The sequence below is a fragment of the Eptesicus fuscus genome, chromosome 4 (genome assembly GCF_027574615.1).
Source record: "Eptesicus fuscus isolate TK198812 chromosome 4, DD_ASM_mEF_20220401, whole genome shotgun sequence".
Classification (NCBI taxonomy): domain Eukaryota; kingdom Metazoa; phylum Chordata; class Mammalia; order Chiroptera; family Vespertilionidae; genus Eptesicus; species Eptesicus fuscus.
The window spans coordinates 75,446,438-75,734,795 of record NC_072476.1 but is presented as its reverse complement, the minus strand read 5'-3'; the positions used below and the strand labels follow the sequence as shown (position 1 = coordinate 75,734,795).

The 288,358-nt window shown below is 42.6% G+C and overlaps 3 protein-coding genes, 1 long non-coding RNA gene, 1 other non-coding gene and 1 pseudogene across 9 annotated transcripts; 5 read left to right on the top strand and 1 right to left on the bottom strand.

Moving 5' to 3' along the window:
* The first annotated feature begins 47,215 nt into the window (after positions 1–47,215).
* On the top strand, positions 47,216–138,921 carry MAP1B (microtubule associated protein 1B). The gene is made up of 7 exons (XM_008161911.3): positions 47,216–47,520; positions 56,316–56,417; positions 113,869–113,951; positions 116,592–116,732; positions 124,123–130,633; positions 133,018–133,256; positions 134,482–138,921. The coding sequence occupies exons 1-7, from the start codon at positions 47,337–47,339 to the stop codon at positions 134,635–134,637; spliced, it is 7,416 nt and encodes a 2,471-aa protein (XP_008160133.2). The 5' UTR covers positions 47,216–47,336; the 3' UTR covers positions 134,638–138,921.
* Positions 138,922–142,405: 3,484 nt separating this feature from the next.
* On the bottom strand, positions 142,406–220,835 carry MRPS27 (mitochondrial ribosomal protein S27). The gene is made up of 11 exons (XM_008161912.3): positions 220,763–220,835; positions 216,670–216,747; positions 203,530–203,600; positions 201,400–201,458; positions 164,037–164,151; positions 158,834–158,912; positions 155,555–155,670; positions 151,523–151,625; positions 149,304–149,446; positions 147,252–147,422; positions 142,406–143,542 (listed from the first exon to the last, which is right to left on the bottom strand). The coding sequence occupies exons 1-11, from the start codon at positions 220,833–220,835 to the stop codon at positions 143,303–143,305; spliced, it is 1,248 nt and encodes a 415-aa protein (XP_008160134.1). The 3' UTR covers positions 142,406–143,302.
* A 119-nt stretch (positions 220,836–220,954) lies between these two features.
* On the top strand, positions 220,955–250,059 carry PTCD2 (pentatricopeptide repeat domain 2). 4 transcript variants are annotated; one of them, XM_054714302.1, is made up of 10 exons: positions 220,955–221,072; positions 222,373–222,465; positions 226,689–226,818; positions 231,559–231,676; positions 233,955–234,033; positions 234,446–234,537; positions 236,690–236,803; positions 238,152–238,226; positions 244,575–244,688; positions 249,230–250,059. In XM_054714302.1, the coding sequence occupies exons 1-10, from the start codon at positions 220,961–220,963 to the stop codon at positions 249,452–249,454; spliced, it is 1,152 nt and encodes a 383-aa protein (XP_054570277.1). In that variant the 5' UTR covers positions 220,955–220,960; the 3' UTR covers positions 249,455–250,059. The 4 variants fall into 4 exon arrangements, with proteins under 4 accessions (XP_054570277.1, XP_027995423.2, XP_027995424.2 ...); XM_028139622.2 differs by lacking the exons at positions 220,955–221,072; positions 222,373–222,465; positions 231,559–231,676 and having other exon boundaries at positions 226,751–226,818; XM_028139623.2 differs by lacking the exons at positions 220,955–221,072; positions 222,373–222,465; positions 231,559–231,676 and having other exon boundaries at positions 226,751–226,818; positions 234,350–234,537.
* A 5,374-nt stretch (positions 250,060–255,433) lies between these two features.
* LOC129148909 (U6 spliceosomal RNA) lies at positions 255,434–255,540 on the top strand. Its single transcript, XR_008555936.1, has one exon. It is a non-coding gene; the product is annotated as a U6 spliceosomal RNA (small nuclear RNA).
* Positions 255,541–260,069: 4,529 nt separating this feature from the next.
* Positions 260,070–271,846, top strand: LOC129148726 (uncharacterized). 2 transcript variants are annotated; one of them, XR_008555691.1, is made up of 3 exons: positions 260,070–260,102; positions 261,361–261,495; positions 271,692–271,846. It is a non-coding gene; the product is annotated as an uncharacterized LOC129148726 (long non-coding RNA). The 2 variants fall into 2 exon arrangements; XR_008555690.1 differs by lacking the exon at positions 271,692–271,846 and adding an exon at positions 264,525–264,571.
* Positions 271,847–280,495: 8,649 nt separating this feature from the next.
* Positions 280,496–280,999, top strand: LOC103305182 (ubiquitin-conjugating enzyme E2 L3-like; annotated as a pseudogene).
* The last annotated feature ends 7,359 nt before the right edge of the window (positions 281,000–288,358 follow it).

Below are 288,358 nucleotides of genomic sequence, written 5' to 3'. Positions count from 1 at the left end.
CTGCACCAGAGCTGGGGCAGAGGCTTCCTGAAGCTTGTGTCTCCCAGTCTTGGGGGTACATTCCGGGGCTCCTCCCCAGGTCACCTCCCCAAAGCATTTATCAGATGGCTTTGTCATCTTTCAAGGGGTCCTCCTTGGAATCACGGTGGACGTCCAGTTTTCCTGGATGGGGTCACTGGTTTCCAGAGACTCTGGCACCAACGTTCTGGGGCCAAGTCAGGCACACAGCTCAGAGTCGGCCAGTGTGCTTCATAAGCCACACAGGAAGTGAGGCTGTTCAGACGAGTGTGCAGACAAAACAGCTGCTCAGTGGATCTTGTTGGAACACAGATACTGATTCAGGAGGTCTGGGTGGGGACTCCAGATTCTTCATTTCTAATAAGTTCTGGGGGATGCTGACATCTGTGGGTGCATGGTCTATACTGGGAAGGGCAGGGGCGTAGATGATGCTAACGCTGGCCAAAGGCCATTGTAGACAATAGATTGGGGGCTTAGAGCTAAGGAATCAGCATGTCCTCCCGGGAGCTGCATAGGTAAAAAGGTCATCTATTCTGGCCTGATTGGATGGTTAGTCGTCACAGGCTGCCAGAGATGTATAATCCCTGAGCTCCTCAGAGTGCTGAGAGGAGGTGGGAGCGGCGGGACCATAGATTTCCTCTCAATGTGAAGGCTAACTCTAGAGCTTCTGAGGCCTGGGCATGGCCAAGCAGGGCAGGGAGGCGGCTTGCTGCGGGTGAAGGGCGGGTGAAGATGGGCAGAGAGAAGGCACTGGGAGTTCTTCAGCTTCCCCTTCAGCCCTGAGATTCTATAAATCACAATTCAGGACCGAAAGCGGTGATGAGTCACAGGTTTCTTGCCTTCTCGCTGACCTCCCATTCAGCTAGATTTCTCACAGTGATGTGATGTGTGTGAGACCCAGCCTGTCATTCTAGCCTGTGTTTTGCATCTGTATTACTCTCCCCAAATAAAGCTTTGCCTCCTCCTCTCAAGGGTCGCATGGGTTAATGTCATCCATATAGTCTTAGAGGAGAGAGTAGGCAAATATTGACAGGTTTGTATAAGAGCCATAATTCATTCCATGCTCTGGTGATCTGCCAACACATCTTTCTCTCCTTCCAACCTTCTACCTCTTAAAGTCTTAAAACCCTGCTTTAGCCTTTAAAGGCAGAAGATGGTTTGGCTCTAAAGAATATTCTAATCTTATGCAATTTAAATTTGGTATCGTCTTGAAAAGATAACCCAATACAGATGCTGTGGGTGAGCAAGCACTCTGCTGCTGCCAGCCCCATGCCATCGGTCCTCGCCTCTGACAGTCCAGATCTCCCCAGTGCTTTCTGCCTCCGCAAAGGTCAGCTGTGCCAGGCAGGGAGCTCAACATACACATACACACCACGGAAGCTGCAGCAGCAGAGGCAGGGAGGGCACCCTGCAGGAAAAGCAACCCGAACGCCACACGGTGCAAGGAAAAGCGTGAGAGAAACGGCACGGTTTGTGGTCAGGAGCAAGCTCTGAGGTCTGTCTGTGCCGTCTGGATGCTCCGCAGTATTTATAATCCACCAGTGACAGGAGAGCGTGGTGAGGAGGGACATCTTTCCTCTCTGATCCTCTCCCTGACAACGAAAATAGGGTGAGCACATTTGCATAACAGAAGAAAGGGACAGATTGCCACTCCAGAAGGACCCACAGGACACCTGTCAGAAATATTAAAGAGCAAGGTAATCTCATAAAATGTGAAATGTTTCCCCGTACTGGTCTTGAGAGAGTGGATAGGAAGGCTATAATGGAGATAAATAAATAACAGGTGAGCCATGTCTCATCTACAAACCCTCACCTGCCAATGACTTCAGGATCTCGGAAAAGTCCCTTCCTGCCACCTCCTGTCCTGTGTCCCCATTGAGACTACCTCCAGGCAGGGAGCCCCTCTCATGCAGGACAGAGGATTATGGAGCTGCTGGGGCTCAGGAACAGTTTTCTTGGCTCCTCCCATCAGAGCCGGAGCGCCCCCACACCCCTTTCCCACCCACTCCTGACCCTCACTGACCCGCCCACCCCCACCACGTGGGCCATCACTCAGATCATGTGAAACCATCTGCATGTTCAGTAAAGAGAACCGGACCCGTGCAGTTAGGACAGAACTGCAATTCGGGCCTCCTGGGAGTTAAAAAGACTTTGACGGCTGCCTGCTCATTACATTATTTGTTGAAAAATGCGATTCAGGTAAACAAACCTACTTGGGGAACGAGGCTCCAGGGGTCCCTTTCACCACAGAAAGGTGAGGTCGCGTCTATGGCCTGGAGGAGACGGAGCAGGGAGGCGTTGGGCCACAGGGAGCTGCTTGGACGCGGCCCAGGGAACATGCGCCACAGGCTGTGTGTGTTGTACTGGCCGTGGCCCATGGCCCTGGCTGCTGAGCAGCACAATGGGTTCAGGATTACATTTCCTGTGCCCACACTCAGAGAGGGCACAGTTTGCTATCCCCCAAAGATGTTTTCGGCTACAGAGACAAAGAACTGGAAAGAAATTGGCAGAACTCGGGGAGGATCGGAGTGTAGAAGGCGACAAGGGCTTTAAAAGGGAGACTTGAAGTGAGGGCCGGTCAGACCCTCCCCCTGCTCCCTGGGGTAGCTCTAGGTGGGCAGCCAGGAGGAGGAGAAGCCTGGGGAGCCCGGCTTGCCAGCTGGGAGCCGCCTGGCACTGCCTGCCTATGACTCAGGGTGGAATTTTCCTCCCAGGCAATAGATATAGGTTGAGGTTTTTATTGTTATGGTCACTAATATCGATCTTCTATTGATGCTCTCTCTCTCTCTCTCTCTCTCAATACACACACACACACACACACACACACACACACACACACTCATTCATTTAAGGCATGTTAGACTAAGCCTAAAAGAAATAAAGCTGCCAAGCACAGACTAGACTCTTGATTGGAAGAAGGGAATTGCTAACCACAACCCTGGTCCCGTATCTCGGGCCATTCTCTCACTTTAGGGAGCATAAAAATCACCTGTGAAGCTTGATAAAAATGTGGAACCCCCAGGCCCCCTCTTCGGAGATTCTCACTCGATGGATCTAAAACCTTTTTACTAATCACAATTTTCAGCCATGGTATTCAGCATTTTTTCTCTCTCAAAAATAGAAAAGAGCCCTAGCTGATTTGGCTCAGTGGATAGAACGTCAGCCTGTGGACTAAAGGGTCCTGGGTTCGGTTCTGGTCAAGGGCACATGCCCGGGTTGTGGGCTTGATCCCCAGCAGGGGGGGCGTGCAGTAGGCAGCCAGTCAATGATTCTCTCTCATCATTGATGTTTCTCTCTCTCTCTCCCTCTCTGAAATCAATAAAATATATTTTTAAAAATAAATAGAAATAAAGTATTCCCAGATATGCTAGCAAAGTGCTAGTTTGTTAAAAATAAATAAATAAAGAAAGAAGAGTAAATGCAAGGTCTCTTTAAAGAATAAGACCAGTGGGAAAAAGAACTCAGAAATGCACAGCTCCAGCGTGCACCCGTGTTCAACAAGATGCTGGGGTGCCATCCAGCCACCTGGGGATTGGACAGTTGCACTGAGTCATTAAGTCAATGTGAAGTGATATTTCAAGTTGGAGGTCACGGTGTTGGACCTGAGGCATCCCCACTGCCGGCCTCCCTGGTGATTGCTGCAGGTGACGGAGGGGATCTGTCTCTGGCTGGCTGGCCCCTCAGCCCTCCATCAGTGAAGGGCTCTGTCCCACCCTCCCAACCCATGGTCCTCATCTACCGTCTACAGTGCAAAGGCTCTTGAAGGAACAGCCATGACCAGCGTTAAAGATCCTTCCTCACTGAGCAAATGCTTCTTTTGGAGCAACTATTATTTACTGCTTTTCCTTTTGTTTTTGAATCCTGCACTCTCTTGTGAAGTTGATAGGGACTATGAATGTTCTCTCAACCCCCCCTCCCCCGCAAATTCACAGACACACAATTTCACATATTGACAATTTCAGGAAGTTCATAGGCTTCTGGTGCCCATCCGTTAAGAGACCAGAGACCTCGCTTTAAGAATTCTGGCCCCAGATGCTCACCCACACCCCGTTTTCCTACCTGTATTTGAAATAAAATATTTCTGCTGCTCTCAAAACAGAAATGATACCCAGAAAGAAATTATAGAGCTCTACAGCCAGAAGCAAATTTGCACGTTGATATAGTTCATCTTCCCACCTCCAGACAACACTGAACTGCCTGTTCTCCTAGGAAATCACTTCACGGGGGAGGCAGTGCAATACCTTGCATCTGAACGTTCTTCCTAACACTTCATCTATCAGTAAATCACTCCTGTTTGAAGATTAACCTGCCCTCTCTCCTGGAAAAACAAGAACACAAATGCTTTAGGGTGCCCCTGTTCGCTCCTCCATCCCATCATGCAAAATAAATAGACTTTTGGCCTATTATCTAAACCAACATTCACTGAAAATGCCCGGCCAGGGATTCAGCAGGAAAAAGGGAGGCCCATAGGGGAGAAGGTCACATTTTCCAGGCACCTCTTCTCCTTCGCCTAAAAAGTGACACATGAGGACTGAGAAATACACAAAGCAGGGCTTCTTCGCACTCTTCCCAGGAGCTGCAGACCCATCCACAATGCCCTCCCAATCTCAGTTTGGGGACCATTAGTGTGTTTTTATCTGTCAATCAACGGTAATCTTCAAAAAGGCCTTTGGTCAGTGGAATGAGATAAAAGTTAAGCCTGCATTATTTTGAATTTCAGCTAGTCATTGATTATAACCTGAAAGCTTTAAAAATTTGTTACAGAATGAATCCTCAGAGCTCCTTTCTGAAGCATGATTAAGTCAGAGAACAGTAAAACTCCCTGGGCCAGAACGGAAACTGCCCCAGAATTCTTGAAGTCAAACCAAAGCATGACAGTCTGTTTCTTCCCAAAGCAAACTCTATTCATTGGGCAATAAAAAGCAGGCTCGAATACAACATGGAGTTTCTCTCAGAGCCTGGTCAGAGGGTTTAGACAGAAATTGTTCCATCAATAGCAATAGTTGCAATTGCAGTGTATTTATAAGAAATTGCCAACAAGATTTGAGAAGTTGTGAGACTTTCTAAAGGAACCAGAATTGCACAATCAATGAAACTGCAGAAAAAGACAATAAATTCCCAAAGAACTCAGCGAGTGAATGGAAAGTGGAATCAACATATTGATTGTACATATCTGTCTTCTTTTGGCCACTTGAGACTAACTAGACTCTAGTTACTAGAGGTTATGGACCTTACTGAGCCCCACAATTCCCAGTACAGTGCCCATGGAGTCTGCTTGAGGTTCATTCATTCCCTCCATTCACAAAACACTGATGGGAAATTCACCAGCTCCCAAAGACCCAATTTCACTTACAGGGCACCGCTGATTGGTTTACGATTAGACTTTGTTCCCTCCCTTGGCAGTACTCACAAAAATGTCTACTCCCAGGAATGTTGGAAAGGAGAAACGAACTGTTAAGAACCAACCTCATTGCCTGGCCCGTGTGTCTCAGTGGTTGATCGCTGACCCATGAACCAGGAGGTCACGGTTCGATTCCCAGTCAGGGCATATGCCAGGTTGCAGGCTTGATTCCCAGTAGGGGGCATGCAGGAGGCAGCTGATGATGATTCTCTCTCATTATTGATGCTTCTCTCTCATTATTTGTGTTTCTATCTCTCCCTCTCCCTTCCTCTCTCTGAAATCAATAAAAACATATTTTTAAAAAATAAAAAGAACCAACCTGATCTCTTGAATGAGCTAATTAAAGAAATAAGGGCTGTGGGGACACCACACCTTTTTCATGGGAGGGACTGGGCCCTGGAGAGTTGCTGGAAAGCTCACCTTCTGAAACATACCCACTGACTCCTGGAAACGGAAATCCGAAGTGGACAAATATGACCTGAGGGGAAACGTCCTGGCTTGGGGCCTACGCATGGGCTTTTCCTCAGCATCTGAAGCTATGTCTATAAATGTGTCCACCCCCTTCCTTTCACAGCCAGAGTTGTGCTCAGTTACTGCTCACGGGAGTGAACAAATGGCCACCTGGTTATCTCAAGACAACCGAGATCAGGAAGAGAGGCCACCTCCCCATCACCATAAGCGTGTTTCCTCTTCCTCTCTCATTGCGAGCCCATTACCATTTCTCTAAGTCCAGAGGGGCATTGGTGGCATGATGGATGTTGGGGATTTTGGGGTTTCAAGGATGAACACCTAGCAGAGATGCAGCAGAAAGACTGCCTTCTCCTAGGAGAGAAAATAGGCAGGAGTGTTGGAAAATAGCATCAATAATCACGCAGGCCTGGTATTAACGACAAGGAGGGATAATAACTCAGCTGGAGGAAGACTTTCATATCCCCTCTACTGTCATTATTCCATCAAGGCGGTTGGGTTTGAATTGCTACGAACAACCTCATTTTTACATAATGGCTTGCCTAGTTTGCTTTTCTATTATTCCCAACAAATTGCTTTAGAAGAACATTATTATTTCCAGCAGACCCCTACCCCTAGGAACCGATCAAGCATATGTGCTAATAATATTTGGGGTTTTGCTTCTTTAAAGTATAACACTGAGCTGTGTGCTAGTGTTACAAATCTTTCGCTGTCAAGGGCTGAGACAGGGTCCCAGATGAGCTATAGTTAGAGACATCTCCTGTCTCTTCTATTACAGGTCATGGTGAGGAAGGGGGCTACATTGTGAACAGGGCTCAATTTTGTAGCTTATAAGATCTCCGTGAAATTTTCATGGTCTGATTTGGGCTAGAACAAGAGTATGCATGGTCTCCTGAATTTTCAAACCAACAGCGTCAGTATTGTCTCAAGTTAGCCCAGGATTCCTGAGAACCACCCTACTAAAGCAGGTAGACATAAAAAATAATTGCTGCCATGTTTTGCCTCATTCATCCTATGTCAGTCCTCTGGGGCCTGGACAGAATCAAAACCCTCTTTAACACGACAGCCCATCATACAGCTGAAGACATCTCTCAAACATCTATCAAACGTTTCTTCTAAAACTTCTTTAGTCCGGGCCAAGCATGTCAAACTCTCGGCCCACAGTCTGCAGGCCTTGTTTATTTGGCCCATGTTAGCCTTTGAGTTTGACATGCTTGGTCCAGGCTAAACATCCCCAATACATCAGGTATTCCTCATGAAACAGGAATTTTGGGGGGTGAAAAAGACAGGTTTTAGGCTCTACAGCAGCGGTTCTCAACCTGTGGGTCGCGACCCCAGGTTGAGAACCGCTGGCAGGGTCGCCTAAGACCATCGGAAAATACAGATATTTACATTATGATTCATAACACTAGCAAAATTACAGTTATGAAGTAGCAACGAAAATAATTTTATGGTTGGGGGTCACCACAACATGAGGAACTGTATTAAAGGGTCATGGCATTAGAAAGGCTGAGAACCACTGCCATAGGGAAAAGGAACTCTGTGGGACCCTTTCTCCCTCCCTACGTGGGAGTTCATCCTGTGGGACTCTTCCCCTCTCCCTACGTGGGAGTCTGTACTTGTTGTTCAATAAATCTCCATCTTTGCTATACTACCCTCTGTCCGTGGATTCATTCTTCTACTCCGGCGGACAAAGAATCCGGGTTCCAGTCCAGGGGAACACCGCATGTTCCAGTCCAAAAATTCCTTTTCACTCAGAAGACCTGACTTGTCATCTTGGCTGGGAGAATTTTGTTAGTGTCTCTCTTTAAGGTATGATCTGACTGGAGATGAACGTGGTGTGACTACCACCCTCCTCGTTAATAACAGTGATTGTTATTCGTGGGAAATATAAGCAGTGCTGAGAAAGAAGTCTGTCTGGGCAAAGAGAGAGCCATTATCTGTGGTGTTTGCCATGAGCTGGTGCTGCGAGGTGCTTTATAGACATGAGCCTATGAAACAGGATGGGGGTGGGGTGGGGGGGGGGGGAGAAGGGTCTGCTTCTGCTCACTATTAGGGCTCAGTCTAGGAACAAAAATTTTGACCAAAATCACCATTTGGGCCTACCCGTCTCTATAGCTTGAAAGCTAACAAAACCTAAATGATGATTAATTGAAAACTACAACCCTCATACCATGGAAAAGGAAGTGAATGTAGTTTTGCTCAAAAGTTGACTAAGCATAATTAAGTCTAATAGCAAATAAGTCATTCAGCTCAGAGGTTAACTTCCAATCCTTCTTCACTGGGGAATCCCTGCACGCCCTCCCCAGGGTGAGCAGGAAGCAGCCTGTGCCGGGCTTTCATCATCCTCGTCTGCACCACCCACCCTGTGGGCCAGGCAGTGCCAGGTCTGTAGCATCCGTCTGAGCCTTCACCGCGGCTTTAATTAAACAAGTGCTAGGCACTCGCAAGCATCACGTCTGTGATTGCTTCACGTTTCGTCCTTAAGTACAACCTTCAGGAATTGTGCTTCTGAACATGTTTGGGTTGTGCTAATGAGCACTCCAGCACAGCGGCCGCCTCGGTGACAGGCAGGCCCGCCCAGCCCCGCGCTGTAGCCATGGGGACGGCTTCAAGCGGGGAGAGTGGAGGAACTCGCTGGGTCAGCCTTCCCCACTCAGGAGCCTTCGGATGCCCACAGGGGGAAGAAATCAAAGCCCACAACAGGTTTTCTTCTAAAACGTATTTCATACTGAATTCATATGAAAACTATCAACTGTATTTATATAGTTGCTCTTAGGACAATGTGAAAACCAGCCTTTTGGAAGTGGTTTTTCATAGCCAAGAACGTGAAGAACTCGCCAATGCAAGAGCATGTGATGTTTCATCTCAACAGCACTGAGCAAGTAAACATTGCTCTGAGGTGTGTCACTGCGGCACCTTGTCTTATAAATTTCACATACATTTGTAATGTGTAATAGTTAGGAAGACGTTTAATACCAAGAAGTACAAAACTTGGCTACCAGTGGCTCTGGAGCCAGGCACACCTGGATTCCTATTCTGACGTAGCCCTCGCTAGCCTTGGTCAACACACAGTGTCTTCCTGGCAAAATGCCGACGATAGCACTGGCCTTGTAGACTGCTATGCGTCTTAAAGGAGCTTGTGCTTATTAAACAAAAGGTACATAATAAGCCCTCAATATTACCCAGCTCAATATTTTTCTTGTTTTTTGTTCTGAATAAAATAAAGGCATTTGGACTTAATGGTTAATTATATCAAATAATTTATTTGTGAGATTTTGATTGCTGTTGTTTACATGATATTGTGTGCTCTCTCCCTTTTAGTATTTTGCCAAGAAAGTACGATTTTAAAAATATTCAGTACTGTGTTTTGATAACAACCCTCCTATTAGACTGTGACTTAAAATGTCTATGGTAGTGGATCAGACCACACCTAGTGGAGTTGCTGGTATTTCCTAGGTGGCAGGAGGATCCCCTGCACCACGGTGTCCTAGGCTGCAGCAAATTGGTTTTGCTATTAACCCTTCATGTCCTGTACTGTAGGCTCTGGATGCAGCAGCTTTGGGCCGTTCCAGGGAAGTGCTGAGTTATGCTGGCTTTTCTTTCCCAGACCTTCCAAGTTTCTTCCAGTAAATCTTATCTTGGCCCACATATCCTCACCTCTGTTCTTGAACAATTCATTTTTTGGACCCAAGTATAAAATAAGACTATCCTATGATCTGGCCCACCTTATGCCACTTTGACCTCAAGAACATCGTAAGATACTGTGCGTAGCATATCTACCTAAACTAGAGGTCTGGAAAAGGCACTGCGGTCAGCTCCTAATGCTTGTTAGTGCGATTGTCTCTCTCCCCTGTTAGACAGGAAGAGCCAATGTGATAGAAACCATGTCTGTTTAGATCACCATACTAGAGACAAAATAAATAATTTTTAGTAACTTGCAGACTGATAAACTGAACCCATCTGACTCCGAGTGATGACTAATTGTTTTTTCTATGTGTTCCCATGCTTGTCCCTCAAGAATTATTTTCTAGAAAAATGTCCATGATCAATGTGAAAGTCACCACCATCTGTGGAGCCCATCTCTGACTTCCGGAACCTGACTCCTCCCTGCTAATGTCGCACTTGGAGGAGATCCAGACATTTGTAGCATCTCTGACCACAACCGGGGCTAATGCGGGACAGCATTCTTTCTGTAAGGCAATCTAAGCAAAGCTAAAACCAGATACAAATAAAGTTACCTTGGAACTAAGAGGCTGAGCAACCCATTCATATAAGGTCTTCTAAAAACAATGCACTGTTCCAGCTTTTTAAATTCCAGGCTCCAGCAGCTCTGATACGGTTGAGGTGGGATCAAATAAACACTGTATTTGTTTCTGGGGAGAGTGTTATTTTTTAAAAAACTTCTTTACCAAACATGAGGCAAGGAGAGGGGAGGGCAGATTCTGGGAACCAATGCCACTTGACTAAATGTTGTTCTTTGGTTTATGAGATCAGTCAGATATCCTCCTCACTCAGAGGTCTTTGTCACAGCATTGACTTTCTTTTACTTTATTTTTTATTTTCTAAATATATTTTTATTGTTGATATTATATTACAGATATCTCCCATTCCCCCCTCTTTTTCCCCTTTCTCCCAGTCCCTACCCCCCATCCCCAGCACTGACTTTAAATTAGTGATTGGAAAATACAAGGGTAGCCATTCATTGCAGAATATCAGAAAGTGTGGTTAGAAACAAAGAATGAAAATGTTCTGGCTGGCTAAACTTAGTATATAGAAGAGAGGGGAATTTGTGCTTCTTCTGAGAAGCATCAGATGTGACCCAGGGCTGCTGCTGAAATGTGCAGTAGAGACCTCTTCCCAGAAACAGCAGCTAGCCCAGGACAGAGCTTGCAGCAATGGAAGTGGAAGCTTGGAGCAGGCAAGAGACTTCCTCAGGGTCAACAGAGTGACATATTTTGGTGGCCATGAAAATGCAACACTCAAATCTCCTGCTATGGGAGATTGCCATCTCCAGCTGCTGCCCCTCTGGACCCAGCACCACACTCATGCCAAGGCCATGCTTACCCCAGCTATTCCAAGTGTGCTGAGGCGGGCTCATCCTGTGAGATGCAGGACTCCTCCAAGGATAACTTTGTCTCAAGGACTCCCCATAGGCTTGAATCTTTCTTGAAACTTTACTGTAGTCTGAGACTCTTCTTACCCTCTGTCTTCCACAGGTGATACCACTATTGCGGTCTAAAAGCTCTCCTTGCCTTTCCTGCTCTATCCTCCAAGAAATATCTTGCCCATCTAACCCTATTTTGGTGTCTGTTCCTAGGTAAGGAACATACATAAGAATGGATTGTCTTGATCAGGCTGAGAAGAAAGACCAAATATATTTCTAATTCCCTAGAAAAGCCCGGAGAGCTTCTCTTTTTTTCCTTCTCATCGGACAGTCATAAAATACTTGTGTCTTTTATAACTTTTTTGAAAGGTAAGTCCATGGATGACATGGACTCGGTGGTTCCCAGAGCCCTCAAAGGCAGCAGTAAGGAATGTAGGCAAACCAGAGAAAGGAGCAATGGGCAGTTCCTGATAAACTCCACTCTCTGTGAGGATTCCCATGTCCTCACGGGCTATGGAGGTAAATGATCCCAGGACATGATGGTCCTGTCATCCTGGAGGTCAGCACTACTGGAGTACAGGTATAAGGCAAAGAGAAGAAGAGGTCAATGATGAGGAGAATTGTGGTCCCCTGGACAAAAGCAGAAAAATCAGCAAATACTGGTTTGGGAGGGTAGTCAAGGGTTTGACTTTTAACATATGGCATTCAAGGAGTGATGTGGGTGTAGGTGTTCCAAAAGCATCTGGGAAGAGAGATGCAAAGCTGAATGTTACAATAACAAAATTCCCTCCCCATAAGTTTTTCCTTCCTCTGGAGTTTTCCTGAATCAACACCATGGCCACCACTGCACTAAGCCCCAGGAGAATGCTTCGTCCTCCTCCCCTCCTTAACCTGTAGTAGTGTGCTGAGCTGGCATGTACCAGGTGACGAGAGCTGACTGTTAGCCTTTCCCAAATTTGCCTTCAGTGACGTCACATTGCTAGCTTGAAGTTGGCCATAGTGGGAGTATTTATATCATAGAAATCAGCAAGTGCTACAAATCAGGACCCTGCCCCTAAATGGGTTGTTAAATATTTACTAGCACTTACCAATCACTAAGTAAGAGTGCAATAATAGGGTATGGGTGGGGCCTTAAGTAGGATAGTTCGGGAAGACTTTGATATTAAGGTGACATTTGGGCAAAGACTAGAAAGAGATGAGAAAATGAGCTATGCAGGTATCTGAGGGAAGAACATTCTTGTTGCAGGAAACAGCAAATGCAAAACACCTGATGCAGGACTGTGCTTGGTGTTCAAGAGACAGCAAAAAAGACCAGTGTGGCTGGAGCAGAGTGAGTGCAGGACAGAGTGGTAAGGGATGAAGTCAGAGATGGATGATGGGGGGTGGGGGGCAGGGGGGAGGCAAATCATGAAATAGCTTTTAGGTGATAATAAGGAATTTGACTTTTACTTTGAGAAAAATGGTAAGCCATTGGAGGGTATAAAACAGTAAAGTGACATGAGTAGAACTTAGATTTTTAAAGGATTACTTCTGTTAAAAGGGATCCTTTGTGCAAGGGGCCAAGGCAGCTGCAGAAAAACCAATTAAGAGGCTATTGTAACAATCAAGGGGGAACAGGATGGTGACTAGGACCAGAGGGCTAGTGGTGGAGGGGTCAGAAGTGGTCATATTCTGGATATAAATGAAGTAGGATTGTTATTAGCAAGCAACTTTCAGCTCAATAGCAGAAAGACCTTTTTAATAGAGTATGTATAATCCCCAATAAAGAATCAAGCTTTCTGTGCCTGAAAATAATCAGGAAGAAGCCTGGTAGGCATCCATCAGAGATACTATAGAAAAGTTTCCTATGTTTGTTATGTGATAACTGAGTTAAGGCTAAAGAGAACAAGTAGAATTGGATATAGTTATCAAAATGGCTTAATTTCTGTTCTTTGTTTTTCTTGGATATATAACATAATGTAATATAACATATTTCCAAGGAAAATTATCAATTACTAGAGGCCCGATGCACGAAATTTGCTCTTTATTATATAGGATATAATACTTAAAATTAGACATAAAATATATAATAATCAGTATTATATATAACATATAATTACATCTAACAAAGTATATAATATATTAATACATGAGGGGGCCTAATATAATTGTGTATATATAACATATGAATGTGATTTTTGACATAGACATATCTCCTCAAAGGGTTTGATAGTGAAGTGGGGTGGGGGTAGTTTAGCATTATGTCGCTCTCCATGGTGCTGAAATGCCGGTAGTGAAGGGGAATAATGTTCTCTCAACTGGATGACTGACTCATGGAGGTGAGGCTAATGGGCTTGTGAAAGCACACGAGGTAGAGATGAGGCGGTTTGTGGAGGCTAGAGAAAAAAATAAAGACAGGATGTCTTAGAATTCAGGATATTAGAGCTGAAAAGGATTTCAGGGAGTATCTAGTCCAACCTCTTAATTTTGCAACCGAGGAAACGGAAATAGGAAGCAAACCCATTTGTCCTAAGTAGCAAACATCCAGGACACCCTGTAATCTGAGGTGGAATAACATGAGAGAGGGGTAGTAATGTGGGATTGTTTTTAACATTTTGGACAAAGCTTTCCACCAGTTGCATTCTATCTCATCATGTGACCCCATTTGCCATCCCAGTGAAAAAGCTTCCTGAGAAGTATGCTTGGGTTTCTGCATGAATTTTCCTGTGCAATGAGTTTACAGCTGGTACCTCCCAATCTGGGCTTTATATGTGTCATGGAGCTCTTGGTGTTACCCCAACTTCCCAGATCTCTGCAAATGATCACTACCTTTCATTAATTTTGCCAAGCTTCTCATTGGTCTGTCATAACTTCTGAAAAATTAGGACTTGAAAGAACTTGGTATGCATTTACATGTATTTTTGTCCATGTGTGGCTGCAGATCTGCCATTTGGTAGAAAATAATAATGCGACTGCAGGATAGGGAAAGGAACACAGGGATAAAACACCCAGTGATCAGTTGCTGTAGATGGTCAGTGAAGTAAGAGATTGTGCTATCATCTGGTTAATTTTTACGAAAGAAAAGAAAGAACAAGTGCTGAGACAGATAATCACACTGATTAAGCTAGTGGGTGTTTTCCTTGTCTGGATTATCCAAGTAAATACAGACGTGCCTAAGAGATAAGAATTATATATGTGAGAAAGCTACATTAAATATTCATTTTAAAACTCTGTTAAATTCTAATTAAGTGTGTGTTTTTTAACTGGGCTGACAGACATTAGTAACTACTGAACTAGTGAATTGCAAAATGCCACTGACTCCTGATCTGTAAATAGAACAAAGCCATCTGTGCGGTGGAGAGCATGGAAGTTCCTGCCTGGCCCTCCCAGAGGCTCATTGTAACCTTGGGTCTCAGATGGAGGCGGCTCAGCTGCCCTGAGCACCAACTTCATCTGGCCTCCAGGCCCCAGAGCCAAGAGCAGGTGTGGGCCACATGCGTAGTCTCCCCGGGGCAAGGGGTGGGGGTGGGGTGGCTAGGAAGAACAGCCTTGAGGCCCAGGCAGCAAAGGAAAGCAGGGAAAGAGGACATTCCTAACTGTTTCTGCCTGAGGCAGAGGCAGAGCTCTAAGGGGAGGGGAAAACTGGCTTCCTTTCTCCAAGCACCTGCTACCTGCCTGTGTCTGAGAGCACTTCAGATCCAGAAGGTGCTTTTACCAAAGTCTGTCTCCAAGCCTGAGTCTTGGGGTTCTCATCAATATGCGATCTAAGGTCTGAACAGGTGAGACCAGGATGTGTCTGGAGAACTGCCTGGATGACTCACCTCCCCCTCCAGTCCCCACCCCCAAAGCTTCCTCACTCAGCATGTATGGTGAGGGTCTTTCTCTAAAGAAATACACTTGCCATTATTGCTACTCTGCCTTTCTCTCATACGAGATCTCTAATTTTTCTTTTCCCAATTTTCTTTTCCACTTCAGTGAATGTATTAGTTCGTTCCCTATTGTAAGAAAATTCCCTCTTACAAACGTATTTTAGCAAATGAAGAAAATGTACTGGGAAAAGACAGGGGCCTCCATCTTTCATTGTGCAATCCAAAGAGAATCTTGAGAGCTGTGGTTTGCCCTTGAGAACTGCTGTCTGGATGCGGAGGTTTAGAATGCAGCTAAGGGAGGATCCCTGTCCAGACTTTCAGATTTCCCTGGCTCAGGGTGTTTCGGATGGCAGGGAGGTTTGGGTGGGGGAGGGGGAAATGCAGGGGCTAAATAAATGGTTGGGGTGGAGGAGGCTCCAGAAGGGCTGTGCCTTGTTCCTGTAAGGGCCTCAGGAGGCCACCGTTAGGGACCTGATCCTGTATTGCAGGCTGAAGCCAGCTTAATTGCTGGTAATTAAGGCAGGATCTATAGTTTCTGGGCATGCCTGGTGGGGGAGGGGCTGGGTTTCTAGCCTTGAATGAGCTGCAGGAAAGCCAGTGGCTGCTCCTCTGAGCTTGCAGCTTTCACCACTCCCAGCAGGGCCTGTTGCTGGGCAGTTTTCAGCAGTAGGAGTCTTTGCAAACCTGCTCTTCAAGGATGGAGAATTGTCTTTTCAAAGGAAATCAAGGTAGAATAGAAAATAGTCTTTGTTGAGAGTTTACTATAGGGTAGGCATTGTGCTAAGCACATTTAATTTCTCAAAACATCTCAATGAGTGAATTTTTAATTGATGATGGTGATAAAAGATGAGATAATTAGTCAAGGTCTCCTGTTAGTTCACAATGCAAATTTAGCTCATTGGATCCCGAGTGCGTGCTTTCAAGGCTCATGCTCTCTGCAGAGGTTGCAAGCAGGTAGCCTATGAGGCTGGATCTACCCTTCAATGTGCCTGGTCCCCACACTGCTTTACAATACAGAAATGTCCAGTAAGACTCAGGATTTCTGATTATCCTGAAAAAAAAAAAAAAAAAAAAGGTCAGATCTGCCAGCACTGGCCCAAATTTTGCATGGCAACAATGAACTGGGGCTGAGGAGCTGCTGCCCCTTCTAGAGAGGGAATTGCTAGTTTCTCTGGAGGGTTTTTGTTGTTGTTGTGTTGTTTCCTTTTATTTTCTTTTCAGTTTATACTGCTCCCTCTTGCCTAACTCCTAGCCCATTTCGGTCACTTCTGGGACTTGCCTGGCCCTTGTTGATGTTTTGAGATCATGACACTGCCCCTGGTAATGCAAGATGGAATAAAGCATAAAATAAGAATAAGAACTGGAATAAAGGAATGAAGTAGTGAGGGCCAGTTACAGGAGCAGCAAGTGTCCTTGCACTCAGCCACACACTCAAAGAGCGAACGCTCATTGCTTCGCCAGTTTATCCCTAGTCTCATTTCCAAGCTCACAGATAAGCAGCGGAAAGCTGGGAGAGGTGCACAGAAACCTCAAGGAGCATTGTAGTCTGAGACAAGCAACCTTCCTGTCTGCTTTTAGCAGATTGCTTTACATAAAGCTTTGCTGCAGCTCTGCTTTATCATCTCTGCCTGAGCTTCCAGCTGGACAGAATCCGAAAGCTAAAAGCCTGCAACTTGCAGAGAAGGCTGGTACTTGGCTGCCCTAACGGCTGGCTGTACAGCTGCGCCAGCCTGCTTGCTTCTGGGTAATCAGGTGGGAAATTTCATCTGAGTCTAGAGTTTCCTGCTGTATCTGTCTTCTCCAGGCTCCTCCGGAGTTCAGACTCATTGTATCCACATGGGCAATCCTGCCCTTTAACAATTTATTGTGTTGGTGTTTTTTTTTTTTTAACTAGAAGAATCAGTGTTGCAGGTCAGATTTTTAATTCCTTGGAGGAACAGAGAATGATCTCACATCATCACCTCCAGAGAAGCACTGTGACCACCAAGCTGAGGCCCTGGGACTCCGAGGGCTTTGTCTTAGAATACTTCTATGCATAAGTGTGACAAATAAGTTTGTGTTACTGACAATGAGGGAGAGGCTTTTCCCTAACGACCTGTAGGGCAGCTGTCACGTTCGCACTTCATGGCCAAGAGACTCTGGCTCTATTTGTTTGCACTCTAGTCTCTTTCTCCCAGACTAGTTCTTCAGGATTCTTTACTAAAATATCTCAATGAAGGTTGCTCTTCCTAAATCTAAACCTCAGAGGTTCCGTACCCAGTTCTGAGCAGAGGCAATGTAGCAGACCCATAAGAGCAGGGCGTAGACTTACATTGCCCTGGGTTTGTGTCCCAACTCTGCCACTTGCTAGCTGGACAGGCCTAATCCTATCTAATAAAAGAGCAATATGCAAATTAACCATCACTCTGCCATACCCGCCAGCCATGCCCACCAGCCAATCAGAGTAAGTATGCAAATTAACTCCAACCAAGATGGCTGCAGCCACAGAGAGCAAGAGGGAGGCTTAGCAATGGAGAAAGCCAAGCTTTCCGCACACCCTGGAAGGCCGAGGCCTCCACTCAAGGGTACAAAGTTTCAATTATAGAAGGTAAATAAATTCCAACAGAAATGGCGGCAGCCACTGAGCTGGAAGAGCAGGAGGCTAGGGTTTCCCCGGGTGATGGAGGAAGCCAAGCTTCTGCAGCCCTGGTCGGCTCAGGCCTTCACTCCAGGCTACAAAGTTTCAATTGTAGAAGATACATCAATCCCAAGAGAAATGGCGGCAGCCACTGAGCAAGGAGGAGGCTTGGCTCTGCTCCAGGCTACAAAGTTTCAATTGTAGAAGATAAATAAATTCCAGATACCAGGGCCTCCGCTTGGGTCGCCGGGTGGCGTGGCTGGCCTGCAAACCACCACAGGCCCCTTGCCCAGGCCACCCCATGCCCCAAGGGAACCCCCACCCTGATCTGGGACACCCTTCAGAGCAAACCAGCTGGCCCCCACCTGTGCACCAGGCCTCTATGCTATCTAATAAAAGAGTTATATGCAGATTGACCATCACTCCAACACACAAGATGGCTGCCCCCATGTGGTCAAAGATCCTGCTCCCATGTGGACACAAGATGGCCACCACAAGATGGCCAGCAGGGGAGGGCAGCTGGGAGGCACCAGGCCTGCAAGGGATGGCAGTTGGGGGCGATCAACCCTACAGGGGAGGGTTAGGGGTGACCAGGCCGGCAGAGGAGGGAAGTTGGGGGCAAACAGGCTGGCAGAGGAGCAGTTAGACATCAATCAGGCTGGCATGAGAGTGGTTAGGGGGTGATCAGGCTGGCAGGCAGAAGCGGTTAGGGGCAATCATGAAGGCAGGCAGGTAAGCAGTTGGGAGCCAGCAGTCCTGGATTGTGAGAGGGATGTCCAACTGCCCGTTTAGGCCCGATCCCAATGGGCAGTCGGACATCCTTCGAGGAGTCCCAGATTGGAGAGGGTGCAGGCTGGGCTGAGGGACACCCCCCCCCTACCCCCGTGCACAAATTTCGTGCACCGGGCCTCTAGTAGTTACATAACTTCTCTGAACTATTGTTTCCTCATTCAAGAAATGCATAATGACCTTATCTCTCATGGTTGAAATGAAAACTTCTTGAAAAAATGCAGCATATAAAAGAGTTTACAACACTTGGCCGATAGGCAGTGTTTAATAAATAATCTTGCTTATTCTGTCCCTTGCCTACATCTCTAATTTTGTCTCTTCCCATCCCCCTCTCTCACTCTCAGTGCTGTTTCTTTTGATGAGAACATTCTTTCCAACCTTCACCCTACACTTGCCTATCTCCCTTTTGTTCTGCCTCAGATCACTGTCTTCCCTCACTTCCAGACTGTATCGGATCCACAGGCTGAAACCTTTTAAAACTACCTTGTACTTTCTCGTTGTAACATTTACTGCTGCTTGTGAGATAATGCTGCTGTCGGTTTCTCCCACTACATTTAGAGTAGAGTAAGAGCAAGGTTCAACCATTTTGCCCACTCTTGTGTCTCAACTACCTAGCGCATAGTAGGCCTTTAATGAATACTTGTTGAATAATTAATAGATGACAAAATTCATCTTGAATTTTCTTTTGATTTCATAATAAATGGGCAGTTAACAGTCATGTGTTAAGAGATCATTATGACCATATACAAAGATGAACTCAAAATGGATCAAAGATCTAAATGTAAGAGCTAAAACTATAAAACTCTTAGGAGAAAACATAAAGGTAAATTTTATGACCTTGAATTTGGCAGTGGAGTTTTACAATATGACATCAAAAGCACATACAACAAAAAGAAAAAATAGACAAATTGAATGTCAGCAAAATTAAAAACTTCTGTGCTTCAAAGGATACTATTAAGAAAGTAAAAAAGACAACTCAGAATAGGAGAAAATATTTGCAAGTCATATATCTGATAAGGAACTCATAAAAAATATAAAAAACTCTTACAACTCAGTAATAAAAATATAAATAGAGCAAAGGATTTGAACAGACATTTCTCCAAGGAAGATATACAAATGACCATTAAACACATGAAAAGATGCCAACGTCATTAGCCATCAGGGAACTGTGAATCAAAACCACCATGGTTTCACAACTAGCAAGTTCATACTCACTAGAGTGGCCAGAATAAAAAAGTCAGATAATAACAACTGTGGCAAGGAGGTGGAGAAATCAGAACTCTCCTACACAGCTGATGGGAGCACAAAATGGTGCAGCCACTTTGAAAAACAGGCTGACAGTTCCTCAAAAAGTTAAACAGAGAGCTACCATTTGACCAGCAATTCCACTCCTAGCTATGTTAGTTAGGGCCAAGGTCTCAAGGTCAGGCCATTCCTACTAAATGCTATTCTTGCTAAAAGTTAAAATGTTGCACAGTATTTTGCAGACCAGCAGTAAACAGGATATTTTGACAGGAACTCAACCCAATAAGTGTATCCAACTGAAATCAACATGTGATTGACCAAATAGTAAATATGAGCAATGGCTAAGCCTCCCTTTGGGGAAACAGAGCTTTGGATATGGATCCTGTATCCTTTAGTTTCTGCAGGTAAATAAAACTACCTTGTGACAACCATGTCTCTTTTTTTGGATAGAGCACCCCAAGTGGTCAATCCCTTGAGTTGGGTAACAGCTATATACCCAAGAGAAATGAAAATATGTATCTACACAAAGACTTGAATGCAAATGTTCATAGCAGCATTATCCATAATAGCGAAGAAGTAAAACCAATGCAAATGCCCATTACCTGATGAATGAATAAATAATATGTTGCATATCCATGCAATGAAATAGTATTCAGCCATGAAAAGGAATGAAGGTTGATACATGCCAAAACATGAATGAACCTTGATAACGTTATGCTACACAAAAGAAGCCAGACACAAAGAACTACAAATTGTGTAGTTCCATTTATATGAAATGTCCAGAATAGGCAAATCCATAGAGACAGAACGCAGATTAGTGGTTGCCTGTGGCTGGAAGGATTGGAGGTTAAAATCTAAAGGGTACAGCCCTAGCTGGTTTGGCTCAGTGGCTAGAGCATCGGCCTGCAGACTGAAGGGTCCCGGCTTCGATTCTGGTCAAGGGCACATGCCTGGGGTTTGGGCTCGATCTCCAGTAGGGGCCGTGCAGGAGGTAGCCGATCAATGATTCTCTCTCATCAGTGATGTTTCTCTCTCTCTCTCCCTTCCTCTCTGAAATCAATAAAAAATATATCTAAAAAAAAATCTAAAGGGTACAGTGTTTCTTCTGGGAGTGATGAAAATGTTCTAAAATTGGTTGTGGTAATGGTTTCACAACTCTGTGAATACACTAAAAACCATTGAATTGTTTACTTTAAGAGGGTGAATTGAGAGAGAATGAGAGAGAGATGAATGCCTATGAATTGTTAGATATTAGCATACATGTGACTCTCTCTCACAGGTGGGATGACAAGCACATATGAGACAATAGCAGTACAAGTGGACTGGAATAAAATGCTACCTATGTACAAGCATGGCAGTCCTGAGAAGGCACAGGGCCTGGGGAGGTGGGACAGAGGAGATTTTTAAAAAATATATTTTATTGATTTTTTACAGACAGGAAGGGAGAAGGATAGAGAGTTAGAAACGTCGATGAGAGAGAAACATCAATCAGCTGCCTCCTGCACACCTCCTACTGGGGATGTGCCCGCAACCAAGGTACATGCTCTTGACTGGAATCGAACCTGGGACCTTTCAGTCTGCAGGCCAATGCTCTATCCACTGAACCAAACTGGTTAGGGCCAGAGGAGATATTTTAAACTCCAAGTACAGAAATTACATCCTGTGACACTTGGTGGTGACACTAGTTATTCCCTAGTTCTGTTGTCTGGTTTTTCACGTGGTTTAGTCATGTCTGCCCAGCTAGATGGACTGTTTCAGCTTCTTTCTTCCCCCCCCCCGCCCCCACCCCCCAACTGCAAGCACAGAGGTGATTGGGTTCTGAGACTGGGGATGGAGCCAGAGTCAGGATTTAGAGCTTCCTGTCTGAGCTGACTTGTCTCTTTCAATCATGCCTGCATCACCAAGGACTTCCTTTTTGCAAACAGCTTTCCCATGTTTTCATTTGTTAGTCTACCCGGTGGCAGCAGGGAGGACAGAAGAGCATGCTAATGTTACCGTCTCAAAGTAACCAAAGAAGAGCAGGGAGACTGGTCTTACTGGAAGGTCACCCAGGGGGCAAGCACCTGGCTGATCAGGGATTAGCATAGATGTTACTGTCTTGCTAAGTCCACAGAGCCAGGTTGTTTATATCTGAGATAGGTATAGCCATTTAAGGAAACAACAACAACATCTGTCTGAACCAATCTTTATTTTAGGACTGAAATAAGTGTGTGTTGGGGGAAAGGGGCAGATCATGTCCTTAGGAGGAAAAACAAAACTATGCAAATAATAAAGTTACCTAAAAGTGTTCACGATCCCCAATACCTCTGAGCCCCTTTAACATCTACATCCTGAGAGGCGGAAGATTACTTAAGCCAGCCTCAATGTTCCTTTGGCGAGTTTGTTCTATTTAATATATTGTTTAATGTATTTGTTCATTTAGGCCATGACTCATTGCTTCTCTGAGTTCTATTTTTAGCTGTTGCTCTCAGTTGGATTTTTCCACATATCAGATGTTCAACTATGTATCTAAGGGGACAATGTCTGCCTTGGGGATGAAAAACTGACCATATAGTTTTAGGATTTGTAAATTGTAAAAGGTTGTGGTAAAAATGTATTTCATCTCCCCTGAAACTTGTTAAGATTGCGGCACCACGCTACAGAGAGTATATGACGAAATGCAAATTGTTTTAAGTATTTCATAAGATATAATTCTGAGACACCCAGAGGAAGATGGGGGCTAACTACCTATATGTTTCTGTCTAATACTAGAACATCTGACTCCTGGCCCCCTCCTTAGAAAGGACTCTGGTAGTGACACGAGCAGGGAAAGATCAATCAAACGTGCTAGCACACAGAGATGCAGTGGCTAGGATGGAGGGTGGCCAGGAGGACAGATGCAGAATAGGACAATCAGGCCCTAAGAAGACAGAGTAGGAACTTGAGCTGAGAGAGAAAGAACCTCAGGATAGATAGTTGATCATGGAGGCTAACCAAGATAGTGAGCCACACAATTATCAAGAAATAACCATTTGTTAACCTTCATTCCCTCCCCGCAACCCCAATGTTGTAATTGACATATGCATATATTTATAGGTAAATACATAGAAAATTTATGGAATGATATGCACCACTTGATAAATTCTGGAGAGGATACATTGAATGGGGGTTGGGGAAATGTGGGGTGATTGTCTTTTACTCTAAATACCTCTGTGTTGTTTTTTTTAAATAACAAAAATGTATTCATATATACCTTACGCAATTAAAAAAATAAAGACAAAGGGGAGAAAGTACAAGACTATGTGTGCCCATTGTTAAAAAAATAAAATTAGAATTCTAAATAAAATTAGAATCATTTTGTAACGAGGAGAAAACAAAAACCATCGGTAACTCTTCCACTCAGAGATAACCAGGGCAGCATTTCTCACCCAAACTCAGAATGGTGAACTTGGCGTCTAGGCAGAGAAAGTGTCCACTGGTAGAGAAGGGTGCCACACCAGTAGGACTGGGGACAAGAGGCCAGAAGTGAGAGTCATGCTAAGGTCTGAGCGGATGTCACCATCAGCTATGTCAGAAATAAGCGAGCAGCTGGTCAGGCAGTGGGTTGAGGTCAGAGATTAGGGGTTAGAGGGGACAGCACCAGCTAGAGAGGCTTAGGGACTCAGAGACTAGAGTCAGATGTCCATCCTCAGGGGTGTTTTCATCCTGTGCCCATAAACGATAACGTCTTCAGCAAGAGGTCCAGAGTTACAGTTGGATCTTGCCCACACTGGACGCTGAAATTACAGAGTTAACACTGCCACACCAGGAGCTCACCTTAGGCCTCTGTGGAGCTGGGAGGAGCTTCTAAAGCGAGGGGTCAGTAGCCTCACTTAGAGGTCAGTCTTAGATAAAGGAAGAGAGGCCTATGACTGAAAGAAGAGTGACAGGAAAAGTCTACAAGCGTCTAGAAGCAATGGGATGCTATTGGCATTGGCAGCCCTTCACGGTGTGACTGTCCATGCGTTGCAGGAGGTTGGCCACCCGTGGCCTCTTTCACGAAAGGTGCCCTAGTCAGAAAATGACCCAGAACACCACCACACACCCACACACGCTGTGGCCGCAGTGCACATCCCCGGCTGGAAAGCACTGGATCCTGTGCCCAAGTAAAGGCACATCAGGAGCCTGTAACGCCGCCCCTCCCCGTCCCAGTTCTCCTCCGCTGCAGGGAAGCTGAACCGTGGCTTCCAGAGGATGTCTGCGTTGCGGAGATGGGGTAGACTGGAGGGGTTCTAAGTGGGAGGAGAAGTAGGAAAAGGCATGAAACCAAGAAGCACAGTTGGTGGGAGAAACAGCCCCCACTCTAACCTCTGAGGGAGAGAGCGAACAGTTCCTGTCCCCCAAAGCAGAGGCAGGAACCACCAGATATGAAACAAGGCATCCATGTCAGTCCTTTGGACTTTAGCTTTGGATTTCACACGTTTCTTAAAGGAGGATGAAGACAGCCGGTTGTTGGATCTGCTGTGAACACTTAAAGAAAGGTGCTCTTGATCTGTCACAGCAGTAAACACCTCTTGAGATAGAGCCTGTCGCATCAATAAGACGTGAGACTCCTCAGGCTCAGCATCTCTCCAGATCCAACCACTTGGAGGGAAAGAAAAGGTTCGTATTTACAAAGGCTGCGGATAGTAATCATTCAATAAACCATGGCTCTAGTTTTAGATGTACATCTCTAGGCTTCCCAATAACAGGACAATAATGCAGTGTTTGCCCCGTTAAATCAATAAGCAGTCATATTTTAAGCGTAAAATGCATTACCTTTCTGGTTTTGTTCATATCCATTTTCACAAGCCAGTTAATTGCTTGGGAATATGTATGTATTCATTTCCCCCTTAATGCTGTCCTATACAAAACAAAGAACAAACACTCAGCTCAAAACATTAAAAAAATTTTTTTGAGGAACGAAACAGTAAAGCCTAACATAGTAGATTGCAAGTGCTGGCCTTGGATAAAAAAGCGCAATAGATACTTCAGCCCTTGGAGGCTTCCAGTCAAATTGGAAAGGAGTCCCCCCATCCTCCCACCCCTTTATAGAGAAACTGAGGCAAATCAGCAAGGGTGTCTGAGAAGCTCCTATTTCTTCCATTCCTTGGGGTCCCATTGGCTCTGGATGTAGCCCTGCATCATCTGCTCAGAGACCAAGGATCAAAGCCCAAAGGCGCTAATTCATTTAATCATCACAACAACTCTGTGAGCTGAGTACTGTCCATGCACAGATGGGGACACTGAGACGCCAGTGTGGTAGAACAGCAGCACATGGAGGTCTCCAGAATGCCCACCTTCCAAAAATTTCTGACTGAAATGACAAAGGCAAAAAACTTCCCCTGGAAAGTTCTTCAGTAAGAGAGACCAGAGGTAAATGCAGGCCTGGGTCAGGTGCTGATACTGTGGCCTCGGTGTGATCCCCACAGTGCTATCCAGCATTCATTCTTTTTTTTTAGTCAGCATTCATTCTTCCACTGCTCTCCACAGGCAGGTTGGCTGTTGTTGAGGGTCACCTAAGCCATCCTGAGTGAACAGGAAAAGACCGGTCCCCTTCGCCTGTTCCTTCTTTGCTTAATCAGCATCTTCTCCAGGATGCTGGGAGCAGCTGGGGTTACTGAGCTGGAACCCAAGCAGATCAATGCCGTGTGCTCTTGAGGACATTGTTAGCAGAGTACTAATGCTTATCTCGGATCCATCCGGTATGTCAATCGTGGTGTAGAGGTTAAGTAGACTTTGTCTAATGTGGGGAGATTCATCTTACTAGAACATGGGACATTTTTCTGCATTGCTCAGGCAGTATAGCCTTATAGATGGTAAATTATGTTATTTAAAATTTGGAATAATGCTTTGTATGCAGTATTTGCATAAATAATAAAAATGTCACCTATCAATATGTATATAAAACATATAAGTAGCATATATGTTTATATATATGCTACTTATATGTTTTAAATATATATATATATATATATAAAACTTTAGACAATATGTCCTCCAATCACATTGTGTGTGAAACATTTTATAAGAATTGAATACAGTGCCAAGCTGGTGTGGCTCAGTGGTTGAGCATTGATTCTCAGTCAGGGCATATGGCTGGGTTTCGGGCTCTATCCCCAGAAGGGGGCATGCAGAAGGCAGCCAATTGATGTTTCTTGCTCATCAATGTTTCTATCTCTCTCTCCCTCTCCCTTCCTCTCTCTCACTAAAATCAATAAAAGCATATTTTTTTTTAAAAAAGAATTGAATGCAGTTTTCATTGTGCTAGGAAAACATACTATAAGATACCCAGATGCCAAATTCTTTTGCAAAACGAAAAATACAGTGGTGACGTAATGTGCACTTATATGTTTTGCAACATCAGTTTTTGTGATTAGGTTTCTTATTTTTTGTTATCTTTTTCTTAAATGAAGGCACAGCACTATTGCAATTAATAATAACTTTGGCAAACTTGAATTCCTTTTCCTGATGTTGCTGCCAGCTCCCCATGCAGCAGGGCCCGACAGTGAGCAGAGGTGGAGGTCTATGCCACGTATGCCATCTTCCCTCTAGATAGTGCCTCCTTTGTCTAAATTGTGTTGGGAGGCATGTTTTTTTGCTTGAGGTTAAAAAGTTTTTGTGGCCCTTTAAGAGCCATGAATAAAACAGGGACACATGCTCACTAAAAATGGAAAACTAATACATTTTTTTCCTGCTAGAATATTTTCCAGGAATACCTCTCCTCAAAACTAGAGATATTTCACCAGATTTTGCTTGCTGAGGTCACTTATGCAAAAATAATAGCTATATTAAACGCCTTGGATTCTGCCCCCCCCCCCTTAAGGATATTACATTTTTAAGAAAACTGCTGCATGAATGCAAAGGCACACAGAGAGACATTTTGTCAGATGTCTAGTCACACAGATAAAACTGTCCTCCTAGTCATTTTTCTCACCTACATTCCTGATAGGAAAAGAGGAACCTTAAGTTCCTGTTGCCAAAGGCACCCTATTTCTTGGAGCACAAGGCCACAAAGAAACGAAAATCCTTTCAAAGCCAACAAATAAAGATGAATCCTAACTATTTGAAAAGATAACCCTATCTGGCTACCCCAGGACTAGAGGCCTTATCCAAAGTCCCCCATTAGCCAGAGGCTGCAATCAGGGGATTACAGAAGATACTGGCCCTTAAAAGGAGCCCACCAGCCGAACTCCTTGCTGAGCTATTCAACAGAAAGTGCTGTGGAAAGCCAAAACCCGAAGCCGCCCTGAGCAGTGCCGGAAGAAGCGGGTACAACTAACGCTAGTGTGAAATATTTATTTATGTAACTGTTATCTTTCTGGGGCATGGCTGATCAGAGGTGGACTACAGTATGTTTATCTTGTTACGTGGGCCTTCTGCTGCGTTAATTTAAAACAGCTTTTCAAACAAACTACAAGACCCCTGAGACACCCTTAAATTGTGGCTATGCACATAAATATTTAGGGGCAATAACACAGATAATGCTATGCTTCTAAAGTCTTTCACAAATACATGTGAAAGTGCTTAGTTTACAATAGAAGTCTAATAAGATATAAGATATAATATAATTATATAATGTTATATAATATATATATATAATAGATTTAAATATCTCTATAAATATATAATGCATATTATATCTTACTAGTAGCCCATTGCATGATATTGCCCGCAGTAGGCTGCCCGCCGCTTCTGTAGGAGCCAGTAGGGACCCGTGCAGATTCCATGGGAGGCGGGAGGGAGCCCCGTTGCTTCTGCGGGAGGTGGGCCCGCCGTCTCCTCTCCGGGCCTGTGCTTGGCGGTGGAGGCTGCCGGCTGGCCCCCCAGTCCCTGTCTGTGTCCACTCCGGCTCCGGGGCGACAGCCGGAGCCGGGGAGCGGTGGCTCGCCTGCCCCCCTGTCTCTGTCTCTGTCTCCGCTCCGGGCCTCACCTGCGCGCACAACTTACTCCTGTCCGGTCATGACCCGTTACAGCGTCCTGGCCTAATTTGCATATTTTCTCTTTCTCTCTCTCTCTCTCTCTCTATCTATATCTATATCTATACATATTATTATCTACATCTATCTATATCTGTATCTATATCTATACATATTATTATCTACATCTATCTATATCTGTATCTATATCTATACATAGATATAGATATAGATATAGATATAGATATAGATATAGATATAGATAGATGTAGATAATAAGATATAGGATATAATAAGAAAGAATAGTAAGATATTATTCTCTATATTGCTGCTATTTACAAATGAAAGGGACTGTTACATACAGGAGATCATTAGGCTCAACCTTGTTAGAGAGATTGGGGTTGAAAGGAATTCTGGAACAGGTAGACTTTGCCTAGGCGACAGAAGGGCAAAGCGAGATTAGCTGGATGATACCTAATTTGGATTGTTCTAGGTAATTCTGACAATCTAGGTATCTCACAAGCCAGTTAACCCTATTGCCTATCTTCACAGCCCAGAGGGGCCAGAACTCTGCAACATTTGCCTGTGCACTATGTTTCCGGGCCTGTGCACCTGGGCTTGGTGTTGTCTGCAGGATATCAATCCCATCAGCTCAAAGTACACAGTAGCTGTGGAAGAGCTGGTGATCTTAACATTACTGCCAGTTGTCTTAGAGGGCCTTTAAAAGGTCCAAACAGCCTGGCTGGTGTGGCTCAGCAACCCAGGAACCAAGGACCCAAGAAGTTGCTGGTTCAGTTCCTGGTCAAGGCACATGCCCAGGTTGCTTGCAGGCTTGATCCCCAGTGGGAGGCTGTGCAGGAGGCAGCCAACCGATGACTTCCTCTCTCATCGATGTTTCTATCTCGCTATCCCTCTGCCTTCCCCTCTCTCTAAAAAATCAATAAAAATATATTTAAAAAATAAAAAATTTAAAAAAGTCCAAACAGAACCCTTTCCTGTTCTGATAAGTGCCTGTTAGCACATGAGCAAGGACAAGAGTCCCATCCTCTACCACATCACTGTGCTCAGCCTTCCATTTTCTCAGGGGAAAGAAACTTGTGGCCCATGAACCTAATAGCAGCAGCCTCCTGCCTTGAGGTGCCTTTTAAGAAATGATTGGATTGTAATCCATCCTGTTCTCATTATACGTGTGATACGGGTCCCTAAATATTTTCTAGGTAGAGAAAGAGGTCCCTAAATATTTTCATGGGAGACAAAAGAGGATTCCTGCTTCAGGCAAGGGAAGGCCAGTGTGCCTCAAGGAAGGCAAGCAAGTCACCAAAATCACATGAAAGGACTGAGGCGTGACTTGAGTTTATGTGTTTTCCTGTAACTGTTTTTTTTTTTTATCAAGATGATTTATTCATATTATTTTCATTGAATGGAATAGATTCTTTAGCTCATCTTCACCTTCACGTGACCCTGGGTTTTATGGTGTGATAACGGTGTCGATTACAGTTGTGTTGGATACAAATCAACTCTGGAATAACCTAGATGACAGCCTGTCAGGGAGCTGCGGATAAACAAGGCAGGCTCGGTTATTAAATGGGGAGGAGGGGCTCGCTCAGGAGTTATGGCTGCAGGTGGGGGCCACTTTCCCGAGAACATCAGAGCAGCACAATCACCCTCTTGCCGGCTTTTCCATGTGGTTTTCAGGTGAGCCCTGGGATAAATAAAATGTGATCTCATCCCTGATCTACTTGGCTTCTCCCAAGGCAAAGGCTACTAGGAACTTTACACTTTGTTTCACCTTCAATTTCTCCATATTAATCGTAGCTCCCAAGTTTTGAGCATTTTCTCTGTGTCATAAATGACTATGCATTTTATAGGCATTGATTATCCCATTTAATGCTCACAACTGCCCTGCAAAGAGGATTATTTTTACCTCCTTTTACCAGTGAGGACTCTGAAGTGTGAAAATGGAACGATTGGCTCAAGAAGTGCCTGGGATACAAATAGAAGCGTGTTGCTCATGTTATGCAGAATATTGGAGCTTTTTAAAAGATTCTTTCTTCTTCAACTTTTGTATTTTCCCCGCAAGGCCTTGCCTTGATCTGCAGCCCTCTCAGCTTCAACTTTGTAGGAATGGTGCTTACATTCTCACTGAAAGAAATGACAAGCAATGAATCGCCACGAATATCAGTTTCTGCGTTCATATCAACATCTGGTGATCAGATGTCTTACTCAGCAGCTGATACTGGGGTGTTGGGAAGAGAGAGCAGGGATTTTCTTTCCTTTTTTTTTTTTTTTTTTTTTTTTTTTTTGGTACATTGCCTAACAAAGGCATCATGTTAGCCTCCTGAGCAATCCCGAGAAGCAATGAAATAAGGGGACATTTAGAAGAGCCTCAGGCCTGAGGGGGCTCTCGAGAAAACCAGTGCCTCTGAGTTTTCAGCTATCAGCCACAGCATCCATTTCCTCCCATAAGCACAGGCGTTTGAGCGCACATTTTAGCTGTGGCTTCTAAGTGCCTATTTTTACCACGGTCCAGTTATTAATGAACTGAAGCGTCTTTTATTTTCCATTGACACTGTCATCTTCTGCTATTTATTTTAGGTAGTTAGGATGTCACGGGAACAGGACTTCACCACCACTTCCACGAAACAGAATGGGAGCAATTACAAAGCTCTTCGATTTATCCTCAAAGAGACCCTCCCCTTAACTAATGAAGATGTTTGCAGTCCTGGCTTCATATTTTTGATGGGACTTTTCAATATCGAAGGTCAGATTTAAAAAAAAAAAAAAAAGAGTTTGTTGTTTGCATCTGCTGTGTGGAGATTCATGTTCGAAACCATTTCGCTCAGCATCAGGGCTAGGTGAGCTGCTGCAACTAAGTGTCCCCCGGCCCTGTGTCCTCCAGAGGACAGTGATATCTGCCCAGAAGGGCTGAGCAGCCACCTTCACAGGTTCAGACCCCACTACTCCTCACCGCTGCTGAGCCACACCGGCCAGGGCCAGGGCTAACATTTGCTTTCAAAGCGCTATAGTTCATGTATAAAAACAGAAAACACATCTGACATCTGCTCTGTTTGCCACTGCACTCGACTGGGATAATGCTCCTTTTGCCTCGTTGTGGGCATTTCAAATGCAGTAGGAAAGGATTCATTGCCTTCTAAAGATTCAAACTGAAGCTCTAGTGAATCATTTTAAACAATATTTCAACTGTAATTATAGTCTTCAAATCTGTTTGCCCCCTTTTTGGAGCAACACTATTTATGTCATGGACATGACAACATCTGTTTTTGAGAGACCTCAGGGCCCTGCTCCATCAGCCGAATTGTGACTGCTGGAACCTGTGCGACAGGGGAAAACGTCAGTGCGACTGTGGGAAGTGGCAGCAGGTGGACAGCGTGAAACGCCGTGTGGAGTTTCACTTGACATACACGACCAGGACGAGCTGTTAGGTTGGGTTCTAAGTGAGAACATGCTGTGTGGTGCTCCTCACACGACTCACTTTTAGGAGTTTGTGAAGAAACTGGATTGTGCACAGGCCATTGGGAGACACCAGCCAAGAGGCCGCGTTGCCTGTCTTATTCATTTATGAATAAGAGCTGAGGGCCAGGCACCCAGCTCCCCTGTGGGGTGGTCCCAGTGCCAGGCACACCTGGGGTGTTCAATGTGTGATCACTGAATGGAGCTATGTTCGGTGCCTCATGTGGACATGAGAAAGTAATTAGGGATGTTTACCATGTTTTGTCAAGTGTGTATGTGGGTTTGTGTGTGTGTGTGTGGTGGTGGTGGTGGTGGGGAAACCAGGGTGTAGAGAGGGACATTTACTGCGATGATAATGAAGCTTAAACTTTGGGACGGCCCCTTCCAAGGTCCTGTACATACGTTTATATTCATAATTGTGAAACATTTTATTAAAGAAGACCCCCAAATTTTATCAGCTTCACATCCACAGAATCTATATCTACTATGGCATAAAAGAGCATATACACATGATTCTATTTTCACAATGGAAAATCTATCCAAAAATAGAATAACAAATATATATGCAACACACTCTAACACACACTCAAGTTAGGGAGAATATATATCAAGAATATTGAAACTGGTTTTCTCTGAAAGTGACTATTTACTATTTTCTATTTTATTAAAGTGAACAAGTGAATTAGTGCCATGTTAAACCTGACGTTTTCCCATGTAAGAATATACCTCTGAATTCACTAACCTTTTCCAAACTTCTACCTCTAATCAATCACTGCTACATTTCTCCCTATCCAGCACTGGAAAGAAAATTGTCTTTTCAGTTTCATTGTAATCGTAACTCTAACTTGGGTAAGTAAAATAAAAATATATGAGCGACGCTGGCTCCTTCTGAGTTAAAATTTTCAAATTCACGGAAGGATGCATGCCTGCTGTTTGGTGGGTTTTTGCAGGAAGTTGATAACGGAGTTGAGAACTTCTCTTTCTCACATGCTTTGGCCCCATCTCTAAGCCCCTGGTCCCCTCACCTACCCGGGCATGCTCTGTCTTCAACTTCAAGTGTCTGTAGCCATGGTGACTCACAACCCTCACCATCACCTGGTAAAACATTTGAAATCTGAAACTCTGGGCTCATAAAGTGAACAGTTGGCCTATAGGGCTCTGTCCAAAAAACTCAGGATCGCAGAGGCTGTGTCCTCTAAGTTCAAATCTCCATTAGAGTGTCTGAGAATTAGAATCTGAGAACTACCTTCACCAGCCAAAGCTGGCCACAAGTCATGTGAAGCACTGCTCTTCCTTGCGCTCAGAGCCCATTCTGCAGAGCATTTCACCCGTCCCCCCACATCCTGGGCAAGGGAGGACCAGGCACGGGGAGGAGGCAGGGACATTGGTATTGTCCTGAGGCCATTACTCTTGTCCATATTCTCTGTGACCCTCAAAGAAGACCACAGGAGGAAAGACTGCATTCTGAGTGGGCAGCTGTAGTCTTGATGGGTTTGACTCGGGAAGAAAAAGAGGCAGAATTAAGGGTTAGGAGCTGACTTCCATATCTCTATGGAAATGTCATTAATTTATCAACTCACTCATTCAGCTTTTCAAGCATTCAACAGATATATCAGGCCCTTAGTATATGCCAGAAACTGTTTTATATGCTGTGGATACAGACAAAGGTGAACAAAACAGATGACAACATGGCATTTAGGTACCACAATGTGGTGAAATCATTTCCTGGTCGTTTTTAGTATTGTTGTAATTTTTCTAAAAATAGGCAGACACGGAAACATACACCCAAAAACACAGACTAGCAGTCTTTTAACTTTCTAATAAAATTCAATTATGATTAGGTGTTCACCTCAAAAATATTAGCATGACTGGAAACCCCATGCTTGCAATCTCAATTTTGGCACCAGCCCCCAATGGAAGGTAAGGGGAAAAATATCACCATCCAAAACATGAGGGTTTCTCTGGAAAAGAAACCACTTAGAACAGTGACAGAGCTTAGTAAGCACTATATAATTGCCTGCTTTCATTATCATCGTCATCTTCATCATTATTTTAGGGAAAGGGGACAGGAAATGCAAAAGTTTGGAGGTGAGAGAGAGCATAACACGTTCAAGGGTTTAAAGAAACTTCTGAGAGGCACAAGGATGGTGAGATATTGGGCTGAAGAGATTGGTAGCAGACAACCCATGGTGAGCCTGGGCCCTAAGGAGCCACTGATGGGTTATTAATGCCCTCTGCATAAGGTCTCATTACCATTCCTCTTGACTTCTTTTCAAATAGAATATTACTTAGCAACCTTTCTTCCCCTCTATCTCTTCTGACATATCCTCATCATAGCTCTCTTAGCTTCCCACCATTCCTACAGCAGGCCTCCCATTAAGTCACTCTCCTACTCAAAAACCTTCAATGGCTGCTCATTATCCACAGAATTCAACCAACTGCCTCAATCTGGCATGTAAGCATCGCTGTGTTAGGGCTGCCACTTACCTGTACGTGGTCCTCTTTCACTGTCCCCTGCATGACTTCTACATCTATCCACATGTGCCTACTTGCTTCCTAATGTCCCTGTGCCTTCAACACCCTCCCTAAAGGCCTATCTCAGGCTTTTGAAGATGTGCACCTTTCAAAGCTCTTCTCAACATTGCCTCATCTGTGGAGCCTTTTCTGAACTGTCCATAGTTTGGGCCTTCTCCCATTTCTGAACCCCCACTTTGCATTTCCTCCAAGGTTCTTTTATAACCCTGTGCACTTGTCTGATTCTAAGCACAGGATCACAAGCTCTCTGAAGTCCTCCTTTCACGGAAAACCTTTTGGGATGAGTGTTCTGTAGAACATACTTTATGAAATGCAAGAGGAAGGAATGGAACCAGACTCCAGGGTTGGTTCTCCCGTATCCCCACCACTGTCTGTTTTGTTTTCTGGTGGAGGGAGCCTGGGGTCCTCTATGGAGAGTGAAACAGAAGATGAATGGCTAGAGCAAGCAGGTGGCCATAGCCACACTCCAGTTCATCCAATCTATCACCGCCCAAGGAAATGGCCTTCCAGGATGTCTTTCCATGTAATTAAAACTAAGCCAGTCATTAAGGTTGTGGGTTGGAGACAAGATGGGGTGAAAAGAGATAACTCCATGGCCGGAAGCAAATCAAATTATTCCCCTTCCTCCCATTCCTTCCTCCCTCCCTCCCTTTCCCTTCCTTCCTTTCCTTCCTTCCTTCCTTCCTTCCTTCCTTCCTTCCTTCCTTCCTTCCTTCCTTCTTTCCACTGAAAAATATCTCTGCCGGGTGGTTAAAATCACTTAGCCCAATGCCTCCCAGCTTACCTAGACACTCTGATTTGTCACATTTCCCTGCTTAATTACTGTTATAAGCTTCCTAGATTTTTGTAAACTTAACATACTGAATAATGAGGTTAATAAAACTGGTGAACTCCTTTGCCATGTACACAGACTATTTCTATAAAAATGTCAAACATATTATTAGCTCAGATTTAATCATCTTTTCTTGTATCTTATAAATTTTTCCTAATCAACCCATTGACTTTCCAGTGGGGGCTTTACTGACTCAGTGTTAGATTTTTAATTCCTCTGGACTTGATTAGACTCTGTATATTTATAGCTTCTAACATTTCTGCACTGAATAATTTCTCCAGTGAATATGCATCTGGAATTTAACAAATCGGACAAGCACGAAGCTGCCGGCAGAAGTATTAACTATCTCTGGACACTCGTGGGTCCTAGGACAGCCCACTTCATCTAAAAAAGCTTTCTGTTTACTCTTAGTTCACAAGGTTTTCAGAGGACTAAGTAATGCAAAATATTCAAGTATAAGATTTTTTAAAAAATAGAAGGATCAGTCTTTAACCTTGTACATATCCATTCAACAAGCACGTATGGAGAGCCTCCTCTGAGGCAGACTGGACATAGTACAATGGATATGCACTGAATTAGCCAGACATGGCTCTCAGACCCTCCCCTCCGTCTGCCCCAGCCTCTTGAAGCGTTTACACTAACAAGGGCAGACAGGCTTTTAAATAGCTTTTTATATTGTTTTCAGGAGCCTATAAAAATCAGCAATAGTAAGGTTATTTTAGACAGAATACGTAGGTTCAATAAGAAGCATTTCCTAAAAATGGAGTTCTATTTAGAGTATAAATAAACCCTAAAGGCAAAAGATACTTTCTGCTTTTCTTTGAGATGAAAACTGTTCCTGAAAAATAGCAAGTCCTTTGGGCCGAATTCCTGTACTATTTAACAACATGGCAAGAAAGTAAAAACAAACAACACTGAAGGTCAAAAACAGGGATGTAGAAAAATGGAACACAGATAAGTCACGGTTATTTCAGGAAGAAAATCAGTGATGAGCACAGTGTGCTGAATTTAATGAAAGATCCAAATACAGAACCCATAAGAAATCTAAGGTGGCTTGAAATTTATCAAATAGGTCAGGCTCTACTGAACCGTGATCAACACAGAAGCTTGGAAAGTGTCCTTTGCTCACTCTTTCTGTGGCTGGGTGGACTATGAAATCTAGAAATAGCTTCCAAGTATGGGCTGAGTGACAGGGAAACTCTAAAGCTACACTCACACTTCCATGATGACCCCATCATCAAGGCATAGTGGGGACTTAGTCACATCAGGGGACTGGATCCAGTCCAGTGCAAGATGAGTTTAAGAGAATTCAGCCCTCCTGCCCAAGGCTTGCCAGAAGGTGCTGCGTTAAGAGAAGAGATGCTCTCAGGATCCCCTCTAACTATAGTTGATGTCTATAGAGTGCCTACTATGTGCTTGGCACTGTGCTAAGCACTTTAGTTACTTTTCAATGTCATTCAATGCACATTTGAAATAAGTACTATTATCACCCCACTTTAGAGATAAGAAAAATAAGGCACAGAGAGGTTTAGCAACTTGCCCATGGCCATTTCAGCTGTTGAATCCAAGAACCAGAATGGACTCAGAGCCCCTGTTTGTAACCAGTCAGCTGCAGGGGTTGGTTACTCCCTTCCAAAGACTACATTTTCCATCTTGGGATGAGAGGGACACTTCTTGCAACATTTACTTTGCTGTTCACTCTACTAATGTGAACTTTTCTGTGATTAGATTGTAAGTGTATTTGAAAGACATTGTGAAATAAAATTAATCAATTCTCCTTCCCAAAGTGGAGGGAGAGCTGGTTAAGGGCAGGGTCAAGGAAAGTTTTATCAGAAGCCAAATAAAATAAGGATAAAAACATGGACAGAGGCAAAAGCCCTCAGAAAGGGGGTGATCAGGAACCAGCAGTGTAGTCTGAGCACCAGAATGGCCAGTTGGCTTAACTCCCAGTGCACTAGGGCCAAAGGGAAATTCGGAGGGGAGGGGACACAGGCCAACTTCAGAACCACAGGGGAATGTTGAGAAAAGAACTCATGTCGGAAAATGTGGTAGGGGTCAAGGTTGGGAAGAAAGTGATTCAAAAGGACATCAGGGACTGCCCCTGGCCACAGAGGCCACAGAAGGGGAAAGGATGGGGCATGACCAGTGCCCAGGAGAAACGCATCAACCGGGACTCAGACAGCCTCCGGATGGAATGGGCACCTCTGCCGATTCCACCCCAATTCAGGGAGAGTGGGGCTATGAGTAGCGTCCCTGGGAAGAGCGGGGATTTAGGTAAAAGGGCAGAAAATTCTGACTGCAGGAGCCAAATCTCTTCTGAAGCACGTGCTCAGCAGTTGCCAAGTGTCTCACAGTGAGGATAGAGGGAAAAGAGCAAGAAACAGGAAACTGAAATTCGATTTTGAGAAAACTTTTATTTATTTGTTTACTCAGTCTCCATAAAAAGCCATTTTTTTTGGGGGGGGGGGAAGCTCTGAGAGTACACGGAGTGGCACAGAGGAAGGTAGGGATACAAGATTAACAACCCAAAGTTAGTTCCTCTTCCTGTCCTTGAGCTCATTCTCCTATCTGCTATATTTTGGTAGGGTGGCATTTTTTTTTCCTATCAAATGTGTTGACTGAATATTTAATAGTTATTATTTAGGATGAGAAGTCAGATACACAAATATCGGTCCATCTTCCTCACTGTCAATCATCACTTCCTGGGAGCATCTCCCTGGTGGCAGTGAGGGTGGCGGTGGATGTCGGTCTCAGCTCAGAGACTGTTCAGTGGCCTTCATATTAGCATGACCTGGGTGGCATCCTCTCCCCCATTTCCACACTGTGTGCCCCTACTTCACGCTGCCGTTGTGATTGAAGTCAGTCGCCTTTCCAGATCCGTTCCGAACCTTCTTGTACAATTTCCCCCTTGCTTTGCTTTGGTTTGTTTGTAATCCTGATGGTGAGTGTATTTTGAAGTTTCAAATGTGTACAGGGCAGTTGATTTTTACATTTATCCCAGGAGAGCATATGGTTTAGAAGGTGGAGAAACGGCCATCTAGGCATGTTTCCTCGAGGTTGTAATAATACCTGTCAGGGAGGGCGGTAATAATCGTCCCCTGCTGGGTTTGTATTCTGGGAGATGGAAGCATGAGAATTCAGATGCAATGTCCCTGAAGCCTGCTACACACTGTGAGGATGGCACCCCTACCCGGAGACACGGGGACTGTTCTGGTCACCACCCCACGCTCCTTTAGTTCTGACAGGTGCTGCCCACGCTTTATTGCCAGTTCAATCGTTCCTATGTCATGTCCACCAGTGGCCGGCTTCCCACTCCCTGGTGTGGATGGAGGAACGGTGGTTCAAGGGCATTCAGGATGCCGCCTCATCCCACTTCACAACCCTATCGGCTGCATGTTGTCCTGTGAACCTTCCTTTATTCTCCTCTAAAGAGTGTTTTCAAATGCCATTCTCCATTTTCCTTGGTTTTGCATACCTGCACTTCTCCCCCCTGGAAAGTATGCTTGGTAAGGGTAGGGACCAAGACTGCTTTTCTCATCATTGTCGCACCTTTGTAGGAACTACTACAGCATCTGGTACATGGTAGGTGCTTGTCAGGACGCACGGACTGAATGAATGTATGAGTGACCAAATACATGATTATCTCTTTGTGTGCTGATACCAACTTGGAAACCTTTCTTTTCATCTGGCCATCTGCACATGATTTCCCTTTTCCCTATTACTTTTTTTTTTTTAAGGTGCTCATGTGTACACACAAAAAGAATCCATCTCTGAAGTAACTAACCCATAAGCGACTATAGAATTCTAAAGAGAACCAAGTGCCTTTCAGAAATGTCAAAACTTGAAATACCATCTAATGAGAAATCAGATACTTACTGGCCATGGGATTCAAGAGAAATTGCCCACAGTTTTCTAAAAGGCAACTTTAATGGTCTAGGTACTTTAAATCCCAGGGGTTTTGGGATGTTCTTGCCCAGCCCCGACCTATTACAGGGTGAATACCGTGTGCCCTGACTGTGCTCCCTGAGAGGCACAAAGATGAGAAGTGTAGAGTCAGGCAGCTCCACAGGCACTCCCAATCCTTCGTCTGTTTCTGCCCATGACCCAGCCCAGGATGTGGGGTGGGATTGGGCACAGCCATCCAGAATGCCAGGCTACATGGCAACTTCCCAGAAAGAATTACCCAAGGAATTATTCTTCCAAAGTGTCGTACCCACCTGTGTTAATAAAGTACCACAAATTTAGTGGCTGAAAACAACATAAAGTTATTATTTTACAGCTCTAGTGGTCAGAAGTCCTAAAATCAAGGTGTTGGCAGAGTTTCCTTCCTTGCCTTTACCAGCTTCTAGGGGCGCCCACATTCCTTGGCTGATGGCCTCTCCCACCATCTTCAGAGCCAGCAGTGAACCTTCACATTTCAATATCTCCCTGTCTCTCTTCTTCTCGCCTCATCACATCTCTCTTGCATCATCACATCTCCCCTAACATTCCTATCTCCCTCTTATAAGGACCCTATGATGATACTGTGCCTACCCAGATAATCTCCCCATCTCAAAATCTGTGACTTCATCACATCTGCAAAGCTGCCTTTGCCAGGAAAAGCAGTGTACGCACAGATTCCAGGGAGTGGGGCATGGCTGCTTTCGGGGGCCGTTGTTGTGTCTACCACACCACTCCACCCTCTTTCTTCCTATTAGCCCCATGAAGCAGCCTTCAGGTCCTCCCCTCCCCCAAAGCTGAGCACTCTCAAGGCTGCTGGAGGCTTCCTTGTCACCTCCTCCTTCCGAGTGTTCCTGGTCCCCCAGGCTGGGTGCACCTGCTTCTCTCTCCACACTCCTTTGAGCAGCACGGACCCTCTGGGGCTTTCCTTTCTGCTGTCTTACACCATGTTTGTATGTGCGCATGTTACTCTCCTGACTAACCTGAGCCAGGAGCCAACTCTCCGTGCCCTCCTGGGGCCTAGAACTGTGTGGCAGATTGCCAGGGCTCAGCTGGTGCTGCTACTGCTCAACGGAGGCCCCGTGAGCCCCTTCTCCCAGGCCTGGTGCCCTCCAGATGCTTTCTCCCGAGTCCTGGGACAGGACCCCCTGCCTCCAACCCAGAGCACCTCCACTATGGAGCAATGGCTTCCCTTCCTGCGAGCTGGCTGGACTCCACAATGGCTTCCTGTTTAGAAAATGTTGTCTCTGGGGGCTGTTGGTGGCCCGGGAAAGCAGCCTGCACTCGCGCCTGCAGCTTCCCACCTTGCACAAGCCGGGCTTGTTATTGCTTTGCTGTGCGCTGGGGCAGTGGCTGCTTGACTGCAGGGCCAGCTGAGAAGCTCCGTCTCCAGCGGCTTGGCCATTTCCACTATAATCCTCTCCCCCTCAGGAGGCCATCCTCTGCATGTGTGGGTATGACTCACTTGGCATTTGTACTTGGTAAGAGCCTGAGCTTAATAAAAAGGCACGGGCTGAAAACCTCCCAGGGTCATTTTCAGCCACTCCCTAGGTAGGCCTCACCTCAACGCAGGCAGAAAGAATCCGACCGGCCCGGCTGTCAGGAAGTGCAGAAGTAGGAACTGTTTCATTGCCGGACACTAGATGAAGCTTGGGGCTGACGCTGAGGTGGATTTAAGGGCAGAGTGGGTGAGGAGATGAAAACATGAAATCAAAGTTTCTGCTCTGACACATTTCAAAATCTACTGGGTAGAAAGATAAGTTAGCAAGTCGTTAAAAAATTCTGCAAAATCTTCTAGCAGCAAAGTGCTGTGGAACCGGAAAAACAGTAAGTGGATTCATATCTCACAGACTTCATTGGGATAAATCCGAAATATTAAACATGAAGTCTTAAAAGTACTAGATAAACTCTGGGAGAATTTTTCTTACATAACCTCAGAATGACAAAGATCTTTCTAAATATAACACAGAATCCATAAACCACAAATGAAACAATAGCTAAAATTAACTACATAAAAAATATCTCCCACAGCAAAATCTACAATTTATAAAGTGAAAAAACAAATGCCAAACTGAGAGAAAAAATATTTGTAAGTGATATTAAAGAAGAAGGCTAAGTTCCCTAATGTATAAAGAATACATTCAAATCAATGAAAGAAAAATACTAGCCGTCCAATGGGAAAACGGGCAAAAAATATAAAAAGTTCACCGAAAAGAAAATACAGATAGAGTTGGACAGCCTCACTTATAATAAGAGAAATGCAACTAAAATTAAATTTGCAAAAATAAAAAAGTTTGAAAATATTTATTTTGTAAGGAATCAGAAGCCTAATCATATATTAATGGTCAAAGTCCCTACTGGTACAATACCTACAGGGGGTAAATTTTCAACCTCTACCAAAATTACAAACATGCACATCCTTTGACTCAGTAATTTTGCAAGGAATTTGTCCTATGGTTAGTTTCTAACCTACAGGAAATGACATATATAGAATCTTATTTACCATACATTGTTTATATTATCAAAAGATTGGAAGAAATCACCAATAGAGTGATAAAAATAGAAGACTGACAAATTATTATATTTGCATACAATGGGATTTGATGCATAGGTCAAAAGGAATGGGAATGCTCTTTATGACAGTTATGGAAATATTTCAAAGATATCTTTTTTTTGTTTTGTTTTGTTAATCCTCACCTGAGGACATTTTCCCATTGATCTTTTAGAAAGAATGGAAGAGAGAGGGAAAGACAGAAACATTGATGTGAGAGAAACACATTGATTGATTGCCTCTTATACACGCCCTGACCAGGGCCTGGGCCGGGGAGGAGCCTGCAACCAAGGTACATGCCCTTGACCAGAAGGCCAATGCTCTATCCACTGCAGGCCAATGCTCTATCCACTGAGCCAAAGCAGTTAGGGCTCAGAGATATCTTAAGTGACAAAAGCAGGGCACAGCGTGTTCGGTGAGCTGCATTTGTGCATCAAAGAAGGGAGGAGTAAGCTGTTTTCAAGAACTCAGTATAGTTCTTCTGGTTTTTTTGATTATGCCATTTTCTTATAGATTGCTCTTTCTCTATTTCCTGCTTATTGATAAATTCTTCCAGGAAAATTTCAAATATTTATTTCTCTATGAATGAACCTTTACTGATCGTCTGAATTAAGTACTCTCTCAGTTGAACAAAACTGTAAAATTATTAGAATAGTTTTAAGGTTTTGGGTGAGAGATCATTCCTAAGTAGGACAACCTCCAATCCTATATAATAAAAGGCTAATATTCAAATCAACCGAACAGCGGAATGACTGGTTGCTATGATGCGTACTGACACCAGGGGGCAGACACTCAATGCAGGAGCTGCCCCCTGGTGGTCAGTGTGCTCCCACAGGGGGAGCACTGCTCAGCCAGAAGCTGGACTCACGGCTGGCGTATGCAGCAGTGGTGGCGGGAGCCTCTCCTGCCTCTGTGGCAGTGCTAAGGATGTCCAACTGCCTAAGCCATCAGTCGGACATCCCCCAAGGGCTCCTGGACTGCGAGAGGGCACATGCCGGGCTGAGGGATCCCCCTGGGTGCACGAATTTCGTGCATCGGGCCTCTAGTAATTTATAAATGAAGAATATTGGTTTAACCTTATAATATACTTATTTAATATTTTATATGGTCAAAGACATCATAAATGGATACAAACTTAACTGACAGAGCACCATATACTGGTAACAAAGGCTATATAAATAGATTCTACAGCAGTTTCTCAGAAAAGTTAAACATAGAGTTATTATATGATCCATCAATTCCACTCCTGGGAATATAACCAAAAGAGATGGAAACATATGTTCACCATAAACTTGTACATAGAGTTTCTAAAAAGAGAGAGAGAGACAGAGAAGCTCCTACAAATCAACAAACATAAAACCAACAGCCCAATAAAAAAAGGGCATAGTTTAAGGAAAAAATGCAGTTAGTTAAAAAATAAATAAAAGCAAATAAAAATGCTTGCCCTGGCCAGTATGGTTAAGTGGTTAGGGCGTTGGTCCAAGCACTAAAGGATCTGGGGTTTGATACCCAAGTCAAGAGTATGTACCTGGGTTGCAGGTTTGATCCCTGCCCCGTAGGGGCGAGTGTGGGAGGCAACCAATCAATGTGTATTCTGGGCACTGGGAACCCTCAGATGAGCTGGTGGGTATATATGAGTGTGGATAGATAGACATGGTTCTGGTCTTCTAGAGCAGAGTGTCCAGCAGTGAAGATAGACAAATTTTAATCTATATATATAAAAGTCTAAGCAACTGGCCAACCTGCTGGTAGCTATGACACACATTGACCACCAGTGGGCAGACGCTAATGCAAGAGCTGCCGAGTTGAGGTGACTTGGCAGCTGCGGTTCTCAGGTGATGTACCCAGAACCAGAGAGGAGGGAGCCTGATTCCAGGGTGCGTCGCCCGAGAACTGCCCGCCTGCAATCCAGTACCCCTCGGGGGATGTTGGAGAGCTGGTTTCGGCCCGACCCCTGCAGGCCAGGCCGAGGAACGCCCCCCCCCCCCGTGCATAAATCTGTGCACCGGGCCTCTAGTAATCTACACTAATAAAAGAGAAACATGCAAATTGACCATACATCCGCTACACCCACCAGCCACACCCACCAGCCAATCAGGAGCGAGTATGCAAATTAACCCAACTAAGATGGCTGTGGCCACAGAGCGAGCAGGAGGCTTGGTTTCCCCGGCAATGGAGGAAGCCAAGCTTCCCACCCGCTCTGGCCGGCCCTGGCCTCTGCTCAAGGCTACAAAGTTTCAATTATAAAAGATAAATAAATCCCAACAAAAATGGCAGCAGCCATGGAGCTGGAGAGAGCAGGAGGCTTGAGTTTTCCCCGGCGATGGAGGAAGCCAAGCTTCCTGCAGCCCTGGCCTGCCCTGGCCTCCACTCAAGGCTACAAAGTTTCAATTATAGAAGATAAATAAATCCCAGATACCAGGGCCTCCGCTTGGGTCGCCGGGGGGCATGGCCAGCCTGCAAACCACCACAGGCCCCTCGCCCAGGCTACCCCATGCCCCAAGGGAACCCCCATCCTGATCCAGGACACCCTTCAGGGCATACCAGCCCGCCCCCACCTATGCATCAGGCCTCTATCCTATCTAATAAAAGAGTAATATGCAAATCGACTGTCACTCCAACACACAGATAGCACCTCAGCCATCCTTCCCTGGGTAAGCCTTCTCTGTCCTTCCTCACCAGATCAGTTAACCTTTTTATATGCACTTTTAGCCCCATGCTCCACTTCTTATTTGTAGCACTTAACATCATTGCAATTTTATATTTTTATATGTAACTAGAGGCCCGGTGCATGAAATTCGTGCACGGGGGTGTGTGTGTCTCTCAGCCTAGCCTGCACCCTCTCCAATCTGGGACCCCTCGAGGGATGTCCGACTGCCCATTTAAGCCAGGCCTAATATGGCTGCCCCCATGTGGTCAAAGATGGCTACCCTCATGTGGATACAAGATGGCTGCCACAAGATGGCCAGCAGGGGAGTGCAGTTGGGAGGGACCAGGCCTGCAAGGGAGGGCAGTTGGGGGAGATCAGGCCAGCAGGGGAGGGCAATTGGGAGGAACCAGGCCGGCAGAGGAGGGAAGTTGGGGGCGACTGGGCCTGCAGGGAAGGGCAGTTGGGGGGGGGGGGACCCAGGCCTGCAGGGGAGAGAAGTTGGGGGGGACCAGGCTGCAGTGGAGGGCAGTTAGGGGCAATCAGGCTGGCTGGAGAGCAGTTAGGCATCAATCAGGCTGGCAGGGGAGTGGTTAGGGGGTGATTAGGCTGGCAGGCAGAAGTGGTTAGGGGCAATCAGGAAGGCAGGCAGGTGAGCAGTTGGGAGCCAGCAGTCCTGGATTGTAAGAGGGATGTCCGACTGCCCGTTTAGGCCTGGCCTAAATGGGCAGTCGGACATCCCTCGAGGGGTCCCAGATTGGAGAGGGTGCAGGCTAGGCTGAGGGACACACACCCCCGTGCACGAATTTCATGCACCGGGCCTCTAGTTACATATAAAAATATAAAATTGCAATGATGTTAAGTGCTACAAATAAGAAGTGGAGCATGGGGCTAAAAGTGCATATAAAAAGGTTAACTGATCTGGTGAGGAAGGACAGAGAAGGCTTACCCAGGGAAGGATGGCTGAGGTGCTATCTGCAGGACAAGTAGACATTAACAGGTGAAGTTAACTAGTCAGTGCTCTTGGTGGCGGGGGTTGGGGGTGGAAGAGTATGGGAAAAGGTCTTGCATTGGAAGGATGCATAGCTTGATATAAGTTCAGTGCGGCTGAAGCTGAAAAGTAAAAATGAATGGAGTGCTAGATAAAGTTGAGGAGATAAACAGAGGCCAGAGTTTGTGGGACTCGCAGGTTACACTCAGAGTTTAATTTTTACTGGGGTGAAGTGACATAACCAGGTCAGAAAAGATCACCCTCCATGTGGTGTGAAGCATGGATGGAATGTGGATATGCTGATTCCAGTCAGGTGACTATTGCTGCTGCACAGGAACAAAAGAATAGTTATAACTACTTCTAGTTTATAATAGATATTGAACTGGATATAACTCAATAATGCCAATCAATAATAGACCGATTAAGTAAATTATAGTAAATAAAGACAATGGGTTAATATGCAGCTATAAAAAGGAATGGGAAATATTAATATTAACTTCATGTAATTAAGAAGTTATTTCCAGGATATTTGTTAAATCAAAAAAGCAAAGTGGAAACATTGTGTATATGTGCTGCTGTTTACCTAAAAAATAAACATTTTAAAAATGGAAGGCTAAGTAAGCCAAGGAAAAAGAGTTATTTATAGGAACAGTCAGGGAGCAGGGTGGAAGAGAAAGGGATAGAGACTGAAGTTCTTTGAATACAATTGTTTTGTAGATTTGACCTTGAAAACACATATTTTACATAGTGTACTTAAGCAAAATTAAGTACAAAAAAATCAATTCATAAAAACTGAAAGTGAAACAAAACAAATAAACCTAATTATTTATTAAATTAGTGGCATAATCAGATAAAAATAATTAATTCAAGTGACTTTAAAACTGCATTCCCCTGCCGGGCAGGTATAGCTCAGTGGTTGAGCTTCAACCTATGAACCAGAAGGTCATGGTTCGATTCCCAGTCAGGGCATATGCCCAGGTTTCAGGCTCGATCCCCAGTGGGGGGTGTGCAGCAGGCAGCCGATCAATGATTCTCTCTCATCATTGATGTTTCTATCTCTCTTTCCCTCTCCCTTCCTCTCTGAAATCAATAAAAACATATTAAAAACAATAAAAATAAGTAAAAGAAATAGAGCTAAAGAAAACCATTACATAAATAAAAGTGATAGTAGCTTAGAGAAATGGAACATAATCACTGGATGACATTGACCTCCAATGGCTGACTTGGAAAACAGTGTTCCTCACCATAACTCCTCCCCATTATGGTCTCTGGTGCCGGCTTCACTTCTCTAACAGCCTTCCCTTGACCAAGACAGAATCTGTTACCATTTACCTTGGAAACTCTTTGTCACTGTTCACTGGTGAATGCACCTCACCAGCAAGCCTGTCACAGGTCCAAGTGCGGTGGGCCAGACAGTTACCTTTATTCCCCACTGACAGGCTGGCCTGTATGCAGGATGGGGCCATAGCCTTTGGCTGTCCACATGTCTCCTATGCCAGGGTTTCAGCAAAGAGCTCAGAGCAAAAAGTTTATCACCAGTAAGTCATGGTTGCTAATACCTAAGGAAAACAAACTATTTTGGAAATCTTAGCATAGCCAGTTGATTTTTTTTTTTAAACTAACATGCATTCTAGTATTAAATCTGTTTTGACTGCTCTAATTTCCACCCACTCCTCTTTCTTAAGCCTCTAATCCCTCAGCCTTTTATGATGGTACCATGCTTGACATTTTGTTCCTTCCTTACTATCACCACCCCTTTCCTGGGACAGAGGCTATATTCAATATGTTTGTGAGAAATGGCTGTAGATGAGCTGCCTTTGAAAAACATTTTTTATAAAAAAAACCAAACATTTTTATGAGTTCTTCTAAACATAGACGAAGGCAATCAAAATTCCCAATGCTTCATATATTTTAAAAGACACAATTGTCACAGGAAATAATGTTGCTTGTGTGTTCCCCAAGGAACTGAAAAGTACATTATAGTTACTGTAATCCTGCTGGATAGAGACAGTATCTTCTCTTTATTCTTTGTTATGCCTGATACTATCTGTTCAGCACATTTTTAAGAAAAGAAATCTGTATGTAGGCTAATGCATCTGTATGCCTCTCATTTCCTACGAATACCACAAAGCCAGGATATTTTCATCACTGGGCCTTGCAGAGTAAGGTCCAAACCCTGAACAATAGGTTTATTTTTGCTTTTTATTTTATTTATTTTTGATGCCTTCTTTAATACTGGCAAGTACTGTATGTCCTCCTAATTCCACCAGGCCAAAGAAAAGATAGGTTCTGTCTTGCTGGGCGGGGTACCCTGAACACCGTGCCCGCTAGGGTATCACAGCTCCTGAGAACCTGGCTTCATCACAGGACACAAGGCAGAGGCCTCACTTGTGCAGCTTGGACAAGATAAATATCCCCCTTCTGCCTATGGAAAACCATCCCGTTCTCCAGCACGAACGGGGTGGGGTCGGGGGCAGTTTGGGGGAATGTAGGTTGGAGCGTTTTCACAACTGCAACCAGGGCCCTTAGGTTTCCCCCAACCCTTTGACTGTCAGGCCCGGCCCTGACCATTGTCCGCACACCTCGTCCCTCCAGCTTCCGGGCCGCGAGTGAGATGATTTGCTGCAGATGACATCAGCCCCGGGGCCAACGGCTGCTGGAGAGGAGGCAGCCACCGCTCGAGGATGTGCCGGGTGGTCCTTTCCTCCTCCTCTTCCTCCTCCGCTCCGAGCCTCGTCTCCATATAAAAGCGGCGCCGCCCCTCCCGCTCTCACTCCCTACTCCTCTCCGCCTCCCGCTCCAGGAGAGGGCGGAGGGGGAGGCGGTGCACAGCGCCAGGAGGAGGGAGGACGCAGGGGGCGGAGCGGCGACAGCACCTTCCGAGATAATCCTTTCTCCTGCGGCAGAGGAGAGGAGCAGCCGGAGCGGGGCACCTCGCCGAGGCTTAGCGGGGCCGGCAGGATGGCGACCGTGGTGGTGGAAGCCGCGGAGCCTGAGCTGTCCGGCAGCATCGCCAACCCGGCGGCGTCCACCTCGCCCAGCCTGTCGCATCGCTTCCTCGACAGCAAGTTCTACCTGCTGGTGGTTGTCGGCGAGATAGTGACCGAGGAACACCTGCGACGCGCCATAGGCAACATTGAGCTCGGTAAGAGGCCCCGCGCCCCCGCGGGATGAGCTCGGGGAGACGCACAAGCGCGACCCCACCCAGGGGCGCAGCGGCCACCCTCTCCTTCAGGCGCGCCCCGCACCCACCTATCCCCGCCACTTCCCGCACACGGCCCCGGACTGTTTTGTGAGCTCATTTCGGAGAATAATGCGAATTGGATTTGAGACCCGGCGGGAGTCTCCTAACCTTGAGGGGTCCGTCACCAGGCTGGGTCTGCAGATCCGAGCTAGCCACCGCCTCTCCCGCTAAATGAAATGCAGGTGTCAGAGGAGCAGAGGCCACAATCCTGCCGCTGTCGCAGGAAGCAAGGGCTGGGTGGGCGGGGGCGGGGGGGGGGGTTATGCAGCCACTCTTTTCAACCCCTCTCTCACCCCACAAAATGATGGACACCCCCATCCCCGCCAGACCCGAGGTGGAAGCACCATGTGCCAGGGCCCCGGGTGGGAATCATCCTCAGCACAGCTACCTCCGACCCCTGAGAAACGCCTTTTTCTGGCTTACAACCTTCCGATCTTTTCTTTCCTTGGAATGACTAGGCTAGTCCTATAGCCACGCCCGTACCCCCCCCCCCCGCCCCCGCCTCCCCCGGGACGCAGATGGAGAGCCGCTTGCACTTCATTCCCTGACGGCGCCCGCCTAGTTACCGCCCCTGGGACCCTGGTTACAGCTTTGAGAAAGGACAATGGGACCCCAAGTTGTGGGGTGGGGCTTCTTATTTTAAAAGTCTCAACCTCCAGAGTGATGGCTTGGGGGGGGGGGGAGGGGGGGGGGTTGGCGGGCAGGGCCAGCGCCTCTCCCGGTGCGCGCACTGGGAGCGCGCCCTGCAGAGACCGAATAGCGGTTCGCCAGGGCCCCCAGGCGGGGCCGGGAGGGTCCCACGGGCGTAGCCTCGGGCACGCGGACCGATCCACCCCTCAGCCCCACCAGGGCTGCCGCAGTGCTTCCACCTGCCTCCGCACTGCGGCGCCCCCTTCGGGCTCAGCCCGCCTGGGCCTCGGGCTCGGGGGTGCTGCGTGCCCCCACCTCTCCCCGAGCCCAGCTTTGTTGTGCTCCAAGTCCCCGGTTGGCAGCCCTGGTCTCTGCCTTTCCCTGCATCCCCGGCGTCCCACACTTCCCCTCGCCCCTGACTGAGGTCGCCGGGTCCCCCCCGCAGCCCCAGCCCCAGCCCCAGCCCGCGCTCTTTTCTCTTGGGGTTCTGCTGGAGCTTTTCTGCCAGGAGACACCGGCGGGTGGGCGTGGTGCAGTCCGCAGTGCGGTCTCTACGGCAGCCCGAGGCGGACAAAGGGCGTTCTCGCAGCCCCAGTTCCCCGCCAGCCCCCCTTCCCAAAAGCCGAAAGAAAAACCTTATTTTAGATGAGAAAATAAACGTTTGTCAGTCATTTGCCTCTGCATTTGGCTGTCCCCAGAACAAAAGGCTGCAGGGTGGGGACTGGAGTTGTAGACCTGGTTCTTTTGTTTAACTTTAAGGCACAGATTTTCCCTTTCAGCTAAAAATGAAAAAAGGAAAAAAAAAAAAAAAGAAAGAAAGAAAGAAAGAAAAAAAGAAAAATAAAAGTGAGCAGAATTAAGACTATTTTATTCGGGGGAAAAATCAGGAATAAAAGATTTCAATAGTGATATGCCTTATTAGAACATCTCAATAACCCTTATTTTCAAACTATAAGCTTTTAATTTGATCTGTTCTAATTTAGTGTATTTGCACATTATCTCCTTAGAAAATTTCACAGGTACTGACTTTGGGTGTGGCTCTTTATGAATCAATGACTTTGGCTTTAAAAAAAATGTTTTGTTTTGTGCGTGTATGTGTCAGCACCATTGCCAGGGGATAATAATACATTAAGAGGTGCTTTTCTGTCTATAAAATTTTCATAACCATCCGATGTGGTGCCAGGAGAGAGGTCATCAGCCCCATTTTAGAGATGAGGGCCCAGAAAGGCAGGAAGGATGAGGGGACCGGCTCAAGGTCACACCACTGGTGACAGAAGTGCTACCCCTGCAGCAGCACTGGTTTTCTGGCCTTGTCATTGTGTTAGTGCAGGGCAGGCTAATCTCAGAGGGAGATCAAACAGCAGTTTTCAGAGCTTGCCTTTGTATAGCCGTCCACTTGTGGGCTGCGCCCATGCAGGGAGGTGGTTCAGAAATCATCTTCCCACCATAATTATCTCCCTGCTTTGTTACTCCGCTGATCATCCTTTCAGTATCTCATTCCTCTGCGGGTTCATTCAAGCTGCTTCCGTTTGAGGATAAAATAGACACATTTAAGGACACATGTCCTCTGTTTTACACTACTAGCACTCAGTGATAAAGTTCAGATTTGTCTTCCTGACATTTTCTTTTGATTTTTAAACATTTTTAATGAAGTGGTATTTAGAGAGGAAAAGGCAAGTATCATAGATGAGGAACTCGGTGAATTTTCACAAAAATTTCACAGGAAACACCTGTGTTTCCCAGATCAAGAACCTGACATTACTGGAATCCCAGAAGACCCCTCATGTTCCCTTTCCAATCACCATGCCTTCCTGAGTTCTCATTCCCTAATTTGGTCAGGCTTTGCATGGAACTCCGAAATGGCTGTATTGATCCCATTAAGAATCAACCAAGTGAGGAGCAGAGCCATTTCCTTACACACAGGAGCAGATGCTGCTTTCCTCTGGAGATTGCTCTCCTGAGCCCCGGGGTCTCGGATGCAGCTCAAGCTTCAGGGCCTTCCAGTGCTAAGTGGTCCCGTAGCTTTCCAGGCCGCGTGAGATGACTTAGCAACAGGGCAGGCCAGCTCTGTTTCCCCGGGCCTGACACGCTGCTGCCTCGGCCTTCGGGTCCCAGCTGGGCCTCCTCCAGAGGTCACTCTGATACCACTGCTGTGGCTGCTGGTGCCTGTGGGCCACGCCGCGTGAAGCAAGATGGAGATGCTCCAGGGGCTGCCGCTCTGATTGTGTGCTGCAGGCCGGGAAAGCAGCTCGCTCTGATTGTGTGCTGCAGGCCGGGAAAGCAGCTCAGCATCTGTCACTCTTGCTTCCTGTTTGCCCTCCCACCTGAACTGGTGCGCTGTGGGTTTGGAGACCCTGGTGACTTGGATTTTTGCCATCCGATTATTTATTTTAATTAATTAATTAATTAAGTTTTTCTTTTTGGCCATTCGATTATTGAGGAAGCCTAGGAAATCAATCTGTAGGGAGATGGTGCTAATGCAGTAAATCAACAGGCCTGAAACATCCCAGTGTGGATGCTTAGTAAATGATTTTTGAAACCAAGGAAGAGAGATGATCACTCAACTGTATTCCAGAAGGAAAATGTAAGGTTTGGTCATTTCTTCTCAAGTTTGAAACAATAGTCTTTCCTGAGACTGGTCTAGATTTATTTCATTTGCCATGCGGGACTTTATCCCCAACCATTGTCATTACTACCACCTACAGCTTCTTGGATCCTTTTTTGCCCCCTCTCTAATTGGTCCCCAACATGAACCTAACAGCCATCCATTTTTAGCAGGGCCCCCCTCCTCCCGTTTATTTTAGGACATGGCCTACCTGCATCCATGCCTTGCAAACGGAAGCCTTGTGAGAGGAGTTGCCACTGCTTCATTTTTATTGTTTCGAAGGAATACTGTCAGTTTAATGCTTTCAATTACTATTAAAGAGGGTAACCTTCCTCTGGGTAGCATTGGGAATCAGCAAGATTTGTTCATAAAAAGATACATCTACTGTGTAACATCTACTGCCCTGGATTTTTATCGATTAATTTTTTAAATTTTTCTTTTGTTAATCCTCACCACAGGATATTTTTCCATTGGTTTTTGTAGAGAGAGTGGAAGGGAGGGCGAGAGACAGAGAGAGAGAGAGAAAACATCCATGTGAGAGAGACACATAAATCGGTTGCCTCCCATCTGGGCCCGACCAGGGCCAGGGATCAAGCCTACAACCAAGGTACATGCCCTCGACCGGAATCGAACCCAGGACTCTTCAGTCCGTGGGCCAACACTCTATCCACTGAGCCAAACCGGCAAGGACAGCCCTGAATTTTTAGATGTAACTTTAGCTGAATCCATTGGAACTTTCTGATGTTACCTTATTGAATATTTTCAGTCTAAGATGGCTAATAGAATTAAGAACCCAGGAAAATTTGGGTTTGGTTTTCATTTTATTTCAACAGGAAAAAAAGTCAACACATCGTGGGAATTAAAAGAAATGTTAGAGAGTGTTAAATTTATTATATTCGTCTTTATACTTTTCAAAGTCAAAAGGCAGATGGATTTCTGCTTGCACTGCTTAGTTGGTATTATCTAAGGGTTCTATGATCCATGCTGAAATGTAAGCCATTTCCCAAATTTAAGGTCATTAAATTGATGATTCATTGTTAATCTTCTCCGAAAGCTTACTTTTTAAAATAAGTTACAACTTTCAGGCCAATAAAATAAATTATTATGAATCACTTCTTTTGTTTGTGATATTTACTAATACCATTTATCATCAATATTTTGAAATGATGAGCTCTGTATGTAAGATATTGTTAGCATAGTACATAAAATATATATTATGAACGTCACGTTGTTGGCTTAAAAAAAAGGAAGAAAGTAAATCAAAGGTTAGGTCAAGGAAAAAAATAGGACAACTTTTCTCTGAGAAATAAAACCTTGAGTTTAGCATTTCCTTTGTTTTAATTTTGTTTCTTTAGTTTATGATACCAACATGACTTGATCACTTTTTAGCAGAGTTTTACAAACAGAATCTTCGGGGTATAGGTTACTCACTTAGATACTTGTAGAAAATATTGAAAAGCCAGTTTCTCAGAGGAAGTAACTAAAGCTCATGGAGGAAAATCAACTTGTCAAAGGCCCAAATAACTGTCAGATAGAACGCACGGGCCATTTCAACATGGAATGCATGGTCATGAGCTTCTGCTTTCTTCAGTCTACTGCCTCTTTTAGGAATACAGCGTTTAGCCTTTAAACGGAAGGCGTTTTTTAAAAATTGTTGGTTTCATGAAAGAATCCTGCAGAATGCTTGCATGACTGATAAACTTGGCCAGATTTAACCAGTATAAAGTTAGGGAACCTGGCTCCTCATTGTTCACTTTGACTTCTCTGATGACAGTGACCCCTCCTCCCCCCACCACCCGTACACACACATACATACACATACATACAGCCTTTTCTTCTTTTTCCACCTAAAACTTCACGTGCACTCTCGCCTGCCCTTTGTGCACTACTACCATGTGAGGTCGAAGAGGTGAGAAGGAAAGATCCTTTGTTACCCCCTGATCTCTGTGGCTGGAGAACTGGTGACAGCGTGATGGCACTCCTTCCAGGTTAGGTGGGAGAGTTCTCAGGATGCCTGGCCATAGTTTAAAAAGTGGAGGTTTGTCTCCTCCAAGGGGTGGGATTGTTGTTTTGCCCCCACCTGGGTAAGCCAGTAAGGAGCAGTCTCCATGGAGGGTTGAGAAGCAAAGCCTCAGGGAAGAGCTTGACCTGTTGTTTACTTGGGGGGCGGGGAGGAGGGGAATCATCAGAAAAGGGCCAGGAATTTATACTGGCTTCTCTACAACCCATCAGAGACCAGGATGACCTGCTTTTGATAGCCAGCACTCTACTATTCCCTCTGAATTCAGGGGAGAATGTGGGAAGGGCCAAAGAAGATACATATATTTTTTTTGTCCTATAAGCTTTAGAGGGCCCACTAGTGGCTTCCTCTTAGACAAAGGGGAGATATATAATCTACTAAATGCAGCATGAACCTTCGTTGAGAAATACGATTTCTCTTTACTGACATCATCCATTAAAAGGTACAAAACAATTACAAAGTATTTTATTTCTAAAATTGGTATAGAAAGTGGTATAACTCCAAAAATTTCCTAACTAAAATAACCAATAAATCCATTATAACATTTATTTTATAAGTGGTAGTAGTGATTATGCATTGCTAAGAAATAATCTGGCTAGAAATTGCTCCCTTCAAAAGAGAACCTTAATTTTTTTAGTTTCATTTGGTGCACTAAAGTGGGAAATATTTTTTAGCCGCTGTTTACTAGTGTAATTTAAAAATTGTTAAATGGTGTTTCTATTATTTCATACTTTTTCCATTGCTAAATTATAGACCATATTACCAGGAACTTTATGAAATATAACACAAAGATTTCATTGTGTGTGTCATGACAAGTTAATTGAGGCCAACGGAAAAATGGCAAACAACAATGTAAGAGCAAGTCTACCTCTAACCCTAGATGAAGTCATTCAAATGGTGTAGCACTTTGGACATTACTCAGAACAAAGGCAGAAAAATTGTATGAATTTAATTTCATTACATATGCCTCATTATTAACTTATTGACCCAACTTGACAAGCCAGAAGACAAAGTAGCGCTCCGACCCGAGCACAGAGGATCCAATCAACAATTACTAATTAAGCAGCTCAGACAGGACTCCTCAATTTTTCACACTAGATGAGTAAATAGTGTATGTTTAGATTGAAGTAAAATATTCTAATGAATTCAGACCCCTCAACCTGTCAAGCTTTCTGTGAAACAAAAAGAACCCATTTATCATTTCTGCACTAAAAAGATCCACGATATCTCAACATGCTTTTCTTGTTAAAATTTAAATACTCCATTAGCACAAATGCAAACTGAGACTGATAATGTTTCCAGGGAGACTCATAAAATTCTCCCTTACAACTTAGCCTCTCTTTACGAATGTTAACTCTTTCACACCTGAATTATTCCCAAGGATTACTGTGGAGAAATATCTATCTCCTTATAGTGGACATACATCTATTGGAAAATATTCTTCATAGTTGAAAAAGTGTTTGGTGTATAATCTGAATACATATACATATTATTTTGGGCGCCCTTGACTGGGAATCGAACCCAAGACCCTTTGGTGTGCAGGCCGATGTTCTAACCACTTAGCAACACTGGCTAGGGCTTAAGATATATATATATCTGTGTATATATATATATATATATATATATAGATATATAGATATATATACATATATATATTTAATATATTTTATTGATTTTTTACAGAGAGAGGGATAGAGAGTTAGAAACATCGATCAGCTGCCTCTTACACACCCCCTACTGGGGATGTGCCCGCAACCAAGGTACATGCCCTTGACCGGAACCGAACCTGGGACCCTTGAGTCCGAAGGCCAACGCTCCATCCACTGAGCCAAACCAGTCAGGGCAGGGCTGAAGATATTTTTGATGTATAGTCAACTGAGTTTCCAGAATATTTTGTAATGTGTGTGTATTCTTTCTTATATTTTTATATTTCCCCAAATAACTAGATGGCTCATGGTAGAGCCAGTATATAGTATCCATAATTGTATCTTTTGCCCGGGTCTCCTTTTTTCCTTTCTTTCTTCCTTTCTTCCTTCCTGCCTTCCCACCTATCTAATCTAATCTAATCTAATCTAATCTACCTTGATTCTTTGCAAGATAGGAAGAATGAACAAGAGATAAATGGGAATAAATGCAGATATGCATTTAGGATTTAGAGGTGTATTTAAATAACACACTCCTCTATGTACTTCCAAGTCTGGGCACCTGACTAATGACCAGCAAAAATGATAATTCACTAGCTGTGTTATACCTACTTTCAAGCCCCGCCCTTAGTAGGTATGTAGTAAATGATTGTTGTTCCAGAGATTTGTTCCTGGCAGTGAAGTATGCCCGTGCAAAGGTACAATTATGGACACTATATACTGGCTCTACTGTGAGCCATCTAGTTATCTGGGGAAATATAAGAATATATAAAACACGTACCCACCCCAGAGTTTTGTGGTTCCTCAGTTGCCCCTGGATTGCTCCTCAGATTTCCCTTCTCTGATGTCCTCTGAGCTCCTCTCTGCATCTCCGTTGGGAGGGCAGGAGAGAGGAGGGCAGAGGGGCAGGAAGGAGGAGACTAGGGAGGGAGGGCAACAGCAGTCCTTGCCCGGGTGTCCTCTCTCCCCAGCTTCCAGCCTAGTGAATGGAAGCCTGAACTTCTGTGGGAATAGACAGTGCATGGCCCCCAACTCCGCAGAAAGTTTATGAAATATAAAAAGTGGCCACATTTCTTTGCCTCTGGATAAGAAAATGCAGCACAACTAACAATTGTGAATGAAAGAGCTGCTTGCCAAGCTGATCAGGTAAAGTAAATGCCTGGGAGGACAGACAGGCCAAGCCTTGAAGATTGAGATCTAGCCTTTTTACCCAAGATCACACACACTTTGGATTGATATCCAGGGGTTAACAAACTAAGGTCAAAAGTGGGATGGATAAAGAAAAGAAACTGTACATGCACACAACATGCATAGGCACACTGCCGGAACATTTAAAAAGCAAAGGCCTGGACTCGAATGCCAGCCCCTCTGCTGCTGGCTTTCCCACCCTCATCCTACATTTTCTTGCCACTTACAAGTAGACCATGGGGAAGCCAGATTGTCTGGTGGCCTCTTAATTGCTTCAGAACTCACCAACTTTCTGTCCTTTCTATTCCCTCGCTGGAGGAAAGCCTGTCATTTTCCTAATAACTGTTTTCTTTTACTCTTGCAGAAAAGCTGCATTTACGCTTTATGAGGGACAGAAGTTCAGTCCACATTGCTAGTTAGTCCTCCCTTGCGGCCTGGCGGAGAGACCTCCCCGGCCCTCCCATCTTGTGGGCATCCCATCACCAAGCTCTGCAGAAAAGGAGTTTCCACATCCTCCCTGAAAGCCTGAGACTTGTCACAGTGATGCTCTCCTCACCATTCTGAAATGACTGACTGGAAGTCTGTCAACTGTCTTCCTTTTCCTCCTTAGGAATCCGATCATGGGACACAAACCTGATTGAATGCAACTTAGACCAGGAACTGAAACTTTTTGTATCTCGACACTCTGCAAGATTCTCTCCTGAGGTCCCAGGTGAGACTTGGGTGTACTATTAGTCAACTTAGAATTTGAAAGGATGGGGAAATAGGCCATTGACTGGAAAACTCCGCCTGGGTTATCAAAAAAAAGACTTTCTCTTATTGCTGAAGGATTCTTTGTATTCGTTATTATCTACTAGAGGCCTGGTGCATGAATTCGTGCACAAGTGGGGTCCGGTTAGCCCACCCCGATGAGGGCCCATTGGGCTGGGCCAGTGGGGGGGGAGGGGCCATGGGCAGTTGGCTGGCTGGCCCTGCCCCTGATTGGGGTGTTGGGGGCTGATTGGGGGTAGGGCCAGCTGGGGTAAGGGGCCGCGGGTGGTTGGCAGCCGGTCCCACTCCCAATCGGGGTGTTGGGGGCCGATCGGGGCCCAGATCAGGATGGTTGGCTGCCTCAGTGCACGTCATAGCCACCGGTTGTTCTGGTTGTTCCGATGTTCCAGTCACTGGGCTTTTATATATATAGATTAGGTTAGTCAGAAGCCATATTTTAAGAAAGCCAACTTAAGTTGTCACTGTGTGGGTTATATATTTTGTGTGTTATTAGAGGTTTTTAAAGTTCTGGGGTATTTTATTGTTATTATTATTTTTTGCTATCTCACTGTACTCTGACTTTAAATGTTACTCAAATGAAGCTATGAATATAAACTAGATGCCTCCAGAATCTCACAACTTGACACCCTCCCAAGAAAAAGGAAACATCTGCATTTCAAAATAAAATATACATCATAATTTCATCCTTGCAATATCATACACTTTTCTTAATAGGGGTAAAAGAGTCTGAGGTTGCAATTGCTGTTAAAATAGCCTTTCTTTCAGAGATGAAAAAGAATACTACAGGAAATTAAAGGTAAGGACACAAAAATTTGTCATATGTGAAAATGCTCCCAATAACCAGTCACTGAAAAGGGACCAGGACTGAGGCAGGTCTGCCCTGGCAACAGTCTGGAATGTGTGGGTTCTTGACTTCATGCAGGAAATATTTCACGATACTAGTCCAGTGATTTTGAGGTATGTTTATTAAAGCTGGGGACAGTGAAACAAAGGACAGGCTTAAGATAGAAGGGGCAAGATCATAGCAACAGGAGTGAGCCTAGGCGGAGCTGCATTGGTCCTTTAGAAAGAGGCAGCAGTGAGTCAGCTGGGCGGTGTGGACTCAGGAAACAAGTTATAGAGGCAAAAGGAGGGCCCTTGCAGACAGGTTCCGGGGGTTGCTCAGGATGAGCTGCCGCTGCCTGCTGCTCCCCTGGTTGTAAGTATCCTGGGGACTTGTAGAGCTTAGAAATAAAGCAAAGATACACACCTGAGGAGAGAAGCGGGGGAAGGCAGGTGCATGCCCAAGGGAGAGGCACACACTGGGTCCTTTGCCTTAAGGGTTTTTATCTGTTTTCTAAAGATGGGAATTTTAGGGGAGGATCTCAATAGAATATTCGTCAGCTTTCCAGGTGTGTCCTTTGATATGTCGATGCATCAAAATAAGCATATAGAGGGACCAGGGTCATTCTCTGGTCAGTTTCACCTTCAAAGAATGTCACTGGAAAGGGACTGGGACTGAGGCCATTCTCTCCCAGCTTGGTCTCTAACGTGTAAATTATTTGATCCTAAGTGTCCTTGGTTAGAAAAGATGAGATCTTGGGATTTATTAGCTCGCTGTAAATTGCTCAGCCATCTGTTTAGCTGTCTGTCTCAGTTTCCTCATGCCACTTGCCAAAGGATTTTCCTAGCTTCTTACTCTCTTGCCTCACTCTGACCTCTAGGCCTGAGAATGTAGTTAGACTCACTCATCTTATCTTCCTCTTGAGAACAGTGACCGATATTTCTCTCAGTTGGTTACATTTGGGATTATGAGCAGAATTGCTGGCCCATAAAGACTCCAAACCTGGGATGTTTTTCTCAAAGCTCTGCCACTGATCATTCATAGGTACTATATTACATTTTATTTCTGAATATCACTTAAATTTTATGTAAAATAGAGTAGAGCATACTTTTTCCTGTCTACATGATTTTGTTGTATGCTTGCTAATTTTATTGGCATTGATACAAGATCAGGAATGGGTTCAGCCTCTTTTTGACTGACCACATCATGTTCAATTGGCCTTATCCATACTGAGATTTGAAACCACTTACAGAATGTCAGTGCCTTAATGAATCACATTTGACTGCAGCAGTATACCCATAAGACAGACTCAGTTCTTCTCTTTGAGTTTGATATTAGAATAAAATCCTATATATTCTAGTTAGCAAATGAATTGTGAACCTCAAACATGGACTCAAGTAAATGTGCTAATAAAAACATAGCAAGAATTGGCTCATTAAAAGTTAAATCTGCTGCAAAGCCACGTGCAAAATCAGCTCTTTGTATTGAGAAAAGAGAGAATGATCCTGGAATTATCTGATGGCACATGATTTGCTGAAGTAAAGGTACAGTATGTGTTTCTCTCATTGTTACTGTGTTGTATTTTTGTGACTTGCACATCTCCATAAATGTTAAAATCATCTCACAAAAAGGAAAATAAGGGAAGTACCCTTTTCCAATAAGTATGTTTCAATATGTAAATTCAAGCTTTTATCCTTTCTCTGTAGATTGTTCTGGCTTTCTTACTATCACTGTTTGTAAGACTACTTCTTTTGTTTTGTTTGGGAGAGGGGGTATAAACAAAGCCTGTGATTCCCATTGTGTTCATTCATACTTGGGTTGACTTTATAGAATGACAGCTGTGTATTGCAAAATGCAAGGCTGCAAGAATTGCTAAAGAATTAACTGTTTTTGGCCCAAAGACCTAGCATTACTCTAGTGGACTAGGAAGGTCATGTCTCCCCCAAACCACCACTTTAGCCTAATGTACCATTCTCTCTCCTTTTCCTGTCACCTACAGTAAGGGCTGGTTACCTAGCTAGTTGTATTGGTGCTGTGCTAGGTGCTGTGTCTAGAGATGGCTTATAAAAGACTGGTGATTGCCTCAAATGCACCTAACAGCTCATGTAGGAAAATTAATTTTAATATTATTTTTTCCATGATTGTGTCTTCTGCCTATTAAAATAATTAACACTTTTTGAGAATCCAAAACCTCACAAGCAACATAGCATAATGTACTAGTTTTTTAATGTGGTTTTGAGGTTCATTTTGCCTATTTCTTCAGGATTGCAGGTCTTACTCAAGACCACCCTGAAAGGTTTAGTCATCTTGAATAAATATCCTTGAAGCAGGAACCTGGACTATGATGCTTTCTCTGCATAAGTGGCGGTCGTATAGTATGAATGGTGAGGTTGTAGGTACCCCTCCCCCTGTTCTCCAAGATGTGAGACCTGGGATCTGACCAGCTCTGGCATACTTTGATTCTTGGGATGGTCAGTCATCGAAGGCCATCTTACTTTCCAAAACCTGTTGCAACATTGCCTTCCCTAAAAATCCTTCAATAAACATCTGCTGTGTGCCCAAAGTACATCAGGGCAAAGCAGGTCTCTGCTGAGTTGCCCCGACGTAAAACCATTCCAGGCCACATCTAAGCTGGGCTCAAGCAAGACCAGTCATTGTGAGAGGAAACGGTTAGGCCCTCCTTCACCAACACTCCTCAGGCTTCCACTCCAGTGAGTGTTGAACACTTGAATCTTTTCAAAACAGAGCGACAGTCTTACATTTGCTTATATTTAGGAATTCAAATACTGTCCTAAAAGTTTTATTTACGTATGTAGCATGTTTTTTGTACCTTAATTATGTTGGATGAAAATCATTTTTATAAGTCTTACCACAAGAGTAGAGCTAGTTACCATGCTTCATTCTCCATTCCTATTTGATTCTTTCCCTAATTTAACTTTTATTGTCATCTCCATATAACAATAGAGTAGGATGTCTCCTAGGGATTATAAGAAGTGCTCCATAATTATTGGTGTTAGACAAACATTTCAAAACAACAAACAAACACAAACCATTCCCAGGACAAGGGATACCAGAAGGAAAATTAATTTTAATATTCTTTTTTCCATCACTGTGTCTTCTGCCTACTAAAATAATTAAAAATTTTTGAGAATCCAAATCTTCACCAGCAACATAGCATAATGATTAAGAGTGCAGATTCTGGATCCTAGCTCTGACAATTATTTGCTATAGGATCTCAGACAAGTCGCTTAATCGTTTTATGCCTCAGCTTATAGTACCTCAGAATTTTCATGAGGATCAAATGAATTTATGCATGTAAAGATCTTGAAACAATGCTTGTCACATAGTAAAACAATAAATGTGAGCTAGTGTTAAAATTGTCTCCCTTATTGAATATCTATTTGACTTATATATTTGGTGATTATTATTATCTATGGGAAATACTGGATTTAGATATTGGCTAACTTGCTTTTTGTAATGATATTAAAGCTTGTATTAAAGATGTTTCTCAGAGAAACAATTAACCTTCAGCGTGATCAGAAGGAACATCGCTGCTGATTATGTGTAGGGGGCAGCAACATTCCATGACTGAGTTTAGGAAGGTCCTTTGGATGTGAGAGCAAAAAGGAGGCATAATGCTAAGGTGCTGGCATAGCACACCATAGGGCAGGGTCAAATACCATTTCAAAATGGTCCTGTTGGTGCCCACCGGAGGATGCTGATGTGGGTGAGGGTGCTAGTCTGTTTTCTCAGTGTGGTAATCTATGCATGCGTAGGGGAGGAAAATATGTTCATCTACCTTCATAGGTTCTGTTAGCTGGTCTGTTAGCTAAATTGACATAAGACAGATTAACAGGAGAAAAACAAATTTAACCTCACAAAGTCCCAAGGAAGGGCAAGTTGGGCAGATGAGGGTTTTATGCTCCCCCCACCCCCGGCCCCCCTGAACTAAGTAATGCAATAAAGGCCTGGGGCTTCAAAGAGGAGGAGGGTAATTTATAGGACAATAAGAGCAGATGTTTGGTGATTAGATGTTTGCCCTGCCATACAGGTAGGTCATTCAAGTAAATGTTATCTTTGTTAATAGCTCTTTCTATGAGCCAGACCCCCTAATTAAATTCTCCTTAGGCAGTTCAGGGAAAAGTAAAAGTTTTTCTTGAATCCGTGGGATCTTGCCTTCTGCTCAAGAAAATCCAACGTGCCAAAGTAGCATATTTGGGGGTCACACACTCTGTTCCCTTGCAACTTCTTCCACTCCATTCTACCACACGATTCTTTCTTCTGTTCTCTCCAGTCAGCAAGTGACTGTAAACTTGGCCAGTTTCAGGAAACCAACATTTCTGGCGGTTTATTTTCTTAGGCAACTGGATAAATAGTAAGACCTTGGCATGTTTACATTTTGTCACTGGTTTTATAACTCCGAGATCCCGTTCACACAAACCTTCCTACAATGTGATTGATTTTGTAATGTGAACATGGGTGGTTCTGTTTAAGAACCCAGGCCTTTTCAAAGATAAACACGCCACAGCTGAGCACGGTCAGATTTGTGCTGAGTGACTGCTAAAGCTATCTGGCCTGGAGATTGGTTTCTGATGGAGAATTCAAATCAAGACCCTTGAATTTAAGTCATGCGAATCCTCTACTCCCTTTGACATTAATGAGGCAAGGTTTTATACTATTTGCCAGTAGAATGATAAGGAAATGCTAAAACGCCTGTAGCAAAGATCTAAGACTATTTTCAGTCTCCTTTCTCTGTCTAGACTTGTATGTTTACTCTGTCTTGTACAGAATTATAGCCTAATAGTATGTGCCTAGAATGCATTAGCTGCTCTACGACAGGGAGTAATGAATGTGTTTTCAGCCCGGGTCCCATCCTTGAACAATAAAGCACACAAATGCATGTTCAGTTGCATCCAAGAGGCTGACTTAACCCTCAAGGAGCCTGCGATTTCAGAGGGAACTTGATCCTCATGTTTTCTCTCAGGTGCACACACACAGGTATAGGCACCGGCCCACACGCCAGCACCGCTCAGCTCACTGTTTCTCATTGCTTCGTCATCTAAGGTTATGGAAGGAATCCCAGTATTAGAAGAAAACGACAAATAGAGAGCGTTATCTGTGTTGAAGTAACCAGATCTCTGTTTAGCATCCATTGAGGTCAATGCCGCCCGCCTGGGAAGGAGACTCCCATTTTAATGCAAATCATTCGCCTTTCTTCCACTTGCCCTCTGCCCTCAGCCTCCCCAGCCTGTGGGTTGCAGTTGGTGGAGTAATCAGCAGCCGCTCCTGCCCCAGTGCTCCCATTCATTCATCAGTCTAATGCCTGGTCGCCCCCAACTGAATTCCTTTGAAAGGATGAAAGGGCCAAACTTTCCAAAGAGAAGAGCGAGAATTTACAGTGTGTGCTACACAAGGCATAATTCCTGTGAGTTTTGCACAACTTTGAAACGTGGGGATTCTTTATATACAGAGATCCTCACACACTGATATATTTTTTTCTGATGCAGGTTTGGACAACAAAAAAGAATAACATGGTGTTTCATCGCCACTCAGGTGCCTTCATTCCTTGGGGTTTTTGATGGCTTATTCAGACCACCCTAGAAATACCTACTCATTTCACTTTTTTTTTGGAGTAAAAAGGATGTTTTACCCTACCGAGTGTAATGGCTCTCAAGCTGTTCCTAATGGGCACTGTGGAGCCACTCAACATAGACACGCATAGGCAGGAAGGTGGCAGAAAATTGGCTGCCTGGGCCCAGTAACCATTTGGGGGGGATGTCAGTAATTTGCCATTAAATCCAACTAAGTGCATTACAGAACAGCTTCTAACACTGCCAACCCAGGGCGGCTTTTGTCTTCATTGCAGAATCCAAAGAGAGCCCATGGTTTTTGCTAGTACAGGGTTGTTGTTTTTTTTGTTTGTTGTGTGTGTGTGTGTGTGTGTGTGTGTGTGTGTGTGTGTGTGTTTTATAGTACTCAACTAGAGGCCCAGCGCACGATTAAATCGTGCGGGTAGGGTCCCTAGGCCTAGCCTCCTGCGGTCAGGGCCATCTTCTGCCTGTTCGCCAGTCTCCAGGCCCAACGCTGCCTCTGCCGCTGCTGAGCTGTCAGGCTGTTGGGATCACCAGCTCATCCCCAGCCGCTGCTGCTGCTGCTGCTGGGGCTTGAGGCGCTGACAGAGGCTGCAGGGCGCACCTGCGACCTACCTGCCCCGGCATGAGCGGCCCTAAGCGGGCAGTGCGTACCATCAGCGGCCAGCCCGGCGCACGCGCTTGGAGGTGAAGTTGCTGGCGCCCGCTTTCCCGCAGGCCTGAGCCCCCGAGCAGCCGGGGATGAGCTGGTGATCCCAATGGCCTGACAGCCAGCCCAGTTCTCCCGCCACACACCCCGATTCCCCCGTTCACCATCGCTGATCCATCGGAGCCTGTGGGCCGGGGAGAGGGACCAAAAGGTCAGCAGTTCAGCCCGCTCGCCAGTGGCCAGTCCCGCCCCGCCCCCGCTCACAGGCGACCGGTCATTTGGTCGTTCTGGTCGTTAGGGACACTGGCTTTATATATATATATATATATATATATATATATATATATATATATATATATATATATATATATATATCGGCAAACCACTTAGCAAGTACAGTCCCTTTACTCTTTACTGTCCAATTTTGCATGTTTCTCTCTGGGGCAGTTTGTTCAGCATTTATGAAGGCATGCTAGAAATAATGGTGGAAGAGGGATTAAGCGTAAACTAACATTTCCTTTTTAAAATGTCAAGTACTATTTTTGAGTGCTTATTAATAAGCAAGTAATTGTAAAGGGATAGATTAAAGAATAAGGTGTCCCACTGTTTATAATTCAGTTGGAAAATTTTCATTCACAGCTTTAGAAAACACTGAGTGTTTTCTTTTTAATTTACAAACTGGTGTGTGTGTGTGTGTGTGTGTGTGTGTGTGTGAGAAAGAGAGGAGAGAAGAAAGAGATTTAGATTTTCTCAAATTCCTAAAGAAAAGGATGAGTGAGAATAGAAATCATAACAAGCATTGCAGTTTGATTGTTCAACCACAGATTTAGTGGTAGTGACAAAGGTTACCCAGGTACCAGCACCCCCACCCTCAGCCGCAACCCAGGACTAATTAAATGCTACCCAGGCAACCATCAAGTTTCCCCAAACATCATACTCCAGGGCTTCTGCCTTTGTTTTCTTTGTTGTGACCTTAGGGTAATTTCTATTGCTGGGAAGTCAGATTTCTTTGGTCATAGAAAAACGTGAGAAAGAAAGCAGTGCCCCTGGGGAAGTACACTTAAAAATGGCCACAGGGACTGGAGAAGCGAGCATAAACACAAGACAAAAATAATGCTATTTTAATAAACTATTCCAACTTCTGTTAAAGAGTTGCTATTACTCAGAACTGATGAGATAATTGATTACAGAAAACGCAACAAGAGAGTCTACACATGATTTAAAAACAAAGTTATCTAATTAAAAATGAACAAAAAAGACCTAGGGAAGGCAGTGCTTTATTGGTTATGACCCCTGACTGCAGTTGTATCACCCCTCATTTTAGAGACTCAAACTGAGTTTGCCTCTAAAAAGTGCCTTGTGGGTTTAACTGTCTGAGGGGTTAAGATAAAAATGAACATTCCGAGTGTTGTAGTGTACCCCCATCTTACAAAGGACGCCTCAAGAAGTCGAATTATGGAGTCATTTATTAAAAGCCGGCGGCATACGAGGGAGCAAAAGTGCTCCAGACCTCACAGCCCCGAACAGCTTGCCACATCTGGCTTATATTGGCAGAATATCACAAAGGTATCGATTACATCTTTGGGTCTGGAATGAGGAACCTGTTTCGTGAGCAAGTTAGTTATCTAAAGTATCTATGAATCACTGAATCAACAGAAACATATTATCTGGGACCACCGGGGCAATTTAGAATAATTGTGCTGTCCAGATTCTGGGACCACTGAGTCAACCGGATAGCATTATCTGTAGCTACTGAGGCAGTTTAGGGTCTGTTCTGATTCCGGGACCAATGAGTCAACCGAAACTCAGTTATCTGTAGCTACTGAGACAATTTAGGATAATTGTGCTGTTCTGATTCCCAGAAGAATGTGCTTCAGTAAACTCAGTTATCTGTAGCTACTGAGACAATTTAGGATAATTGTGCTGTTCTGATTCCCAGAAGAATGTGCTTCAGTAACCAGTGAGATCACAATCAATGGGATATTCAAACCATCATCAATGGAGTATTGGGATAGCATACATAAGTTCAGAAAATCAAAATAACTTTCTATTGTTTTATCAAACAAATAAGTACAGAACCCAAACAGTGGTTTCTACTACCATACTTCACGAGGACTGCCTTGGTATAGAAAGTCCTCTAAACCTGCACTTTGCCAGCCCTTTCTTAATCAAACAGGTTTCTCTGGAGGCTGTGTGTAAAGGAGCCCCAGGTGAGCATTTTGGACCAAGTTCACAGATTTCCTTGTTTGCATCACACAGGAATCGTCTGGGGAAGGAACAGCTGGTGCCCTGAGGGAACACACACATCCCTAGTGCATCTGCCCCAAGGACACCGCTCCATATACAGGTTGCTTTTGTGTTCCTGAAATGTCCGTCAATGGAAATGTCACATTTGGGCAAGTTCACTTGATAGCACAAAGACTAAAGATGGAATGAATTCTGCAACCCATGGCAGCACTCCTGGTGCGCACGGAGCTCCTGAGGCATTTTGAGTAGCTGTTCTCTGCCTTCTGAATTGTCACCTAGAGGTTTTGATGTTTGTGAAAGACCTGCAAAACAGAAAGAGAGAGAGAGAGAGAGAGAGCGAGAGTGAGAGAGAGAGAGAGAGAGAGAGAGAGAGAGAGAGAGAGAGAGGAGGAAGAGGAAGAGGAGGAGGAGAAAGATAAAAGGAAGGCATACCTTATCTTCTAATTCATTTGGTAGGAGATAATCTTTTCACAGCATGTGGTATATCTTTTTAGAAGGTGCCCTATTATCAGCCCCAATCTGCCATTAAATATTGATGTAGTAGTTCCTGTAGCAAGACACAGGTCTAGTTCCTAGCTCGGCAGGCCATTAGATGTCTAAGTAGTCCTGGCCTGAGAGTTGTTTACAACTGAGCATGGAAATAAGAGCTAACAAAACAAGTTAGTGTACTGATATAATATGTGTCAAATGAGAATTTTGTAGGAGGAGACTGCTGTAAATTCTGTTTGCTCGGGCTATTTTAAAAATGCGCATACATAAAAATAGTCACTAGAATCATATATTATCGACACAGATTAAGCACTGGATTCTCTTCGTGACCAAGGAATCTTGGATCCAAACAGAATTAATGATTTCGTGGTTTGGAACTACATTTTGTGTTAAGCGCTTTAATTTAATTATGAAGAAACTGACTTGCTATTTTAAGGATTCATGCTCTCTGAAAGCATGTGAGAACAAAACTGCTGAAATGAATGCATAGGCTTGATTTCAAGATCGTCTTCATCTCTGAGTGCTGGAACATTGTCCATTGGCAGACTCGGAAGACACGTGGGAGAGATTGTGAAAGTGAAAGGTTTTGTGGAAATAAGTCTGAAGTGATTGTTGCACTGCCCTGAGGCTAGTAGCATGGACACGTTGGAGAGCTCTGATTCAGCGGTTCCTGTAGCTTGGGAAGCAGGGAGGGCACTTGCGTTGTGAGCTGCTTCCCAGGCCCCGCCCCTCTCCAGAGTCCTGGAGGCCTGTCTACTGCAACAGCTCGGGGCCCACCGGAGACTTGTTGCCCAGGCAGCCCCCCTGAAAAGTTGCTATGAGGCCTTTTCTCTTCTGCAAAATAAAGGACTTAGACGAGATCAGGGTACCTGAAACTTTGTTCTGCTAGCCATTAGTTCAATAAAACATAAATAGGTAGGCAGTGGGTAAGACTTCCATTGTGAAATAAGTCTGGAACTGCCCATACTAGGCCTTATTCTTTGAGGAGTCATAAAGTAGGTAACTGTATGTAAATACACTTGTTTAATTTTATATAACCATACCTTTTCTTAACCTATTTGAGTTAAGAAAAGTCACCTTCCACCGCCACTTTCTTTAGAACACAGGCTGGACTAAGTGATCTCTGAGTCTCTTCCAGTTTATATAGGATGGGGCAAAAGTAGGTTTACAGTTGTCTGTATGGAAAATAATACAATAATTAATAACACAAGAATAAACTGTCTTGCATACTGCCAACTGTAAACTTACTTTTGCCTCACTGTGTGTTCTATGAGCCCATGAATTTTTACTAAATTGCCTCATCACTGACGTAAGAAGGGGACTTGTCCTATTCTCTGTTTAGCTTGAAGTGGGTTTTCAACTAGGTTTTCCAGTACAAATGAGAGAATTTAGTTTAGAAAATCTGCCTGTTCCATCTGAGAGGGTTATACACTTTGGGGGAACGTGCACAGCTGTATGACCCTCCGTCTGATGTCCTGGTTTGGGAGTTCTTGGTCCTTAGCCTTTCCTTCTGTCTTTACCTTGCAGACAAACCAAACCAGACAAAACGTACCGGTGTTTGTACAATGCCAAACACCCACATGGAAAGTATTTCAAAAGTCAAATTCATGAGTGTTTTATCTACCTGATGCCAAACAGGAAATAGCTGCATTTTCCCCATTATAATTAGAAGTTCCACATGGACGTTTGGTGCTGCATGGAGCCTCACATTAGCTACTTTAGAAAGAGGCTGAAAGTGAAATTTCATGGGTTCTGGGGATCATCTACGGCTGACTATGTTACAAGTGCCAGGTACAGCATTTGTACGGCTCATTGAGAATGGCCTACATTTTAATAAGCATGATCAGCTGTGCATATCTTGTCATGTGAACACTCAATTACTACAATGTAGTTTAACAAGTGAGAACAGGCATATCTGAATGCCCTTGGGGAGCAATGCTCACGTCACATTATTATTGACAGTGTACAACTTGCACTGATTATCTGGAAGGAAAAGTGATTTTTATGATAATACATCATATGATTGTTGGGATCTAATACCTTTAAGGTAACAATTTCAATTTTTCCTATCCCCAGTTTGATCATATTCGCAAAAAAAATGTTTAATTCACTCACTAAAACATATATGTAACATTATTTTTACAGCAAACTTAACAGTTTTCTAAAAACCGAAATGAAATAATCTATGTACAATAGCATTAATGTTAGTATCTCTATGGATGAGAAATACGGTGGTCTTGTTAATCAGATAGGGAGTTGCCAATAATTTCCTTGTGGCATTATTATTTTTTTGAAGTTTTAGAATTTGGTGATATAGTCCTTTCTTTTATACGAACACCTTGATTTATCTAGAATTGACTTAGAATTGCTAAACCAAATTTACACGTTAGCCCATGTTATATTTAAACTATTGATAGAACACATGCACTTAGAAATCTGTTATTCCTTCCTTCTCCCAAATAGAGTGATATTTTCAAAGGGAGCTTTTACAATAGAGGTATTGCACTCCTTGGGCAAATATTAGCATTTTATTGAAGCACAGGCCAAGACAGATGCACTCACACAAGAGAACACTTTACCATCTACTTGAACCCAGACTCAGAATGATCTAACTTAGTTTTCCCTGGCTGATTGAGGAGGAGCGCCCCCTGTGTCTCAGGTCCTCTTTATGAAGGCCAGTGGTAACGAGACTGGATTGGCAGTTTGTTCAGCATTTATGAAGGGTCGCCTAAGACCATGGGAAAACACAGATTTTTTACATGACGATTCATAACAGTAGCAAAATGACAGTTATGAAGTAGCAGCGAAAATAATTTTACGGTTGGGGGTCACCACAACATGAGGAACTGTATTAAAGGGTCGCGGCATTTAGAAAGGTTGAGAACCACTGATCTAATGATATCGGTGTCTTCTTTTTAAAGAAGTATTATATGATGTATTAGTTATACATATTATAATACGTCTTATTTTTGTTTTATACATAGAACAGAGACTATTTGGAATCTTTGGAGTAACATTTCAGCATATAAATATAAATTAAATAATTTGACAAATTGACTCACTCCAGGCTTGTCCAGAAATACGATTCCTTCATCAGATAGAAATTTCTGTTGCTGGAATCCTTTAGCCAGCAAATGGATTTTCTGTGCGTGGTAGACAGACTCATCAAAAATATTAAACTAGTTGGTCACCCCTTTCACCCCCCCAAAAAGTTCCAACTTACATCTTAAAAAGAAGGAAAAGAAAAAAACAACCAACCAAATAAAAACCTACTTCAAATGAAAAAAAAAAAAAAAAAATGAAGACCAAAGGAAGAGCTTGAATCATAGGGTTCGATTTTTTAAATTTTCAGGATTCTAACTTTTCAGAAATGGCTTTTTTCCAATTGCAACTGCATGATAAGAGCAAAATAATGCAATTATCTATTAACCATAGAACTAAGGAGGTCTTAGGCTAATGTCCCTTGGGAAAGAGTCTTAGAACAGCGCCTGGCACGTAGTACTAGTACACGTATGACAATGAATGATGAGGTGTTACAGGTTTGAGAAAGTATTATTAGGTTTAAAAATAATATGCATAAGAAATCTGAAAATTTGCAGTGGTTGTATTTCAAACCATTTTTTAAATTACAAATTTCCTTTAAACTTTGAGGTGTGGCAAAATGTTTCTTTACAAACTACCAATCACTTTCAGAGACTTGGCAACCTAGAGGTTCTGGGGAAGAGCCAGTGTGTTGAGAAGCAGTGTCCAGAACCCTTGGAGGGTGAGGTTGGGATGGAAAATCTGTGCTCTAATCCCGCTTCTACTGCTAAGTAGATTTGTGCTATTGTGGACAAATTACTTACCATTTATGAACTTCAGTTTTATTATCCCTACGGTTCCTTTTGTCTTTAATATTCTGTGATACAATATCAACACATAGTGAAAAAGAGTCATTTTAGTATTTAAAAAAATGGTTTTTATGCAAAGTCGATAAGCATCGCTAATGTGCAAAGCCAAGATGTGGTATCTGTATGAAGATTTTTGGAATTCATAGGCTAAAATTACTTGCTTGGCTGAACAATGAATTAAAACACGTACACTCAATCTATTCATTAAACAAATGTGTATTGCTTGTCTTAGGGGATCTGGTACTGTGTCAAATACTGAGGTTAACAATAATGAGTAAAATCAATAATCTACAGTCCCTACATGGTCTCCCATGGAGCGCTCAGTCAAGGTAAGGGGGCAGACATTAATTAGAATGTCATACAAATATGTTTCACAATCTGTGCTAAGTGCCAGGAAAGCGAATATGGAGCTAAATAAGGATATAAAACAGGAAACTGACCTAGTAAGGGGAAAAATGAGAGAACCGTAGAGCTCAGATTTGTGACAAACACTTACTACTTGATTTTTAAGACATTGGACACTGTATGTTTTCCTTTTAATGCAATAGTAGCAATTTTGCTTAGTTTCATAGGTTCTAGAGTATACAGATATTTCTTGAATTTCACAGGGATCAATGTGGGGTTATAGTAGCACATTTCTTAGGAAATAGGAACAATGAAACAGACATGGTTTCAAAACATTTCTATGGAGATATCATCATTCTTATAAGGATTCCACTCCTTTGCTCTCAGTTAAGAATGAATATAAAAGGGAACTATCTGAATTTTCATTGGCCTCTTAAAGGCATAGGATTAATTATAAATTTGCTGGTCTACAAAAATCCCAGGGATAGAGGAGTGAAGCAACCGAAGTTTCTGGATCAGAATTCAAGGTTTGTGCTGTAACCTAACTGGTTCCTGATTCCCTCTGGAACATATCCTATGTACATGGTGCTTAGAGATTCAGTTTCTACTTCCAGCATCTTCCTTGGGTCTGCTTCACAGATAGTCATCTGGTGATCGTTAAGGCTCTGGTAGGCCAGTCATCTCTTACTGATGCTGTCTTTTTTTCAAGACAATTTAAAAGCAGCTTTCTTGCATCACATCTCTGATCACTTGTCATTTGTCAATTACCTCCTGGTTTAAATGTCCACTCCCCCCTCTTCCATGGCATTGATACCTCTTGCCCCGACTTGGTGATGTATCTAAAAATCTCAACTTTTGCATAGAAAAATACTTTATTTTTGGAGGATGTGACTGAAGCAGATACTGTATTGTATTATTTGAAATCTGTGCTTTTTACTGGAAAAACTAAAACCTGGATTCACTATTAATCTAACACAGGACTGACTTTCTTGTTCAATTTAGGATTTTATGTGAAGATGTTAAAAATTTAGTTTCATGTAGATGATCTTTCTCAGTCACTTGCTCACTCCCAAATCTTGGCTACTTTCCTCTTATCTGAAATTAAAATATGTTGTAAAGAAATGTGGAGATTTAAATATTTCTCATTATCCCCCCCCCCCCCCCCCCCCCAATTCTCTGAACCATTTCAGTCTGCACACCTTGATCGTTTTTCAGGTAGCAAAGTTCTTTTCCATTTATATCCTTTTCATTGTTTCTGTTCCTGTGGTTCTGATTTCAGTCTTAAAAATATGATTAACCAAAGAACTTATATGCATACCTTCACTGCCCATGGACACGGACAATAGGGTGGTGAAGGCCTGGGGTGGGGTGGGGACTGGGTAGGGGCGGGCATTGGGGGATAAGAAGGGAGACATCTGTAATACTTTCAACAATAAAGAAAAAAAAAGTATAAATCTTATACTCAAACTCGTTTTCATGCTCATCCTCTGTCTCATCATTTTCCCTTTGATTTTCCCCCATCTCTGGGGGAGCGCCTCACATCTGGCCTGTATGTCACGGTCAGTGTTCTGCAGTGTGGGTTCTGCTCTTTACTGCCTCGGGTGCAGATTTAAATACTGCTGTTGCACTTGGTCTTTCCTGCAACTTATTTTTTAATTTTTATTGCATTTATTGGGGTGACCTTGATTAATAAAATTATATAGGTTTCAGGTGTACAATTCTCTAATACATCATCTGTATATTGTATTGTGTGCTCACCACCCCAAGTTGAGTCTCTTTCCGGCACCATTTATCCTCCCTTTACCCTCTTTTACCTCCCCCCCCCCCACCCCTTCCCCTCTGGTGATCACAAGGCTGTTGTCTGTGTCCATGAGTTTTTTGGCCACTCTAGCTCTCCCTCTGCCGAACTCCTCTACCCTCCACTTTTTAGCATATGACCATCTCTTTACTCTAAGTCACCATAGTCAGTTTTTCTGGTTTTGTGTATTTTTATGAATACTTCAGAAATTCATAAATTTAGTTAAGAATATATTAGGTTATTCTGTTCTGCTACCATATTTAACCCACCAGCCTTCCTAATTCCAACTCAAAGTAATAATGAAATGTCATCTTTGTGAAAATCTGTGATCATCACGGAGTGTAGTGCCATTTTGGCATTGTGGATACACTTCAAAACGTCTTTAAGAGAGAATCACACATGTCATTTGAGTAACACAAATTCTCCCATAAACTTGATTGGTTCCATGGTAAATAGCATACCATTCTTATTGTAAACGTCAGATAGTTTGTACTATAAACCAATAGTTTCCTTTACCAAATATGTTATCTTTTTGAAAAAAGATTTTTAAGTAAAAGTGCTTTTTAAAAAAAATAAAAAGATCTTTGTTAATGATTAATGCTCTTAACCTCCTGTTCAAGGAAATGAATAAGAAACATTAGCCAAGCAGGAAAAGCTGATTCATCTTGTAATCTTCAAATGACCTGCAACAGTTGCTACTCTATAAAATCTGCGGTATTATTCAGCCCTAATTTGTTCAGATTCATGGTTTATAGCATTATCGAGTTTTTTTGTACTTGAAGTTCCCTAGAGCCAAATATTTCCATTTATCTCATCAGGACTTTACAAATTTCAAAAGTTTACATAAATGCCTCTCTTCTTTAGGTTATTGTAGATACTCCCATCCCCCACCTTCTAGCTTCTGCTAAAGGAAGTGCCACGTTCATTCTTATTGCCACCCGATGAAAACCTTATGAATTACAGCTTTCTTTTCAAACCTTTAGTTTCTGCATGTTTGTGAGTGAGAGTTTTCTGTGTGCACATGTCTTTTGTGACACTACTTGATTGAATAAGAAAATGCAATTTTATTTAAATGGTCACTTGGGGATATAAAGTTTGCATCAGAAAATCAAACCTGAGTTCATGGCTAAGGTAGTGCTTTGATTTCTGCGTCTTTTAGGGTTGTCACAGCAAGACTCCACCACCGCTTTGGTGGGTCCGATTGTATTCCCAGGGAAGGCCCATTGGGAAGCGCTGGCCTGCACCTCACAGCCACCTCCCTTACCCTGCATATTAAGCCTGTAATTACAGTGGATGTTACATTTGTCCCCAGCTTCTGTGGAATGATGTCATTGCATGTCAAGTAGGGGATTAGCATGAAGAGAGAAATCCTATTGACATTTTTATTTTCATTAGGAAGAATTTGCTTTTTGCTTCATTTTGTTAGCAGGAACTGTTGTCTTCATAGGAGAAATTTTAAAAAAGAAAAGAAAAAAAGGAAAACTTGAGAAGGTAGAAGCAGGCATGTGCTGGCTGTGTGAATGGACATGTGCTCTGTAGTGCCACTCTATCAATTAGTGAAAGAGTCTGGGACACAAAGCATGCCTGGGAAATCTGCTCCCTTTCTTACAAAAGCAGAATATCGTTCTTCTCAAAGCCCACCGTGCCGGGCCCTGCTGCAGAAAATGTCTCTGAGAAAGGAAAGCAAAGACTGTGGCCACTGCAGGCGGCCGGTCCCATCAGCCTCTGAAACCTTTCCCTTTTTCATGATGGCATTGACAGAGTATGTCTTACAGTCTCTTTCCTTGCCTCTCAGGGGAAAGCTCTTTGTTCCCTTCTCACATAAAAAATAATAATAATAACAGCAGTAATACATCAGGGGCGGCCTCAGAGCTAAGTCCATGGAAGAACATGATTTTTATCAATATGTCCAACTCCTCCAATAAAAATAAATATAGGGAGAGTATCTTGATCAGACTTGGGGAAAAGGAGTCCTGTCCTCCTTTGGAGCAATATACCAGCCTCGGAAAAGCTGGGTTTAAATAGCAGCTCCAACTTTTAGTTAGCTCTGTGAGCTCAGTTTGAATTGCTCTGAGCCTCAGTTTGTTCATCTGTACAGTGGAGTTAAAGCAATAGGGACCACATCCCATAGGGTTGTGCCTGGTACCTATTGGTTGTTGTTCATATCCAAAAACACTAGCAGAAAACAGGCTAGTGTTCTGAGGTGACCTTATTATTACTCCAGCGAGGAAAGGGGGCGACCTCTTCTCTTTCCTTTTTCTCTCCCATTTCTGTCATTGTCTTGCAGACACAGATAAGGGAAGCTGCTCTTTCGGCCTAGATTCCCTCCCTGGGGAGTGGACCTAGCAGCTACAAGATGGAGGGTCCCTGGGTTCGAAGGGCTCTGGAATTTCAGTCTTCTATAATTTTGCCAGAGCATTGGACGAATTTTTTTAAAAGTCGCCCCAGATTTTCCCTGGGAGATTTTCAAACCCTTCTAATGTTTCTCAGTTCTCTATATTTGGACACCAAGCTTTTCTTAGCACCCAGTTTCTTTGGAACAGAGTTATCCTCTGAAGAAGGACGAATCCAAACCGTTATCAGGTCCTCTTGCCGGGTGATCATTTTCCATCCAGGTTGCCCTGGAGCCTTCCCATTTCATCTTCGTTTTGCCTTGAAAGGTAGCTAGTGAGTTATTTCTCTTTCCTCGCCTGAATTTTCAGGTCCAAGTACCTAGCTGATTGTTGCTTATTAGAATGATACTTAGAAGTAAGATACTGAATCACACTTGGTATTGAGGAATATATAGCACATCTAAATTTGACCAAAAGTCTTCAGTTGCAATTCTTGAAGGTCAGTGTGTTCCATTGCCTGGTTGGAAGGAGACCTGGGTGTGCTGAGCTCTGTGTGCATGTTCTAGAAAGGACTCGGCCATCTGAACCACCTGTCCTTCAAGTGGAATGGGGTAGGGGGGGTTGGGGGGCGGGGTGGGGGGTGTGGGGGCGGGTGGTGGGGTGGGGGAGGGAGGCACTAACTTGCGCTGAGCACCTACCTGCTGTGTAAAGTGCCAGGTACTGCACTAGGCGTGCCTGTGCAAACGTGCTCTCTGAGCTTTCCAAGTTCTCTCCTGACTATGAATCATTGCCATTGTTCCACACCCATCTCCAGCACTTCTCGGTTTATCTGAATTACAGGACAGGTTTCCTACAAGTTACCTGAATGTGAATGCGATTCATAGGAAACACATTACCAATAGGAAATCGCAGTTGCTTTTGGAGCTGAAATTGCTGTCTTTGGTTGGCCAGATGCTCTTTTCCCAGGCGGCTGATGGGGCAGTTGGGTCATGGTCCCAGTGGCTCAATTGTATTCTCTCCAAGCTCTCAGCTTGGTACTACAATCCAAGGCTTGTCCTCATCTGTGGGTTTGTTTCTCTGGGATCATTTAATATCTGTTCTCCACCAACCCCCTCCAAGACCTCATGGACAAGATGGTAGGAAAAGGGAGACGTTCTCATTTGCATTCACTGGGGGACATACTTGTTTTACTTCTACCCCCTTTTAGATCCTTTCTCAAATCAGATCTGGCCTCATCTTTTGTTTTCTCAACTTGATTGTTGGCCAACCCCTTTCTTCCCCTGCAGTTAGAGAATTTGTTGTATGTTTTTTTTGTACTCTCCCCTGATTGTAAACTACAAACTTAAAAAATTTTTGCCTACTGGGTCCAAGTCAGTCTTCAAGGAAAATCTTGTCCAGAGGTTAAGAGGAGTGAACAATATGTGAATCTTCTTTTTGGGGGCTAGGACAATATAAACATTTATTTTATTAAAAATGTGTGAGGTCAGTTTTGAGTGTTTTGTATTTGGCCACTACAAGCTATAGAGAGATTCCGATTTCTGCATCTTCTCCACCCAGTGGACACCGTGTCTATGGCACATACATCAGCATGGCTATTGGTGTGATTGACATTTTTGTTTACATCAGAACTCTCAAGAGCGGTGTAATAATTCACAGTACCATAAGTCAGTTCAGTTCATTCATTAGGATAGCTTTTTACAAAGCAGCTATTCCATTTATCTTCCTGGGGATGTCGGACCAATCAGTGATAGATGCTGTAGCTCGGCTGTTGACCTCCATGAATATGAGTGAAATCAATGACCTATTGGCCCTGTCGCTATACCTAGTTGATCATCTTGACAGCCTGCTTGTGTAGAACCTTTGAGTGGATTGTATTTCCTGGATCAGTTTACCAGGGGCATACAGGCAACAAACGTGTTCCACAACTGCCGCTTTATGTAAGCCACACATTAAGCCACATTTTCCAGCTGAATTATGAACACTTTCTGGTCTATAACTGGCAGCAGCTTTCTTTAATTTACCTGGCCTGTGTGGATTTTAAACGATCTACAATTTAGTGCATATTAGTGTGTAGGAGAAACTCTGGTTTGAAGATGTCTCTTTCTAAAAAAAAAAAAAAAAAAAAAAAAAAAAAAAAAAAGCCTGTTGTAAAAGTAAATTCATCTGATTGTTAAGTTTGGGTTTTCAATTCTTATGATTCTTTATAACAAGGTACACATACCTGTGTACAAAATTGGCACCAGAAATGGCTTTGAGATTCAGAACTAAACTTTGCTTTATCTTAATAATGTCTAATATTAGTCAAAGATTTTTTTGTCCATTTAAGTAAAGATATTTAAATGAGAACAAAATTCTTAGTCATAGGATCCATGTGTATGAAATAATCATAAATAACTCCAATCAATCATTCTTCTTTATTTCCAAACCCTTCATTAAATCATCATGGAAAAAGTACTAACTTTGCATCCTATCTTGGAAATATGAAGACTTTACCATCTATTTTGTTTTGTTTTATTTTACCAGCAGGTGGCATGAATTATTGCTATGCTGGTGACAATGTAAAAACCAATGCATCTTGTCACTTTGCTATGTTATATAATTAAAAGCGATCCCCAAAGTATTTGCCCAGTCAAAAGTTTAATATCCTTATTATATAAAGAAGTCTTACAAATAAATAAGTAAACCTTAACATTTCAGTAGAGAATTGGGTATACTAGTAGATGTGAACATTCCGTTTACACATACATACAGAGATACATAGTCACACACACACACACACACACACACACACACACACACACACACAGCTGAGGCAGGAAGCAGGTCAGGGAGAGAGTGAGAGATTAAAAAATGGTCAACAGCCCAGCCTGGCCAGTGTGTCTCAGTGGTTGAACATACCCTGGTTTCGGGCTAGATCCCCAGTAGGGAGGGTGCATGAGGCAGCCAATCAATGATTCTCTCTTATCATTGATGTTTCTATCTCTCTGTCCCTCTCCCGTCCACTCTGAAATCAATAAAAATATTTTTTAAGGCCAATAAACTAAAGCATATAAAAATGTTTAATCTATCATTTATGAAATGTAAATGAACACAACAAGATACAAGTTTTTACATATAAATAAGGCTTTAAAAATGATACTACTCATCATTGGTAGAGGACAAGATAGGCATTCTGCTATTTGGATAAAAACAACCTTTCTAGAATGGAATTTTTCAATGTATATCAAGAATCTTAATAATGTTTACACACTTTGACCCAGTAATTACCTACTGGGAATTTATTCTATGGAAATAAGCAGAAATATGCACAAACAACTATGTAGAAATATGCTTACTGCTACATTATTTATATGTGTGAAAATAGTAAAAACAAAGTTCTCAAAAATAGTGAATAGTGTAATAAATAATGATTTATCAATAGGATGTAATATTTGACCCACATTATAAAGCACATACTTAAAATTTTTTACTGATGTGTAATGTTCAGTGAAAAGGGCAGGGTATATGAAAGTATTTTTTCAGTTTGATCACAATTTTGTACCAAAATATTTTTTATGTATTAATAGACAAAATACACCCACATTTTAATCTGAGTTATTGCTAAGTAATAAGTCAACAGCTATTTTAATTTTCTTTCTAATTTTTTTTTTTTACATTTTATACAGTGAACCCACATTTTTTTACAGTCAGATAAAAAAGTATGAGCGTTTTCAAAATGGTAAGCCTAGCATCGGAGACATGAATCACTATTGCTTTTGTATTTCTCATGGAAATGAGTTCAAAAGTAAGTTATATGTCTGGGGAAAATAGAGCTCACTTGAGTCAGAGGTTGAAAAGCTCTCATAAATACTAACCTCAGAAACCTCAAACTAGTATGTAGTAGAATAATGACATGGCATGAAAAGCCACAGATGTCAGTTCGAGTTAAGGAGGTTCGAGGAGACACATAACACAGCCAATGGAGATGAAAATTCGGTAATCTCTTATCTCCAGCTCTGGGAACCGCTAGGGTCAGTCTGTGCCTCCATGTTCAATGTGTATCCAAGTGCATGGCACGGGAGCTGGCCTTAGAGGCCTGGTTGTCATTCCGGCCACTCTGCTAATACATTTTGTCCTTAACCTTGGGCAAGTCACCGAACTTCCTGAAGCGTGAGTTTCTTCCCGTGCTGGATGTTTGTTCTTTCGTGCAGCCTGACATTCGGGTACAGTCTCAAGCCCCGCAAAGTGAGGGGTATCCAGCTAATGCTGAGGCAGAATGGAGGCTCCTGGGTCACACCCTCGGATCTGATGCATCCGATGTCATCCTGGTCCTGTCACTTTTTGAGTAATAAATTACCATGGCCTAAGAAAGGCAGTTTAATTCTCTTGGAGATCACAAATTGAAGGCAGAGATATGCCATGGAATAGGAACAAAGCTGGTGTATACTTTAACAATGTATATTTTTTTCCTACATAAAAATTCAAGTTCGTAATTATCAAGTTAATTTTCCCTCTGTCAGCGGTTGAGACGTTAAGGGGCACTGATACATAAGAAGCACCCAGTTCAGAGGATTTTATTGTTTAACCTCCGAGCTAACTTTTATTCCGAGGTGCACTGTATAGGAATGTTTTATAAACTTACCTTAACCGCAGTATAAAAAATAGATGGTGACCCATGCATACAAATAAAATTGAGACAAAGATTTCACAGAACAGTACCTGTCCTTACTGTCTGCAGTGTGTTATGACATTTCCTCTTCAATGTCATTCTATTCGATTAAAACAATACTGGTTGTGACTCACTGATTTGATTTCATGCCACACTAAAGTACAGCACACCTCATTTTGACGAACACTGGTATAGAGTTTTTGAAGAGGTAACCAGAATGAAGAGAAAAATCATCAAATATCCGTGAGATCTGTTAAATATCACTGACAAATTTCTTTACAGAGAAAGAGGAAAGAAAAATAGATCCTTTCTATATTAAGGTCCTTGTGACCGGAGCAAATACACAAATAAATAGGAAGAGAGCATGTTAAAGAGAAGACTTCCATATCTCCAATAATTTCCAAGTGAGAAGAACGCATCTGAAAAGAGGTGAAATTGTGCTTATGAGAGCAATCACGTGACACTGCGCAGATGAATGAAATTGCCATCCACGTTAGAGAACCTGGAAATTGAAGGGCCCAGACCTAAGTGGGCCTGGGTTTGGTTCTCGTGTCCATCTTGTTCTTTCCCTTTTTGTCTCAGTCCCAATCTATGTATGGGTCCTTGTGATTGAAAGGGTGACCGAACAATAAAACAGCTCTGGGCAGCAGCTCTAGGCAGCAGCCGTGGGGGTGGGGACAGTGCGCTGTCCGATTCCCGCCCGCCTTCTGGGCCACTCCATACTGGAGATGCCCGCAGTCTCATGATTAAGCAAGACTGGTGCTTCTTCTGGTGTCTGTCTGTGTCTTCTGGAGCATCACCCGGGCCAGGGGAGGTTGTAGCACCCTGCCCCCCCCAGGGCTTCATTCCCACCATGTGCCTCCCACACTTCTTGCAAACTCGCTCTTCTGCTTCCTGCTTCTTTCCTTGTTTCTTCTCACCTTTCCCTCTCTCTGCCTTTGATCTGCCCGTGGTGCTGGTGACCATGACGTGCCTCAGAGCAGGACCCGCAGGGCTGAACACTTGTCACCCAGTGCTCCAGGATTTAAGTGCTTGGAGGTCCTTGAACAGGACTCGGTAGCCACAAGCCTTTAATTTCTAAAACAGGTTTTTGATGCCCTGTGATGCCCAGTTAAATATAGATGAAAAAGGTCTGAATACAGAGCCTTTGTGCAGGCATTTTATCTGCAGACCAGTCCTGCCTTTGGGTTGAATGGTTCTCTTGAAATCATTAACCCCTGGAGCAGGGACCAGCAGCCAGAGTGACCCACTCAGGGCCAGCCTGGGCTTGGAAAGGTTAGGCCCTGCTGTGTGTGAGCTGTCCCCGCACTGCATGACTCAGAAAGCTTGGAAGTGCCCTAGAATGATTTTCTCCATCGAGTCCAAGAAACAAGGGGTGGAATCAGCCTGTCTGGAGACTCCTTATATGGAAAGGTTCTGAGGCTCTATTTTATGTTTGGTTTGTAAGAGGATTATGGTTTAAAAAAAGAGAGAAAGAAAGAAAAGCCTAAGGCAATCATATCACGTTACTAAGAAGCTTGGTTAAAAAAGAAAAAGAAAATACCCCTTCCAGTCGTTTCCATCTTCATTCTGGGTTACCTTGGGGGTGACAGCGGATCCATCCCTTCTGGCTGACTCCCCCCCCCCCCCCCCCCCCCTGCGTCTTGAATGCCTCAGAGGAGGAAGCCCTCTGTGATGAGACACTGTCTGCCTGTGTCTGCAAATGGGTAGTTTTTATTACTTCTGGAACACAGCCCCCGGCCCTAAATCCTAAAACGCTGACAGTGCAAAAGCAAAGGGGAGCTTTGGAGCCCACCAGCGACAGTTGGCTTACCCTCTCCGCTGGGCTCTGTGACCAGAAGAGTGAGTGACAGCAGTGGGGGCTGGCTTAGGGGCGGGGCCACCTTCCCTAGGCCCACGTGTGATCCCCCGACCCCATCCCTCCCACCTCCTAGGTGGGCAGCGGGAGGGGCAAATTGGACCTCTTAAAGCCAAGGTGAAGGGCAGTGATTTAAGTGCCTCTTAAATCAGGGCTGGGATGGGGGGTGAGAGGGGGTGGGCGCTGCTGACGGTGCAGATGGGGTTGTGAAGGGAAGGTCTGCCCACCTGTGGGTGGGACCTGCCTTTCCGCAGCCGCTTCCTTTCGTGAGGCAGGGAGGAGGGGTTTAACCTGAAACCTATTGGCCAGGCTGGGGGCCGGGAAGCTGCCTGGGCCTTTTCTAAACGGGGATATTGGAGCCAATTGAGAAATAACCACATGGAAACGGGTATAATATCGAACCTTAAAGGGAGCATTCTAAAAGTAATAACATACAGTGCACCTCTCATTTTCAAAGATGATTTGAGAAGACTTAGAGCTTTTTAAGCTAAAGAGGCTTGAAATAAAGAAAAAGATTTCTCAGGGGGAAAAGCAGTGCTCCCCAAGTGGAACAAGAGAAATTTCCCAGCGTAAGTTCCAATGAAAAAAACAAAACAAAAAACAAACAAACCAAACCCCAGTAAACGGATTTCAGCACATGGTGTTCAGGCAGAGAACCAAACACTAAATTAGAGTTGTTAGGGGCCATTTTTACATGGGCTATAGCCTATATTTATACATTTTTAACTTACGATTTTTGTTTTCTCTTTCTTACTTAATAGATGGGTGGGGGTATGGAGTGAGGCCTAGAGTTTTTAAGTGACTTGAAGACATGATATAATATTTCGAAGCCCAACTCCACAGCTCATCCTTTAGGAATGAGATGTTCTGGTCCTTGTGTTAATCCATAGGGAAAAGTTGTACTGCTCTGGTGTCCGTGTGGTGGAGTTCTAGAGGATTCTTCTGTTCTTCAGGTGTATGTGGGGGTGTATGTGCAGCTGCTATAGAGAGAAATACTAAGTGTAGAAAAATCTTGACACAAACCAGAGATTAGCTGTGTCGTTTGACCAGGACTCCCAAAACATAAAATGTAAAATATTAGATCTGAGAATTTAGTAACAATACAATACACGGCCATGTTGAGATGCTAAATATAAAAGGGAATGTTTAGTGCAAACTAAAGAGCAAACAAATACATTTCCTTTTTAGGGCTGTGGGGTGAGGCTGTGCATTGAGGCCTTGTTTGGACACCCAAACCAAGTCCAGTTTGGCTCAGTGGTTAGAGCGTCGGCCTGCAGACTGAGAGATCCCGGGTTCGATTCCGGTCAAGGGCATGTACCTTGCTTGCGGGCATATCCCCAGTAGGAGGTGTGCAGGAGGCAGCTGGTCGATGTTTCTCTCTATCCCTCTCCCTTCCTCTCTGTAAAAAGTCAATAAAATATATTTAAAAAAATAAAAACCAATGCAAAGAGACCATTAGAAACATCCACAGTTGGATTATGTTATTATGCCTTTAGTGTCCTATTGGTCCCAGGTATGGTGTTTTAGTTCATATGACTTTTAGAAAACATGTCCGTTTGGTTTCCTCTCTTGGTACAGTGCTGTAGGATGTTTCTTTCTAAATTACTTTCAATTGTCTAAATACACTTTCATACTAGTTTCCTAGAGTTGCTGCTGGAGCGAAAAGAATTGCAAACCGGGTGGCTTCTAACAACAGAAACGATTCTTTCACACTTCTGGAAGCCAGAAGTCTGAAATCAATATGTCCGTAGGCTGATTGCTTCTAGAGGCTCTGAGGAGGGATCTGGTCCATGCTTCTCTCCCTGTTCTCCTGGTGTTGCTGGCACTCCTTGGCATTCCTTGGCTGGTAGACTCCAGTATCTGGTTTATCGTGGTTTATCACTCCAAAATCTGCCTCCGTCGTCACATGGTCTGCTCTCCCTGTCTCTGTTTTCTGTTCTTATAAGGACACCAGTCTTTGGAGTAGGGCCCACTCTCATTTGATATGACTTCATTGTAACTATGTCTGCAAAGACCCTATTTCCAAATAAGGTCACATTCTGAGGTTCTGTGCAGACATGAACTTGAGGGGAGCACTGTTCAAACCCCTTCTATTTTGTTCTTTTGAATTTGTAATAGATTCAAAACTGCAGCTAAGCCTATTAGACCTGCTGTCTATAGGAGAAAAGAGAGATCCTGTGTCATAAACTTGGAGGGATCTTCCTGAAATACAGTCCTAAAGCATTTGATTTAGTGGTATCTATTTTGGGGCCTTCTCCCCTCACCCCCCTCCTTTTTTTTTTTTTTTTTACTGGATTCTGGGCTGAATGTCTTAGTTGAGACTGCTGGATAAAGAACTTCTGAATACATGATGTGTTATGCTTGGATCTTTCAGACAGTGCTTTTTTGGATGCTAGAGGAAAAAATGAGCCAAGTAATGTTTCTGAGCCATCGCCTAGGCCATGACTAGAAATGTGTGAGAAGAGGCTGTGTGGGAGAGGCCCTAGAATACATTCCTTCTTACAGCTGGGACACAAACCCCTCTTTTCTGCTAGCCATCTGAGCTGCTGGAGACTGTGGCCACTTGTGCGTGACTTGAGAGGCCGGTCCATCCCTGCCTATCTCTCATCTGCCTGTGAATTACTTTCTGTGTCGGTGCAGATCACGTTTGTTACAGCTGTGGGGGGCACTGCGTAGGACAAATTCCCTTCTCAGCGCAGTTTATTAATATTTTTTTGAGAACTACCTTTGTGCAGATTTACCCACTGGACTGTTGAAGGCAGAGGGCAAGGCCACAAAAGAAAATGATTGGAAACCCCAGTTGCAAATGTTCACCAACACAGTATGAAATTAAAGCAACATCCTCCTGGGAATGTGAGATCTCTTGCATCAACCTTTTTATTTCTCTGCGCAAGGAAATACTAAACCTCAGAGGAACACAAAGAAAGAGAATGATATTGAACATGATTTTAGTTTTTGGCAGCAGCTCACGTACTTGAAAAAAAAAAATCCTATTTCCATTGTTGCACACCTGTCATTACTGTGAATGAGTGCTTTTTGTCTCCTGATGGATGGTTGGTCTTAACTGCTTGCTGCTTTTCATTAGCAGAGTGAAACGGGGTGCTTTGTCATTCTGACGGAATATAGTGCACAAATCAGTGTAATTATCCAGTGTTTGTATAATCAGCAAGATTTTGAAGCGGAATGTTGCACAACTCAGAAGTGGCCTAATTTCACCTGACAGTATTCCATTCGGACTTCAAGCATCTCCTCCAAGAGGCAGAGAGTGTTGGTGGGTTTCCTTGAGGCATAAGGCAATGCCGGTGGGAGATTGAGTTGTTCTAAATCACTCGCTAATTATGATGCTGCCCGGTGGAGTACTTAGAAGGTCTTGTTCTAGATGGCAGATATATTCATCCCTCTTGTTTTAGAAATGTCATTTATTTATTATGCATGAAGCATGATTCTACATTGTTCCACATGGATCCGGTAATGAACCAGCCAAATCCATTAAATTCCATTCAGCAGTAAAGTCAGACCCAGAAATGTGGGCAATTTGCCAGGAATCCCGAGAAAGGTTAAGCTGGATAAAGACGTAGGTGAAATCAGGGACTCGCTGGGAAAAGCTACATAAACGACATGGACACTCTTCTTTTTGAAGGAGACAGTCTCTCTTACAAGAAAGGAGCTTGTTCCATTGAGCTGTTTCAGAAACCCTTGCATTACCAGTTGCAAAGAGGAAGGTTGGATTTTGCATTAACTCATTTAAATCAATTTATTTCAGCTCAGCATGACACCAGAGCCAAAAATCTGAACAGTGCCCCAGGGCTGAATCTCACTGTCACCCCGCTCATCTAATTTGGACTCGATTGCTTTTTTCATTAAATTGAAAAATAATTTCAGGCAGGCCACCTTTCTAGGGATTTCTGTGATGAATCATATTCTAGGGAAGAATCCTTGCTTTTCTTAGGCACAACTGGTGACTTTGAGTCTGGGTTTGTTCCCCTTTCCTTCATGAAGCCTGCCTGCCTTGATCTGCATTCTTTTTTAAAAATATATTTTATTGACTTTTTACAGAGAGGAAGGGAGAGGGATAGAGAGTTAGAAACATCGATGAGAGAGAAACATCGATCAGCTGCATCCTACACACTCCCCACTGGGGATGTGCCTGCAACCAAGGTACATGCCCTTGACCAGAATCGAACCTGGGACCCTTGAGTCCGCAGGCCGACGCTCTATCCACTGAGCCAAACCAGTTAGGGCTTGATCTGCATTCTTAATGAGAGCGAACAACAATAATAATAGCTAATACTTGCTGAACGTTCACCGTGTGCCAGGCACTGTTCTAAGGACTTTACTAATTCAATCCTCACAGCCTCCCAAGATGGAGGTACAGTTATCATCACCATTTAACCATGAGGAAACTGGGGCCCAGAGAGGTTAAGTAGCCTGCCTTAAGTCACACAGCCAGTGAGTGGTGGAGGTTGGGCTCAGACACTAGCAGTCAGGCTCCAGAGCCCACTCCTCAATTCTGAAGACCCTCGATTACCAGTGGAAAGCATTCTTTAGTTAAAGAGCACCTGTGTCCCCGGACAGAGCTTCTGAGGACCTTGTAGGTCTGGGGCGGAGGGACCCCAAGCACAGGAACTACAAGCTTTTCACGTGCAGCATCGGCTCCTTTCTTGGGCACCTAAACCTTTTTTTGAAAGCAGAGCCTAATTGGACATGGGATGTGCTAAAGGAGACTCTCTTACACAGCTGTTGGAAGAGTATATTTTATTTAAAAAAGGAGCAAAGTAGAGCATAGAGAATATAATTACTATATTATGTATGGTGCCAGGTGGGTACTGGATATATCAGAGGAACACTTTGTAAAGTAAATAATTGTCAAACAACTATGTTGTACACCTGAAACTAATACAAAACGGTATAACGTAAATGATAAAAAAATAAAAACAAACAAAAAAATGTCTTTAACAATAGAAAAAGAGTAAACCTGAAATCCACACTGATTGCACCTTTCCCAAGAAAGCTGTAGCCGAAAGGCATGTCCTTGTCATGGGGCCAACATCTTGAAGACAACCTGTGCCCCGTCACTTGCTCTTAGCTCTTTAGGTTCCAAGGAATCGGAGTTACTGGAAGAATTCTTTTTAGTGATCAAAAAGGAAAAGGTGGGAGATGTCTGAGAGGCAAAGGCAGGCCACTGACATAGCTGCTCAGTCCTCAGAAGCCCAGGGGGAAGCCCACAAAGGACACTGGCTGGGGATTAATAGGCTAGTATTCCCGTGTCCTCCCCAGGACTGCCCATCCCCTCCTCCCACTGCGGACGGGAGATTAGTGGTGTGGTGCAGATGGCCAGCTGGGAGGGGAGGGCTCGGGAGAGGTTTCAAGGGAGAAAATTGGTGACTATGCGATGGACTGGGGTTGGTGGCTGTTGCCTGGGAAACCCTGCCGACTACAGAGTGAACCAGAGGAGGATCCAGTTTGCTGTCTTCGCTGCAAGTTTATAGACTGAAAACAAAGCCATCTTACCGGACCCAAATGAAAAGTTAACGTGAGAATTAAAAGGAGTCTATGCAAAGCAGATGTCAGGACAGTGGTTTCAAAACTTGTCTTGGCTACGGAGGAGGGAAAAATCACCCAAGTTAGGGAAATGGAAAGTTTCCTTAAATATAAGAACAGTTGGTTATAAAGATGTTACCCAGTTTTTAGCAAATGATCCATGTTAATTATGAATAAATTTTATGGTAGTCATGAGGGGTATGAAGATTTTTAAAATACAAATTATTTCATAAAACACTTCTCTGACAATGCCGCTATGGAACCAAAGAACACATCCTGCTTAGTTAAGCCATTTCTGAATTTTCTATTTCATCCTGAGGCTGCACGGGGCTCCTTAAAGTCCTCTCTCCTTCCTGTCCCCTGGGGATTCAGAGGGCGCCCCAAACCCTCCACACACAGAGACCAGTGGAGACCTGCAGAAGAAGAGCATGCAAAGGGAGGCCTTTGCTAGCACCTTCTTGAAAAGACAGGAACCAGCCACCTATCCTCAATGTCACCCTGATCGTTTCTGCTCTTTCTGGACTTCAGAAAGCTACACGGTCAAGAAGCAGTAAATGACCCCTGAGGTCTTAAGCATCACTCTTCCTTCAAACTAGCTCGGAAGAAGTGTCCTGTTTCTCACCAAATGGGTTCTCCCCTACTGGAAAAGTGTACTACTAACGCATGTTGCCCTATAGGAGAGGTGCTAAGTAAAATCTAATTCCCTTATTTCAAAATCTGATGAACACTACACGGGACAAGAAGTGTTGGTGGTGTGTTGCCCTTGTTGAAGATGGTTAGCTTGTTAGTAAGACTATGGTCCAGCCTCCTCCTCTCAGGACTGGAGATCCTGATTTTCCCAACAGATGGTTGAAAGTCTCCCAGGGCACCCTCTGGACAGAGTCTGTTTGCTCAGTGGGGGTGCTCTGTCCTCTCCAGGTACTCCTCTGTACTTTTATTCAGATCCATGGAGATGAGAGGGTTGGGACTGAAAATGGGATGGGGGTGGGGCAGGAGGCCAAGCAAAAGAAAAGTCTTCTCTCTCTCTCTCTCTCTTTAATTGGGTGATATTGGTTAAATAAGATGATATAGATTTCAAGTGTAGATTTCTATAATACATGATCTGTTTTATAGTTCTAGATACACCCAATAGCCAGAAGGGATGAAATAAGGAAAATGAAATTCAAATAAGAATTTAAATTTACTAGTATTCTAAAAAGCTGTTTTTTTCTGTGTATGTTTGTCGTCCCTTCTCCTCCCCCCCCCCCGAATATTATAGCCACTTGAGTGCACCATGGGGAGGAAAATCTTAGCAGAATTAAGTTTATTTTTGGATTTGGTTATGTGTGTATGTGTGTGTGTGTGTGTGTGTGTGTGTGTGTGTGTGTGTGTATCTGAGTAAGTACATCATGTAGGATCCCATCTTCCTGAATAGAGAAGCTAGGCCTAAGCCATTCCTGCATCTTTTACATCCTAGGTTTTCACTCAGTCTTAATATTGGGCTGATATTTATTCCCACTTAGTTTTTACAAAAATGAATATGTTGACTTAGTGTGCAGCACAAGCAGGCTGGCTCGTTAAAACAATACCATAGTTTTCTAGGTTTTGGTTTCCGCTATATTTATTTTATTGTGCACCAGTGATGTCCAACTGGTGTACCTCAGGAATTTTTAAAACATGCAATACCTGACTATTTAGTTGTGGGCACTGACCTCTTTTCCCTTAGATTGTCAAATACAAAAATGACAACAGCCAACGTGACAATAGCTGTCCTGTGTGAATTAATCAAAATTATACCTATTTTTTTTTGTCAGATTGGCAAAAAATAATATATTTTTTTGATGTGCTGCAGAATTTTAGTAATTAGTTTATGATGTGTGCCATGAGATGAAAAGGGTTGAAATTGCTGTTAAAAACTAATTACTGAGATAGAATCCATTTAAGATTTTATTCCCATATTACCCAGGGCACTTAATTTGCATTCTCTTCTCTTTTGGTCTAATGTTTCCTTTGGTGGTGACTGGCATTTTATTCTAAACATCACTAACTGGCCACAAACCAAAATGGACCCAAACATTCTGGAACAACCTCCTCTGCCTGATTTACCAGTGAGGAGGACCTTAACGCCAGAGAGACCTGGGTACAGGCCTGACTTTGTCCCCTTAACCATCTTGTAGCATTAACCGAACATCCGCGACCTTGTTGCATCCTCATGTCAGTGGTTGGTGTCTGGCTGGGTGAACTGCAGAGCTGGTGCACCGTGGACTCAGGGGCAGTCATTAAACCGTGTGTTGGCAAAGTTTTGGGTTAACGTGGGGAAGTCATTTATGATAAAACATTAAGTGAAGAAAGCAGGACCACTAACTTGTGTTTCCAATCTGCCCTCAACTATGTGAAAAATGTACGTGTGGGAATGAAAGGAAAGATGAATAATAATGATTGTTTTTGGGGGAAGGTGATTATAGATGAATGCTAGCTGCTGCTTCATTGGTGTCATCCAAACGGCCTACCGTAGGCATGCATTTAATCTCATCACTTGTTAGAAGTTGAGAAGAACTGTCTTTGTGAGACTGACATGAGTGTGGTCTTGCTGCTCATGTGGGTGGGCTCCCAAAGCTGCAGCATGTGGCTGGCCCAAACCCAGGGTCCCTTGTTTTTCAGGTAGGAAAAACCATTCTGTCAAGATTGAGTTGCTTTTTTAATCACTTTGACGTTTCTTTTTCTTCCATTTTTTTTAAAATATATTTTTTATTGATTTTTTAAGTATATATATTTTTTACTGATTTCAGAGAGGAAGGGAGAGGGAGATGGAAACATCAATGATGAGAGAGAATCATTGATAGGCTGCCTCCTGCTCGTGGCATGTGCCCTTGACTGGAATCGAACCCGGGACCCTTCAGTCCACAGGCTGACACTCTATCCACTAAGCCATACCAGCTAGGGCTCTTCCATTTTTGTATTAAGGTATTATATGTGTACATATCTTACCATTGCCCCCCCACCCACTCCCATATATGCCCTCATCCCCCAGAGTTTTGCGTCCATTGGTTATGCTTATATGCATGCATACAAGTCCTTCGGTTGATCTCTTATCTCCCCACCTTTCCCTAACCTTCCTGCTGTAATTTGACAGGCTGTTTGATGCTTTACTGCCTCTGTATCTATCTTTTTGTTCAACAGTTTATAATGTTCTTTATTATCCATAAATGAGTGAGATCATGTGGTATTTTTCTTTCATTGACTGGCTTATTTCACGCAGCATAATGTTCTCCAATTCCATCCAGGTTGCTGCAAATGGTAAGAATTCCTTCTTTCTTATGGCAGCATAGTATTCCATTGTGTAGATGTACCATAGTTCTCTGATCCAGTCATCTGCTGATGGGCACCTAGGCTGTTTCCAGATCTTAGCTATTGTAAATTGTGCTGCTATGAACCTAGGGGTGCAAAAAAAGAAATGTAGACTTACAGAAAAAATTTAGATTCCTATGGTATCTTTTATGACATTATAAATCAAGCAGGTGTTTGTTTTTTTTTTTTAAATAGCTTTTGTTGAAAAATATCATTTTGAGTGAGAACACTCTACAGCTAGGCTTTTGAAAGCAGTGTGGCTGCAGTGTGGACCCTGGGCCGCCGGCCGGCCTTGCTGTAGGAGGAGGTAGCCACGTGGTCCCACCCGAGGAACCACAAGGAAACCAAGGACGTCTGAAGTCTGAGAAGAAAGCTGTCCAGGGTCCCAAGAGTCAGTGTAAGAAAACAAAATTTAGTCAGGAAATTGTTCTCTGGCTAGGTCTGGCGTCTGGCTTTATGAATTCTGACCAGACGATAGACAAGTATTGCTGAAGTACTTTGTATTGGCCTCAGATACATATTTGCTGAGTCTTTTTGCACAGATTTGCCTTTCTTTTCTTCCCATGCACACATATGAGGCCACATGTTAGCTTTGCTCTGTTACACAGCAACAGGCTGGCTTCTCACCGTGGCCTAGTTCTCACACCAGGGAGCCGGGAAGGGGTGTGGATGTGCCAAACCCGCTTCATCTGCCCAGCTGGAAACTATTTCTCAGACTTGCGGGATCACATTTGACTTGACAAGAATCACTCCCTGAAGTTCAGTCATGTGAAGGTCTTTTAATTGGCTCAAATATGGAAATATTTGTTAGAAGCAATAGTATTTTGCCATTTCCGTGGGTACCAATCTTCCATTATAGTCTTACTCAAAAGTAAAGTGAAGACAAGCAGAATTGAGGCCTAGAGTCAGTGTGGTGGTAATTTGTAACGACAGGTTGGAATTGGATCCTGGCGGGACCACACACAATGGGGTGTGTGTGGCTTTGGGTGGTGGTGGGGCGGGGGCAGATAAATAAGATAGGCACTTAGGAATACAAACCCATGAAGATGTCAGAATCAATCTACTTTCCCCTTTTTATTCTCTGGGTTCCCTTCTGCTGGCCATCAAACCAGGAGAGAGACGGGTCCCTGTCCCTTTGTTTAGACACCTCAGGTCAGCATTGCTCAGCGATGGGACTCATAGCATGCTTCACTGAATCCCTCCCTAAACCTTGTGCTATTGCACTTTAAAAAAAACCCTCTTTTCTTTAGTTTGACAAGATGATCTTCAAAACACAATTCTGACCAAAATTTGTAGGTTGGAACTATAGTTAGGAAGCAGTTCTTGATTACAATGCCATGCAGTCTCTCCTGTATTGAACAGCAGCAAAACAAAACAGTGTACTGGTGTGGAATTATTATTACTTTTATTGTTTTGCTTTTGCTTCCATTGGGGGATTTATTTCCTTTATTACTTGCCTCCTATTCCTCGCTCGTGCTTGTGTGTGTCTCAGTGGATGTGACACTGTCAGGTTCTCCAGGAATCGCGTGGACATGAGACGTTCTCAGGAGCAGAGGGGACAGGATTTAGGACAAGGGATCTGGATGGCCCCCCGGGGGCCCATGTTTTGCCACACAGACTTAGTGACTTTCCTCCACGTGCATGTTAGGCTGACGAATTTTTGGACCAATTGAATGTTTCTGGTCCCATTCCAGTTTGCTGTTCACAACTTGATCTATTTGTAAACAGACACAGAGGTAGTGTCTGTACAGCATGAAGGGAGGTTTGACAACTTGTAGCTAACTTGGCCAATACAGATGGCCAGGGGCCGGCGAGAGTCCGGGGGAAACGTTGGAGCAGTGAGGCTTATCCATTCAGCTGTGCCCAGCATCCTGCCCAGCTGAGCTCATGAACTTTGCCAACCAGGGTTTTCCTGAATAAATAAACACCCTACCAGATGGAGAGGTGCTTATAGAACGAGACTTCCAGGCCTTGCAAATGTACCATTCTGTGTGACCAGACTTGGGGAATTGGAAGCTGCTTAGATCCACTGGTGGTCCTGCGGGTTCCGGTAGGTATTGAGCTTTCTCACTCCTTCCCCTTGGCGTATTCCTCCTCCCACTGTGAACAGGTACCCTAACCCTTCCTGTCAATCTCTGCCCATCTTGAGAGTGGCTTCTAAATTGGGAGTCTTTTATCTGGGCAATTTTGCCCTGACAAATCCAGCTGCACTGCAAATTTTTCAATGCTATCAAGGTGCTCCAAAGCCTATATTATTCTAAACTTCGGGTTGGTTAACGGATGAGGTATTTTTCTAAAGAGAGTAGAAATGTAAGGCTGGACATTCTGTTGAATTAGAAGTGAATCCATGTCCTTACACACTGTGTCCCTTCACTGTCTTAGCATTTGATTATATATTAGCATATATTATTTTCTAAATATTTTATATACAAAAATCTGTCCTCACTGACTAGAATGTTAAACTGCTCGAGAGTGGTAATCCCATGTTATGTACAGTAAAGAGCCAATTTATGAAAAAGGCTTAAATTGCCTCCCCATCTATGCCCACTTTACAGACGAGGAGACTGAGACCCAGGGAGAGCTTGTGAGTCAGAGCTGAGAAGTCGTGTGTATCATGGACCAGACCTGCAGCCTTCCCAGCTCCTAACCACTTACAGGGTTACTTGAATAGAGCAATGCATTGTCAGCTCCCGACATCCAACCTGATGGCCGGGGGCCCAGTGACCAATGCTTAGTGAGTGCTTAGTAAATGTGTGTTAAACAGATGTATGAGTGAATCACTGACTTTAATGGTAACCATATGCAAATCAGTACTTAAAAAAACATATCTGTCATGACTTAATTTTCCTACCCAAAGATGTTATTTTTCACTCTGCATTTTATATTTATAAAAATACTGAGACAATCAGCTGAGAGGCCCTGTATATATATAAAGTATCATCAGTGGTATAACTGAGTTGCTTTTCTGTGGTACTGTGGGTTCATCAAGGGCCTTTTTATCCAATTTATTATTTGGTCCATTCCTTTTATTAACTTATTTGAAATGCAAATGCAGAAATGCAAATAGCAGCAAAACAGGTCAGCAGCTGCAACTGTGGGTCGCAGACAGTGGGAGCCAAGGGACAAGATGGAGATGGGATTCCTGGGGACAGACAGCTTTGGGTCTCCCACGTGCCCCCTAGGGACTGACTAGGGAAGACATCATTGATTACAGGGAAGAAGAGAGGATCTGGGGGCAGCAGAGCCTAAAGGGAATTATTTATCTTGGTCCCTGAAAGTGGAAAAAATGACTAGACAGCCCATACCTGCCTGATAAAATTCATGGCCATCCCCTAATGGACTGTTGCTGGAGAAGCAAAATCCCAACCTTCCAGTAATTGCTTCTGGACTATGGGAAGTGACAGTGGCAAAGGAAATAATATATGCAAAGCATTTTCAACAATGTCTTGTACATGGAAGGCAGTTACTAAGTGCTAGCTAGTGGTATTCTTTTCCCTCTGATTTCTATTATAATATAGATGTGTTAGTAAGGGATAGTGGGAAATTCTAAACTGATGCAAAACTAAATGAACCTTAAATGTCTTAATGTCACACAACTATTTAGATAACAAAAGCATTTGGAAAGAAGAAAGATTTCTTTTTTTAGAAAATGTGACCAAATGCCCTTACATACATCAGCAATGGAGACACCAGGGAAATGCCATGTGGCTGAATGGAGGAAGTTATCAATGGTGTGTTAGTTATGTGATTTTGGGACGACTAATTTGGAGAGGATCACCAGTGTGTTGATTGGTAAAGCAATGACAACTTAGAATTTTGGCGATTTCCTAATGAGATCCAAAACTGGTGCACATAGAAATGAAAAAGGAAGAGAACAGGTACGATTGAGGTAGGACAAAGCACCTGTGCTGGTTTTGCTCTGGAACTCTCATAGCCGCGCAGTTTGCTGATGGGTGGGGACATTGAACGGAGACAATAAGACATCTTCAAGAGGAGGAGAGGGATTTGGTAAGGGAGGTTTTATATAAGTGTCTATACTTTGATTTTGAAAGCGTTCATTTATGCAGGAAGTTTGGGATTTGGGCACTATATTCAGTTTAATTATTATCACAATTAAAGCTATACCCATTTATTGAGCACCCGCATGCCAGGCCCTTTATGAACCAGATCTCATTTAATCTTCACTTCAGCCCTACAAGGTGTGGGTCCTGTCTGACCCATTTACTGATGAGGAACCTGAGGATCAGAGAAATTAAATAATCTGCCTAAGGTCATAACTGGCAATTTGCAGGGTCAGGATTTGAACTCAGGTCTGTCTGTCTCCATAGCTTCCTTCACTGCCTCTAGGAGAGAAGGGGCCTTATGCAATTAAGACAGGAAAAAATGTATTCAGCATCTGGAAGCTCCTGAAAAGGCAGATAGGCTATGTTAACACAATAAAGAGTATTACTAAGTGCTCACTTCCTAAGGGCTGGCAAGTGATTAACAATAGGCCATCTCCTATATATGACATTATTTGTTTAAGTTGACATATTGTATTATATTGTTGATAAACAGCAATATACCAGTGATTTAGCTTATGGCCTGGAGGAAGAAGTGCCTCCCAGACTCTTAATGTTTATTAAAGTTTGACATTGATGGATCTAGTCGTTGAATGATAGAGATAAAGAAAGGGACATTAGTGAAGCTTCAGTAGAGATTTCAGGGGCCCTGCAGTTTCAGACCAAATTCATAAACAGTTTTCCACAAACAGTGTGAGATCCAGGCCTTACTTGTGGTTGTTTAAACTTGAGAAGTGGGGCACATGCAGACTTTTCACCTGGTAGAGGATGGGGCGCCATCAGGATTATACCCAAATTGCTCCTTCTCTATTGCCTTGTGTTTCTGTGCTGTCTTCTAGAGTCAACATGGGATGACTGTTGTAGATTTGGTGGAGAAGGGCAAACATGAGGTTTTGAACTGAGCAAGGGAAGGTTTTATCCATTCATTTATCTTCTTTGTATTTCCATTCTCATTTTGAGCTATAAATGGGACTTTGGAAGCAGGAGGGAAGAAGATGTTATTGTGGATTAGGGTCAGGGGAAAAGGGGGTGGTCAGTTGTGTATTCAGAAGTAACACCCCCCCCCCCCCCCGACAAAAACTTCCTGCAGCCACTTCTCAGCTATTTTTAAAAAGACTCTGAAAAGAACATAACATCTTTAATCAAGAGCAATAGTATTAGTCGTTTACTACGTTATACTTTTCTTGGAGCCTGTATTTATTTTGGTAGGCTGGAAATAGCTGAAGTTATTTTAGCAACCATGACTATTGTCTAGGAATTGAGTGTAGGCTGGGAATAGCCTGGCTGATTACACTGTTTAGAAATAATCTCTCCCCCCTCCCCTCCCCCTTTTTTGCAATCTCTTCATGGAAGAGAGTTCATAAATGTTCCTGTGGCTGATTGTTTCATGGTGCCTTCTTTTATATCAACTCAGCAGCCTCACAATGCAACCATTTTATTCTAGACTGTACTCTTTTAAGTCTGTTGTGAAGTGAACAGGGCTAGTTCTATTCCTGAGACAAGTCTATAGGCAACCTCAAGGCTCTTAAGAAATCTCAGAATTCTCAGAAAGTGGAAAATTGGCAAACAGGAGGACTTCCACCCTGTCCACCTCAGGGGCCAGAATCCTCTGGTGACTTGCTAGAGGTTGTTGTAGAATCTTTGTCTCTGGAGATCTTCAAGGGCAAGCTAGACTGACCACAGAATTAAGTAAGTGTTCATGGGTCCTGGGCCTTGAAGTGGTACCTGGATGGACGAGTGAGTCTAGCCTTAGGCCCAGAGAGGGTTGGGGATTTTATAGGCCAGAGAGACTGCGGAGCACATACCTGGGTGTCTTCACTCCAGAGCACACCATTTACATCCCGTGGATAGTGAATGGTGCTCCTGGGCCTTGGAGAGAACATATTGCTTCTCCCTCAGATGTTGGTATCTCCACCTTCAAGAATTTCAGTCTGGGTCTGAGGACAGAGAAGAGCCTCGCCCTGACCTGGCCAGGGTGTTTGACCTGGTGGTACCAAGGGGGCTGAGGAGAGAAGATGAGCTTCAATGTCAGGTGCACCTGGTTTGAATCCCAGCTTTGTCACTCACCAGCCATGGCTTTGGACCAATCACTTAATTTCTGTATCCCTAGTTTCTCCATGTAGTTGTGAACATACAATGAAGTTGGCCATAGAGCTCTTGTTGAGGATTAGATTTAATGTAATCGACAAAATACACAGAGCGAACAGTCAGTAAATGGTGGCTGTGTGGTTCCTGCTAGCACTAGTATTGGTGTTACAGTGAAGGGACGAATGAACTAAAAATGCTTCTCTCTCTGAGACTCTTCTCAACTGATAGGGCCTCTTGCTGCCACAGCCAGGAGTCTGGCAGATGGACAGGGTAAGTTGCAGTTAGTGAAGAGGAATGGTGATGTTCCTGGCATCCTCTGACCTTCTTTTCTACCCGTAGTGATTTCTGCAGTCAGTTCCCATGTAGGCTTTGCTGATGGTGTGATGAAAAATATAGGTGTTGGAAAAACCAGAACTGACAACTAGGTCAGAGGCCTTGTGATGAATTAGTACTAACTTACCATCACCAGGAGTGAAAGGGCCTTCGAGTCTGGGACAGCGCTGTAGGCAGCATCACGCCATACGATGTGCCAAGGCATTGGACTGATTCTGTGGAACTTAATACCTAACATTCTGTGATCAAGGATACGGTGTGTCTCTTGACAAAACTAATATGATTGACACAATGAGTGTCTGAACTAGGGAGAAAGGGAAGAACCATAAGTAAAGGCAGTAGTATTTTTTCCCCTATGAAGTCATTGTCAACGTGACAATTTAAAGATCTTTTCATGTCCTCTGAGATCTTTTTGTGGTGTCTAACTTGGAAAATCTTTGATGGGAGGCCATGACATGATGGGCAGGGCATCTTCTACCCTCCCCTCCTCCCCGCCCCCTTCGTCCCCCCCCCCCCCCCCCGCCCCAACATCCCCCATCTCTTATTTCTTGAGGAGAGATGAAAATAAAATGGTGCTAAACAAAAGGAAAATGTCATTAAAAATAGAAAGTTAACAACACAAAACAAAAAAACAAAAGGCAAAAGCTCTCTGACTTCCTGAAGTTACATGCATTATATTGTGGCCATGCTTCTGAACTATTTCAAAAGAAATATAAGGCTGTTCACATCATTCTTGTTTCCTTCCTTAGATTCTATCACCTCAGCAGAGCCCACAGGCTTTGCTATTTACATGTATTGTGAGGGCACCAACACAGTAGGGACTTAGGAAATATTAAATCATGGTCATTAAAAAACACTTCCCTCTGCACTTGGAGACCTTTTGTGAATGCACAAGGGTGGAAAATTAGCTGCAGCACAGTGAGTGTTGCTCGGGGTGATTATGCTGCCGGGGTGAAGGCTTCCAGTGCAATGTATGAGGATTTTCATTAAATCCATCCTTCAGAGTTTGCCACGAGGAGTCCATGCAAAGGCAAAACCTAGGAGAGCTGAAAGAGAGGCAACTTCCCAGACATTCTGTGTTAGATTAGAATTCCCTGCTTCTAATCCTTTTTTAAAAGAAGGGAGAATGTGTGACCATCTCTATGCCAACAGTTTTAGCCTAAGTGGATGATATTCCAGATTTCTGGCATCACTGACCCAAAAAGGTAAGGTAAGAATTAAATTACACTACTTCTCTGGTAGCCCATCTTTGGCTTCTAATAAGGAATCTAAGAAATATCTAGATGAAGAATCAAAGACACCTTTTATGTCACTTGAGATGATATCACTTCATGGGTGAAGGCAGCTGGGTCATGGAGCTGTAAGGTCACAAGGGCCTCTAGGAGCCACCTCGGAATCTGCAGTCCTTTGGGGAGGAAAAGGCTTGTGTCTGGCTAGCCACGCCTTATTCCTGCTTCTGCCATTATCTTGCCGTGTGACTTAGTCAAGTCACTTAGCCTTTCTTTTCCTATTTCCTAATTTGTGAACGTCCCTTATGATGATCTCACATTTCAAATCCTAGAGATCACTATGTTGATATATGGGTGAGAGGAGTCTTGTCGGAGGAGTTGCTTATTGCAATGTCAAATGTAGTTTATAAATCACTGAAATTTAGGTTTGAAAGGGTCGCTAGAACAGAGGTTCCCAAATCTGCCTGGTGATCAGAATTGTCACTGGAGATTTTAAATCACAGACTTCAACTCTGGCTCTAGACATTCAGATTCAGTAGGTCCAGGTTGGGTTTGGCCATGTACACTGAGTGGCCAGATTATTCTGATCTCTGAACGCATAATAATCTGGCCACTCGGTATATATTTATTTTAGAGGCCTGGTGCATGAATTCGTGCATGGGTGGGGTCCGGCCAGCCTGGCCAGGAGGAGGGGACATGGGCGGTTGGCCGGCCTGCCTGCTGGTCGAACTCCTGGTTGAGGGACAATTTGCATATTAGCCTTTTATTATATAGGATATACACTGCGTTCAGAGATCATAATAATCTGGCCACTCAGTGTATAGTTTTAACAAATACCCAGTGCTTTTGATGCTCAGCCAGAACCAGAAACCACCATTCTAGAACTGCTGACAGGTGCCACCAGCTCCTGGTTTCATGTCCACCTCCACAGCGGGGGGCCTCACTACCTCATGAGGTAACCAACCCTGTGCAGCAGTCTTTGGAAATGTGCCTTGGCTCTAAAGTGCCTTAAATTATCGGTTGATTGTATTTAAAACCCATGTTTTTAAGTAAAATACAGTCATTTATTTAATGACTAGATTGAATCAGGTGCCTATTTTTATGAATAGGTAGAATCATAGCTTGTGTGGGATACATTTATGCTGCTATTTTAAAATATCTGACGTTAACTTTTAACCTAAATCAGTTCCTATTCCTGTCTGCCGCATTTGCAAACCCTCCTTTCAACCATTCTGCATCCATTATTCAATCAATATGACTGTGCGCTTCTCAAAACCTGGAACTACAATTTCAACTAGGGAGACTTTGCCAGCCATCTCCACTACTGATGAATAATAAATAAATGCCAAACATCCATATGTAAGGAAGCAACAGCTTCCCTCCTGAAACCTGATTTCTGACATCAGAGGCCTCCGTGCTGGCCACGTGCAGCAGCTCAGTGTGGTGTTTGCGACTGCAGCAGTGAGTGCCAGCTGCTCTGGGCACAGGGCATTCTGGGAAAACTCCCCAGAGGTGATGTGTCGCACCAAGACCTGAAGTATCAATAGGAAGCAGCCAAGTAAATAAATGGGGACAGGTGTTCTAGGCAGAGGGAACAGCATATGCACAGACCCAGAAAGACTGTGTGGATAGACTGAAACATCTTGGCTATGGTTTGGCTAATGTGGGGAACAGTGCGTAATTTATGAGCTATGTCCCAGCCCTTTAAGGCTCGGAGAGTTTTCCTAACACCTTCTTCCAGAGTAATAGCTTCTGTGGCTTCTATAGAGCCTCCTTACCAGGAGCACCACCGCTTCATGATCCACATGCGAGTCCCGGGAGATGAGGGCAGCATCCACCCCTCTCCAGTGCCTGGGAGGAGACAATCGGCCATGGGGATCGCGGTGCAGAGCATGCCAGGGTCTTGTTATATGGAGGGCACCTGGGGGTAAGCATGCATGCAGTTTTGGTCCAAAGAGCATTCAGTGCGGTCTGGTTCTCTCTCTCCCGCTGGACGGAGGCCCAGCGGTTACAGAGCGGCGTTCGCTCCCTAGAAATTGCTTCCGAGCACCCAGAGGTGCCTCCCCCGTTGTCCCTGCGGCTCTGCGGGGACTGCCTTCCGCTCCTCCACTGTCTGCGGTCAGCAAGACCTTGTGATCACCTGAGGCCAAGCGAATCCTCCCGGGAAAAGTCCAATAGTGACAGCACTTGTCTTTTACGGCTGTCCTCTGATAATGTGTAAGGGAAATGCGAGCCCCGGGCAGCAGTAGCTGGCTGGGTTCCAGGGCCAAAACTGAATTAAAAACTCATTAAATACTTCGAGCCAGTCAAGCTGGCAGGGGCTGGGAAAGCAGAAGCAGAGGAAGGGAAGGGGCGGCATCGCTAGTTGGCAATTGAAGTCTGTGAGCAGGACGAGGCCGGCCAGGAAACCAGACAAAACGGGGCCGACTTGCCTGTCACAAAGACTTGTTTGCGAGTACACTGGTTTGGTGCAGCTACGTAATGTATGCTAATTGCTATATTTCCTTTTTTTTTTCTTCCAACGGGAAATGCTCGATTGTAAAGCTCTGAAACCAAAGAGGCCATGCAGAAATGCCAAAATGTAGACATTACAAAAAAGAAAAAAGAAAGAAAAAAGGAGGAGGAACAAAGGGAAACACAGGACCTGAATTTACATAATGGCTTAGCACTCTGCTAACCCAGCACCTCTCTTCCACGCGGGCCCATGGGAAAGAAGTGAGCAGAGGCTGTGGTCTCCTGTGATCCAGCGTCTGTCCCATACATAGTCTGAAAGTGATTGGTTGGATTTTTTTTAAACTAGAAGCAAAATTTCACCTCTGGAAAGAATAAAAAGTTAGCAAACGAAATCCCAGGATAATTACTAGAACTTCCAGTAAATATTAATAAGAAAGTGTGAGCTGGTTTTTTCTCTACTTTTCTGGACAAGACACCATAAGACTCAGACGCAGCCCTGGCCAGGGGGCTCAGTTGGTTGGAGAATCATCCCATGCGGGTTCGATTCCTGGTCACTGCACATATCTAGGTTGCCGGTTCAATCCCCAGTCAGGGCGCATACTGGAGGCAACCGATCTCTCTCTCTCTCTCTCTCTCTCTATCTCTCTCTCTCAACATATCCTTGGGTGAAAAAAAAAAAAAAAGACTCAGATGCAAACTGAGGAGGGCACAGAATTGGCTCCACTTAACATAATCATCCATTAGTAGGAAAGACTCACTCAGAATGTTTTTCTACCTGTCAAATCATATAACTCTAGTGTTCCTTTTGCTACCCTTGCACAACTGTTATTCTTTAAATCAAATAAAAACAGACTAACATATTAAAATAATGGTTTTTCTAATAAAGCTTATCTAAGTGCACATTTTATATTGAAAAAAAATGGGCCAGGGGAGAGAAATATATTTTCAATTTTGACATCAAAATCCCAAGGGTGGAAGTATTGCTAAGTGGACTTCTTATCTTTACCTTGATAACCCTTAATTTTGTTATAATTAAAAAAAGATGTAATTTATTCTTGAAAGCAATTTTATAGACATGAAAAGTTTAGGAAATTTCATAATGGATTTGATTGGATCTGATAGGAAGGCAATGCAGATATTTTCCAGAACAATAGAAAAAAACACATTAAAGCATTAGCTTATATCATTTAAGAATTGTGAGGGGGGAAAAAGGACATAAATTTAAGCTTCAAACCTGATCCAGAATTTGGGGGTCCTTTTGTCCTTGAAGGGCTGGCAATCGGGAACAAGGTTAGATTCTTCTCTTGTTGGACCACTGGACCTCAGATGCCAGGTCAAACATTGCTCACCTCTCTTTGACTCCCATCCCTGTCCAACTTTTGCTGTTTCTCCGATACCCTGAGCCAACCAGGGCTCAGGACAACTTCACTCTTGCCTCTCCAACCTTTAATTTTGAATCCATGCATTTTCCTGATATCTGAGTTTAAAGGGAATTGGGACTGCCCTCTACAGCCTTAGTGTGCTGCCTCCCCTTTCTAGCTTCTCCAGTGACAGCCTCTATCTACTCCAAAATAAATGGGAACGCATTCAGTGTTGCTTTCTGGAGCAGAATCAAATGTTCTTTCTTTCAGTCATACTCCAGAACTTCATCGGTGGAACCTGATTTAGTCCATTCTCCAGAGCCACCTTCCTTACCTGTCAGCATTTTTACTAGGACAAAACACATTATTTTATTTGTGAGAGAGCAAAGAATAAAGCATCGTAAGAACTTCGCTTAACATACGTATGGATAATTGCATGTATCCCAAGTGTCTAAATACATAAAGAATAACCAATAGAGAATAATGCACGAGAAGAATGTAGAACATGGTATTATGCATGCTGATTTTCTTATGAGAATCTATTCTCATGGAAATGAAAATCTGCAGATATTTGCAAGAGCAGATTTTCCCGGAATTTCTAGTTAGAGCCTTCCTCTCTAAACTCATTCTAAATCGAAAGTTCAATCTTTCTCAGATGAAGATAGAGGAGGGCAGAATTTACTTGCCTGCTTGCCTGAATCACTTCTGCATCATAGGTTTTGGACCTTTGTTCTCAGGAGAGTTACATCTGATGGTTCAGAACACATCTCTCAATGTCTTGAAAATGCCCCTTAGTCAGAGTTGATTGAATCTGTCAGAAACATATCTCTGCTTGTTAAGTAAACATTAGCTAATTATGTGGCTCTGTACTTATCCCTTGTTTCCTACATCAAATTTTCCTAACTCTGCAGATGTAGTCATTCACCCACAGGCTCCCGGAAAAGATCAAGTATCGTACGGGGATGTGCTGTGGCACGCCATTGATGGTGACCTTGTGAAGACCTTGTAGTTGAATATAAAATCAAAGTGAAACCTTCCTAATAAATGCCCTGTTTTAATTCTTTGAGGAATCATAAGAGGGGCCAAATGACCAGAGGCAGAATTAAATGTACTTGTGGGGAAAAAAACACAAACAGAAACAATTCCTAACACTTTTGGACCTTTTTTTTTTTTTTGTCCTAATCACATAAAAAGAGCTAAACAGTGTTTTCTTTTACTTATGTATGACACAGGCATATATTTTTTCAGATCCTGAAAGTAGATTCCTGATTTACTCACTTCTATAAGCTGAATTTCAGTCTACTTAAATCCCACTTAGAAACTGAATGGGTGTTGGGGTGTAGCTATGGGATGTCCATATTTTCGTTTGTCCTATTTCGCAAAACCATCAACACCTGCAAGCCTGTAGGTGGAAGGCTGTAAGTGGAACTTCTCTCTGGGTCAACAGACAATACACACAACTGAGAGCAAAGAACAGGGACATAACGAGGAGCCGGGCCTGGGCCCGCATGTGGGTTGATTGGCCCTGTAGCACTAGCGGAGGGAGCCCCAGGTCCGTGAGGACTGCGTGTACTTTCTGGGCAGCCCAAGCAGCCAGCCGTGACCGGACAACACGGGCACAGTGAGGAAAGTGGAAATATGCACGTGCTCATTTCATCAGCATGTGCGAATGAGCCATCTCCCCCTCCCCCTGCGGAATGAGGTAGTAAATAAACAAACAAACTAAAATGAAAAAAATCACAGCTCCTTTGGGCTGGGCTAAGGCTTTATGCCAAATACTTTAAAGATAATGACCAGACTTACTCATAGCGGCCGCAACACAGGACCCCAGTATCCTTCCGCCCTCCCATTACTTGGTACAGATGGCGGCGGTGAGGCTCCACTTCAGCTAAGACCAGACCTCAGGTCCCTTGAGCCTCCTCCTCCCGGGGCAGGATCTCGACCCTAGGAAGTCCCTTCCTGGCAGCTCACCCAGCTGGTGGCGATGCCCTAGCCTGGCGCGGCCACTGTTGGGTTGCATTGCCCCCTCGGGACTTTACTGGGGAAAAACCAACTCATGACATTTTTTCTCTGGCCAAGGGCTAAGGGCTTCCAAGGGCTGGTAATTATTAGACATTAGGTATGATATTTGTTATGTCAGCTGTTTGTATTTTTCTTTTCCTGTTTCCTTTTCAATAGCCAGTACCCAAGGGATTAACTTGACTTTTGTTTTAAAGGCAGCTGGCTTTGAGGGTGAGTAGTGTGATGATTTGGTTCTGAACATTAACAGACAAGAAAGAAAGGTCAACCGTTTGTCTGGATTTGATCAATGGCTGGAGTTCGATGGCAAATTAAATGTCAGATAAAGCTGTCAAATAATTAGGGAATCGATACTTACCGGGAAAAGTTGTTTGAGCCCTTAATGACCACATTGTTCCCAAGGGAAATAATTCTAGCTGTATGTTCGGACACTAGGATAGCATCACATAAAAACAACGTGAGGATGATTTTAAATAAGGTGACTTACTATGTTGTTATCGATCAGTAGCGTATGCATCATCTACCCTGTCTGGCTTCTCAAAGAAGGCACCAGAACCATCGATATCACCGAGAGATTGCAGACATGCAGCCTCAGGCCCCACCCCAGCCTCCTGAATCAGACAGACCTTCTGAGGGTGACCATTCCTTTATCCGCACTTTCAGTGAGCAACTCAGGTGATTGTGGGGCATATTATGTTCTTTTACTTTATTTATTGGGTGACATTGGTCATATATTATGTTCTGAGAACTGCCAGCCTACACTCATTTTCTTCCACCAGGCAGATGTCTCCCAGACAGGAAATAAAGCCAGGCCCACAGGCTAAGCACTGTATCAGAGCAGTAGACATGTAGGTCAAAGTGAGTATGTTTTGAGTTGAACTTGAAAAGCAGATAAGAGTTATTATTGGATTAGATAATGTCTTTGGCATATTCTGCCTCCACTCTCCTGTATGCGGAGGTGGGTTAAGTTTGCAAATCAGGACAGGACTGAGGTTCTAGGTCACCTGGGGCTGCGGGTGAAGGTGAGCAAAGAAGGCGTGGCACCATTTTTTTTCTCATGCTTTTCTCCATCACCTTCATGGGCTTTTCCCTGCTTTTGCCCATCTTTTATTTATTTTTTTAATGTTTTTAGTTGATTTTTACAGAGAGAGGAAGGGAGAAGGAGAGTGAGAAACATTGGTGTGAGAGTGAAACATCGATTGGCTGCTTCCTGTATGCCCCCTACTGGGGATCGAGCCCAAAACCCAGGCATGTGCCATGAGCTGACCAGGAATTGAATCAGAGACCTTTCGGGGCACAGAACAATGCCCAACCAACTGAGCCACACACTGGCCAGGGCTGCCCATCCTTTACATAATGGTGTTTCCCAAGACTGTTCTCAGGAAAAGGCTCTTTCTGTGTTCTCCTAGACCTAGAGTATCACTGAAAAGACGCTGATGCCTCCCAGAGCTGTGCCTCTGGCCCAACCTCCTGCCCAGCAGCGGACCCACACTTCTGCCTGCCTACTGGGCAGAGCCACCTGAATCTTCCACAGGGACCTCAAACTCAACGTGCCCCAAACCAAACTCATTCTCATCTGTCCACCATCCTCCCTTTTAAAATGGCGTATTAACTAAGAGCCTGGGCTCTGGGCACTGACCACCTGGGTTTCCATCCTAGCTTCACTATGTACTTTCTTGGGCAGTTGCCTAACTGCCTTATGCCTCATTTTCCTCACCTGTAGGATGGGACTGGTGCTCTCCTTATGGGCTTAATATGCAAATTAAATGCGATAACCGCACATCAAGAACATAGGCCAGGGCCTGACCCAGGGCAGGTATTCAATATATTTTAGCCATTTTTATTATTCACTAGAGGCCCAATGCATGAAGATTCATGCAAGAATGGGCCTTCCTTTCCCTGGCTGCCAGCACCGCCTTCGCTCAGGCTGGAGCCGCCTTTTCGCTTTCCCACACTGCCCAGAGGCCTGGAGCGGCCGGGGGCGGTGCGGAACACATTCAACGATACAAGTGTCCCGCCCCGCCCCCAGCCACTCGGCACCTGCATATGCAAATTAACCCGCCATCTTTGTTGGATTAATTTGCATACTTACTCCTGATTGGCTGGTGGGCATCACAAAGGTATGGTCAATTTGCATCTTACTCTTTTATTAGTGTAGATTCCTTTATCAAATATTGACTGAGCGCTCACTGTGTATCAAACACTACTTCTGACTTGCATTTCCCAAATTAGACACTGTCAAAACTCTTAGGTCTCCCCATTAAACTATCTTTTCCCCAAGATAGGGAGAGCATCCCATTCATGTTTTAATCTCCAATACTGGTTTATGAAGGTAGCACTAATTTGCCTGAAGTCAACTCCAGGAAACTGTGGCCTTTGTAAATAATTCACATCATCTTAACAAACAGAAATACAGCATCACTTAGAAAGGCAGGAGAAGACCAGTGAGATTAAAACATTCTCTGAAACTTCTTTTTTCCACTCTCTTCCACGCTAACCCTTGTAGGCCTGAGTTCTCATTCTTCTGCCTTGAGGACTTTAAAAGGGGGGTGGGGGGGGGGTGCGGGGAGAACATAGGAGAATAAATTAGGCAGGAGAAAAACCCTGAAGAGAGGATTTAGAAAGAGGGTGCGATGAGAACCCTGTGGAAAGAATCAGACCTATTGTCACCTGGCATCACACCCCCCACAAGTTCTCCTGGGGTGAGCAGTTGGACCAGGAGGGGATGTGAAGTGCAAAACGAGCCTCCATGTGCCACCAGGAGCAAGGCTGCCCTGCCTGTCACGTGAAGGCTCGGTTTGTCTCTGCCTGTAGTGAACACGTTCAGGACAAGGAGAGAACCTTGGAAGTCTGGGGTATTTAGTTGTTTGCTTTTCTGGGCATCTACAAGACAGAGGAATATAAATCAGAAGATGGCAGAGAAACCACGGGAAGGATGGGTGGAAGGACTAGCAGACACGTGAAAAATCTAACCAATGACAACAAAAAGAAAAACTAGTTAACTCCAGGAAATATAGAGAAAAATAGGGGTAGGTGCAAATTCCATAGCAACTAAATTCTCTGTAACAAAAAGACATCTAAGATTAAAAAAAAAAAAAAAGAAAAAAGTCTAATTCCCAAGCAATGATCAACTTATCACAGTAAAAAAGTTTTTTTTGTTGCTTTTTTTATTTATTTATTTATTTATTATTATTATTTTTACAAAGTCTCCTGATCTTGTTATAATGGAATTCCAGTTCTTATTCTCTTGAAAAAACAAGCACTGAACATTTGGAGAGCTACGTGACACGCAGGGACATACATCAGAGATGAAACAAATGCAGAAACAACAAAATTTATTTCCAACAGAAAAGAAACGCCATTTCCAGGAATCTCAGGGGGAAAGTGGGAGAGAACTGGGCTCTGATTGTTCAGCCGAAACAAAGAGAGAACTGGCCTCAGGGTGCGTGTGGGAGGCCAGCGTGCCCTTGAGTGGGCCGCGATTCCGCAGCGTTGGCTGACCAGTGGCTGACCCGGCTGCATGTTTACCTCTTACAAAGGGGAATCTTGGCCTCACACCTTGAAAACCCTTGTTTTAATCAGGAAAAGATGGAGAAAAGAATAGTGTCTTAGCCTTGGTCATGCCTGGCCACGTTCCGCTCTCTCAGCCTGTGAGGCCTTGAGCAAGTCACTAGAACTTTGGTTCGTGAAGAGGGGATGATAATACTTGTCCCCACCACTTCACAGGAATGTGAGGAGGTTTACATGAGGTGCCATCCAAGGATAAAATGCTCTCTATACGGGAAAGGGTTTCCTGCTGTCTTCTTAACAATGGGCTCCCTGGTGTTCAGAGAATGAGGAGCCCTTACTAAACACCGCCATGCATTCACCTGGCTCCTAGCTATAATTTTGATCCAGGTAGGATAGTAAGGCACATGGAAGGTGCTCCAACGTGTGTGTGACCTGAAAACCAGCATGTTTCTGTGGTCTTTCTACCCATGTCCCCTGCTGCCTCTGGGACAGCTTAGGAAGGACCCTTTTCCCAGCCTCAGGCTTAGAGCTGCAAGAACAGACAGATGTGACAGGAAACAAGTTGACGTTGATGTGTGGGGGTGTAGGGGCGTGGGAAATCAAACTCCCTCCAGCCAGGAGTTTTACCTCCCTGGTGGGGGGATCTGTACAGTCTCGGGTAACAGCTGACTTTCGTGTTCTCTGCCGCCACCTGGTCTTTGGGGACCTGTGTAACCAGGAGATACCAAGTCTCCCAGCACCGGTGTTTTCTCGGAGACGCCAGGGGCTAAGTTGTCTAGTCCTGCCTCGTGGTCATTCCTCCCCCAGGTCTGGAGTGATTTCTTGTGCCAGGGAACACGGGGAGGCTTCTGTGAGGCCAGGCTCCTCAGCCCTCCACCTGGTCCCTCCTCTGAGCCCTCACCCTGGGCACCTGGGAAAGACCTGCTGATTGTGGTCTCCCAAAGCCATGCTCACGCCCCTCCCCGCCGCCCCCACCCCCGTCGGTCTCTCTCTGTTTTTCTTGCTTAGAAATGATGAGGTGGGATAGAAGGAGGCAGGGAGACCATGCAGGTTCTGGGGAACAGGCCTTGGTGCTGTTTGCGAGGCTTCCTGACTTGCTCCTGTCCTCCGGGAGCCTGGGAGACCTCGTCCTGAGGCGGGGGCTGGGCCAGGGCCTGCTCTGGGCCTGGCCTTGGTTGTGAGGGATGGAGAGGGCATCTGTGAGGGCTCCTGAAGGAGAGAGCTTCACTACGAAACTGCTGATGCGGGTGACTCTCCCCCCACACCAGCACCCTTTCTCTTCATACTTGCCCCACCTCTTAGCACACTTGCTTGACATTATTATGTGGATTCCTGCGGAAAGGAGGCCTGGTGTTATTACAAACAAGAGACTGTTATGAAAAGCTGCTGGGAGAGTTGCTAGTAATTAATGTTTAGTTCCAGCACTGAGGACTTGTCATTTCTTGCTTTCACCCATTTATCTGAATTTTAGCTTGGGGAGTGTTTATTGCATGTGGGATTGGAGGTGAGATGTTTCCTCTTTGCACATCCACTTTGGTGAAGAGGCAGAGTTGAAGAACTCTCACTGCTCTCATTTTCCCTCCCTCCTTCCCTCCCTCCCTCCCTCCCTCCCTCCCTACCTCTCTCCCTCTCTCTCTCTCCTTCCCTCCCTCCCAATGACGACAGACTTTAATGTCAGCGCATTTTGTGCTTCTGACCTTTTCTTGGTCTACCAACTTTTAGCTAAATAATCCTAGTCCTTCATTACCCCACACATTTCCCTTTCTAACTCTACAAACTTCTTTAACCCGAAGATTTCTGCTTCTTTACACTGGAAGCTTTTCTAATGCTGAGTCACAATGTCAGATGCCTTTTCCAAAAAGAATCCACTCTGGTTCCACCTGGGCAAGGGCGGTGGGTGAGGATGGGGCAGCGGCGGGAGCTGGCGGAGTCGGGGGCAGAGATAAGTGGGCCTGAGGGCCCTTCTGCTGGAGGCCCAGCCACGACTCAGTTCTGGTCACCTCCATCCACATGAGTGACTCGGGATCCCCCTCGTCTTCTCCCTTCCATCCTGAACACCTATCAAAGGCTTTCTTTTTTCTTAAATTCCTATTTCCGGATTATGTTGCAATATATTCATTTTGCAGGCAAAGGGAGTTATAGAAATAAACTTCTGGGAATAGAAATTAAATATTTACCCTTAAGACATGCAGAGTTATCGTTCACTTGAAGACAGTTTAAAAGGCTTTATTTAGCATTACTAGCTATTATTTTCGTCAAGGGCTTTCCCCCTTTCTCAGCGCAGCTGCAGCGCTTGGCCCAGCATGCTCTCCGTTGGGCCAGGCTGTTTCATTCAGCAGCTGCCTAACTGGGCTGACAGTTTTGGGTGTTGCTGTGGCCCCCGACAGAGATGTTACAGCCTCTTCAGTCACTGCGTTCTGGGCTGATGGGTGTGGGGGAGAAGGGTCAGCTGTGTAAGAGAGAAGGTGCCAAGTTTACGGAGGTTTGGTTATGGCTGTGCCTCAGGACTGGGTGACTTTGAATCCAGCCGTGGTCAGTATCTTCATAAACCAGGAGGGAGGGAGCGGGAGAGAGGGAGACTAGATTAAATGCATATTAAACTCTGAAGAGACCCCATAAGCATCCTAAAAATTATATACCTAGAAAATAACATTCCGTTTTAAGAGATTTCAGAGTCACCTGAATATAGTAAAACATAAACCACTAGAACAGCCCAACCTTAAAAGACAGATTCAATGTTCAGAAAGGAAAAAAGTCCCAGCAATAACTGAAAAATACAGGCTTATGGAGTTTCAAGCATGGCCTTTTCCAGTATATCGACAAAAGTCTCATTGTCTCCAAGGACCCTGCTGTCTCAGGGGTCCCCGACCATCCTCTGTTGTTTCTAAGGTGGAGCAGACCCATTTTTCTGTGTCACATAACAATCTCCCCATCCCCCCTGGGATGGAGCCTTCACAATTACACGGCGTTTGTGGGGGCCCTCAAAGCCTGTCTTATCAAAGCAATGACGACAGGCATTCCATCTCAAACCCCTGCTTGTGCCTCCCTCAGACCAGTGCTGAGGGGAGTTACCTATTCATCGGGCTGCCTAGTGGTTCCCCCGTGAGCTGTTTCTGTAGCATGCAATCTATAATGGTAATGGTGGAGAGAGCGATCTATAATGGTAATGGTGGAGAGAGCGATCTATAATGGTAATGGTGGAGAGAGCGATCTATAATGGTAATGGTGGAGGGAGCCGCTGCAACCGGCTTGTCTTTCTTTCCTGGGAACTTATTCTTTGAAGCAATTGAATGAGACCTTTTCAGGCGGGGGTGGCAGGCGGCCTCTCTTCAGAATGCCTGGCCCGCTTCCCAGTGTGAAACATTCCCCAAATATGCAACTTTGTAAGCGTCCAGGCAGCCAGAGCTCAGAGCAGCCTGCTGCCAGAGGAGCTGGCATCCCATGGGGACGCGGGGATGGGGGCACAGCGCCCCGGCCCCTCCGGCAGGCCCTGGGCTTGCCGGATGCCAGGAAGGCCCGGCCCCTGGTTACGTCGTTGGGAGAAGAATCTGGCCAACAGTCGGGCTGTGACAAGAGCTTGAAGCTTGTCTCTCTCTCTCTCTCTAAATCCCCTCCTTCATTCAAATTCAATCCTATAAAAAGGCTTTTGTTGAAGGAGCAGCCATGGTATTTTGGTGCGCGTCTGTGTCAGTGTTTCCAAAGATGGACAGAAAGAGCATCCTCCGTTGAAATCCTGCGCAAACAGGTCTGAAAATTGACTTGGAAGGAGTAGAGGTCACAGCCACTGTCACATGGCATTTGTTTTGTTTGGAAGTGATGAAGCCACAGAGGGAAGGAACTTCGTGTGGATGGTAAGAAGTCCCCTGCCAGGGAGTGTCCGAGGAAGGGCATGCCGGGTGGGCCGAGGCTCGGGCAGGCTGGGTTGTTGCTTAGATGTGCATCTGGAAGGATGCTGTTAGCAGTTGGGGCAGCGTGGAGATCACTTAGGAAAGAAGGGGGCTCTGATTCCTTTACCATCTCGGGGAAGGAGCCACGTCTGCGTTTGTGGGTTCTTACAGCATCCTACAGCAATGGCTACAGTCACACTGTGGCATTATGCTGTCTGAAAACAGGTCCAAAGTTTGATTAAGGAAACGACCTTTCATTTCTTCTGGGCTTTAAGCTTTTGCTTAATTTTGTCTCAACTTAGTGCCTTTGAAGCCCCTGAAGTCTTTGTTTCACGGAGGCCACGGATGGAAGGACTTAGAAAGGAGACCGTTTGCTGTGTTTCGCTGGTTGTCATTTTATCATTTGCTTATTCGATTGGATATTCTTTTGCGTGAGCTTTAAATGCATATGGTTGTCAAAAGCAAAAGCAACCAAGCCAAAAAGCGACGTCCAGCAAATTATAGACTCTGGCATTCCTAAATGAACGTTCTTGCCTATATCTGAGTTGAATTATTTTTCTTGAGGCTCAGTCCTTCGCCTGCTCAAATTGTGTGACATTGTTCTGTTTTGGGGTTTCTGTATTTTCAGGCATTGGGAGTAAAGGATCACACACCTTCTCTTAAATTTACCCTCTTTTATGTGGGTGTCCTGCCACCTTTTTTTATTTATTTTTATTACTTTTGCTAATATTCTTCTCCTGATGCTTCTTGCTTCTTTAAGCACATTTCTGATTTTATTCCTCTGGATTTTCCCTAGCTCTTCCTTGGCATTTAATGCCTGTGCCTTGTTCGGGTCCTGGCTCCGACCACTTACTAGTTGTGTGACTTTGGGCTAGTTAATTGTCTTCTGTAGACTTCATTGTCCTTATAGTAAAAGGGGACATGGCACCTCGATTCTTGAGCTCTTCTGGGGATTAAGTGAGTTGGTACATGTGCAGTGCTTAGAACAGTGCCTGACATCATTAATGTTTAGTTTGGGCTTCTTCCATGTCTGCTGTGGGGTCTACTGGGAAATGTTACAGTTAGGAAAGAGAAGACAATGGAAGGAACAGGCTTGATGATGCGGTGGTGGTATTTCATCATGCCGCTGTTTCCATAGTAGTGCTAGTCCCTGATGAGATGGAGGGGAAAAGCCCTGACTAAGCTGTGTATCCTGGTCTGCTTCTTTTCCTGTAACCTCTTTATTAAGATTCGCATGCCATACAACTCACCCATTTAAAGTGTACTATTTAATAGGTCTTGGCATTATTACATTATTAATTTTTTAAGTTCTGGTAAAATATACAGAAAACATAAAGTTTGTCATTTTAATCATCTTTAAATGTACAATTTAGTGGCATTAATTACATTCACAATGTTGTGTAACCATCACCTCTATTTCCAAAATTTTTTCATCACCTCAAACAGAAACTCTGTACTCATTAGGCAGTAACTCCCCAGTCCCTCTCTCCCAGCCTCTGATAACTTCTAATTTGCTCTCTGACTCTATGAATTTAGACATTACATATAAATGACATTATACAGTATTTGTCCCTCAGTGTCTGGCTTCATTTGGCATAGTATTTTAAGGGTTCATCCTTGTTGTTTGTATCAGAACTTCATTCCTTTTCGTGGCTGAGTAATATTCCTTTGGTTGGGTATACCATATGTTGTTTCAACCATGGATGGACATTTGGTTGTCTCCGCCTTTTGGCTATTGTGAATAATGCCGCCATGAACATTGGCACACAAGTAGTATCTGTTCAAACCCCCACTTTTAATTCACCTAGGAGTGGAATACCTGGGTCATATAGTAGTTCTAATTTTAGCTTTTTGAAGAAACACCAATAATTTTCCTGGAAAACAGTTGCTTTTTGGTCATTCTCTCTTCTTGTATATCTCTCCTTTGGTATCTCTCTCCCTGAGATTCTATTCCATTCCCTCCCATTTATCCAAGTTTCGTTGTACTTCAGTCCGCACACATGTTCTTGTCTCCCCTCCCAACCGTGTGTCTCCCTCTCACGTGTCTTTCTTTGTCCCTCATCGATTGGCAGAGCATATATCACCCACTCTGGCCACACGTCGCCTGATCACTTTCATCTCATTGTCCAAGGAGGGGGAGCCTTTGTAGGTCATCCATAGGCCTCAGTCCACTTCGGCTGGTTTTAGCCACAGGACACCCTAAAACCTCTAAGGTGTGGGAAGTCAGGGGTGTGGAGCCACAAACACTGCAGAATTCCAGCCCCCCTTCAACAGGCTTCTTCCTTCCCACAGCACCTTGCTGTGTTGTTCCCTGTCCAGCAGGAGGGTTGTTCTCCACTTTTCATTTGCTCACAGTTTCTCCACTTTTCTATGAGCAAGAGAATTAATGAATGAATACCCCAACAGACTGTAAGCCTGCCTCAGACAGCCATTCTGCTTGTTGGGCTAATTGTTAGCCGGGGTTTCTGGATGTCACTCATTTCACAATAAGGCTCCTAATTAATCTCAGCACCGTTCTCACCAGAAGAAAGGCTGATACGCAGAAACATCCCCAATTACCATGAGAAAGGAAATGTCAAGAGCCCCGTTGAGTTTTCCTGGCATCCACCCCTGTCTCAGATGAAAATTGCCATTAACCCACAGGCAGCCTGGCGATCAACCTTGAAAACGAGGGGGTGATGAGAGCCTGAGGAGCCCCAGACCACACAGACCCCGTTCCTGGAGGAACGTGCGGGGGCCTGCACACTCCTGTTTAGTAACACCGATTGTGTTTCCCCAGACGACGTGGAGAATCCTGCTGCAGTGCCTTGTCAGAAGCAGAAATGCTTCAGCTGCCCCAGAAGCAGGCGGGGCGGTTTTAATCCGGAAAAGCTAAAGGTCTCCTCTTTTGTCTGTGTTTTTGTGCCTGCAGGACAAAAGATCCTTCATCACCGAAGTGACGTGTTAGAAACAGTGGTCCTGATCAACCCTTCAGATGAAGCAGTCAGCACTGAGGTGGGCATTCAGCTCTGCGGGGTCTGGGCAGGGCCTCACACAGCTACAGGACCCAGCTGACAGGAGGCACTGGGGCAGGTGGCAGAGAGGGAGATGGGAGAGAAAAGTTCTTGGTCCAGGATGCTGGGTCCAGTCAGTGGCTGGTTCTCTGTGTCAACACCACTCCAGACTGCCCTTCCCAATAAGGACAAAGTGGAAGAACGTTCTGGAACTGGAATATTTCATTGAGGCTAGTGGGTAGAAATCTTGTGTGTACATGGAGGGTGTGCTGCTGGGACGGACTCTGCTAGGGTGCAGCAGGGGACATAGATGGCAAGCCCTCAGGCTGGGACATCCAGGACCCAAATTTGAAGAAGAATGGCATCTCAGATGCGAGCCCCTTCAGATCTCTCCTGCTCAATCCCTTATCACTGTTGAGAGTCAGGGGAGCGTGGCGGTCAGGAGCGTGGCCCGTGGTGCCGATTGCCTGGGTTCTTCCACTCATTCGCTGGTGGCCTTGGGAAGGGTATTTACTGTCTCTTGCCTCCATGGCCACCTCTGTGAAATGGAGATTATACAGTGCTTACATTTAATTTTCATATTTAATGTGGTGCTTAGAAATGTGAAGCACTTAGAACACAGCATGGCACATAACAACTGAAATATGAACTGGCTATTCTGATTAATAATATTTCTGTTTCCACATATGAAATTTTTGCCAGAGAGAGTAACGGGTTATTTCAGAGCCCACTAGACGATAAGAACTTGGCTGAAGCCAAGAATCTCTGGGGACCTAGGCCAGAGGAGTGGGTATATCTTCACTTACTGTTTCCTTTATTGAGTTGCTTCTTGGACATTGAAGTAACTATAGGCCCTGGGGAAGGGGAGGGACTGCATTACCTGAAGATGCTTTGAGCATCTCTGTGATTATAGCCTTTTTTCTTTTTTTTTAAATCGAGATATTTTACATCCATACCACTCACATACCATAAAGTTCATGTTTTGAAAGTGTGTAATTTGGTGGGTTTTAGTATGTTCATAAAGTTGTGCAACCATCCCCATTAATTTCAGGATATCACCCCCCAAAAATCCTGAACACATTAGCAGTTACTCCCCATTCCCCCCAACTGCTAGCAACTATTTCACCTACTTTTTGCCTCTATGGGTTTACCTATTCTAAATTTTTTGGGTAATGGGAATCATACAATATGTGGCCCTTTGTGCCTGGCTTATTTCATTTAGCATAATGTTTTCAAGATTCATCCACATTGTAGCATATATCAGTACTTTATTTCTTTTTATGGCTGAATACTATTCCATTGTATGGATATACCACATTTTGTTTGTCCGTTGATTAGTTATGGGTTTGGGTTGCTTCCCCTTTTGGGCTATCATTATGAAGCCTTTTTTTTTTTTTTCCCCAAATATATTTTTTGTTTATTTTAGAGAGGAAGGGAAAGGGAGAGATACAAACATCAATGATGAGGGAGAATCATTGATTGGCTGCCTCTTGGGGATCGAGCCCGAAATCTGGGCATGTGCCCTGAGCAGGAATCGAATCCTGACCTTCTAGTTCATAAGTCGACGTTCAAACACTGAGCCACACCGGCTGGGCATTATGTAGCCTGTTTTGATCCCACTTCCTCCTGCTTCAGATTAGCAGGTCCTCTTGGACCTTTCTGACAATCCATTAAGGTACAAAGTTGAGGCAAGTGATGGGCTATCTCTCTCTCTCTGACTAACAGAATCAGGAAGTGAAATACAATTTGAAAAAAGCTGTATACCCAGCCAGACATCTGTGAGACATGGAAAAGGGAAAAAATAGAGAATTTCTTTAAGGAATTCAGGCTTGCTTGTGGAACAGATGGGGCTGGAATAATTCAGTATATGTGCGTTTCCTTGATTAGACTGGGTTTTTTTGGGGGGAAATGGATCCTCGTGGCCTGTTTATCTTTGTGTCCCTGCCCGCCCCCCTCACCCCCTGAGCGGAATTGGCATAGAATGATTACCTTGGGGCTCAGGGCAGCATTTCTGCTAAAGGATCGGCTGACGACCTGCTACCTCAAGTTCACAGAGTTCTTTAGTGCAAACCATTTACAGTCTTATTTAAAAGGTCCCATTCAGGGGCAGTCTTTTGTTTATGTTCCAGGCTAGGTACCTGGCTGATCCCACTGTAGGCTGCATTTGGAGCTGTGTGTTTGGTGTGTGGCTTGGAAGGAAGGGGATCCTGCATGGGAGGGGCTGACTTGGGACCCTAGTTGGAAACCTGTTTCCTGAGGCAGCAGTGGTGGGACCTGGACTGTACTTGGTGACTCAGCCTGTGAGATAGTCATAAGGCTCAGACCACGAGCTGCTAGCAGACACAGCTGTGGAACAAATGATCACCAGCTATGGAGGCTGCTTTGAAAGAGACAAGGAAACTAGGGAGAGAAGGTCAACCACCGCTACTGTCTTGGTTGGAGCCAAACTTGGAAAATCGCGTTCATGGGCGATCTGATGACCACAGTCATTGGCTCTGTCCAACACCCCAGGGGGGAAATGAATAACCAGGGAATGAATGGTTTTTGTTGGTAATAAACTTCGAGCATTCCCAGGGCTAGCCCTGTCCTGAGGTGGGACGTGGGAGCTGCTGTGACTCCTGTTGCCTGTGCTTTGTTTCAGGTGCGCTTGATGATCACTGACGCTGCTCGACACAAGCTGCTCGTGCTGACGGGGCAGTGCTTTGAAAATACTGGAGAGCTCATTCTCCAGTCCGGCTCTTTCTCCTTCCAGAACTTCATAGAAATTTTCACCGATCAAGAGGTGGGCTCCTGTCTGGGAGTATCTAAGCTTTATAATTGCTTTGTTACTGTTGTAGCCTCAGGCTGCTCTTTGAAAGCCCCCTAGAAGAAGAAGGGGAGGGAATGTCACACCTCCTTTGAAATAAGCCGCACCGTGACTCATCACCAAAAGAATTTAGAGCACTCATCTATAATTAATCGGAAGCATTCTTATGGCCCAAGAGTCAGATGGAGGGGTGTTGGAACAGTCAACATTTTACGGATGGCAAAAAAGATGGAAACATTTGAAATGAGGGCCCAAAGGAAAACCCAGGTTTCCTGTTTTCTGAAAGAATATTCCAAAAATCCTTTGGACTTTTGGTAGGATTTAACCACTCCTGATCTCTTTCAGTGCTTGAACTTCCTTTCCCTGATCTAATTATTTCTGATTTCTTTTACTTTTCCCAATGTTTGGGCTGTTTGAACAGCCCCCAAAAGAGAGGGTTCAAGAAAGGGCTACAAGTAGGGAAATGGGGCAGGTTCATGGTTCACATTTATGCTCCAAGAAAAAGAGGGTTGAAGAAGCTGGACTGAAGCTGGGTCTTTCATATTTCTGATGGGTGTATCTTATTCAAGGATGATACATGAGAGGTGTTGAAAACTAGATGATGATAGTGGGATTTGGGAACATCCAAGTGAAGATTTTGATTTGGTTATGTCTGCTGGAGAATTTATCCTGGCTGGGCAACTTCTCTTTCCAAAGGAATGTGCCTCTTTCATTCTGTTTATTTGTTTATAGTCGTTACAGACACATTCAGGGTTGTCACCGCAGCAGGTTGGGGCCTGTCCGGCAGCTGATAGCAGATTTCCACTTGGAGGGTTGAGGGGTGTGCTGACAGGAGGAGTTACCACATCTATTTAAAACCATCTTCCTGAGATGGCGGCCTCTCGGCCTCCTGGGTGTCGTGTAGGGCCATCTGTCTTTCTGCATTTAATCTTCCTTAGGCTGCGCTTCACAGAGAGGTCTCTGTGTACTTTTCATCACTGGCCAGAGCTGTAAATAAACTGCCCAGCTTCATTTGGCTCACCTGGAGGCTTCTATAAAAAGACTGGGCAGATGACAGAACTATGTTTCACTCCCTACCCACGGGGAGAGGAGGGATAACAAAATGAAAAGGAACGTTTTACTTAGCGTTGTCATCTGGATCCGGAGGCAGGCAGTCCTGGCTCCTCACAGCGAGAAGGGGTCACAGGGCCCTGTCTTTCTCCAGAGGCTGTGATCTGTCTCCCTCTAAGGCATATCTTTTGCACCCACACAGTGGAAAGGCTTTTGTCCATTGCACTGAAATTCCAGTCTAGAACTACAATTCTCACTCTACCTGCCACCCCAAAACGGATGCGTGATCGCTTTAAAGTCAGAATCTTTTGCAAGATTGAATTCTCCAGCGCATATTATATCTGAGGGCATTTGTCTGGTAGGTCAGAGGTTGCACACATTATCAGCACCTTGCCCCGGGGAAGGGAGAGAGCTGTAGAGGCCTGGAAATTGCCCTGTGGCCTAATAGCCCGGGTGGGTGGTGCACTGGCCTGAGTTTAGCCTGACCCTCAGCTCATTTATATGCCTGGGCGCCTCCCCTGCATGCCTGTGCAGTTCTGCAATTAGTTTCTGGTGGCTGGCTTCTATCCCACATCATTGGTTTGACTTTGCTGTAAAATCGAACAAAGGAGGAATGTAAAGAAAAGGGTTTGTCATTGCCCAAATCTTAAATAAGGAGGTATCATAATTCATCCATCTGACCCCAAATAATAGCCCTCTCTCTCTTTAAATAAGGCATAGTGTTATGAAATTGCTGCTTAAATCGTGTTTGTTTTTTTTATTAGCCCACAAAGTAGAATTTTAGCACAATAGGCTCTGCACATATTAGAATTTACCCCTAATTACCAAAGAAAAAGAACCAGCCTTAAATGAAGAATGTGAGTTCTGTGGAAGGGCAGATTCCCAGGGTTTGAAATCACTGGGATGGGCTCTGAAGGGCATACACCTTTATTATACTTAGCCAGGTGAGCTTTAGGCCAGAGACTCTGCCATAGTCTCTTCTGCTTGCCCCATAACACCACCCAATTATTTTGGAGAAAGTTATAGGCAACACAAAAGGGTCTTTGGAGTTCTCCCTAACAGACTAGATCAATGGTGTCAGGGCTGGTGGGAGAAGACAAGAGAGGGGAGAATATTGGGTAGAATTCACTCTTTCCCTCTTGCCACAACCAGAGCAACTCAGCCTTTATTCCTTTGACATTGTAGACTTTGAAGAAAGGCTGCTACAGTGGGTTGAAAATCACTGGACAGGACCAATGGTTACCAGCCTGTTAGAGCTATGATTGCCTGTAGTTGCACTGGAACAAGGGCTTGAGTATAGAATGACTCACTAACAAAGGGACCTTAAAGGTCCAGTTCTCCCCCCCTTTTATCCAGTCCTTGATACCTACTCATCACTCCAGAGAAATCAGAAACACAGTTTTGGAAAAACAAAAATAATACATTTTTGGGTGAGAATAGTTTAAAAAAAAAAAGACTTAAAAATAGAATTATCAGTGCATTTTGAGCTTCAGATTTTGGGAGTCTTAGTCATTGGAGGTCAACTTCCAAACCAGAATTTAGACTTAAAACAGTCATCTGGCTAACCTTACCACTCCCTGAAATCCAAGAATGGTGAAATCACCATCTCCTGGGGACATTTTTTAGCTTCTCTGTTAGAAAGTTTTTCCTTATTTGTCTCCTTGTATCTTCAAGGAAGAACTGTGATCCCTGTTCCACCTGACACTGTCTTAGACACTCTTCACTAACAATGCTAATTTTTTTTCTTCCAGATTAATCATTTTCGGTTCCACCCACTGTTCTACATAAACCAAGCTATTAAAGATTTCCTGTATTCCCTGGTTACTGTCCTTCAAACTTGTTTCATTGGTAGGAAGGGGAGATGGAGTGGGTATGGGGAAAATGCAGGAGTTCAGTCTTGGTCATGCTTTAGTGCCTTGGTGTTATCAGACACCAAGTTGGATACATGAGTCCAGAGCTCAGAGAACTAGGAGTTGGGCTGGATATGTTAATTTGGTAGCCATCAGCATATGAAAAAGTAGATGAAGTAATTTAGAAGGAGCAATGTATTAGAAGAGAGGTTAAGGCCAAGAAGGAGCCAGCAAGGTGACCTCTTTCAAATTGTTTGCTTGTTTGTTTATGGTCTAGTTTCTCTAAAATCAAATTGTTTGCTTGTTTGTTTATGGTCTAGTTTCTCTAAAATGCCATGACTCACACTGGACACCATACTCCAAGGGTCATTGACCAGGTGTGTTGTGAGAGCCGATGACTATAGTTTTCAATACAGTCTTCTATTAAGTAAGTCTAAAAGTGATTTTTGACTGTTACCATCCACAATTAAATATCAATGGGGAGAGGATGCAGGCTTTGAGGAGCTCTGTAATTACATAATTTGGGGGCTCCTTTTAAGAAAAAGAAAACAAAATTATTAATATACAATTAAGTACAGGGCTTTTGGAGGTGCCCATGCCAGCGAGGGGCCTTGAAGTTTAAGCTTCTGTAGCTTTATGATAAATCCATTTGACTGTCAAATAAAATGCCTGAGTCTTTTCTATGGATATTCTTGTTAAGCCACATCTCCAAATCCTGCACTTTAGCCAGCTGGTTTATTGGACCTCACATTTATCCCTTTAGAACACCATCCTGTCACAGTTGACTTTGCCATCATCATCCTAACGTCCAGAGCTTTTGTAAATGTCTTAACTCTGCCATCCCACATTTTGCCATGCCTCTCATTCTCATGCCATCACAGATTTGATAATCATGTCTTCATTTTTATCCAAGTCAATACTCAACAGGACATAACTGAGCCCTGAGGCAGCCCACCATAGACCTCTTCCCAGGTTAACACTAAGCAGCACTGTATATATAGCTTGGTACAAATCCACCTGATTTTGCTACCACACTGTTCAGAAATCCTGTTAAATGTCTTGCAGAGTTACGCAGTCCACTGTATTTCCTCATTAGCCAAGCAAGTAACCTAATCAAAAAGGAAATGTAGTTAGGAGGCCATGGCTTAGAAATTCAAATCATATTTCATTAATATTATCTGCACTAAAGTAATTTATTTCCTCTATCTTCCTTCCTTTTCCAGTATGCCTGCATTTAATTAGAAAAAGAAATTGACAAAAAGACCATCTTTGCCCCGAGCAATATTTCTTCCAGTCATGTCTCTCATCCATCTTTGTAAGAACCAGGGGAGGGTAGCAATCAGTGTGCTTGAGAAGTATGAGCAGGCTCATGTCACTTCTCAAGTGTCCACTCCAGGAAGACAGCACGTATTGAATTGATGAAGTTCAGTGCAGTTCAACAAACATCTGTTGAATCTGATGATACGTTGGGGAAACATAGATAACTATGATACAGAGAGATAGAAGGTGTGTTTCCTCCAATTCAGGACTTTTTCGTATATTGTGCTATAATAGCTACCATTTACTTTGATGATGATTTCCAATCTCTTAGAAGCCTCAGTTTCCTAATCTAAGACCTCATCACAAGTTCCCTTGCCACTGCTCGCTAGTTGGATCCTCATTGATGCTCTCATTCCACAATTGAGTGGACGTTGATTGAGTGCCACTATGGTCTGGACACTTGTAAGACCCAATCTTGAGGTGCTTGGTCTCTAGGGTGTATGTTGGAGTAGAGGCCTGGGGGCCGCTCGGGGGAAGCAGGGATTTCATTTCCTCTGTGTAGCTCCAAGTCTATAGTACAAGCATGTCAAACTCGCGGCCCACAGGGTTTATTTGGCCATGTTAGCCTTTGAGTTTGACACGCTTGCTGTAGTAGTTGTGCTTCTTTACCTATTCCATTCGTCTCTCCTTCTTGAAGGGGTCTTTCTAGCTCAGTGTCTGCATTCTTGTCTCATCCTGCCGCTTCTTCTTCCGAGAGACGGCGTTTTCCCTCTCTGAAAAGAAACCTGTCCAGCAATGCTGACTTTTTTTTCCTGTTTCTCCCATAAAACATAGTTTCCCATTCACCAGCCTCTTTGCTGTTTTTCATTGCCCTTGATTTCCTCAGAATTCTCTGCAACCTTGTTTTCTTTTGGGGTCATTTCCTTCATTTTATAGGCTGTCTGGATAGAGGTGAAAAGATGGAAGGTGGGGAGGTATTCCTCAAGTCCTTTTACCTACTCTTTGAACTTGGTGATTACAAGTCTTATAAAAAGAGCTAGTGATTGAATACCTCCTACACACAGGATCAAATCCTTGGGCTGCCACAGTCTTTAGTTAGGGTGGAATTTCAAAAATTAAAATAGACGAAAATTTAAAATTTCACCATTAAAGAGTCAGCAGTTGAAAAAAAAAAAAAAAGAGTTAGCAGTTGAGTTAGCCTAGATTTCTCCTCTAAAATGTATTATAAAACATGAATAGTTTGCATGTGCTCTGTGTGAAAATTAGGATTGAGAGACTCCTAATTGTGCTATAGTGGTGGCGATGAAGGTCTATGCCTAATTATTGGACAAGAAACCATATGTAGTATTCATGTTTGCTTTGGCCAAAAAATAATTTGAGCAACAATTACCAGGATGGTTACCTTTGACTTTTTTAGTTTTCTTAGCTTCCAAAATAGTTGATTCCTATTCTTTTTATAGGAGATGGTCAAATCAGAGGAAATAGCAAAATCAAAGATTTATTATTTTGCTATTTTGAGACCCTTCATATGAAATGTGGGACAAATAGACATAACAAAACAAAAATGGCTATTTTACTGCAATCTTAGGTAGAAAAAAAATCAGATTCTATAAAATACTCTATGCACACGCAACTAGTAGCCTCAAATATTGGTATCCATAAGGTTGTATGAGACAGAGGAAATCACCCTAAAACTAGAAGGTGAGAGTTCAAACCTGCTGGCTTAGAGAAGCCTGAACCACATGGAATCTTTGCTTTGCCCTTCCTAATTTACCTTCAAGGTCAAGAGCTCTTTTGAATCTCTGGGCTGATTTATGAGCTTTGCTGTAGCCAAAAGAAGACCAGAGTTTATGGCATGATTCTCCCTTACTACTTAGTAAGCTAAGACCATGAAACATATGGCCATAATATGGAGTGAGACAAAAATAGCATTTTCAATGAACCACAATCGCTGTTTTGGACACAATTTGCTCTTCTGCACTCCTGTCCTATGGGAAATATTAAATAATGTATTAAAAAATGTTTGAGCTCAAATTTTTTTTTCTGGTTTATGCTCAACTATTTCTTTTCTTAAAATAATATTTTAAAATTACTATTTGCACTCAGTGTTATTTTGTATTAGTTTCAGGTGTATAGCATAATGGTTAATCATATACTTTTCAAAGTGTCTCTCTCCCCCCCCCCCTCACCCCGTCTCCCCCTCAGTACCCACCTGGCACCATACATAGTTATTACAGTATTATTGACTATATTCCCTTTGCTGTACTTGATTTACATCCCTATAACTACGAATTTGTACTTCTTAATCCTTTCACCTTTTTGAGCCATATTTGATCTTAACCACTCATACCTAGCGTGCCCTGAAAAGAACAGGAGTTGTGAAAGAGTAGAATGTCTCACTTTGGAATCAAATATGAGTAAATGGGGATAAATTGGGATGCTTGCTTGTGTAATTGCCCAGTTGCTTTCATCATCATGGCTTCAATAAAAGTATTTATATTTGTAGAGAATCTGCTGGATGAACCACTCATAATTTAAATAGTGTGAACTGATGCCAGGACCAATACCTTTTTGTAATAATGAGCAATCCATAACTTCCTTGTCTCCTGAGGGGGCAGAGGGGAAGAAAGCACACCGAACTTTTTTCTTTTGCACCTACAAAATTCTAAAAGTAGACAACAATAAGTGAACCAAAACTAAATTCATTCAATGTATCAATCAGGCCTTTTTGCCAAGCCCAGTGTGATAAAAGAAAATATTTTATATCAGTGGTAAAATGACTCACATAACCTTCCCCTGTGAGATATATATTTCAGAGAGGAAGGGAGAGGCTGTGTCCTGCACACCCCACTGTAATATCAAAGTATTTCATGACCACTGTAGCACAGGCCCTGATCTTCCAAATGGTCACTGGTCTTAGAACTGGACCAGAGTTCTGGAGTTCTCCTGCTGTACAAGAAAGATTATGTAGAGGTGTTCTGGGAGGTGATTGAGGCATAAGGGAGCAGTGTGTGGGGTGGTCAGGACAGAGGCTGTTCACCTACCATTGTAGAAATATTTCAGAATTTAAACAACCAGCATCCCTGAAGTCAGTCCTTTGTGCGTCCAATGATCCTATAATATCTAGTAATACATGGAGATGGTGGATCAGTGATGACATTCACTTCAACCTTTTCTTTCTTTGTTTATTATTTTTTAAATCCCAGATTGGGGAATTACTGAGTACCACCCATCCTGCCAACAAAGCTAGTTTGACCCTCTTCTGTCCCGAAGAAGGAGACTGGAAGAACTCCAACCTTGACAGACACAATCTCCAAGACTTCATCAATATTAAACTCAACTCAGCTTCTATATTGCCAGAAATGGAAGGACTTTCCGAGTTCACCGAGTATCTCTCAGAATCCGTGGAAGTCCCATCTCCCTTTGATATCCTGGAGCCCCCCACATCGGGTGGATTTCTAAAGCTCTCCAAGCCATGTTGCTACATTTTTCCAGGAGGGAGGGGTGATTCTGCCTTGTTTGCAGTGAACGGATTCAATATGCTCATCAATGGAGGGTCAGAAAGAAAATCCTGCTTCTGGAAGCTCATCCGACACTTGGACCGAGTGGACTCCATCCTGCTCACCCACATTGGGGACGACAATTTGCCGGGAATAAACAGCATGCTGCAGCGGAAAATCGCAGAGCTTGAGGAAGAACAGTCCCAAGGCTCCACCACCAACAGTGACTGGATGAAAAACCTCATCTCCCCTGACTTAGGAGTTGTATTTCTCAATGTCCCAGAAAATCTGAAAAACCCAGAGCCAAACATCAAGATGAAGAGAAGCATAGAAGAAGCTTGCTTCACTCTCCAGTATCTAAGCAAATTGTCCATGAAACCAGAACCTCTGTTCAGAAGTGTAGGCAACACCATTGATCCTGTCATTCTTTTCCAAAAAATGGGAGTTGGTAAACTTGAGATGTATGTGCTTAACCCACTCAAGAGCAGCAAGGAAATGCAGTATTTTATGCAGCAGTGGACTGGCACCAACAAAGACAAGGCTGAATTTATGCTGCCTAATGGTCAAGAAATAGATATCCCAATTTCCTACTTAACCTCAGTCTCATCTTTGATTGTATGGCATCCAGCAAACCCTGCAGAGAAAATCATCCGAGTCCTGTTTCCTGGAAACAGCACCCAATACAATATTCTGGAGGGACTGGAAAAGCTCAAACATTTAGACTTCCTGAAACAGCCACTGGCCACCCAGAAGGATCTAACTGGCCAGGTGGCTGCTCCTGCTGTAAAACAAGTAAAACTGAAACAGCGGGCTGATAGCCGAGAGAGTCTGAAGCCAGCCACAAAACCGCTTGCCAGCAAATCTGTGCGAAAGGAGTCTAAAGAAGAAACTCCAGAAGTCACAAAAGCAAATCACGTGGAAAAGCCACCCAAGATTGAAAGCAAAGACAAGGTAACAGTGAAAAAAGACAAGCCAGTAAAAACAGAGACCAAACCTCCAGCGACCGAAAAGGAGGTGCCTAGCAAAGAAGAACAGCCTCCGGTGAAAGCCGAGGTGGCCGAAAAGCAAGCCACAGATGTCAAACCCAAAGTCACCAAGGAGAAGGTGGTGAAAAAGGAAACAAAAGTCAAGTCTGAAGAAAAGAAAGAGGAGAAGGAAAAGCCAAAGAAAGAAGTGGCTAAAAAGGAGGACAAAACACCTATCAAGAAGGAGGAAAAACCAAAAAAGGAAGAAGTGAAAAAGGAAGTAAAAAAAGAAATCAAGAAAGAGGAGAAAAAAGAACCCAAGAAAGAGGTTAAGAAGGAAACACCCCTGAAGGAAGCCAAGAAGGAAGTTAAGAAGGAAGACAAGAAGGAAATTAAAAAGGAAGAAAAGGAACCCAAAAAAGAAATTAAGAAACTTCCTAAAGATGTAAAGAAATCATCTACTCCTCTATCTGAAGCAAAGAAACCAGCTGCATTAAAACCAAAAGTACCCAAGAAGGAAGAATCTGCCAAGAAAGATTCTCTTGCTGCCGGGAAGCCAAAGGAGAAGGGGAAAATTAAAGTCATTAAGAAGGAAGGCAAGACAACAGAGGCTGCAGCGGCAGCCATCGGCACTGTGGCCACTGCAGCAGCCATGGTGGCAGCAGCTGGAATAGCAACCACTGGCCCTGCCAAAGAACTGGAAGCTGAGAGGTCCCTTATGTCATCCCCTGAGGATCTAACCAAGGACTTTGAAGAACTAAAGGCTGAAGAGGTCAATGTAGCAAAAGACATCAAGCCTCAGCTGGAGCTGATTGAAGATGAAGAGAAACTGAAGGCAACTGAGCCAGTCGAAGCCTATGTCATTCAAAAAGAGACAGAAGTCATCAAAGGTTCTGCCGAGTCCCCTGATGAGGGAATCACCACCACCGAAGGGGAGGGTGAATGTGAGCAAACACCAGAGGAGCTGGAGCCAGTTGAGAAGCAAGGGGTGGAGGACATCGAAAAATTTGAAGACGAAGGAGCAGGTTTTGAAGAATCTTCAGAGACTGGAGACTATGAAGAGAAGGCAGAAACTGAAGAGGCTGAAGAGCCAGAAGAGGATGGTGAAGAAAATGTGTGTGTGAGCACCTCCAAGCACAGCCTCATGGAGGAGGAGGAAAGTGCCAAGGCTGAGGCAGATGCACACATCAAGGAGAAGAGGGAGTCTGTGGCCAGTGGTGATGACCGAGCAGAAGAAGACATGGATGAGGCAGTGGAGAAAGGAGAAGCTGAACAATCTGAGGAGGAGGAGGATGAGGAAGACAAAGCTGAGGATGCCAGAGAGGAAGGATGTGAGCTCGAAAAAGCTGAAGCTGAAGATTATGTGATGGCCGTGGTTGACAAGGCTGCGGAGGCTAGTGGTACTGAGGATCAGTATGGATTCCTTACCACTTCAACCAAGCAACAGGGAGCCCAGTCTCCTGCCCAGGAACCTGCATCTACAATTCAGGATGAGACTTTACCTGGAGGCTCGGAAAGTGAGGCCACTGCTTCTGATGAGGAGAATCGAGAAGACCAGCCTGAAGAATTCACTGCCACCTCTGGCTACACTCAGTCTACCATTGAGATATCCAGTGAGCCCACCCCAATGGATGAGATGTCTACTCCTCGCGACGTGATGAGTGATGAGACCAACAATGAGGAGACAGAATCCCCATCTCAAGAATTCGTAAACATCACCAAATATGAGTCTCTGCTGTATTCTCAGGAATACACCAAACCTGCTGTCACATCACTCAATGGATTATCTGAAGGGTCAAAAACAGATGCCACTGATGGGAAAGATTACAATGCTTCAGCCTCCACCATCTCGCCACCTTCATCCATGGAGGAAGACAAATTTAGCAAATCTGTTCTACGTGATGCTTACTGTGCTGAAGAGAAAGACAGGAAAGCCAGTGCCACGTTGGAGATCAAAGACACTGTCTCAGCAGTTTCAGATGAAAAACTTAGTCCATCCAAGAGCCCATCCCTGGGCCCGTATCCACCACCACCACCCCTAGAAAAGACCTTCCTGGGTGAACGTAATGTGAACTTTTCTCTGACACCCGATGAGATTAAACTCTTAGTAAAGACAAAAGCAGTCCCAGTGTCTCCTGAAGTGACCCAAGAAGTAGTGGAAGAACATTGTGCTAGTCCCGAGGATAAGACCCTGGAAGTGGTGTCCCCATCTCAGTCTGTGACTGGCAGTGCTGGCCACACACCTTACTACCAATCTCCGACTGATGAGAAAACCAGTCACCTCCCCACAGAAGTCATTGAAAAATCATCAGCAGTTCCAGTGAGCTTTGAATTCAGTGAAGCCAAAGATGAGAATGAAAGGGCTTCCATAAGCCCCATGGATGAACCTGTTCCTGACTCAGAGTCTCCTATTGAAAAAGTGTTGTCTCCTTTACGGAGCCCTCCCCTAATTGGATCCGAGTCTGCATATGAAAGTTTTCTGAGTGCTGACCACAAGGCACCTAGTAGATACACTGAAAGTTCCTTTGAAGGAAAGAATGGAAAAAAAGGCTTTCCAGACCAAATAAGTCCAGTTTCTGACATGACTTCCACTGGTCTCTTCCAAGACAAACAGCAAGGGAAAAGCACAGACTTTATCCCAATAAAGGAAGACTTTGGTCAACAAAAGAAAACTGACAATGTTGAAACCATGAGCTCTCAATCAGGACTGGCTTTAGATGAAAGGAAGTTAGGAGGAGATGTTTCTCCTACACAAATAGATGTCAGTCAGTTTGGATCTTTTAAAGAAGACACTAAGATGTCCATTTCTGAAGGTACTGTTTCAGACAAGTCAGCTACTCCTGTTGATGAAGGTGTAGCGGAAGACACATACTCTCATATGGAGGGTGTGGCCTCAGTCTCCACAGCCTCCGTGGCTACAAGCTCATTTCCAGAGCCAACAACAGATGATGTGTCTCCTTCTTTGCATGCTGAGGTTGGTTCCCCCCATTCCACAGAAGTAGACGACTCCCTTTCCGTGTCTGTCGTGCAAACGCCTACCACTTTTCAGGAAACAGAAATGTCTCCATCTAAAGAAGAATGCCCAAGACCAATGTCAATTTCTCCACCAGACTTTTCCCCTAAAACAGCCAAATCCAGGACACCCGTTCAAGATCATAGGTCTGAACAATCCTCGATGTCTATTGAATTTGGTCAAGAATCCCCTGAGCACTCCCTTGCTATGGACTTTAGTCGACAGTCTCCAGATCACCCTACAATGGGTGCGAGTGTGCTTCACATCACTGAAAATGGGCCAACTGAGGTGGACTACAGTCCTTCTGACATGCAGGACTCTAGTTTATCACATAAGCTAGCACCAATGGAGGAGCCATCCTACACCCAAGATAATGATCTTTCAGAGCTCATCTCAGTATCTCAGGTCGAGGCCTCCCCATCCACCTCTTCTGCACATACCCCTTCTCAGATAGCTTCTCCTCTCCAAGAAGATACTCTATCTGATGTTCCTCCCAGAGATATGTCCTTATATGCCTCACTCACCTCTGAAAAAGTGCGAAATCTGGAAGGAGAGACATTGTCACCAAAATCTGATATCTCTCCACTCACCCCAAGAGAGTCCTCTCCTTTATATTCACCTGGTTTTTCAGATTCTACCTCTGCAGTCAAAGAGAACATAGCAGCTTACGACACGTCTGCTCCTCCATCAATGGAAGCAACATCCACAGAGCCCTATGGCTTCCGTGCCTCGATGCTATTTGATACGATGCAACGCCATCTAGCCTTGAATAGAGATTTGATCACATCTGGTTTGGAGAAGGACAATGGAGGGAAGACTCCTGGTGACTTCAGCTATGCCTACCAGAAGCATGAGAAAACAAGTAGTTCCCCAGATAAAGAAGGTTACCCCTACGAGTCTTATGAGAAACCCACCCGAACCCCAGATAAGGGTGGCTATTACTATGAGAAGACAGAGAGAACCACTAAAGCCCCAAATGACAGTGGCTATTCCTATGAGACCATTGAGAAAACTACCAAGACTCCTGAAGATGGTGGCTGTGCTTATGAAATTACTGAAAAGACCACACGGGCCCCGGAAGAGGGTGGGTACTCATATGAGATAAGTGAGAAGACAACAAGAACCCCTGAATTGAGTGGTTATAGCTACGAAAAGACTGAGAGGTCTAGTAGACTGCTGGATGACATCAGCAATGGCTATGATGACTCTGAAGATGGTGGCCACACACCTGGAGATTCCAGCTACTCTTATGAGACCACTGAGAAAATTTCCAGTTTCCCTGAGTCTGAAAGTTACACCTATGAGACATCTACAAAAACTACACGAACCCCTGATGCTTCCACATACTGTTATGAGACTTCAGAGAAAATCACTAGAACCCCCCAGGGGAATACATATTCCTATGAGACTTCAGACCAGTGCTACACTACAGAAAATAAGTCCCCCTCGGAGGCTCGCCAGGATGTTGACTTATGCCTCGTGTCCTCCTGTGAATACAAACATCCCAAGACAGAGCTGTCACCCTCCTTCATTAATCCCAATCCTCTCGAGTGGTTTGCCAGTGAAGAGCCAACTGAAGAATCCGAGAGGCCCCTCACCCAACCAGGGGGGCCCCCACCGCCTCCAGGAGGAAAGCCACAGGGGCGACAATGTGATGAAACCCCTCCCACCTCAGTCAGTGAGTCGGCCCCATCTCAGACTGACTCTGATGTCCCCCCGGAGACTGAAGAGTGCCCCTCCATCACAGCTGATGCAAATATTGACTCTGAAGATGAATCAGAAACCATCCCCACAGACAAAACCGTCACATACAAACACATGGACCCACCTCCAGCCCCCATGCAGGACCGCAGCCCTTCTCCACGCCACCCTGATGTGTCCATGATGGACCCAGAGGCCTTGGCCAATGAGCAGAACCTGGGCAAAGCTCTGAAGAAAGACCTGAAAGAGAAGACCAAAACCAAAAAGCCAGGTACAAAGACCAAGTCATCTTCGCCTGTCAAAAAGAGTGATGGGAAGTCCAAGCCTTCTGCAGCTTCACCCAAACCAGGGGGCTTGAAAGAATCCTCAGATAAGGTGTCCAGAGTAACTTCTCCTAAGAAGAAGGAATCGGTGGAAAAAGTAACAAAACCCACCACCACACCTGAGGTCAAAGCTGCACGTGGGGAAGAGAAAGACAAGGAGACCAAGAATGCCGCCAACGCCTCCGCATCCAAATCAGTCAAGACTGCAACTGCAGGTAGGTGGAAGGTGCTGGCATCCACAACCATCCCACTTTTAACTGCAGCCTTTGACTTTCCATTTGACCTCGTACTGGGAAGGTGAGAGAGCACAACTGGGTGCTCTCCCTTCCCTTCACTATCTCTTCTGCCTAAAGGTATCAATCTCAGCCCAAAGTTGTCCGAAAGCTTGGGGACAGCTCAGTATATGGCCCAGAGTAGCTCTGGTTCACCAGATGAGATTCCTGGGTTTGCTCATTCTGCAATACAGCAACTGCAGCTTTGTTCTAAGTCTTCAGAACCAAGGAAGTATTTCAGCCTCCTTTGGAAGACTGTATTGGCAATGGCTTTAGTCATGCTGGCCCCAGAATGAAGCTCAGGTGACAGAATTCCCAAAGGCCTAGGGAGAACTAGAGTTCTAAGCCAACCCTGGAATGTCCACTATAGACCCAAGATTTAGATTTAATGTTTTTAATTAAAAAAATTTTAAATCATAACATTTTAAAATTAAAATTATAAAATGTTTAATTTAAAAAAACCACCAAGCTAGAGCTACATCCCCATTAAAGGCAATGCTCTGTTTTCTTATTGGCCAACAAATACCATAATTTCAGTCGGCCAGTGGGTATTCTGAACAAATTAAGAGAAGAGCATCAAAGGCTCTTCTTATACCCTCCTCTTACCCCACAGTCTTGCTAACTGAGACTCAGAATTCTATTTTGGATTAAATTGCACGTGGCAGGAGCAATATGCCTGACTTCTGATCATTCATGTTTTGGTTCCAATTCTCAGATTTATCAAGTTCTCAGCAATACCTGGGTTTTTGATGGAACAAGTCTCAGATGGCTTCATTTTTGTTGCATGAAGATGCTTTTCCAACAGATCTCTAAAAAGACAAAATTGCACTATTAATTGCAAACTTCTGTCAGTTCCCTCAGTTTGTGCTTCTGTATGAGTGACATTCGTTTGGTGTTGATGGTAGCAATTTAGTGTGCAAGGGGAAATTGTAGGCATTTAAAAATATATATACATTTTTTAATTGATTTCAGAGAGGAAGGGAGAGGGAGAGAGAGATTGAAACTTTAATGATTAGAGAGAATTATTGATCGGCTGCCTCCTGCACACCCCCTACTGGAGATCAAGCCCGCAACCCAGGCATGTGACTTGATCAGAATCGAACCTGGGATCCTTCAGTGTGCAGGTCGATGCTCTACCCATTGAGCCAAACAAGCTAGGGCCAGGCATTTTTAATTATTAAAAAAACTGTACCTCACAAAATTCTGCTGTAAGTCAGAGTCTTTGGGAGGCCTACACGTGGATATTTGAGGGCTTTCAGCTCAGATTCACTAAAATGAGTCAGTGTATCTAGATATCAGCTTGGTTGATTCTCACCACTCCCCCAAACCCTTAAAAATAAAACTGGGCAGTTGATGGAGTTCACTGGTGGTTTTGACTCTGGGTGACAGTCTTTAAACATCCTAAGGAGAAAGGAAATAGGATTAAATATATAGAATCCAGTTGGTATTTTAAATGACTTAGCAGTGGTCTCAAACCAGCTGCACATTAGAACTACCTTGGGGTGCTTTTAAAAGATGGTGGTGGCCAGGCCTCCACCCCATCCCCATTAAGTTAGACTCTGGGATGTGGGGCCTGGGCATCAGTATTAAGCATTAAGTACTAATAAGTATTAGTTGATTCTAATTATGCAGCCAGGGTGAGGAATCACTGCCTTAGAATGCTAGTTCTTATTAATGTTTCAAAAAGTTTAAACCTTCTAACTAGAACAAGTCAGAAAGCCAGCTCACCTAACAAGATGCCAAGAAACTTTGGGGTTAATTTGAATCTTCACTTTGCCCAGGCTTTTTTGACTTCAGACTGGGAATTCTGGCAACCAGATAGCCCTTTCCCCAGTTTGGTATGTCCTGATTGGCTAGAGAAAGCCTAGTGAGTCTTTCTGAACCCTCCTCTCACTAAGTTTGGTATCCCGCCTTGTCTAGGGAGAGGTTTCTCTTTTGAGAGTATTGTGCTAAGGAAAGTGACCTTTCAACAGTTTATGAATGAAGTTGAGGTGCTGAGGGCCTTGGAAATCATACAAAGTTAAGATCTAAACCAGTTTCTAGGTCAAATGTTAGGGTATAATATTCAGCTATGGGCAATATTGCTTTCAAATGAGTTCCTAACGTGGATTACTAACATTGCTTCACTGTGGTTTACTAAATGCAGATTAAAATGGTTAAATGCCAGGGCTACTAGTAAAAATCCCTCTACCAGAGAGAGGGAAATGCCCACTCTCCCTTTGCATGTCCTGTGGACCTTCTTGTGGATGAGTAGGGGTGGTGTCCTGGACCTGGGGGTCTCTTTGCATTCCTGTGACCCTGGCTTTCTCTTTGTTTATTTACCAAAGGACCAGGGACCACCAAGACAACCAAACCCTCAGCTGTGCCTCCAGGCCCGCCTGTGTACTTGGACCTGTGCTATATTCCCAACCACAGCAATAGTAAGAATGTCGATGTCGAATTTTTCAAGAGAGTGAGGTCATCCTACTACGTGGTGAGTGGGAATGACCCTGCTGCCGAGGAGCCCAGCCGGGCTGTCCTGGATGCCCTGTTGGAAGGGAAGGCCCAGTGGGGCAGCAACATGCAGGTAAGGGCCCAGGACCGTGTCTGCACAGCCCGTGGAGCTGTGCCCAGAGGCAGAGGGAAGGTGTCGTGTGTAAGGAGGCATCGCTGTGATTGTGGATCCACGTGTAGTGCTCATGGTTCTGTCACACGTGAAATATCCTGAGGACAGAGTGGATTTCACACACAGAAGATAAGTCTAAAATATTATTCTTGGTACCAGTAACAACCATGTCCTGGGAGGAAAGCCACTTTCCCACCCTAAGGCAGGCGTAATTCATTTACCTGCCACATGGGCCCAAGATGACTTGTCCTTCCTCCTAATAAACCAAGAGTAAGTGTGCATGAATCACAGTGGCCATATTTCTGTGTGAGAATTGCTAAGGAATTGTCTTTACGCCCTTGTGTTTCATGAATAGACCAAAGCTAGCAGTGTGGCCAAGTAGAAAAGTAGCTGTCCATGTGAAATTCTACAGGAGGGGCATTGCTAATGATGGTCCCCAACAGGATATTCCCCTCACAAACATGACTGGCCACGGACCACTCTTTATTATTTTGGCTGTAATCCTTGCTTATCTAAGTTTTACTTGTCTGCGAAGTCACCTAGTAAACTGTGTTTGCATAATAGTAAATAGATTTGTTTGTTAGTTAATCATATGAAATCTCATGAGAAGCACCAGTGGCCTCTTAATGAATTCTGGATGGAATTTTTACTATTCAAACCCACCCATCCACCCACCCATGCCACTCCTCTGTCACTTCCCCCTCTCCCCCACCAAATTAAAGATACAAATTTTTGTTCTCAGGACAAAATGTTAGTTACACACAGTAGGAAACTTTGAGCTGCAATAATAACCAAAGCTCCTTGCATTAAATATGTATTGTCCTTGATGCAAAATTCACCAAGTGTGTTAAAGGAAATACAGAAATTCCACGTTAGCTGAAGCACTTCTTTTAACACTAAAAAATTGAGAAATTGATGGTGAATATAGATGAACCAATTGACTGGTCATTAGTTGCATTTGGTTCCAGTCTTCAACTTCCCCGCAAAATCTTGATATTTTCTTGCAGCTTGATTCTGGTTCATGGGAAATGTAAGTTGAAGAAAAGTCCTTTGCATTTCCTGAGGAAAATGTAAAATTTTCCTTTCTTTACCCTTCTCTCTAATTAATTAATACCTTATTGTTGTTCTATTTTTTAATCTGATTTCTGGCTCTGCCCTTCAGCAGTTATTTGCTCTCTCCCTGCAGGTGACCCTGATCCCGACTCATGACTCCGAGGTGATGAGGGAATGGTACCAGGAGACCCATGAGAAACAGCAAGACCTCAACATCATGGTTCTAGCAAGCAGCAGCACCGTGGTTATGCAAGATGAATCCTTCCCCGCATGCAAGATCGAACTGTAAAGACCAAGGCCAGCCACACCACAGGATTTGAACTTTGTTTCCAGAAATTCTTCAGTTTGAAACTACTTTTTCTAAAAAGTCAATTCATCTAAATAAGTCACTGAACTGTTTACCTGCCAAACGCTATGCTGTGTCATGGTGGTGCAAGTCACTAATATTGCTCAGTTTTTGCTGATTGCTAAGGGAAATAACAGTATCCCCACAATAGGGTTCAAGTTACTGCAAAATGACCTACCCTAGTTCATCTCTGCTGAACATTTGGAATTCATGCACTAGCAAACTCAATTGACTTCTGCTAGGTAGAGGCATTTGTCTTAGAGAGAGAGAGAGAAAGCAAGAGGAAGAGAGAGGAAGAGAGAGAGAGAATGCAGGAGAGAGAGAGAATGAGAAAGAAAAAGAATGCAAGGGAAGGAGATATAATGGTAGAGAGGGCTGGTGAGATACCCAGAGAGGAAAAGGGAGAACAGGGTGGGGTAAGGAAGAGAAAATAACCAATAATTTGGTCTGCATTTTCTTAGGCAGTTTATATTCTGTAGTCCATATATGCAAAGTTTTCAACTTGTGTCAGTCTGAGTCATCAAAAAGGGTCTTCATTTTCTAAAACGAGCTGGCTGGAAGAACACAAAAAGAACAAAACTTGTTATGAGGGCATGTGAGATTTTCATGCTGTACTTAAGCTCCTTCACTTTGAAGGCTGCACGCTGACATAACGTAGTGAGTGTAGATTGGACACACAAGTGGTTTGAACCCCATTCGGAACTCTCAGACTCTTCCAACACACGAGTAGATTGGTCTAAGGCATGCTCCCAGCACCTGTGTACCCAGTTAGTCCACTCTGAGTCAATTAACCTGCATGCGGAAACAACCAATTCCACCCCAATGAACAAGCAAATACCAAAGCAGTTGGGAGGACATACGGTAGACAATTTGCCTTAGAAAGTGACTTGAATGTACAAAGATACTTGATGCACTTATTATTTTTTAATGCGAGACAGCAAGTTTATAAAACATCCGTGTAGGATTATAGCTACTCCAGTTACAGGAGCATGTGTGTGCGCGTGTGGGGGTACTAGAAGCCAATCTGATTGGTGCAACAGTTTGATGCTGAGTCATGCGTGTGGTTTACCACCTCAGTGCCCCCTGTGGCCCCTCAGCCAAACACGCTGAGCCTTTAATAGCTTCTTTACTACTGCGAGTTCAAGATTGAAGTGGCTTCTATGATCAGAACTGGGAAAACTGAATCGTATGGTGGAAGAGATTTTCAGCAAGTGTACAGTATTTACCTTCCTTTGTCTTACATTGACTTTTTTTTTTTTTCCATTTTTCGTTAAATTCAGTATAATTATGGGAACAAGTGTACAGAAGAAATTTTTTTTTTTTTTGAGCTATGTCAGGACTTTTCATAGATGAACTTTTTAACAAATGTTTTCCTTTGCAGGAAAATGCAAAGAAAATTTTCAAGTGACAGTCTTTTTTTTTTTTTTTAAGTGTTTCGTAAGACAAAATGAATAATGTTTTTGAAGTTCTGGTGAGATTGAAGTCTGATATTGCAGTGATAATATTTATTAAAACCCATAACTACCAGGAAGTGATCCCTCCCACCCTGCTTCATACATAGAGATCTGAGTATGTGCTATTTGAGAGTGGGGAGAATGGCGTGGTAAGCTCCTTTTCCAGGCTTCTACATCACCCAGTGACATCCTGCATTCTTCTTTCAAGATCTTCAACCATGAGGTAAAAGAGCCAAGACAAGTTCAAAGAACCCTAGCGAAAATTTGCTTTGGGATTTCTTTTCTGGAAAAAAATAAAAAAAAAGAAACAATACATTGAAAACAAATGAATTCCCAACTCCTACTGTTCATCGTGTAGAATTCAGAGATCATTCCCATCATTGAACTATGAATCTGGGAAGCCAGATCATGATTCAAACTGACGTCAGGTTTCGAGTGACAGATCCATCACCCGGTGTTCTGGTGTGGCAGACTTCTCAGTGACGACTTTGCTGTGCTCTGTCATGTGGCGTTTCCCGCAGATTCTGAGATCTACGGAGTAGTGAACAATGACCTCATTTTATTTATTTCAAAAGTAACATTTTAGTTTATTTTTGTCTGATAAGTGTATGTTTTGCACTGCTAACTACTATGAGGGTTTAAACAATGCTTCTTCAGGGTCCCTTCACTGAGGACCTATGCAGTCTACTTAATGCTGTGAATTACATTTTCAAATGTTTAATTTTTTTAGGAAAAATTAATATTCTATTTTTTTTAGGTTTCTCTAGAAATGCAGCTTTTATTTATTACTCCATTTCCCCCCCAAGTCCTTAATAACAACACGTTAAGGGTACAAGAAATTACCGCACGATGGAAAACTCATTGTGACAAAAATGAATTTAATTGAGCATAAACTCATCTGCTTCAAACTTATTTAATGAGACAACCTTAAGATACCCAAGACAATTATTTAACGATTGGGGGTTGAGTTAGCCCACATAATGCATGGGAAGAGGAACAGATTCCCAGCCTTCTTGCCAAATCCAGACCTCTGGTTGACTTTTCTTTGATAGAAGATGGAATTATTCTCCAATTTCTCAAACTAAATTTATTTAACATGTACATTTTTTTTTTTTGCTTTTAAAATATACAAACATTTTAAGAGCATTATAACCAGTCTTCAATTATAATGATTTTATCCCACTCCTTTTTTTTTTTTTTTTTGCTTTGGGATTTAAGGGAAACATATACAAGCTGGTCTTTGTAAAAATATACAGCTGGTCTTTTTCCTATGAAATATCAGTACCTTTCTCCATTCATTGTTCTCAGTGATGACCACAGAGCCCAAGTGTACCAGGAAAACCAATATTTGCATTACAGGTTGCTCCTGTCCTTCCAGAAACCTTCTCTCTACCTGGGTGACTAACCTAATTTTGCTGGTTCCATAAATACACAATTAGTTTAGTATCAGCCATCACAATGTACCATGTACATTCATGGTGAGAGCTAAAGATTGACACAGTCTTCTAGGAGCTGTATTCATACCGGTTACTTGATCCAATTGTGTAGATGGAATATTTGAGTGGAAGGAATTGACACTCGTTAAGTGATGGGATTCCATCGAGATAGCACTCATGATCATGAACTTTTTGGTAGTATTCTTAAGCAAAATTCTACAGAGACTAAATGTTAGAGATGACCCTCCATTTTCAATTTTAACTAATTCTATCCCCTTTCTCAAGACCCAATCCTCGTGCATGCTTTCTCAGCCTTGTGGGACTGGATACAATGACTGACCCCCCTCCCCAAACACCATTTTCCATGGAGTTAAAAAAAATTTTTTTCTTAACCTTACATATCATAGTGAATGGTTTCCCCAGTGTATATGAATGTTTTAAGTGTCTCCAATAGCTTATGCAGTTTAGAAGCTTTTCAATAGTCATTTAATAAGGTTAAATCATTTGCTAATTGGGAATTTTACCACCTTCCATTGTTCCTGTATTACCAAATTTCAGCTCTCGGGAGCTGTTCTATGATTCTGAATTGCTTTTCTTGCTTCTCTTAGTCACCTGTCTGTCACAGGAGGTTCTTGCTCAGTGATGACATTGTGAGTTAGATTTAATAACATTTTTTTTTTGCGCTTCAGATGTAGAAGAAAAGATCTTGCTTCCATTTGAAAGGAACTGTAAGCTTTTATCTTCTAACCAACTGAACAACACACCAAAAGCAGCCTAAGGATGAGCATTTCTTTGAAAGCAATTAGGTTATTCACCTGGTATTAAAACGATTTACTATTTAAAAAAATCTGTGACTTTCTTGGTTTAAAAGGCAGCATCAAAAACTGCAAAGGAAGGGGGAAAAAAGCTTCTCTGCACTTGTTCAGAGCTCCGAGCCGGACCATCGAGATGAGGCATCCAGACCATCTGCCCTTTCGGGAACACCCTGCCCGGGGCCAGGTCGGGGGGCACCTGCGCGCAGAAGGCAGCCCTTCTCCTTCCGGCCCTGGAACAAGGTGGTCTTGAGCCTGGTGGAGGCACCTCCCCCTCCTCTCTCTTATTCTGAATGGTGTTTGTGTCAGTCTGCAGCTGTGTATGGTATTATGTCTTATAATCCTGCATCACTTCTATCCTATCCAGTCATATCTAATGTAGAAGATTAGTTTCCAGTGGAAGTAATATGTAGTGCTTTTATGATATTTGTGTGCAATATCCCCTCTTCCATTGAGGATATTTGATGTAAAAGAAAAAAACAAACAAACGCAGTTCCACAATAAAATACAAAAGTGGCAAAAGTTCAGGTGTGTGCTGTCTTAAGTTTTGTGTTGCTGAGTTGGCTCATCGGGAATTGTGATTTGCCATCTATGGTTGGGGGGAGCAAACCTCAGAGAGGATCCTGATACTATTTCTGTAACTGCTACCTTGTTATCTTGTATAACCAAGCCCTCCAGGACATTAGGGGTCTTAGGACAGAAGCTGGAAAGTGAGGGAAAGAGACAACTAACATTGCGTGAAAAGAAAAAGTAAATATACCAGTGTAGTTGGAGAGGGTTATTGGGAGGGTTTCCCACGTGAGCCACAATATAAACCCCAAACCAGGTGTTATTCCCAGCTCTGCCACACCTGGCTGAGGGACCTCTCTCACTTTATCTCCTTCTGGAGTTTCTTTTCTCACCTGTTAAGGAACGGCTTTGACAAGATGGTCACACTGGATGGCCCGCCCAAGGCTGACTTTCTGGGCTCTACAGGCCATCTTAGTAATTACATCCAACACCTTCTCTTGGTTTCTTGCGCAGTTACAGAGTAAGCTCTATGTAAGTAGCGTAATACCCTGTTGATGTGACCGACACCGAGGAACTAAAAGCTGTTTCAGAAAAGTGATTATGCATAAAGTACCTGAAAAAAGGAGAAATTCCTCTTACTCATTCACATTTTTGTACCTTTACTCTATACCCAGCAGTAGGTAATACTGTGAGGACTTAAAGGTGAACAAAGCATAAGTGCTGGCTAACTGGGGTGCCTGGGGTCCCCAAATCCAAGGGCAAGCTGAGGTGACCATAGGAAAAGCACCAAAGGCGATGGCTAAGCTGAGAACAGGTGTGTGGGTGTGCTGGACAGAAAGTAAATTCTAGGCGGAGGTAGCAGCTCACATAGAAGCTCAGTGGAGAGCAGGGTGAGTGTATCTGGGGGCCCAGACTGCTTCAGAATGGCAGAGCATAGAGTGGACGGCCTGGCATCTCAGTTCCCTCCACGCGGCACAGAAAACGTGCCCACAGAGTGCTCAACAGTGGCCTTTTTGTCTTCAGGGATGGGCTTTTGGCCATAGGTCTGTTCTGAATCAATGGGAAGATCACACACTCCTTTTGATCTTACACTGTGCCTCCAGACTATGGGGCCTCATTGACCCGTCCCCCTAAAAGTCACTTTGCCAGAAGGGATTCTGAAATTCCTCCAGAAATGGAAGGGTTAAGCAAACATGTGCAAACCCAGGGTGGGAAGTCATCGCCAAAATATTTTAATGACATCAGATTAACCTTAAGTAAATAAATAGTTTTCTACTCCACTGTCACACTATTCCGTTTCAGGAAGGCTCTCTGGCCTGAACCTAGGGGGACCAGCCCTCCGGGTTTGCTGGGACTGCCCTGGGACTGAACATCCCTTGTCCCAGGAGACCCCTCAGTCCCTAGAGCCCTCAGTTTGGTCACCACACCTGTTCCATTTCACATTCTACCTTAGGCACACCCACCTTAGAGGGTGTTTTATGGATTAAGATGTTAAGCTCTGCAGAGGAAGCGTCACAGCAGCCAAAGCCCTCCTTCCACCAGGTATAACAAAGGCTGTGGTGTCCCCTTTATAAAACCTGCACAAGTCTGCTTTGTGTCCTTGATCTAGCTTTTAAAGCCCACAATAGAATTTATTTTCAGGTGCTTTCTTTGGTAATAAACTGTTTTGTGAACATGCCCAGCTCGGATTTGGAACCCCTCACGTTCCTACACAATAAACACACAGCCCAAGTAACCGCTTTGTTTTAAACAAAGATCCCAGTGGTGACCGCCAGTCTCAGTGGCATTGCCACCACCTTTGCTTTGGACATCCCTGTTACCATAAAGCAGGGGTCCTCAAACGTTTTAAACAGGGGGCCAGTTCACTGTCCCTCAGACCGTTGGAGGGCCGGACTATAGTTTAAAAAAAACTATGAACAAATTCCTATGCACACTGCACATATCTTATTTTGAAGTAAAAAAACAAAATGGCAAAAACACCCGCATGTGGCCCGCGGGCTGTAGTTTGAGGACGCCTGCCATAAAGGTAATGACATGTTCAGGGTAGCATGCGATATCAGCAAAAAGGTCAAATCAACGGGGGGAGGAAGGTTATTTTCAAGCGAAGAAGCTGTTATCATAATAATAAAAGGCTAATATGCAAATGGTCATCACGCCATGACGGCCGATCAGCAGGCACCTGAGGCTGTGTGGCGCTAGGCTGGGGCGGGGGACCTGAGGCCATGCCCCCACCTGGAGGGGCTTGATGGGGTACCTGAGGCTGTGCCCCCCGCCTGGTGGGGCTTGATGGGGGACCTGAGGCTGCGCCCCCCACCTGGAGGGGCTTGACGGTGGTGGGGCTGGCCGGGTCTGGGTCTTGCCCAATGGGGGTGGGGCCGGCCGGGTCTCGGTCTGGCATGATTTCGAGGGGCACGTGGGTGGGCGGGGACTTGACTCTGGATCCCAAGGTGCGCCCCAGACTCTGACAGGAGGGAGATTTTCATATGCATTTTACTAATTTTCTTTCATCTCTGATACTTCTATTATAGAGAAAAGGCAAATAGCAATATTAAAATATTTCCTCTAATTAATTACCTTTAAATGTGCACAAATTTCATGCACCGGGCCACTAGTTTAGAATAAAAGGCAATTTTCCTGACATGAAACTGTTGAAAAGCATTCCTTTCTCCCCATTTAAAAAAAAAAAAAGATTTAAAACATTTATCATTTTCAGAGTTTGAAAAGTTCAGCTCTAACCATTTAATGAAAATACAGTAACACCACATATTTTGCTCTTATGAGTCACTAAAGCCGAAGCCCCCTGAGCCCATTTTAAACTCCGTCCCTGCCTCACCCACACAGGCCCATCGAGGTTATGGGGACAGTGGTGTTGGATTCCGCGGCCTTGTTGGAGGTCACATTACAGCAGCTTCATTTGGGCTCAAGACCCCTGGTTCCAGATATATATCTTCAGACAGTAAAATCACATAAACCACCATTTACCCTTTTCCATAATGGTTCGTTCATAGGTCAACATTCAACCACTGAGCCACACCAGCTGGGCAAAATGGTGCCTTTTGATTTATCTTGGACCTTTCTCTTGCTTTAAGGGAATGGCAGAAAAAACCCTGCCCTTGATAAACCAAATGTCAGAACTGACTTTGGATTACAGCCCTCTACCTGAGTTAGATTCAGCTTTGCTAGCAGAGGGCCCGTGTCGGATAGTAACTGCAGGTGTATATGGAGGGAATGTGCAGGGTGAGGTCTTCAGTTTCATGTTCCTCATTTAAAACGGGTTCTGGTACCCCCCTCATGGGGTTGCTGGGGTTGTTGGCACACAGTGAACTTCTATAAATGTCAGTCTAATGGAGAAGAAGGGTTGAAAATATGTTGCTGAAAATCATAGTAACTATGATGATGAGATTCCCTATGTTTCTCTCTCTTCCTCAAAAGATAAAGAACACATTAAAGGGGGGGGGGGGGGGGGGAGGAAAAAAACCCCAGAATCCAACAAAAGAATCCAAGAACATTTATTTCCACAGGTTCTTGATAAAAGACCGCAATCCAGAATAGAAGTACACCACGGCACTTAAAGGCAAAATTACACAGCAAGCAAGAGCTGCCCAAACCCCTTTCACAGAGAAACTTCAGGAATTTTGGCCTCCTGAGGGTTTGATGATTATCCATTCTCCCATGCACTGGAAGCCCATGCTGTCCCAGATTTTCTGCAACTTCTCTGACTGAAATGTGTGTTCACAAGCTGTGTGTGTGCGCATGCGTGTGTGTGGGTGTATGTGTGTGTGCACAAAAGGCTCATCTGACCTACTTTATGAAGGAGCTGAGACAATGGATTGGAAAAAGGTAGCCCAACATGATAGAGAAGCTACCAGCCAACGAGACTAGCTTTTTCCTCAAGAGTCCTTACATTCTAAAATGTCACAGAGGTTCCTGAAATTTGAAAGCCACTGATTGACCTTCTCCCAGTGCAGGTCTGGGTGAGACACAGGGAAAGGGAATGTGGAGATGGCCCCAGGGAGGAGAAGGGACCGAAGTCCTAGGAGGTGAAGTTTGCCTCGGGTGCGGGGAGAGAGACCATTCGAAAGCCTGTGTTTGAGACTTGATCCCTGCACCCTGGCACCCCGTCAGGAACTCCGAGGTAGCTGGTGGCTGCAGTCTGACCGCTTTCCTAGTTCCACAGCCCCTGGAACTAAGAGTGGGCCGCCTGGACGGGCAGACACAGGGCCTCCGTCTGTAGAACATCTCGGCATTCCCAGACAAGTGGACGGCTTAGAGAAGGAGAAGGCGGGTGGAGGAGGCTGAGGCTGCCATCACGGTCACAGCGAGCCCGTGATGGTCACAGTGATCCCAGGACGGGGCTGGTGAAGTCCCTGTAGTGGGGCTGAGCTGTGGGGCCCTGTTAGGCAGCCGCCTTTGCCGCTTGCCGAGCCAGGTGCTCCTGCTTCGCCTTCTCCCTGAACTCCTGTTCCCTCTGAATCAAGGACAGCAAATCCTGATGCCATTGCTGCAGCTTCTGCTCGTAGGTGGCGATGTCCTCTGCTTCACAGGCGGGCAGCTGGTCTTTGAGGAGCTGGGTGGTCAGCGTCAAAAGGCTCTCTGACTCCACTCTGCCCAGAGCCTGAAGCTGGGAATGTAAGGCCTGTTGGAAAGAAAGGAAAAACGAGGAGAAGGGTGTGCGTGTGGGAAGGCAGAGGCAGATGGAAGAAGGATACAAGGAGGAGGAGAGTGAAGTCCTTGGCAAAATCTCCACACATCCAGCTTGCAGGAAAAGGCATGGTGTCGGGAACCTGTCAGAGGCCTTCCATGCAGGCACTGACAGCGCTTGCTCTGTTTCCCCCCAGCCCAGCCATGTGGCTGAGATGTACTACATGTCATTTCTTCCCCTTCACTTACACACAGTAAATGAACCTCCACATGCTGTGATTCCCTGTAGTTTCACGTTTTAACCCACAATGACAGCACAGGCATAACAAATCAACATTTCCACCCCGACCTGCACTGACCCAAGCAGCCAACCCCAAGAACAAAGAACTCTAAGATGCAAACAAAATGGCAGATGCGGCTGATGAGCTGGAGGAAGCCCCTCCACATCTTTTCCTTCAGAATCACCGAGATAAATGTCTGCCGGATGCGCGTTCCTTTCAACAGATGGAAGCCATTCGAGGACTTCTTGCTAACGGCGCGCGAACAGCTCCCGCGGGTGCCGTGCCCACAGGTCAGCCTGCAGTACTGACTGCTCCGCGCCATCGGAAATGGCAGCCGGGTTTGTTCGCATTGTATTCCCGGAGAAGTAAAGTACGAAAAACACTAATCTACTTATGTGCTTCAAGATGTAGATCACTGGAGAGAGCCACTTATGGCCCAACTATAGCTTACACCACACATCTCCGTGTTCCAAACAACTGCGGTTCACGGGCCCAGGCGAGGAGGTCTGCTCCGAGGGGGAGTGGGAGGCAAGCAGGTCCACAGGCCCCAGGTAGCGGCCAGAGGCGCGGTGCGATGGGTCTGTCATGTAAAATTTGGCCCCAAACAAATTACCTGACACTAATAAACATGAGGCAACAGAAAGACAAGGAAATGTAAAATGAAAATCATTATTCATGGGGTTTGAGGCCAAGGAGACAGCTTGGGACATCAGAATAAGGACTCAACTCTGAGTCAGAAAACTTTTGTTCAAGTCCAAAGTCTATGGGCTGGTTTCTCTCAGCCGTGGTGTCCTGTAACATGGACGAGCCACCTCTGCCACCCAGGGCCACGGTGAGGACAGACGAAATGCAGGGGTGTCCGATGCATAGTTAGTAACCAATAAGTACCACGTGTACCAGTTACTAATGCGGATTTTTTTCAATAGATGGAGTTACACATATGTTGATATATATGCGATTTGATATGTATGCTATTTTGTTGTATTGACAGCAAGCTTCAAAACTTCATATGTCAAATTTGCTGAAGGTGTTAACATCACAGATATTTTTACGCTTAAAAATGTCGAATTTCGTGCCAAAAAAGCATTTGTGGGAAGTTTTAATTCATTACTTTACTTTGAAGAAAAAGTTATCGTATACTTTGAGAAGCTTATGGTGAACATGCTCCATCTCAAGATACTTGTGAACGCTGGTTTAAATGCTTTAAAAGTGATTATTTCGATGTGCAAGACAAAGAACGGCCAGGTCAACTGAAAAAGTTTGAAGACCAACAATTACAAGCATTATTGGATGAAGATGTGTGTCAAACTCAAAAACAACTTGCAGAAAGATTAAACGTTGCTCAGCAAACAATTTCCGATCGTTTACAAGCAATGGGAGAGATTTTAAAGGGAGGAAAATGGGTGCCACATCAACTGAATGAAAGACAAATGGAAAACCGAAAAGTCATCAGTAAAATGTTGCTTCACCAGCATGAAAGAAAGTTGTTTTTGCATTGAATTGTGACTGGTGATGAAAAGTGGATTTATTTTGAGAATTCCAAATGCACAAAATCATGGGTTGATCCAGGTCAACCATCAACATTGACTGCAAGGCCAAATTGCTTCGGAAAGAAGACAATGCTCTGCATTTGGTGGGATCAGGAAGGTGTGGTGTATTATGAGCTTCTAAAACCAGGTGAAACTGTTAATACTGATCGCTACCGACAACAGATAATTAATTTGAACCATGCTTTGATCGCGAAATGACCAGAATGTGCCAGAAGACACGGCAAAGTAATTTTGCTTCATGATAACCCTCCATCACACACTTCAAAACCAGTTAAAGACACATTAAAAGATCTTGCCTGGGAAGTATTAACCCACCCACTGTATTCACCACACCTTGCTCCTTCAGATTAGCACTTGTTCCAATCGATGGCACACGCACTTTCTGAGCAGCACTTCAAAATGAACTAAGAAGTGGAAAATTGGGTCTCTGAATGGTTTGCCTCAAAACAAGAAAAGTTCTATTGGGATGGTATCCACAAATTACCTGAAAGATGGGGGAAATGTGTAGCTAGCGATGGACATTACTTTGAATAAAGCACTTTTGATGTTTTTCTTGAAATTATCGTGTTTTCTTTGATTACAAAATCCACATTATTAACCGGTACACCTAGTATTTGTCTCTTGTCTTTTTCTGATTAAAAAAAATATATATATTTTTTTGGAAGTGTGAGGACTAAGAATTTAATTTAGGCACTGATTTCTATTCTTTGAGGTTAAATATATAAGAAACAATACAAAGAGGTGGTAATTTTCAGGAATGGTGTGACAGCCTTGGTCAATATGAATATGGCAAATAATAATCTATGGGGCTCAGAAGATTTTACTTTGTTTTTTAGCCTTTCTAAATCTGCAAAATTAGGCGAAGTTAATTGGGAAAGAATGAAGCCAGCTCTACTGTTAATTCTCTGTGAACATTGATTAACTTTTCTTTCTCAGTTTTCAAATTATAAAAGGGGAAGTTGAGCAATGACCTTACAGAATGCTGGTAGAAACAGTTGCTAAAAGTACAACAGAATCCCCCTTATAACACGGGGAAATAGGTATCTCACAGCTGGTTCACTATAATTACGGAAAGATGTAAAGGTAATAATGTGGCAAAATGTACACCTCTCGTCCCAAAGTGATATAATGGGTCAGCTGGCATGGATGGGAATGGTTTCTGCTTCATACAAAGAATTCTCCTTCGGGCAGCACTTTTGTTCTCTTTGCACAAAACAGATGAGAAAAAGCAAAGAAGAGGCCAAGGGTTTAAACTTTGAACATGGCTCTTCTTTCCTGACGACCACAGAGGCTCTGGGGATGTTAGCTGAGAGCTACCAAAGGCAGCCTCAGTGCTCAGGGCTGCTGAAAGAAAGAGTGGTCTTGTTTCCATCTTCCACGTGGTACAAGAGAGCATTTCTAATGGCCCTCACACACAACACAGAGCCACCAAGAGGAGCAAAGGAAGATACCCGCATCTAACCTTCATCCTGCTCAAATGTGGCTTGGTAATTCCTACCTGCATTTCTGGGTTATCAAGCACGCTTAGCACAACATGGAGAAAGGACCAGATCCTTTCCTCTCGGGGTTGGAGTCAGGTGATGGCTAGGAGGAGGCAAGCTATTACCGACCCCCCAGGCACATGTCAGGGATGAGGGGTAATGACATGCTGCCTGAGCGAACAAAACGGCGACCCATTAGCTCAAGTGCAAAAAGGAGCCTAGAAATTTACATTCGTTCCTTTTAAGACCACTTCCTGTGTGAAGCAATAAAAATGCAATTTTTGATGTCAGCTTTTAATGCCTTTGTGTGTGACATTAATGCATGAAAGGGCTGCCTGTCTATCACTAAGGCAGAGAGCATGCTTAATGCACAGCTGAGTGCTGTGACTAACCTTAAATCGCTCCAGGTAGCGGGGAAGCTTCGACTGTTCGGTTTCCTCCACGTCCAACTGCTCCACCAGCTCTTCTGGGCCCTGGCTGTCTTCCCCTCCTTGGGGCTGTTCCTCTGAGGACTCCTGGGCTGGAGCCGTCAGAACCTGCAGTGCTCTGTCCAGCACGTCGAGCTGTGGGGCAGAAAGGGGCAGGGACTCATCAGCCCATGGCCGTGAGAGCACATTGAGAAGAGAGGCTGGAGAAGGGAAAAGGAGGAAACCCGGGATCTAAAAAGTCGTGAGAAGAGTTCTCTTATCAAATTATAGGAAACAGAAATGGTTATATGATTTCCATTAGAAACATCCTGTCGGACGGCATGGAAAACTTCGTACAAAACAAATGGTACAAATAAGCAAGCTCAGAATTATTTGTGTATGAATCAGCACAATGGCATTTGATTTTACGTTGAATCAACCAGGTAGGAATCCAAGAATTATGCTCAATGGGCACAAAAGAATGCCCCTCCCCAGCTCCAGGTCTTTCTTCCTTAGTTTGGAATTGGGAGAAAGGCAAAGGAACACCAGCATAGACCACCGCGAATGCACAGTGAAGCTTGAGCCTAGGCGAGGGCCTCCAGAAGTTAGCTCTCAGAGTGTCTGTGGATTAGGGATCAGCGCAACCCACATTGCTGCTGGCAAAGACCAGAGGCACACATGAAATTCACTTTCACAAGGTGATTCCTGTGACTTAGAAAGAAAGCAAATTATACAACAGAGGGTTTGTTTTGGCCCCTGTCCCTCACCACTTTCACCCTGGGGTACACCTCCTTGACTCAGAGGGACTAATCATCAGAGATGGCACAGAAACAACCTCAGAGCCAGCATTAGCACCTGTTTCAACACAGATTAATTCTGTCCATGCCACGTTAGAATAAAATTCCAGAAATACTCCAAGGCCTTGTAATGGCACTAATACATTGCACTCAAACCTGACACATGCCCCATTCTTGCTGACATCTGAATCACATTCTTATTAAGTCAGAACACAAAGATGCAAATCGGGCTCAGAGTGGAAGGACTGTTTCCCGGGCAAAGAACTGATGTACAATTTTGTTTTCAATCACTAGCACTGACTATAGCAGGGCTAAGTAGGAATATATACTTAGAAGTGTGTATGCTGTTATAAACCTGGCAAAGAACATAATGGTTCACTGGACATTAGCATGCAGAGCCACTACAGAAACCAGACTTGCACATCTCCCGACTGAAATGAAAGCCAAGAGATGAGTCCTAGTGATCAGGGTCAAGGTAAAACAAATAAGCAGCTCAGAGTTAACTTTCACACCCTAGCAATGAAATAAGCAATGTGCTTCTAGGTCTCACTCTGACACAAAGGCTGCTGGGATAGGAGTGGACACTGTGGCTTCCACTGTGGGATACAGTGTTCATGTGGCCCTAAGATGCCTCATCTCCTGTAGCCTGAGCTAAGTCTAGTAACTGGTGTCAAGAGTCCTAGGTGACTAAGAGAGATGAGCTTGGGACTGAAGGACAGCCTCCTAGTCCAGGCAGCATGAACTCCTTGGACCTCTGAAGGGACCTCTGATCCAGGTCTCAGCACTGTGCATTCGCCATGGAACTCACAAATGGAAGGGGAAGAAGGCTGTGCCATCGCTGGCCCCCAGCTTCATTTCTGTGGGCTCAGGAAAAGGTGCCATTTAGTCTCCCAGGGCTCTAGGGTACAGAAAGGCCAACATTTTTAAGTGAAATCTTAACCTCTCCTGAGCTGCCACAGAGATTTTATTGGGGAGTGGGCAGTATTTTATTGAACTCAGGGGAGGGGAAGAGTTTCCCTCCTAGACAGTGGGCTATAAAGTCAACAATAACCTTATTTGCTAGTACGTTTTGTTAGTAACATTGAGAATGTTTGTGGTTTTTCATTCCTTTTCAACTGAATAAGTACATGATTCTACAGAAATAAAAAAGAAGTAGGGGGCAGGGGAGACAATAAAAACAAATACAAAACACAACTTATGAGATGGCTAACTCCCATTGAATTAGGGCCGAGAAACATACCGCTTCTCTACATAGCTTTCCATCTTCTGGGGAGGAGGCCACCTTCTCCATCACCTGAAGGGCTCTGTCAAGGTAGCCTGGTCGCCACAGCAGAGGCATGTCGTGGTACACAGCCCGCAGCCCTCGCTGCAATTCCACCTTCCCTGTGGCCAAAGGAACAAGGAGAAAGCTCAGCCATGCCTTCCCACTGGGCCTGAGACTGGGGCACCCACGCACACCCACCTGGCAGCTCTAGAAACAGAGAAGGATCATTTCATACCTGTGCCAAGGGCCCCAACCCACCCAGCAACCTGGTGACATTTCAGATGGCTGGTGCAGAATGTGGTAAGACTCACTATATATGTTTTTAAATACACAATTTTATGAACTTGTTTCTCCTCTTTTTCATCTAGACTGGAGGGGATTATCATGAGGATGTCTGCAGCATAGGCTGAGAGCAATTTAGAGAGACTGATGTATCTCCCTCTAAGTGGAGCTGCCCTTATAAAATGAGTCAAACAACTGAAACGCTACTTTTGTTTTAAGAACAAAATCTTCCTCAGAAAAAAATTCTACTACAACTTCCCTCCACTGAAAATCTTGTCATCATTGGACAACTTGCCCGGCCAGGAAATGTGGGACAGTTTTTGAAATGCTCCCAAACATCCCACTGACTGTCCTCATGAAAAAAAAAATTAAAAAATCCCATTTTGCTCTTTTTTCCTTTATTTGAGTTTTGTCAATGCTTAAAGCATAAAGTCCTCATCATCCTTTGGCTCTCAGGACTTGAGTGTTTCTCTTGGCACCTCAAACCATCATCACCGCTGGAACTCAGGGTGCCAGACAGCAGGGTCCCCTGGTGGGGGGAGGGTCTGTACTCCTGGGGCCCAGAGCCCTCTCTGCACTAATGACCAAAGTCACCTTGAGCTGTCAGGTCTCAAATCCACCTTCACTTATCTTTCCTGGGAAGGAGGATTTGGAAAAGCTCTAGCAGGACACAAATAGACAAAGCTTATCAGGTGACAGCTAATTTTAGAGCTTTAAGATGCTTGGGGCCAGACTGTGGCCACATTCTGGGAAGCTGCTGCCATCGAGGTGAGTGGGGCTGCCCAGCCCAGGACACACAAGAGCAAACAGCTTCTAATGGGACGGCTGCCAGTACAACAAAGTACATTTTCTTAGCCCTGACAACTTCCTGAATAATTCCTACAGTACAACAGACTTGAATGCAAATCTCAGGGCAAAAACATGTAAATCAGTATTGAAAAGAGATGGCAAATAAGGAGAATATGATTTTTTAAAAGTGTTCCACTCTTTCGTGAGTCTGACAGCCCGTCTGGTAAACTCTGAAATTCCTCCCTGAGTCACTTTATATCAGAATCAGCCTCCAAAGATGCCACATTACATTCTATTGAAGATAAACTTCAAAAGGCAGCCAAACTGCTATAACAAAATAAGCAGCTCAAAGTTAACTTTTACACCCTAGAAATGAAATAGCCAATGTGACGATTTTCAAAAAACAAAGGTCAGCAGAAGCAATGCATAATCAACAGAAGGTGCTTCCTCAAATGCCTATCAAGTAAGACAAAGACTGGAAGAATAATGACATAATATGCACGCAGTAAACCTCTGCACACAGGGCACGTTTAAGGCTGAATGTTACTTGCCCCGATTGCACAGAGCCCAGGTTCTGAGGCCACACCGCACAGGCTTCGCCTCCTGACCTGGCTGATTCCAGGGCAGTCAGGGCCCTTACCCTGCACGGCAGAGCCACACCGAGCCAACGAGCCGCTCACTGCTTTCCTGAAGTGCTACTAGTACCAGTTGCCCCGAGTTTCTCTTCCCTCACCTGAAAACAATACCGAGGAGAGGACTTCAACCCTAACTCTCAATTTCTTACTCCCTGGACTTCAGATCTAAAGAGAGAGGAAGATGCTGTTAATACCGGGGAAGATTCTACTGGCTGGTTCTCCCCAAAGAGGGCCGGACCTTTCCTTTCGCTCCCTAGCCCTTCCTCACACTGATTACCACAAACGTAATCTGTGGCCACCAGCACTAGTTCTCAGCTAGCAAGTTGGTGACAGTAAGGCCATCAAAGGTTATTTCTTTGTGCCTAAAAGTGAAAGTTGTATAGGAATTTCACTAGCAAATCTAAATCAAACTATAATTTTATTGTGGAGGAGAAGAGTGCATTAGTTATCCCGATAAAACACGGTATCTGTCAGGATCACTTAGCTCACCCAGAAGAGCATAGCCATACAGCTGGGAACTCACACCCACGGAGTTCTTCTGCTTTAGGCCTGGGAGTAACAGGGATGCACCGAAGTTCCTCTCCTCTTCCCACTGCAACAGAATATACCAGGTCACTGTCCAGCCAAGCAAGGAATACTTTATGCAAAAATGTGATTTTTAATAACATGGAGGAAAAAGAACACATCATAGCATTAAGTTAAAAAAGCAAAACAATAAAGCTATAGATACACTATAACCACAATTTTGTAAGTAAAAGGTATTTATGTTTAATGAAAAATACAGAATGTTAACAGATTTCTGGGTAGTGAAATTATGAGTAATTTTGGTTTTCTTCTTTGTACTTTTCTTTATTTTCTAAAATTTTGGCACTGAATAAGAGCTCCTTTTACAATCAGAAATGCAAAACAAAACGAAAATAAAGAGTACACTCTGGATCAACATTGCCTGGGGCAATCAATACAAACTTACACGCTGCCAGCCCCATGTTCACTCCCATGGCTATGACATGATGGAGCAAGCTTTTGAATTTTAAACAATTCAGCAATGACAGGACTCCCACTTGACAGTGTTAAAATAAATACAACTATTAGGCTGCTTTTAGGTAGATCTGTGCCTATAAAAAATAAATTAGGCAATCAGAAACACTTAGTGATCATTTCTTTCAGCCCAGGGTGCAAAATTACACTTCAATAAAATTGGAGCCTTTTGAGACATGAGAAAATGGGGCAAGCTTAGCAAGCATCGCTAAGCTTTCTGCAGAACAGCAACAGCAATGACAGGGATTCCCTGGAGAAGCGGGCCCGGAGGAGAGCCTTGGCAATGCCCCAGACACGAGAGCTGGGGTCATTCAGTGCCACACGAGTACACACTGGCCTGAGCCCGGCTCTCGCTTGGAAATACAGAACACAAAGCTCAGGCTGCCCGGCACTGGTGTCTGCACACAGAGGTCAGGGAGGAAGCAGGGAATGAATGCCATCTGCCCTGCAACTGCAACTCGGTGTGAGTGAGGCACCCCAGGTGTTAATGGGCACCCTAAGCTTCTTCCTGGGGATGGGCTTTGTGCGACAAAAGTATAATTTCTTCAGGTCTGAAAAAAGCAAAGGCCTTGGGAGAGAAACAAAGCCTCCCCAGGCACTTCTGAGCACAGAGAAGTGAAATTGCTGGTGATTAAGGACCAAGTCCTTTCACTTTCAAAAGCAAATCACTCACTATAGGTTTGATTTCCCCCACATAAACTGCAAGAAAAGGGGCCAGTGAATAATAAATAAGGAGCCTTAAAAACATTTTTTTCTTTTTCTTTAAGGAAAGTATGGTCTAAGTATCAGAATGCAATAGGGCAAAAAGCCAGGTGAGCGGTATCCTTCTGTGCTGGGAGCCAAGCAACGTGGTGATAGCGACAGGAATGGCCATACTCCCAAAGGACTTTTAAAAGGTGAAAACAAACAAAAACAAAATGAGTGTCTTAGAGGTGTTTTTAAAAAATGGTCTGGGAATAATGCAACCACGGCTGAAATATTAGGTCTCTTCCAAGCCGTTAGCTTCTGGGGTACGTACTGTTACGGACTAAGTCAGGTGCTATTTCACCAATGTCCTCTAGGTTTTTCCATTTTATGCTTCTGCCTCTCCCATTAATACAAAGCAAACCCTCATTCTGCCTCTTCCCCCTGCTCCACTCGACTTCAGTCAGACATCTCAGAACACCTGCCTACACTTGCTGTCTCCCTTCTGCGCCTCTAACTCACTCCACAATCCGCTCCAATTTGGTTTCCTGCTCCATTATTCTATGGAAACAAAGGTTACTATTTTGTGCCTTCATGCCACTACATTTAATGAACTTTACAAAGGTCCTCATCTTACTCAGAAGCATGCTATACTGCAGGCCACTCTCTTCCTGTGGGCTTTGTGGTCTGCACATTTCTATTTCCTTTTTGCTCTGTGGCTCATTTTCAGACATTTACACATGGATGTATACATTTTATATCCATATTTTTCCATTAAGCTCCTAATTTCCCTTGTGCAATCTTGACTGTCTCAAAATGCAAAATCTTCAGAGCCATACTTCAGAGCTAAATTAATGATTTTCCTCATAAAACCCAGTCTTTTTCCAGAGTTCCCTTTGCAAACACATGGCAACCCCTCTGTCTAAATACACAAGCCAGAAACTGAGGAGATAAGATTTGACCCCCATTTTCCTGCCTCCACATCTAGTTCATCATCATGTTATCTGCCTCCCAAATATGTCCATTGGCTATGCTCTAACTCCACCACATCCTAGTCCCCAAACTACCATTATCTCTTGCTCAACCATAATCATCTCCAAAGTGCTCTGACCACAGCCATCCGGGTCCCACTCTGATCTTTTATGCACATTACAGCCAGAGGCATCTTTTCAATACAAATCTGATCATGTTACACCTCTGCTAAAAACTTTTCAATGGTTTCTCACTATTTTAGGATGAAGACAAATAGCTTAGCATGATCTACATTTTCCTACCTTGTCTCATCCTACAGCTTCCTTCCATTCTCTCTGTTGCAGCTACACTGATTATCTTCCTATTTTTCTCCAGCCCCTTTCTGCTCATCATATTCTTTCTGCTTCCGCACATGTTTTGGATTTATTATTATTATTTTTTAATTTCTTTATTGATTAAGGTATCACATATTTGTTCTCATCCACCCCATGTTTTGGATTTTCTCCCCCCCTTTCAGTCAGTTAATTCCTAGTCATCCTTCAAATACTAACCCGAGAACTATTTCCATAAGAAAGCCTTTCCTAACTTATCTAAGTTTAAAATACAAACAAAAATTCCTATAGCCTTTTCATAGACTACATCTTTGTAGTACTCATTATAGTCACAGTTTTATATTTGTGTGTTTGTTTCATTTTTAAATGCCTGTAATCTTCTTAGATTGTAGGCAGGAAATGTTTGCTTACCTCTGTGCACAGGTATGAAATGTCATAGGTGCTTAATATATATTTAATGAGATAATGAATGTGTTGTTTGCCATAGGCTATTAACACTCATCTTAGAAAAGCAAACACACCGTAAATTCTTTAGAATGTGGGCTGGACTAGATGACATTTTCAGTTCTTACCCAAATAAGAATTAAAAAAAAAAAATTTTTTTTATTTATTTCAGAGAGGAAGGGAGAGGGAGAGAGATAGAAACATCAATGATTAGAGAGAATCATTGATCGGCTGCCTCCTGCACGCCCCCTACTGGGGATCGAGCCTACAACCTGGACATGTGCCCTTGACCGGAATCAAACCCGGGGGGCGGGGAGGGGGACCATTCAGTCCGCAGGTTGACACTCTATTCACTGAGCCGAACTGGCTAGGGCCCAAATCAGAATTTTTTAATGTTACATTTGAGGTTAAGGGCAGATAATAGGATCAGACTTCCTGGCTTCACAAGGCAGCTTCATGCTATTAACTGATATCCCTGTGCCCCAGCCTTCTCATCTGTACGAAGTTGTGAGGACTGACTGCATTAATAAATTTCCTGGCATAAAGTGCTATTTAAATATTAGTTATTGTGTTATCACTGTTGTTATTCTTAGGACAGCAATAAATAATGACTAAATACCTAACCTAATAGATAAAACCAAAACCTGACATTCTGATTGACCCACTGTATCTGTACTTTCCTAAGAATGAAAGGAAATTAAATAATTGGTATTTAATACCTAAGATTGTGGTCAAAGTCAGCAACCTCATTTCTTCTTTGATATGCCAGGTCCAGCTCTCACTATCTGTTACCCATTTCTGAGGAGCACTGGAACTAGATCAAGTTTTCAAAACGTGCCTAACCACTTTCACTTGCGATTCTCATGAGTGGAGCAGTTCCACTTTGTTAGAAAGCAGTAACTACAATGGAGGGCGAACACTCATTCCCCAGCAGACAGCTCTTTCCAGATCCGAGAGAGCTGGGGTTTCCTCTGGCCACTTTAGCCCTGCCCAGTAGCCACTCCCTGCTTTTTCTAAGGTTCTGGGGACTGCTTGAAGGTAGATCACTTACAGTGAAGTCTGTCTTCTTTGCCAGGCAGTGGTATAAAACATAGAGGGAGAGAAGCTGGGTGGAAGGTACTTCAAAGGCTTCTTGCATCATGACCTCAAAAACCACGGATAAAGCATCTGGCAAGAAGATCAAATGGAAAACGAGAGCAAATTAGCTGCAGGTAACATCACCAAATCTTTATTTAACTATAAATACTCTTACAAAAAGTGGGGCACGATAGAAAAATAAACAGAATTAAGAAGTAAAAAATGTGGGCTGTTCCTAGTTCTTCCCAAACCTTTAGCTTCTATTGTACATACTTGTATGCACTAAACCAGGTGCTACTGTACCACTCTCCTCAAGGGCATTGAATAAACCATTAAATTTCTCCCAGCCTCAACATCCTAATGATAAAATATCATTTGTCCCATCTACTTCAAAAGATTGTTGGGCAGTTCAACAGAATAATATATATGAAAATGCCTCATAAACTGAGAAGCAAATTTAAGGCAGCATGTCTATCAGCTGGAAGAGCTCAAGCATACAGAAAGGAGGCAAATATATTTTCCAGATCACCCTGACAAGCAGAGTGGGGCAGGGCTGACTGCTCCATTCTGTGTTCTGGCACCTTCTCCTTGTTAGGGCAAAAGAAGACAAATGCTAGAGGCAATCCTCAATCCCAGGTATTATTTCAAAGACAAAAAACTGATTAATATAAAGAGGACTATCGAACTCAGTTTAAAAGACTTGAACAAGGGAAAGGAAAATGCTCATTCATAAATTATAAGCACCTGCATGTAATATACAACATATTTGTTTCCACATGAACACTGGTCATAGGAGATTGGAAATTGAGCAATTTTTTATTTCCCCATAATATTCCACAACATAGACAGAGCCAAGAAAATCAAGCTCAAACAATTTCCTCTTCTTAATATTTGTTGTTAAATTAGAGAATTTTAATATTGATTTAAAATGTGGAACCTGCATTTAACAGAAACAAATATTTCTGAGTTGTTATGTTAGCCAATTTTTGCATACACTCATAATTACAGGAGTTAGCACTGATTTGCAGCTGTTTCTAGCCAGCTGGTTTTGTACATGTTGTCATGGTTCGGAATGAGGCAACAGGCAAGAATTTCTATATTCTTTTTACAAATGGGGAAACTGAGATAGACAAGCAAACCAGGAAGTCATCTAGTCAGTAGCAAAGTAATGACCTGAAGGAGATTAAAAAAAAAACACAAACACACACACAAAAAAACACACCCTGGAAATAAAACAATATTTTAAAAGCAAAATTAAAGCTAAAAGTCCAGTTTTTTAAAAAATGTAGTGTTGCTAGTATCTGTTCACTGAATCTAAAATTACACATGAAAAAGAAATCAAATTTACTTTATCTTTCATTATTTATATTCTATATTTCCATCAGCTTGAGAAGTAAAATTATATTGGCTGTATAATTAATTTTAATTTTCCTCCATAATCACTTATGTTGATATTTCTTATCCTAACAACAAAATTTTTTTCTAAGTTTTGCCATAAATGATAATAATCTTAATCAAAAATCCATTTAAACATTTTCAATATTATTTACTCTGCATTTAGAAAAAGAACTCCACTGGAGACTGTCAGGGTTCCACCTGACCACTCTGTAGAGTCTACTGCAATCACCATCTTTCCTTGGCTCCCCTATTACAGCTGAGGTGAAAGAGCCACTTTAAATTAATTTCACGGGATCAGAGAATTTGGGGTAAAGAGATCTCAGAGATCACCGTTCCACTTATTTACAGGTCTATATATATAAAAGGCTAATATGCTAAGTGTCTGACCATCTGACCAGTCGCTATGATGTGCACTGACCACCAGGGAGCAGATACTCAATGCAGGAGCTGCCGTGATGCGCACTGGTCATTTATAGAGAAATGGCACCGTGGATCTGGCCCCACAAAGCAATACTCGGCTTCCTCCAAGTGGGACACAGGCCCCGCCACCACCCTGGAGCAACACCTCACCAAATCGCAGCTGACGCTGCAGAGATCCCATGGCACAAAATGTGGCCAACAGCCTAGCCCAGCCTGGAAACGGTGGCTGTGGGCACCGGGTAATGATGTCATGTAGCAATGCCCAGCTTCCTCTCCCTAGCGACTAGCATCCTTGGAGTTTCTTCAGCCCAGGAACACGACTTGCTTTATAGCCAGGTGGAAACATTTTACACTTTAACCAAATGTCTGTGAAGTGTTTTCCCATGCCTCATCTCATTTGATCTTTACAGAAATCCTGGAGTAGGTAGATAGGAGACTCGGTATAATCCTAGTTTCTTTTCATTAGCCAGAAAATGGAGATTTAGAAAGCTTAGAAGCTTGACCTGACTGAAAAGAAGTAAGAAACGGTGGACCTTGAAAATGACTTCAGGTTTTCTCACTGTGCAGAATTTAGTCAAACACTGCTGCAGTTAAATATTTTACCCTTTGTTCTCCCTGCATGATCTACAATAATAATCTGCTTTGTGTTGATTTTACTGCTGTGTTGCTGACAATTACCTGAAAGAGAAGTTGGGGTGCTTCACTGGCCTGGGAAAAGTTCAGCTAAATCAGAAAGCAGGTCTAATTAAGCAAGTTTATTCTATATATAAAAAAGGCTAAGTTGACTCAAGCATGCGCAATACATATAAAGCTCTTGCTGGCGCCAATCACACGCATGTGTTTTGATGTCATCGTCGATCATGAATTTGGTTGACACTTCTATTATAGAGAAAGGGCGAAGAGCGATATTAAAATATTTCTTCTAATTAATTTCCTTTCAATGTGCATGAATTCGTGCACCAGGCCACTAGTGCAATAATGAAGTCCCAGGGAGGGGAAATGGCTTTCCTTCATAGTGACTGTACTGCTCTTTCCAGGATGAGTCAACTGGTTTTATGTTTTACATAATACAACTGTACTTTTTAAATAAAACAAAGTTAGCAAATGGTGCCCCGAAAAAGGGGCGAGCTAATAACAGGATCATTATAACCTTGACTAGCCATGAAAGTTCAGGCAGGGTTTTTGCTTAATTAAACTCACTGTCCTTTGCCTAAGGAGACATGAACAAGAAAAACTTGAGAAACTCAGAGGGAAAAAAACCTGGACATGATTTCCTCTCTGGCCAAGTGGTATTTCAAATCAACTATAAATCTATCTCTGTCTAAAAGAGTGATGTAAAGAGATATCATTAAGAAAAAAAAGGAAAAGTGACTATATCTACTTCTCTTTGGGAGCTGAAGCCCCATTATAAATGGACCTGGGCTTGGTTTCTTACCTTGGTAATTTTCTTTCTTTATGAAATAATCTATCAGTAAATTGAACGTAAAGTTATCTGGGAAAATTCCATATTGAACCTGTAATGAAAATGAAAATAAAAGAAAAGTAAGAGAAAAACATCCAGTTTAATTGGATTTATAATATATGCCTATTATTATTCAGGATGAAACTTGCCAACATCAGCTTTAAAATATTTGACTATCATTTTACAGCATCTGTGACAGGGAAAGAGAAGCTGTGACTCATGAGCTTTGGTAACCAGGACTGCTGCTTGGGGTGAGAAAGTTGTGGGGGGTGTTTGATGTAAGACAATTGATATGTGAAAAATAAAACTCAATTCTAATACCTTATCATAGGTAAACAAACAAACAAAAAAAGTGAAAACAACAACAAACAAAACTTAAACAAACTCCCTCCACCCCCACATACTCCACTGAATCAGAGATTCTTTTTATAAGGTATGAATATCATGCAAAAAGAGACTCCCATAAGAAAGCACACATTATCACCTTATGCAACATTTTCGGGCCCTTAGACTGTTCCCCCCCACCTTTATTGAAATATAATCGGCATATAACATTGTTTAAGTTTAAGGTATACAATATGATTTAATACACATGATACTGAGAAATGATTACCACAATAAGATTAGTTAACACATCTTTCACCACACATTATACAATATGGTATTGTTAACCATACTTATCATGTTGTACATCACATCCTCAGAAGTTATCCATCTTCTAACTGGAAATGTGTACCCTTTGACCAGTATCTCCCCATTTCCCATGATCCCCAGCTCCTGGCACCCACCATTCTATACTCCTTTTCTATGAGTTTGGTTTTTTTAGATTCCACATATAAGTGACATTATAGGGTATTTGTCTTTCTCTGATTGACTTATTTCACTTAGCATTATACCCTTAACTTCCATCCATGTTCTCACAAATGGCAGGATCTCCTTTTTTATAGTTTAATAATATTCCATTGTGTATACAGACCATATATTTTTTAAAAATATTTTATTGATTTTAGAAAGGAAAGGAGAGGGAGAGAGAGTCAGAAACATCAATGATGAGAGAGATGGCTGCCTCCTGCATGCCCCCCACCAGGGACCGAACCCACAACCCGAGCATGTGCCCTTGTCTGGAATCGAACCAGGGACCCTTTGGTCCACAGGGGTCCACAGGTAAATGCTCTGTCCACTGAGCTAAACCAGCTAGGGCCAGACCATACTTTTCTTATCCATTCATTTGTCAATAGACATTTAGGCTGTTTTCATGTTTTGGCTATTGTGAATAATGCAGCAATGAACATGGGAGTGCATATTACTCTTTGAGATAGTGATTTCATTTCCTTCGGATATCCTATATAATAAAGAGGTAATATGCAAATTGACCCTCACGCCCTCATGTCACAAGATGGCCACCCCATACCTAACTGCTGTTGTCACAAGATGGCTGCCCCCACATCATCACAAGATGGCCACCACAAGATGGCCGCCCCCACATTGTCACATGATGGCCGGCAGGGGAGAGTAGTTGGGGGCAACCAGGCCTGAAGGGGAGGGCATTTGGGGAGTGATTGAACTGGCAGGGGAGGGCAGTTGGGGGCGATTGGGCTGGTGGGGGAGCAGTTAGGTATCAATCAGGCCATCAGGGGAGTGGTTAGGCATCAATCAGGCCGGCAGGGGAGCGATTAGGGGGATATCAGGCTGGCAGGCAGAACCAGTTAGGGGCAATCAGGCAGGCGAGTTGTTAGGAGCCAGCAGGGACTGGGCCTAAACCCCGAGGGGTCCCAGATTGGATAGGGTGCAGGCTGGGATGAGGGACACTCCCCCGTGCATGAATTTCATGCACCGGGCCTCTAGTATATCAAGAAGTGGGATTGCTGAATCATATCATGGTTTTACTTTTAATTTCTGGAGGAATCTTCATACTATTTCCCATAGTAATTGTACCAATTTACATTCCCACCATCAGTGCACAAGGGTTCCCTTTTTAAAGTCCACTAAAAAAATTTAGAAAGCCCATTAAAGAATTACCAATGCCTGGGCTCCAGAAAGATCCTTGCCATACCTGTTATCTCTTGGTTGTCTCTTTGACTGGTTTTTAAATACCCAAGAAATATGTTAATGAAATAGTACCAATCAAGCTTCTCAGATGTTTTGTTCACAAGCAGTTGAACATAACACTTGAGAATCTAGATTTCTTCAAATATGGACTGTTCAGGAATGCTTTTAATAGTGCACATTCATAAGCCTCATATTTACAGAATCAAATCTCCAGGAATGGGGCACAGAACCCTGAAGTTTTGTGTGTGTGTTTTTTTAAATATTATTTTTGTTTTTATTGATTTCAGAGAGGAAGGGAGAAAGAGAGAGAGATGGAAACATCAATGATGAGAGAGAATCATTGATCAGCTGCCTCCTGCACGCCTCCCACTGGGGATCGAGCCTGCAATCTAGGCATGTGCCCTGCCCGGGAATTAAACTGTGACCTCCTGGTTCATAGGTCAATGCTCAACCACTGAGACATGCTGGGCTGGCCAGAACCCTGAAGTTTTAGTGAACTTCCCATGCGATTTTCATGCACAGTCAAGTTTGACTACTAATGATCTAAATTGTGGTTACATTTTTGTTTTAAATTCTTACTTCAGTAGGATTAACCACCATCCTCCACACTGCCCCATTCTTCCCCCACCAACTACCAGAAATGCCTAAGGAAATTTTTCAAACTCTAGGTATCTTCTCGGGACATTCTGATGGTCCTACCCCCCAGCTGTGAATCACTGTTACTGGCAGGCTGCATGGGATGCCTCAGATTGCTGAAATGGAAAAACTGTTTAGAAGCCATTGTTTGAAAGGCTGGAGCTCAGGGGCACATCTATATTTCTCAACAGTCATCCAAATCAGTATTAATCTGTAGGGGCATGATAAAAACAAAATATTTTAGAGTGATACATTATGAAAGCTAGAAAGAGCCTTAGAAATCGACTGGTTAGTGATTCTCAGCTCTGGCAAGACAAATCAGAATTAACATGGGAGCTTTAAAAAGATACTACCAAGGGCTGAATAGGCAGAACACAGAGGATTTTAAATGCAGTAAAACTACTCTGTATGATGCCCTAATAGTAGATACATGTCAGTATACAGTTGTCCAAACCCATACAATGTACAGCACCAAGAATGAACCCTAATACAAACTATGGACTTTGGGTGATGATGATGTGTCAATGCAGGTTCATCAATTGTAACAAATGTGGCACTCTGTGGGGGAGAGGGGATGTCCATAATGGGGGAGGCTGTGCATGTGTGGGGACTGAGAGCAGATGAGAAATCTCTGTACCTTTTGCTCAATTTTGCTATGAACCTAAAACTATTCTAAAAAATAAAGTCTATTAAAAATTAGATAATCCATTAAAAAATACCAATGCCTGGGCTCCAGAAAGATCCATTAAATGAAAATCTTGGGGATATATCTATAAATTTTAAAAGCTTCTTGTGTAATTCTAATGGGCAGCCAGAGTTGGAAATCACTGATTTAGTACAACTCACTTAGAACTGACAAAACTAAAACCTAGAAGGATAAATTATTTGCCTGAAGTTACAGGTAACTAGTGGAATTTTGGAGGTAACAGCCTGAGTGTTCTTTCCATAAAAGAGCAGGAACAGCAGAAAACGAGAGACTTTTCTGCCTTTTGAGATCCTTCTTGCTCAGTTTGCCCAGGAATTTTCTTCTTTTAGTATAATCTGTGTTACTAAACTATGAACTGAAGAGAGCAGGATTTAATCTACTCTTTCCCCTGGGGCCAATATTAGATTTACCAGTGAATCTGCTTATCTGCCTTATCTATAATAATAAAAGTGTAATATGCTAATTAGACCAGATGTCCTTCCGGACCAAGCCGGGGCTGTGAGGAAAGCAGGGGTCCTGGGTGCCAGAGGGAAGCCGGTGCCGGCAGCCAGGGGAAGGAAGGCCTACTCTTGCACGAATTTCGTGCACTGGGCCTCTAGTTAAATTATAAGTTTCCTGAGGGCAAGGGTAGGATATTGCTCATTTTTGTAGACAATGCCATACCCAATGCAATGTCTCACATACAAACTCTCTGCAATGTATATTAAGTTTAATTCGACCCAAGTCATGGAAGAAAAAACTCCCAAAAACAAAACTAGTATTTCCTTTTGAGTTTTAATATACAAAACCCAATGATACTATAGAAATAATACATTTTCATAGAATTATTGTTAAAATATTTTTATAGTGTTATAGTTTGAAACTCACAATAATAACATTCTAAATTTTTGCTTATTTTGTACTTTATTCTTGAGTGACTTATTTCACTTAGCATTATGCCTTTGAGGGTAGGGGTCAGGGAACTGAGAAGACATGCTTTTTTGTTTGTTTGTTTGTTATTCCTCACCCAAGAATATTGCCCCCAACCCCCCCCCGTTGATTTTTAGAAAGTGTTAAAGGGAAGGGGAGAGACACAGAGAGAGACTGGGGAGGGGATCAAGGCTGCAACTGAGGTACACTGCCCTTGACCGCAATTAAACTTGCAACCCCTCAGTCTGCAGGCCGACACTCTAACTAGCAAGCCAAACTGGCTAGGGCAGTGGTCGGCAAACTCATTAGTTAACAGAGCTAAATATCAACAGTACAACGATTGAAATTTCTTCTGAGAGCCAAATTTTTTAAACTTAAACTTCTTCTAACGCCACTTCTTCAAAACAGACTCGCCCAGGCCGTGGTATTTTGTGGAAGAGCCACACTCAAGGGGCCAAAGAGCCGCATGTGGCCCGCGAGCCGCGATTTGCCGACCACTGGGCTAGGGTAAGACATGCTTTGAGTAAACTTGGAATATGTCTTTTAAAAATGTGTAAGATAGTATGAATACTAGGGCCTTGACTTTCCCCCTAAACTTCACCAAAGGGAACCAGAATGAAAGGAGCACCAGTGCAGCATTCTCGTGAGTGGACTACCTTTGCTTCTACCTGCCCATTTCTGAGTTATTGTGCTGAGAGAGCAGCAGCTACAGGAATTTTATTTTTAATATGTTGATTTATATCCAGCTCCCTTACAAAAAGGACATCTGAGAGGAAATAACTTTAAAAAGTTATTTCTTGTATTATTTTTGCTGGTTCCAACACCGTATCCTCTAAACTCAGAAGAACAAGTTGCAAACGCCAGGAGAGCCCTCACCTTATTTACAAGGGTATATAAGGCCTTGTCTTGTGCACCGTATTTTAGACACTGCCTAATCCAGGTGTGGATAGTCCAGTCTCTCAGGTACCAGCAATTGGGGCTGTGCCGGAATCTAAACAGAGCATAAGAGAGAGAAAACAGGTGTTAACTCTTAAATGTCAATACCAAAATACATCTTCCATCAGCAGGTATTTCTCTTAGGTATTTACAGATGAGTAGTCAATAGGACCAAAGTCATAAAAGTCAACAGTCTACAAAAATTCGAGGCTAAAACTCACTAACCATAGTCTGAAATGGAAAAGAGAAGGCAATAAATAAATAAATAAATAACAAACAAACAAACAAAAAGATTGTAAAAATTGTATTCCTTATTTAATAACCCCTTATTTAATAAATCAATATCTTGGTTTTTTTTTGCTTTTGTTTTTTTATATTTTTATTGTTTTTTAAAAGAGAGAAAGGGAGAAAGATAGAGAGTTAGAAACATTGATGAGAGAGAAACACTGATCAGCTGCCTCCTGCACAACCCCACTGGTGATGTGCCCGCAACCGAGGTACATGCCCTTGACTGGAATCGAACCTGGGACTGACTCTTCAGTCCGCAGGCCGATGCTCCATCCACTGAGCCAAACCAGTTGGGGCTCAATATCTTGTTTTAATATGAGACTTATGAAAAATGACTTGGGAGAAATACTAACCATGGTGTTAAGTGAATACATAGTTCATTAGAAGAGAGATGTGGAACTGAAGCTGACCCTTAGAAGTTCACAATAAAACAGATGAAGCAAAAAAAGAAAAATAAAGAGCAGAGCAACTCTAGAGGGAAACTAGCTTTGTGTCATATTGATATTTCTTGTGACACTTAGGGGAGATTGGCATACTCATCAATGAATCATAAGAAAACAAAAAAGAAGAAAAATTAATAAAAATTAAGCAAAACTTAACATTCAGGTCCCCCAGGCCTTCGGAACCCACAGTCCTGCTGCCTTCTTCATAGCTCGGCTCTAGATCTTCAGTCTGCCTCCTCTTGCTTCCTACTGCTCCCCACATGGCTTTAAAAGGCAATCCAAGCTAAGGCGTAGGTAGCACAGTGTTGCCACAAAGAAAGGAATTGCGCACACTACCCTTGCCTTGAGTTTGCACACATTGGTAACACTTTGGGTCAGAGCGCTTCTCGCTCTTGGCGGGTTCAGGCCACAAGCCTGAGTGAGAGCAGAGACAATATAAGGGGCTTTGCAGTCCTCTTTTTGTTTATCTGTTTTGATTGGGATGGATCTTCAAATATCACATCATGTCAGTTAAAGTCCCCACTTTTTCTTTAACCTGATAGAAGCAGGTCAATCTCTGGGCTCTACAAAAATCAAAGTGTTTTCTTAAAAATAAAAAGGCAAGACAAAAACTTGGAGTGCAAGGATTTTGTGCCAGATTGAGAGTTGGGGCTACAGGCGTATCCCAGTGTTTTTCAGAGGCTGTTTATTCAATCTGCCACCTGCTCCTTCCTGCCATCTGCTATTGGGAGAGTTTCATGCTAAACAAGTTCTCTGCCAAAGTAAAAGACGAGAAAAAGGGGAAGTGAGAGGTAGTATTTAATTTAGGCTATTTATTAGTGCTCCAATCAGATAGATTACGCAAAAACAAGATCTGAAGATGTTTTATGGATTTAGACTCATCAAGCCCTCTCTAGTCTTTTGAATATCTTAGATTTGCCTAGAAAATGTCTCTCTCTATCTTTCTCTACAGAATTAAGCCCTTTAAAAGCATAAAGATAGAAACTGGTTAAATTGTGTTCAGGTTGAGAGTGATCTGGTCAAAGAAAGGCATCATATAGGTGCCAGAGATACTAGATCTAATGAGATCCTCTGTAGAGAAGTAAAACAAAACAAAATATGTCTTTTATTATTTCACTAGAGGCCCGGTGCATGACATTTGTGCACTGGGGGTCCCCTCAGCCCGGCCTGCGCCCTATTGCCATCCAGGACCCCTAGGGGGATGTCCGACTGCTGGCTAGGCCCGCAGCAGAGGCGAGGAGGCTCCTGCCACCGCTGCTGTGCTCGCCAGCCCTCAGCCCGGCTTCTGGCTGAGTGCCCCCACCCCCTGCCGTGGGAACGCACTGACCACCAGAGGGCAGCTCTTGTGTTGAGCGTCTGTCCCCTGGTGGTCAGTGTGCATCATAGCGACTGGTCGTTCCACCATTCGGTCAATTTACATATTAGCCTTTTATTATATAGGATGATTGTAAAATCAATTGTTGAGCCACTTGAGCCCCTCTCCTGCTTACTCTGAAAAATCTGAGATCTAAAGTATAATGGCCAATTAAAAGTTAATTTTACCTTTTAAACAAAAAAGTCATGACATACCAGGAGTATTCCCTAAATGATGGAGATGTTTCCTCGTTAGCCTGTAACCTCCCTGGGCAAGTAGGGGCAGTGACTGAGTAGCTCAACCCTGGCTCCTCAGTGCCTGACACCATTCGTGGCCCATGGCAGGTTTTCAGCAATAAAACAAGAGCTTTATTCAACACGTATTAAAGGCTACCATGTGCTGATCATTTTGTTAACATCTGTGGTATATATGAAGAACTGTAAACTAGCTGTTTGGGGCATTTATAGTCTCATTCCAAAGCAAAGCATACAAAGCTGAACAATTATACCAAGTGGAACAGTAAGTCCTAAAAGGGCACGGCTAGTTGCTTGCCAGGAGGTGATTTTGGTAGTAATGGATGTTAGGATCAGTACATTTTTCCTTTTAAAAACAAACAAAATAAAATAAAAAATGTCAATTACTTCCTTACCCAAGATTATTTTAAACCTTATCCTCATTTACAATCTAATCTTCCACTTTAGGATATCTCCGACGACCACTAAAGAGTTAGGACTTTTAAAAAAAATTAAATTAAATTACTATTTTTTCCCATCACCATTTATCCCCTCTATGCCTTCTTCCACCTCCAAAGGACTTTTGTTTTTGATGGACTTTAAAATAAGAGCACCACAACCGTATCCAGCAAAACAGCCTTTTCTCTGACCAGCTGACCATTGTTAGGCTTTGAGCGAGAATGACAAAGACTGATAAGACCTGGCTGTAAAAGCTTCGAAGCTCAAATCAAAATCGGTTTTAAGCCACTTGCTAACGTGGTGAGGCTAACTTCACACAGAGAACAGAAAAGTCTTCTCTCTCACACTTTATTTCTTAGAAGCCTAAAGGGAAAGAGTGATTTGCCAGCAGACTCAAAGGGGTCTTTAATAAGTTTACTCTCTCCCTCCTGGGACAGGGCTGCTCGGTATGATCTCTCCTCTCTAAACCTAATACTCCAGATACACAACCATGGCGAGAACATTCTCAACTAAATCACAACATTAAATAAATTCAGGAGTAGGAGGAAAACACTTCCTCATATACCATGACATATGCTGCCCAAAGTGCAATTCCTGCATTTCCCAGCCGAGCAGGAAATAAACTCCTTTCCAAGACCCCATCAGCGACAAAAAAGAAATTAGCACACAACTTATTGGAGTAGCTATCTAGAAAATAAACAACTCAAAATATTGACATAGTAAGGGCCCAGGTTTGGATGGTGAGTTTGGAAAGAATCGCTCTGTCAGTGATTTTTGAAGCAGTTCAGACAGATAAACTTGGGCCCTTTTCAGAATTGCCAGGGGTAATATGATAGGCAGGTATGTCTCCAGAGTGGGTACTTGCCTGGAATGAGTCTGCAGACTGCTGGACCGGCAATCTCCCTTTCAGCCAGGAGAAAGGCAAAGAGACAAGAAAACAACTAACACATTGATTTTCCAATTTGCTTGCAAACAGACTGGCCTTTGTTCTCGCCTGCTCTGACCACAGGCCTGGCAGATTACAGGCAGCCACTGTAGGAGTCCCCGTCGTGCCCCACACCATCAGCTGTTTGCTCACCTCGACAGAAGCATTATTATTGTCCAGGCCAGCAGGCTGACAAGCTAGGCAAACTGTGTGTGTGTGTGTGTGTGTGTGTGTGTGCGCAAAAGATAAACAAATGCAACCCAAATAACCCCAACAATGTTTGTGCTCATGACGGCAGAGACATTCTGAGCTTCCAGTTTATAAAATATAAGAAAACTTACAACAATTTTAAAGACATGAGTATTTCCTGGGGGAAGAAGGAGTGTCACAGAAAGGAGAGAATGAAGAAGTATGCTCTCAAGTTCTAGCTCTAGTTCTAAAAGCTGGTTACCAGGGCTGCAGGATCTCTGTCCACGGTGCTAAGAGGGGTGGCCAGGTGAAGACAGAACTTGCCTAGGAAGCCAAATCATGACTCGTGAAATGGCAGGAATTGAGAAGCTGTCTCTCCTCAAAAGTCAGGCTATGTTCAGGATTCCTCAGGGCATTTGCCTGCCCTGCTGCTCATTCAAGACCAATGTCACCAGGAAGGAAGGAGAGCAGAATCACAGGCTGCAAAGGTCTTTGATGTCTCGGAGATATCTCGGAAGGGAAGAGTGGTTACATAAAAGTCGAGAGGGAAAAGAAAAGCACCAGAGACTCACTATGATTACACAGAAGGTAAAAGTCACATGGGATTTCCTATTTGTGACCAATTTCATAAAAAAAAGTGGCTCAGTTGGTTGAGTATTGTCCTGTGCATTGAAGAGTTGCTGGTTCGATTCCTGGTCAGGGCATATGTTTGAGTTGAGGTTTGATCCCTGGTTGGGGAACGTGCAGAGGGCAACTGATTGATGTTTCTCTTTCACATCGATGTTTCTTTCTCTCTGTCTCTCTTCCTCTCTCTAAGCATGTCCTTGGGTGAGGATTTTAAAAAAAGGCGAGGGGGGAGAGATACAGCTTTTCTTCCAGGGGATTCAAATAAAGGCTACTGTTGAAGGTGAAAGTGGCAATGCCATCAGCTCTCTCAGAGGCACAGATGAAAGAGGCACAGACGCCAGAGCCCGGAGCTCATCTGCTCCACCATTTAGCGGCAGCACTGGCTCTTCCATATGACTGAGCAAGCTTTCCACAACGTTTATCTGATCATGAGAGCCACCACCCTGAACTTGAATTTTGTATCCGGTGGCAACAGGCTTTCCAGATGGAGACCGCAGTCCCTGAGCTGGGCAGACATGGAGATGGGTGATTGGGTAAAGGGAGGAAAGAAAGAATGCCAAGAAGAACATGTAGCTGGTTCCAAAGCCTGTAATGTGGACTGGGAATCTCATTAATGAAGCAAAGTGTGTATAGTAATTAGTAAAAGGTTTGAGTGCATTCGTGAACTAGAACCAAGGAGGGTATCCTGTGATTATTTGACCAGAATTGGATTCAATCACTACCACCCACTCTCTCATTATAAAAGGATAATTAACTTTCTTTTGCATCCTGCTTTAAATTCTGCTTTCATCTATTATTAGTTGCCTCCACCTACCTAGAATAAAATCATATTTTGGTGAGATAATTTTCTAATGACTATTCTATTTTTGTCAAGTGTTTAAAAGGATGTCAGAGTCTAATATAGGAACTGATCATGAAGACATTAGATTAAAATAATTTTTCTGCTTGAGATCCTAGATTCTTACTCTTACAGGAGAACAGTTAATTTTAACTTTTAGCAAACATGTCCTGAGTGAGCACCAAGTGAAGCAGCAGGAGCAAGAATCCCTTCCCAAACATTCCCCCCTTGATGGTCAACCCGTCTGGGCTTAGCATTTCCAACAAATTCATTACTACCTCATGAAGCAGATAATAATGTCTTTTTTTTTAATTTTTGTTAATCCTCACGGGAGGATATTTTTTCCATTGATTTTAGAGAGTGGAAGGGAGCGCGGAGGAGGATGGGGGAAAGAGGAGAGAGGAGAGAGAGAAACATGGATGTGAGAGAGCCACATCATTGGTTGCCTCCCGCATGCTCCCCAACCAGGGCTGGAAACCTGCAACCCAGGTATGTGCCCTTGATTGGAATTGAACCCGCGACCCTTCAGTTCATGGGCTGACCCTCCAACCACTGAGCCATGCTGGGCTGAGCCTTTTTTTTAATTTTTAAGTTCTAATACATTTTTCTTTTTTTAAAAAAGACAGGTTTACAGAGATATAAGGTAAAAACAGTAACATTTATACTTTCAAAGTGCAGGTCTATGAGTGTTGACAAATGTGAACAGTTGTGCAACCACAACAACAGTCAAGTTATCGGAACAGTTCTGTCATCCCTAACAATTCCTTACTGTCGCCTTTGTAGTCGACCCTTTCAGGACTCACTGGTGAATTTAAACAAATTTTATTTAGATAACCTCCTGGGGTCTCTTTCTAACCCCACAGATATTAATTTTGTAAGAGAAAAAGCAAATTAATAAAACTACAAGTTTTATCTGTTAGTTTGTAATTTATATTCTTTCAATTTCCAGAAAGAAATTGAAAAAAATTAAAACCCAGTGTGCAGGTAGTTTTCTACATCCTATATATAGTCATTAGACCTGGCTTCCCTGTAGCCATTCTAAAAATGGGTGATAACTAAGTGGGTTTGGGGTAGAGAATAACACAGGCACAGAATTTTGCAAATGTGAAGGGCTAAATAAATGTAGCACAATAGCACATTTTTTGAAGTGAAGATAGGTAAGAGGGGCTTGTTAGATTATCAAAGTGAAAGTCTAAACTGTCAGACCCAGGGTTTAAAAATGAGGTCATTAGTGTCTCACCTGGAAATATGAAATAAGAGAAACTACTCTAGGAGAGATACTCTATTTTTTTCTTTTTTAAAAATATGTTTTTATTGATTTTAGAAAGAGAGGAAGTGAGGGGGCGGGGTGGAGAGAAAGACAGAGATCCATCAGCTGCCTCCTACCTGGGATGGAGCCCGAAACTGGGCAGGAATCGAACCAGTGACCTTTCAGTGCACGGGACAACGCGGCTAAACCAACAGAGCCACACCAGCCAGGGCATACTCTACTTTCTATGTCTTCTCATGGAACAGAGAGCAACCAACGACAAGGAGGACATTATGTCCCTCAAATTATCTCTTTCTCTTCTCTCTGATCTCGCTGTTGTTTTGCCAGACCTTTCTCAATCTAGGAGATGTATTTCTTTTTTTAAAAAAATATTTATTTATTAATTTGATTGGGATGACATCAGTCAACATGAACATACAGGTTCCAGGTGTGGGTTTCTGTTATAAGATCTGTATATTGCATCATGTGCCCACCACCCAAAGTCAAATCTTCTCTTGTCACCTTGGAGACATATTTCTTATTCACAAAATAAGTATGTGTCAGGCACCATGATCCCTATTCTATCCCTGTTAGTCTACCCAATTTCCTCTAATTCCAAACAACCTTAAAGATGACATCCCCCCTTTCTGATACAGAAAGAAAATGCCTATAGATTGACCATTCTCTGTTGCTCTTTCTTTCACAGAACAGAAAAGTAAGGCGTCGGTCAGAATGAAGCCAACTGTTCTCTGTCTGAAGCCTGGGACGCTATTTTATCAGCTTTGATAAGGTGACCTATGTGGATAACAGGGGAGAATGACTTGTGGGGAGAAAGGGGAAGAAGTATTTACAGTGATTGCTGAGGTGCCCTCTTTGTGATGATGTAAAAGCAGAAATGGCTGTCTTTGTGGCCATTCACTGACCTCAGTGAAGCTGCTCCCAGAAGCACCTGGTGGGGCCCCTCCAGCCACTTCAAAGCTGGACACACAGATTACATCACGCCTGAGGGACACTCTCCCAAGGGCAAGGTAAGGCTAAAGGGAGAGGGGCCGTTAGCTAGGAAAAGCAGGAAGTTGAGAAAACTGGATCTTGGAACCAGTCCTATTTATAAAAGAACATAATGTTGTGGGAACTGCGTGGTTTGGGCAGAGATAAGGGAAATATTTCTGGTTTTGAGTAGGAAATCTATGTGCAGTGAGCAAACCAGTTTTAACAAGACACAAACATTTCCTGAGGTCTTCTCAAATTTTGGCTAGGAACTTCAGAGAACATGCCTGCAAAATCAAGAGTAACACAGTGACTAAGACAGGAAAATCACATATATTAATTAATCACTGGTAGGCTGTGCATCTGAATAGTTCTGAGGAAAAGAAAGGTCAGAAAGAAAAAAGGAGGAAAACAAAGGAATAGAAATAAGAATTTCTGGAGTATTCTAGGCTTAGTGGAGTTGCCAGGATTAAGTCTGCCAGAAAAGAAATGAGCAGGCAAAGACGCCTGGCTGGGGTGAAGTGCAGCAGTATAGAAGCAGGAAGAATTAAGCGGTGTTGAGCAGATTTATGTACTTGTGTGTGAGATTATGGATTTCTTTAGAGGCATTTTTGAGGGGAGACAAAGCTAAGCACTAATCTGGATTTCTTAAGAGTCAGATTTTTTTTTTTTTTTTTAAATAAAGAAGAAAAGCATCTCAGTGTTCTAAACATTCTGATTCTCTAATTCATGGAAAAGTTGAATCCCTAAGGATTCTTTGTTTACAGCAAAAGGTAAGACTGGACTTTCTTCTAGTTATACAGCTAAGTTTATAGCTATTTTCTATTTCTGTAACTCTACTAACTCTTCTATTAAGCCTTTAAGCTCTTACAAGGCAGGGGACACATTTTCTATCTTTTTGTGTTCTACAATAGTGGGTATCTGATGAATGGCAACAATGACTAAACCTGCTGAGAATGTATGAATACCAGTAATGCACAGGGGTTGGCAAAAGTAGGTTCACAACTGTGAGTCCACGAGACACAGAATTTATTATTATACTGGTGGCCTGGTGCATGGATTCGTGCACATTGAAAGGAAATTAATTAGAAGGTGGCCAGCAGGACAGGACTGGGCGAGACAGGCCGGACGCACCCTGGAGCCAACCTCCCGTAGTCCCTCCCCAGCATGGCTCAAAGGGTGTCTTCGGAGTGAGCAGGGTCCCTCCGGCAGGTGGGGTCCCTTGGCCTGGCCTGCGGGGATCAGGCCAAAATCGGCTCTCCAACATCCCCCAAGGGGTCCCGGAATGTGAGAGTTGCTGTCGTACAGGGTGTGGAATGTAAATGCAAGTGTGCAATAAACCAAATTCGGGGCCGACAGTGCCCCAGCAACAACATAACCCACACCCGAAGGTGAAATCGCGTGCAGCCCTGAGAGGAATCAGGCCTCCTCCTCTCTGGTTCCAGGGTGCGTCACCTGAGAACCTCTGCTGCCAACTCACTGCAGCTGCCAAGTCACCGCAGCTGGCAGCTCCTGCATTGAGCATCTGTCCCCTGGTGGTCTGTGCATGTCATACCTACCAGCCAGTCAGACGGTCAGACAATCACTTAGCTTTTTATATATATATAGACTAGAGGCCCAGAGCACGAAATTCGTGCATGGAGGGAGGTTCCTCAGCCCGGCCTGCACCCTCTTCAATCTGGGACCCCTCAGGGGATGTCCGACTGCCGATCCCGGACCTAAACCGGCAGTTGGACATCCTCTCGCAATCTGGGACCACTCGCCTGCCTGCCTTCCTGCCTGATCACCCCTAATTCCTCTGCCTGCCTGCCTGATTGCCCCTAACCCCTCTGCCTGGTGGCCTGATCGCCCCTACCTTGCCCCCCTGCTGGCCTGATCGCCCCTACCTTGCCCCCCTGCTGGCCTGATCACCCCTAACTGCCCTCCCCTGCCGGCCTGATCTCACCCCCAATTGCCCTCCTCTGCCAGCCTGATCTCACCCCTAACTGCTCTCCCCTGCCGGCCTGATCACCCTAACTGCCTCTGCCTCAGCCCCCACCACCATGGCTTTGTCCGGAAGGAAGTTGGACATCTGGAAGATGGCCAGTTGACCCAGTCTAATTAGCATATTACCCTTTTATTAGTATAGATAGATTATATAGGATAGGATTGCTTAAATGTGTGTCGGGGGTGGGGAGCCTTTTTCAGCAGGAAGGGATGCTCTTGGCAGACAAAAACACATAATCCCTATATCTGGACTGATAGCCAGCCATATGCACTATACTGCCAAACCGGTCATTAAAAAATTGAATCACTTTCATACACCTTACACCAAACAGCTGTTGCCCTTAAAACCCCTCCTCAGCCCCCACCTTAGGTTCTGCCTTTGCAGTTCACCCAGAGTTGGTTCTGATTGGTCGGTTTCTATGTCAGTCAGCATCAAAAGCCCCACCTCCTAGGCAGCCATTGGCTCCTCGTAATTCACCCAGATTTGGGTCTGATTGGTCGGTTTCTATGCCAGTCAGCATCAAAAGCTCCGCCTCCTAGGCAGCCATTGGTTCCTCTCAGTTCACCCAGATTTGGTTCTGATTGGTCGGTTTCTATGCCAGTCAGCGTCAAAAGCTTCGCTTCCTAGGCAGCCATTGGCTCCTTGCAGTTCACCGAGATTTGGTTCTGATTGGTCGGTTTCTATGTCAGTCAGCGTCAAAAGCCCCACCTCCTAGGGAGCCATTGGGTCCTTGTAATTTGCCCAGATTTGGTTCTGATTGGTCGGTTTCTATGCCAGTTAGCATCAAAAGCTCCACCTCCTAGGCAGCCATTGGCTCCTTGCAATTCACCCAGATTTGGTTCTGATTGGTCAGTTTCTATGCCAGTCAGCATCTCTGGGCCTATCTCGGGGCTGATCAGCAGCTGCCCCGCCTCTCTCTCACTTGGAGAGGTAATGCCTGCTGTGCGAGCAGCCTGGCATTCGGTCAAGCCTTTGGTTGTTTTGGATGTTACGACCCTAGCTCTTTATATATATAAATTATTTCTTTATTAATTATTGTATTATTTATTTGTATTATTTGTCTTCTTATTATTGTTATCACTTTGTATCATTACTTATGGTTTATATTTTAGGTAATGATAGCTGGTAATTTAACCTACTTTTGCCTACCTCTGCATGTCAAAATTCGTATTATTTATATTTGAAACAATAATCCATTTGGTTTTGAAGTATCATCCTGCCTAAATGGATGAAGCTAGTAGGAAATGCTGCCTTTGTACCAGGCAGGAGGAGGTCAGAGATGGCCGAGGATGTGGCGTAATATGTGTTCATCTTGGAGGGCCACCTACTATCTCCTCCCCACTGCTATCTCATTCCCACACACACAAGGATGCATGGATTCTGCAGGACAATAGTAAGTTCAGGAAACAGACAAGCTGATAGGAGAGTGAAAACAAAGAGGAAAGAGTACACAGGTTCAAAGAACTCCCCTAACAAGTTCTAAATCCAAACACTTAGACTTCTCTCAAGATTGGAAGAGACCTTGAGAGCCACCTATGTCAAGTAAATTGGGAACAGAGGAGGAAGAAAAGTTTACATAGAATTAGAGAATCTTTAATTTAGTACTGGTAGGGACCTCCAATATCCACTGTTTATTGAATGGATATTGAATGATATCCACGCAATACCCAAGATAAACACAGCCATAGGACTTAAATTAGATCCTTTATTCTTACTATTCCACCACTGTCTCTCAATGCTTTTATTATATTTGTAAGGCATCTTTAAAAATCATCTCTGCAGTTTGTCAAAGGTCTCTAACTCACTGAAAAATAAGTAACATCTTTTCTAAATTAAGAAGCAGAATTCAGAGAAAAATACTTAGGCTGTAAATAATTCTGAACTGTCTTGAACTAGTTGTTTAACTTTGGAAATCCGCTCAGTCCTCCAGGGGTTCAGTTCCTGTAACTGTAAGATGAAGAGGTAGGATTATCTGCATCACGAACTCAAATGTCTACAATGGCCAGTCTATTAATATAAATGCATGAAGAATCATTTAAGACAATAGGTGCAAAGCTGCTTGTATTATGACCAAGCAAACTGGCTGTCTACTTACACTGGTTTTGAAAACATACTATATGTGCCAAACAAAATACACTGGAACTCTAGGCTAGACCAGACGGCCCAAACTCCTTCCAGCTCCCAAGTTTAATGACCCTAAAGAATACTGAGCCTCATCCACGCATTAAAACATCAGTTATTTACACATTTCTATTGAAACAGAAAAAAGTCAGTGATACAATAGAGACTCACAGATAAATAAGCTACCAGTCAGCCAACAGCTTACTCTCGTTTATTCCACTAGCCTCCATTCCCCTACCAGGTGAGTATCATTTTACTCAGTTTGGGCAGTGAGCACAGATTATTGTGGGGTGAGCAGACCCTGCCAACTGGCATCTAAAATTTCAAAATGAAATGATACAATCACTAAAGTTAAATTCAGGTCCCTAAAGTAGATTTAAATTGGAGATCAAGTTTTGTAGGAAATAAAATTTCCAGTAATTGATCCCTCCATCAGTATTTTCTACTCAAATGAATAATACTTCATTGCATTAAATTTATATCTAAAAGTCACCAAATTAACTTTCTTATGCAACACAAATTGTTTCATATGTTGCTACTTTCTTTTACTCCTTAAAAAATTACTGTAAGCAGTCATAATCACCCAAACAGTTCACCACCATACCTTACTATTTTTGGTATAAAACCCTTGTTATTTGGCAACTCCTAAAGCAGAAATGGTTGAACTCTTTAAAAAAGAAAAGAGTGAGATGGGGGTGATCATAGGGATTAAGAAATTACTTGCCCGTTTCTGGAACCATAAAAGGACACAATCACTTTCTGTAGCTAAAAAGGAAAGGAGTTTAAAAGTTGAGATTTGTATTTGTCAGTCCAATTGGTTTTCAGGAAGCTTTAATTTAGCATTTACCAAAAAAAAAAAACAACCCTTCTTTATATATGAAGGTAGAAAAATTAAGGTGACCTTTCTTTCTTGTGCTGTCAAATGGTAAAAATCAGAATAACGACATTTAATTAGCAGTTCCTCTATTCAGCTCAAGCCAGTGCCCTCCATTCTAAAACCAAACTTATAAAAAACTGAACATCTGAAATTGTACAAACATAATATACTAAAAAATAGTTTCAAGAATGAACAAATGCAAATTTCATGCCATTGGAAGGCTAAGGGTCAGACATCATCCCTTTTAATATGTTAACAATCATCAGAAAGAATGATTACAAATTTTAAACAGGAAAGAGCTGGTTCTTTAATAAAATACCAAATACAAAGGTCCGGGTTCATTTGTCTGGCTGGCAAACCTTCCATAGAACTGCCATGCTAAAGCTAAACAAAAGCTATTAGGCTGGCCCAGAAGGACAGCACAGACAATTTGAAAAACATCTTTCATGGCATGAGAAAATTATTTTCAATGTCAGAAAGTGCCAGGAAAACTGCCTGCCTCAATGTGACTGCAGGTAGCTTCCCCAAGTCCCTCTGCTTCTCTAAGCATGAATCATAGGGAGAGGAGAGCGCTCCTATATATATATAAAGCTTGATGGATAATAGTTAAATAGATTCCAGATAAGCTTAACTGACGGCGTTTGAACACCAGGGATGCAATATATCATTGCAGAAGTCTATTGTTCCATTGTGAGCCACAGACGCAGGGAAGCATCTTCTGCATCCTAAAAAGGGCTGGGCCCATTGATCATGTGTCAGATGATGGCTGCACCTTGTGGGAGAGGAGACAGAAACAAGCTATGAAAATACCTCCACTTCCCTAGCCTCCTAAACATCATTAGCTCATCTGCTGGACAATTGCAGCGAGCTGGAAGGGGCAGCAACTCGTCCTTTATGTGTGCACATTAAGTGGAATTTCAACTGCAATAGCCATAGGCTTTCCACAGGGACATGGCTGCTACGATGCATGAAGCCTTCAGTGAGCAGGCACAATTTTCCCAGCACTAACTTTAGGCAAAAAAGCAAGGGAGCTAGTTAAAAACATTGTTTTTAAACACAGAATAACATGAGAGAAAACAGTTCCACTTCTGTGCCTACATGGAATCACTGTGTTAGAACAGAACAGAGCATTTGGTGAGGGCAAAGCTGCTCTATTCTGCATGTGATCATTCATCCACTCACTATGAATCAAGATAATATGCTGGGCGCTGAGTGATGTAGAGAAACACACTCCTTGCCTTCAATGAGGTTAGATTGGGATTATTTAAAAACAAGTATTTTTGTGAGCAGACCCTAAAACAAGCTTAGAATGCTAATTCAGAAACATCATATGCAAGCCCTCATTTATAGAATGACTAGAGGCCCGGTACATGAATTTGTGCACGGGTGGGGTCTGGTGGGCCCGCCCTGATGGGGGCCCATTGGGCAGGGCCAGCAGAGGGGTCTAATGCTGGAAGCTATAGCTTTCCCCCAGCTGGATCTAATTATACTTTAAGGATGTCCAAAAGAAAACACACAACAGAACTGTTTTGTATTTCAGGTGACATGAGATGAAGTCATTTATATGTTGTTTGCAAACGTATATCAAGATAGATGATGGCCCTTTAATGATTTTTGTGCTCTTCCTGGGGCTCTGCCCTCAGTTTCCCAATAAGATCTTCATGTCTGTTTGTTTAAAAGTTTTTCTGTTTTTGAATGTACCTATCCTTCGCTGTTGCTCCTGGCAGCCTGTGGGTCCTCTTGCCACCCCTTTTAAAGAGAGATTGAAAGCTCACCTAATCTGCAAGGCACCGCAATTTCACAAAATCCCCACCAAGCCTCTCTACATTCTTCAGCAAAGGGCCACCATCTCGTTAATGCTTAGGTCACCTTTTTGGCTAACTTGGAAGGTCTCCTGGGGCTGCGGGCTGTGAGGGAGAATTCCATACCTTGGCTGCAGTATTAGCAGAGCCCTCTGGAGACTCTGGTTGGGGACAGAAGAAACTGATAATTATTTTCTTGTGCATTCACTAAATGCACATGCACCAGGGAGCCAGGCAGTGATTTAGGGGTGTTGCCGGTGCTCGGGGGTGGGACCAGCCAGGGCAAGGGGCTGCGGGAGGTTTGCCGTCCGGGCCTGCCCCCGAGCAGGGTCGGGGGTGGGGGGTGGTCCGCTCAGGGGCAGGGCCAGTTGGGGCTTGGGGGCTGCGGTCATTGTGGTCATTCCGGTCGTTCCACCATTTGGTCACTGGGCTTTTATTATATAGGACTAGAGGCCCGATGCACGAAGATTCGTGCAAGAATGGGCCTTCCTTCGCCTGGCTGCCAGCACTGCCTTCGCTCTGGCCCGGAGCCACCTTTCCGCCTTCCTACGATGCCCAGAGGCCCAGAACAGCTGGGGCGGTGTGGAACGCCTGCAAACGCCCCCAGCTGCTCGGTGCTTGTGTATGCAAATTAACCCGGCATCTTTGTTGGGTTAATTTGCATAATCACGCCTGATTGGCTGGTGGGTGTCACGAAGGTAGGTCAATTTGCATCTTACTCTTTTATTATCGTAGATTGTTTCATAATACCCTGATACTACATTTTTAAAAAATTTTATTTTATTGTTTAAAGTATTACAAATAGTAGTACATTTATCTCCTTTTTTTCCCCATTGACCTTCCCCCAGCCTCCCCTACTCCCTGGCACATGCCCTTATCCCACACACCCCCAGTGTCTTGTGTCCATTGGTTGTGCTTATATGCATGCATACAAGTCCTTCAGTTGATCTCTTTCCCCCTCTCCTCAACACTCCCCAGCCTTCCCACTTTAATTTGACAGTCTGTTTGATGCTTCACTGCCTCTGTATCTATCTTTTTATTCATCAGGTTATAATGTTCTTTATTTTCCATAAATGAGTGAGATCATGTGGTATTTTTAATTGACTCTCAATAGAAAAATGAATTCAACTTTTCTCTTCTCTTCCCAATAATCTGTCTTTTTGTTTGTTCTCTTTGGATATATTTAAAAAATAAAATGTTACAGATATAAATAAAACTGCACCTGCCTCCTCCCACTTTCCAGAGGAGAAAAGTTGGTGTCCCATCACTCTCATACATGATTTTATGACGCAGAGATGTGTCCTGTGTTGAGTACTTTAAGGTACACATGCCTTTTAACTCTGCATCTAAGGGCTTGTCTGATAGAGACCTGAGCCAAACCACAGCAATGTATGCTTCTGGAGGAGAAGAAACAAAATTACTGCGATCTCAGACATGAGGGTGAGTCAGAGGCCACCTTTACCATGGAAATCAATCAGCACTGCCACCAGAGAAATCCCTGGTGAAGTGTTAGGTTAAGGCCTGTGGCATAATTGCCTTTGGTGGTAGAGAGTAATTAAGATATAAGATTTGGCATCTGACAAGACGTCATTCCTACTTTATAACCCCAGGAAACCAATGGTAAAACCTCAGAACCCTATTCTGTAAAATGGGAGTAAAAGTTGTATCCACTTCATACAGCACGAGTCTGGGCTGATAGGAAGATGAGGCGATCAGACATATGAACTGCTTATACAATGGCTAGCACGCAGCTCTTCAGACAACCTGGGCAGAGCAGCCCACAGCAGCCACATGCGAAGGGTCACGAGATCAGTGTGAGCTCTTATGACTAATTAGAGGCCCGGTGCATGGATTCATCCAGGGCGTGTCCAGCCTGTCTTGCCCAGTCGTGATCAGCCGGACCCCAGCAGCAAGCTAACCTACCAGTCAGAGCGTCTTCCCCCTGATGGTCAGTGTGAATCACAGCAACTGGTCAAAGGGTCAAATGAATGGTTGGACACTGAGCATATTAGGATTTTATTATATAGGATTCCCTCCACATGGGATGTGACTTGCATAGTGCTGGGCACATATATGCAACAAATACCTGACTACCACTGGCCAACTGGGATGGGATAGAGTAGGAAGGAGAGGGTCATTAAGAGGTTAAGAGTCCTGTGCCGCTCATTCTAGACATAATCTCAAATGAGGAACTAGGAGGTGAAGCAGAGGGGAGAACAGAGAGACTTTTCACAATCACAAAGGCTCAAAGCCAAACAGTACAGGGTGTGCCAGTCATTCTGATGACTGGTAGCAGGGTTTCTGATCTTATTTACGACAGAAAAAAGTCCAGACAGGAGAAGGGAGTTGGGAGGTGACCTAATGAGGAGTTCATTTGCTTATTAGTGCTCTTCTGCCCTTGGACCAGTTTTCATAAGTTTGGCAAGACGAGCTACAACACAATAGAGTTTATGCTGAGTCCTCTGTCTGTTTGGTGCCCGCCAGCCCCTCGCTGGAGTCAACAATGAAGGAGAATGGACACCTACTAAAGATAAACTGAACCACTCAAAAGAGAAGCTGCAACGATCATGCTCTGTGTATGCCTGGGACAGAATCTCAGAGGAAGGAAATAGGTATCTATGTAGGACATGTCACCGAGGCAAGCCCAGGGAAAAAGGAAAATAGCAGCAAAGACAATGCATTTGCTGCTAAGCAAGCAGCTGTCCCAGCCTGCAATCTCCCCCCGCCCCCCCCCCGCCCGCCGAGCAGCCAACAACCCTCTTGTTTCACCACTTACCCAACATTGGTAACCGAAAAAGATTTAAGGCTCAGATCTCCCACTCCAGCCCACACCCAAATGGAGCCATCAGAACTTCTTTCAGACAACCTGAAGAAAGCACCTGACAGCAGCCACATGACAGCAAAGGGCCACTGAGTTAATGAAATATCTATGAAAAATACACACCATAGCCCTAACTGGTTTGGCTCAGTGGATAGAGCATCAGCCTGCGGACTGAAGGGTCCCAGGTTCGATTCCAGTCAAGGGCATGTACCTTGGTTGTGGGCGCATCCCCAGTGGGGGGTGTGCAGAAAGCAGCTGATCGATGTTTCTAACTCTCTATCCCACTCCCTTCCTCTTGGTAAAAAAATCAATAAAATATATTTTTAAAAAAGAGAAAAATACACACCAGCTTTTCTCATGTTGAAAAAACACACGTGGATACAAGTAACCACTAACTGTGTTTTAGGGTCCTGTTAAGATAGGGAGAGGGAGAGGGAGAGGAAGAGGGAGAGGGAGAGGGAGAGGGAGAGGGAGAGGGAGAGGGAGAGGGAGAGGGAGAGAGAGAGAGAGGGAGAGAGGGAAAGGGAGAGGGAGGGAGAGGGAGAGGGAGAGGGAGAGGGAGAAGGGGGAGGGAGCTTAGCTGCGGGTGACCACCTCTCCAGCCCAAATATCTCCCAAGGCTGCAGACCCATATATTCAATTGCCTTCTAGACTCCTCCATTTGGACCTCACTCAGGCTCTTCAACACATCATATTCAGAACCAAGCACATTGTATCTACTCTACCTTCTACCCTCCTTCCCTCAACCATGGTTCTTAAACTTTCTGTATTCTTGATTTCCAATGGTCCAAGACCACTTAAGATCACTAAGTTCACCCAATCCAAAAAACTCTATGCTTTTGAACTTCTGTTAGTTTTTATTCTACCCAGTTAAAAAATCTAATTCCCTCAGTAGCTTCTTTATAAGCTTCCTTTAAAACCTATCTTAAATTGCAAGAAGCTATCTCTTCTGATATAAATGTAATTTTCCTGAAAATTTAATCATTATAGAAAAGTAAAAAAAAAAAGGGAAAATCTCTTGAATACTCACCACCCAGAGCTGATTTTCCATTGTTTATTTAGCTAATCTGCTAGTGATTTAACTAATTCCTTAATGGTGGGCACATTTCACTAGTATAAACAAACTACAGTTAGCTTTCTTGACCTATGTAATTAAGATCACTAAGATCACACAATCCAGAAAACCTGATGCTCTGAGTTCTATTACCAGACCTTCTGAACACCCTTATTTCTCCTTAGAATAAATTCTTTCAAAAAAGTACCAATTTAAGTTCCTATCACTTTGCTGAGAATGTCTGTTGCCCTGAGAATGGATATTGATTAACTTTTTAATCTTCCTTAATATAACAGGCAAAAAGCACTTCATATGGTTATTTGCATATTCTATTTAGTGATAAGGCTAAACATCTTTTCATATGTTTACAGTCTATTTTACTTCCTTGTTTCTAAAATTGCCCTTTTTAATTTTTTCCTATTGAATGTTTATCTTTCTATTATTGACTAGAGGCCTGGTGCACGAAAATTCATGCACTCAGGGAGTTCCTCAGCCCAGCCTGGGCCCTCTTGCAGTCTGGGAGGCCTCAAGGGATGCCTGACTGATGGCTTAGGCCCACTTCCCGTGGGGAGCGGGCCTAAGCCCGTCTGGCTTCCCTCTGTGGGAGGCAGCCGGGTGGGCTGATCAAGGGATGGCGCGGGCCTGCAAGCAGCCGTCCCCCCCCCCCCCAGTGCCCCTCTGCCGCCGCTGGTTGCCACCCCCCCCCACACACACACACATTGCCATCCCCTCCCTCTGCCTGCTGGCATACGCCTTGGCTGGCCCGGCACCACCTGCTTGCTGGCCTTGCCCCCCACTGACTGGTCGTTCTGCCGTTTGGTCAATTTGCATATTATGCTTTTATTATATAGGATAGTTTAGACCCATTTTTAAGGCCCTTTTCTTATTTGAGACAAGATTTACTCAAAATGCAGATCATCTCACAAACTGATAATAACACAAAGCTAGGCCAATTGGGACCACTGTAACCTGAGTCATGCAAACTAAGTGTTACCTGTGTGCAAGTCAGGGGGTTACTGCTGGCTGGAGGGATCTGAGACGGTATCATGGATCCCGGGCACTTAGGATTTGGCAGATTTTTTATAGGAAAGAAATAAGTCCTCAGGCCCAAGAGCAGGGCCCACTTTATAGAGGAAATACAATTAATATTTGTTGAGCAAAACTGAATGAGTCAGGAAAGATAACTCCATAAATGTAAGGTTTATGTTAGGGATTGATGATATCTGGCGGGAAAATTAGGTCGGACCCAAATTATATCAACAGTCTGGGCTATCCTTGAAATATGTGGCATGAAGAACAGCGTTGAGCCTTAGGGAATGGGGAGGTTGGATAATCATTTTATTGCTCCTCTAACTTCAAATCTAGTAAATGCTAGTGGACCTACTGATAACTGTCAGAACACATGAGTCACACAGCTTTTTCACCTCAATAAAGGAAGTTTAGTTGGACAGATGTCTCACATAGTTATAAAACAAGTGAATGATGGTGTTCACATCTCTGTTTTACAACTGGGAATTGTAAATCTAATGAACCATGAATATAACATGTAAAACACAAGCAATATCTAGCGTCTTGATTGAAATAGGAGCCTGGGTATGTTATGAAAACCAAGCCTATGACTTCAAGTATGTCTACAACATTAAAATAAGACCTAATGATTAGACTTTTGAAATAAAAGAGGATGTTGATTTGAAATTTGTTAATGATATTTCTCTTTTTTGAAGGGGTGCCATAAACAAAATTTGAATATGGACACAAGAAACAAAAATAGAAAACAGGTTAGAGCTTGACCTAGGACCGTGGTCGGCAAACTGCGGCTCGTGAGCCACATGCGGCTCTTTGGCCCCTTGAGTGTGGCTCTTCCACAAAATACCATGGCCTGGGCGAGTCTATTTTGAAGAAGTGGCATTAGAAGAAGTTTAAGTTTAAATAATTTGGCTCTCAAAAGAAATTTCAATCGTTATACTGTTGATATTTGGCTCTGGTGACTAATGAGTTTGCCGACCACTGACCTAGGAGAAGGGGAAGATATAACAATGTGGAGGGAGAAATAATAGGCCCTGGTAAATAGATAAAAAGATGAACCAAAATTACTGGGATATTAAAAGTAAGTCATGAAGAAAGAGGTGACAATCTGGAAGAGTACATATACCCATTTACCTATGCAGCAGTTCCTTTATTCTCATAGAATTGAAAGACATTGGGTCTAGAAAATCAGATATCCACACAGCCTCCTCCTACTTCTGAGACCCACACCTTCCTGTCTGACCCACTCCTAATGTGCCATGGAAGTGGGTGTCTGTATCAACTTCCCGCAATGATGGCTCCATGGAGGGCACACACCACTGCCCCAATTCAGTAAAGGAGTTCAACAGCCAACTTCCCAAGGCATGAATCTGAATGTAAGGGAAGTCCCCAAGGTGGCGCTGTGTGCTTTTCACGCTCTATGTATCTGCTGTCGACTCAGGTCCTAACCACAGACAGAGAAATGACAAGGGGAATGCTATTGAACTATAGGAGAAGCAGAAATACAGAAGGACCAAAATGTGCTATGTGTTACCATTAGGTCCATGATCCTTTCCACAAAGTAGAACACATACTTATTTTTATGGCAATAGGGCCCTGAAGCCTCCCCAAAGTGGGGCGCAGGGTTTGAGGGAAAGCCATCGGAGAGCAGTGCCCTTTTGTAGGTACGGGAGTCTTTAACTTTCCCAGAGCATTTCTACATGTATGAGCTGAGTGATTCTTACACAGCTTCTATCTTTATCTTAAAGATGAGAAAACTGAGGTCAGCAAGGCTCACTGACCTGACCAGTGTCAAACTATAATCACTTTGGTAGAGAACCACATGGAATTTCCAATTCCAGTCCATGGCTTATTGCCAACCACACTTCCCTAGACTGATTTTCTGTTTTATTTGAAACTGCCTTAAAAAATGGGTTCATATTATGTATGAGCAGAGGGAGACAATGTGTATGCACTAAGGATTTTATTGGTATTAATTTGCTTATAGATTTTTTTTTTCTATCATTCATTCAACAAAGATTTATTGAGGCTCAGCTATGTTCCAGGCATGGCTAAGTGCTGGGAATACAAAATCAAATAAGATATAATCATTATCCTTGAAAAGTTCACCTTAGATTGGTGGTTCTCCAGAAATACTTTTTATCCAAAGTCAAATGCCTTCAGTCAAAATCAAATTTACTGCTGCCAAATATGTAGATATCAAAACAAGTGGAAAAGAATCTGTACTGTCATGCAGTAATAAGATCTTTAAAAAATAAAAATGTGTGCTCAGATATTACTTTCTAAATAAATATCCAGGTGAACTATGTGAATCACTACAAGATACTTAGCCAAAAAGATCTGACAGCACAGTCCAAATGATGACTATCTGCAAAGAAAGGTAATACTTAGCAATGAAAATAGGGAGAGAGAGAAAAAAAATAATCTAAAGGCATCAAAAACTACTTGCACAGTGACTCCCAACCTCAATAAACATGGGCACAAAAATGAGTCTCAGAAGTTTTCCTACTTGGTTTCAAATCTGTATTGTATCCAGAGCTGAAAAATAACTTTGTGTCTATGGCAGGGAAAGATCACCCTAAAAAATAATCTAAAAGTCCACTCCTTAAAATATAACAAAAATTTGGAATCATACACATGACAAATTTAATTTACCATAGGACTATATCACAATATAACCTTACTTTCAAAATCATTGTCTTTCAATCTTCTAAAAACCCAGAGGCTTACAGACCTCTACTAACAAATCAAAACAAATACTAGGCAATTTGTGCCTTTGTCCTTAAAAAGATATGATTCTCTTTGCAGCATGAGTGTTTCTGAACAGGAAGTACAGTGTTTTGGAACCACTAAGGGAAGGTGATATGAACATGTCAGAAATATGAGCATATATGTTGAGGAGGATGAAACATACCACCACAATGTCATGATGATTTAAATATAACCGACCTGGATGTTTGTGGAGCTGACAATAATGATTTTATGAGACTGGGTGATATGGAAAATGCATCCTTTCAGGCTAGGATCAAGGCTCTCTGCTGCACTAGCTGTTTGGTCTTGGAAAAGCTTCCTCTCTGGCTTACTTTCTTTATCCACAAAAGAGGGCAAAACAGTATCTGTTCTTTCAATTTTGCAGGATGGCTAACAAAATGAGATGACAATGTACTTTTGTATAGATACAAATAATTATCATTGTTTGACCTTTATCTTGATCACCCACAATGTCATTCCCACTGATGGGTGGCCAACTGGACTTTTGAGAGCTTTATTCATCTCACCCCCATCTGACTAAGCATTCCTGAAGGCAGGGAGTTAGTGTGAACAGCCATTTGTACTTCCACTTAAAGAAGTGCATTACTGAATGATGTGATTAGCCAGCTCTGGCGCTCGCAGCTCCAATGGGAAGGAGGGGGCAAAGGAAGGAATATGCATCTGGCTTTCCGGGTAATTCTTTCATTGACTATATTATCTGTATGGTGCACTACAATTCAAAATCGTTACATAAGGGATGTGACTAGGGATTAAAATCAGCCCCAGCAACTGTATAATCAGGTCCAAGGCTGCATCTTTCAGAAAATGCTACCTTTTCCTTAACTTATCTGTCTAGAAAAGGCAGTTTTTTTCTTATTTGTACAAAGATGCCCTAAAGGCTATTTGAGGTCCTAGTCACATATCTCAGACTTTCAACCGGCACTTAAGCTTCCCATGAGAGATAGTGAGGAGGGAATTCATAAATAAGGTATTTGGAAAATATTTCTAATGATTAATGAGGTAAACAGAAGGGTGGCAATGGAGGTTGAGCAAAAGGGTAGACAGAATTGTGGCCTTTTCCTCAACTAAAACATATTAGACAGCTATAATAGTTAAAACAAGTGTGATGCTACTGGATGACAAAGCAGATCAGTGGAACAGCACAAGAAGTTTAGAGATAGACCCCAACACAAATAATAAGTTAGCATGTGATAAGGTAGCATGTCATATCAATAGGCAAAAGATGGATTACTCGTGGCATTAGAATAATTGAGTAGCCATTTGTTTTATGCATGTGTAGGAATATGTGTATGTATGGATCTATACCTCCCATACTCAAAGCAAAATAAACTCTAGATGAATTGTATATTTACATGTTAAAAACAAAAGCATATATTCACTGGAGGAAATTTGGGGAAAATTTCTTGGGATGGGGAATGTCATTCTTAGTCTGATACAAAGTCATAAAAGAAGAGATAAATCAGTTACATAAAAAATAAAAATGTCTATATAGCAAAAACTACCATAAGGCAAAGTAATCTTAAAAAAAAAAAGAAATAGAAAAAATATTTATCAATTCAAGCCTATTTCCTAAAGGTTAAGAAAGGTCCTACAAACCAATAAGAGAAAGACCAACAATCCAGGAGAAAGGATATAAGATAAGAAAGTTCATGAAAATATGACTTCTAATCTCATCAATAATAAAATATACAAAATAGCCCTGGCTAGTGTGGCTCAGTTGGTTGAAGTGTCATTCTGTACACCAAAAGATCTCGGGTTTGATTTCTAGTCAGGGCACACACCCAGATTGTGGGCTTGATCCCCAGTTGGGGTGTGTATGGGAGGCAACAGATCAATGTCTCTCTCTCTCTCTCTCCTCTCTCTCTCTCTCCCCCCTCTCCCTCTCTTTCTAAAATCAATAAAAACATATCCTCGGGTGAAGATTGTAAAAAATTATACAGTATATACATATAATAAAATGGCATGGAGAAGCCATATACCTGTTCTAAAATACTAATTTGTAATTTAAAAATCTTCTTAAGAAGAAAAGCAGCAAGAGAAAAACAGTTAGTTACCTATAAGGGAGCACCCATACGATTGTCAGCTGATTTCTCAACAGAAACTATGCAGGCCAGACAGGAGTGGCAAGAAATATTCAAAGTGATGAACAGCAAGAACCTACAACCAAGATTACTCTACCCAGCAAAGCTATCATTCAGAATTGAAGCTTCACAGATAAGAAAAAGCTAAAGGAGTTCATCACCGCCAAACCAGTATTATATGAAATGCTGAAAGGTATTCTTTAAGAAGAGGAAGAAGAAGAAAAAGATAAAGATAAAAATTATGAACAACAAATACATATCTATCAACAAGTGAATCTAAAAATCAAGTGAATAAAAAATCTGATGAACAGAATAATCTGGTGAATATAATAGAATCAGGGGCATAGAAAGGGAATGGACTGACAATCCTTGGGGTGCGGGAAGAGACTGGACAAAAATCTTACACCTACGGATGAGGAAGGTTGGGGTAGGGGGTAAAGGGATGGAGTGGGGTGGGAACTGGGTGGAGGGGAGCTATGGGGGGAAAAAAGAGGAACAACTGTAATAATCTGAACAATAAAGATTTAATAATAATAATAAAAAGTGGCAATACAACTTTCAACTCCCACTAGTAGTAAATCCAGGTTCCTGCTGCTTCTCTTCTTTGCCATAATTATAAGATTTTTTTTTTAATCCTCACCGAGGATATGTTTGTACTGACTTTTGAGAGGGAGAGGAAGGAAGAGAGAGAAAAATCAATTGGTTGCTCCCATACATGCCCTGTCAGGGGATCGAACATGTTATCTCTTTTTTGGGGGTGTGTACAGGATGACGATTCAACCAACTGAGCCATTGGCCAGGGCTTATAACTGTCAAGACTTTTCATTTTTGTATCTGATAAATCTGAAAACATGTAGCTTTTTGTTGTTGTTGTTAATCCTCACTTGAGGATATTTTTCCATTGATTTTTAGAGAGAATGGGAGGGGGAGAGACACACAGAGAAAAACATTGATGTGACAGAGACATATGGATTGGTTGCTTCCCACATGCGCCCCAGGGGATGGGGGTGCTAGGGATCAAGCCTGCAAACAACATATGTGCCCGGAATCAAACCCATGACCTTCAATCCAAGGGCCGATGCTCTATCCACTAAGCCAGTGGTCGGCAAACTCATTGGTCAACAGAGCCAAATATCAACAGTACAACGATTGAAATTTCTTTTGAGAGCCAAAGTTTTTAAACTTAAACTTCTTCTAATGCCACTTCTTCAAAATAGATCCTCAGGCCATGGTATTTTGTGGAAGAGCCACACTCAAGAGGCCAAAGAGCCGCATGTGGCTCGAGAGCCACAGTTTGCCGACCACGGCACTAAGCCAAATTGGCTAGGGCCATGTAGCATTTTATACTGCAACTTATCTGATCACTAGTGAGTCAGACCATCTTTTCATACGTTTTTGGCCATTCTGTTTTTTATTCTGTGAGTTGTTGATTCATATCCTCTATCCATTTTTCTATTGGATTATCCTCTTACCCTATTGATCTACAGGTGTATTCTACTTACTAATAGCTCACACCACATCTATATATATAAAAGCCAAGCGACCGGAACGCTGGAACAACCGGAATGACCAGTTGCTATGAGGTGCACTGTGGTGGCCAACTGGCCTGATCAGGGACCCAATCGGCCCCCCCAATCGCCCACGGCCCCTCCCCCTGCTGGCCCCACCCCCGATCAGCCCCCCATCCCAATCAGGGGCAGGGTCAGCCTACCTCCTACGGCCTCTCCCTCTCCCATCAGGGCAGTCCGGCCAGACCCCACCTGTGCATGAATTTGTGCACTGGGCCTCTAGTACAAATATAAATATTCTCCTATATTTCTTTCTAGAAGTTTTAGGCTTTACTTTTTCCATGTAAGTTTTTAATCTACTTTTAAAAATGCGCAAATGCATGTGTGTTTTGAAGTAGGAATTAATTTTTTTCCATAAATATAATCAATTGCCCATGTACCATTTATTAATCTATTCTTTCCTCCTTTGTTACCATGTAAAACATCTAAGTTTCCATATGGATTCATTTCTGGGCTCTCTCTGTTCTATTCCACTAGACTGTCTAAGCCAACATCTCATTCTATTTATTGTAGCTATCTGGTAAACCATTCACTTTATCTTAGTCTTCTTAAAACTGACTTAGTTATTCTTGGCCATTTACTCTTTCATTTGAATTTTACAATGATCCCACAAAAATTTCTGCTGAGATTTGGGTTGGAATTGCATTGAATTTATAGATGAAATCTGAGAGTTAGTATCAAATAGTTTAAAACAAACAAAATGGAAATATGTAGTAAAAAAGCTGGCAGGAAAACACTAAAAAGTGAGCGATGTTTCCTTTATAAGTTGGGAGGGGGGGAAGCATGTAGTTAACTTTTTCATAAGCAAAAATAATTTTTATTCTTTTCTAATTTTTATATTTTTATTGATTTCAGACAGGAAAGGAGAGGGAGAGATAGATAGAAACATCGATGAGAGAGAATGATTGATCGGCTGCCTCCTGCACACCCCTCCTAAGGATCCCAGGCATGTGACCTGACCAGGAATCGAACTGTGACCTCCTAGGTTGATGCTCAACCACTGAGTAACATTGGCTGAGCAAAAAAAAAAAATTTTTTTTAAATATGGGGAAATTTGTATTATTTTAACCTATCCTGCAGGGCCATAAAACAATAGGACACATAAATAGAAACTATGACTCAATTTCTACAGTTGGGAATAAACCAATAAAATAAAATGAACAATGGGGAATAGTGACAACATTAAACATCTTTAGCCATTCTGACTTGTTCTCGTGCACTTTAGATATCAGAGCTAAAAATCACTAGAAGCTGTCCCTCAATTTCTATTTCAACTGTTTAAATGTTTTCCTGTCATGCTCCCACCCCTCAAAACAGACCTCTCTTTTTGTGTCTAATCTATGTTTTCTTTTTTTAAAATATATTTTTATTGATTGTAGAGAGGAAAGAAGAGGGGGAGAAAGAGGCAAAGACATCAACAATGAGAGAGAATCACGCAGCGGCTGCCTCCTGCATGCCCCTGACTGGGGATCGAGCCCACAACCCGGGCATGTGCCCTGACCAGGAATCGAACCTGGGACCTCCTGGTTCCTAGGTCGACGCTCAACCACTGAGCCATGCCGGCCGGGCTAATCTATGTTTTCATTACTGATTCAATAACATCTTACCGGAGATCAGTTTAGGGGGGCGGGGGGAGGGGGGATGTGTCTGAAGTCCATCAGTGTTAACTCCCTGTGACAGGGATGAAGGAAAATAACTTTAATAGTTCAAAAAATAATAATGCTGAAAGCTCTCTACGAAAGACTGAATGTAAAAGTAAAAAGTATACATAGTTGTAAAAAAAAAAAAAAAGGAGTTTTTAAATGTTTATTTTCTATGCACTTTTTAAAATTTAAGTGATAGTTTAATTAACGAACATGTCAAGTTTTTTTTGTGTTTTTTTTTTAAAAGAGAGAGATCAGTTTAGGTGTAGGTTTTCCTAACTGGGAAGCACCTTCTTTTGGTTTCTTCCTTTCTCCACGGAGGGGAAGCAGATGACTTTCTGCTGCCCCCTTCTGGTTTTTGGCTGCTGCAAATTTAGGAATATGAGCATACATGAGACCTTCAGTTAGTTGTCTTTTAGGGCCAGGCAGCTTCCTCCAAAATGGGACATCCTTTTCATCTGGGAGCTGACCTATTAGTGCTCATAAACATCTATTTTTCCCCATTTCTGAGTCCTGATAAGCTTTGTACCTTGATACCCTTGGGGTGAGGGTGGTGGAGACAATTGGGGGACTATTAGTCTTAGAAACCAAAACTGGAACTTAAAGTACATTTTCCCTAAAGAGAGAAATGTGGGGAAGGGATAGTCCTTGTTCTTCAAGATGTTACATCTATTACAGCCAACATTAAAGCTAAAATTTCTTGAGCATTGACCATCTTTGACTGAAGACTGTTCTAAGGGCCTTATTAAGTATTAATATTTTTTAAGTTGCATAACTATCCTAAAGCATAGGCACGATTTTAATCCCCAATTTATAAATGAGGAAACTGAGGGACAGAGAATATAAGTAACTAAACCATACAGCTAATAGATGGCAAATCTAGGATTCAAATCTAGGTAGACTGGCTCTATTGTCCATGCTTTTATCTACTATAATATACTGCTTATCAAGTAAAAGTAAAAACACCACCTACTTTTTAATTAGTCAAAAAACAAAACAAAGCACCCTTGAATAGATTAAAGAAAATTCTATAGAAGGGGGTCAGAGAGCATATCCAAATAGTGAAAATCAGGGCAAGTTTATGGATGTAGCAGAATTTGGGACAGGCCTTACAAGACAGGTTGCACTCTATTAGAAGAAGATTGGAGGGTGGGGAGGAAAGAGCATGGGCAAAGAAAGCATGGGCACATTCAGAGAACAGTAGTCCATTCTAGCTGGAGTCGGAAGGCACTGTGTAAGTGTGCCATACATGTTAACTGTTGTTACCTGCTATTAAGTCAGCAAATGGAGAACTATAATAATCTATATGTATGAGACCCACAAAGTTACTATTTTAACAAATAATTTCCGTGTTCTTCCTCTTAAAATTCTTCCTAGGCTTTTATCAATGAAGACTAATGAACAATTTGAGTTTCACCTCTTGGTAGCATCTATCACTGAGCTATGTAACAGCCAGTGGGTAATAAACAAGTGCTGTAATGGCCTGGAGTTGGAAGACCTGGTTTTAAGTCTCAGCCTTGCTCATTACTAGCTATGTAACTGGTGATCCCATTTGTCTTAAAACCAGCATTACTATGAAAAAGAACAGAATAGGCCTCAAAAATATCAAATCTGTCTGGTAAAAACAAACATAACTGAAAATCTATCTTGGAAATGATAGCTGCCAGGACCACTAAAGAGAATTCACATCAAATACTTCTAGTTCCTCAACTGTCCTCTTGCCTAGACACACAGCATCTGGAAATAATCTGGAATTTATTTGCCAGTGGCCTCAAAACTGATGATGCAAACAACGGAAGCTTCTGTTCCCACAAATCTCTTCTTGAAGCTTCTGTTTATCTACTCAACTCTCCCCTAAATATTGCACAGCTCCTGAAAAGATCTCTTAATTACCTTCAAATCAAACAGCCTTACATGCAAAACCCTACTGAAGTCTCTTTAATAAATATAAGGCAATATATTCAGTCAGGCCTTTCTCTCTGCCCTACAGCTGTAATTCCTGGCACCTTTATTATGATTTCACAGGTAGAGAAACAGCCAGTAATAGGAATTTTGAATCAAAGGAGTTTATACTGTGGAAAAAACAACTTGGGATATATCTTTTTATATGAAACTGGAGCAGTTTTTTAGGTTTAATCTATAAAGGGTTCTGCAGTTATTAAAATGGATCTACTTAAGCTCTCAAATCTTTTTAAGTCCCAAGACTGGTAACATCTATTAGTTTTTCTTTTGATATTCATAGTTAATGTGGCTGAAACTTCAATTCTACTGATTATATCCATAAAGTTCTTAGTGAGACACTAAACAAAGTCCTGAAACTCATGCTTTCAAAGTTGAGGCTTCTGGTGATAAAGTCTAGCTTCGGTATCAGAGATTGAGACACACAGTATTATAGATACTTAAGGCGCCCTGGAAAGCATCCAAGATCATTGGCTCATCTAAGGAAACTGGTGTCCAGACAGTTTATTAACTGGTTCCAAGTTACGGATCAAAGTGGGAAATCAAATGGTCCCAAAATCCAGGTTACCCAATTCTTTCCTCCCATCCAAATTTGAATGACTATGTATTTTAATGTTGAATCTCTGTGTATAGAAGGTTTTTTCTGGGTTTAATGAATTTTATGTCACTTTGTTATGAGGTATTTCAGTCTTCACTGAGTCTACATCTTCTGGTTTATTAACTAGACTGCCTTAGGGAAAGGATTGGCAGAGTGATACACTGATAAGCCTAGCTGATAAGCCTCTGAACTAGAAGCCAGGCCTTCATCCTGATGAAGCTTGGACTTGTCCCAAGGCTCTAAGAAAACTGCTGTCTTCCCAGGTCTCAATTTCACAGATTCTGAAAGTCAGTAGAACTTCAGAGACCACCTAGTCTAAAATTTCCCAGACAGGGCAAGACAGCAAGGAAGACTCTAATACAGCCATGCTTTGGCAGCTATTCTTTCTCCGAAGGTCTGTGGCCAGTTCCTCTCAAACAGTTCAAATGTGATCAGTAGGCATGAGATGTGATTCAGCAAACTTAGAAATAAACCTGTATGTTGATAATAACCATTCTAACAGGTGTGAGGTGGTAGTTTGAATATTATGCTAAGCAAAGTAAGTCAGTCAGAAAAATCTAAGAACCATATGATTTCACTCATATGTGGGATATAAAACTGAAGCTCATAGACACAGACAACAATATGGTGGTTACCAGAAGGAAGGTGGTAGGGGTATTGTAAAGCGTAAAGGGGGCCAAATATATGGTGATGAAAGATGACTTTTGGGTGGTGGGCACACAATACAATACACAGATCAGGTATAGAAATGGATACTTGAAACCTATGTGATCTTATTAACCAATGTCACCCCACTAAATTTAATAAAAAGAAAGAAAATAAGTAAAAACAAAAAAGAAATAACCCTGTATATGTATAATGAAAAGAAAATAAATAAAGAAAAACCCACCCTCTTGCTGTCTTCTAAATCTACTTCCAATTCACTACTTCTATCAATGGACTAGCCATTTTCTCATTAACTGAGGTTCAATTTTCAGTTCATTTTCAACCCTCCTGTTTTCTATCTTTATTTTATGTTCAACCCATCATTAATCCTGTTAATGATAGTTTGAACTGTGAAGCCTAAAACTCTGACACTTCTAAAACAAAACACAGGAGAAAAATCCTTGTGGTGCTTGGTTAGGCAAAAACTTCTTTGTTGACATCAGAAGCACAATCCATAAAAAAAAAAATTGACAAACTGTACTTCCATAAAAAATAAAAACTGCTTTGAAAAACAGTTAACTGAATAAAAAGACATGACTATAAGAAAAAGAATTACCAAAACTCAATAAGAAAACAAGCACTCAACAATTATAAAAAGGCAAATGATTTGTACAGATACTTCATCAATAGAGATATATGGATGGCAGACAAGCACATGAAAAAAATGCTCAACATTATTAGTCATTAGGCAAATGAAATTAAAATCACAATGAGATACCACTAAACTCTATTAGCATGGCTAAATGTGTTGGCAAAAATGTTGTTGGGATTGTAAAGTAGTACAACCACTCTAGCCATTCCACTCCTAGAGATTTACCCTACACACCAATAAAAACATATGTCCCTACTTGTACACAGATGTTTCTAGCAGCATGGACTGCTATGGACTCCTAGAAGAACCTTCAGGGGACTCATTCATCACAGTGGAGGAATAAAAGAGAGTAACTATCTAAGGCGTGAGGTCACTCTGGGAAAGGTAGGTGGAATGTGAGAACTAAAGCCAGGAGAATACCCTTAAAGGTTACCCCTACTCCCCTCCATGCCCTCCATGGCCAGGCTTCAGGATGAAATGAGACCAGTGGGGAGAGAAGTACAAAGTCTAAAGGCTTAGAGGCCGAGGGTTCCCATCCTAACTCGCATCACAAAGCTCCAAGGAGTCTTTGACAAGGCGTGGACAATACCCGACATTCAGCTATTCTCTAATGCACATTAACAATAAGAACCTCTCCTAGGCCCAAGGTAAGGATTAGCAACTAAGCACTAAATAAAGCACTTGGCAATATTAAAGTTTCTAAAAAATGCTCTAAGAGTCATTTACCTCCCCCAGGCTCTTATGCTTTTCTTAATAATGTTCAAACATAATGAGCCCTGGCAATATGCTAATAGAAAAAAAATTTAATTTCCTCTTATTGCTATAACACACAAACAATCTCTATGTCCTCAAAGGAAAATTACTACTGCTTAAACTCATGAATGTTGTTCCGTCCTAACAAATCCCTTCCTCCTATCTTCCTAGTCAGACGTGGGTTCTTATAACATAGGCCTGGGTGGTACACGCGCCTTCTAAGGAAGCATCAGACTATTTTTGCTTATTGAAAAATGAAGCTATTTTGGTCCTTCCTTTTTAGGCTGGCTGCCAACCAGGACCTGGAGACATGCAGGCTGCCATCTGCCTCACCCCAGCTGTTCCTGACCTGCCATCCGTCCCCAACCAGGGATGCCTCATATCTGCCAGGTCAGTTAAGCAACTGATGAAAGATGCCTGAGGCCCAAGTATAGTGTAGATGAATGTATTGGCAGCAACACATCCTGCAACACAACCTTGACTTCCTCTCATTAATGGGTGGCATGCCACTCTCCACGACAACACAGAGCTGTATTCTGAGAAAAACAGACCTTCTCATGGAGCTCGGCAACCATCTTTTCTTATTGCATGACAATTAATTCAGCTAAAAATCAAAAGTTTACTTTAAAAAAAGTTACATTCTTAAAATAGAATGTTATATATGTTAGAGATTCCTATCACTGATCCTTCAGAAATGGCCATTATGTTGCAGATGAAATGATGGGTCCTGATTATTGATGCTCTGATAGTAAGAGGAACACATTTAATTTCATGCATCTCTAAACTGCCATAGTCCCAAAATGATTTGAAAGTCTAAATAAGCCTTTAAAAATGTAATTTGCAAGCATTCTCGGTGAAGAGGATACCACAAGAAAAAAAGGAATTTTTATGGCTTGAGTTTGCATTCTCTTAATGCAATAATCAAATACTCTTATAGGATTTGTTAAAGCTTGTTATTACCATGAACATAATGGCTTTTATTGATGCTACATTTTACTGATGACACGCAGTTTTATCTCCAGAAAAGGGAGACACAGAGCCTGCCTTAGGGCTCACCTGTCTGCATGCGGGCAGTACACATGGACTTTGTAGGTGCTAAGCTCTGAACTACTGACTAGGTGGCCCAGGAAAGTGATGCTCTCCACAAATGATGAAGGAAAACTCTAAATAACCTCACTATAAAATAATATTGACTTCAAGCTGACAGATCCCAAAAGGGGATTTTTGTGGAGAAAAAGCTAAGATCATGGTTCTTAGAAAAGAAACACATGGGAGCCCTGGTTGGTTTGGCTCCATGGATAGAGCGTGGGCCTGCAGACTGAAGGGTCCCAGGTTTGATTCTGGCCAAGGGCACATGCCTCGGTTGCGGGCTCGATCCCCAGGAGGGGGCGTGCAGGAGGCAGCCGATCAGTGATTCTCTCTCATCACTGATGTTTCTATCACTCTCTTCCTCGCTAAAATCAATAAAATATATTTTTTAAAAAAAGAGAGAAATATATGGGATTTCCTCTTATCCCTTCATTTTGATTTTCTTCTGCTCAGACCATAATGCTCTAAAATCTGGTCTCCAAATCCCTTGCCTCGGTTTCCTTACTTTTTATTATTTATCTATGCAGAAACATGCCTTGTTTATTTCCCACCCTCTTAGTCATATTTATACATATTTTATAATGTTCCTGGATCAGGTCTTCTTATCTTGTTTTATTTATTACTTTTTTATTCTCTTATTTTAATCATGTTTTCTTTATTTTGTAACAGTTCTTAGCATGCCTTGTTTTTTTTTTGTAGCTTTTACATTTTGTTTATTTTACTTTAATTTAGCCTTTTTACTGTTTTTAACCATCTTTACTCTTGGTTTATTTCCCCTTTAGATTGTGACGAGTATTATCAGGTGTTTTTTTAAAATCGTCAACTTGTATAGTTTCTGGTATTAACTGCCTTAATAATCTTTAGTTCATATTATTCTTTTGTTTAAAGGATCATTTCCCTTTTCTTGGTGTCTGTTTCCATGCTTTATTTGTAAGTGGCAGGACAGAAGTTTATCACAGATTTGTGGGTCCCCCAGAGAACAGCACAGCCAAAACAGGGGTGATTAGATATTTATTCTCCCTCCTGCTGTCTAGTGAGTGACCTTTCTAACTCTCCTTAGAAGATCCCTGGGACTCTCACATGTTCAAGCCCCTGAACTTTGAAACCTGTGTACTTCAGGAGATTCAAAGGCTGAACGTCTGTCCTGGGGTGACAGGATAACAAGCTGGCATCTGCCAGCAGTATCCTGAATTGTTGAAACTTGGAGCTGCTTACCTGTGCACCTGATATACAATGGCAGAGGCTCAAGCAGCTCTCCATGGATCACTCGAGGTTTCCAAACCTCTTTGGCTCTAATGCTTTTCACATAACCATTGTGGATACTTGATCACTGGAAGATGAGATGATGTAGCAGCTACACCCTGCATGCAGTGCCTGTCTCTACAGGCTGAGGCGGGGAAAGAGTAATGATAGAGGTAGCAGCCAAAAGTCCTGCTGTGGGCCTTCCCTTCAAGATGGTACTGCCTAGGGAATGAGAGATCCTCAAGGCAGATCAGCAAAAAGCTGTTAGTTGTAGGATTAGGAAAGTGCTTCTGTATTTCCTCACCCTAGACCTGTGATTTTAAGTTGACTCTGAGGTGTATAAAGTCATCTCATGTAGGGATGGATGTTGGCATCACAACCATTGCATGCTGAAGACCCAACAGGTAGAAATACTTCAGGCCCTTGGTGTCTTCAGGATTAATACTCCTAATTCAATCAATGGAGATAAATCCCAAGAGTTCATAACTGTAACTTTAGCTACATTTGGATACAACTTTAGGGAGTTATACTTAGTCTCATATATGTATAACAGTCATCTTAAGAAATCATAAAAATGTTTCTTTCTTAAAAAAATAAGCTGAGAGAGGGAATTTTCTTAGTAATGGAAGGGAAAGAACAGAAATGAAAAAGTGATGTCATAGTTAGAACATTGGTTTTTTTTTTGTTGTTTGTTTGTTTTTTAATATATATTTTATTGATTTTTTACAGAGAGGAAGGGAGAGAGTTAGAAACATCAATCAGCTGCCTCCTGCACACCTCCCACTGGGGATGTGCCCGTAACCAAGGTACATGCCCTTGACTGGAATCGAACCCGGGACCCTTCAGTCCGCAGGCCGACGCTCTATCCACTGAGCCAAACCAGTCAGGGCTTAGAACATTGTTTTAATTAAACAAAGGAAAGGATGACAAATTAAACAGTGGGTCAGATTTAAGATAGACAAAAGTCTTCTGTATGACCTATATGAAAAGAGGAAATAGAGATTTTATGAAACTTTTAGTAAGACTCCAGGCCACACAAAACTGGGGATCATGTGAAGATTTAATCATGGAAGATCTTAAAGGTAGGACAAATTTCTCAGTTAAACTTTAATGTATAAGGACAAGAACAGGGTCATATTTATTCATCCCTGCATGTCCAGCGCTTTGGACAGAGGCTGGGAACCCACTAAGTGCTCAGTAAATACTAGTTGAATGTTGAATCATTGAAATCAGTTATATGTTACAGATATACTTTGGGACATAAGAAAATTTGAGACATATTTCTTTTAAGACTATGGCACTGTGTTCTATGGGGTGGATTTCTAATTGTTTCTATTTAGAAGTTGAAACTATTTTTTACATTTTGTCATAAGCAAAGCAAAAGGATGAGAACTGGGCAGATGCCAGCCAAATACACCTTTCACCATAGGCAAAAATAACTATCAAAGGAGCCCCACAGGCCAAGAACCACTAAAGGAAGACAGAACTTGCTGTCCTCACAGCATTCATTTATATTTATCTTTTTTCTTTTTTAATATATTTTTATTGATTTCGAAGAGGAAGGGAGAGGGGGAGAGAGACAGAAACATCAATGATGAGAGAGAATCATTGATCAGCTGCCTCCTGCACATCCCCTACTGGGGATAGAGCCCACAACCCAGGCATGTGCCCTGACCAGGAATCAAACTGTGACCTCCTGGTTCATAGGTTGACTCTCAATCACTGAGCCATGCCAGCCGGGCCATTTATGTTTATCTTAATGATGGGTAGGAAGGCACTTGCAATTATGATTTGAGGACCTAAAATTTAAACTTAGGACATTGTTAAAGGCAACCGTAGATTTAAAATAAAGGTTTTTTATAGTGTAGAATCTAACCTCTATGAGATTTATATTTAAACTGAAAACACCAAAAAGGTGGTAGAATTCACCCAATTCAGAAAGAAAAAAGAAAAAAGCCACATTACTATTTTTAAAATCAAGTAAAAGAAAATTGAATACATGTTCATGAAAGCTTTTAAAAATGCACCCTGATAAAAATAACTGAAACTTCTTGATCAAAACAAAGTAAGATCAAATGGGAATTCTAATGTAATGCTTACTGGAAACACTTTAAATTTCAATCTGAGGCTATTTTTGAAACTCAGGAATTGGACCAAATCCTAAATCAGATTTTTAAAACCACAACAAGAAAACATTATAAAAAGTTAGTTGTAAGGTACCATTCTGACAGATATTTGATAGGTGGAACATCAACTATAAGTCATAATTTATTTGGCCAATTATTTAATGAGCTTTAGGTCATTCCGGTCTTTTGCTGCTATAGATGGTGCTGCACTGAACAAGCTTCTTTGTACACATGCGTGAGTGTATCTGTACACAGTTCACAGTGCAGTTGCTTACAGCTGAGAGGAAGAATGAAGTTAACTGTGGTGACGTAGAAAAATTTTTTAAAATATAGTATTAATTAATAGTAGAGGCCAAATAGTGCATATAGAGTATATTTCACTGTGAATAAATAAAGAGAAGAGATAAATATATAATTTTTCATATCTCAGATTAAGAAAAAAAATCCCAAAATGTAAAAATACTCCTAGTGGCCAAGTTGTAAAAACAGGCCTCTCTCATACACTGCTGGTGAGAATGTAAACTGATAAAACCTCCCAAGGAAACAATTTGGAAACAGCTATTGAAATTACAAATGTAAATACTTATGAGGATTATGTGCAAAATTACATATGTATAAGGTTATTTTTGTTACATTATATATAATATAAAAAGAGAGAAGGCACTCAATCTAAAGATCCATCAATAGGGAAGTGGTTTAAATGATATAATCATAGTATAGAATATCATATAGATATAAAAAATGAAAAAGCTCTCTATCTACTGATAGGAAAAGATCTCCAAAACAGAAATGTAAACAGCAAGGTGTTGAACAGTATAATAATACATACTACCTTTTTTGTCAAAAAAAGGTGTGAAATAAGAAAGTATATAGCCCAATAAAATGGAAAACTTACTTGTAAAGGTAATATTCTGCATGATCTATCTCTTCTCGAGATGAAATGTTGTCCACAAACTAAAAGACAAAAATAGAAACCTTTGAATGAACACGAATTATGCCATATATTGGGCTTAATTCACACACCGACCTTAAAAAAGACAAAACACTAATTTTATTGAAACCCCTCTGTGCTAATGCAATAAAAAAATACACCATGTCTTCTCTTTTTCTTTGTTTAGAACTACCTTGATCAGAAAAACTGGAAATCAAACATGAACCTTATTCAGAACAAGAGAACACTCCTCTTTATACTATACTATACTATACTATACTATACTATACTATACTATACTATACTATACTATACTATACTATACTAATTTATAACTAGTCATTGATATTTCCCTTTATCTTTAAACTCTAAGATTTTCTACGTTCTGAGCTCCAAATACATGGGAACGCATATCTGAAAGGTTAAAGACTCTAATGGCTAAAAAAATATGCTCAAGAGATAAAAATCTAAATTTAGAGAACTCAATCTTGGAACCATTTTTCTTATTCTGACTTAAGTTCTGCTATGAAACAGCCAACCAACAAAGTCTTCTTTTGAACCATAAAAATCTATGAGTACGCTCCTTAATTCTAAACTAAATAAGGAAACAGAAAGAGCTATTCTAAGGATAGATTCTACCCTAAAGTAGAGACTCAGAGGCAAAAGAGATGGAGTAGAAGATAACACATGTTGTGAATATAATTAAAACCTCAGAATGAGGGAGAGGAGAATAAAAAGGGGGAGAGTTTCTCAAAATGCCTCTGACTTATGAATTTGATTTAGAAATCTCATTACGGGGCGGATAAACTGGTGCAAACACAGGACCTGCAGTTGAGAGTTAGCTATCCTGATTGCTTGCTGTATGGCATAAACAGATGGCATAGCCCCTCTGGAACTCAGGTGCTCCATCTGCATAAATAGAATAAAGGCACCTGCCTCCAATGGTCTGCAGATCCAATAAGAAAATGTATGTGAAAGTTTTTAAAATTCTGCAGTGCTGCCTAAACAAATATCAGGTATTATGGCAACAGAGATTTTATCCTTCATGAACCAATGACCTCTCTGTTACCCTTCAATCTGAACATTATGAGTCTATAAAACTTGTTATGACCTAGTTAAACTCTTCCCCTACTAAAAGGAGAATATCAAGAGACAAAAAGAAAGAACCCAGACTAAAAATAATGATAGTTCCTTTCCTTTTCCTCTTCTAGATTTAACAGTAACCTTGACTTTTATGGTGCTATTAATTTCTACAAAGAGCTTTCACAAATAAAAGCTCATTTTAGCATCACATCAGCCCTGCGAGGAAAATACTATTGTCCTCAGATTGGAAATGAGGAAAATGAGAGGGGCCCAATTGCCCAATGTCAAAAAGTTAATTCACGGTAAAGACAAAATCAGTTATTATTTGAAGGAAAAGAACTTTGATGTCACAGAGAACTGGGTTTGAAGCCCAATTTTTCCACTTATGACCTGTGTGAACTTGAGAAATTTATCAACTTGAGTCTTGGATGTAAAATGGAGATAATAATGCTTCTCTCTTATGGCCCCTGTAAGAATTAATATATAAGATAATGTATGTTAAGAAACTAGTACAATAGATGGCATAGAAGGTGTTCAGTAATGGTTACTATCAATTACTATTCCTGGTTCCTAGCCTAATATTATTTTCTCCTCCACTGCTCTGCAGCAGTTTAACATGGACATTAATATACATTCTTTTACAGACTTTCTCAGCTACCAAAAATACTTCCAATACTAACAAGTAAATACTATTCCTCTGATGGGTATATCAAACTAAAAAAAATCATGATATTATACAACAGAATACCATATCCTGGAAAAATAAATCAGATACATAACAATGATCACTGACATCAGAGTCTGATACATTTATTAGCTTTTATTTCAGTCAAAAAATTTGCTACTTCACCATAAAATATCTATTAGTAACCACAAAAACATACCATACTCTGGAAAAATATTTCCTATAAAAGATATTCTTTATTTACACAGCCTCATCCATATAAAAAGCCTTTCTTGATTTCTTCCGCCTTTGTCTTTAAATATATATATATATTTAAGTTTTCTTACCCGTGATATTGTTAAAGAACTAACAGGCAACTTTTTCTCGTATGTTTTATCCATTAAAGATGCCAGATCAGCTGTGGAGGCAAAGAAGAAAAAAGAACTTGTTAAATATACATATTTCTTATGGAAAACCTAACACATACAACTCCTGCCACATGGTTGCCATCGTTATAAAACCAGGATTAAAACAGATGCACTTTCTTGCTATTTTTAGAAATTATTTTTGTGTAAATTAAAGAGGATAAAAAATATTAGAAATGTTTAAAAATGATTTATGTAATTGCAGTAGGGTTATTTTAAAAATGATGGCATATATTTAGTTTTTTAAAAATGCATCAATAAAGTTGCTCTGAAAGGAGGCACAAGAAAGTGTTATAATTGACAGACTCCAGGGAAAGGAATTAGATGGTAAGGGGCCAAGGGAAGAAGACTCGTCACTGTTCACATTTATTCCTTTTGCATTCTGAACCAGGTAAATATATTAGCTATTAATTTTTTTTAAATTGGAATTTATCAAATAACTTTTATACATTCCCTGAACAAATCAGAGAAGGTACCCTGGCTATACCTAATGATTTCCAGCCTGAATTACTCCTATTCCAGTTTCTTTTAGTAGAATATCCACATGGCTACTTGGTATTCCTGAGATTACACTTATTTCAGAGTCTAAAAATATCTGAAATCCTAGGCAACATATATCTTCAAATTCATTATTTCATGTCTTCTCATACTTATAATAATGGGTCTTATTTTTCTGAGTATAAATCAGAAGCAACCAAAAGAGAACCTCATCCTCCCACCATCAAGTCACCAGGCTATCAGCATCTCTGCCCATTTACTCTGCCCCTCCCCTTTTTTTTACGAAGGGCAAACTTTATTAAACAAACAACAAACAAACAAACAAAAAAATTCACACATCTCCCTCATCTCTCCTTCCTGCTACTTGTTTGTTCTGCTCCCCTCAGCAGCAAGACAACTGAAAAGAGTCATACCTGGTACAACTGTGACTACTTCCTTAATTCCACTCTCTCTTGATCTCTCTCAAATCAGATTTTGGTTTCCATCATTCCACTAACACCCATGACAACCTCCACATAGTTAAATCCAGTGGTTAATTCTTCATTCTCATCTTCTTACCTGACTGCTCATGAGCATTTAATATAGTTGCCTTCATGAAAATACTCTTTTCTCTCTCTCTCTCTTGGGTTCCTTTGCAGGATCTCTGCCTCTTCTTGACTCCTAAATGTCTAAACAGTAGACTCTTCTCTTCATCACACACAGCCTTAATCATCATCTACAGATTACTGACTCCACACTTGTATGTTTACCTGGTTCCTGCCTGTAACTCCACACTTGTATTTCCAAGGTGACATCTCCATTTGAGTGTCTAATAGGTGTCTAAGCATTACATGTCCTCTTTATTCTGCAGCTTTCCACTCCAAACCTGCTTTCCCCCAAGTCTTTCCCATCTCAGTAAATGACCACTACATTCACTGGCTTTCTCAGGCCAAAAATCTAGGTGTCATTCTTGACTTCACTGTTTTAACCAGCTGTCAGCAAATCTTATAGGCTCTAGATTTTTGAAATATAAATATATATTTCTTACCACTACCACTGCTAAGCCACCAATATCTCTTACCTCTTGACTACTCACCTTAACCCCCACACTTACAATTTAATCTCTACACAGCCTTTTAAAAGATAAATTACATCCTGTCATTCTCTTCTCTCAACCAACAGCATCCTATCACACTTAGACTAAAATCCAAAATATTTCCTGACTTGCAAATGCCTACATAGCTGGTCTGTGTTTTTATCTATTTATTTTTCCTCTTTTTTACACTTATAAGTAAAATCCATGAAGGCAAGGCTTTAACTCATGACAAATTCTCAGTCTGTAGAACATTTCCATAAAAGGCACTCAATAAATACCTAAAGAAATGAGTAAAAGAAAGGGAGTGAGAGAGGGAAGGAGGGGGAAAAGAATGGGAAGCAGAGAGGAAAGCAGAAAAAAGAAGTAACTGGATTTCCAAGGGTATTTTTGTTATTTTTATTTTTATTTTTTTTGCTCCCTAGTGGAAGAAATCAGTATCAAGTAATAAGGAGAAAGAGGTAAACAACTGACAAGTATTTGTTGAAGACCTAATGCAGTGCATTTAACCAATTTTTCCTCTGTTCTTTCCTGGAGGTAATGATCTCAATGATTCAGGAGCTTCTGGGGAAAGCAACTTTGCAAATCCCCTAAACCTAATATGATATAAAAGTAATTAGCTTTTCTCAAGACTTTCCTCAAGAAAGGAACAACACCAGGTGATTAAAGAATGGTAAAGACACCCCCCTACACACACACATAAGGATACCCCTAAAACCTCTTCATACTAAGGCAAACTAATATTGTTGAATCTACCTGTTCACAGAATGATATTAAACAACACTCCCATGATACCAAATCTTTTTAAAAAATATATATTTTATTGATTTTTTACAGAGAGGAAGAGAGAGGGATAGAGAGTTAGAAACATCAATGAGAGAGAAACATCGATCAGCTGCCTCTTGCACACCCCCCTACTGGGGATGTGCCCGCAACCAAAGTACATGCCCTTGACCGGAATCGAACCTGGGACCCTTGAGTCCGCAGGCCAACACTCTATCCACTGAGCCAAACCGGTTTCAGCGATACCAAATCTTTATAATCCCTTCATAATAGAGGTCCTTGTGTTGAGATGACAGGCATTAAAACAAATTACCTCAAATTTAAACTTTAACTTTAAAAAAGCAGGATCAGGGTCTACTGGCCTAATTAAAATGGCCTCCATTTCCTTGTGGGTTTCACAGAGTGCACAATGTAGAACTGAACATTGGATTAGGTTGGCTTCTGTAGTGTGGTAACTCAAGATTCTATTCTAACCCTTCACAACCAGACATCTTCAGCCAAGTGAAATCAGGGCTGGGGCCTCCAAATGGGCAACAGCTGCAGCCCCAGCAGCTGATGAATAACATTTGCATACTGCAAGTCAGAGAGAGGTTTGCTGCTAAATATAATATGTGACCAATCACCTCCTATGGTAGTGCCGGCGTGATGAATGAGGCAGAAAACTGCACCGAGCAGGGATGGCCAGGAAAGCTGGGCCGCTGCGGCCTGCAGAGGGCCAGCACCACAGGCTTCTGGACTATGGGCTTCAATAGCCAAAAATCACACTTCATGTGTCACTGAGGGGCCCGCAGATGCTCAGATTTTGTTCAAAGGGATGTGCTAAAGAAGATGCTTTCTTGCCTGTCACTCAGCTTCTCAGGAAATTTATAACAAAGATTATATGGAAAATGGATCTGAAAAATACTTAATTTAACAAAACTGTACAGATAATGTGGAAGTATGCCCAGAAAATGACATGTAAACTAGTATAAAAATAGCCTTCTTGTTTGAAGAAAACAATACCCTTGATGATCTGAGTACATACACATTGAGGACCCTACACTACTCCAAATAGAGGGGTGTACTGGTTCATAAAACCAGTTGAGGATTTGAATCATCTGAGGGGCTTTAAAACTTCAGATTCTTAACCTCACACCTAGAGGGTAATTCTAATTCTGTAGGTTTGAGGTGACATCAGAGGAATCCAAATTTTTAAACAAAGCCCCACCAGATTGTGATGCAGCTTCTTGGGACTAAAGTGGGTTATATTTGAAAACTACCATGGGAGTGGGGGGCGGTGGGGAGATACATAATAAGTCTTGATTGCTCCTCCTAAGCTTGAAGAATATATTAAACTGAATTTTGTTTCTGGAATAAGGTGAATTTAAAATATTCCTCCTACTATAAAAACAAAATATTTCGAAAAATTTTCAAACATGACTGAGCTTGGTTGCACAATACTGTACATGTTAAAGCATTTTTCTTTATAGTATGTGAACACATATCAATAAAGCTGTTACTAAAATATATGTGACTGAGCTTTCAAGAAGGTAGATGTAATTGTCAGAGGCCACAGGCAGATGGGAGCACAAACCTTGAGTGTTTAAGGGAGCACTGATGGCAGCAGTCACCTGAGAGGATCTGCAGGTCCCAGTGACACAGAGCTTTGGTTTTAATGGCTTGTGGGGGACAGAGGACGTAACCAAGGCCTTTATAAGAAGATAAACTGGTTCAGAGAGCTCAGGTAAAGCCAGGACCAGCTAGGGCTACACTTGTAGTGAAAAGGTGAATTAATTAGAAAATAATGCACCATGCAAAGATAAACAGCAGGGATGCTGTCCCTGAGGATTCTAAACTACAGTCCGCCCTCACACCTCTGAGGCCCAAATTCGCACTCTTATGTTACACAAGATATACCAACCTGAGAACTTTGTTTAATCCAACGGTTAAGTTCAACAGGGGGTTGGGACATGTGTGGGGAGGGGTTGGGATGGGAATGGGGGAATGAGGACAAATATGTGACACCTTAATCAATAAAGAAATTAAAAAAAAAATAATAAAGTGGTCTAAAGAGTTGGTTTTACTGCATAAAATTCTAGAAAATGCAAACTAATCTGTAATGACAGAAAGCATATCAGTGGTTACCCGGGAATTTAGGAAGGTGGGCAGAAGAGGCAGGAAAGAAGGACTGCAAAGGTGATAGGTGGTGGTGGGTAAGGGAACACAATGCTCATTATTTAGATTGTGGTGATAAGTTCATCGACATATACAAGTGTACATATGTCAAAACTTAACAAATTGTACACTTTAAATATGTGCAGTTTATTTGTGTAAAGAATACCTCAACGAAGGTGTAAAAAAAACCCTGAAACTTGATGAGTAAATTAGAGCAGGTTAGACATAGGTGAGGTGAGAATTAGTGAAATGAAAGATCTAAAAGAAATTAAACAGAATGCACAAAGACAGGTAAAGATGAAAAGTATAAAATAGAAATAGGAAATAAGGCCTAAACTGCATTTAATTGAATTTCTAAAAGAAGTTAAATAAAGAGAATGGGGAGAAGTGATACATGATCAGATAATAGCTAAATAAATTTTAGAACTGATGAAAGACGTAAGTTTTCAGATCTAAGAAACATATAAAATCTCAAATCAATTAAGTAAAATTTCACCCACACCATAATACGTTATAGTGAAACTGAAGAATAAGGGGATTTTAAAAGTAGCCAGAAGAAAACGATAAGTTACTTACAAAGGAAAAACAACTACACCAATGTGTATTTTCTTAGTAGGAACATCAGAAGGCAGAATAATATGCTAGGTGTAAATACTCCCAACAGAGATTCACAAATCTAGTAATCTTATCTTTTAAAATTAAGAGAAAAATAAGACGTTTTTAGACAAACAGAAACTGAGATAATTCATTAGCAACAAACATTTACAAAAGGAACTTTTTAGAATTTGGATTTTTTTTTAGAAGATAGAAAATGATCCTTTAAAATAGACATGAGATGCTAGAATGGCAAGTAAATAAAACTGCTTCAATCTGAGGAAAAATTGACTATGCAAAATAGTAATGTCTTACGTGTGTTTTAAAGAATAAAACTTTAATATTAGACAATAACGTTTGGGGTGTGTGTGTGCGTGTAAGACTTTAATATTAGACAATAACGTTTGGTGTGTGTGTGTGTGTGTGTGTGTGTGTGTGTGTGTGTGTGTGAAAATGAGACTGAAAGAGGAGGATGCACAGAAATCAGGCCACCTCTGGAACAGCCCAGCCAGCAGATGGTAAATATAGAACTTGGTAAATGAATAGATGTCACAGAGATGCAAATATGGAACTGACAAAGTTAAGAAAGCAGGCTTCACAAAATCTCCATCAGGCTTCAAGAGCAGGATTTGAAAAATTACTGCAATAAGCCAAAGGTCTCCACAGCTGAAATGACCCAGCAAAACTAAAGCTCAGCTAATGGAAGAAATGTCAGTAAGAGATGACCACAGTGCTCAGTTCTGAACTGAATGCAAATGTGTCAGTGGTATAATTCACTTTGGATTTGGAAAGGGAGTTCCTAAAATAAATTAATTCTTTAAAAAAAAAAAACAACAACATAAAAAAGGCGTCCCTTACTTTATGATTACTTACTAGTATAAACTGGAAAATCAGAAATAAAAATATTTAAGTTAGTAGGGCTCAGGAATCCAATTCAATTTACCCGGGCCCTTGTTTCTAGCAGGGTGACCCAAGCAAACTTCATCTCATAGAACTTAGAGAGCTTCCCCATCATGCCTGTCCTACCTGAACTATACCCAGTTCCTGAAAATAGTTTTCCCTTATATCCAATTCACTGTGGATCCTAGTCTGTAATTCAAAAGCTGCTAACTGACTAAAGCTAATAACTTTCACCCTGTACCTTCTCAACAGATCTGCACAGTTAATAGAGGAATTTAGAGGCAATGCTTAAATTCAGTGTTTATTTTAACCAAAAGGAAGCCCAGTACAGAAACAGTCTAAAATTGAAATCATCTGACTTGAGTTGGAAAGTCCAAGAACTCCTAAGGTTCTATAGACCCTAGTTGGAGAATTAAGGCCCTTTCCAAAAAAATATCAACTGCAGATGGTTGGTGTGGCTTAGTGGTTGAGTGTCTACCTATGAGACAGGAATCACAGTTCGATTCCCAGTCAGGGCACATGCCTGGATTGCAGGCTAAATCCTCATGCGGATCATGCAGGAGGCAAGCCTACCAATGACTCTCTCTCATCAATGATGTTTCTATCTCTCTCTCTGAAATCAACAAAAATATATTTTAAAAATATACCAACTGCAATTGATTAAAATGTCTGAAATGCTTAAATCCATGAATTGATAATGAACAACAATACCTCACTGATTATCTTTGGAGGATGGTAAGGGGTCAACTCATTATTGAAAATTGTCTTTTCCATACACACTTTTTCTCAGAATAACTAAACTGTTGCTGAAATGAAATCCTTCTACAAAAGTTTCCTGGCTAATAAGTGAGGAAGAAACGATAAAGCTAAAATAGCAACATTTTGAAGCTCCTAATGAAATAATGGACCTAAGCATTGATCATGAATGGCCTTTAACATCACAGAGGGGCAACCAAATGCTATGTCTCCTGACAAAAGTAAACAACACTTCTTATGAAGTATTCATGCCAAAAGAAAAAAAAAAAACAAAACAGAAAGATCCTAGTCAAGCTTCCTTTTCTAATTTTCAGTTGTATAGGGCATAAAGAAGGTAGGGATAAGTAAATAAAATAAAACCACCAAAAGGATAAAAAACAGCAAATTCAGAATGTAGGAAACTCTATAGGACAAAAGGCCTAGTTTCTTCAACAAATAAATTACAAGAAAGAGAGAAACCTACAGATTAAAAGATATTTAAGAGACCTCTCAACACATATAAATATGGACCTTATCTGGATCCCATTTCAACAAACTGTAAATTAAAAAGAAATTTATAAGATATTTGGGGAAATGTGAGCATTGATGGAATATATAATGATGTTAAGGAATTACTCATTTTTAGATATAAGAATGGCATTATAACTATTTTAAAAAATCCTTATCTTTTAGGGTACATATCAAAATACATATAAAATGATCTGAAAACAAGGATTTGATAAAAAGTAATCTGGTGATGGGGTAGAGGATTGATGAAACAAGCCTGGCAGGGAATTGATAACTGCTGAAGCTGGGTGACAGTACACAGGGATGATTATACTATTCTTTCTTTTGTTTGTTACTATTACAAAAGATTTTAAAAGCAAGAGAAGGGGACACACATAACCAATTGCATTGTACAGACCTTATGTGCATCTGGATTAAACCAAACCCCTAAAAAATCTTATAAGAATATCAGGGAAATGTGTACATTCACTGGATATTTCATATTTAAACAATTGTTAATACTTCAGGTGTGATAATGGGTATTAAAAATAACCTTACCTATTAGAGGTATACAATAAAATATTTATGGCTGAAATACTACCTGGTATTTGTCTCAAAATAATCCAAAGGAACAGGATGGGGGAATGAGAAGTAGAGATGAAGTAAAGATTGGCCGTGGCTGATAACTGTTGAAGTCAGATGATGGATAAAGGGGATTCCTTATACCACTATACTTTTGTATATGTTTTAGATTTGCCATTAAAAAAAATTAACCTGTGTTAGAAGTCAGGATAATGGTTACTTTTGTAGAGAATGGGAGAGGCAATAAGGGCTTCTGGAGTGGTAGGAATGTTCCATCCTACACAGCTTTGCTCACTTCGTGATAACTCATCAATCTACACATTATGATTTGTGCACTTCTCAGCATATATTACACTGCAATCAAAAATTAATCCAGTGCTTCAATGCAAGGGAAGACTCTATGGTAGAACTGCAGGCAGCCGCACTGCCACCTACTGCCCCATCTTCCGAAATCATTTCAGACAGATGGCAGACGCAGACGCACACCTCTCCCCTCTCCCCTCTCCCCCGCTCCACTCCTCCCGATGTCCTCCAATGGGGACTCGCGGAGTGTGCGTTCCTCCTCGCTCCCCCAATCAGCGAGTCCGCACCAGATCAGCGCGCCCAATCACAGCCCTCCACATGCTGGAGGGCCGGCCTCCCACACACGCGCAGGAGGCTTCCGGAGAGGCTGCGGGCTACAGAAAGGCTCGGCCCAAAGGCGGCTCCACAGGCTGCGCGGCATCGCCGAAGAGTCCGCACTGCCACCTACTGCCCCATCTTCCGCAGGCGGCATCAACCATCCATCACCCGCCCGGACCACAGGTGCCCCCACTTCTCAGGGCCAAGGTACTAACCCAGACACTCAAATACGAGTTAGGGGAAGCATGTAGTAATAGCACGTAGAAGCGAATGCTTGTTTTAATCACATTCTATTTCACAGTAAGGAAAAGCATATTGTCTCAAATGCCTCTTTTCCTTCCAAGCCATTTGAGTTTCAGAATCTCCCACCTTTTATATAGAGGTAAAATCAAGGGGCCTAGGGACTTGTTCATTCCACATATTTCTGGAGCACCTGCTGCATGTCAGGGTCTTAGCTGGGGCAGGCATGGCCATCCTCCCTAATTTACAAGTACAGGAACAGAGGCTAAGTGACAGTTTTGGAAAGCTGGAAGAGCTGGGGGTCACACCTAGATGTCTGTCTCGTAAATGCAGGCTCTTCACCACATCACACTGCATAACCAAGTGTTGTAAGAAGATAGGGCGAGGGAAATTCTATTCTGACTGGGTAGGATTCAGGATGTACAAAGGGTATTCTAGGCTAGGTGGTGTTCAATAAATGGTAGCTGGTACTGCATTCCCAAGTATACTCTCTTAACAGACAAGGAGACAATTATCTCCATATACTTATTTGTTGCAGATTATTATGTTCATTTTTTGGCAAAAAGTTTTTACTTATTCAGGAATCCATGAAAACGTTCCCCTAGATTTGTCTCAGAATAGCAGACAGCTGACTATACCCCATATCTAGGTGACAAATATAGTCGATTCATTTACTAATCTTCCCTTCATATCTAAGAAAGTGTTAGCAATAACTTTCCTGAAATTCTTCGTTCTCTTCTCTGTACTTCCATAGTCCTTTTCTTTTAATTCATATATAGGACATCAGAACAAGTTTTGCAATATAATTGAGTCCATGTCAAGTTTCATCACTACAACAGTGGTTTCCAAAAGGAGTATTATTAGCCCTAGAGGGCATTTTAGAATATATGGGGGTGTTTTTTTGTTTGTTTGTTTTGTTTTTTACTGTGAGAATGACAGCCAATGGGCACTTAATGGGCAGAACAACAGAAAATTAGATAACCTACACTGCTGAGACTGTCCAATACATCAAAACATCATCCTTTTTGGGAGCCAGAGTTTTCAGTATGGGAAGGATACAAATATGGACTAGAGGAAGGCAAGGAAGAACCCTATGGGGATATACTGGAATTGGAAGTATTAGTATGAACTCATTATTTAAAAAATAAATAAATAAATAATAAAAATATATATATATATATATTTATGTGTATATATATATATATATGTATATATATATATATATATATATGCATGGATGTGCACATCTGTATGCTTATGAGTTTACTAGAGGCCCTGTGCATGAAATTCATGCACTGGGGGGCGGGGGGATCCCCTCAGCTCGGCCTGCACCCTCTTGCAGTCTGGGAGCCCTTGGGGGATGTCCGACTGCCACAGAGGCAGAAGAGGCTCCTGCCACTGCTGCTGCGCTCACCAGTAGTGAACTCAGCTTCTGGCTGAGCTGCGCTCCCCCTATGGGAGCGCACTGACCACCAGGGGGCAGCTCCTGCATTGAGCAGGATCAGGCCAAAACTGACTCTCCAACATCCCCCAGATTGTGAGAGGGCACAGGCCAGGCTTAGGGACTCCACCAGTGCACAATTGGGGCCAGGGAGGGACACAGGGAGGGATGCGGGAGGTTGGCCAGCTGGGGAGTGACTGTGGGAGGGCTCCAGGGCATGTCCAGCCAGTCTTGCTCAGTCCCAATCGGCCGGACCTCAGCAGCAAGCTAACCTACGGTTGGAGCATCTGCTCCCTGGTGGTCAGTACACGTCATAGCAAGCGGTTGAGCAGCCTTAGCATATCATTAGCATATTACACTTTGATTGGTTGAACGGACGACCCGACACTTAGCATATTAGGCTTTTATTATATAGGGTGTATACATATTTTCAACTGAATGGGCCAAGAAGCAAAAACTCCACAATGACAACAGGACATCTAATATGCAGATCTTGGCTTCTAATACCATTCTCTTTAAAAGGAACCAGGATGCCTTGGAGAAAGAGCTGATACCTGGGCCAGAGCAGGAAAGGTACAAGATGAGCTTAGAACATTGAGAGTCAGCTTGAAAGGGCTCCTACTAGCCAAATATGGAACAAGAATGGTAATGAATCATTAAAAAGAAAAACAAGAGAAATCCACAATCCAGAAGATCATATTGATAATGAACAGATAAATATAATTCAAAGGAAGAAATGGGAAAGTAGGGAGGGCTCATGCTCACAGTAGAATACTGAGTACTAACTAGTAAATGAGGAAGTATTACTGGAGTTGGAAAACCATCATTTTGCAATTGTTGTAATAAAGACTGATTCAGGCAAGATGCCTCAATAGATGCTAAATCTAGGGGGAAACCTTTGCTAAACATGATATTTGCATATTAAAATATCTCTCCACAGATTGCCTAGTAGTCATAATGGAGAAAAATCATAACTCTCCAGTGTGGAAATAAGACACACTTGACTAGGTGATCAAAATTAACACAGCCAGTGAAGGCAGATCGACAACAGGTATCTCTAGGTGTGCCTCGAGAAGGACAAAATAGCACTGACAATATTCTGACTGGGAAAGCATATCTGGAATCTAATCATAAGGAAACCTCAGACAAACCCAAAAGGAAGAATATCCTATTTAAAAAAGGGACTGGCTTCTTTAAAAATGTCAGGTCATATACACTAAAGCATTTAGGATAAAGAGCTGTAATATATGCAAAAAAACTCTTCAAAAAGTAAAAAAAAAAAGTGTGTATATAGAGAATGAGAAAGCAAAAACAAATGGGTCAAAATGGTGACAATATGTAAATCTGGGGTAAGGGTCAGATGCTCTTTGTATTATTCTTATGATTTTTTTTGTAAATTTCAAATTATTTCCATATAAAAATTAAAAAATATTCGATCCACATATCATGTATGACATGGCAGACATCTACACTATTAAAAATATCTGTTTATAATTAACAAAACTCCATTTTACATATAAAAACAAAGCACTTTGGGGGGCATAATTTGAAAATAAGCTGAATTTTCCATAAATGCAACTACTAGGTAAACTGAGGAAAGACAGCACTTTGATTCATTCAGAACTTTACCAAGAATTGTTCACCATTTTGTGAATAAAGCTGTCAGCACCTATGATAATGCTATAATACCAAATGGTATTTGACTTTGCTAATACACCACATCTGTATCCATCTGCATTTCTGTCTGTGGTTCACAGTGATTCTACATTTCAGTGCAAACATGTAGTTACTAATCTTCAGATTCTCCACAGCTCTGTTTTGGCTGGTTCCTGCCCATACATCCAATGCCAGGTCTCACAAATCAACTCTTGCTCTCCAAGGTAGACGATATAGCTAGCTATGAAAGAATCCTGCCTGCTCAAATTATGGGAAGAACCCATAAACACAGAGAGACTTTCTTCTTATTTAACATAAGCCAAAAAAAAAAAAAAAGAGAGAAAGAAATTTTTTGGAAAATATTAGATCAGCACTGGAACTGATCCACAAATTACATTATCCCCATAAAACTATCACCAATCATCTGATGTTATCACAATGATGTTATCTATAAAATAAATTATATATATGTAGCATGTACATTTCTATAAAATGATCATAGGGTCAGTGATTTCTTTAGGCTTTGTTATTTTATAAAAGAAGGGCTGCTATTAGTGTAATATAACATAGGGAACAGGAGCCTATAATGAGGAGCCTACTGCCTGAGAAGTGTTACCTAACTATTTTCCTTAAATGGTTTATATGAGATTATCACACTGCTTTCAAATCTATCTGTCATCTGGCAATGAAATAGAGGAGTAAAAAAGCTGTCTGAAGACCACAAGTTAAGAAATGACGATAAAAAAAGATGAAAGAGTATTAGCAGGTTTGGCTCAGTGGATAGAGCGTCGAGTCCTGGGTCTGATTCTGGTCAAGGGCATATGCCGGGGTTGCAGGCTTGATCCCCAGTGTGGAGCATGCAGGAGGCAGCCAATCAATTTCTCTCTCTCACTATTGATGTTTCTATCTCTCTCTCCCTCTCGCTTGCTCTCTGAAATCAATAAAAATATATTTAAAAAAAAAATATAAAACAAATTTTTCTTTGCAGATAACATAAAACAGAGGCTGCAGAGCAACTAACTAACTATACAATAAAAATGGACAAAAACAAAAAAGAATTGTTTACATAACTTAGGAAGACCATTCATCAAGGCAAAAAAGAAATAGCAGGATAACAAAAATGATTTTGCCATGTGTGAAACAAAAGTCTAATTCTTCTTCAAAGCTAAAATGTACTTATCTGAATTGGGTTATCATAAAAGCATCATTTCATAATACATCATATGAACATATTATCATAAACATATGGAATGACTGAAAATGACACACGGGTACCTACCGAGGTGACAGTCTTCTTTTTCTCTTGCTTCCCATTTCTGGCTGTCCACATATGCTGCAGAAAGCAGACATCGTTTACCTGAGGAAAAAAGACAATTATCTCAACATTCATGGTTTCACAACAGGTTCAGTTTATATGCCTGTTTCGTTAAACATATCTTTGTAATATGTTCAATTTATTAGATTTAAAGATTCTAACATGATACTGTAACCAACATTGCACAGTTAACAATTCAGTTCCTGACAAAATGCACTCAACCTCTAGCAAGTATAAGATACAGAAAACTAAAAAAAACAAAACAAAACAAAACAAAACAGAAAACTGAAAATTTATACAATAATGTTATGTGTAGAAATGCTGGTAATTTTGTTCCTTTAACTTTAGGCCTAGGAACCATTTGCTTCCATTAAATTATAGCCGAGGTAAGCCCTAGGACCCTTTGGAACTGAAAACATTTGCTGAACTGTTGCTTAACTCATTAATCGAATGCCTCATAATCATTAGTTGGTTCTCAAAACATTGCCATGTTACTTAGATCGGCATATTTACCCTTATTTCACATAAAGCAAACAATAATATCTTACCCAGTAAACCAGCACCCTAGTGGTAAATAAGAGAAACCAATAAGCCAAATTTCAGGTAACTCACAAACTGGCATAGCTGTATTCCCAGTACCTAGCACAAGGGCTGGCATATGGCAATGCTCAACAAATGAGCTCAAATGAAAACCTTTTGTGCTTCAAAGGACACTATCCGGAAAGTGAAAGGAAAACTCACAGAATGAGAAAACATTTGCAAATCATTTATCTGATAAGGAATTTGTGTCCTGAATATATAAATAATTCTTACTACTCAAAATTTCTAAAGACAAATAACCCAACTGAAAATGGGCAAAGGATTTGAACAAATATTTCTAAAACAGGAAAAGTATGCACACACACACACACAAACATATATACATACATGCAAATGGCTAGCAAGTACATGAAAAGATGTTTAGTATCATTTGCTATTAGGGAAATGCAAAATACATTGAAATTCCACTTCATACCCACTAAGGTGACTATAATAAAAAAAGACAGATAGTAACAGTTGTTGATATAAATGTAGAAAAACTGGAACCTTTTACATTTCATGTGAAAATGTAAAGTAGTGCAGCCACTTTGGAAAAATTTGTCAGTTCCTTAAGACATAAAAATGAAGTTACCATATAACCCAGCAATTCCACTCCTAGGTATATACCCAAGAGAAATGAAAGTGTGTTTCCACACAAAAATTTGTATAAAAATGTTCACAGCAATATTATTCATAATAGCCAAAAAGTGGAAACAATGCAGATATGTTGAATAGATACATAAAATGGTGGTGTATTCTTATAATGGGCTATTATTTGGCAATAAAAAAAGAAATGAAGTAGATACATGACTACACCATGGATGGATCTCTACAACATAATGCTAAATGAAAAAGAAGCCAGTCACAAAAGACCAAATATTCTATAATTACATTTATAGGAAAAGTCCATAATAGACAAATCTATAGAGACAGAAAGCAGATTAGTGGTTGCCTAGATTTGGAGGGTTAGGGGTCAGGAAAACTTCAGGGAAGTTGGGGAGTAACTTACTGTTTGTTTTTATTTTGTTTTGTATTTTGAGGTGGTGAAAATGTCCTAAATTGACTGTGATGATGGCTAGAAGAGGGTGTTAGGTCCTTAGAGTGATATGTGAAGGATATAAGGAGTGACATAAGGACTTGACTTGCCATTGCTCACTTTGAAGATATTTGAGAAAGGGACCATCAGCCAAGGAATGCAGATGGTTTTTTAAAAGATAGAAAAGGCATGGAAGCAGATTCTACATCCCTTTCAACACTTTGATTTTAGCACAGCAAGACCCCGTGTCAGACTTTTGAACTACAGAACTGTAATATAATAAATCTGCATTGTTCTAAGCCAATAGTCGGCAAACCGCGGCTCGTGAGCCACATGCGGCTCTTTGGCCCGTTGAGTGTGGCTCTTCCACAAAATACCACGGCCTGGGCGAGTCTATTCTGAAGAAGTGGCATTAGAAGAAGTTTAAGTTTAAAAAATTTGGCTCTCAAAAGAAATTTCAATCGTTGTACTGTTGATATTTGGCTCTGTTGACTAATGAGTTTGCCGACCACTGTTCTAAGCCACCAAATTTGTGGTAATTTGGTAACCTGCTTATCCTTCAGCCAGTCAATATTTAACACAACCATTCTCTAACTTAACTATCCACTATAAGAAGAAATATTTTTCCATTTAATTCTGAAAAAAATACCTCCAAGGACCAGAATTTCAAAGTTTAGAGAACACAGATTGGCTCTATCTCACACCTTAAGACAGACAGACATTCCATTTTCTGTAAGCCTTTAAAAGCAGGATGTTCATCTTTCTGAGATGCTTTATAAATGACACCATTTAAAGTTCTTTCCATCTCTGTATAGTAGTTGGAAGGTCTATATATTAACACTGGAATCAAAGAATTTCTATAAAGTTGGACAGAACAATACATTTGCTGTGAGTTTGTACAAAGTAGACTATTTTTCCTCTCTTATCCTGTAATGGTTCAAGATGTTTTGATGACTTAAAAGTCAGGCTCCTTATCAGCATTTTCAAATCTGGAGGGGTCTATAATGCACTATCCTACTTATTTATATTACTTGCCTACAGCCTCCATTTCCTAATTTCAAGACTCCTTTCATCTCTGGCCTAACCCAGTGCTTGTTTAATATAACTTCCTGTAATGATGGAAATGTTCAATTCTCAGCTGTTCCATGCAGTAGTAACTGGCCACAGGTGTCTAGTGAACACTTATACTGTAGCTAGTGTGACTAAGAAAATGAATTTTAAATTTTATTTAATTTTCACTTATTTGAATAGCCATATGCAGCTAGTAGCTACCACACTGGAATAATAGCTCAGGTGTATAACCTACTGCAAGTTCATCAGTTCAAACTAAGACCAAAATGCTAACTGGAAATTCTCTCCCTTATCTAATCGCCATTCCCTTTGTTAGAATGAATGATTGTCCCCAAACATTCTAAGCAAGCACAATACCCTCCCTAATAGACCATCTAAGGTCTTGTTTACATCGAAACATGAACAAGCATAACTAAATATGCTTGTAAATAGCTACAACAGCTGGAGATGCCAGGCACTGTGCATACCACTGCACCAAATGTGTGGCATTACATATTTTTACCAGCTAGGTCAACCGGTTCATCCTCAGAAAACTTCCGGTGGCCAACTTTGTGATCTCACGTTGATATTTAATGGCTGTGCTGAAGAAGTGTGAGCAGGAGTGTATGTGTTGCTTTTCTATAGGGGCGAGAGGAGGAATGTTGGAAAGAGGAGATAATAGGCACTGAAACATCGACTGGGGTTGTCTTAACCATATAATCATACACACTTGTCAGGATTTAGCTTCTGAAAATGTTAAAAAATATTTCTTCCAATGTCTTTATCAGCAGATCCATTAAACAGGTTTTGAGTGGGCTGCCATCCACGCAGATAGCCAAGTGCTTTAGAAGTAACGATTCCCATTCATTGTCTAAAGGTAGAAGACTCGCAAAGGAAGGTCAATCAAAAATTGTGTCCAAGGTCATCCGGTAAAGTGAGGTGAGTACACGGAAAACCTCCCCCACCAACTGAAGACCGGGGGTTCTGGCCAATGTGAGGCGGTGAAGGGGACGCTAGGACGCCCCTCCAAGGAAACCTCAGCAGGGAGACAAGGTTCATAGCCCCAGGGGTGGACACATCTGGGCTTTTCAGGTTCCGCAGGAGGCAACCCCCCTAACACAAACCCGGCAAGTCATACGCAAAAGCGTTCACGGCCAGACTTCCTCTGCTCTGTACACCTGCGGATGGGCAGACACCATTACTTCACGAAAGGAGATGGGTCAGAGACCCTACCTCCGCTTTCTGTGCCACCGAACATCCCAAATGACTTCTCTAGCAACAAGATCCCAGGAGCATCCCCTCTCCTCTTCAAAGCCCATCGCTCCTTTCACCCAAGGAACAGAGTTCTCAGGGACCTAACGGAGCAGCCCCACGAAGGCAGCAGCCACCCACCTGCCAGGGAGAGCTGAGGCAGAGGCACTTTCCGCGCCAGGAGGAGCCCGTGCCGCACCATGGGGGCCGCCATCTTGGAGTATACCAAGGCGGACGCCGACCGGGGGGGGGTTGCAGGCGGAGGAAGGGGTGGGGCCCCCGTCGCGCTGACGCACCGCCCCCCCCCCGGCTCCCGCAGTTGGTGCGGCCCGGGACGGCATGGCTGTCGCACTCAGGCCTACGAAGCAGGCTGTACTGCGGGCGCTGCGCTCCTCGGTGTATGCTGGGGTGGGAGGCTCTGGCTCCGCCTGCTGCCGCTGCCCCCTCGGAGGTATCCGCGGGCTCGCGCCGTGAAGCGGGGGCGGGACAGAAGGGACCTTTACACCTCCGCGGGCACCACGTTGGAGAAATAACAGCGCCACGGTCACTTACCGGCCTGGAGCAGCCGAGCGTGGCTTCGCGCGAGTGTGCAACGATGACCCCTGGGTGTCGTGCACACCCATGTACCTGGGAACCCAAGGACCGCCGGGCCGGGGTCTTGACCTTGGTGCTGTGGTATCCCCTCGGAGCGGGCGACGTTGCCCCGTACCCCTGGGGTGCGGTGCCCAGCAGAGTTTGGGAGCGGAGTCCCAGCTCTGCAGCTAACAATCTGAAAGACCTTGAACAGGTTCCTTCATCTGTACAATTAATTACCCCTTAATGTCTTTGTGAAAATGAATTTGGAAATGCCGATGAGTGATACAGCCTGTAACACCTTGTATCGGGCATTATTCTAATGTTTTACAGTCATTCCTTTTCTTCTTACAACACCCAGTGACAGAGTACCATTCTTTTCTCCATTTACAGGGGAGGAAACAGCAAGTATATCTAATGTGCCGAAGGTTAGAGGGAACTGGTAGGGGAGGGATTTGAACACAGGCAGCCCCACAGTAGAGTTCTGCTGTCACCCTTTATATGGACTGGCTCTCCAATCGGCAATTATTATTGTTACCTTTTTGGTGCAGTGCCCAGAGCTCTTCTGGTGGTTGATTCTCTGGCCAAGCTCCACGCCACGCACAGCCTGGCATCCTAAAGAAGTGGTGATGTTTCCCAAACTCATCTTTTCTGCTAAGTTGTGGCTAGTGATTTCTGATATATCTTGAGGTTACTGAGAGTCCAAATGTGAGAGGCCATACTCATTTCACAAATGACAGGACTGGGGATTCCAGTGGTCACACTATAGCTTTTTCCACTGCACTATGTGCTTCTGCCTAGATAAGCCAAAACAAGATGTTCCTGTTTTGCATTTAAACAATAGCCTTTAGTTTGTTTGTTTTGAAATCCCCTTGTTGTCCCTTAACCAGATGGTGAAAGTCTGTTTGTCTCTCAGATCCCAGATTCCTGCCATCTCATCCCCGTACACAATTAATCACTAGCTCCTTTTGCACACATAAACATAACTTGTCTTGCTGAGGATTTGCATTATCTGGTAGTTTGGAGATGTTTTTTCCCCACCAGGGTGACTGTTATATTTGTACCTATCTAGACAAATTATTTATACTAAGTGAATCAGTTATTAGAGACAGTCATATTATTTGCGAAGTATAAAACAGTCAAAATGATATTACTCTTTTTCTTTCTCTGATTTTTAGCTAAAAGATATCTACTTACAGATAATATTGTGAAATTAAAAGAATTTCAGCAAAAGAAGGTGGCTATTGCATACAGTCTTCCTGGTACCAAAGGTAATTGAATCTGTTTTGTTAATTCTTACATTGTTCTGTCATTCAAGTTTTCTCTGTCTCTATCCTTATTCAGTCTCTCCTTCAATGTCTCAGAAAAATTGAGTTTCCTGGTGTACCCTGACATGCACCTTTCATCTCATTCTCTACTACTGCAGAGTCTACAGCTTTCCTTTAATCCCTTTATCCAGGACCCCAGAGAAATAATAAAACCAGTCCTCCTGATCCATGCCACTTAAAGGTTCAGGGATCAGCAGCAACTGGGAGGTTGATTGGGATGCCAAACCTCAGGCCCTAGACGATTTGTATGCACAGTAAAGTCTGAGAGGAACTGCTTCAGTTGACTGGTGTTCACACTTTTTGATGCAACCTTTAGTAAAAAATACACTTTATGTTACATCTCCAGTACCCATATACATAACTATATATAAATGCAATAAAATGAAACAAAACCGTGCTATATGTGGTGATGCATGTTCATATTTTCTACCCTGTGCTGGAGAAGTCAATAGGCTAACACAAAGATTTATTTTAAACATTAGCAAAATATTGGCAATTATTGAGGCTGGGTAATGGGCACATGGGAGGTCAAACTACTTTTAGGTAGTCTGAAAACTTTTATTATAAAAAGCTAAAAATGCATCATCACCACGTAGGTCCTGTTCCTTGTCAGCATCTGAGAAATCTTGTTGCATTCTTTCCCCCTCTCCTGCACATTGAGTTTTTCCCAGTCCTTTAAATTCCTTGATAAACACAGCAAGACTCCCCTCTCTTTTAATCACTCTTTTACTTTCTTCTTTTTTTTAATTGTCTAACGTTTTACATATGTCTCCTTTTTCCCCAATTGCCCAACCCCGCCCCCCACCCCCTCCCAGCCATTCCCATCCCGGGCAAGCCCCCACTGCCCCAGTGTCTGTGTCCATTGATTATGCTAATATGCATGCGTACAAGTCCTTTAGTTGCTCTCTAACCCCCCTCCCCTACCATTTGTCTCTAGATCAATCTATTCTTGTTCATCAAATTATGTTGCTCATTATATCCCACATATGAGTGAGATCATGTGATATTTATCTTTCTCCAACTGACTTATTTCGCTTAGCATAATGCTCTCCAGTTCCATCCATGCTGTTGCAAATGGTAAAAAGTTCCTTCTTTTTTATAGTGGCGTATTATTCCATTGTGTAGATGTACCACAGTATTTTAATCCACTCATCTGCTGATGGGCACTTAGGCTGTTTCCAAATCTTAGCTATTGTAAATTGTGCTGCTATGAACATAGGGGTGTATATATCCTTTCTGATTGACGTTTCTGGTTTCTTGGGATCTTTTACTTTCTTTATTAACTTTTTAAAAAATATATATATTTCTTTATTGATTTCAGAGAGGATGGGAAAGGGAGAGAGATAGAAATATCAATGATGAGAGAGAATCATTGATCAGCTGCCTCCTGCACGCCCTCTACTGGGGATCAAGTCTGCAACCCGGGCATGTGCCCTTGGCAGAATCGAACCTGGGACCCTTCAGTCCGCAGGCCGACGGTCTATCCACTGAGCCAAACCTGCCAGGGCCTTTATTCACTTTTTTAGCTCTTCTTCCTTTACTGTCAACTGTTTAACCCTTTGCACTCGCTTGCTTTTTTCTCGATTCCTTTATTCTAATGCTAACCGTGTCAAGTCACACTCGACATCCAAGTGCAAAAGGTTAAGAGCACCTATTTAACACTTCTTGCTGCTCTTCACTCATAGTCCAGCCCTCTGGAAATCAGTCTTCCTTCATTGCTCTGCTAATCATCTCTCTATATAAAAGCCTAATATGCAAATTGTCCCCACTAGAGTTTGACTGGGAGACCAATTGCTCTCTATGACGTGCTCTGACCACCAGGGGGCAGCATGGAATGAAGGAAAGCCCTGGCCAGCGGCCAGCAGCCAGGGAAGGAAGGCCCTGGCTGGCAGCCAGCAGCTGGGGAAGGGAGGCCCTAAGCTGGCAGGTAGACATCCCTCTCGCAGTCCGGGACCCCTCACTCCTTACCACCTGCCTGCTCGCTGCTCCTTACTGCTCGGCTTGCTGCTCCTTAGCACTACTGCGGAGGTGGGAGAGGCTCCCACCACTGCTGCTATGCTCACCAGCCGTGAGCCCGGCTTCTGGCTGAGCGGTGCTCCCCCGGTGGGAGCACACTGACCACCAGGGGCAGCTCCTGCATTGAGCATCTGCCCCTTGGTGTTCAGTGCACATCACAGTGACTGGTCGTTCTGGTCGTTCCGCCATAATGGTCGCTTAGGCTTTTATTATATAGAATAGATAGTCATGTGTTACCTACTCCATCACTGTTTTCAGGTAACTTTCTATAAGTATATCTTGTCTTCTTGACTAGACTTTGCTCTTTCAGGGTAGGAACCATACCTCTTGTGTATGAATATGTGATAAGCACTTACATCTTGATTGATTAGTTTTAAAATACAAATTATATCTGTTGAAATTTTGGATTTTTAAGGTTTATTAAAAAGGACTAACAAGGCCCTAGCCAGTTTGGCTCAGTGGATAGAGCATCAGCCCTAGGACTGAAGGATCCTGGGTTTGATTCCAGTCAAGGGCACATCCCTCACTTGCAGGCTTGATCCCTGGCCCTAGTCAGGAGCGCATGCAGGAGGCATCCAATCCATGTGTCTCTCTCCCATCAATGTTTCTCTCTCTCTGTCTCTCCCTAAAAGTCAATGGAAAAATATCCTCAGATGAGGATTAACAAAAAACAATACAAAAAAAGGATAATGAAGTACAAGATGTAAAGTCATCCCATTGAAATCTTTTATATTGGAAATTGCTTAGAACTACTTAATAGAACAAATCCTCTTAACTCTAAGAAGAAATAGAAGGAATGAAATTAAGAACAATAATGCCTGTGATTACTGGCAGTTACTCTCTGCTGGCTCTGTGCTAAATGCTTCATGTATATTGTCTCAGGATAACCCCATGAGGTAGGTGTCATGATCCTAACTTTACACACGAGGAATCAGGTCTCACAGACGAGGGTCACCCCATAGCCTGCAAGTGGCAGAGCCTAGATTTCAGTTCGGGTCCTTCTATCGCTAAAACCTTTAACCATTATGTGGTTCTGCAAGTAAAGATGGGAGGGTCCACTCAAACCCAGTGGGCCTTCTTTTCCTGTAAATCCAGAGCAGTATCTTCCTCAGCTTCCAGATCTTGCATTTTCAATGTATATTATGGCACTTCTGTAAGCAGCATTCCTGCAAAGTTCTGAGCCTTGGAGCAATTCCTGTGGACTTTTCTTGGCAATTTCTGTTACTGAAAACAGCTCTGCCTTTTGGTGCCTGCCTTGCATCTCACTCCACATTCTGGCGAGAATACAGTTCCTTCCTAATGCCAAGAAGCTGTGTTTCCTTTTAGGGTGTGATGGTCCCCACAGTTGATCAGACGTAAGACAAGGGACAGAGACAGAGTATGATCACCTTGAAAAGAGTGACTTTTTTTTATTTGCCCTTATGCATTCTATAGTCCCTCAGTATGCTAACAACTGAGTAGAAAGAGACCAAGAGGAATGAAAGAGAGGTAAAGATGGGCCAAATGAAAGAGACACAGAATCATGTGAGTCAACCACTGTGGCATGTACAACCCTCTTCAGTTCACATTTTCCTTTCAGTTTTCCTGCTAGGTGCCCTGACAATGACTGGTTTAGATATCTTGGTTACATTTTCTTTTTTCCCCTCTCATAAGTCTCCTATAAATACAGTTGTTTGGGCTAAACCTCTGGGATACTTTCAAACTAGTGTGCATAAGGATTACCAGATATTAAAAAGTAGAGGCCCAGTGCATGAAATTCGTACACTGGTAGGGTCCCTAGTGGCTGCCTTCCCCCGGCCGGCCCCCTCCCCCTGGTTGAACTCCCGGACAAACTCCCGGTTGAGGGGACAATTTGCATACTATGCTTTTATTATATAGGATACATATTCTTGTGCTCCTGTTCCCAGAGATTCTGTGTTGGAAAGTCTTGAGTGGGGCCTGGGTTTTGCCCCTATGACACAGATGCTTTGTGTCACACACCATCTCTGACACTACTCGAGGGGACCAGCCTGTGATGGGAGCTGCGAGGCTGTGAGACCCTCTCAGTGGCTCTTCGCAGTGTGCCAGGTTCTGGCTTCCCTTCTCCCTGAGGTTAGACTGATAGTCCCAGTCAAACTCAGTGATGGTCATCCTACTGTGCTTTCTTCCAGAAACCTATTTAAGCAACTTGGAGGAGAAATTGACCCAGAACAAGCTCATCTTGAAGGAGGAGCTGAGAACCTTACTTCATTTATGTGAGTCCCGTGATGATGTGGAACTGGCTAAACATGTCATTTACAGGTGAGGCATTTCCTTAGAATTCTGCCAGCCTTTGTCTCTTCTTACTCTGTTCCATTTCCTGAGCAATTTCATCCACTTCCAAGGTTAGACATCACCTATACACCGATGACTGCCAAATCTCTTGTCCCGATGCCTGCCCTGAGCTCTAGACATTCATATTCATTCTTCTAGCAAACACTTGCTGGGTTCCTACTACATGCCAGGTGCTGGGGATAGAAAAACAGATAATTCATGCCCCAAGAAATCAGCAGCCTACTCACTAACTCCACTTACACATCCCTTCACATTCAACTTAAGCAAATTGCTTCCTTTTGCTGTGTTTCCTATTGCACTGGCCAGTCTCTCAGGGCAGATATCTGTGAGCCTCTTTCCCCTAATCTCATTTGCTTCCCTCCCTGACAGGATAAGAAATCCGACTGCTTCCACGTTCCTGGTGTCTCTCCTCTCTAGCCTTCCTCTCTCTGTCCCTGTTCCCAGTGTCTTAGTTCAGGCCTCAGTGTCTCTCACGTGGGTGACCAGTGGATTCCTAACTAGTCTCCCTTTTCCAGGCGTATTTCCAGGGGCCTGTTCTGTTGTGTTTGATCCCTTGTCAGAAGGAGCTCACACAAAATCATAGTCTGCTGTTAAGAAATCTAGCAAAGGTTTTGCTCCCTTGGGAGAAAATAATTTCAGAAATTAATATGATTCCTAAGAAATTAAGTTCATTGCTTCTTTTCACCATTCTTTAAAGATATATTTATATACATGGGCCTGCATTTATATTATACATTTATAGGAACAAATATAAAGTATTCATATATAGAATACTGGAAGAATATATACCAAAAGTTAACTGTGGTTCTCTGGGAATTGCACATTTTATATTTTTTGTCTGTCTAAATGTGTACTTTTCTGATTTCTCCAACTTGTCTATAGTGAACATTAGCAATTTTATAATGTGAAAAAATTTGTTATTTTTAAAAAAGAAAATTAAAAAATAAGTACAGAAAAACACCAAAAAAGTAGAAAGAACAAATATATTCCAAGTTCTGCTGTTTCAGGGGTCTCTAGCTGCATAACAAACCACGCCAGAACTCTGGTTTAAACAGCCATTATTTATTATTTCCCAGAGCTCTGTGGGTCAGGAATTGAGGCCCGTCTCAGCTGGGCGGTTCTTTGTTAGACTAAAGTCACTTGCTCATCTGCAGGTCACTGGGCTGGGCTGGAAGGTCCAAGAAGGCTTCACCTGCATTTCCGATGCTTCAGTGCTCCTCCACATGGCCCTCTCTCTCCTTATAGTGTCTCACCATCCGTAAGTCTAGCTGGAGCTGCACTAGCCCATGGTCAGGTGGAAGCTGCAGGCCTTGTAGAGCTTCCCAGAAGTGGCACAGCTTCATTTCTGATGCATGCTCTTGGTCAAAGCAAGTGCCCTGCCAGCCCAGATTCACGGGGAGGGAAAGGATTCCACCTCGGATGGATGGATGGAGCAGCTTGCTCATGCAGGGAGAGGAGGAATGATGGGGGCCGTCTCTGGGCCTGTCTACCACTTCTCAGAAACCACTGTTAATATCTTCATATACTCTTCACCCTTGAACAACACAAGACTTGGGGCACCGAAAAGTCACATGTGACTTAAGTTGTAAATTAACATCGTGGATTTCCAACTGCAGATAGAAAATACATCCCTACCAATTATTTTCTTTTGTTTTTTCTTTTTTCTTTTTTTAAAATATATTTTATTGATTTTTTTACAGAGAGGAAGAGAGAGGGATAGAGAACTAGAAACATCGATGAGAGAGAAACATCGATCAGCTGCCTCCTGCATACCCCCCACTGGGGATGCGCCCGCAACCAAGGCACATGCCCCTGACCGGAATCAAACCCGGGACCCTTGAGTCTGCAGGCCGACGCTCTATCCACTGAGCCAAACCGGTCTCGGCCCTACCAATTATTTTCATACAAAGGTATTATGATTTTGATAGGGTTTATTTTACATAGCTGTAATTATTACTGTGTATATATATATATGTGTATGTGTGTGTGTGTGTGTGTGTATGTGTATATATATATATGTGTGTATATATGTACACACACATATGTATATATATATAATGATATTTTCTTGTTTTCTAATTAGTATTATAGCATAAATGTTTTTGCTTGTTAATCATATGCTTAGGAATCATATTTTAATGGATATACCATATTCCATTGTATGTTTGGTATTTTAATTAACTGTGCCCCTGCTGTTGAATGTCTAAATGATTTCTAACTTTTCATCAGTATAAATAATGCCATGATTTATACTGGTGAAACTCTATGCATAAAACTTATTCTTTATTTCCTTTTTGGGTTCAAAGGGAGTGAACCTTTTAAAGCTTGTCAGGATAACAAGCTGCCAGGTTATTTTCTGAAAGTTATTGTGGTTTATAATCACACTATACCAGCAAACCTAATTCTATTATTTTTAATGATTAAGTTAAAACCATTAAAAATAAGAGTTGTAAGCTAAGTAAAGAAAATAATCTTATGTAGTTGAATCATTTAAGACCCTCTGGATAGCTTTACTACCCAAAGCTATCAGATGTTTAAAAGAGAAATAAAGCAGGATAAAAATTTGAACACTCTTTCCACTCTGTTTTTCTTGTGAACATTCAAAGTATGACTCATCCTTTATTGATGCTAATAACTCTGCTCAGTTGCTGCCCTTCACTCCACTTGTGGACAGCTGGGCAAGTGGGAAGATGGGTGGGCCAGGGCCTAACCAACCCGTCCCCTCTCTTCTGAGACAGGCGGCCCACGGCTGGGGGAGAAGTATAGGGAGCTGAAATAAAAGGCCTTTATTGGGCCAAAAGTGATGAGCAACCTAATCCCATCCTAATAGTGACCATATTGGTTTATAGAGGGGTTTTTAGATCCTCTAACTGGACTTTTAATTAGAATAAATGCCATTGAAATTGTTTTGTTTTGTTTTTAATCGGGCATAAGTTTCTCATGAGACTGCTTACTGAAATATATTGATTTTTAAAGATGTTTTCCTCAGCATGTCTTATATTTTATATGGAAGACTAGCTGTGTGCCAGCCATATTGCCTCATTTAATCCTCACAAAAACTCTGAGTTCTCTTCTTAGCTCCATTTTACAGATAAGGAAACTGCAGCCCGAAGTGATTAATTAATCTGCTTATGGTTACACAGTTAATAAGTATGAGAGCTGGGATTTGGACTGTTATTTTAGAATGAGAGTCTAAAAATTCTTATTTATTACACTACATTGCCTTTTAATAACTTATTTTTCCAGTTTTATTGAAGTATGACTGATAAAAATTATATATATTTAAGATGTAACAACTTGATGCTTTGATATAACTTAATTCTTTTTTTTTAAACATATTTTATTGATTTTTTACAGAGAGGAAGGGAGAGGGATAGAGAGCTAGAAACATCGATGAGAGAGAAACATTGACCAGCTGCCTCCTGCACACCCCCTACTGGGGATGTGCCCGCACCAATGTACATACCCTTGACCGGAATCGAACCTGGGACCTTTCAGTCCGCAGACCGATGCTCTATCCACTGAGCCAAACCGGTTTCAGCGATATAACTTAATTCTTAACTGTTGTAATGAAGCAGTGAATATTTTTGTAGCTTCTATAATTGGAATTTGAAATGTATCTTTAAAAGTACACATTGCCATTCTATTTGGCAGTATATAAGCTTAGGAAGGACTATGACTTTCCTCAGTGATTTCAGCAGGTTAAAGAATATTCTGTTATTTATTTATTTTTTAAATCTTTGTTGTTTAAAGGATTACATATGTCCCCCTTCTTTTCCCCATTGACCCCTTCTAGCCTGCCCCTGCCCCTTCACCACCCTGTTGTCTGTGTCCATGGGTTATAAGTTCTTTGGTTGATGAGTATTCTGTGTTTTTTTTTTAAAGTCAGAGCTGCCCCTGTGGTATTTGGGATTTGTTCACATAATGAATGAATCTTGCTAAAATCTGATTTACATGTAATCATGAGGTACTTGTTTTGTTACCAGACTGTCTTCTTAGTGTCTAAGGCACAAAGAGTTGGCTATTGAAAGTGAAGTGGTGCCAGCAGTTTGCAGAGCTGTGGCTCTAACTGGCAGGCTGGCCTCCGGAAGAAATCTCAAGCCACTCTCTTTGAAATTTGCCTTTTCCTAAACCTGAATTTTCAGCTCACATAAGCCTTTCCCAAGGTGAGGAAAACAGAGATTGGTATAAACTGTAAAATGCATCTGTGGGTCATCTGCCATCCTAGATGTAGAGGAAGCAGCCTTGACAGGGACAGAGCTGCACCCTACCCCTTTCCCTTGCTCCTCTCTAGTTGGGCCTGTACAGGGACAGTGCATTCTGATGGGCTCACAAATGCAAGACCCCTGCTGTTCTCTGACATACGCTCCCACTCAGTCAGTCCTATTGGTTGTTGGTAAAGTGAGAAGATGATTACAATGTACATTTTCCTCTCTTTTATTTCACAGGGTGAGTGGGCCTCCCACACACCTTGTTCATTTATTTGTTTCTTTAAATACCTAGGGTATTTCTGCACTCCAGGATTCCTCTGATTATCTTCAGTTCTGCAAGCTTCCCCTGTGGTGTGGCCAGTGCACTAGCCACTAGCCACATGTGAGAGGACCTCATTTTTTGTTGTGTCCCCAAAACCTAGCCAAGTGCATGTCTCGGTCTGTCAGTTCCTTTCCCTGCGTCCCGTTTGGCTCATTGAGTCATTTTTATTAACAGGTACTACGTAGAGAACAGAAATGTCACATTGGGAGAGTATAAGTTTGGACCACTTTTCATGAGGTTGTGCTACGAGTTGGATCTTGAGGACTCCGCAGTGGAGCTCATCAAAGACCAGGTGATTGTCTTCTGATTGCCTTCCCGGCCAATGTGATTTCCTTGTGCTGAGAATAAGGTGTTTTTAATGTTAGGAAAGGCATCTATCTCCCACATACACATTTTTTATTAGAAAAAGGCTGCTGGGCTGAATGAATGAGCTCTTCCCCGCATTTTTAAGGTTTCTCTGGAGTCAGTTCCTGTGAAGAGGTATAGGTCTCTATATACAGATGTGGAAGAGGTGTAAGTACAGATTGCAAGGTATCTACCTACCTTGGATGTGTGTCCACCTGGGACTGACATCCTCCTTTTGAGGAGCTTTTGCTGCGGACAGTTTAAGACAAGTTGCCGTTTAAAGATTGCCTTCCCTGTCCTTCACCTGTGCTTCTCTCCTCTTTTTGGACTTTACTTCTGGTTGAAAGCCACGTTGTAAAGGGCTTTTCCCTTTTTAAAATGCTTTCACATCTTCCAATTTTCTTTTCCTAAAAACAATATTAGCAATAATTATTTTTAAATTACTTATTGAATATTTACTATGTCCTCGGCTTAAGCACTTTATATGTTTCATCTGTTTCCCACAATAGCCCTGGTGAGCGAGATACTATCATTATTTATATTTTATAGATGAAGAAACTGGGACTCTGAGACAGTATAAATTTATCTATTGTCAGAAGCATTGGTTAAATTTTGGGGCTGGGGCTGGCCACCTGGGACATGTTAGTATTTTTAGGGACCGCCATAACTAAGTTGTCCTTCTGCCTCTTACTGTTTTTCCTATAAAGGGTTCTGTCCGTGGTGGAGCTGTTAACTCTCGGCTTGCCCCTCTTTTAAGAATACCCATGCATTAGAAAGATGACCATAGTATATTAGTAAGCAGAGAAAAGGTGGTTTCAGAACAGTATGGAGTAGTTTGAGCCCCTTTTTTTCTAAAAGAAGAAATATACATACATATTTACATTTCAGTGTATATGTATTAAAAATATGGAAGGATAGACACTGAATTGCTGTTTATCTTTAGGGGATAAAAGTGTAGGAAATTCTCATTTTTTACTTTAAACAGTTCTGTATTATTTTACAATAAGCAGGTCTTAATGTTGTAATTAAAAGAAGACAAAAGTTTTACTATAATAAATCATAGCCATGAGTATAGCGACAAAAACAAACAGAAAGTGAATGTAAGGTTTTGTTATTGTTTTTAGTTACCTGTGTGTGAAACATTCAGGAATGAGTGAGTTTCCTGGAGTGGGATAAACTGGATTCCAGTCAAATGACATAAAACCTAATCCTGCTTCCACCTAACTTGTTATGTCCCCTCCCAGAACCCTGTGGTGTGGCCAGTGCACTAGCCACTAGCCACATGTATCTCTGGAGCCCTTGGACTGTGGCTATATGTGTAAAAGTAGGTTTCCAGTTGTTCATTTGGAAAATAATAATAAATAATACAGGAATAAACTGGTTTGCATACTCACAACTGTAAATCTACTTTTGCCCCACCCTGTACATGATGTATTTCAGATATTTGGTATAAAAAGGAGAATGTAAAGTACTTTTTAATGATTTTTTTAAAGTATTGTCTACATGTTGAAATTATATTTTGGATTTAGTGCATTAAGTAACATTATTAAAACTGATTTTACGTATTTTTTACTTTTTTAAATGAGGCTACTTGAAAATTTAGAATAACATACATAGCTTGCACTTGTGCCTTGCAGTATTTTTCTATGGACAGGGCTGCTCTGATGGCTTCCCATCCCACTTAGAATGGAACTCAGACCCCTCATCATTATCTAGCGGGCCCTTTATGGTATCTCATCTCCTGCCACCCCCCTTCGCTCACTTCATTCTGGACCTTGTTCTTCCTCAGACATGCCAAGCTCCTGGCCTGAGACTGGAATGCTCTCACCTGCATCACCTGCCATTTCATGCTATTATGCTGCCACCCAGGTCCCAGGACCACCCCACCAGAGTTGATTGGCTTTCTTTTCTCCTAAACATGGCAGAACCACCGTTCATGAAGATGTTTTTCACTGTATTTCTGAAGAGATCTCTTACCAGACCTCTTGCCTCTTGTTAAGTATACCCATTGCCAAAGGCATGACACCCAATAGAGTGGGCAGCATTTAAATTTTTTTGTAAAAGAAATCCTTGGTGTATCAGAAACTTATTAGAGAATTCAGGAGGCCCAGTGAATAAGGTGTGCACAAAAGTAAGTCCTGGACAGATAAGGTGCAGTATAAGGATGATAATAATCCCTTAACAGTTTTAAATTTTAAACAGACTGTATTGTTTTTCTTCATTAGCAATTACGAGGTTTCTTCTCAGACTCTACATCATTCAATATTTTGATGGACATGTTATTTATCAAAGGCAAATATAAAAGTAAGTATTATAGTTTATGTTCGCTGAAAAATTCTGCTCTCTTTGCCTGTATACCCATTAGAGAAAGCAATGGACCATGCAAAACTGACCTTAACATTCCTGATGAGTACCTGAATTAGAGAGACTTCATTCTTTATGTGTGAAAACATGTTGCATCTTATGTCATGCCTTAAACTAAACACCCCAGATTTTACTTTTGCTGACATTATAATAGGTTTTTAAATATTAGTTCTTCCTGTGTTGTTAATTTTGAAATTTAGTTCATTGCTAAATGACTTTGATAGATAGCTTTGATTGTGCTAAATACACCTTTCAGTGGATGGTGCTGATTAGAACTCTGCGTATCAGCAGTAGAGGACTCTGAATTCACTTGACTGTACTTAAGAGCCGGCCCTCTCCTGACTTTCGGCAGGTGCTTTGGAAGTATTGATCGAGATGAAAAACCAAGATGTGAAGTTCAACAAAGATACCTATGTCCTTGCTTTTGCAATTTGCTATAAACTGGTAAGATTATCTCCTATTAACCTTTAGAACATTGTGGATAGTGTTTGAAAAAGGATTTGTTATTTTTTCTCTGCAGTAAAATTCAGTTCCTCGGAAATCAGTTTTCCATCTGGTACAGATATTTCCATTTTAAATGTGTTCATTTTTAGAAAACTTAAGTTAGCCATGTCAGACAGTTTTATTATGGGAAAAGCAATTTCATTACTTTCACCCTTTCCTGGCAATTGTATAGATAGTGAAACAAGAAACAGTGTGCAGGGCTCAAGCTCTGCTTTCGAGTGGTCTTGCTACAAGGCTCTTGCTGGACTCGGCTAGACCAGTCTTCTCTGTGGCCCTCGCCCATGGAAACCTTACATCCTTCATTGGCAAACTCAAGGCTACTTTGTCCTCATCCGTGAATTTATCTGTAATCACCTAAGTTGGAATCTCCTCCAACATCCCTAATGCTAAGCTATTTGTCATGTATGTGACACTTGTAACACTGCCCACTGTTATACCACTAGAGTGTAAGCTCCTTAAGGCCTCTTGGTATGCCAGCACCTAACACCGTGCCTGGTACACAACCAGTCTTTAATAAATGTATGTGACATTAAAATGAACTCTTTGAGGAAAGCATGACTTATAAGTCCATATGTCATTACTGTATCAGGATTGTTTCTTACACAGAGAAACTGTTTCTTCATTATTTAATGAATGAATGGATGATAACTGAAATAGTACTTTGACTAAGATTCCATGCTTAACAATAGTCATTCCTGCCATTTAAACTCTGGAAACTTAGCAAAACCTTTTCATGTGAAAACAAAGGAACACCAGGCAAGGTAGAAGAAATGGGCCATTGGACTTCCCTGAAAGGTGAAGCAGTATCAATTTTCCCAAACAAGAGAGATAGTTGGGTTGCAGTGGAAAGAAAACTAACGTGGAAATTGAGAAACTTGGAGTCTAGTCTCAATTTTAGCATTAACTGGCTTTAAGCTGGTCACTTTCCTCATTTGTGAAATGAGGGGCTTGGGTTCAGGGGTCAGCAAACTTACTCTGTAAAAGGCCAGATAATAAATATTTTGGACCACATGTAATCTCTGTCACATATTTTTTGTGTTTTTATAAACCTTAAAAGGGTAAAAAACATGTTAGCCATAGGCTGGATTTGGCCTGAGGGTCATAGTTTGCTGGCCCCTGGGTTTTTAGATGCTCCTTTCCAGGCACACCTTCCTGTGATCCTGTGAAACAGAAGCCAGCAGAACTCACCGCGCGTGAGCGTCAGCTATTCAGCACTGTGACCCCCAGTTTTCTGACCTACTTAGAGAGGCCTCCCTGAGTGTATACTGAAGTGGGGAGAATTTACTTCTACCACTGACTTTTCTCCCCTGTGCTGTGCCCAGGAAAAACGTGTTTCACTCAGTGGAATCTGGAGGTGAAAATCGAACTCCTCAGCCATTCCAAGTTCCAGGCCAGTTCTGGGAACTGTCCTCTCTCGTCAAGTTCAGGATTTACTGTAGGATTTGAGTTGTGAGTTGTGAGTTGTGTCATGACAGTTGTACATAGATGCAAAGCTGATGCCGCTCTCATAACCTAGTCTACCTATAGCATGAACCAAGGAGAGGATTCAGCTTTCCCATTGCTGTCTGCTGGCTTGTGCTTCATTCACATTCTTGGAGGGGTTTTTGTTTGTTTTTGTTCTTAAGTTTTCTGATTTTCTGGGATTCTTTCATGATTAATGTTCAAATTGGTGTTCATGGTTTCAGGTATTTACTTACGTGGATATTTTCAGATTGGAAATCCCCTCAGGAAAAGTTGTCCTGTGTTGCTGAGCTTTCCTCTATTATGTGATACAGAAGCAGGCCGAATCTTTATACTTTCATGTTATGGGACTAATGTGTAAAAACCCATTCACCCAAGGTGAAACTGCCCCAAGTCAGAAAATTGACAAAGAGCTTTAAAAATAAAGTTAGTTTAGATTTGAGCTGCTAACATATAGTTAACCTGGTGTATTTGCGAATAGTCTATATGGTTCTTAATCATTTAATGGGCTTGAGATAGGCTCTGGGATATTCTTGCAAAAGGAAATCTGAAATACTGAGCACTGTTAATCATTTTATTCAACTTAAAACTTCATGGCATTTATTGATTGAACAATCCCATCTCCTTCTAGAATAGCCCTGAGTCTTTTAAAGTCTGCACTACATTAAGGGAAGAAGCCCTAATCAAAGGAGAAGTCCTTCCCAGGAGAGCGTCCTATTTTGCTGTGGCACTAGCTCTGAATCAGGTAAGGCTTCGGGGTGCCCATATGTGAATTGGGAATGGGAAGGATGTTACCACTTTCATTTCTTTTATTTATTTTTCCCTTCTGGCTGTATCAAAGAAAATAACAAGACCAATGCCTTTGGTGCCATGGCAACCTGCATCTATACCCATGCCTCCAAAGAATGTTTCCATTTACAGTTAAGGGCATGACATGCATTGCTGTTTTGAAGGGGCTGGCTAAGATCTTATGGAGGGTCAATGGCCTCTGAGAGAAATTTCTCGAGTAATGAAAATGAAAATTTTAAGTAATCTGTTTACTATGTGATGTTCTTAGAGAAAGTGTAATTTAATGTTCTCCAAAGCTGAAACACCTCAGATGACTGAGGACTCCCACAATGAGCCAATTATGGAATTAGGGTCCATCATACAGTTCATAGTTAGACCCAAGTACTCTTATTTGGAAAATACTTTAGCGATCTTTTAGCTTCCCCCTCTCACCGGACAAATGCAAACAGCTGAGGCCCAGAGAGAAGACAGGACCTCCCTATCTTCACACCTCAGTGAACGAGAGTTAAAGCTGGAACCCTGGAATACCTCCCTTAAAGAGCCCCTCCCAAGATGTCCTACTCCAAAGTCTAAGAAAATGTGAACTATTTTACGCTACAAATATGCACAGGCTTTATTCTCCCTGGCCATTGGGAATGGGCATGGAATTGGTTTTCAATGAAATGTCTCTTTGCTGCTGCCATAGTGACATACTGCTTCCTGCAAATATGGCTTATCTATATAAGTCCTTGATTAGCTTCATCTTTGCCACCAAACGGATCCAGAGAACTTCTCATTACTAGTCCTAAACTCTGTTACCATAATTGTAAATGGGAATTTAGGTTTTGTACTTCAGGTTGTGCCCCTCACCACTGAGAATTACTCTGTGGGCTCTTTCTGAGAAAGGCAGCAGTGGTCTCCTCTCGCTGCTTCTTTAGACAACCTGTGCTCCATCTCCAGGATTCCCACCTCTTCTGTGGTCTGAGATTTCTCCTATGCTTTAATTATGTCAGAGATTGTCAAAGATGGGTGTGATGTGTTTTTTTTTTAAGCTCATTCCAGTGGGAGAAGGGGAAATGTAAACTTTATGCCTCCCTCTTAAAAATTGGAACTTTGGTAGGGTATTAAAACATTTAGTAACATGACACTATTGGACACATTTTATAGAATGTGCATTCTTGATTACCAAAAAACTCTTTTTCTTTGTGGATCTCAAAACCCTGGTGCACCACGAACAGGAATATCCCGACATCTTTAAATGATCTTTATGATAGCAGTGTAACGTTCATGTGACTTAGGGCATGATTTATTTTTCTTCTTTCCAGAACCAAGTGGAAAAAGCTGCATCTATTTTTTCTCAAGTCGTGATACCAGAAAGCATAATCTGTGCTAATTTAAATGTAAGTGACTTCTTTATGGTTTAAAGAAAGGCTAGAAATGTACTAAAATGATGTTTAGAGTTTTTGTCTGTGCACAATGACTTGATCTCCCAAGGGCTTCATTCAATTTATTCATTTATTGAGCTCTGTGAAAGTTACAGTATGGCCCCTGTGAGAGGAGTCAACACAGCCTTTGCTTCCAGGAGTTTGTTAATAGGTGGGAAATGTAGATATGCTCAGATACTAGACATGGCTAAATGCTACAGGTATTAACACATGACTACAGAAGGTGGTAGATGTAGAGAGAAGGGAGATAGACCCTCCAGTCTCTTTACTAAGACTTGAGAGAAACCTGTGTGCAAATTGTATCTTATCCATGTACCTAACTCATGGAGTATATCTGTGCTGCATAAAATAGTGCTCACTCAATAAATGTCTGTGTTCATTCTCATGCTGCTAGCTAGCCATGGACCATCTGCCCTGGTGAATAGAGTCACCTACCCCTTCCTGTCCCAGGACTGGGTGCCTAAGCAGAAACTGCAGGTCAGAGTGAGTGGGTAAGCCTGAAAAGCTCAGAGGCTCAAGCAGGTCTTGGAGGCCAAGGTGGCAAAGGTCCCAAATCCAGAAGTCAGGCCATTTGAGCAGCCAGTAAGCCAAACAGACTTGGGAGACTCCTCTTCCAGCAGGTGCCATATGTATTTTACCTTCCGTGCTTGCTACTGGATATGGGCAGCTCTGGGGATCCCAAGTATGTAACTGCCTGAGAGAGAGTGGCCTGCAGATACCCTCGTTTCATGATTGGACAGGAGTAGAATTGCTAGGATTCCAAGTGGTTCATAGCATCTTAGGAAAGAAATACAGGCGAGTGTGGTGAGAGGAGTTTTATGTGGACTATTAGAGTTGATATGAGTTTGTGGGGATCAATGATTGGTGGTGAGATGTTGAAGGGAGTGAGATTGGCAGGATTTTAATATAATTTAGCTAAGGTACCATCCTATATACTTTGTATTTGTTGGTTTACTTTATACAACATTGTCAGGACAATATGTCTCCATGTTATACATGTGAAAATGAAGATTCAAAGGGTAAGTAAATTACTCAAGTTCTCACAGTTAATTATATAGCAGAGTCGGGGTTTTAACACCAACAAATCTGTTTGACTGCAAAGCCCAGGGTCTCCCCGATCCAGACCTGCAAGGATAAGGGCTATGTCTCTTCTCCAGGACTGGGACTCTCTGCTCCTCCTGAATAATGAAAAGAACATAGGACTGGATGTCAAAAATGGAACCTGCTTTTGTGCACATATTCCGTGCCTTTGCATTTAGATTCCTCATTTAGTTCAGTCCTTGACTGTCTCTCACAGTTGTTATGAAAATGTAGTAATTTTTTTTTTCCAAATGAGAAAGTGCTTTGGTGGAAGTAAAACATGAGCCTGTTGAGAGTGAAGCTGTCCACTCACAATAGGAGGAGAAATCTGAGCCAGGTGGGAAGTGCACTCACGAGCCAGGCGCTGGACCAGCCCCTTTTCTCTGAGAGCTGGAAGGAAAGGCAGCTGGTAAATGTGGTGGAATGGGCATGATTCAGGCAAGGACGAACCTTGAGCCAATCTTGACTATGAATCATCTTCTCCATGGATTGGGTCACAGAATTATATGTTGTCAGGAAATTTAAAGATAGTTTTATTGTTTAAAATTTTCACTTGGGAAATTTTTCAAAATGTCCAATCTAAATTTCTCATATCCTATCTAATAAAAGGGTAATATGCAAATTTACCATCACTCCATCACAAAGATGGTGGTGCCCACATAGCCACAAGATGGCGGTGCCCAGTCCCCTCAGCCCCACCGGAGTCCCCCAGTCCTGGGGGGGGGGGGGTGGCCGCTGAGAGTGGGCAGCGTGAGTGGCCTGGCGGAATGCTTGCTTTGTCGCCGCGGTGACGAGGCAAGCGTTCCTCCCCAGGCGTTCCTCCCCAGCCACAGAGGGCCTCTGGGCAGCGGCTGCAGAGGGCCTCTGGGCAGTGCGCAGAGCAGACGGAGTGGGATGTTTGCATTGTTGCCTCAGTGACGAGGCAAGCGTCCCACCCTGGCCACGGAGGGCCTCTGGGCCATGGAGAGCCTCTGGGCAGCAGGCGCAGAGCGGCCAGGCCCCGCAGAAAGCAGAGAACCACGGGAGTGGGCCTAAGCCATCAGGGCTCCCGGATTGGAGAGGGCTCCCCTGAGGGCTCCCAGATTGGAGAGGGTGCAAGTCGGGCTGAAGGACCTACCCCCTGTGCATGAATTTCATGCACCGGGCCTCTAGTTTCAATATAAGCCTGTTTCATCTTCCTCAGGACTGATGAAAAAAGAAATGGTTGACATTCTCAGATTTAATAATCTTTCAGATTCTGGGTCTCTGTTATTAGAACAGGTTTTTTGAAAAAAAATGATTTAATGGGCCTACCTTCTCCAAAACTGAGTCATCTACTTGGAATCCTTAAGGACAATTTGTTAATTTTTAAGAAATGGAAACCTGACAAGTTGGCTGAGTAGAGAGTCTGTTCAATCAGTAATAGCAAGAATAAATGAATTTTTTTCCCGATCTACTTTAAAAATTATGCCTTATACTAAAATCTTTCTCTGCTGCCAGTTGGAATTTGCATTTACCCAATTATTCCCCCTCAATTTCTTTTCATTGAAATTGCTCTTGCTGCCAATATGACCCAGAGGGTCTGGTTTCCCATTTTCCCAGCTATATGTATTATATATTGAACTAAATCAGGTAAAATCAAAGCACATCTATGTTGACTTTGCCCTTTTTGTCTAAATTTAAATCCATGCATCTCAAAAGCACTATGTCCCCCTCTTTAGCAATGCTGTTCAATATCAAAGGATTAATTTATACTTTCAAATATGTCTGAAAGTATCAGAGACCAACACAGGGTAACTTTCCACTGATTGTATTTTATTTCTAATCATTTCTCTAGAAACCTGGTAGTCTCCAGATGGAGACTAATTTTGGAATTGAATTACCTTGCAAGGGAATTGACAAGCAGTTAGTTCTGCTGCTTTTATAATTTATTTATTGACACAGGTGAATGCTTTAATGCCCTTTTCTACTACTTACCAAGGTCACCCTAAAGTTCTAGCTCATGCTGGGAAGTCAGTTAGGCTGCAGAGGTAGGGAAGGAGACAGGACTCACTGCTCATAAATCCTTTTGTGGCAGCACCTCACCTGTATGTATACAGAATTGCTTTAGGGTGGGAGCAATGTAGACTCTAAAAACACAGGACTCTGTACAAATTAGAGATGTTCTCTTTCTCTCATGTCGAAAACCAGAGGTGGTCAGTCTAGGTCTGGTGTGACATTCCATGATATCCTCAGGGACCCAGCCTCTTTCTGTATTTCCACACCACCATCCTAAGCACATGACTTCCATCCATTGTGTTGCTATTCCAGCAAGAAGTAGGGAGACTGGAGAGGACAAAGAAGTTGGCACCTTTTAAGGGTGCTTTCCCAGTTGTCTCAACCAAAAATTGGTATTTATAAGTTATTGTCCAGAACTTCATTCTGTGACCTCACCTAGTTGCAAAGAAACCTGAGAAATAGAGCTTTTGAGTTCCATACGTCATAGCATCAGTTAAAATTAGGGGGTTCTGTCATCAAAAAAAGAAGGGCCAATAGATATTGTTTAGAAAACTAGCAGTCTCTACCACACTATGATATTCTACTTCAAATATAGCAAACTTAAAAAAAAAAAGAGAGAGAATAAAGAAATGCAAATTTCTGGCATGTTTAGGGCTTCTTTTTTTGGTCAAAGGTATCTGATGATTTATCAGCATTTCCCAAAGCCTCGGAAAATCAGAGGGTAGGAAGTAAGTGTTCTTTTAATAGTTTTTCTTACCCAAATTTCCCTTACTCCTTGCTAATTCAATTTTCCTAGCCGTTTGTTTGACATCTGTAAGATTAAAGCAATGTGCTGTGCCCTGATTTAGCTTTTCTTAATAGCACCCTGAGACCTCAGTTTGAAACAAACTCCTAGCTTTAAATTTTCTCTCTGTCTTTCATCAGTAACTGCCTCATCTATATTGTTCTTCATCAGTATATTCATAAGGTATTGAACCTTACTCTTGAAATCCCTACTGAATCAGAGATAGTTGCTGGAGGCAAGGAGAGAAATTAGGAAAAAATAGGAAGAAAAGTTGAAATCTTACAGGAGCACATCATTAAAAGTTTGTAGATGGAGCTGCAGGAGGTTTATCATTGAAAATTGCTGTGCTCCCCTTCTCCTTCATTAGTTTGAGGGTCTACCAGGTGCCAGGCACTGGAGATGCTGCGTATAACAAAAGTAGACTTGTCCTTGACTTCAACAGGACAGTTCATTGCCAACCAGATTCAGTTTTTATTAACAAGCGTGTTAAGAACTATTAAGAGTGGAGATTTTACCCTCCTTCCAAATTATGAGTTAGCTTGCTACAGTTTCATGGGTGCTGGTAGAGTACATAAGACATCAGGAAGTGAAGGACGTTGTTTACGCACAGCAACAGGAGTAGCAAGAATATTAGCATTTTTGCATCAGTTCCCTGAGCCTCAGTTACATAGATCAGTGGTTGGCAAACTGCGGCTCACGAGCCACATGCGGCTCTTTGGCCCCTTGAGTGTGGCTCTTCCACAAAATACCACGTGCGGGCGCGCACGTACAGTGCAATTGAAACTTCGTGGCCCATGCGCAGAAGTCAGTTTTCGGCTCTCAAAAGAAATTTCAATCGTTTTACTGTTGATATTTGACTCTGTTGACCAATGAGTTTGCCGACCACTGACATAGGGTGATGTGAAGGTCTATATGCCTCTTGTACACACTGGGTCTTACATTTTAAGAGAGGAACCCTGAATTTGAGGAACCCAAATCTGTTATAATGGGCAGTAAGAATCCCTGCCCTTTGCTCTGGGTGAGACACTGTGTCGGTCTTCCCAGACTGTTGGTTATGCAAACATCCTTGAGAAGATAGTTTGGAAGAAAGCCTATCACTGCTTCTGCTCAAATGTGAGAGACCCTGGAGGGTTGTCCCCCAACAAAGGGTATGCTCGTGATTTTGCCTGTGCTTTGGGACACTGAACTTAGATCAGGGCCTTGGGATTTAGTCTACTTAGGATCATTCCATTCTGTTCTGCAGGACCAAAGATAACCCCTTATCCTATTCAATTGCTCAACAAACATAAAATGTTAGAAATGGACTATTGAGAGAACTTAGCTGGTTTTGGTATATAAAAGGAATCTCTCTTCCAAAAATATTACCTTTCCTAAGGATCAAGAGCCCTTAAACATGTTTATAGCTTTTGACTTTGTAATTTCACTTCTGGGGATTAAGTCTGAGAAATTAAGTTTTTTTAAAAAATGTATGCACATTTATCAATATGATAAAGCATGGTGTTAATTTATTTGATGCATTATTTTGTTTATATGATGGATTGCTATACATGCACATTCATCATTATAAAAGAGAGTTCCTTTTGTTCTAAAATGTTGTTTTTAATGTTATAAGATAATGTTCTTTGTGTGATAATTGACAAAAAGGAGAATCAAAATTTGGGAAAAATTAATATATTTGGAAGATAATGCATGAAATTACAAACAATGGTTAACATTAGTTGGTAAATTCTGAGTTATTCTCCTTTTATTTAAACTTTTCTATATTTGTTCTAATAAATATTGGTGATAAGGGGGGGAAATGTGTTGTTTCTGTCTGATGGAAGGTAGTTAGTAATACCATTTTGAAAGCCAGGTGCAGTGCCCAGTTTTGAAAGTTCCTAAATAGAGGTGCCTCACTAGGATTTTAACCAGCTTCCACTGTTACCTGCAACAGCCTATTCTCCTGGAATTTCTCAACCAAAAATTAATAAATGAAAAAAGGAAAAGGTATCATTTACCCCAGAGCCGAGATTGTCTGATTGTCAGAGCCTCTGAATCTAGAGGCTATAGGAAGAAAGTGATAGTAATGTTACTTGAGTAAACCTGTGTGCTAGCATTTTATTTAATGTTCACAATAACTAAAAATGTGAGATGTAAAGTTTTCCCCCCTCATTTTACAAATAAAGAAATTGAAAGAGAGATTAAGTACCGGCCAGTGTCACACAGCTAATAATTGCCCGTGCTGGGAATCCAGCCCCAAATCTGTGTTCTCTCCATTTCTATCCTTAGGCAAGTCTTGCATTTGTGGTACTTTAATTTGTCACTGGAAAACAAGTTTTGTCTGGCGGACATGCATTTGAAGCATTTTTTTGAACTTGTGCAAGCAACTGATTAGGAAATAGCATGAAAATGGGATAAATACCTATAAATATAGGCTTCTGTAACTGGCTCTGTTTTGTTTTACTTGTCTTCTTTTTATTCAGCTTATGATCCATATTCAGTCAAATATGTTGAAAACCCTGATAGATATACTAAAGGATGCCACAGAGGAAAATGTATCAAAATTCGTGAAAAAACTTAAGTTCTCAGAAGAAGTGGTGAGTATGTGGTTGCTGTAGAAATCATTAAAAGGTAAAGGGCACACTTTGAAAAGGCCCCTCCTTGCCCTGGCTGGTGTGGCTCAGTTGGTTGGGTGTTGTCCTGTGCACTGAAGGGTTGCCAGTTGGATTCCCAGTCAGGGCATATACTTGGGTTGCGGGCTTGATCCCCAGTAGGGGGTGTGCAAAAGGCAGCCAATCAATGTTTTGATCTCACATTGATGTTTCTCTCTTGATGTTTCTCTCTCTCTCTCTCTCTTTCCTTCTCCCTTCCTCTCTTTCTAGAAAAATCAATAAAAAATCTTTAAAAAAGAAAACCCAAAGAAGGCCATCTCCTTAGAGAGATGGTCACACAGGGCAACCTCTCTGTTGTTCCTGTTGTCAGACTTCTCTCTGTGGGTACAAAGATTTTTTTCCTTCAAGTAGAATATATCCTCTAAAATGCTAGGAAAACTTGTTCCCTTTACATTATTCTTCCCCCACACTGTTTTCATGGGTCTCAGCCCTCTAATTCCTCTCTTCTCAAGCCTCCAGTACCTTCTCCCCACTCTTCACTCTCAGTTGATGAGCTTGCTTCCTGCCTCGTGGAGGAAACAGAGGCAATCAGAGGAGAAGTGCTGCCCATCGACAGCCTTCCTGTGCTCTCCCTGTCTGCTCAGCCTTCCCTCCCGAAGCCATGGCGGCTGCTCCCAGTTGTGTCCTGGAGCTCATCCCCTCTGACCCACCCCAGGGCACCAGTCCAGAAGTTGGGCATCATTAACATCCCTTTCTCTGTGGATCATCCCCATCAGTAAACAATGGGCTATAGTATCTCTCATCTTAAAAAAATATTACTGAAACAAATGAAACATACCACGTGGTTAGGTAGGAAGACTTAACCTCCAGATATTAAACCATAATAAAGTTCTATCATTAGAATTGTTGTTTTAACTCCCGAATAAATAAACGAATGGCACTAAATAAATGCCTTGTAAATTTCTAAAACACAAATAAAAATGAGGAGAAAGAAGCAATTTCTAAAAATTGAAAGCAAAATGAAACAAATGAATCCATGTGCACATTGATGGCTTAGGCACACAAAGAGGAATTATTATAAGTCATTTGAAATTTAATAATTTGTATGTTGCTTGGAGTATAGAGCCTATAGGAATAAAGAACTGTACAGAAAGTGTCAGTTGTTGGCAATGATCATACTGTTAGTGATGATACTGGTACACGAAGAGGCCTACACTTTGTCCTCCCTCCCTTTTCTCACTTCTTCCCTGGCCTGTTATAGAGCTCGTCCAGGCTGGTGTCTGAGATGGTGGGACTGGCAGTAGAGGGCAGGTGGCTGCTTTCCCTTCTGCCATACCACTGCCTCTCAGTCCTGTCCCATCTCCTCACTTCCACCCAAAGGCTTCTTCCGCTGTTAGATAGGTGGTGATATGCCGCTGGAGGATATGATTAAATTTAAAGCTTCTTTCTGTTTGAGGTCTTAGCTCTGTGTAGGTAGTGACCCACCCAGATCCTTTTGGAATATGTTAGAAAAGGTGGGGCACTGGTTTTCAAGTACACAATCGTGTGAATGTGTGTGCAGTACTGACACATGTTAACCAGTCATACCTTAGATCTGGTCCATCAACATGTTGTTCAATCATATGACTGAAGCATCCAAACAAACTCCACATTGAAAAATACTGATTGTTTTTATCTGAAAAATTTTCCTCTAAAGCTTGTAAGACTGACTGACTTAGAAAGCACGCCCTCTAGTTCAATGCATTCCCTGGTTGTTGGGAGACACTCAGGGAACTGCTTGTTGTGAAATGAATCGATCCATATAATCTAGGTGGCTTCTGAGCTAGTTGTAAATATGTTTGTGAGGTTGCATGTGGAGTCTCCTATTATAGAACTCTGCATTTTACAAATGCTCTATTTAGTGTTTGTACCAACAGTTATTAACAACTAGACGCCCAGTGCATGATGTTTGTGCACTCAGGGAGGGGGGTGTCCCTCAGTTCGCAGTCCGGGAGCCCTCGGGAGATGTCTGACTAATGGCTTAGGCCTGCTCCCTGCGGGAAATCGGACATCCTTAGCACTGCCACAGAGGCAGGAGAGGCTCCTGCCACCACTGCACTCGCCAGCCTTCAGCCCGGCTTCTGGCTGAGCAGCGCTCCCCTGTGGGAGTGCACTGACCACCAGGGGGCAGCTCCTGCATTGAGCATCTGCCCCCTGGTGGTCAGTGCATGTCATAGCAACCGGTCCTTCCACCATTCGGTCAATTTTCATATTACCCTTTTATTATATAGGATATCTTATGTGTGGAGATAGGTGGTGTTACGCCACTGGAGGAATGTTGAAGAGAATTGTTGATTTTTCTCCAATACTAGGACTGAAACCACTCAATTCATTGATTTCTTTTTTTAAAACTAAATTAACAAACAATCTATATATATAAAATAGAGAAATATGCTAATTAACCAGGACACTGTAATGGGTCGACCTGACAGGAGGTGGTTGCGTGCGCAGTGTCGAGGCAGGGCGGCAGGGGCCTCCGCGCGCCTGCGCTGGGGGAGGGCCTGATCAGCAGCAGCTGTGGCTGCTTCAAGGGCCAGAGAGGGAGGCAGGGCCGGACCGGCGACTTGAGGGTGGGCGGTGCTGCGCGATTTTGAATCGTGCGCTGGGCTCCTAGTATAGTATAATATTTTTAATGCTTAAATTGTAGAGTGATCCTAATGACACCATTTAGTACTTTTATAGTGATGTAAGGGAACTGATGTTGTGTAAGCAATTAGAGCAAAGTTACCTCCTGCTTGGCACATTTGCTTTGCTTCTTTTGGAAGCCATGTGCTACACATTAAGTCACTTCACCTTGAACATGAGGACTGAACAAACTATTCTTTTTAAGAACATTAAGAAGTGATTAAACTTTTTATCTGACAGTTCAGTGGGGAGACCTTGTTGGAAGGAAGGTGTGCAGGGTTATGATATATTTAGAAGATGACCAAAGGATACTAGTATGTTAGGGACCTTGATTACTTACATTACATCAAGAAATGTTGTTAGGTTATATTGTTAATAAGTATTGAACTAAATAAAATGTTAATTTGTTCAGAAAGTAGCTTCACATTCTAATTTAGAGCTCACCCATTTTTGTAGAATTAAATATCATTCATATACTTATGACTCTAATATTTATACCTCTGGTCTAGACCTATCCTCCATGCTTCATTCTTACATATCTGAGTCATGCCCGAAACAGGACTCTCGATTTTCCCTCTGCAGATCTGTCCTCCCATCTTCCCATTTCAGCTAATGACATCACCCATCACCAAGTTATAGAGCCCAAGTTGGGAAGATGTCTTTGATTCCTCCCTTTCCTTCACTCCCTCAACAATAAATCCTTAAAAGTTTAAATCTAAAATACATCTCACATACATCTACTTCTCCATCTCTGCTGTACATTTCCCAGTACATCATCCTCTCATCTGGGCTAATGTGGGGGACTCCAGATCAGTCTCTACATTCTTTCTTTTTTTTTTTTTAATTGATTTTTTACAGAGAGGAAGGGAGAGGGATAGAGAGTTAGAAACATCGATGAGAGAGAAACATCGATCATCTGCCTCCTGCACACCCCCTACTAGGGATGTGCCCGCAACCAAGGTACATGCCCTTGACCGGAATCGAACCTGGGACCCTTGAGTCCGCAGGCCGATGCTCTATCCACTGAGCCAAACCGGTTAGGGCAGCCTCCACATTCTCGTACCCGCCAGTTCTCCACACAGCTTTATTATAAACTGAAATCAGATCACGTCCCAGGTTGGACCCTCTGATGGCTTTTAGAATAAATTCCAAAGAACTTACCATGGACAACACCAAAGCCAACATTCAAGTGATGATTGCGGGAAGTGGGAGGAGGAAAACCGGGCCAGAGGGAAGAGGGTGCAAAGGAAAAGCGAGCGGCCTGTAGAGCTGCCTATACTCTGGGGTTCAGAAGTCCCTCATCCTTGTTTTCCGCCATTACCAATCGTTAACCTTGGCCAGCAGGACACCGAATAACAGGGACATAGCTCACCTGTTCTTGTGAGAATCTGCACATTTAGTCTGTCTCCCAAGACTGAAGGTGTCTTCATTCTCACCTCAAACACACTCTGAAAAACGCCAGAATGGAAAGTGTTCCTAACCTAACACAAAACGTGTTGTTTAAAAACAACCTCTGAAAACACGCACACACCAAAAACAAACTTACCATGCACCATAAAGCCCTATGTAATTTGGCCCTGCTTCCTGCTCTGGTCATTAAATTGGATAAACTTGTCCCATTTGTGCCATTTAACCCTCCCCCGCTTTTGAAAGACATTGGGCATGATTTTCAAGCACCGATTCTGAATTTGGTGTGTAGCTTGTAGAGACCCTGAAGCTAGTCATCCCTCTGTGTGCCCCAGCACCCTGTTTTTTATCTCTTTAGGTACACCCTTACATTTCCGTCTCTGCTTCTTGGAGGACAGAAAGAACCAGGGGAGACTTGCAGAGGTGTAATAATTTGCTTTTTTGTGTTTTTCCAGCTGGCTAAAGTGAAGGGAAAGGTGAAGGATGTGCCTGCCCTTCTGGCCTCATTCGACGAGCTCTATGGGAAACTGCACATAAATGGCCAGGTCACCACTCACACCTTGGACGCTCTGCTCTGCCACACCCCCAGACACCTAAAGCCCCACACGGTACTGATAAACAAGAGGACAGTCAGCCGCCGGACCTTCCAGCCCCTCAGCCAGTCCTTGTGGGCTGAGTAACCTTCAGTCCAACCCCCTGTGGGGTGGGTCTGAGTTGGAGGGGACTTGCTTGTAGTGAGTTATTGGCATCCTAAGAAATCAGGCACCGAACTCCAGTGGACTCTGCACTAGCATTTGGTCTCCTTAATGTCCGTGTTCATTGAGTGCTGGCTTGCTGACCTGGGAAGTTAACCCATTTGAGGTCTAGATACACGGGGCAGAAAGCTGAGCTCCCTCAGAAAGAGGCTTGTTCTGGTCAACTGCTGAGGATCCTTGAAGGAATATGGTCACAGTCTGCAGTCCAGCTTCCAGTACCAGTGCACCCAATAAGCAAAAGTGGAAGGAATCGCACAGTCAATTCCGACCAACTGTCAGGAGATGGTTACTTGCTGAATTCAGATGCTCTGAACCCCTAGGCCACCATGCTGGGAAGTAGCCCAGGATTTTCTCACTGCTTCTGTCATCATTTACCTGTGACCCCAAACAAGGTACTTGGGCCCTCATTTTCCATCTGTAAAATAAGAGTGCCTGTAGGAATCGTGTATTGATTTGAATTTTTCATTCAAGTTTCATCAGGGTCTAATTTTCTCAAAAATTAAGAAAAATAAAAACGGTTCCAAAAACTTCTTAGGATTATGTTTGGTTTTCTCAGCAGCACAAACAAAGCCAGAATTTAGCTCTCGGAACTAGTCAGTAAGCCAAAATTCAAATGATTACCGCTTTGGTCATGGGCAAGCTGTGTGCTTTTCAAAATAAGTACCAGTGAAAACCACAGAATGCTCTCTGGATTGCTTAGTTTTCTATGTGGGTCCTAAATACTGTATTTGTTTCTATAGTTCATCTTGTTTGTTAATGGGTTTCTCTTTTCTCTCTTTGGATTTTTATTTTTGGTTAAAAAAAATTAATGCATCACAACAGCAGGTCAGCACTTCCTCACACTGACCCATTACTTACTGTCGGAAACGCAGCACCTGGCGGCTTGGGCCTGGTGTTCCGAAGGCCCAGGTGATGTTCGAGCCTCAGCCGCCGCCTTTGGGGGCTGCAGACTCTTCGGTGCTGACTTGAACTTTATCGATATTCTGAGGCAAGAATTGTTCACAGGATCAGACGTTTTTAGAGAAGGAGGAATCTCCTGAGTCTCCTAATTTAACCCCCCCATCTTTCAGGTTGAGGAAATGACTTGCCAAATTGGGATAGTTTGCGGTGGAGCTGAAGTTCAAATCCAGATTCCTAGTCTCGTACCCTTCCCCTTGTACCACATTATGTCTCTTCAGAGAAGAAAAGGGAGAATCTCTTCAGAGACAGAATATTAAGGGCTCCACAGCTCACTGTGTGGCGTGGGCTCACCTCAGCTTCCTTACTTGTTAGACTGGGGATAACATAGTGCCCACCTCCCAGGCTTGCTGTGAAGATGGAATGAGATAGATAACGTTGCAGGACAGCCTGGTACAAAGTAAATGCTATGTGGACAGTAACTGTGTTACTGTTGAGGTAACACAGTTACTGTGATACTGGTAGTGTTGCCAATGTTTGCACCTAGTTGAAGAATTATATAAACAAATTAATTCTTCCTCCTGCTCAGAAATACCAAAAGAATTTCTTGGCTTACGCTCTGTAAACCATTGATAGCCCCCTTTAAAGAAAATTCTCTGCCTTCACAGAATCTTTTTTTTTTTTTATCCTTACAGGATATTTTTCCATAGATTTTTAGAGAAAGTGGAAGAGACAGGGAAAGAGAAATATCGATGTGAGAGAAACACATTGATTGATTGCCTCCTGCAGGGGCCTTGTCGGGGAGGAGTCTGCAACTGAGGTACTTGCCCTTGACCAGAATCAAACCCGGGACCCTTCGATCCGCAAGCCAGCATTCTATTCGCTGAGCCAAACCGTCCAGGGCATTCACAGACTCTTAATTGCATCTTGTGTGTCCTGTGTTTGGCAATACACCCCCCCCCCCCCACCCCCGCCGCTTCCCACCCCACACACACACCATTTGGACTTCTCTACCTTCAAAGTCTTAGGGAATAACAGGGTATGCTTCCTGTCCCCCAACTTATCATTTACCTTCTCCAACATGCACAAAGAACATTCAAATGGCCCTGGGTGGTGTGACCCTGGTTGTTAGAGCTAACAACCATTCATTAGCAAAAGAAACAACAAAAAGGAATTTTGTGAGGGATGAATAGCAGCAGTGACCTACCCAGCCCAGCTGCTCTGAGCAGCGGGCAGCTAGTGCTCTGCCCACTGTAAGAACTGGGCTATTTGACCTGTCGCCGGAAGCCTTACTGAGGGGGCAGCTTAGCACAGAGGTAACCAATGTGTGTAACATTCACCCCAAAATAATAGATGATTCTGAAGGCTAAAAAAAAAAAAAAAAAAAAAAAAGGAAAAGCATGTTCAGTTTACAGTGAGCGTTTTATTCTTTGATTTCTTTGAAAAGTGGTTTTTCTTTGCATTCAAGAACTTGCCTAAAGCACCTACTTACTCTTCAGCAATTTGCCTGAAGCATGTTCTTATTCTGTAAGTGAGAATATTTCACTGGAGAGGACATCCTATTCCCTAATTCTGTATGTGCCTCTGTAGATTGTTTTCACTTACTGTAAACTAGAGGCCCAGTGCATGATTGAATCATGCACGTACTCGCTTTTGCTTTCGATCGCGGGGGAGCTGGGTGCCTGTCTGCTGGTGCCGGAGCAGACAGGCACCCAGCTCCCCTGCTTTTGATGGTCCGCGGCGGGACGTGAGCTCGCTGCCCCAGAGGCCCCTTCTGTGCTGCAGCACAGCCATGGCGCAGACGCTGAGCTCCCGCCGCCACTGGCAACACGAGCTCAGCGTCCTGCCGGCCCAATCGGCTACCCCGGCCACCCCGAGTCCCGCCCCCTGCGCCTCCCTCTGGCCCAATCGTGGGCGTAGCGGAATGATGGTAATTTGCATATTACCATTTTATTAGGTAGGATGTCTATTGCTCCAGAATCCAAAACTTGTCCTGGTGAGTACACACAGTATGAGAAAGAGACAAAAGGATATCTCTTTAATTAGGTCATGTCAGGACAGTGTTGGTTATCTGCCTCTGTGTCAAAAACACTCCAGAATTTAGTGGCTTAAAACAACACCAGTCATTTTATCATTTCTCATTCTCCTTGGAATTGGCCGGGCTCCACCAGACAGTCCTTACAAAGGATATCGTGGTTGTAGTCAGATGAGGGCTGGAACTGGAGACTTCCTCACTTAATAGTTCAGGCCATTGATGGTAGGACCTCAGCCAGGGCCCCATCATCTACACACACACACACACACACACACACACACACACACACACAAACAAAGGCAAATAGCACAGGGCTTGAAAAACTAACCCAAGATTCAAACTTAGAACATTTCTAAATCTACAGATTTGAGAAAATTAAACTCAGTACAAAATGTCCATTTAAAAAAAATCACAATGGCAGAAGCTGTGATTAGTCAAATTTGATATGCATTATGCATAAAAAATATGTGGTGAAACAAATCATTGTGAATTGAATTCAATGGAAATATTTCAGAAAAATGAAACAAACAAAACAAATTTGAATATATTGCATTGAAAATGGATCAAGGAATTAAGTTGGCTTTAATGGCATTTCTTTAAAAATATAAATGAACAAAAATTGATATAGTAATTCTGATGGAAATATTTTTTATTTGCTAACATGGAGTCAAAACAACGGGATTAAAAAAATGCTCTGTTCTTATGGAGCTTGCATTCTGCAAGAGGAGCAGAGATTAAACAGGTAAGTGGGCCAATGACCACATGATCACAATTGGAATAAATAATAAGTCCTGGGCAATACTCATGTCACCTTGTGGCAAAGATAGCGGAGGACCTTTCCTCGTCTTCCACAGCACCGATTGTGTATGTCACTGATTTTGACACGTAAAGTCCATTGCCTGGCGTTGTCACAGAAGTTTTCTCTCTAAGTATACATAGTGTCTCCTGAAGGCCACCGTAGTCTACATTTGTTTTAAAGGATCCCAAAGTGCCTATGGAGCATATTATACATATCATGGGGCCTTAGTATTTGTTGTAAGAGTGAATGAATTAATGGCAGACTTTAGTTAAAAGGAATAATCTGCCATGATATGCTTTTAAGTACTTCACACGTTGTTCATACACTGGTCATTCTTTTTATCTCAGTTTTACATACGACAGAGTCAAGTCCAGAAAAATGGAATGCCTGAGAAGGGGGCGTGGGCCGCTAGTGCATTAACATACCGGCCCCACTCCTTCTCCTCCAGGTCTGACTCTGGCATTGCCCCCCACTATTTCCAAGCACTCAGCTAATCTGAGTCGGAGGTGATTGGGGAGGAAGCAGTGTAGGGGCAGAGCACAAGGGATCCAGGTGAAATGTCCACGCTGTTAATGAAAGATGAAAATGGTGCTGCATTGCGCACCCCGCCTACTTGCCAGCTTTGCTCAGCAACCCTTCTGGGAGCTCTGACCTCCAAGGGCCTCAGAGGCAGCATTGCCACAGGGATTAAAGGTGGGGTTGGGGAAGGGAGGCCCAGAGGGAAATAAAGAACCCCAAGCTTGGCTGCTAATCACGGTGGTACAGCTGGAACACTCCCAGGCTGGCTGCTTCGGGAGAGGAGGCCCCATTTAATCAGGCTCCAGAGGAAAATGCCCGGGAGTCCCTGAGTCGGCCAGAGGGCTTCAGGGTAGCTTGGTCTCTCATCTGCAGGCTGCCTGGGAAGTGCATTGCAGGATCAGTGATGTTACCTCCCTCATCTTCCCCGATTCCTTTCCTCAAAGGGACCCTGAGCAAAAAAGGTTAAAATATACATGTAAATATACACATACATATATACGTATAAGTATGCCACACACACATATGCACATACATAAATGTGTGTATATGTTTGTTTGTTTTCAGTAATTCTTGCCCAGCTTCCTGCTTTGCTGTCACTAGTACACAGCTGAAGAACTTAGAGTACCCAGCAGAGGGCACCCAGAGTCACTATTTTTAAAAGGTGCTAGTTTTCAAAAGCATCTTCCACTTCTGGATTTCAGAGAGAACAGAGGTCCATGGGAAAGGCAGCTGTAAATGGACTTTAAGGAAAATATAGAATATTTCCTTCATTCAGATGAAGGATTATCCAGTTTCGAAAGGATGTTTCTGGAAGCGAAAAAGCAGTGAGGATGGTCCTCTGCAGACAGTATACCAGGGCAAGTGTGTGCGCGCAGCTACCTGTTTCACGAGAAAACATCCAGTGCAGGTCCTTAGGAAGAAAAAGGAGGTCCCTGCCGAAACCGGTTTGGCTCAGTGGATAGAGCGTCGGCCTGCGGACTCAAGGGTCCCAGGTTCGATTCCGGTCAAGGGCATGTGCCTTGGTTGCGGGCACATCCCCAGTGGGGGGTGTGCAGGAGGCAGCTGATCGATGTTTCTCTCTCATCGATGTTTCTGACTCTCTATCCCTCTCTCTTCCTCTCTGTGGAAAATCAATAAAATATATTAAAAAAAAAAAAAAAAAAAAGGAAGAAAAAGGAGGTCCCTGCTCTCACTTGAGACAGTTTCCTCCTAAAGTAAGAAGAAAATCCCACAAGGAACGGTTTGTCTTTATTTTCTAAAATCACATTGGCACACGAGAGAAGTGAAAAGGAATTGGGCTTTTCCTTACTTCTGTTGTTTTTCCATCCCACTCAAATCCATCCAATGACAGCAGCCTGACTGTTCCTGCCATCATCAGGAAGGTCCTCAGTTTTGGAACTTTCTCCACTTAAGCGAGGGGAGTCCAGTATCCTGGTGTGTACCGCGGCCCATTTCTAGGAATAGGTCATTCACGTTTCCATGATCACAAATGTTTAATGTCCATTGATGCTTCACAAGCTACTAATTATTGTAAAGGGTTTGGGTTGGGATTCTGGTGAAAGACATCTCTGGTGAGACCCAAGCCCTGGAGGAGGACAATGGCAGATGCCCTTGCTCAAGGCAGCTTGCTCACTGAATTCAAGAGATACCTCTAGTGCTCGCTTCGGCAGCACATATACTAAAATTGGAACGATACAGAGAAGATTAGCATGGCCCCTGCGCAAGGATGACACGCAAATTCGTGAAGCGTTCCATATTTTTTTGGGGCATGCGTGGGGAGAGGGGTGGGATGGGAATGGGGGGATGAGGACAAATATGTGACACCTTAATCAATAAAGAAATTAAAAAAAAAAAAAAAAAAGAGATACCTCTTCAGAATCACCAGAAATGGCTGGAGGAGATTCTGTGTGACTGGACTTCCTACAACGAATGAGGGTGAAAGAAACAGACGGCAATTCCTCTCAATGTGGCCCAGCGAGTTGGTATGTCTTGGGCACAGCAGCTCAGAGATAAAGCTACTAAAAAGAAAAAAAAAAAAAGATCTGGGGAAAAATCCTATAGTAGATGCTATTCCCCTCATATTTTCTTTGATTTGTCTCACTTAAATGAAAAACAACAACAAAAAAAACACACACACACATGAACTTGCCCAAATTCCTGGCTAGTGGCCAGAACTAAGTAAGTCTGTTTCCCCAACAGGTTAGCAGGCTTTCATCCCATTAAGCTGTTAGAGGTGGAGGGGGTCAGATGAAGGTCATGTTCTACTACACTGCATGGAGGAGGTGATCTCACCTATAACATGATGCCTACATGGCAAGTAAAAGAGTCAGTAGCAGGTAGCTCACTCACGCAGGATCTGTCTTGATGAAGTGGGGAAATGAGCAGTTGACCAGGGCACCAGCTGGACTGAATGGTGGCTCTGGATTCCTACACCCCTGGCCTTCCACAGCCTTTGTTACTCCCGTAGAGTCAGAGTAGGGAGCTCAGTGGACCATGGGTCTGGCCCAAAAGTGCAATAAATCTTTTTATTCATGTGGACTATTTGGGTCTTTTTTTTTAATCTCCTTTTCTCCTGGCAATTTCACTTTGCCAGTGTAGACATGACATAAATTATTATTATTTTTATTATTGATTTCAGAGAGGAAGGGAGAGGGAGAGAGAGATAGAAGCATCAATGATGAGAGAGAATAATTGATCAGCTGCCTCCTGCATGTCCCCATGGGGATCGAGCCTGCAACCCGGGCATGTGCCCTGACCAGGAATCGAACCGTGACTCCTGGTTCATAGGTTGATGCTCAACCACTGAGCCACACCAGCCAGGCTGTCATAAATTATTGATTGTTTCACTCTGTTGAAAACCTTTTATGTGCAAGACACCTGGATAGATACAGAGGAGGAAACAGATAACCAGCACACCATTGCTGCTGCTAACTGGCAAATCTCCTGTCTCTGTTTTGAAAATTCTGAGACAGATAGGTGATATGAGTCTCGTGTCTGAGTTATAATTTTGGCAAGCACGATGGACTAGAGTAGGCTGGGTGTAATTGCCTTCTGTTTACATTTCAATAAATGAATGTCTTATGTTTTTTCCCCTCGGTGAATTCTACTTCCTCTTTCTTCTTTCTCTGTTCTTCTATTTTGTGTCTTCCCCATCACTTTGTTAATGTTTCTCCCTTTGAAAAAAAATCTTTTAGGTCCCCTTTTTGGGCTCTTTGGTGACGGAGTTTGGCTTCCTGTGTTCTCACTCTCTCACTCACTGAGTAAGAGTGGAGGCTGCTTTACTGGAACTTGGGAGAACCAAGGTTTGCTTTCAGTCCTATTTCCCCTAGCATAAAACCTTATTTCCAAGGAGAAGGTCTGAATAAGCCAAGTGGAGAAAAGCTAGCAACAAACCTGAAAGCCCATTTTCTTCACCACCTGCCCTGGGGCTATACCCTGTAGCTGGTAAGAAGACAGCTTGGAGCTGCCCTTTACTCCCCAAATAGATCTCCAGGCCCAGCATCATGACAGGAGTTAAGTCTCTTCAAGTATGACATGGCGAGATTAACCAACAAAAACTCTCTTTTACTGCAACCCAAGGTATATTTCCACTTTCCCTGTTTGTTCAACAAAGAATACTTAGCAAGTACCAATTTTGCCTAGGAAACAGAGAGGACAGATGAAAAATAACACCTGTTTGCCAGTTCAATATTTTCAGACCTGATATCCAGATATCTCCTATCAACTATGAACTTCAGATCTAGGTTTAAAGCCCAATGATGGGATTACATCTCTCATCCTCTATGAGAGCTTGGAAGATGCTAATTATCACAAAATAATGATATTATCCCATCACTTTCATCTTTATTGTTTTAAATTGAGGCAACCAAATTGTGTTTGTCTGTAGCAACCATCATAGGAATATTTATGTTTAAGTTTATCTCATTTTCTTATTCTTATAAAATGCTATAGTAGATGCTATATGATCCTTAGTCAAACTCTGGGGTAAAAAGTCAGATTGTTGGCATGTGAGGCTAGGGAAAATTGCACGCCTAGTTAAGACAACAAGGGGAAAAGAATGAACGACAGTTCTCATCATAACTCAGTTGACAACACTTTTAGGTAAAATCCACTCTGTTTGGAAAGCACTGCTTCATCCCTGGTGTCAAAACCTCAAAAAGTTCATAGGAAAGTAAAACATATTGGTCCATGATGAATTTGTTAAGAGAAGTGATTTTCAACCTTTTTTTCATCTCATGACATAATAGCATTACTAAAATTCTGTGGCACACCAAGAAGTATATATTTTTTGTTCATCTTACAAAAAATAGGTATAATTTTGATTCATTCACACTGGACAGCTGTTGTTGTGTTGGCTGTTGCCATTTTTTATTTTTTATATGACAACCTAAGGGAAAAGAGGTCAGTGCCCCTGACTAAACAGCCAGGTACTGCATGTTTTAAAAATTCTTTCAGATCACTGGTTGAAAATCCCTGGTTTGGAATTATTTTGGAAGCCCAGGAGTCACCTATCATTGGTATTGAAAGATGACGATGAAAATGCCTTTCATTTCTTCACCTTGTCTATTAGATTTCCTGTCCAAGTAATAAGAAAAGGGGAAGACCAACTAACCAATTGTGAGTCCACGACCGGACTTGTTCCATTCAGATCCAATAGAACCACATCAAGTTGCTATGGAAATTTGCCTGACAATGACAGCAGCCCAGCAGCGAAGCTCAAGCCTTTATGTTGCCCGCAGTTACTAGGCTGTTGTGGCTCAGATTTTTGAGAAATTTGACCTGCATACAAATGTGTGACAGGGCTTTCCCGGCACCTGTAGTTCACAAAGACTAGGAAAAGAAAATCATCATTATCATCACAAGGTTGCTTTTACACGGTTTCCTAACTTAGAGAGGTACCTTTGCTACCTACTCCCTGCTGTATGTCTTCATCTATACTGCCCTGCATCACCTCAAAATGAAGAAGCGCTTGTCCCAGTGGTGATAGGTCTCAGGAATTGGCTGCAACTCCTTTCAGGGGAAAAGAAGGAGCACCCTTAGGATTCGGCACCCTCTTATTTGAACAACTGAGCTGGAGCCCCCGAAACCACGGCCTTAGTGACAATAATTTGCATACCAACATGTCAAAATCCTAGAAAGTCTCAAGAATACCATTTGAATGGGAGTTTCTTAAGTAACCTTGGCAGCACTAGAGACTACGATGTACAGCCCCGTGGGCTGGCTGTACACCAACCAGGGACATTTGGAAGAGGCTGAAATCAAGGCTGCTTCCTTCTAAAGGAAGCACTTTTTCTTAATTCACTCAAACCCAACCACTATGTGGACCAGTGGGGGCTGCGAAGTCACCCAACCCCTTCTGCTCAATGGTAGAAACTCAGAACTTGTCATTCCCTCAAAACCTCCAAGGGCTTCCTGTCGCATAAAGAATGGACCCCCAAGGTCACAGAGTAATGTAATCTGACCCCCAGTGACCTCCAACCTTAGCTCTCACACCCTCCCCCTATTTGCACTATTCCTGCTACACAAGCCTTGTCACCTTTTCCTGAAGACCCCCAGCACCTTCCTGCTTCAGCCTTGGCCCTGGCTGCCCTCTGGCTTGCTCCCTCACTCATGCAGATATCCCATCAAATGCCATCTTCTCACAGAGTCCTTCCCTGACCATCTGATCTAAATTGCACCTCCCCTCCTCTCTAGCCTTTCATTTTTAAAACAAAAAGAGTACTTACTACTTGAATTTTATATTTGTGTATTACTTGTCTTCTCTAGAACAAGGGTTAGCAAACTACAGTTCGAGGGACAAATCATGCTTGCTGCCTGTTTTGTAAATAAAGTTTTATTGGGGTACATATTGTCTTTGGCTGTTTTCATATGGCAACTAAAGAGTTGGGTAGTTGCAATAGAGACTGTGGTCAACAAAGCCTAAAGTATTTATTATCTGGCCCTTTACAGAAAGACCTCTCTGACCCTGTTCTAGAATGTAAGTCCTATGAGCACAGGTGCTTCGCCTCTTTGCTCATTCCTGTCTCTTTAGCACTCAGAAATTTGCTGGGCACGTAGGGACTTGGTAAATATTTACTAAATGAATGAACACCTACATGTATATGGAAAAGGTTTTGTTTTTTTTTTAATTCAACTATAATTGAGCACCAACTTGTGCCAGGCATTGGACTCTGCTGATGACACCATAATGATGAGAGAGCAATAATCAAAGGATTATGAAGAATGTCTCATTACAGGTAAGCGCCAGGTGTTGTGGGAGCCATAAGGAAGAGTACCTAGGCAAGGAATCGGTGGCCTCTAAGGATGAATTCTCCAAGTAAAGAGTTGAGTGAAGGGCCCTACAGGCAGAGAGTGGACCAGGCCTTGGTCAGAGGTAGATGACCAATGGGGTTTGAATAATTTCTTCGTGGGTTTGAATAATCACTTTCCTCATCTTTCTGACTCTCACTCCCTTGGTTGTCATCTAAAATTTGGAGGAAACTAATTATTTTTCACAAAAAGGTTGTCCCTTTTCTACTGATGTCTTTGGCTCAGTTCTGGAATACGTTAGATCAAGGTTTGACCTCGCACTCTTGACATTTAGGACCAGATAATTCTTCATTGTGGGGCTGTCCAGTGCACTGTAGGGTGTTTAATAGCATCCCTGGCCTCTATTCACTAGATGCCAGTATCACTCCCTCAGTGTGGCACCAAAAATGTCTCCGGACATCACCAGATGTCTCCGGAGGGGCACTGTGTAAACCACTGTGTTAGTGCCAGTAAAACACACTGAGCAACTTGAAGATAAAATATGTTAGCAACCTGCAAAAGATGGGTTACAGGTGACCTTTGGAAGCGTAGGTACTTGGACCTCTGGGAATAAAAACTGCCTGTTTCTTTTCATCTCTTGATCACCCACCATGATTATGACAAGTAACCACAGAATTTAAAGAATAAACCTTATCTGCTTCTTCACTTTGTTACCCAAGTGCCATTTCCCCCCCTGGGACTTGTGGTATCTATGCTCTACTCAAGAATGCAAAGTTAAATATGTAATAGGACCATAGAATCCTACTCAGCCATAAAAGAGAATAAGCTATTGATAAATGCAACAATGTGAATGAATCTCAAAGGTATGAGGATACTGAGGGAATGAAGACAATTTTAAAAAGTTACATATTATCTGATTCCATTTACATGACTTTCTGGAAAAGTAAAAACTGTAGTGAGAACAGGGTAGTGGCTACAAGGGGTCGGAATGGGGGCGAGTGTGACCACAAAGGGACAACTGTTATGTATCCAGATGGTGGTGGTGGTTTCATGAATCTATACTTGCATTAAAACTCACAAAGCTACACTAAAAAACATTTAACTTTACTATACATTAATTTAATAAAAAAAATTGCTCCTGAAGAATACGATGGGTTTTGATACTTAGATGTCTTCTTCTAACCACAATGAAGTATTTAAAACCATAGTTTAAAAAAGACACCAGGAAATGAGGCTTTGACCACTCATGGTCAGATAAAAGAAATTAGATGTTCTGGAACTACCTGAAGGGTTATAGCTTCTTCGCTTCAATTCCTCTTTCACTTTCCACAGAACAAGGTGATCTTAACTTCCCAATCCAGGGTTACCGAATTTCACCCGACAATTGGTTGAGCCTCCTTGGAAAGAAGAGAGAAAATGTTTTCAGAACTGATGTGAATCGGAGCAGATTTGCCCACGTACTTGGAGGTGTGTACCATCATTCCATTGTATCAATATGAAGTTCTTGTGTAGGTGGAAAGGTCCCTCTAGGAGAGTGTGAGGCTAGCTTTTCAAGGCTCCAGGCAAGAGAAAAGACAGAGAGCACAATGCATGAAAGTGCCTTGATTCTAAAAGAGATCAATATCATATGAATACCATCAGATTCATGTATATATGGAATAATCAGTATTCCTGGGGGAATTTTTTATTCACCTGAAATATCTCATCTGTTTATCTAAGATGATGATGGGGCCCAGAATATGTATGGGAAGGTAATGGTGAATTCTATCTAGAAACCTACCAATAAGCATCCCATTCAGGGTATTCCACATGCCTCCCTCTTTTAGGGGAACTGCAGGCTGTGGTTTACATATACATGAAAGAGCCCTTCACAGGAAAATATTGCTCACTTGCTTGTGCAATAATAATAATAAACCACAGGATGATCACATCATGAAAGAAGCTTGGCTTCTCAAAGAATGAAATGCATGCCAACAGTGAAAACCATAAAGCGTCGTGTGCTTGACATTCTTCTTGAAAGAGCTGCACAAAGCGCAAACAGTGTCCTAATCACAAATATGATACTTCTTTGTTTTTTTTATTGATTTTTGGAGACAGAGGGAGAGAGAGAGACATTGATGTGCTAGCGAAACATCAATCGTTTGCTTCTCGCATGCCTCCTACTGGAGATTGAACCCGGGAATGTGCCCCAACCGGGAAATCCAAACCCAACTGAGTCAAGGATCAGGGCTATACTTCTTTCTCTTTGTCTCCATCACCCACCTTTCTCAGCAACATAACTCCAGGTGGACAATTGGAGCATCTCTGAACTTATTCAGAGGTAGCTTTGTATACCAAACATTCTCAGAAACTGTTCATTCTTCTTCCCCCAGGCCAGTGGTCAGCAAACCTCAGCTTGCGAGCCACATGTGGCTCTTTGGCCCCTTGAGTGTGGCTCTTCCACAAAATACCACGTGCGGGCGCGCACGTACAGTGCGATTGAAACTTCGTGGCCCATGCGCAGAAGTCGGTTTTCGGCTCTCAAAAGAAATTTCAATCGTTGTACTGTTGATATTTGGCTCTGTTGACTAATGAGTTTGCCGACCACTGCCCTAGGCTAAATGTAAATTGTGAAAATGAGGTGACAATTCAGCTCTCAGTGTCTGCAGAGTGGGAGAGGAAGGGTAGCAGAGGTAACATATGGGTGCAAAAGAAGGAGCTCAGATCATTTTGAAAGTAGAGCTTTGAACTTTTTAATAGCATCTACCTTTTTAATGTGTATACTCTCTCTCCTTTATTATGTATGGAAAGACTGCTTTTCCCCATTTAACAGAAACTATAACCAAGGAATATGTGCATTAAAAATTTGCCTAAGGTCTCATGGTGGGTGGGGTTTAAGTGAAAAAACAAGGTGTAAACCTGAGTCTCCTGATTTCAGACCCCACTCAGGAGACTATATTGTAAAGTGCCAAACGGCTTTATCAAACAAAGCTCAATGCTAGAGACAATCACTCTCTGCAGCAATCAGCTGAACTCCCACTCCTATCCCCAGGCCTGAAGAGGGTGATATACTAACAACTGAGGAAGCATCACACCTACTAGAAGGTTTTGTTGAATCATCCCTGCCCACAGCAAACTGATTGCTCCCTTGGTTGAGTTCCACCATATCTTCAAAGCAGTGCTATCTTTGTGCCTGTAATTCCTTCACAGTCTCTGGGCCTTGGTCCTGCTGTTCTTGGATTCCCAGATCCTAACACAGTGTCTGTCTCATAGTACAGTAAGTACTCTATGCCTGTGTGCTGAGTGGCATGAACTTTATTCCTTTAGAGGTACAAATCAAGGGCAAGCTTGGCACAGGAAAACCTTGGGAAAGTCATTTACTCTCTCAAAGTCTCCATTTCCTCATCTTTAAAATGAGGATACTGAGAGAACCATAGCCTTGAAGGGTTATCATATGTAAAGAGCTTGGAAGGTGCCTTTCTCATAGGAAGCTCTCAATATATGGTAGCTCTTTGTGGTAGCCAGCCTCCAAGATGGCCCCCAATGACTCTCTCCTCTTGGTATTTATATCCTTGTGTAGTCCCCTATCACACTGGATAGAGATGACTATGTGACCAAAGCATATGAGAGAAATCACAGAAAGTGACTTCCGGGGCTAGATCATAAAAATTATTGAAGTTTCTGGCTTGCTCTCTCTTAAATCAGTTGCTCTGGGGTAGCTAGACACCATGTCACGCGGACACACAAGTAGCTCTATGGAGGAACAATACTTCCTACCGACAGCCAACATCAGGTCATTGTTCATGTGAGAATGCCATCTGGGAAACTGACCTTCCAGCCTCGGCCAAGCCCTCAGATGGCTGCAACCTCATCAGAGATCTTAAGCTAGAAACAGCCAGTTAAGCCACTCTTAGATCCCTGATCTACAGAAACTGTGAGAGATAAATGCTTATTGTTGTTTTAAGCTGCTAAGTTTGGGTGTAATTAATTACAGAGTGATAAATCAATAATATGCTATTATTTTAAGGAATGGTATAAATATCAACAAAGAGATACCTCCCACTTGGTCAGTTCTTGTTCTTGACTGATCTCAGTTCACAGGAGCTATGAGGCAGGAAGGCTGGTTTTGCCCAAATTTGGACTCCCCCTTTCTCAAAAACTGAGGAGGTAACTAAGGTAGATATTTTCAGAAACTGACTTGAGGAAAGTGAGAAGGTTCTCTTGGTGCTATTTATCACATTGGACAAACTTTTGGAGAATGTCAAAGTTTAATATTATTTAACTGTGGCAGACGTGTAAGTCATCTCTCCGAATAGCTGGACAATTCTGACCTCAAGAGCTAATCTTGAACTCCCCTCTGTCTCTGACCCCTCGCACTAGCATACCACCCAGACCAATCCCTTGCTTGTGTTCACCTTCCCAACCCTTGCACATCACAAAACGCTGATGAAAATGATTACATTTTAAAAGTTGACAACATCTGACCAAGTATTGAGAGAAACCTTTGTTTTTTCCAGCTACACAGACTTGGCAATAGTCGAAGCTAGGATGATGGACATGGAGGTATTTGGCTTTGAGCTCCCACATGGTTATGTTATTGTAACTCTAAAACCCCAAGGCCCCTCCCTACCTCGGTGATGCCTCGTACCTCCCTAGACTGTTTGCCACTGCTTCTGGAGTGTTCCATTTCTCAGCAAATGTTTTCACTCTTTACTGCCATGCCAAATTCTCCTGCAGTCCCTGCTTTGCTTGCTTTGTATCAAAACTAGAGGGTGTCCCCGAGTCTCTATCCCAAGCAAATACAATTCTTTCCAATAACCTTGAATTGTCCAACCCTTAAGTGACCACAGACTTTTAAGGCCCCCTGAGGCGTCCTCTATGTAGGGCTTCACTAGTGCCCTGGGCAGGAAGATACAGCTCTTTATTGTACTTAAAAGCATTCATTGACTGGGAAAATTGCATGTCTCAATGTAGGGGATCTGAGCTTTGTCCCTCCTTCAACTCAGAGAGTCATCTGTCCACTGAGGGCCTTTCCTCTCCTTGCTGAGGGGTTGATACAGACACGATCTCCTCTCTTTGGTCAAGAATCTCAAAGTTCTTCCTATTTTCCAAGGAGCTTAAACACCTATGGTCATTAGGCCTAATGTGGCCAGTCTGCCCTGGGTCCCAGAATTCCAAGATACAAATGTATATAGATGAGACCACCAAGACCCACCCCTCAATTAGAACTAGATGCCAACAGGTCTGTGCACAAAGCTTTCACTGACCAACTCCATTCTGTTGGATATACACTATTTCTCATAATTCCCACCCAAAACTCTATTAACCCACTCAATCCAGCTGTGATGGGATCAAGAGGAAGACACGATAATCCTAGCTGCCAGATCATTCTAAAGCTTTGGTTTAAGAATCACCCAGAATCTGGCCTTCATCCATGCCCGACAGCAAAGCCCCAGGCCCTGATAACCACGGCTACTTCCCTGAACAAATTGCCCTTTTAGGAATTGATGGGTGTTGTAGTCTCCTGAACAAGTGGCCCTTTTAGGAATTCATGGGTGTCCTATTCTCTGACACACCTAATGGCCTCTGCTTTAAGCACTGGGGAATGCAGTGAGTTGATTGTAGCACACTGCAGAGAAACTACTGAGTAAAGAGTGTGCCTGAAGAATGTTAAACGAAATTTGATATTTTAACAACCACGCAACTCTGCTTCATTGCTGACTGTGACTGTGACACTATGCAGATTCTCTGTCCCTAAACTTCAGGAAAAATAATTCAGTGTTCGCCTCTGGCATGGTAGGTTACACATTGAAGGCATCCAATTAAGGTTTTTTTTATTTCATTGGGTGGGTGGAAATACAAGTTTAATGTTTGTACAAAGGACTTCTTCCTCTGTTTTCTCAAGGTTGTAAGTTTGTTTTATGACTTCAGCTATGTCAAAAAAGAGAGGCTCCAAGTTTAGCCTAGGGCAAAAGAAATGGCAAGTCAACCTGTCACGATTTTTATCCACTGGGTTTCTAGTTATATTATTATTGAATCCCTCAAGGTTTAGGGGTAAAACTCTCCTCTCTTCAGTTTCTCACCAATAAATCTGACTAACTCACCTCCAAACTTGATATTCAATATCAAGTGACAAAAATACATGTTTCAGTGCCAGCATTACTTATGTTATTGACATGCCTGAGTTATATAAATAGCCTCAATAGCTAAAAAAATACAGGGGAGAAAATAAAATTTACTCTTCCCATGATAAATCCATGAGTACCTTAGCCAAATTACCTGCAACTTCTTATAAGTAATTTCATGGTAATTTTACTATGGAAAAGAAAAAGGAGAAATAGAAAGTAAAGTCCTAGGAACTTCTCCTTTATCTCAATCGTCTATCTCTTCTCACACTTGGAGTGACAGGAACAGAGAATGAGGATGGAAATGGTATGATTGATACATATACAAAATCTCACCAGTGGTTAAGACTTTCAGGGGAAATTTAGACCACAGTCTCAGCTTCCCAGTGCTCACTACCCCTTGGAGTAGTTCTGTTTTTAAAAATTAAAAAAGGCAACATTTGGAAGCTTCAAATAGGATATATTATAAGAGGCGAATTTCTTTCCATCAAAGGTGATACTCTATAGCAGAGTTCAGCTCCTAGAGGACTGACACTCCCAAGCTTGTGATTGTCACAGAGAAGACAAGGAGGGAGAGCACTTGAAAAGGGGTCGATGTGTGAGATGATGAAGCCAGCTGCGAAACATTCCCTAAGATTACAGGGGCCCCCATAGCTATGCGTGCCCAAGTCACCCAGAATCTTTTCCTATTGCCAATCCTTCTGACTCCTGTCTCCAGGCTAATCCTTCTAATCTAAACAGCTGTTTGGTCAGGCCATGCTTGTTTCTAGTGACTCCCCAAGGCCTCAAAAAAATGTCAGATAAACCCTAGGCTGGTTTTTATATTGTTCAAGAATCTGGCTGCCTCTGACATTTAATCTACCTCTATTATCTCCACCAGGAATCTGCCACTGCAGTCAACAATCTGTGAACTGCTTTCTTTTTGCCATCTCTAGACCTTCACCTGGGATGTCTCAATTGTCTTCATTTGCAATATTCTTCTCCTACCACTTTTATTCTCAACCACCAACTCCAATGCATGTATGATACAGAGAGTAATTCAAAATTAGGTGGATCTGGGTTAAAGTCTAGTACTATTTACCTGCTTGCTTGTCATTGGGCTAATGTCTCATCTTCTTTGAACCTCAGCTTCCTCATCTATAAAATTAGAATGTTCACATCAAATTCATGGTAGATGCTCAGTAATGATGAATTTCTTTTTTTCTGCATATCTGCCCAACTCCAGTGCACCTTCCCAAGCTTCTAAATCAGTTAATGTTCATCAAATTTGCCATAAAATAGGTCAGGAATATAAAGATCATAAGACCCTCTCAGAACAAAGCTCAGAGGCTAAGGTGCATGGGTTCATTCTCTGCCAGTGACACACTGAAATTTCAATTTCAAGGGAGTGGGATCCAATATGAGTACTTGGGAAAGAGCCAACCTGTTCACAGATGGGAAATTACAGTATTGCTGTGACTCACTGATAAATAGTTGAAAGAGTTCCAGAGTAACATATTTTTATAATTCCCCTCAAATTTATGAAAGATGTCAATGAACAGACTCAGTCCCATGATATTTGAATCTTAATTAAAAATAAACGATGCCTTAAATGTGTTTATGATGCCGAAGCCCCTGTGAAAGACATTGGCCCACCAACAGCCCCTTAGTTTGGCAGGTAACTGTGTCATGGAGCCCTTCTATGTGCACATCTGATTTTTTCCTGACCAAAGGGCAGCTAATCAAATAGGCTGGAGAGTAGCTATGTCTCATGTCCTAGTGCAAAAAGAGGAGCTGAGCCGATCGGATACCCTGTCTTTCAAGAACTGGAACTAGGGAACACGGGAGGAATGAGACCATAGCAACAAGAGCAGGGACTGTAAAGATTCCCTAAGGGAGAGTCAGGGACATTGCAAGCAAAAGCCATGAGCAAGTCAGAGTTAAGAAAGTTCAGAAACCTCTACTAAGCAGAATCAGCCAGTTAGTAGAGAGAGGAGAACAGAAGTGAGCAGAAGCACAAGGAGAAGCAAGAAGCATTGAGCGGGAGATGGAGAGAGCAGTGGGTCGCTGGGGTTGACCAGTTCAGGCCACCTCAGTCTTTGGAGCTATCTCAGTTCCTACAATAAAACCCCCCTGTCTCCAGCTAACTTACATCAGTATTCCTTCTAAACAAAGAACCCGACTTAAATAGTAGGAAACCAGTGAAATATATCACTACTAGGAAAATACACCCACTCTGAATACACACACTGTTCCACAAGCCACAAAACCAATAGGACCACGAGGGTTATTTTTAAGCAAGACACAGGTGAAAATTAGACTACCTTAAAGGACGACTAACATTTTCCCAGAGCATTGGCAGGAGGAGCCTCTTATTATTTCATTCCTGAGGGCAGCCACCGTAGTTGGACCTTTCAAAAATATTTCTACCTGCTTTGAGGATTCAGACTGTGCTGGTGAAGGATGCCATGGTGACCTGGTAGAGAGAGCCCTCTTTAGCAATGAAAAAACATGACACCTGTGTCCTGTGATAGACGTACAACCACTAGTCCTGGGACCCCAAGCAAGTCACTTCATGTCTCCGAGATTCAGTTTCCTCTCTTGTGATAGATGACCACTTCTGGAATTGATAACATATTAATCTTTTTAGTGAATTTCTTCTTCCCATTAGATGAGAAAGGAGGCAGCCTAGAAGGAAAAGAAAGACTCTAGACCAGGAGTCAGGACACCTGCATTTCAGCGCTGCCCCTTGATGGCTGGGAAAACTTGAGCAGCACATGTGACCTACCTGAGTCTCACCCATGAAACAAAGGAGTTTCTCACCAAAAGGGCATTTTCACTCCAAATTTCGTGATTCTAAGATTTCTAAACACCCCCAATTTATTATCCCAATGCCTTCTTATACCTGTATTTAATATTTCTTCTCCCCCTTGCCCACCCTCCAATGATCCAGAAAACAATCTGTGCAACAATTCCTAGGAGAACTTGCTTCTTTCAGTTTGTCCAGCTACTGACTAAGCATAAAGAATGCTGGGGAAAACCTGGTGTGTTTCAGGCCAGTGCCAGTTACAACAGGCATGTGGACCAATTTGGGTTCCCAGTGGCACAAGTTCTACTGGTTGCTGATGGAGAACTGCAAAGTCTAAAGAAGAAGACAGACTATATCCAAAAGAAAATGTGTCTCCTTCCCAGAAAACCGTAAGTCCATAAAGAAAAAATGAAGGGGTGGAGCCCAAAGCATTCCTCCAGGTCATTTTAAAGTCTCTTCTTAACAAGATTAAGTTGATTGGTGAAAATTGGGAGTTTTGGGGTCCACAGATCAAGGAGGTACAGGTCAACAGAAAATGGCCAGGAACAAATATGACTAGTAATAAAAAATAATTAGTGCCCTGCAATTTCAATAAAAACTAAATGTCACCAATGACTCTAAGATAGTGAGGGTCATTGACTGTCATTGTTTCAACAACACAATAAATGCTCTAGTTATGAATGATGGCACAAAACTCTGCAGTAACATTTGTATTGGCCCAGAAAGGTGGTTGACCAAAAGTAATCAGATATAAAGGGTGTGAACTGGTAATTCACAGAATAAATACCTATAAGCAAGAAAGATATGAAAAGGTGTTCAAAGTCAATAATTAAAATAGAATATAAAAATAATTTTATTGTTGAAAACGAAAGACCTTTTGCACTCGGATGTCGAGTGTGACTTGACACGGTTAGCATTAGAATAAAGGAATCGAGAAAAAAGCAAGCGAGTGCAAAGGGTTAAAGTCTGATTCTTTTAATATGTTCTTAGTGTGAAAACATAAAAGAAAATAATACTGATTATGCACACAAATGGAAGGAGGTCTTGACACAGAGACTTTTGAGAGGAGGTTAAAATATTTTCCTTATTGTTTTTGAGTATACATGTGCCAATGATCCTGGAACTCTCATTGTTTCAAATAAAATAATGAGGTCATTGTGAAAGGATTTGATTGGGAGAGCTGAGTCACTCTTCTATATCCTATCCTATCCTATCAAACAGCTCTCTGATCTTTACCCCATAATAAGAATTGGCTACTGGTACCCCTGAAACTGATGGAAAGTGAACCTAAGAAATACTCTTATCCCAAATCTGCCTGTTTTCTATATCTTATTTCCTTGATGTTGACTTAAAAACTTTACTTACAGATTTTAACCAGAGTTAACAGATTTAAATTAATATTGACAATTTGTTTAATAAAATGAACTTGATGATGTTAACAAGAACTTTAAGTAAGTTTTGCTGGTGATGACTCATACTGATGGGGTATGATAGTAGTTTATAACCTGGGCTCTATCAAAGAAAAATATATCCAATGACACTTGTTAAGGATGGTAAGGCAGACTTTATTCAGTACCATTTCATTAGGTATAAGGACCACTGCAACGGGATTTTGCAGTGAGGGAGAGAGACTGAGCTCAGCTCTGACAGAATATAGCATGGTGGGGGTCAGTGGATGAAAAATTACTAAGAGGAAATAGCAGGGGTAAGGGAGCATTCTGGCTAAACTGACCTAACAGGATCTTTGCTGAAGACAGGTCAGGGAGATGAGACATCCCCTGGAGGACGGTGGGAAATGAGGAACCTGATCAGATATCAAGGGTGGGAGTTTCTGGTTAAATTGATTTAGCTGGGTTCTTGCTAAAACTGGATTTTACAGGGAAGTACACAGACTGGCCCAGGAAAAGGCTCAGAAGCCTGACTAAAGTCTGGTCAAGCAAAAAATCTTTGTCAGCTCCCCAAACCTCTAGGGACTTTGGTGTGTCCCTGAACTGAGCTCACCATGCAAGCTCTACTGACAGGTCCATCCCCATGGCCAACAGGGGGAGGAAGACAATAAACAAGTAATTACAGAGTATAATGAGTATCAAAGGGACACGAATAGGAAGCTGGACAGGAGAATAAGGAGGGGCAACTTTGGAAAGTGCATCAGAGGAGGCACCTTGAGGAGACTTTGAGTTGCAGAAAGAGAAGTCAAGGGAAGAAGTGAGGGTGTGGGGTCCAGGGCAGAGAAGAGCCGTGAAGCACTGAGGCAGGACGAGCTCACTGTGGTTTCAGAAGCGTGGGAAAGCCTGCATGGCTGCAGTGCAGGGAGGACGCCCAAGACCAAGGTCAAGAGGGAGCTGGGGTCCAGAGCATGCAAAGAAGTTTGGTTTTATTCCATGTAGAGTGGTGAGCCAATGAAAGGTGTTTAACCAGGCTGGGATTGGACCCGGTTTGCATTTTTAAATGATTACTGTATGGAGAGACCAGGTTGTAGTGGGGCCAGAGCAGAAGCAGGAAGACCAGTGAGGGGGCATTGCAGCCGTCCAATGAGAGGGGGCTTCTCTAAGGCTGGTGGTAGGGGTGCCCTCAGGAGGAAAGGTGGTGTAGACCTGAAATGTGTAAATGAAGACATCTCAGAGTTAAATAAATGCTTTTAGAAATAATGAAAATTGAGTGTTTAATGTTGATGTGGTCCCCAAGAACGTCCCTAACATTATAATGTCCAAGTTCCACATAATTGCATAAGACTGACATGTACTTTTCATTCAATCCTCACGCCTGGGCAGAAGAGAACACCCACACCAGAAGCGTGTGATGGTTGCTGATTCTCCTGCCGGACAAACTCCTGTTTTCCATGACTAACAGAGGCTGAGTCATGCAGGCAGCAGGTCTGTTTATGTACAGCCGTCTTAAAACAGGCTGCACGGTAGAAGGAGGGAAGAAGAAGGAAATCATTCCCAAGTTGTTCTTACTAACTTCCTCGTTGGGGCACTGGATTCAGGGGGGCTCTGGCATTAGAGACGTGTCAGGCTGTTCTTGGAAGATACGGTGAATGAAGACGGAGCATGCGTTTGAATGTATCTGGCTGCTTTGTTAGTCGAGGCACCAGCAGAACTAGTTGTAAACAAGTTCATAGCATTTCCATGAGTGAGCAGGCTCAGAATGAAACAGCTTCATTTGGTGACATAAGAGCAGTAAAAACCCACCACAGTACATTTCATGTGACATCTAAATTGCTTGGCAGCAAATACAACAGGTCTGAAATAAATAACTTGGTAAAATCAGTCTACAGACTGTGAGGCAGAATTTGGGCCTAAGCTCTGGGTAATAAATTGGTCGCAGAAAACAGCATTCTTTGATTCAAACCTAATGAGGGAAAGGACAGCTGGCTACCTTTAACCCCGTGTCTCGCGAAGGCCTGCGATCTGGTTTCCGAAGGTGGCTGAGATGTTTGGGTGGGGAGAAGCCAGAATATGAAGGGAGGCTGCTACCAAGGGCAGAACAAAAACCGGGCTTGGCTCAGCTCTCACTTTTCCACAGGGCAGAACAGTCAAATAATCACTTTAATTTTTTTTAGCACAAAGAGCATTTTGTGAATGGGGACCAAAGGAAAATACTTATTTTATAATAATTTATTTTATAAGATGTTATACCTACCAATAAAGTTCTATTCCAGGCTATAAAATATGTTTTCCAACATTTATTTAAAACTAGTGCCATTTAATTATTGAAGAAATACTGGTAAAAAAAATTGAAACAGTTCAGAAGCATAGAAATAAAAAATAAAAATTCCCTTCCTCATTTCTACACCTCCTCTTCTACCCAAAGCAACCACTGTTATGTGGTCTTTATCCCTCCAGATCTTTTTCTAGCCACACACAACCTTATGTGTTATAGATAACACAATACTAACACAAAGCACCTAGCAGATACAGGTTTAAAACCAGGGATGATGCTAGTACGGTATTCTGCAAGTTGTTTTCTTTATTCTCCAGACACCGTATTTAAAAAGTGCTTCTTAATGAATGCAGCATTATTTTACCAGTTTCCTGTTGGTGAACATTAAAAAGCTACTTTCAAATAAGAAAGTTTTTATAGGGGGTGGGGATGGGCAAAAAGGTGAAGGGGTTTAAGAGGTACAAAATTCCAGTTATAAAATAAGTCATGGGGAGCAGTGTACACCACAGGGGTTATAGTCAGTAGTAACATAATTTCGTATGGTGACAGAGGGTACCAGACTAATGTGGCAATCACTTCATAATGTATATAAATGTTGACTCACTATATTGTATGCCTGAAACGAATATAATATTATATGCCAACAGTACTTTAAAAAATAAAATAAAATAAAAATAAGACAAGGTTTCTAGGTAATGGAAGGATTCGTTGTATGAAAGGGCAGAATGTACCTATGCTGTGGCAGGATTTTTATCCAAATGCTTTTAAACCAACTATGGGTATGAACGGAGAACTCTTTTAGTTTTCAGAAAACTGAGGCAGTAAGAGATATTAAAGAACCCGTCCAGGGTGCAAGGCACTGAGCCAAGTGCCTGCTTCTCAGCCTGGGATCCAGGGAACGCCACTGTCCCTTGGGGATTGGAGGGCGCTGAGAGGGGGAGAAGATTTGGGTGGAGAAAATAATGCAAGGAAGGAGGCAGGGAAGTGACCCAACGGGCAAGGGAAGAGGGAAGGACGGAGGGAGTTGGTGACCTTGCGGACTCCCACCCCCACCCCACAGCGAAGAGGGAGGCCACAGGGGAGACCAGGGACCTGCGGCGAGGAGATCCTTGGAACGCCGGAGATCCTGGAGCCATTTTTCCAAAAGGCTATTCTGTCGCCAAAACAAAATTTAAGGGAGAAGCCAGAAAGTATTCACGTAGGAAGGACATTGTAAAGCTTTGATTAAGTCCTGGCAGAAGACTCAGAGAACATTGCCATGACTCAGATTGGAATAAAAAGGCATGATGCAAGCTTTGGGAGGGGACGGTTTCTCATGCAGTTATTTGGAGGTTAAGCGTGCCAACAATGAAGCTTCCAGAAGTGCTGTGTGTTGCCTCCAGGCAAAATGACAAAAGAGGTCCAACCTTGTCTGGGACTCCGTGTCCCCATTCTCAGCCTTCCCCCACCTTGGAGGGCAGCCTCCACTTTCTCATGCCCCAGACCACAGTGGAAGCTCCAGAATTAATATAGTGGAGGGTTTAGGGACAGCAGTTTGAGTGGAAGGAGGGGCTAGAGGTCTAATCTTGAAATTGCGTCTGTAGAGCAAGCAACCCATTTTTTGCTTAGACTATTTATAAAGCAAGTCAAATAGTAAAGTTCCCAAAAGATGTTTTTATTTACACTCTACATGATAGTATTAAAAGAAAGTTAATTATTCACCTCAAACAACATTTCTCGTATTTTATGACATGGCTTGTTTTGGGGAAATGGAGGAAGAGAGGCCCTCCCCAGGCCGCACACTCATTCCCCGTACGGCTGGCCAGTCCTCATGTTCTCTCTGCTGCCTCCTCATCTAACTCTGCTCTGAGGACAGGTTAGGGTGAACTCGGAGGAGGCACAGCTGGATCGTAGGCTTTGCCTGTCATAATGGTCGAGCTATCTGCATTTTGTCAGGGAGCAAGACCCAAGTGAAAGAACCGTCTCCTTGGGTGCGATGTTAGTTGGTGGAGTGAGTATCTGAGGGAGAAGTTGCTCTTCTCAGATTCCTGATGTTCGCCCTCCTCTCTGCCTGCTCCTGGGGCTCAGCCATGTCAGAGTCAAGGGATTTGGTCAATGCTTTAAAGTTGGAAAAATGACACTGTCGTTAGTCAAGTAAATGAAATACTGGATAGATTCTTGAGTATGTGAATATATAAAAATGAAGATATTGTCTTCATTGTGAGGGAAGTGAGTTAACTTAAACACATGGGTCCTTTCCACTGGACCAGGGCAGGCTCTCTGGAGGAGGGCTCTGCAAGGGATGGGCATAGGGACTGGCCTCAGGGAGTGTACAGAGGATGTTAAAATGGAAGTTTCAGACTAGTTGTTGATGTGCAGTGAATTTCACTTCCCACTCCCTTTCCTACCGGGAGGCGTATCAGTCAGGGATCAGTTGCAGGAAATAGTAAGCCACTCTAGATATTTTCATCAGAATGAAGTTTGCTTCAAGGAATTTGGTGTTGAGAAAATTTTAGAAAGGTGGGAGGAATAGATTTCAGGCCTGGCCTACAGAAATGACTTTCAGAACAGGACGGCTGAAGGGGCTCCCAGGGGAGTTGCTGCTCTGGCCACCATCCAGAGGTGAGGAGCCCAGAGACCATCACTAGACCTCCAGCACTGCTGATGTCAAGATCATACCACCAGCCTTAGCCGGTTTGGCCCAGTAGAGAGAGCATCGGCCTGCAGACTGAAGGGTACCAGGTTCAATTCTGGTCAAGGGCACATGCCCAGATTGCCATCTCTATCCCCAGTAGGAAACATGCAGGAGGTAGCCAATCAATGATTCTCTCTCATCATTGATGTTTCTATCTCTTCCTCTCCATTCCTCTCTGAAATCAATAAAAAGAAATATATGTATATATATTTCTTTTATATATATTTAAATATATATAAAAGATCATTCCACCAGAACTGTGAGCCAGAGATAGGGGAACCTCTGTCATCATTCATGCAAATACTCAGTGTCCATGAAAATAATGGTTGGACACTGGATCATGGATGCAGAAAAGTCCTTATCCATCTTCATGGCCTTGAATGCAGGGAGACTAGCCCTCTCCTCATCCTCCATTCTGCTTTTCAAATCTTGTTCAAGTGCCATCAATGGGCAGAACATAATTTGCATCCAAAACCCTAACTGCAAGAGAATCTAAAAGTGATTATTTTCAATTTTATAGTACAGGGGTTCAGAACAAGTCCCCCCAAGATGTGCCTCTGTAGTATGAGGATTATTTTCAATTAAAGGTAACAAAGACCCTGCAGGCTCAAGAAAAACTTCTCTCCTCCCCCTCTAACTACCTAGAAGAATTTTAATTAGGGGCCGGGTCTATAATAAGAGTTACCACCAGCAATAACTCTTTATGATCTATCTATATGGCAGGGCAAACATCTAATTACTGCACATCTGCTCTTCTTATCATCCTGCAATGACCTTCCTCTCCTCTGAAGCCCCAAGGCACCTTCCCTCCTCCTTAGCTCAGAATGTCATATATACTTCATTTTAACTTTGCCCTTGAACTACTCATGTATGTGAGATCTCATGTATGTGGGTTCTCATATGTATGAATGTAATTAAATCTGGTTATTTTCTCTTGTTAATGTCTCACATAGATTTTATTACTAGACCTGCCCAAGAAGAGGAGAGTCTTTTCCTCCCTCATAGTAGTATAGGAAAGTACACACACACAAAACAGGTTGGAACAGATGCTAAGGACCAATTCTTCATATGGGTTATAGAAAGGAGGACTGTATAGGGGGCGTGATTTTCTCCTCCCTCAGGTCAAGAGAGAAGGGCTTCAGAGATACTATTCAGAAAGCTAGAAATGTGTCCTCTGTAGTTTGGGAGAGAAGAGGGGGGTGGAGGTGGGGTGCATTCTGACTCCTGCCTGGGGGATGTAAAAATGAGAGACGTTCTGACTACAGGAGCAAAGACGATTTGGTTGCTGCATTGTGACTGACCTGTTATCCCAGAGTTTGGGATTCAAAAGGAAGAAAGTAAAAGGAAGTGTGAGGGTTGCTAATGGATAAAATGGCCCACACTCTAGAGAGAGCTGGTGTGGAACTCACTCATGTCTGGACAAGTAGGTAGCTAAAGGGGAGACGGAGCCTCAGCAGAAAGTGGCTGGAGGTTAGCCCTGGAATCTTAGGAATTGAGGGAAGAGCCATAAACAGGGAGCAGGAGGAGAGTATAGCAACCTTATCAAGAATGTCCCCCAAGAGTTGACAGAGAAGGAATTCTAAGAGAAGGAATCAAGTTTACACTCTGCCTGGCCTGGGGAGTGTGCTGAAGGCTCACACCAGCTTCAGACAAATATAAATGGTCCTGCTTCATTAAATCTTCTATCCCTCTATACATGGGTCAAACACTAGGTACAAGAGGGGAAGGAAGAGGAGATACAAGTTGGTGTCAGTGAATGAATTGTGTCCCCTTGAATTCATAAATTGAAGCCCCAACCTTCACTGTAGCTGAAGGAGGTAATTAAGGTCACATGAGGTCCTAAGGGTTGAGTCCTGATTCAACAGGATTAGTGTCCTTTTCAGAAGAGACACCAGAAGATATCTTTCTACCTTGTGTGGACACAGCAAGAAGGTGACTGTCTGCAAGTTAGGGAGAGAGTCTTTACTCAGAACTGAACTGACCAGCACCTTGATTTTAGACTTCCCAGCCTACAGAACTGTGAGAAATAAATTTCTGTTGTTTAAACCACCCAGTCAGTGGTATTTTGTTATGACGGCCTGAGCTGTGTGTTATTTTGAAACACACAGTGAGAAACCAATTAAGCCCCCTCTTCTGTCTGATTGTCACAAGCTGGAGGGAGGGATGACTCTCAATTTTAAATCATGCTAAGAGTTTCAGTGCCTATATAAAGCTGGATATTTTGCTTACTGAATTGAGACCATAACTTATTTTTTATTTCCAGATAGTAAACAGAAAAATAATAAGTTTGTTCCAGATTTCTTCCAGGGGCTGCTGAAGAACTAGCCCAGAGTGCATTTAAGGAGATGGTGGACACAGAAGAGAAAGCTGCTTGATGAGTATATCCTAAGAATTGTTCTTGTTCAACATGTCAATTATAAATTATCCTCCAAAATCAATACATCATGTTACATAGTAGAGATAACCCACATATCCTTAAGAGGTCGAGTGACTCCAGGCCCCTTTGAAATGACTGTACCTGGCTGAGTGTGCCAGTCAGAGGTGGATGGCTCACCATGGAGACAAAAAGGAGAGTGGGAGAGCAGGCTGAAATGTTTCCGGTTCCATGGCAAACTGTCCCTCTGGTGGGTGAAAGGGCACCCCCCTTTCTGAGTGGAGAGATGCTCCTTAGGATTAATTAATTGCCAGCGTTATGATGATATCCTCACCTTTGGGTAAGTTGGCTGCCCCTAGCTGGGAGTGAGAGGGGGATGCACCCATTTGCTAATACAAGTCTTCTAGAGTTCCAAATGGCTTGATGATTCACAGTAAATTCGTGGATTTGCATTCTGGTTTGTGTATATCAATCCCTGTGAGCTTGGTTATTGTGAGTTTGTCCTTGAGGCGGGGTGTCCATTCTCAGTGTCTGTTAAATATCCATCAATTATCAAGCAATGGATTGATAAGATTTCTAGTTTTAAGACTGATACCCAAGTCCTAGTAAATTATCAAGGTAAATACTTTATGGTGAGTCTCTTGGCAACTAGCTGGCTATGGTTCTGGAGACACATTATCAGAGCCGTTGCATTTCCATATAGACATAGGGAGGATTCAAATTTGTGAGCACTCAGAGAATCCACCCATATTATAACATTTAAATTGGAGTTATTTAATGAATCGCAACCTAATTTCCTCTATTGTTCATGGTTATTTTATTGTTGCCAAGGGTCATAAAACTTCTTACCTTAATAGATGAAAGCATATTTGGTATCTGATGGGTAAACTGTCACAGGTGTGCAGCCAGAGCCCAGTTATAAATTATGTTATGTAAAAATAACTATTGTGTAAGTAATCTAACAAGGAAATGTAATTTTATTCCAGCTACTGAAAATCAAAACAGGGCGATTCTGTCCATTAGCCACTCTGGTCAGGTTTCTTCAGCTACTCTGGCTCTTCCCAAGCGGGATAATTCTCATTACTAAAATAGCATAGCTCTAAAGCAGGCCATGTGATGTTTGAGTGGGTGAGGACAAATGGCAACATTCTTGACCTTCTACCAACATGAAACCAGAATAGGTTAATGCTCCCTTTGTAGGAAGAAGCCCAATGTGGTAGGTAACAGAGGTCCCAGATTTTGATTTTAAAAAATTGACCTTGATAAAGGCAAAATATATGGCCTCTTTTCACCACTTGTCTTTAAATCTTTTAATTGACTGGATAAAATGAAACCATTCTTTCAGGTTTAAGAGCCAGCATTTCAAATGTGTATGTTTATTCAATGTTAGATTTGGAAGACATTAACTAATGTTGTCAAAATTTGATATACCCATGAAAGGAAATCAACATACACTTTAAAGTCTATTTATAGCTTACTGTTGCTCACTTGCCTAGCAAGGGTAATTGGCACCAAGGGGACAATGTAATATGTTTGTAATCTCTCCTATATGATGCTAGAGTTTTCCCAGAAATGAATAAATGCATGATAAAGTAGGGTGGGCTTATTAATTTAAATGTCAATAAAGCTAAAGATAAAAACTTAGCAAAGTTGAAACAAACAAAACAAAAAAACACAATCTTTTTAATTTGCATACCATAAAATTTACCCATTGTAAGCATTCAATTATTTTTAACCAATTGGCAGTTGTGCAACCATCACCACACTCAGTTTTAGAACTTTTCCATTGTCTCAAAAGTTTTCTTATGCTCTTTTGCAGTAAATCTCCCTACTACCCTCAGCATCAGGCACCAATCTAATTTCTGTCTCTATCGATTTCATATCAATGGAATATAATATGTACTCTTTTGTACATCTGGTTTCTTTCAATTGGCATAATGTTTGGCTATTATGAATAATATTGCAATGAACATTCTGTGCAAGTCTCTGTGTAAACATTTGGCTTTATTTGTCTTAGGTAGATACTTCAGAGCAGAATTGCTGGGCTGTATGATGAGTTTATGCTTTACTTTTTAAGAAACTACCAAACCATTTTCCAAAGTGGCTCTCCCACTTTACATCTTCATCAGCAACGTATAAAGGTTCCCATTTCTCCCCATCCCCTCCAACACTTGTTATTGTCTGTCTTGATTCTAGTTATTCTAGTGAGTGTGAAAAGATAACTCATTATTGTTTGCATTTCTCTAATGGGTAATGACATGAAACATCTTCATATTCTTATTAAATATTTCTATGTCTTTGATGAAAAATCTATTTAAATCATTTACTTATTTTTAAATTGAATTATTTGTCTTATTATTTAATTGTGAAAGTTTTTTTTTTAATATTCTGATATAAGTCCTTTATTAGATACATGATTTACAAATATTTTTTCCTAGTCTGTTATTTGCTTTTCAGTGTCTTAGTGGGGTCCTTTGAAGCACATATGGTTTTAATTTTGATGAAGTCCTTTTATTTTATGGATTGTGTTTTGGTGTGACTAGCTTTTTTGTTGTTGTTCATGGGAACACTAATTCTCCTCTGTCCCATTTACTATATTCCTAAAACTGCCCCCAAAGTATTATACTGAATCAAAATAGTGATTAGGAAAAGTTTTCAGGCAGTCATAGTCTCTAACAGATTGTTTCAAGAATGGGGAAAAAAAGAGCTGCATCAAAGAGGGGAAAATCCTAAAACACAGCAGGAAATTTACTATTAGAGATATGTTACAGTAAGCCTAATGTTAAATTAATATTAAGAAGAGGGTGTGGGAAAAAGCAGGAGGGAAGAAGTGGTTAAAAATTAACGTATTGACCAGATCCAAGATGGCGGCCAGCAGGAGGCTGATGAAGGAGCTTGAAGAAATCCACAAATGTGGAATGAAAAACTTCCATAACATCCAGGTTGATGAAGCTTGGCAAGGGCTTATTGTTCCTGACAACCCTCCATATGAAAAGGGGGCCTTCAGAATCAAAAGCAACTTTCCAGCAGAATACTCATTCAAACCACCAAAGATTACATTTAAAACAAAGATCTATCACCCCAACATCGATGAAAAGGGACAGGTCTGTCTGCCAGTAATTAGTGCTGAAAACTGGAATCCAGCAACGAAAACCGACCAAGTAATCCAGTCTCTATAGCACTGGTGGATGACCCCCAGCCTGAGCACCCCCTTCGGGCTGACCTAGCTGAAGAATACTCTAAGGACAGTAAAAAGTTCTGTAAGAATGCTGAAAAGTTTACAAAGAAATATGGGGAAAAGCGACCTGTGGACTAAAATCTGCCACAACTGCTTCCAGCAAGTGTGAGCAGAGACCCCAAGCAGTGCATTCAGATACCCTGCAAAGCAGTACACTGTGGAAAATTGACACGGGCCACCACCTGGCATTTGCTTGTGGCAGTTACTAACTTTCTACAGTTTTCTTAATCAAAAGTGGTCTTAGGTAACCTGTAAAGAAAGGATTAAAAATTTAAGATGTTCAAAAAAAAAAATGTATTGATGTTTTCCAGGGATAATAAAACAAAAGCAGAGACCTTCCTGGTGACCTTGACTCTAGGTGAGTCAGGGGAGGGACTGGTGGTGTTTTCTTCTCCATCATTCTCTTGTCTCTCTTTTGGTGACATGGGGTTGAGCAGATCAGTAGAGTGTAAAAGAGAGGAAGAGAAACCAAGCACTTGGCTTCTTGGACATCAAGGAAAATAATGATGTGCAGAAGTTGGAGTCAGAAACCTCAAGCTTATATTTCAGCTCTGTCCCCAACTAGCTAAGTTGCCTGGAGACACTTGTTATCAAAGTCTTTGTTTCTTCCCCTTTAATATGGGAACAATAATTCCACTTCACAAGGGGTTGTGAGGATCAGGTGTGTGTGTGTGTGTGTGTGTGCGTGTGTGTGTGTGGTGTGGGCGGGGGGCGGGGGGGGCGGGCGGGGAGAGGGGGAGCGGTGCTGGTAATGTGCCTGCTGCATGTGCACTAGACTCGACCACTACGACCCAGAAAAGTTCTGGGAAAAGTGTAGGTGTGGCAAGAGTGTGCAATTCCTGGAAAAATTCTACATTCCTGCTATAAACCTATGGAGACTCTACAAGACAGAATCCCAATGTCATCAGTAATTGGATCTGGGGAGTGGAATATAGGAAAGGCTCTCTGGGAGAAAGCAACCTCACATTTTTTTTTTTTTTTTGTATTTATCTTGAGTTATTAGAGGTGTGGGAGATCTTAGACTCCAGTTGAAAGATAAATGATATGGGAGAACAAATGGGAGAGGAAGAGATTAGTTGAAATCTAAGTACTGTCATTAACAAAGAAAAAAGCAGGAAGAATTTTTCTCATCAGTCAAATGAAGGGATCAGCATAGATAACCTCTGAGACTATTTTTTGCTTATGAGTCTACCATGAGGAAAAGCTTTTCATAGAAATAATACTGTACTTGCCAGAAGAGTTTTCCAAAGAGATTTTACTGTGGTTGATAAGATTAAGCTGTCAAAAAAATTCCTTAAGAGCAAAGGTATTTTGAATGTAGTAAGAAAGCAGAAATAAAGTATTCCTACCTTAAGATACATGCCAGCCCTTAAAAACGAATGTGTGGGAAACCCTGAGGACAAGTTCAATTCTGTAAATAGAGCCTCTTTTATATGGGAAATCCAGAAGATGTCGATATTTTGGAATGTGATGCTAGAGATGAGTAACTTTCAGATCGCAATGTTAGACATAGCAATTAAGTTTGGAAAGGCCTGGAGATCTGCGAAAAGGTTATGAGAATCAGGAAGGCAACTGAGAGACAGACCATTAAATAGCCTGGACCTGGGCTTGGAAAAATACCTTGACCCACGTGTGTCACAATTAAATAGGTTGTCATTGAAAAGAGCATTCCAGAGACTGGCAATTTCCCCCTAATTCTCTAGTCTAGGCCTGTGAATCTGGTTGGGAGCATCACGAAGCTTAGATCCACCAGGCAGATTTATTTATGGCAAATATAATGGCTGTGACTCAGTTTTAGAATATGTGCTTCGACACTTGATTATGATGTCCTATAAACATAGCCACTAAAATAACTTAGTCTTGATGCTTGGAGAACCAAGATGGCGGCATAGGTAAACACCTGTACTTGCTGCCTCTCACAGCCACATCAAAACTACAACTAAAAGACAAAACAGCTATTATCCAGAACCACAGGAAAACTGGCTGAGTGGAAGTTTCAATTGGGTGGGAGATACAAGCTCCCGATTGCTCTGAACTCCAGTTCTGGGCAAGACTCTGAGGACCCAGACTCATACGGGGAGAAACTGGACTGTCTGGCACCGGGCTGGAATGCGAGGGCGGCTTTCTCTCAGAGGTGCTCCCAGCGATCATTGTTCCTGCGTGGGGGTGCAGGACGTAGAGACATGGAGATGCGGGGACCTTCCTGGTGCAGGGCTGACTGGCAGCCATTTCTGTTTGCTCTGCCCTGGTGACTCCCTGAGACCCCGCCCCACCCAATTTACAACCCCACCTAAGCTGTGTGCAGTGGCTTTTGCATATGAATGGCCTGTCTTTTCGCAGCCTAACCTAACAAACTGCAGCTGGGTCAGAGAGCTCAAAAGCTCCCAAAAGAAGGCCCAAGGCTCTTGGCAGCAGTAGCCTGCCTTGCTTCACAGCTGGGCCTCATTTGGGGACTTCCAAACCCCAAACAAAGAGGAGGAATCTGCTGATGTCTCTGTAGCTTCTGCTGGGTGGCCTCAGGCAGTGGCTGACTTTGCACCTCCTTGGAGATCCAAGAGCCAGTGTACCCAGTGGTCAGAGTGAGACCATATCAGATTACAACTCTTCACATCCATAAGCAACACACTCAAGGGGCAGACTCAGTGAGCACCAAAGCCCCATTGAAGTCCTGCCCCATAAGGGTGTCTCCAGCACAGCAGTTCTTCCATTGTAGACATAGCTGGTCCTCACAGCCAATTGGCCTGGAGGTCAATTCCTCCCACTGATACCAACAGCAATCAAGGCTTAACTACAACAGACTGTGCAAACAGCCCACAAAGGGGTGCACCAAGAGTGTCCACCTCAGGTGATTGGGGAGGCTGAGCCACTGGGCCCTATAGGACACCTAGCACACAAGGCCATTCTATCAACACAGGAAAGCAGCCAAAACGCAGAGACAAAGAAACATGTCACAAATAAAAGAAATGGAGGAAAGCAAACTATTGGATATAGAGTTTAAAACCACAGTTATAAGGTTACTCAAAAATCTTCTAGAAACCTCCGAGGAACTTAGTGAGACCTTCAAGGATCTTAGTGAGAATGCCAAAAAAAAAGGAAAAGGCCAGTCAGAAATTAAGCATACACTGACTGGAATAAAGAAAAATATACAGAAATTTAACAGTAGACTAGAGGATCCCAAGAATCAAGTCAAAGATTTGAAATACAAGGAAGCAAAAAACACCCACTCGGACGAGCAAAAGGAAAAAAGAATCCAAAAATATGAAGATAGTGTAAGGAGCCTCTGGGACAACTTCAAACGTACCAAAATGCGAATTATGGGGGTGCCAGAAGAAGAGAGAGAGCAAGATAAACCTATTTGAAGAAATAATGACAGAAAACTTACCTTACCTGGTGAAAGAAATAGACTTACAAGTCCAGGAAGCACAGAGAACCCCAAACAAGAGGAATCCAAAGAGGACCACACCAAGACACATCATAATTAAAATGCCAAGGGCAAAAGACAAAGAGAGAATATTAAAAGCAGCAAGAGAAAAACAGTTAGTTACTTATAAGGGAGTACCCATACAACTGTCAGCTGATTCTCAACAGAAACTATGCAGGCCAGAAGGGAGTGGCAAGAAATATTCAAAGTGATGAATAGCAAGAACCTACAACCAAGATTACTCTACCCAGCAAAGCTATCATTCAGAATTGAAGGTCAGATAAAGAGCTTCACAGATAAGAAAAAGCTAAAGGAGTTTATCCCCACCAAACCAGTATTATATGAAGTGCTGAAGGGTATTCTTTAAGAAGAGGAAGAAGAAGAAAGAGGTAAAGATAAAAATTATGAACAACAAAGTGACAACAAATACATATCTATCAACAAGTGAATCTAAAAATCAAGTGAATAAAAAATCTGATGAACAGAATAAACTGGTGAATATAATAGAATCAGGGGCATAGAAAGGGAGTGGACTGACAATTCTCAGGGAATGGGGGTATGGGGGGTGCGGGAAGAGATTGGACAAAAATCTTACACCTATGGATGAAGACAGTGGCAGGGGGTAAGGGCATGGGGTGGGGTGGGAACCGGGTTGAGGGGAGTTATGGGGGAGAGGGAGAAGAGGAACATCTGTAATAATTTGAACAACAAAGATTTATTTAAAAAAATAACAGTCTTCACACCTGTGCTGAGTATTTCCTATTCTTCCCTCTGATTCTTTTCTCCACCCATGACGCCTCTGCTCTTGGCCCCTGGAAGGCTGCCCTCCAGCAGGGCCCTTTGCCCTCTAGACCCCTGCTGGGATCTGGCAAATACCAGACCTTAGTGTTAGGCATTCAGAAGGAAACCTGATTAAACTGATCAACCTCAGCAGAAGGAGAGCTTTGTTTGGGAGTGTGTGTGCATGCATACGCGTGCGTGCGTGCGTGCGTGAGTAGTGTGTGTGTGTGTGTGTGTGTGTGTGTGTGTGTGTGTGTGTGTGTGATTGATTACAATTGCAACGTGTGCTGATTTTGAAAGATTTCTGAGTATATCAAATTGTATAGAGGAAAAATTGAGAGCCACCTTTTTCTTTTGAATCAGAAGTTCCTAAGGGACATCAACATAACTTACCTAGTTTATTTCATACTTACCTCAACTCTCTCATGTGCAGCCTTCCTGGCATGGTGTTCACAGAACTCAGTTAATGCTCACGGCTGAATCACGGGTAAAGGGATTGATTGCTGACTTTGAATAATACTGTCTCTCTGAGGTTCACAGTCTCTCACTCTCTCTGTTCCCCTCATCTTTTCAATGAGTAACTAGTGATGAAAATGTTAATAATCATCATCTCAGAGTTTAGAAAGCATGAGGTGGGAATCCTTTCCCTTCTGAACAATGTAAAAATATTTTTGAATAAAAGAAATATCTTTTCATTACAGAAAAGTATATTATTACCATAAAAACTTAAAGTAAAACTATGTAAAATAAAATATAAAGGTGCCCTATTCTCCTCTCAATCCTTATGCCCAAACCACCACAATTCCACACTCAAGGGTAATCAGTACTTAATCGTATTTTAAAAAGCTTTGACTAAGAACAAATTTCTTCAGTTGTTTTTAAGATATGAAGAGAACGGGTCGGAGAAAGAGAATTCACTTATATCTTGCCCCTTAGATGGGCAGAAAGAGAGAACACTGATATAGAATGGATTCAAGGGTAGAAAGAATCTTATAAAGGAGGTAGCAAAAAAAAAAAAAAGAGAGAGAAAAGATAAAAAAAATTCTGAGAGAAAAGTATATCTCCTAGAGAGGAATTCAATTTCTTGGGAGGAAATGAAGAAAAGATTCAGTATTAGCACATTTTAAGAATTGAAACTTTCAGAGAGAAGTAGATAGAGTGTGGTTCACACACCATGGGAAATGGCTCACTCAAGGGAATGTGGAGGGCACCCGCAGGAGGGTGACAGGCCCCCATGGCTACCAGGGAGATAAAGAAAACGTTGGTGACATTGGATTGCTGCTTGCTCAATTTTAAGCCCTCAGGCACAACCCCTTTTGCATAGAGGCTAAGGGAAGATTGGATGGACTAAAAATGGTTGGTAATAAGAAAACGTTAAGCAGACTATAGAAAGCTGGACGTGAGAAGAGGGACATTAATGACCCCAATAGTATATTTCTTTTTTCATACCTGAAGATGATGATTATAATTGGAAGATGTGGCTAAGCAAATAAAGACATGGATGTTTACCAAGTAGGAAATATGAGAAAATCTTTTCTTTTGTTTATGGCTACAACTGTTTGCAAAGCCTATTACTGATTTGTAACTAGGCTTCTTAGAATTTCTTTTCCTCTCTCTTAAAAATAGACAACGTATTTTTGGAGATCATTATGTTGAGATTAGAGCCCTCAAGGCATTTTGTATGTGAAAATGTTTGAAAATAAAATCCTGTACAAGTTTTCACAGGACTAATTATGGGCTTGAGCCCATTCAGGAAAGAGAGAAAAATTCTCTTTAAGGGGAAGTGAGAAGAAAAATGAGGAACAAAACTATAAGAAAGAGGTAGGCTAGAGATGTTTATGTTCGGTAACTTTGCTTTATTGGTTTCTGACTTTATCGGTTTGGTGTGAAAAAATTAATAGACGATGATTGAATAGGAAGTGGCAAAGTGAGGAGAAGAGAATAAATTTGTCAAAATAAGGTTAAAACTCTTTTTGTTCTTATTCTTGTTAAGCAGTTATTCATTGAACTGGGGTTTTTTTAAGTGTAGGAATTATGAAGATAAAAGAATTGATATGTAGGAAAACTTGTTTTGTTATTTATGTTTTTAAACTTATTTTGCAGCCTTTTTTTCCTACTCCATTATGCCATATCATTAGCTTTGAAAAGTCAGCAGCCAGTATTTCCTTTAGTTATTCCATGGATGGATGCCCAATGGTTGAGCCTTAAGACTAGAAGAAGGGAGAGTTCAGAGTGAGCATTTCTTCAGGTGGGCGGGAAGCCCGCAGGAGCAGAGGGAGTGTTGAACAGAAAGGGACAAAACTAGATGTTCCCCCTCCAGTCCTCAGTAGCTGTTTCAACCCAGACAATGGGTTCTAAGCTAAAGTGGCAGTTTACTTGAACAACTCTTTGTAAGTCACATGCTAATCAGCTGCATGTTTAAAAAATACCCAACTTGCATTTCAGTCTGTGGAGTATCAGGAGCCCCTGCTACTCTTGATTGTAAGGAACAGTGTGGTCACATGCTGACACCAGGACAATGTGATCACTGGACACAGGGAGGGGAAGAACAAAAGCAGCTTTGGGCTCTGGCTACATTCTCTCCTCTTCTGACCTGCTCTCCCCTGTCTTTCCCTCCCACTTCCGGTCTTTCTCCTCCCCTTCTCTCCTCTCCTTTTCTTGGCAACTGTTTTCTTTCCTCTGTCTACTTAGCTGGTCCAAAATGGCTTCTTCTGGGTACAGTACCTCCTCTCCCTCCTCTCTGTGCATTTGCCTGTCTCTTCACCCTGGACTGTTCTCCCTCCTCTCCACTTGGCTACATCCTATCTGCTCCTTCTAGGGTGCGGACCTTTCCAGGTAGCTTCCCTCCATCCCCCAAGGCTGGGATAAGTGTCCCCCTGTGAGCCCCCAGGTTCGCTAGCGCTGTTCATTCCATCTTAGGTCTTTCTGCTTTCTGTATTGCAATTGCTCAACCTCTTGTGCTTTTCTCCCACTGCACATGAGCAGGACTATACCTTGTGCCCACAAGCCTTGCACAGAGCATGGAAACAGCTGTGAATGGCACGCCCTAGGATTGTGTATAGCTCCTTTGACCAGGAGCTTAATATACAGGGGGTGGGCAAAAGTAGGTTTACAGTTGCTTGTATGGAAAAATACATGCAGGTTATGATTAGTACAATAGCTTTATTAACTCTGTGTTTCATGTACTGACAACTGTAAACTTACTTTTGCCCACCCATGTCTTAAGGAATGGATGAATGAGTAAATGAATGAAATCCTTAACTTACACTCTGAATTACACATAAATTG

Excerpts from the sequence above, each read along its gene's own strand:
- PTCD2 (XM_054714302.1), top strand. The coding sequence starts at position 220,961 with ATGGCTGTCGCACTCAGGCCTACGAAGCAGGCTGTACTGCGGGCGCTG. Across the intron at positions 222,466-226,688 it reads CAGTCTTCCTGGTACCAAAG|AAACCTATTTAAGCAACTTG; the intron begins GTAATTGAATCT and ends GCTTTCTTCCAG. Across the intron at positions 234,538-236,689 it reads TTGCAATTTGCTATAAACTG|AATAGCCCTGAGTCTTTTAA; the intron begins GTAAGATTATCT and ends ATCTCCTTCTAG.
- MAP1B (XM_008161911.3), top strand. The coding sequence starts at position 47,337 with ATGGCGACCGTGGTGGTGGAAGCCGCGGAGCCTGAGCTGTCCGGCAGC. Across the intron at positions 56,418-113,868 it reads ATTCTCTCCTGAGGTCCCAG|GACAAAAGATCCTTCATCAC; the intron begins GTGAGACTTGGG and ends TTGTGCCTGCAG. Across the intron at positions 133,257-134,481 it reads AGTGGGGCAGCAACATGCAG|GTGACCCTGATCCCGACTCA; the intron begins GTAAGGGCCCAG and ends CTCTCCCTGCAG.
- MRPS27 (XM_008161912.3), bottom strand. The coding sequence starts at position 220,835 with ATGGCGGCCCCCATGGTGCGGCACGGGCTCCTCCTGGCGCGGAAAGTG. Across the intron at positions 158,913-164,036 it reads TATATACCCTTGTAAATAAG|GTTCAATATGGAATTTTCCC; the intron begins GTGAGGGCTCTC and ends TTTTCATTACAG. Across the intron at positions 155,671-158,833 it reads AAAGAAAGAAAATTACCAAG|ATGCTTTATCCGTGGTTTTT; the intron begins GTAAGAAACCAA and ends TCTTCTTGCCAG.